Below are 288,358 nucleotides of genomic sequence, written 5' to 3'. Positions count from 1 at the left end.
GGGCAGGTGATGAGAAGCTGTTCAATTTTACATGTCGTCACTCCAGCTGGTCCATGCTGCACGTGTTTTTTCTCTCACACACTTTAATTGAATTCCTTTTAAACCGCGAAATACTGTATTGTTCCACTAAAAGGTATCTCGATATTTCTTATTTTTTCTGGTATTTCTTGCATTTAGACTGTAAGATAAAACACACCTCCAAGGTTTTGGTTGAAAATGTAAAACAGTGAGCGAGGGAAAAGCCCAAGGTAAATCGTATTGTACATACAATACAATACAATATGTTTAATAATATGTATGTGACTATACAGTAAGTAATCTGTGATAACAATGACGTTTGGGTACACATACAAAGATGAATATAATACATATAGCTCAGACCTCATGCTACTGGTTTATTATTATTATCAATCATTTTAAGTTTTTGGACATCTAAGCTTGAAACTTGAATCAATTTATCTAGCTATGGTTTTGAATAACAGACTGTGATTTACTATCAAGTAAATGAATCATTTTTCTATCTTTTCCCAGTGTATGAAACTTGTGTATTTCAGACATAAGGAGGTATATGGCTTCTATTCTACTTAAATAATAACGTTGCATGCTAACATAATGTGATATTTTACTCCTGTTTTCTAGATATTTACCATCCTGTCTCTTCAACACTTCAGAGCCTACTAATCTAAACTTGTCACTTCAAATGAAACAAGTTCCATAAGATTTTTTTGTGAACATATGGAAATTGTATAAGCTAAGCTTACTTGGCTAAAGAAATTTTACAAGACTCAGGCTTAAATTTAAAGTTTGTGGCTTAAGTCAACGAAGAATATGTATGTTGCTGACGAATCAAAGATAATAATTTGGAAGAGTCAGGGATTAAACCCAGTTAGGTCAAACACTGTTTCCTTTTACCTATTTTCGGGATTCAGGTCAGCAGGTTGAAAATAATAGAAACATCAATTCCAATTTCCATATTCTTTATTTTTTTTATTTCCTCAAAATTTTAATCAGGTAGGGAAAAAGTGGAGTCAGGAGGACGATGGATTTGTCATTATTTGTTGTGTTTTGAAGTCTTTACGAGAAATTTTCTACAGGTGTTAATTATAGTAATTAAAGTTTCACCAAAGATGTCAACATTTACGACATGCATTATTTTGGGCCATCCTCACACAGTACACGATGGGAATGTGGGGTTGGAAGAGGTCCTCAGCACCATATTCTTGTACGAGCCGACTACTGAGGATTGGGTGACCATACCATGTCCGAATGTAGGGATTGGTGCTCATGTTTTCAACCACTGGATTGGTTGGCCCAAACTCCATTACTCCAATTGGTGACTTCACCATATAATAACATTCATTCAATTCCACATCTGCTTGTATAACACCGCACTCTTATTCCAGCTATTTGGCGGCAGTCTGTAAATAATCAACCAGACCATCAAGTGATTGACATCATGAGCATCAATCTAACAAATTGGGATACGTTGACATGCATCAACTAAGTCAGTGAGCCTGACTACCCGATCCCATTAGTCGCCTCTTACGACTAGCATTAGCACCTTCTAAGGCAAGCATGGGTTGCAGAAGATCTATTCTAGAGGTCATATATACTTAACACACTAATCACTAACACAAAAATGCAGTATTCCAAAGCTGCACAGCTGTTCCATGTCATCACTCCAACTCCAGTCCCTCCATCCTCCTCATCCTCCTCAAGATGACATGAGGCACAGGTTCTGTTGTCTACCACCCCTGTACCTCCACAAGTGAAGTCCTGCTGATAAAACAGCAATAAACACACCATCACAGACACTAACTGCTGCATTTCTCACAATATATCTCCAAATTTATCACTCAAATTCTCTCCTGTAATTACCAATACATTTCAAAACACCATTTCAACCTTCATGTATATTCATTATCTCCCACTTCATTTATTCTTTATCTCCATTTTCTGGCATCAGATTTATGACTTTTCGAAGAAATTAAACTTGCATGAACATTCTTTGTTTGTTCATATTTTCGTTTTGTGAATCTGGTCATGGGAGTGAGTGAGTGAGTGAGTTGGGTTTAACACCGCTTTTAACAGTATTCCAGTTGTATTACAGCGTGTCAGCTTAATGTTGGAGGAAAGCCCGAAGTGATGCAGGTCTCAGACGTTTACCACTTCGGTGAAACCCACGAGCACGGGTATGGTGCTGACAAACCTAGAAACATATTCAGGGGCGAACCAGGATTCAAAACCACAATCATAGGTTTCTGGCGTGCCCAAGGGTTGCAACTCTGCACAGCGAATCTCAGCGCCTTAGACGACTGGGCCACCTAATCTGGTTATGGAATCGGGTTTTAATGTCAAATATCTCATGCTCCAGTCACCACCTAATCAGGTCAATACAACCCAACACAGCCATTTCTATTTGCTGATAATTTATTTAAGGAAATGTCATTTCTTTCAACTATATCATAGATTATTCACACAGAAGTACCAAGATATGCCAGTCATAAAGAACAATGAGCAAGTTAGCAATCTTTTTTTTTTAAAAACAACTATAAAATAAAACATTTCTAAAAATTATTAATTGATAAATGAAATAATCTTTAACTGAGAGAAATTTTAACAATAATGGTTGCAAAATGGAGTGATTTTCGAAAAGGTGAAGAAAAATATGAGATGAAAATTTATCCTGGAAAACAAACTATGTGGGAGTAAATATGAGAAAGTATTTGTGCTTGAATGAATGGGAGTTTTAATCATGGTAATAAAATTTCTGCAAATATTAATAAATTTTTAGGTGAACTGAGAACTTTAGAGACAGTCAGCCACGATCATTGTAAGTCTGTAAGTTTGAGGGGTGGTCGGGTAGCCTAGTGGTTAAAGTGTTTGCTCATCACGCCGTAGACCCGGGTTCCATTCCCCACATGGGTATAATGTGTGAAGCCCATTTCTGGTGTCCCCCGCCATGATATTCCTGGAATATTGCTGAGTGCGGCGTTTAATAATAAACAAACAGACAAACAAACAAACAAACTGTTCAAAGTAGCACGAAACTCAACTCACTTCATTGTACAGTTTTATGTGTGAAGCCCATTTCTGGTGTCCCCCGCAATGATATTGCTGGAATATTGCTAAAAGCGGTGTAAAAATGTACTCACTCACTCACTCACTGTAAGTTTGAATGATCCCTGCACCACAAAGTGATTATTGTAATACAAAAACGATACTGCCATACATGAACATAGATTTATGGTAGTTGTGGCGTTAAGATCACTTTGTTTGTTTGTTCGTTTGTTTGTTGTTTAACACCACACTCAGACATATTCCAGCGATATAACGGCAGTCTGGATATAATCAAATCTGGACCAGAGAATCCAGTGATTGACATCATCAGCATCAATCCACACAATTGGGATACGATGACATGCATCAACCAAGTCAGCGAGCCTGATCACCCGATCCCCTTAGTCGCCTCTTACGACAAGCATAGTTGCCTTTTACGGCAAGCATGGGTTGCTGAAGACCTAGTCTACCCTGGATCACTTTATGAAATGGGCCCAGCAGTCTTGTAGTGTATAAGTTTACATATTACTGAGTGAAAATAATATGTGTGTGTGTAGTTTAACACCACACTTAGCAATGACTCCTGCTTTATGTGTTTCACAGCCGAATGTAAATAACCGAGTCTGGACGAGGCAATCCAGTCATTGATATTATTAACAACAATCCACGCTGTTAGGGTATAACGACATGCCACCATCCAAGCCACTGATCTTTTTTATAGTCACGACCAGCAGACCATCTGCTTGTCATGATATACACAGGAACCAATATCACACATCCTGTGTATAACACGACACCGCCTACATGCACCTAGGACTTTTAAAAGCAGGTCCTATCACTCATTCATACAAACCTACTGAAAAGAAACGTCAGTAAACTGAGCAGTCTGAAGATTGCAGCCTTACAATTCAAACGTCACTAGATGTTTCCTGCATAGTTTTTCCTATTTCCCCGGCCTGCTCTTTGTGCAAGGTATCCCAAACATATGATGTAACTGAGTCCATCGACATTTCAACAATAAACAATAACACGACCATAAAACTGCTAAAACATCGTCATTGTAATCATTTCAGGAGCAGAGTAATTGAGCCAGTCAGTTTTAGCCCAGTCAGCAATATTCCAGCAGCAGCAGCAGCAGACAGTCCAGACCCTCCTGTCACAGACATTGGGCTTATCTGGGTACAATCGGATACTAAGTCAACCAGACTTTGATTTTATCATGATGTTTATCATAAGTATACAATAGATGGATTCACAAGCATTTTAGTGAGTGAATGTTATTAAATGTGGCAGTCAGCAATATTCCAGCCATATCATGCAGCCTGTAAATAATCCATTCTGTACAAGGCGGAGCAATGTTGGTTGGTTGGTTTGTTGTTTAACGCCGCACTCAGGAATATTCCAGCTATGTTACGATGGTCTGGAAATAATCGAGTCTGAACCAGACAATCCAGTGATTAATTTCATGAGCATCGATCCACGCAATTGGGATTGATGACATGCATCAACCAAGTCAGCAAGCCTGACCCTTCGATCCCGTTAGTCGCCTTTTACGACAAGCATAGTCACCTTTTACGGCAAGTATGGGTTGCTGAAGACCTATTCTACCCCGGAATCTTCACGGGTCGCGGAGCAATGTTTTACTGACAAATGAAGATTATTCCGCATGGAGAAACTGGGATTTGAACCCCTAATCTAAAAATGAAACTACAGATGACTTGAAAGATTAGTTTACCTCAGCATCACTACCCACAAGTTATCGAGTAACACTGACTCCATCACTCCGTCACTAGAAACTAGGGCTATGACAAGTCCAAATTTACTACCCGGGTACTAGACACACTATTACCCGGCCCTACCCGGATACCTGCTACAGTTCTCAAGAGATGGGTACAAAATATCCGAATGGGAATTGTTTAACCGCAGCCCTGGCAAAAACTATATAGATACACATATAAAACGATCTGATCATGTACACTCTGCAGTTGATAGACGCTCTCTATCCTTACTCGAACATGTAAAAGTCAGAACGAATGCTTGCATAGTGAGAAAGAACTGTGAACATTAGTTATACTTGTAGTGTAACCATTGAGTTTTACTGTTAATGTCATCACAGTAAATCACGTAACTAACCATGGCTCCAGGTAGTCCTGTGGGTACCCGGGTCCTACTCAGGACCAACCCGACCCAAGTATCTGAGTTACCAATCCTAGCCTTACTAGAAACACCAACCAATTTCATAAAAATATGTCAGTTTTTGTAATTCCACTGAACTTGAAATTTCTACCTCCTCCACACCATTACCCAGTCTGTCTTTTGAAAGACTTACAGCAGAGCTAGCCACATTCTCCTCCAAGACAGCACCACCCAAAAGTCGGGTCAAAAAGACTGTCTGTCTGTTACGCAATATAGTGACTCAGAGATCCATAGCTGAGCTGCATGAGAACAAGAAGTTTCTTTGTCAAATACGTCCTGCAGCCATTCTGTCAACAACCAACCATTTGCTTTGTTATCGTGTTGAGTTTCCATTTGATCATAGAGACTTTTTTGCATTTGTTCACACGTGAGATATTGTTATTTTGTACCTTTTTTTCAACTTTAAAGGAAGACATAACACAGCTGGGAATTGAAATAAAACATGGCGATATATTTTCTATCAATATCCATCTCGTTTCAAAGTTCTATATGTGTTAAAGAATGGCTTCAAATTGCAGAAAGGGTGGTGAAGAAAAGAACGCTTTTTTTTCTATGTGACTAGGCCAAAACAAGTTAAATGAACCAAGCGAAAAATGTCAGTGATGCCCACCACAGGAGCATCATGTATGCTGCATTGGATGGGCAAAGGATGAGTTTGATATGCAGGTGCTCTGCAGGACAAGCAGGTGCTTAGTTGGAGATGCGGGTGCTCAGTTGGACAAGGAGGTGCTTGGTTGGAGATGCGGGTGCTTGGTTGGAGATGTGGGTGCTCAGTTGGACAAGCAGGTGCTTGGTTGGAGATGTGGGTGCTCAGTTGGACAAGGAGGTGCTTGGTTGGAGATGTGGGTGCTCAGCTGGACAAGGAGGTGCTTGGTTGGAGATGTGGGTGCTCAGTTGGACAAGCAGGTGCTTGGTTGGAGATGTGGGTGCTCAGTTGGACAAGCAGGTGCTTGGTTGGAGATGTGGGTGCTCAGCTAGACAAGGAGGTGCTTAGTTGGAGGTGTGGGTGCTCAGTTGGACAAGGAGGTGCTTAGTTGGAGATGTGGGTGCTCAGCTGGACAAGCAGGTGCTTGGTTGGAAATGTGGGTGCTTGGTTGGAGATGTGGGTGCTTGGTTGGAGATGTGGGTGCTTGGTTGGAGATGTGGGTGCTCAGTTGGACAAGCAGGTGCTTGGTTGGAGATGTGGGTGCTCAGTTGGACACGCAGGTGCTTAGTGGGACAAGTAGGAGGTAAGTTAGATGGGCATCTAATTATTTGGGAATCAGGTGCTTAGCTCGATGAACAAGTGCAAAGTGTGATGATGAATGAGTGGAGCCATAAAACTGTACAATGAAGTGAGTTGAGTTTCGTGCTACTTTGAACAGTTTGTTTGTTTGTTTGTTTGTTTGTTTGTTTATTATTAAATGCCGCACTCAGCAATATTCCAGGAATATCATGGCGGGGGACACCAGAAATGGGCTTCACACATTATACCCATGTGGGGAATCGAACCCGGGTCTACGGCGTGATGAGCAAACACTTTAACCACTAGGCTACCTGACCGCCCCTCAAACTCACAGACTAAAGATGATCGTGGCTGAATATCTCTAAAGTTCTTAGTTCACATAAAATTTTATTAATATTTGCAGAAATTGTATTACCATGATTAAAACTCCCATTCATTCAAGCACAAATACTTTCTCATATTTACTCCCATATAGTTTGTTTTCCAGGGTAAATTTTCATCTCATATTTTTCTTCACCTTTTCGAAAATCACTCCATTTTGCAACCATTATTGTTAAAATTTCTCTCAGTTAAAGATTATTTCATTTATCAATGAATAATTTTTAGAAATGTTTTATGTTATAGTTGTTTGTTTTTTAGAAAAAGATTGCTAACTTGCTCATTGTTCTTTATGACTGGCATATCTTGGTACTTCTGTGTGAATAATCTATGATATAGTTGAAAGAAATGACATTTCCTTAAATAAATTATCAGCAAATAGAAATGGCTGTGTTGGGTTGTATTGACCTGATTAGGGGGTGACTGGAGCATGAGATATTTGACATTATAACCCGATTCCATAACCATTCGGGTCTGTAAATAATCGAGTTAATAATCGAGTCTGGACCAGACAATCCAGTGATTGACATCATGAGCATCGATCCATGCAATTGGGATCAATGACAGGCATCAACCAAGTCAGCGAGCCTGACGACCCGATCCCGTTAGTCGCCTTTTACGGCAAGCATGGGTTGCTGAAGACCTATTCTACCCTGGATAATCACGGGTCCTTTGAACAGTATTCCTGTTACCGTATTCGACGTAATAAGCGCCCCGCTCTGATATGCGCCCACGGCGACATTTGCTAAGATATTGGCTAGTGAACAATCCCAATTAGCACCCCTTCCGATTGATCAATGTGCACAAGACTTATTTATTTGTGTATAATACACACTCGTGTGTTATATGCACCCTTAATTATTGGCAATTAAATTCTGGAAAAATATATCTGTCGTACATAAACACTTCAGGCTGTCAGCATAAACCACGAAATTTATCTTTCAACTCTGTTATTTTTCACCAAAATAATAATCTAATAAGAGCCCCCTATTTCTAATTTTGAGAGCGCCCTGGGCGCTTATTACCTCGAATACGGTATGTCATGGTATGGCAGCTTAGCGTAGGAGACCGAAGTGCTGCAGCATAGTAGGGATGAAACGATACATCCGTGCACCGTTGCATCGTGAGATTTCATGCAACGATACAGTACACCATACATATTTCACTGTATCGATACAAGATGATACACTTACTAAAATAAATGACTAAATACTCGTTTAATAACCAACCCCCCAGCGTCTTTGTCAGTCAAATATTGCAAAATGTGTTGTAATTATGTTTCAAGTTCACTACTTGAAACAGCCACTACAAACATGTATCTCAAGCTAGCTTTTCCGTTTGAGCCTCCCCTGAAATATTTATAGTCATGAAGTTTTCACCCGATTTGATGTAAAAACAAGTATCATGAAATACATCATATAGTGACCTATGTATCGTGATACGTATCGTATCGTGACCTTTCTATATCGTTTCACCCCTACAACTTAGGTGTTGACCAGTCTGGTAAAGCCATGTGCACAGATACATCTCTAACAAAGCAAATATCATAATCAGAGCAGTGAGTCAGTGAGTGAGTATGGTTTTACGCCGCTTTTAGCAATATTCCAGCAATATCACGGCGGGGGACACCAGAAATGGGCTTCACACATTGTACCCATGTCGGGACTCGAACCCGGGTCTTCGGCGTGACGAGCTAACGCTTAAACCACTAGGCTACCTGACCGCCCCTAATCAGAGCAGAACTGGGCTTCAACCACTATGATCATAGGATCCAGCAGGGCCATTGGATGCAACACAACACAGAAAACAGAAGCATCTTCAAGAACTGGGCCAACTATGCCCCCCCCCCCCCCCAAACAGAAGATGATGAATATATATAAATATGTGGAGGAGCGACTGCTTTAGTGAAGTGGTATATATCAAACTGTAATAAACCTCCTAGTTTCATGAAAAGCTGGCCCCTTTCGTAAAGGACATAAATCAACCAAACTTGTAGCAAACGATCAGAAAAAATGGTTCAAATTACAGTAAGTGCTCAATTTCCATGAATCATTCAGAACCTTCATTGTCTTCTTACTTTGCTGAGATTTATCTCAAATATGTCATTCAATATTAATCAAAAGCTGAAATAAACATTAGAGATAAATCTTTGAGTGGTTTCAAGGGAATTAAAACAGTTGACTTATTTTCTGACCAACCTGAGACTGGCCATGTGTGATATTTCTTCCGATGAAAATCAACTTTGAAAGAACATTAGCTTATCTTGGAAACATAATGTTACCTTTGCCAGGAACTAAGCCTGCATTATGCATTAACATTTAGTATCTCCTTGCCTCCAGTGGCCTGGTTCACATAGTGATCGTAGTGCTACACTCGGCTACATAACTACAGGTAGTCAAAGTCACTGGGCATATTTTTTTGCCAAAATTCTTAACATATCCAATGCAGCCCATGCAAGTCTATATTGGTTTGCAAGTCTAGATACTGCAGTTTCTGAAAATGAAGAGACTCTCTGGGCTCCTATTTATTTTATTTCCTTAAGATTAAGATCTTGTTTTGCGGAATTTGGAGAAAATATCATGATTTTATCATAAGTTGTAATGGTTAATCTCTGCACATACCAAGTAGGAGCTTTCACACAAAATATAAAAAAACAAGACATTAAAATAATTAGGCCTGGACAGAATGATTAAGTGTGGAAATATTCCTATGAAAATCATAGAAAGTATGTGAAAATAAAGCAATCTAATACACCATGCGTTAGCCAGTGCCGTCAAAGTCCATTTGACAGCAGGTCCACTTGGACCAGACTGTAGATTTTTCAGAGGAATACCATGTTTGTGATGCCAACTTAGGCCTTCTTACACTTGCTTGGTACCATATTTGTTTGTATGTAGTTCTGTGATGCTGACTTGTGTCAATGGAATGTCTGGCATGGATAGAATGGCTGCGACAACATGTAACTGACCTGTTGACAGTTTAATTACAAAACAATATCCTTCAAGAGAGGAGCATTGCTACAAATGGCACTGTTTGTTTGTTTGTTTTTTAACGCCACACTCAGCAATATTCCAGCTATGTGACAGTGGTCTGTAAGTAGTCGAGTCTGGACCAGACAATCCAGTGATTGACATCATGAGCATCATCCGCACAATTGGGATACGATGACATGCATCAACCATGTCAGCTAGCCTGACCACCCTATCGAGGTGAGGTGAAATTGGGTTTAACGTCGTGTCCAAGATTATTGCACTTATAAAGCGATGTGCATGCATGTGTGTTCCGGGTGTGTGGCTGCTTGTACTAGTCCGGACTGATGCCGATTTATAGTGCTAGCTCATTGAGATACCATGCCGCAGTTTAACATGAATACCCCACTCAGACACAGTATACTGACTCCGAGCTGACCAGTCCTTCTTTTAGCCCCTTAAATCCGAGCGCCAGACAGGGTAACAACAAGTACCATCTTTTGGTATGACGCGGCCGGGGATCAAACCCCGGATGTTCTGCTCTCCGGGCGGTTGCTCTACCACTAGACCACGGAGGCGGCCCACCCTATCGAACCGTAGAAACAATTTCTTCAGCCTCAAATTGGTCCACCAGAAGGACCTCAGTTCCTTGCATGTATTTGTCAAGAGGATTGTCACCAAGCATAATGGCAGATGCCTGTCAGTCACACTGGGAAGTTATGCACCAAGCACACCATTCAGGCTCCTTCCACACAAAGAGAACCTCGTCATTCGGGAGAAAAACTTGTTGACAAGTTATGTAACGGTTACCATATGCTGAACATGTTATCTGCTTGTGGGTGAGCATTGGAAAACATTCTGGAAACTCTGAAAGAGAAACGGTAACTGTTCATGGGCAACTGTTGTTGATAAATAATTATTAAATGATAAGGCTCTGTAGCTCACCTTAAAATACACAAGCATGAAATACTCATATCCCCCACCAATTTGACATGTCCAGTTGTGTGCAGGGCATTAGCCCCTGTGAACTACCGCCATTTTCAGTCTAAGTCAAAGTCGTTGCCATGGAAACTTGAAAAATATTTTTTTCAAAAATCCCAAACTATCAAAAGGTACCTGTTCACCACTAAACCTATCTATGTGCCAAGTTTGGTTAAGATATCTCTCATGGCTTCTGAGTTCAGCTTTAGAAACAAAACATGATCGAACGAAGGATGGACGGACAGCACTCATTCCATATCCACGTGGTTGCAGTGACTAATAAAGGCAAGAGAAGTGTCAGACAAACATCTAGGCTCTGACATGAAAACAGTTTACAGAAAACACAGTTATTAAATTATCTTAATAAAATAAAATAAATAGCAGCCCAGAGACTCTCTTCATTTTCAGAAACTGCAGTATTTCGACCTGCAAACTAATATAGACTTGCATGGGCTGCTTTGGATATATTTGTTTCAGTGGCTGTATTGACAAACTAGAAAAGTGTTTGCAAGTATTTGAGTGAGTGAGTGAGAATGGTTTTACGCCGCTTTTAGCAATATTCCAGCAATATCACGGCAGGTGACACCAGAAATGGGCTTCACACATTGTACCCATGTCGGGAATCGAACCCGGGTCTTCGGCGTGACGAGCGAACACTTAAACCACCAGGCTACCCGACCGCCCTGCAAGTATTTGAAGCCCCTAGACCACAAAGACCCCAAAATTATTACATACCACCATGTATCAGTCTGAAAACATTACTTCGCTACAGGGTAATACACCCCCATTACAAACAAGATAGGAGACAGCACCATGCCCTTAGCAAGCAAAATGAGGAATCTAAACGCAATTTCAATCTGATGACATTACTTGTGGTTCGAGGGAACACTGACCTAAAACCTACAAGTCCCATTCCTCCCACTAGTATATTACGAAGGTTACATACTGTTTCAGTATAATGACATTTACAGTTTGTGAATACACATGCCTAATACAACTTTAAATCAGTCCCATGCCTCAAAACTGACACTTAGTCTATGAAACTGTTTCTTTAACATTTATGGAATATGTGTTTTTCACTAGAACCTTTAGTCCTGTGCTGCTCAAATCAAGGAAACTCTAGATTTTGTCCAGATTTTTCCAGGCTTTAGTGAAAATAATTTTACAAAAATAAATTCCTGTCATGGCCCAGGACTACCATGCTTCTAGGTATGTTGACAAGAAACTCATTATGGTTTAATAATATCACTTCCTAAAACATATTCATAAGTGTTTGTCATAATCATTATTTCTTTTGCAGGCTATCTTCATAAATATATATAAAAATCACTAAATGTGTTTTTTGTAAATGTACAGAATTTGATGACAGTATTGTGAAAAACTACACATTAATGACTGATGTAAAAAAATTCTAACTTGCTGAGGCTTTCAGACATAATATCACTCACTTACTTTACACTTATGTAAAGCATTTGCTTGTAATGGTGATGCATTAGGTAAAACGTACCAGAATTCATGTTTTTTTAAACCCTTTGTACTTTATATTAACATTTAGTCCCAGAAATATTAATGTTATTTAAAAATATATTTACAAAAAAAATATAAACATCCAAATGGAGCCCAGAACAATGCTTAATTTCCGGCTAGAGCTGAGACAATCTCGACTCGCCAAATTATTCTAGACTTGAGCTGGATTCATTTTCTAATTTATTCTCAAGGGTCTGGGAGACAGACTATTTGTACCTCTATTGTGAAAGTTGTGTTTGTGGAACTGAAGTATAAAAGTGCAAGGCATTAATTATTTCTCTCAGGTAATCCAACACTAGGAGTGAAGTAACTTATGTTCTCACTTGTGTACCAGATAATTAGTAGTCGTAAGTCAGTAGCAGTCACGAACACATGGCCAGGGAGGAGAGAGTGGGCAATTTGATACCACTAATGTCACTGGGAAACTCTTTCATCATGGCCAATTACCACATCAACAAATCCAGCTAGAGTTACATCCCTTCTCTGGAAGAGGAACTCTTTTGTTTGGGAGACAGACTTGGAGGCAACAGCCATGTCTGATGTTGTCAAAATTATCATCAAAATAAACAAAAGAAAGGAACTGCTTTCCTAATCACAAACTTTGTTTTCAACAGTTGTCCATCACTGAAGAGTTGAAACTGATTAGTGAATTTTTGAATGTCAGAATAGACAAGGAACAATGGTTGTCTTCATAATATTCTACATGGATAACTTCATGACAAGCCAAGTACACAAGGACATACATTGTAATGTCTGTTCACTTTGTATCTTAGGCCAGAAATAATCAAAGAGTGTGTTTTTGTATGTTTGTTGTTTAACACCGCACTCAGCAATATTCCAGCTATCCCACAGCACCTCTTAATAATCAAGGTCCAGACAATCAGTGATTGATATTATGAGCAATAATTCACGCTGTTAGGGTCACAAGCCTGACTAGGTTATCCATTAAGTTGTCTGTTATGACCAGCAATGGTTGCTAGGGACCAATCCTAACCTGAATCGTCAAGATTCTCAGTTCAGTCGTCTCTTAAGTCGAGCAATGGGTGCTGGGCACACCTAATCACACATTCTGCCCCAGGTCCCCATGGGGAGGAACATCAACACGGGATAGGAAGGTAACAGGAACTTCAGACTCAGGAAATGAGTAAATCTAAGGAGTGCTATAATTTACAGAACGGTTAGTTCCATGTGAGGTGGGTGAGGTGAGATGGGGTTTAACGTCGCGTCCAAGATTATTGCACTTATTGTACGTGCATGTACGTATGTGTGTTTGTGTGGCTGCTTGTACTAGTCTGGACTGATGCCGATTTATAGTGCTAGCTCACTGAGATACCATGCCGCAGTTTAACATGAATACCCCACTCAGACACAGTATACTGACTCCGAGCCGAACAGTCCTTGTTTTAGCCCCTTAATGCCGAGCGCCAGACAGGGTAACAACAAGTACCATCTTTTAACGTCTTTTGGTATGACTGTTCCATGTGATACTCATGTACCACCATACATTTATCGTATCATTATTATCATATATTATGTTTGTTTGTTTGTTTGTTGTTTAACGCATAACTCAGCAATATTCCAGCTATATGACGGCGGTCTGTAAATAGTCAAGTCTTGGCCAGACAATACAGTGATTGAAATCATGAGCATCGGTCCACGCATTCCAGATCAATGACATGCATCAACCAAGTCAGCGAGCCGACCATTCGATCCCATTAGTCGCCTCTCACGACTATTATATATTAAACTTGAACCCTATTTAGAACACTGTAAGATAAAAAAAACACCGTACCCACTTCACCAAGCTAAGGCTGTGTGATCACAGACCAAACACTGAACTGGGATGAAGAACAAGACCACGTACACCTTTGGAAGAATGTCTCTGTGATCACTGCTCAGTCCTTAAAGATGAAGAACACTATCTGATGTCTTGTTGTAAATATTTAGATGTAAGGCACTCCCTGTTTAATTCTCTTTCCTTAAAATATAACTATTTTGAAAACCTTAACATCACAGAAATATTTAGTCTACTTTTTTCAAATAATGAACCAGGTAACATAGAAATAATCTGCTATCATGTATACAACTTCAAATATATCTGAGGTTCTTATTATAAATATTCCTAGGTCATGACATAGTATTTTGTATTGGTACTCTGTATTGTTATCCTGACTTATTATGTATCTGTTTGTATAGTTTACAGAATATTGTCATCGTTTCTACATGGAAGGTCTGCGCAATTAAAAATATTGTATATTGTATTTTGTGTCCATTAGGTCATGTACCAATTCAAAACTAAAGGTTGAGGTGAGGTGAAACTGGATTAAACATTCAAGACTTTCAAGATTATTTCATGTCTGTAGAAAGGTACATGGACACGGTTTCATAGTACTGTCCAAATTATCAGAATGAAAGGCAGATATTTCTCCAAACACTAGACTTACAAAACTGCCAAAATGATAATAAAAACTTAGCAAATACCCTAAACCCCTGTCCTGAAAAAGCAAAATATGTTTCACAAATTATCTCCGACATGTTTATTAAAAGAACCTCTCTTATAGACAACATCTAGATATGACCTTATGATTATTATGTCTTATCAATACAGTATCTGCATCATTAAAGTTCACGCTGCCAGCCACCTCATGATATATATATTTATATGTTTATACACTATGAATGAAAATAATATGCAATATTTATATACATAATATACATTATGTATATCTATCTTTCATGTTGATAGTTATATTTATTCCATATGTAGATAGTTTGTACCCTGCCCTTCAAGGGTGTTCTGTACAATAAAAATTCTTGATTCTTGATTCTTGACAGTGCAAAACCACTGAGATACCATGCCACAGTCTAACAAGGACCCTCACTCAGACACAGTACACTGACCCCAAAGTGACCAGTCCTTGTTTTAGCCCCTTGGATGCAGCCACAACTCCTACCACCAAATGCTACATTAATTATAGTCCTGCACCATGACCGTGGAATATATTTATTTTATGAAAAAATAATAATCTAGAAATACATACAAAAGCAAGTCTAGCCAGCTCAAGCTAGCTCTATTCTGAAATCAGCATAGGGAATTTTTTTTATTTTTAGAGTCAAGAAGGATATTGTGTAATATAAGATTTCAGAGACTAAATGTAAGTCTACATTAATTACAGTAGAGGCTGTTTAAGTTTAACCTGACCACTCACACGTTCACACCCTTCAACACTGATTTATACAACAATTACCCTTCAACATGTTTAACGCTAAAACACATGGAAAATCACAAATAGTTCATTAAGTTCTTGAGACAACAGCGAAGCCCCAAAAGTTTACTTTTTAAAAACATGTTTCTCAAAATGGCAGCCATGCATAAACAACCCAGCATAGTAAGTTGTCAATATTTACACAGAAGCTAATCCTAGCCAGCAGTTCATCAAAGGCATCTGACATTTCATTGAGGGATGTTCTTTAAATGGGGCACACACCACACAACACATGCTGTACACTGTAGTTCAACACAAACACTGCAGCTCCCATCAATAAACCAACGCCAGGAGGGGCCACACTTGTACGTAGATGGAAAACGCTGCAGATGGCGTTATGACTTGACCTTGGTCCTTGAGGTCAGAGGTCAGAACGAAAAGCTGTAAAAGCATAAGCCTGACCAGTATTATTTGAAACCTTTGTAAAGTCAAAATAAATTCATTATCAGATTTTTGTCCCCACCAAATTCATTACCAAACACCATGCCTCCCATTATTGTATTGTCCCCAAGTACCTAGACTTACATCTAGTCTATGTATTGAACATATCTTACAGAAAAAAAACAGTTGTTAAATTATCTTACTAAAAGTATTATAAAAAGGAGCCCAGAGACTCTCTTTATTTTCAGATACAGCAGTAATCTAGACTTGCCCACTGATATAGACTTGCTTGGGCTTTATTGGATGTATTTGTTCCAGTGTTTGTATGATAGACTATCCAAGTACCTTGAGATGAAGAACACAATACATGCTTATATCATGAAATATACCGTATATGAAGCACCACCAAACCTTCAGTTACATAGCCAAGGGACACAGATGCCTAACACAAAGACTGACATAGTGTCTACGAAATGATTTATTACACAATACATTTCTCTCCTCAAAAACATAAGAAAACAATTCCCTGATGCTTTTTACAAAAACTTGTGGAACAGAGCTGGCTAGATTGGTTTTTTAAAAAATGTGTATATTCCAGTCATGGTGTAGGGCCACCCTAGTACAGTGTTTTTAAGATAAAATAAATAATAAAGTACCTCAGATGTTTCACAAATTTGGATGTCGTCTAATCATTATTTTGGGGCCAAGCAGAGTATTTTACAAACATGTTATTTCAAAGTATATCATATATGTTGACCATATTAACTAAGGGAAATATAAATGTCTGAGCTCCTTTATAGTGTTCCATATACTTCTACACAATCAAACAGTGAGTGAGTTTTGCGGATTAATGCCGCTTTGACCAGTATTTCAATAATATCACAGCATGTCAGCAATACGCCTGAAGTCATGAAGGTCTTAGATCCTTTTGGTGAACCCACAAGCACAGGAAGGTATAGTCTGTCTTACAGACCCTGATACAAATATATCAAATACAGCCCATGCAAGGCTATAATGTTTGGCAAGTCTAGATTTCTGCAATATCTGAAAATGAAGAGAGCATCTGGACTCCTTTTTATTAAATTTTTATTAAGATAATTTAACAACTATTTTATTTCTGTACGATATGTTCCTTTCAGAGATGAAGATGTTAGTCTGAGGAAGGTACAGTGAGTGAGTGAGTATGGTTTTACGCCGCTTTTAGCAATATTCCAGCAATATCACGGCGGGGGACACCAGAAATGGGCTTCACACATTGTACCCATGTCGGGAATCGAACCCGGGTCTTTGGCGTGACGAGCGAACGCTTTAACCACTAGGCTACCCGACCGCCCCCTGAGGAAGGTACAGACAGAAGGTAAAGACAGTCAGGGAGAATCTGGGATTCCATTGCACAACCCTAGGTTTCAGACACTACTAAAGGACACAACACCAAGTTGTGGTGGCTTTGACGACTGGGCCACCAGTGCCCCCTCTAGCCTTGCCCCAAAGCTGTACTGAAAGATAAGTCCATGGATGTGTAGTAATTCTATCCCCCTAAGGCAAGTCTAGATATGTGGACAGTCCAGACTCCAGTCTCTCATAGGGACAACTTGTTCCTATTATTTACATAATCTAGAAATTATGATTGAAACTAATAATTATTGCCTAAGAGACTTGTGCCAGTCTATGCCCCCTCCATCAAACACAGAAGCTTGTCCCATGGACACCAGCCCTAGATGATCAAACAGGCTGTAAGTAGAGTCACCACTTGGGGAAGAGCTTGCTGCCAATTAAAGTTAAGCTGCTAATCTATTCATCATATCTGTCCATGTACACCCCTGATATCCAGCAGCCCAAGTTAACCAGGCGTCCCTAAGAGATCTGTGATGATGATCACAAGGAAATGACGACCTCTAACATAAACAGGAAAGATTAGAAGAAAGACATGGGATATCTCTCTATCTGAACCCTCTGATGTGAGGGCACCTTGGGTGCAGAGTGGTCACACAGCCGATGATATAGTCTGTCATAAACACCCTGAACAAATATATCCAATACAGCCCATGCAAGTCTATAATAGTTAGCAAGTCTAGCTAACTGCAGTTACAGAAAATGAAAAGTCTTTGAGTTACTTTTTATATTATTTTTAGATAATTTAACAACTGTTTCTTTCTGTAAAATATGTTCTTTTCAGAGACTAGATGTTACTCTACAGACGATAATAACCCTTTCATTCATGTATGTCCCAAGGATGCTAACTTGCTCCAGAGTTGCATCCCTTGGGCACGCCAGAAACCTATGATTGTGGGTTCGAATCCTGGTTTGACCCAATTATGTTTCTATGTTTGTCAGCACCATACCCATGCTCGTGGGTTTCACCGAAGTGGTAAACGTCTGAGACCTATATCACTTCGGGCTTTCCTCCCACATAAAGCTGACACGCCGTGACATGACTAGAACACTGTTAAAAGCGGCATTAAACCCAACTCACTCACTACTCCGACATACGAGTATTTGTTCATGATGACTTATCATTTTTTTATCTTTATGACATATTATTATCCTGATTATGATGATTTACCATTTGTTTGATCATGATATACCAGTTGCCATAACGCCATTAGTTTCTGACAGTAAATTAGTATTTGTTCATGGTGATATATCACTATACTGGATTTGACAAAGACGATATACCAGTATCAAAGATTAAGAATTTTTACTGCACAGAACACCCACATAGTGCAGGGTACAAATTAGCTCAGTTGGGAGTAAATATAATAGCCAAACATAAATATAACTACCATTATGATATCACAGTATTTGTTAATGATATGCCATTATTAGTTCCTTCTTGGACTATATTAGTTCATGGTGACATACCATTATTAGTTCACAGTGACATACCATTATTAGTTTGTGGTGACATACCATTATTTGTTCATGGTGACATACCATTATTAGTTCATGGTGACATACCAGTATTTATTCATGGTGACATACCATTATTTGTTCATGGTGACATACCATTATTAGTTCATGATATACCATTATTTGTTCATGATATGAAATTATTTGCTTATGGTAATATATTGTTATTAGTTCATGATGACATACCATTATCTGTTTATGGTGTAATATCATTTTTAGTTCATGATATGCCATTATTTGTTCATGATATTCTATCATTAGTTCTTGATATGCCATGATACGCATTATCTGTTCATGATATGCCATTATTAGTTCATAATATGCCATTATTAGTTCGTCATATGCCATTATAAGTTCGTTATATGTTATTAATAGTTCATGATATGCCATTTTGAGTTCTTGATATACCGTTATTAGTTCGTAATATGCCATTATTAGTTCTTGATATATACCATTTTTAGTTCGTGATATGCTCTTATTAGTTCATAATATACCATTATTAGTTCGTGATATGCTATTATTAGTTTGTGATATGCTATTATTAGTTCTTGATATGCCATTATTAGTTCTTTATATACCATTATTAATTCTTGATATGCTCTTATTAGTTTGTGATATGCCATAATTAGTTCTTGATATACCAGTATTAGTTCGTGATATGTCATTATTAGTACTTGATATGCCATTATTAGTTCATGATATGCCATAATTAGTTCTTGATATACCAGTATTAGTTCGTGATATGTTATTATTAGTTCGTGATATGCCATTATTAGTTCTTGATATACCATTATTAGTTCGTGATATGCTATTATTAGTTCATAATATACCATTATAAGTTTGTGATATACCATGATATGCATTATTTGCTCATGGTGATACATCATTATAGTTCATGGTGATATACCATTATTTATTCACGGTCAAATTTTAGTTCATGGTATGCCATTATTGGTAGGGGAGAAACAATACAGCAGGTCACAATACGCTACATAGCAGGTCACAATATGCTACATAGCAGGTCATGATACGCTACATAGCAGGTCACAATATGCTACATAGCAGGTCATGATACGCTACATAGCAGGTCATGATACGCTACATAGCAGGTCACAATACGCTACATAGCAGGTCACAATATGCTACATAGCAGGTCACAATACGCTACATAGCAGGTCATGATACGCTACATAGCAGGTCACAATACGCTACATAACAGGTCACAATATGCTACATAGCAGGTCATAATACAATGTCTAGTGCACTACACATATTTACATCATATCTTGTCGGAACTTCTTGACTTTCAATATTTCAGAGCAGGTTCAAAAGGAAAATCTAGCAGTAGACAGTTAGTAGCAGCTATTTTAAGTAGTGAATTTGAAACACTAATTACAACTCTTTTTGTGATATTTGACTAACAAAAACCCTAGGGGTCATTAAATGAGAAGCATCGGTAAGTAATTTATTTATCAAGTGTATCATCTTGTAACGATACAGAAAAAAATACATCATGTATCGCATCATTGAATGACACCTTACGATGCACCGGTGCACCAATGTAACATTTCAGCCTTATTATTAGTTCATGGTATGCCATAATTTGATGTACAGTTATTTATTCAAAAACATGTCTGTTTACTTGTTTATGTTTACTGCACTTTGAACACAAGTATTGAAGAAGCCAGGGATTATTTCGAAAAGCTTGTCAAGCAGACAGCTAAACTCCATGAATGAAACCAAAATTCAAAAGTAAGATACTTCATTCACACATAAGGTACTCGTTTATGTGCACAGAGCATAACGCCATCCACTGTCTACAGCCAGGAATTTGTTTCATCAACTGCCAGACTAGTTTGTGAGACTGATAGAGATGCAATGATAAGTATATAAGCACCCTGACATGTGGTCACACAAAGACAGCGTGTTCACCCGCCTCCCCCATTCCAACATTTCCTCCCCCCTCAAAGCCACCGATGTACTGGAGTTTGCAGGAAGCAGGGTCAAGCTAGAGTGACACACGCCATACCACTCCATACCACATGTGTGCTTGGGGAGGGGGTGCCAGTGTCATATATCAGGTGGTATATCCATATGAACACACACACCCTCCCCCATCCTGCTCTTACCCCCACCCCCAATCCCTTCCCCCACCCTGCTCTTACCCCCCACCCTTCCTCAACCCATACCCAGACCACATGCTGATAGCTCTTCCAAGAAATAGGACCGGTAGTGTTTATAAGTTATTGAAGCACCCACAATGACTGATGTAGGTTGTCCTTACACTCATAGTATGAACTTATTTATATAAAGGAAGTCAGCTAATCAAGCACAATCTCATTCCCTAAACTGCTCCTATCACTCCATGTACACCCCAGACTCCCCCTGTGACTGACAAGCCCTGCAACCTTTATATTAATTATACTAGCATGTTTCTGCAATTTGGATTCTCTCCATGCATGGAATCTGAACTTTACTTCTTACTTACTTCTGCAGAATTACAAAGAAGTCATAGCAAAGTTTCTGACACAAGACCAAGCCAAACATATTTCTTTATCTTAACATCCATGTCGGTGAGAGCGTTACAACCAATCAGTGCTGCCTAGTGTCCTTCATATCAGTGCTGCCTAGTGTCCTCCATATCAGTGCTGCCTAGTGTCCTCCATATCAGTGCTGCCTAGTGTCCTCCATATCAGTGCTGCCTAGTGTCCTCCATATCAGTGCTGCCTTGTGTCCTCCATATCAGTGCTGCCTAGTGTCTTCCATATCAGTGCCGCCTAGTGTCCTCCATATCAGTGCTGCCTAGTGTCCTCCATATCAGTGCTGCCTAGTGTCCTCCATATCAGTGATGCCTTGTGTCCTCCATATCAGTGCCGCCTAGTGTCCTCCATATCAGTGCTGCCTAGTGTCCTCCGTATCAGTGCTGCCTAGTGTCCTCCATATCAGTGATGCCTAGTGTCCTCCATATCAGTGCTGCCTAGTGTCCTCCATATCAGTGCTGCCTAGTGTCCTCCGTATCAGTGCTGTCTAGTGTCCTCAATGCTGCCTAGTGTCCTCCATATCAGTGCTGCCTTGTGTCCTCCATATCAGTGCTGTCTAGTGTCCTCCATATCAGTGCTGCCTAGTGTCCTCCATATCAGTGCTGCCTAGTGTCCTCCATATCAGTGCTGCCTAGTGTCCTCCATATCAGTGCTGCCTAGTGTCCTCCATATCAGTGCTGCCTAGTGTCCTCAATGCTGCCTAGTGTCCTCCATATCAGTGCTGCCTAGTGTCCTCCATATCAGTGCTGCCTAGTGTCCTCCATATCAGTGCTGCCTAGTGTCCTCCATATCAGTGCTGCCTAGTGTCCTCCATATCAGTGCTGCCTAGTGTCCTCCGTATCAGTGCTGCCTAGTGTCCTCCGTATCAGTGCTGTCTAGTGTCCTCCATATCAGTGCTGTCTAGTGTCCTCCATATCAGTGCTGTCTAGTGTCCTCCATATCGGTGCTGCCTAGTGTCCTCCATATCAGTGCTGTCTAGTGTCCTCCATATCAGTGCTGCCTAGTGTCCTCCATATTAGTGCTGCCTAGTGTCCTCCATATCAGTGCTGCCTAGTGTCCTCCATATCAGTGCTGCCTTGTGTCCTCCATATCAGTGCTGCCTAGTGTCCTCCATATCAGTGCTGCCTAGTGTCCTCCATATCAGTGCTGCCTAGTGACCTCCATATCAGTGATGCCTAGTGTCCTCCATATCAGTGCTGTCTAGTGTCCTCCATATCGGTGCTGCCGAGTGTCCTCCATATCAGTGCTGTCTAGTGTCCTCCATATCGGTGCTGCATAGTGTCCTCCATATTAGTGCTGCCTAGTGTCCTCCATATCAGTGCTGCCTAGTGTCCTCCATATCAGTGCTGCCTTGTGTCCTCCATATCAGTGATGCCTAGTGTCCTCCATATCAGTGCTGCCTAGTGTCCTCCATATCAGTGCTGTCTAGTGTCCTCCATATCAGTGCTGCCTAGTGTCCTCCATATCAGTGCTGCCTAGTGTCCTCCATATCAGTGCTGCCTAGTGTCCTCCATATCAGTGCTGCCTAGTGTCCTCCATATCAGTGCTGCCTAGTGTCCTCCATATCAGTGCTGCCTAGTGTCCTCAATGCTGCCTAGTGTCCTCCATATCAGTGCTGCCTAGTGTCCTCCATATCAGTGCTGCCTAGTGTCCTCCATATCAGTATTGCCTAGTGTCCTCCATATCAGTGCTGCCTAGTGTCCTCCGTATCAGTGCTGTCTAGTGTCCTCCATATCAGTGCTGTCTAGTGTCCTCCATATCAGTGCTGTCTAGTGTCCTCCATATCGGTGCTGCCTAGTGTCCTCCATATCAGTGCTGTCTAGTGTCCTCCATATCAGTGCTGCCTAGTGTCCTCCATATTAGTGCTGCCTAGTGTCCTCCATATCAGTGCTGCCTAGTGTCCTCCATATCAGTGCTGCCTTGTGTCCTCCATATCAGTGCTGCCTAGTGTCCTCCATATCAGTGCTGCCTAGTGTCCTCCATATCAGTGCTGCCTAGTGTCCTCCATATCAGTGATGCCTAGTGTCCTCCATATCAGTGCTGTCTAGTGTCCTCCATATCGGTGCTGCCTAGTGTCCTCCATATCAGTGCTGTCTAGTGTCCTCCATATCGGTGCTGCCTAGTGTCCTCCATATTAGTGCTGCCTAGTGTCCTCCATATCAGTGCTGCCTAGTGTCCTCCATATCAGTGCTGCCTTGTGTCCTCCATATCAGTGCTGCCTAGTGTCCTCCATATCAGTGCCGCCTAGTGTCCTCCATATCAGTGCTGTCTGGTGTCCTCCATATCAGTGATGCCTAGTGTCCTCCATATCAGTGCTGCCTAGTGTCCTCCATATCAGTTCTGCCTAGTGTCCTCCATATCAGTGCTGCCTAGTGTCCTCCATATCAGTGCTGCCTAGTGTCCTCCGTATCAGTGCTGCCTAGTGTCCTCCGTATCAGTGCTGTCTAGTGTCCTCCATATCAGTGCTGTCTAGTGTCCTCCATATCAGTGCTGTCTAGTGTCCTCCATATCGGTGCTGCCTAGTGTCCTCCATATCAGTGCTGTCTAGTGTCCTCCATATCAGTGCTGCCTAGTGTCCTCCATATTAGTGCTGCCTAGTGTCCTCCATATCAGTGCTGCCTAGTGTCCTCCATATCGGTGCTGCCTTGTGTCCTCCATATCAGTGCTGCCTAGTGTCCTCCATATCAGTGCTGCCTAGTGTCCTCCATATCAGTGCTGCCTAGTGTCCTCCATATCAGTGATGCCTAGTGTCCTCCATATCAGTGCTGTCTAGTGTCCTCCATATCGGTGCTGCCTAGTGTCCTCCATATCAGTGCTGTCTAGTGTCCTCCATATCGGTGCTGCCTAGTGTCCTCCATATTAGTGCTGCCTAGTGTCCTCCATATCAGTGCTGCCTAGTGTCCTCCATATCAGTTCTGCCTTGTGTCCTCCATATCAGTGCTGCCTAGTGTCCTCCATATCAGTGCCGCCTAGTGTCCTCCATATCAGTGCTGTCTAGTGTCCTCCATATCAGTGATGCCTAGTGTCCTCCATATCAGTGCTGCCTAGTGTCCTCCATATCAGTGCTGTCTAGTGTCCTCCATATCAGTGCTGCCTAGTGTCCTCCATATCAGTGCCGCCTAGTGTCCTCCATATCAGTGCTGTCTAGTGTCCTCCATATCAGTGCTGCCTAGTGTCCTCCATATCAGTGCTGTCTAGTGTCCTCCATATCAGTTCTTCCTAGTGTCCTCCATATCAGTGCTGCCTAGTGTCCTCCATATCAGTGCTGCCTAGTGTCCTCCATATCAGTGCTGCTGCTGTAGTTCCATACACTTCACTCCAGATTCAATGTCACCACGTTCCTCCCCAGCAATAAACACACATTTCTTCCACTGATACATGAGAACTAGTTCTTGTGCCCGACACGTGGTTCCCTGGGAGGGGAGGGAGGGGGAGGGGGCTCCCCTCACTCAATTTTCTCTCCTCCAGCCTCTCCAGCCTCTTCATTCCAGCTCTGTCATCTGACACCTTAAACTTTCATCAGTCTGTCCCCTAGTGATATACCCCTAGACTAACATCTAGTCTCTGAAATGAACATATCATACATAAAAAAACAGTTGTTCAGTTATCTTAATAAAAATATAATAAAAAGGAGCCCAGTGACTCTCTTCATTTTCAGAGACTAAACAAATCTGCAGAGCTATAATTTCTTGGAATTTTACGACACATGTAAAGGATCCTATCACCCATCACTGGCATGACATTGAAAGTGTGTGTGACAGGAAAATTTATTGCCCCCACCACCTCTCCCCAAACACACACCCTCCCAGTGGAAGCAGGGGGTCAGTTTAGAGGGCAGTAAGTATCAAATGTCCAGAAATCTATTTTGAGAGCAAGCTTGGGTACTAGCTTAGGGGCAGCATTTAGTGTGAAAATGGCTAAACAACTTGACTTCATCCATCCCTTATGTCATCGACAGTCAATTTCTCTATGGTAGATACCAGACTGTCATCATTCGTCAGTGTTGCCTTCTGTGCGACATCATTCACGTACACAGTATGAGTCCTAATGACACACATTTCTCACTTTTTGTTTTTCATAAGTGCGATCAAGAGTGACACAACAATGACAGTAGCATGTATAGGGAGAAAGTTCAAATGTCAACGATTTTCCACTCCCGGTTGGAGAGCAAAACAACACATCTTTACCATTTAAATACCTTTCAATGACTGTCTTTTGATTTGGACGTATGCTCTGTTTGCATTCATCAGTGATGAAGCAATAAGCTCATCCATGTTCATATTCATTCTTACAAGCAGAAATGAAGAATGGCAATTCTTACACAGCAATGTAAAACCTTTAGAAATCCTCCTCTCTCCGCACCAGGGTAACAATGAAACAAGTAAAGAAACTAGAATTTATATATGTCACTAAGTCTCCAATATAATCCCACATGTTGTCTGGCCAGAGTGAGTTGGCAGGGCCGGAGCGGGAGCGGGAGGTCTTGTCTCAGTCAGGGGTCTTGGGGAGTGGGGGTTAGGTTCGCCACATCCTAATACTAAACACTAATGACAGCTAGAGATTTACTGATAATTACAAGCTCTGTGCTCGCTTGTGAATTCAGCAGATTTGTACAGACCCTGATACTGCAGTGATCTAGACTTGCCAAACATTATAGACTTGCATGAGCTGTATTTGATATATATTTGTATCAGGGTCTGTAAGACAGACTAATATACCCCCTTAGGATCTACCACCACCCACTGACTCTCTTCCCTAGTCCTGTACCATGACTGTGGAATATATGTATTGTATGAAAGCAAAGCCAACCTATAGATTTTTAAAAAAGTAAAACCTTTGAGGGGAGAAATGTATTGAGTGAGGAGAGACTTAAAGACCGAGAACGGTGGAATTTGCTTCAAGTTGTTGCTGATAGTTTATCCAAATGTATCCTCTGAATATCTGTCCATCTACCCAGCCATAGACCCAGACCATCCTCCCCCTCTTCCCTTTAATCTCTGCCCACCTATCCAAGCCAATTACTCGACCACCCTCCCTCTCCTCCCTTTAATCTCTGTCCACCTTCCCCAGCCATAGACCATGACCACCCTCCCTCTCCTCTCCTCTCCTCTCTTTAATCTCTGCCCTCCCACCCCACCCATAGACTATGACCACCCTCCCTCTCCTCTCCTCCCTTTAATCTCTGTCCACCTTCCCCAGCCATAGACCATGACCACCCTCCCTCTCCTCTCCTCCCTTTAATCTCTGCCCACCTATCCTAGCCAATTACCCGATCAACCAACAACCCTCTCTCTCCTTCCTATAAATCTCTGCCCACCCATCCCACCCATAGACCCAGGCCACCCTCTCTCTCCTTCCTTTAATCTTCGCCCACATACCCCACCCACAGACCCAGGCCACCCTCTCTCTCCTTCCTTTAATCTTCGCCCACACACCCCACCCATAGACCCAGACCACCCTCTCTCTCCTTCCTTTAATCTTCGCCCACCTACCCCAGCCATAGACCCTGACCACCCTCCCAGAAATCTCTGTCCACCTACCCTAGCCATAGACCCGACCACCCTCCCTCTCCTCCCGTTGATCTCGGCACAACCACCCCAGCCACAGCCAAAGACCACATCCCCTGAATCTCTGCACAGTCTCCTCCCCACCAATGGACCACCCCCCACCCTCTCATCCCGGAATCTCTCCACACACACACACACACCCAGGCCTGGTCCCCTCCCCCATGTCACATAAGCTGTTCCACTTGTGTCAGGCGTGTGGTAGCCTTCTTGGATTTCAAGATTTAAACTTGATGAACAAAGGGCAAGAAAGAACCTTCCACCAGCCTCCAGGGGCACCAGATGCTGGGGAACGTCAGGCACAGCACACACTGACCTGCATCTCACTGTACATACACATACATAGCACAATATGTCATCCATAGGAAGGACTTTCATTTTGTGTTTCGATGCTGTCACACATGATTGTAGGCGCAAGGAACAAATTATGATGCTATCATGTCTTTAGGTCTCACAAGAGTGCTATCATGTCTTTAGGTCTCATAATAATGCTATCATGTCTTTAGGTCTCATAATAGTGCTATCATGTCTTTAGGTCTCATAATAGTGCTATCATGTCTTTAGGTCTCATAATAATGCTATCATGTCTTTAGGTCTCATAATAGTGCTATCATGTCTTTAGGTCTCATAATAATGCTATCATGTCTTTAGGTCTCATAATAGTGCTATCATGTCTTTAGGTCTCATAATAGTGCTATCATGTCTTTAGGTGTCACAATAGTAATATCATGTCCTTAGGTCTAACAATAGTGCTATCATGTTTTTAGGTCTCATAATAATGCTATCATGTCTTTCGGTCTCACAATAGTAATATTGTGTCCTCAGATCTCACAATATAATTTATAATGTCTTTTCCACATTGCTTACATCAGGGCCAGCATGACTAAAGATCCAGCAAAATTGATATGCCTTTAAATATTTATTTCCTTTCCCATAGATTTTGATGTGTGAATATGTTTTCCATGGGACTTACAATAGTAACAATATTTGAATAAATCTCACAACAGTGACAATATGTGCATAAACCTAACAGTAGTAATAATTATCTGCATAAATCTTACAATAGAAGCAATATGTGTATAAATCTTACAATATTAACAATATGTGCATGAATCTTACAATATGATAACAATATGTGTATAAATCTTACAATAGTAGCAATGTGTATAAATCTTACAATAGTAGCAATATGTGTATAAATCGTACAATAGTAGCAATATGTGTATAAATCTTACAATAGTAACAATGTGTGCATAAAGTTTACAATAGAAGCAATATATGCATAAATCTTACAATAGTAACAATGTGTGCATAAATCTTACAATAGCAGCAATATGAGTATAAATCTTACAATAGAAGCAATGTATGCATAAATCTTACAATAGCAGCAATATGTGCATAAATCTTACAATAGTAGCAATATGTGTATAAATCTTACAATAGTAACTATGTGGATTAAGTTTACAATAGAAGCAATATATGCATAAATCTTACAATAGTTACAATGTGTGCATAAATCTTACAATAGCAGCAATATGAGTATAAATCTTACAATAGAAGCAATGTGTGCATAAATCTTACAATAGCAGCAATATGTGCATAAATCTTACAATAGAAGCAATATGTCAATAACTTTTACAATTGTAACAATATATGCATAAATCTTACAACAGTAACAATGTGTGCATAAATCTTACAATAGCAGCAATATGTGTATAAATCTTACAATAGTAACAATGGGTGTATAAATCTTTCAACAGTAACAATTTGTGCATAAATCTTACAAAAGTAACAATGTCTGCATAAATCTTACCTTAGTAATACCTTGGTATCTTGATATTTCCAGTTGCCAAAAACAGAGCAATGGCACTGTTGTTCAACAGGTATTTTCAAAGTGAACTGAATGTTTTATTTAGTGAAATCTTTATCCATGAAATCAGAAGAGTGCAGCTGTTAATTGTCTGTGTCAAGTGGTCTGTGAGGTCAGTAAGTTCTCAGTGTAATATTCTTTAAAGAACATTGTTGGAAAAGCATCATCTCATTTGGTAGCATTGTTTCTAAAAATACAAGATACAGTGATCCCTGGCTATTGCGCCCTTCAAGATAGCACTAACTTGGCTATTGCACCCTTCAAGAGAGCACTAACTCGGTTATTGCACCCTTCAATATAGCACTAACTCGGTTATTGCGCCCTTTAAGATAGCACTAACTCTGCTATTGTGCCCTTCAATATAGCACTAACTCGGCTATTGCACCCTTCAATAAAGCACTAACTCGGTTATTGCACCCTTCAAAATAGCACTAACTCGGTTATTGCGCCCTTCAAGATAGCACTAACTTGGCCATTGCACCCTTCAATTTAGCACTAACTCGGCTATAGCGTCCTTCAATAAAGCACTAACTTGGTTATTGCATGCGGTAGCGCATGGCTCCCAAAATTTTCTTACCTTTTTAATAACCTTAAGTTTTATACAGTCACAAACTCGCTTCCCCATTATAAAAAACATAACCAGCTGATCACCGCAAGCACGTTACTGGAAATACAAGTCAACAAATCATGACACTATTTGGTTATAAAAATGTGTTCATTGTATATGTGGACTTATGTTTGTCAAATATTTTATTAATTTTATTCAATATTTAATTCAATGTAGTTCACATTAATTTCAGCGAAAGTGTGGGAAGTGATCGGTAGATCGCACAACTCACAGTTATTAACAGCAACCATGGTCAGATTACTGTTATTGACACCTTGAAACAAACTAGTTGACAGAGAATGGATACATATATCATAAATGGCATAAATTGACATGTAAAAAGTAATATTTGTGGCAATTTGACTATTATATGCCAACATTACATTTTTGCACTCAAAATAAATGAAGCGCGGGAAGTCGCAACGGTGACTGGTCAACCTGTTCCATACACAGGAAATATCCCGCAATAGCAATCAGCTGTTCCAAAGTGCTACGCTTATGGTTCTTATCATTTTAAATACATACAGTAAAAGCTGCAACTAATATATTACGATATCGGAATATATTTCTCCTGATAAAATAATAATTGCAGATACAATTTCTTTCGACCATTGCATGAAAATTCTTTGATGTTATATCATTAGGTAGTTATTAACTAAATCACTGGTAGATTGGGAGAAAAATTGTAAAGCTGATTGCTACTTCTGGCTTAGTTTATGAGAGTGAGTGAGTGAGTTGGGTTTAACGCCGCTTTTAACAGTATTCCAGTTATATCACGGCGTGTCAGCTTAATGTGGGAGGAAAGCTCGAAGTGATGCAGGTCTCAGACGTTTATCACTTCGGTGAAACCCACGAGCACGGGTATGGTGCTGACAAACCTAGAAACATAATTGGGGCGAACCGGGATTCAAACCCACAATCATAGCTTTCTGGCGTGCCCAAGGGACGCAACTCTGCACAGCGAATCGCGGCGCCTTAGACGACTGGGCCACCCGTGCCCCCTAGTTTATGAGAAAATACACACGGTAATCTTAATCTCTGCATAGAAAACAATGCCTTGGAGAGCAGGAAATACATTATAAATGGTAAATCATCATGTCTAGTGATGTTTTATAGAAACTTTTATATATTTATTGACTAAGTTTGTTGTACCTGTTCGTTCACCTGAGTTTGCTGAAGGGATACGATGTGTTTTTTAACTGTGGATAACACTTAATAAATCTTTGTTTACACTATGAATCATAAACAACTACAATTCTAATCATTTTTCAAACACTGAAACATGTGGCATAGATCATGTTAGGTGGGCAGAGCATGTACTGTTGTGTTGGTCATCTACCCCCTACGACTCCACCTTGGTTAAACCGCGGATCGTCTATATCGCTCATCAATATAATGGACCCCAAAGGTAGAATTGTAGCGAGAGATCATTCTCTTATATTCCTAACTCAGGTAACATCAGACAACGTTAAGTGTAGATGATGGAGCCTAAAAATAAATAATAATCATTATTATCGACACAAGTTTCAGTTCAAACACTTTGATATTTTCTGAAACTGTAACTTCATTTTCTCTCCAATTTTATTAATTTCTTTTGAAAACTAAACGAATTAGACATTTTAATGCTACATTTCCAACCAAAATATCACTCTCTAAGTGTGGTTTCTGACAAGGTATAGTTCAACTCATTTTCGTAAGTTAGTTGTCTGGCCTTGAAATTTCTGAGAAGATTCTAAAGGATATTCACCAAAACAATTCGACCCGTGAAGATTCCGGAGTAGAATAGGTCTTCAGCAACCCATGCTTGCTGTAAAAGGTGACTATGCTTGTCGTAAAAGGCGACTAACGGGATCGGGTGGTAAGGCTCGCTGACTTGGTTGAAGCATGTCATCAATACCAATTGCGTGGATCGATGCTCATGATATCAATCACTGGATTGTCTGGTCTAGACTCGATTATTTACAGACCGACGTCATATAGCTGGAATATTGTTGAGTGCGGCGTTAAACAATAAACCAACAACAACAACAACCAAAACACTTCTTTTTGTTAATCATCATGAACAGATCTGAGTCCTAGATGCCAGACAACATGGTATGCCATAAGCACACTTGATTATTTCTGTCAGTGTGCACTGACAGCAAAGACAATATCAGATGTGTTCAGCATTCACTGAGTGAGTGAGTACAGTTATAGTCGCTCTTAGTAATTTTCCACGGCAGGGACATCAGAACTACCTGACCACAAGGCGACCGCACTGCGCTTTTGAAAACCATGGGGGTACACGTCCTGAACACACTGAGTGTCCAGGAGATGGTTGGTCATCAAGTGCCACATCATTTCAACAAACATGTACTGCGTCTCGTCTCCGAGCACCAAAATTAGATTAGAATCTCGATATGCAGCAGGAATGATAAAACAAAGAATTCCCACATCACTAAAGAAAGGACAGTAAACTTGTAACAAAAAGCCACCCAGTTCCCATGAAACAGTTCAACATAGCACAGATTGGTCCAACATGTCTGGAATTTGGTGGCGCCAAAAACGGTCTACCGCTTTGACACTGCCCAATCAAATCTTACAAATTACACTGAGAATGTGACAAACTTTCTAGATGAAATGCAAGTGTGAAAAGAAAATGTTAAAACCATCTGTCTACACGATCAAATCTCCTGTTTGTGAAATTTTGAAATCTGAACTCCGAGCATGTGGTCAGATGACCCCAGTGACCTCTAGGGCCCAGAGGTCAGGGAACACAAATGCACACATGTCTAATAACTGCTCATCATCAACAATGGGAACATGGATCAAAAATTACCTTTTAATTTGGCCATGTGTGAATATGATTAAGTGAATGGATTTAATTCTGAGAATAAAGGAAGTTAAGGTAATGCAGGCTTATCTCCCTTCAATTGAGAGTGCTAAGCTTTTAAATGAGCATCTGCTCTGTTTAATGCAAAATGTAGGACATATTGCTGCTAATGATGGTGTTATAGTAGCTGTTGGATCGTTAAAGGCCTTTTATCTTTTGTTAATTGGTTTACAAATGATTTTTTTAATAAATTCAACTTACAGGTTAGTCCTGCTATTAAGGAACAAAAAACATATGCGTAGGTTTCACCATCATAGACGTACGATTGAGAATCGATACCAAAAGATCATTAATTGGGTTTTTTATAGAATAAAGATTTGCATATGTATTTTTCATCATTTCTTACAAAACTGTGAAAATAAAATATTATGGGTTTTTTTCAAAAAATTCTTTTGTCAAAATCTTCTTTCCTTTTTCGTCTAATTTAAGGGTTTTTTGGTCAGTAACTTTCATAAACCAGCTAAAAAAATATACAAGGCATAATTAAGTATTTTGTATATATAATCTCAATATAAGTATAGCTAGTGCTCCAAGACTAGGAGGCATTGTCAGACATGAATCATCGTGCTAGATCACACTTCCTGCTTCCTATCCTAATAGGGGCGGTCGAGTAGCCTAGTGTTTTAAGCGTTAACTCGTCACGCCAAAGACCCGGGGTTCGATTCCCGACATGGGTACAATGTGTGAAGCCCATTTCTGGTGTCCCCCGCCGTGATATTGCTGGAATATTGCTAAAAGCGGCGTAAAACCATACTCACTCACTCACTATTCTAAATAGCCCTGCCTCTTAGAATCCATTCTGGCAATTCCCAGGACATCATGTACATCAACATGACAATTCATTCTCTCTAAATACGACCAGACCAATTAATGGTCTTGTTTTAAGGACAAGCCAAACTAAATTTTAACAGACTTTTCTTATGTTCAATAATGAGAAAAATGCTTCCCCAATACCTCAGTAGTTTTGACACACTTTACCCTTAGTAATATACGTATTCATGTAGTGTCACCATAAATACCCAAAAGGAATTGTTGAATTAAACAAAGTCCTTCCTCATTTATATGAACACATCTGATAGTTTCATGGTTATTTGAAAACCAATTCCTCATTTAGTAAATTATGCATATCCCATGGGCCAAAAAGGGATCGTCCTTGTCCTTTTGATTTCAACTTGAGTCTAGACTTGCCGATGGAATTTCCAGCAGGGAAATAGGGCAATATAAGAAAGGTGGTATTCATGTGATAAATTAGATTTATCTCCTTACTGGCATATTAGGATAGTGATTCAGAATATAAGAAATATGATTGATCTGGTACAAACCAAAAAATGCCAACTGAAAATAATTCTATGCAAGTTTGATTCAGCCGACAAAAAGTAAATAATTTGATTATACCGATCACTGTCCTAGATTTTCTTTCTCACGATCAGCCTTCTTTTTCTTTCTCAGAAATATCATTCTTCTATCTGTTGTCCTGAGGGTCTGGTGAATAATTAGAATGATCGTTAACACTTTATTACTAATTAGCTCGTGAGCGGATGGTCTCTAGCAGTGGTCCAAGTCATGATATCCACACAGTCTCATCAATTGCCGCCAATCACTACAAGTAATTGATACTGCACCGTCGCAGATGCAGGACGGCAGGGCAGAGACATTCTTCTCAATCTTGCTTTCTCATGTGAAAATAAAATAATCCTTTTTGACAATAATGTAATAAATATTAGACTTTGATCATTAATGATGGTCAAAAAGATTAATATTCTGCAAAGCTGTCAATTTCGTGAGGGACAGCTGATACTTGTCCGGACAACTGTTCATTGTTTGCAGTCGTTGTGGTGAAATTGCTGCTGTACATGTGAATTATCTGATGCTATTGATACAATTTATTGCATTTTCCTCCTTGTTGTAAAATATGTTGAATAAAACTGTTTAGCATTTTTTAATATATTTATTTTATTTTTTCTCAAGTCAGTCCTTACAGATGTAATTAGTTCTAATACAGATCTGCCTGTCACTGATTTTAAAAAATGCGAAAAAAATAAATATTTGGATACACCGAGATTGAATTACCAACCTCTAGCATTTCGGGTAGATGCTCCATCCGCTACAATAAGCTAAAATATCATTCAATGCTATATAACATTATAAATGTTTCATTTGGGTTTTTTAGATGGCAGGCATCAATTTTTAAACAAACTCAAATGAGCCTGCTAATAATAAAGTCTGGGCCAGACAAACCAATGATTGATATTATGACATCCTCCACTGTCAGACTACCATGACACTCAATGGACTAAGCCACCAAATCTGACCACCCTATTCTTTTCGTCATTTTCTATGACCAGCAACAGAGTGTTTGAGAATTTGTTTGTTTTTTGTTGTTTAACGCCACATTCAACAATATTCCAGCTATATCAGGACAGGGACTGTGAAAAAATTAACTCTGGATCAGACAATCCAGTTATTTGACATTATGAGCATCGATTTTTGCTATTGGGATACGATCACATGCATTAACCAAGTCGGAGAGTCTGACAACCTGACCCCAACTACATAACATAATGAAACACAAACTACATAACATCAGGAGACACCAACTACATAACATCAGGAGACATCAACTACATAACATCAGGAGACACCAACTACATAACATCAGGAGACATCAACTACATAACATCAGGAGACACCAACTACATAACATCAGGAGACACCAACTACATAACATCAGGAGAGGACGACAACATAACATCAGGAGACTCCAAGTACATAACATCAGGAGACATCAACTACATAACATCAGGAAACACCAACTACATAACATCAGGAGACACCAACTACATAACATCAGGAGACACCAACTACATAACATCAGGAGACACCAACTACATAACATCAGGAGACATCAACTACATAACATCAGGAGAGGACGACAACATAACATCAGGAGACACCAACTACATAACATCAGGAGAGGACGACAACATAACATCAGGAGACACCAACTACATAACATCAGGAGACACCAACTACATAACATCAGGAGACACCAACTACATAACATCAGGAGACACCAACTACATAACATCAGGAGAGGATGACAACATAACATCAGGAGACACCAACTACATAACATCAGGAGACACCAACTACATAACATCAGGAGACATCAACTACATAACATCAGGAGACATCAACTACATAACATCAGCAGAGGACGACAACAGGCTTTCTTCCAACATCATGTTGACAGGCAGTAACATAACTGAAATGCTGTTCAAAGCGGTGCTAAACCTAACTCACTCACTCATTCGCCTCAGAAATAAATAAAAACCGAGAAGATGAGGAAAGACAACGAATGCTGTGGAAACAGGCCATGACATTAGATCACCTGACCTTTGGTCAATATAGTCAAATCAGCTCCAAATGTGGAGTGATATTTAATTCAGAACGTAAATTATTTCTATTTGCAACAGAAAACACCATGGTATTTATTTGCTCTGGATGAATTTCCATATCTTGATTTGGATGTTTTAGAACACAAATGTCATAAGCATGTATTATTCATGAAGCTTGAAGTTTCACTTGGAACAAAGTAACATGAATTTAGAAATACTAATTTGATCATTCCCCAAATTTGAACACTTCATCATATACAATACATATTCATAAGAGAAACATTCTAGGGTTATTAAATGTGAAACCAGTTCTTTTTTATAACAAAATCTTTTTAATTTAACATATTTTATATTTCATGAAATAGAATTTCATTTGCTACGTTCTTCTTTGACATTTCCACTAAAAGTACTTCAAATGTCACCAACAGTATGAAAAAGCGAGAAATAACATAATTACTTTTTCTCAACGGAATAAGAACCAAGAATATTAGACGATTGTTCACATGAGAAAAAGATCAAAGTTGCATCTTAATGGATTAGATTTGTTTCAGGAAAAATGAAACCTGTGAGGTTGTTGATCATTGTGACAAGAGCTTGCTGCAAGTTAGTGGAAGGGAGTCACTTTCTGTTGTCAATAACATTAGTCAGACAATTGCCCACTCCACCACAATAAAGTCATTAACACGTTCAATGAAATTTGTCTTTCTCAAAACGGGATACTTGTCTGCAGCCGGAATTGTGCAAGTGATTTTTGTGTGATACTTTTTCCCAGAACACATGCTTATGTCTTCACTAGGGGTTTCTTTGTGTATGTCCAGATTTAATAAATCAGATAAATACAGCAGGTCCTCTTGAACAAAGGGGTTGTTACCAGGAATGACTACAGTGACTCCGGAACATCAACTTGTAATGACCGTAGAGCTACAATTGCCTCGTGCCAGTGGGTCTGATCAGGAGGCTCCTAAATATATTACTCAGAAGAAGTTAAAGGACTCCCAATTCTTTTATGTTACTACCGTTAATCTATCATCTGATTGTTTCATATTACTGTAGATGAGTGGATGAGTGGTGGGTGTTTGGGCCAGTTTGTCGTAAAATGTTTGGGCCAGTGGGGGATGAGTGTGTAGATGATTGGATGGGTGGGTGGGTGGGTGAGTGTTTGGCCAGTGGGTGGGTGGGTGAGTGTGTAGATGATTGGATGGATGGGTGGGTGAGTGTTTGGGCCAGTAGGGGATGAGTGTGTAGATGAGTGGATGGGTTGGCGAGTGTTTGGCCAGTGGGTGGGTGGGTGAGTGTGTAGATGATTGGATGGGTGGGTAAGGAGATGATTGGATGGGTGGGTGAGTGTTTGGGCCAGTAGGGGATGAGTGTGTAGATGAGTGGATGGGTTGGTGAGTGTTTGGCCAGTTGGTGGGTGGGTGAGTGTGTAGATGATTGGATGGGTGGGTGTGGAGATGATTGGATGGGTGGGTGAGTGTTTGGGCCAGTAGGGGATGAGTGTGTAGATGAGTGGATGGGTTGGTGAGTGTTTGGCCAGTGGGTGGGTGGGTGAGTGTGTAGATGATTGGATGGGTGGGTGTGGAGATGATTGGATGGGTGGGTGAGTGTTTGGGCCAGTAGGGGATGAGTGTGTAGATGAGTGGATGGGTGGGTGAGCGTTTGGCCAGTGGGAGGGTGGGTGAGTGTGTAGATGATTGGATGGGTGGGTGAGTGTTTGGCCAGTAGGGGATTAGTGTGTAGATGATTGGATAGGTGGGTGGGTGAGTGTGTAGATGAGTGGATGGGTGGGTGAGTGTTTGGGCCAGTATATGGGAGAATGTTTGGGCCAGTAGGGGATGAGTGTGTAGATGATTGGATGGGTGGGTGAGGGTTTGGGCTAATAGGTGAGTGATTGGGTAGATTAACTGATAGTGAGGTGATGGTTAGGCCAGTAGGTGTGTGAGTAGGTTGATGAATGGAGAGGTGGAACAAGGAATGCTGGGTGGGGGGAGAGGCTTGTTGATTCTAATTATTGATGTGTTGATGGTAAGATAGTTGGTTGATTGTTTGGGTGAGTGGGTTGTTTGTTGGATGTATTGATGTTTAGATGTTAGTTTGGTTGGTTGGGTGAGTGGGTTGTTGGTTGGATGTATTGATGTGTGGATGTATAAACAGTTGGTGGGTTGGGTGGGTGAGTGGGTTGTTAGAAGGATGTATTGATGTGTGGATGTATAGATGGTTGGTGGGTTGGGTGGGTGAGTGGGTTGTTAGAAGGATGTATTGATGTGTGGATGTATAGATGGTTGGTGGGTTGGGTGGGTGAGTGGGTTGTTAGAAGGATGTATTGATGTGTGGATGTATAGATGGTTGGTCGGTTGGGTGGGTGAGTGGGTTGTTAGAAGGATGTATTGATGTGTGGATGTATAGATGGTTGGTGGGTTGGGTGGGTGAGTGGGTTGTTAGAAGGATGTATTGATGTGTGGATGTATAGATGGTTGGTCGGTTGGGTGGGTGAGTGGGTTGTTGGTTGGATGTATTGATGTGGGGATGTATAGACGGTTGGTGGGTTGGGTGGGTGAGTGGGTTGTTGGTTGGATGTATTGATGTGTGGATGTATAGACGGTTGGTGGGTTGGGTGGGTGAGTGGGTTGTTGGTTGGATGTATTGATGTGTGGATGTATAGACGGTTGGTGGGTTGGGTGGGTGAGTGGGTTGTTGGTTGGATGTATTGATGTGTGGATGTATAGGCGGTTGGTGGGTTGGGTGGGTGAGTGGGTTGTTGGTTGGATGTATTCATGTGTGGATGTATAGACAGTTGGTGGGTTGGGTGGGTGAGTGGGTTGTTGGTTGGATGTATTCATGTGTGGATGTATAGACAGTTGGTGGGTTGGGTGGGTGGGTGGGTGAGTGGGTTGTTGGTTGGATGTATTCATGTGTGGATGTATAGATGGTTGATGGGTTGGGTGGGTGAGTGGGTTGTTGGTTGGATGTATTGATGTGTGGATGTATAGATGGTTGATGGGTTGGGTGCGTGAGTGGGTTGTTGGTTGGATGTATTGATGTGTGGATGTATAGACAGTTGGTGGGTTGGGTGCGTGAGTGGGTTGTTGGTTGGATGTATTGATGTGTGGATGTATAGACGGTTGGTGGGTTGGGTTGGTGAGTGGGTTGTTGGTTGGATGTATTGAAGTGTGGATGTATAGACGGTTGGTGGGTTGGGTTGGTGAGTGGGTTGTTGGTTGGATGTATTGAAGTGTGGATGTATAGACAGTTGGTGGGTTGGGTGGGTGAGTGGGTTGTTGGTTGGATGTATTGATGTGTAGATGTATAGACGGTTGGTGGGTTGGGTGGGTGAGTGGGTTGTTGGTTGGATGTATTGATGTGTGGATGTATAGACAGTTGGTGGGTTGGGTGGGTGAGTGGGTTGTTGGTTGGATGTATTCATGTGTGGATGTATAGATGGTTGATGGGTTGGGTGGGTGAGTGGGTTGTTGGTTGGATGTATTGATGTGTGGATGTATAGATGGTTGATGGGTTGGGTGGGTGAGTGGGTTGTTGGTTGGATGTATTGATGTGTGGATGTATAGACAGTTGGTGGGTTGGGTGGGTGAGTGGGTTGTTGGTTGGATGTATTGATGTGTGGATGTATAGACGGTTGGTGGGTGAGTGGGTTGTTGGTTGGATGTATTGAAGTGTTGATGTATAGACAGTTGGTGGGTTGGGTGGGTGAGTGGGTTGTTGGTTGGATGTATTCATGTGTGGATGTATAGACGGTTGGTGGGTGAGTGGGTTGTTGGTTGGATGTATTGAAGTGTTGATGTATAGACGGTTGGTGGGTTGGGTGGGTGAGTGGGTTGTTGGTTGGATGTATTGATGTGTGGATGTATAGACAGTTGGTGGGTTGGGTGGGTGAGTGGGTTGTTGGTTGGATGTATTGAAGTGTTGATGTATAGACGGTTGGTGGGTTGGGTGGGTGAGTGGGTTGTTGGTTGGATGTATTGATGTGTGGATGTATAGACAGTTGGTGGGTTGGGTGGGTGAGTGGGTTGTTGGTTGGATGTATTGAAGTGTTGATGTATAGACGGTTGGTGGGTTGGGTGGGTGAGTGGGTTGTTGGTTGGATGTATTGATGTGTGGATGTATAGACGGTTGGTGGGTTGGGTGGGTGAGTGGGTTGTTGGTTGGATGTATTGAAAAGAGGATGGATAAATGGTTGTTTGGTTGGTCGGTTGTTTGGTTGGTCGGTTGACTGGTTGGGTGGCTGGTTGGCTGGTTGGTTGTTGGTTGCATGTATTGAAAAGCGGATAAATACATGGTTGTTTGAGTGTATGGCATGTTGGTTATTGTATTGAGTGGATGGATGTATGGCTGGGTGAGGGAGTGGGTTGCCTGGTGGATGTATTGAAAGTGGATGGAAAGACAGGGCCCTCATCATCAATCACAGCACTTAAACAAGCAGAACTGAAAGTTTGACCTATCAATGACTGCTAATCTCTTTGAAATCCTCCCACCCTGTAATCAAGCCATCGGACACACTGTGGACAATGACCAGCTTACACTGACCAGCCATTAGCCTAACAGTTAGCGACAGATAATGAACCTGCGACTAACAAGGGGTCAGTTTGTTAGGGTCACAGGTCACTGAGCAGAGGTCACCACGTGCCCGGGTGGGGTATTCACAAACTGGACAGTGAGTGACTGGAGAAAATGGACCCTCATTTCAATCAAGGAAGCATCTGTCACATCAGAGAGAATCTTTCAACAGGATGGACGTTGAACAGATTGAAATTGACAATAGTGAAACTGATTTCATAGGAAACCACAAACAGTCTGTCGGTTTCAATGTGTGGCCTGAGCTCCAGCCAACAATGCAAAATCTGTATATACGAGGATCAATCATTACAGATTTTTTGTCATCAAAGAAAAGATCATTGTACAAATCAATTTCTTTCTAAAATAAATACCTCAAATGGTTTCCTTGAAGTAATAAAATAATGTTTATTGTTCATATTTACACTATTATAAGGTCAGGTAGAAACAGCTTTGACATTACCGTATTTGACGTAATAAGGGTCCCGCTCTAATAAGCGCCCATGGCGATATTTGCTAATTTATTGACTAGTGAACAATCCCAATTGGCACCCCTTCCGATTGATCAATGTACACAAGACTTATTTTTTCGCGTATAATACACACTCATGTGTTATATGCACCCTTAATCATGGGCACTTAAATTCTTGAAAAATATATCTGTCGCATATAAACATTTCAGTGTGTCAGCAAAAACCACGAAATTTATCTTTCAACTCTCTTTTTTCAACCAAAATAATATTCTAATAACAGCCCCCTATTTCTAATTTTGAGAGCGCCCTGGGCTCTTATTATGTCGAATATGGTATGCAAGGATCAAATCATTACAGATTTTTTGTCATCAAGGAAAAGATCATTGTCCACATCAATTTTTCTTAAATTAAATACCTCAAATGGTTTCCTTGAAGTAATAAAATAATGTTTATTGTTCATATTTACACTATTATAAGGTCAGGTAGAAACAGCTTTGACATTATACCTAAATAATAATAACTAGAGCTGAAATGGGGTTCAGCATTGCAATCAAGATTAAACCATGTACTTTATAACCGTATATTGCCATGTATAAGGCAAGAGTTCCATACCAAGAGTTTGGGGGGTTTCAAGGATAGAGAGTTAAGAGAGGGTTTTTTCCCCCCAACACAAAGACCTTAATAACAGCATGTAACACCAGAAACACCATGTCAACAAATCCGTACTGAAGTACAAAAAAGTTACAAAAAGTGTTCAATGTAAATCTGGATTTATGTTTGTAACTATTTTGTTAATTTTATTCAAAACTTCATTCAATATTGTTTACATTCATCTCGGCGAAATTTGGTGTGAAGTGATCGGTAGATCGAACAAATCACCCTTATATACCGCAACAATGGTCAGATTACCTTGATGCCTTGCAACAAACTTTAGTGGACGGAGAATGGATATATAGTTGGTTTACGAGACATTTATGCATCATAACAATGAGAAAACCCACTAATGTCACCATGGGGGAACCATATGTCTGATAACTGACAAATAGTCTTTCATGACAAATTAAAAGAAAAAATCTAAAAGGACTGTCTCAGGATTGTTAACTCTTCTGAAAAACTTGTAAAATCAACCCTCTTAAATAATGAAGATAAAACTGACCTATATATTTCACTGATCTTGCTGATGTTGGCGATCTGCTGAACGACTTTCAAAGAGAACAATATCTATATTGAACAAAACAAATTAGGGATCATGAATATTTTTGGTGATATTTTTTTTTGTAGCGAACACAATTTTATTTAAAAAAATCAAAACAATAGTCTTGATCTCTAAATTGTTTTGTTCAGTATAGTGTGAAAATGAATCAGAAATACCTAAAAAAAATTACCTTTTACTTGAAGCAGTTGTATGACACACCAAATAACCACCAACTAAATCATATTCATAAAAAAACATAAAAAATACTATAGAGAAGTGAGAGCAATAATCAACAGCTCCTCTAATGTATAGTGCATCGCTCCCCTAACCCCATCAAATGCCATTTTTCTCCAAGAGACAAGTTGTCTACCCTACAAATCTCTCGAGATGAGCCTAGTTCTACAATGTAATTATACTATTGTTTTTCTATCGGAATAAGATTCTGAAAGTAGTGACAACAAACACCACAAATGAAGGTAGATAACGAAATCCTTCGTAATTAAATTCTGAAAAGCCAAAACTCTTAGTTTTCAATTCATAAAGATGGCGAATTTATGATAGTAGCATCCAAACTACTGATAAATAAACCTTTGTCAGTTAATGCCAGAGTGAATAACTCTCATCACAGCAACACATAAAAATTACAAAGGAAAAATTAGTCTCATTGTCGTTAACAATTTATTAACTCGCCACATTTTATCCCCGCTTGCCGGGCTTCTTCCCGTGGGATAATCCAGCGAAATAAAAATCCAGCACAGATTTGGGAACTTTAACCCCAGAGCACGAAGGAGAGCAAACAACATAGAGATTTATCCTAAACTAATTACGAATTGAACAATGTCTGCGACTTCGATTGTCTGGTCCTTGGAAGAAGAAAACAACTTTTTCTAATTCACCTCAAATCTTGTTGGTCAGCACTGAGTAGCACAAATTTAATTTTTGTAATAAAAAAAAGGTCCCTTGAGGCAGTTGCAACGAGCCGACCTGCTTCTGCCACGAGAGCGTTTCTTTGCCAACTTGCCGACAGATATCCCAGCATGCCCAACTGATGGTAGTATTTCCTAAAATGTTCAAGTCAGACATTTAACGTAATTATAACAAATTGGCAGAAATACCAATACCCCCTGAGATAGGCATCTGACCAGTGTAGTCGTCAGAAAGAGGCTATAATTTGTCAATCAACGTGCTTCTTGGCAAAAACCGGGGTTGAGATATCTTAGGCTGAACAGATGGTGAAAAGGCTGATGAATTAATTATGACCAATTTGATCTAAACTTGCTTCTTTTCTCGTCATGGTAGTATTTGGTCTGGTATTTTTTGGTAATTAGCTGGGATATGGGATACTTTATTATAGCAGCCTTCTCAACAGAGGCAGAGATTGGCTCTTCAATTGGCACGTTTCATACTATTTTCCTAATCCTATAAATTAGCTTCTTTTTCATTTCAATCCAAGAATAGAATTTTTTTACACCCACAAAATAATGTTACAGCCCCTATGAATTGTAAGAATATTATCACAATATTAAATTTCTAACATTTCACAAGTCCTCATCATTAGTGGTCTTCTGATGATATATGATAATCAACGATTTTCCAACTATACCCTGTGCTGATATTTGATAATCGATAATAGATCTGCTATACCCTGTGCTGATATTTGATAATCGATAATAGATCTGCTATAGCCTGTACTTATAATTAATAATCAATAATATATATGCGATACTCGGTAGTGATATTTGATAATCGATAATTGATCAGCAATAGCATATACTTATATTTGACAATCAATAATAGATCTGCTATACCCGGTAGTGATGCCTGAAAATCGATAATATATCTGCGATACCCGGTAGTGATATTTGATAATCAATAATTGATCAGCTATAGCGTATACTTATATTTGACAATCAATAATAGATCTGCTATACCCAGTAGTGATACCTGAAAATCAATAATATATCTGCGATACCTGGTAGTGATATTTGATAATCGATAATTGATCAGCTACAGCCTATACTTATACAGTGATCGCTCGCTATTGCGCTCTTCGATAAAGCGCTACTTCGGTTATTACGCGCGGTAACGCATGGCTCCCAAAATTTATGTACACTTTTAATACTGAGAGTTTTACACAGACATGATTGTATTGTTGTTCGTTGTTTATTTGCACATAACGCTTCTCATTGCATAATCAACGGTTTATCGCTGAATGGAGTTATAATAATCTGTTTGAAAATATCCGCGGCAAGTCCCGGAAATACGATTGTTCAACTAGTTAACTTTTCACACTATACATCCTTTGATCTTAGAAGCGCATGCATGCAATAAAAGAGAACCACAAGTGAAGTTTATATTCTTAATTAGTGGGCAATCCAATTTAAGGCTAAACTGTCACACACATGTAGTTGCTGTCACAACACGGCGGTCATTCATTTCGTAATCGCGCTTTCGTAACATCGCGTGGTTTTTCCCCTTAGATATAACAAGCGATTTCATTGGATTAAAATTTGTTTCTAATGACGCTTTCTTGCCGAAATCTGCTACAAGTTTCGTGATTGGTCAATTTTGAGCACGTGACCTCAGGCAGCCAATCAAGCTTTGATACAAAGCTCGTGTTTGATAAATTTCAGAAGTTAGCGAAAGATTTTTTGTTAAATCGTGTTATTCTGAACGTTTTAAGCAGGAAATCACGATATATATTAAAAATATGGAACTTCGCGATTGGATCGTGTTAGGTTACGAGCTGTGACAAAGATTTTTCATGCATATATTTTTGCATTAAACGTTGTGTCCGAGCAGAGAATTCAAGGCGACGAAAGCCGAGATGTCATTTGACTTACATTGCACGCGATCGCACGAAACGATGGAAATAATAACTTAGATGTAAGTTTGATTACTTTTAGATATATTTTTGTTGATTTTATTTATCACTTTGTATAATATATTTAAAGATTTGCTTAAAATAGTCTTTATTTTGCTCTTTGACATGTTCGATGCGGACCCGTTGTCGAAATGTGTGTCCGAGAATTTTATTTTCAATAACATCGCGGGAAATAGTGCATAATTTTTTAATTTATTGATAAAAAATGATAAATTAGAATGGAATACGTATTTCACACATTGTAAAATATGACAGATTTAATAAATGAATGATATTACAGGTAGATCTAGGTCAATAAAAATATATACTATTTTGACGTGACGTGAGATAAACACATAGGCCTATTGATGATTTGAGATTTGCCGAGCGCGCTCCCCCGCCTCGGCCTCGGTTAAACGGCTCATCGTCTATAACGCCCACCAATTATTTGGACCCCATTGGTAGCGCAATAGCGAGCGATCACTGTATTTGATAATCAATAATAAATCTGCTATACCCGGTAGTAATACCTGAAAAACGATAATATATCTGCGATACCCGGTAGTGATATTTGATAATCGATAATTGATCTACCTGGCATCAAATTTTTATTAAAAATTCAACCATTTGTAAATAATCACATGTAAACCCATTCATCCTCTAAATATGATTTAGTAACATTTGTAAAAAATAAAATCATAGTGTTACAGTTTCTGTGACATACATTATCTTATCAAATTTTCCATAAACAAATAAATACAATAAATATTTTTTTCACCCATACCAAAGAAACACTGGCAGTGTACAGTCTGAGAATGCAATTAAAGGTGTCTTATATCACAGTAAAGATTCACCAAGACATACACAGACTGCCTGTAACCTAGGTATGACAAGGGCAAATATGCCCACTGGAAATGGCAAATGAAAATTATTGAAAAAAATGTGTATATATTTAATCTTTATAAATTTATACATAAAAAATATTTTTTTATGACGACGAGTAATTTCTTTTTTTCATTAAATGATTAATTTGCTTGTTTTACACTAAACAATGATCATGTAAATTAAACGTCATTACAGGACAGGTATTGTAGAAGAATCTACAAAACATTCACATGATTAATCTATTTTTTATTCCTAACTTTAAATGAAATCTAAATATCAGACTTGTGTAAATGGTGGCTGGAACACCTCATCATGACAGATGAGCGTATCACATAGTCCAGGAAGATCCAGGAAGCAGGGAAGTCAATAGATTTGGGCTGGTTTTCTGTCGAAAAGTCAGAAAATAAATACAAGATAATTACAATGAGAGGCGTCAAACTGCGGGCTATTTGCTCGGTCTATTGGCCACTGTTCCTATCCAATTGGACAAGTACGATGTTCGTATTTAAACTACGACATCGTAACAGGGTGGCAAAACTCACAGGGGTCAATGTTGGCAGGACAAACATGTCAATAGTTCCATTTAGCCAGTAACTCAGGTTTTTCCCCTTCCAACCCCCATCTGCATTTTCGTCTGCCATGTTGTACCAACAATGGAGAAGTTTGGGAGATTTTTGCCATAATGAAAACATAGCTATTTTTCTCAAGCAAACAGCCTCTCCCTTTCAAGCGCTGGTTCCTACTGTCGTGCCATTCATGCACATCTCGGACTGAACCGACTGGGTAGATTGTAAATGGGCAGGGCCCGGTTCAACAAAGTGATCATAGTGCTAAGACAATCGTAACTCCTACACTTTAACATAGACTTACAACTTTCGTAGCTATGATTGTTTTGTGACACGGGGCCCTAGCTGTCAGATTTTGGAAACACTTACCGTATTTGACGTAATAAGCGCCCCGCTCTAATAAGCGCCCATGCTAATATATTGGCTAGTGAAAAATCCCATTTAGCACCCCTTCCAATTGATTAATGTACGCAAGACTTATTTATGTGTGTGCTTTATGTACCCTTAATTATGGGCAATTAAATTCTGTAAAAATATATCTGTCGTACATAAACATTTCAGGCTGTCAGCATAAACCACAAAATTTATCTTTCAACTCTGTTTTTTTCAACAAATTAATATTCTAATAAGAGCCTCCTATTTCCAATTTTGAGAGTGCCCTGGGCGCTCATTACGTCGACTACGGTAATTTGTGAAATACTTCAGTTGAAGGAACTACTTTCGTGTTCATACATACCTCCATACCCAACATTGCAGCTTAATATATGTTACTTGCAAAAAAGTCAATATTTGGACAAAAACAAAAAGTCCTACAAAAACAGTGTAAAGGCGCTGATATCTGTCGTGTTTGTTCAAACTGAGTTGAATGTTATAACTGGAGCAAGTGAGTGAGTATTGTTTTACTCCTCTTTTCGCAATGTTCCAGCAATATCACGACAGGGAACACTAGAAATGAGCTTCACACATTATACCCATGTGGGGAATTGAATCCTGGTTTTCGGCGTGAGTTATAACTAGATAAATAGTAAGCCATCAATTAAGGAGAGGGTGTCTGTCAACTGGCTTGTAATGTCGCCTGTTTGAGCGAACGTGTGAGATGGTTTTACCGCTGCTTTGAACAGTATTCCAGTTATATCATGGTCAGCTTGATGTGGGAGGAAAGCCCAAAGTGATGCAGGTCTGAGATGTTTACCACTTTGGTGAAACCCACGAGAACGGTTATCATGGTTATGATGCTGACAGACCTAGAAACATAATCAGGGCGAACCAGGATCAAACTCCCTTGATCACAGGATTCTGGCGTGCCCAAGGGACACAACTCTGAACAGTGAATTGTGGCGCCTAAGACGACTGGAACGCCTGTCCCCGTGGCCTGATTGATATGATAGCAGTATGACATGAGTGGGATGTTACTTCATTGCTACAGCAACAAACAACATTCAATGAGTGTCTGAGCAGTGATTGGGGGCACGGGTGGCCCAGTCATCTAGCGCGCCGCGATTCGCTGTGCAGTGTTGCGTCCCTTGGGCACGCCAGAAACCTATGATTGTGGGTTCGAATCACGGTTCGCCCCGATTATGTTTCTAGGTTTGTCAGCACCATACCCGTGCTCGTGGGTTTCACCGAAGTGGTAAACGTCTGAGACCTGCCTCACTTCGGGCTTTCCTCCCACATTAAGCTGACACGCTGCGATATAACTGGAATATTGTTAAAAGCGGCGTTAAACCCAACTCACTCACTCACTCAATGATGGTCTGAGCAGTGATTGCATTTATGCCATCCCAATATAAAACTTACATGCTGAAAGTAACAGGCACTGATGTGTAATAAATAACACAAAAGGATTGACATGTTATACGGATGGATTGACATGTTGTGCACATGGATTGATGTGTGATACACATGATTGGCATTATACATACGGATTGATGTATAATATACATAGATTGATGTATAATATACATGGATTGATGTGTTATATATCTAGATTGATATGTTATAGACATTGATTGATGTGTTACATAAAAGGATTGACATGCTAATTACATGGATTGAATTGTTACATAAAAGGATTGACATGTTATGTATATGCACTGATGTGTTATCATGGTTATATACATGGGTTGATGTGCTATATATCAGCGTTAGAAATTGGCACTAGTCCTGTAGTCCTTACCAAACTGCCCAATAGTAAAGGTATCCTAAGGACTAGTAGAAATTGGCCCATTTTAAGGGTTTTGCTATATGTTATCATTATAAGGACTAGTGGACAAAAACTGTTGTTACTAACCCTGTATATATATATAGATTGATGTGTTATATATTTAGTGTGAAATATACATAGATTTATGTCTTATACACATGGATTGACGTGTTATACACATGGATTGACGTGTTATACACATGGATTGATGTGTTATACACATGGATTGATGTGTTTACGCATAGACTGACATACTATACACTGGCTGGGGGTTAATGTTTCAGACATGCTGACATCTTGCAATAAAAATTTGTAACAATAATTCAAAATTGATATGATTAACCTTCACTCCAGTTACATTGCACTACCCAACAGTCTAGCACAAACACAAACAAACTTAACTCCTTCACTGAAGATTCAAGTCAACAAAGCCTAAAGATTAAAACCTGAAACAAAGGCGCCATTTGTTGGCCAATCAGAATGGATTTTGCCACAATCTGTGCAGCTGTATTTGAAGAGGTCAAAGGTGACATGAATGCTTAAGCAGGAGTAATCTATGACAAATTCCTGGACAAATAGTCCCCGCAATGTTCACACACCCTGGGCTGTGTGCAAACTTTCATGTCAGTGAAAGTCACTCAAATGGAATAACTGTGGAAAAAAACCTTCTCAGAACCGTAACTCTCTTTGAAATCAAAATCTCCTGCCATCTTACAACATATGATTTTCTAATTTCCAGTTTTCAAAGCGTTACTCATTAAATTATTTAAAAACAAAAATTGCAACATACAAACAAAAGTTCTCTCAGTTTTAAAGTGTCATTCCTTTAAGGACTTTACAAATAATTCGTGTTTTAACAAAAATAAACAGTTCTCATGAAGTCAAACTTAAATTGAAATTTTTGTTGTTGAAAGCAATAATTATTATTGAGAGTGAGAATTAAAATCTCACAGTTCTTTGAAGAATTATGATGTGATGTGCAATCTTAACTTCATGAAGAGGATGAAATTGTATATCTTGAAAATATTACCCAAAATATGTGTTTTATAATCAAATTACAACACCAGATAATCAAAAATAAATTATAAAAAATCTCCTGTACAGGAGGGCATTTTCACATTTTCTAGAATATCTTCTCAACCAAAAAATAACTTCAAACAATGTAATGCTGAAATTCTCATGCATTCTCTGATGAATTGTCCAAATATTTCACGATATGAGTACAAAACAAGGGCGCTTTTGCAAATTTTGTTAAATCCATTACACTGACTTCCCCAAACGCATTTTCTCATAATCTGCTAGGCATTTCTTTACCATATTTTGAATATTTTACCCATAAAAAGCTTTTGACACTGCTGAAACCTTCTATATTATAACCAGTGTAAAATTAATATATTTTTAATCAAAGAAATCTGTTCATGCCTCTACCAGCATCAAATTTGGCAGTCAGAAACAAAACACAATCTATTATTGTGTACCAAGCAACATATATTAATTATTATTTGATAAGAAGCAATGAGTGCAGACCTCCTTTGATATGAAATGATGAGTTTCTAATCGGAAATATGGTTTGTCACTATAGATGGTAAGCGCTTTAACAGAATATTGTGATATGTGTTGTGTTCATTCCAACTGCAGTTTCCCATCAAAGAAAAAGCTGCATCCACAGGGGGCATCTCAAAAATATTTTGGAAATTTCTCATTAAACCACAGAACTTGCATGTCTAAATGACCTACATTTAAGTTTACAGTGTTGCCTTGATGCTCTTAAAACAACAATATGGTGTGAGAAGGTGGGATAAGGAGAAATGGGGTTAACATTGCGTTCAAGATTATAGCACTTAAATTGCAACATGCATGCACTTGCGTTTTTGTGTGAGTGTGGCTTATGGTACCAACCTTGGGTTATGCCAAGGTTATGATGCTACCCCATTGAGATACCATGCTGCAGTTTAACATAAATACCCAACTCAGACACAGTTATACAGACTCGGAGCCGACCAGTCATTGTTTTAGCCCCTATGCTGAGCGTCTGGCAGGCACAAAAAGTGCTATCGTCTTTAGATAAGACAACTTGGTATCAAACCACCACCTTCCGTTCTCAGGGCAGAATCTTTATCCACTGGACCACGGAGGTGGTCTCGGGGCAGAGGCTCTTTCCACTAGACCACGGAGGCCGTCTCTGGGCAGACACTCTTTCCACTAGACCACGGAGGCAGTATCTGGGCAGAGACTCTTTCCACAAGACCACGGAGGCCGTCTCTGGGCAGACACTCTTCCCACTAGACCACGGAGGCCGTCTCTAGGTAGACACTCATTCCACTAGACCACGGAGGCAGTCTCTGGGCAGACGCTCTTTCCACTAGACCACGGATGCAGTCTCTGGGCAGACACTCTTTCTACTAGACAACGGAGGCAGTCTCTTGGCAGACACTCATTCCACTAGACCATGGAGGCGATCTCTGGAAAGACACTCTTTCCACAAGACCATGGAGGCGGTCTCTTGGCAGACGCTCATTCCACTAGACCACGACTGAGGCGATCTCTTGGCAGACACTCTTTCCACTAGCCCACGGAGGCAGTCTCTTGGCAGACGCTCATTCCACTAGACCACCACTGAGGCGATCTCTTGGCAGACACTTTTTCCACTAGACCACGGAGGCAGTCTCTGGGCAGAAACTCTTTCCACTAAACCATGGAGGCCATCTCTGGGCAGACGCTCATTCCACTAGACCACCACTGAGGCGATCTCTGGGCAGACACTGTTTCCACAAGACCACGGAGGCAGTCTCTGGGTAGACACTCTTTCCACTAGACCATGGAGGCGAACTCTGGAAAGACACTCTTTCCACAAGACCATGGAGGCGGTCTCTGGGCAGACGCTCATTCCACTAGACCACCACTGAGGCGATCTCTTGGCAGACACTCTTTCCACAAGTCCACGGAGGCCATCTCAGAAAGACAAACTATCCTCTAGACCACTGAGGCGATCTCTTGGCAGACACTTTTTCCACAAGACCATGGAGGCAGTCTCTGGGCAGACAAACTATCCTCAAGACCACGGAGGCGGTCATGTGAGATGGGGAGTATGACTTGATGCAAACACCAGAAAAAAGACTTCACAGACTAACATTCAGTCTCTGAAATGGAAATAGCTTAAGACTTTCAATTTCTTAACTTGTCTTATATTTGTTTGTTGTTTTACGCTACATTCAGCAATATTCCAGCTATATGAAGGAAGTCTGTAAATAATGGAGTCTGGACCAGACAATCTAATGATTTACATCATGAGCATCGATCCAGGCAATTGGAATACTATGACAAATCAGCAAGCCTGACCACCGATCCCATTAGTCACCTTTACGACAAGCATATTCGCTATTTACGGCAGGCATGGGTTGAAGACCTATTCTACACTGGATCTTCATGGGTACTTGTCTTATAATGTATACTAGAAAGAAGCCCCAATAATCTCTGACGTTCACATACGGATGAAATCTAGACATGCCCAACTATTACAGACATGTATAGCATTGTTTGGATATTTCTGTCTCCGAGCCTCAATGAGAGATTAATTGCACCAAAGTGGGAAGGGATTCAAACACTGATCTTCAGTATGAAGGGCTCTCACTTTGCCCACAGGGCTACCCCACAATCTTCAACTGGAACCGGTATGACATATGCAACTGAAGGGACGGTGCATGGATATTCCCAGGTCCAACTACTTTTGGGTCATGGTGACTCCAAAGAATTAAATATAATTAAATTTTAAAAATGCAAATATTGACTTTATTATCTACATATTTCTTTGACAGTTGTCTGTTTTATGTGTATTTTGTGATGATAAGAGATTTTTGAGAGAATGAACATATTTCACGCAGCCATCAGCAATATTCCATCTCTATCACAGCTGTTGTGAATAAGTGTTAAAAACACATTACAAAAAGGACCTAAAAGGATTCAAATGTAGGTAAGAATAAAAAGTAAAAAAAATAAATCATTCTTCACATTCCAGAGAGTTTTCTTTCAGAATCTGACCACATGTGTTAAATCAAACTCCCTGTGCTCCTTGAAAAACATCAATCAACGAAAATCTCTCACGCCCTTCAATTTTGCATTTTCCATGTAGTAAGTGTCTCCAGCATGTTAACACATTACGAATGTGCGGAATCCATCCAACAGAGCATCTCTGGAGCATGTCCATGTACAGCAGAAAGTGTTGGGACGGCCCCCACGCAGGGCATGAGTCAACAGGTTATGAAGCTTATACAACATACCTGGACGATGTGTCAAGGTACTAGACAACATTCAACACTATTTCAAACTCAGTCAAGCTATCTTTAAACCATTTCTTTAATTTAATATAGCAACCCCCATTCCAAGTCACAAGAAAAAAGGTTCATTTGTCAGTTATAGGTAACAAATGAGAAACAAATGTTTCTTAAAATGTTCCCGTTTTCCAACCTGGCTGGAAAAATCCTTTTTTGCAGTGACAGCAGCAAATACTACACACCCACAGTATTTTCACATAATTTCTTCTAAATTAATATAGCAATTTACCTTCAAAATTGTGATAGAAAGCTTTTGTCTATTATTGGGTACCAAATGAGAAACAACTATTTGTAAGAAATGTGAGTCTTTCTTCAACTTGGCTTGAAAAAGCCAACATTTTAATGACAACAGCAAATCTAATACATCCATCGGAGAGAACAAACACTCTCAATTATCCTCCAAAACAGTGAACAAGAAAACAGTGATTAACAAGAAAACAGCGATGAACAAGAAAACAGTGATGTACAAGAAAACAGCGATGAACAAGAAAACAGTGATGAACAAGGAAACAGTGAACAAGGGAACAGTGATTAACAGAAAACAGTGATGAACAAGAAAACAGTGATAAACAAGAAAACAGCGATGAACAAGAAAACAGTGATGAACAAGGAAACAGTGAACAAGGAAACAGTGATTAACAAGAAAACAGCGATGAACAAGAAAACAGTGATTAACAAGAAAACAGCGATGAACAAGAAAACAGTGATGTACAAGAAAACAGCGATGAACAAGAAAACATTGATGAACAAGGAAACAGTGAACAAGGAAACAGTGATTAACAGAAAACAGTGATTAACAGAAAACAGTGATGAACAAGAAAACAGGGATGAACAAGGAAACAGTGATGAACAAGGAAACATTGATGAACAAGAAAACAGTGATAAACAAAAACACATTGATGAACAAGAAAACAGTGATAAACAAAAAAACAGCGACGGACAAGAAAGCAGCGACGAATCTAATACATCCATCGGAGAGAACAAACACTCTCAATTATCCTCCAAAACAGTGAACAAGAAAACAGTGATGAACAAGGAAACAGTGAACAAGGAAACAGTGATTAACAAGAAAACAGCGATGAACAAGAAAACAGTGATTAACAAGAAAACAGCGATGAACAAGAAAACAGTGATGTACAAGAAAACAGCGATGAACAAGAAAACAGTGATTAACAAGGAAACAGTGAACAAGGAAAGAGTGATTAACAGAAAACAGTGATTAACAGAAAACAGTGATGAACAAGAAAACAGGGATGAACAAGGAAACAGTGATGAACAAGGAAACATTGATGAACAAGAAAACAGTGATAAACAAAAACACATTGATGAACAAGAAAACAGTGATAAACAAAAAAACAGCGACGGACAAGAAAGCAGCGACGAACAAGAAAACAGTGATGAACAAGAAAACAGGGATAAACAAGAAAACAGCGATGAACAAGAAATTAAACAGCGATGAACAAGAAAACAGCGATGAACAAGAAAACAGTGATGAACAAGAAAACAGTGATGAACAAGAAAACATCGTTATCACTATCCCCTACCATGGGGCACAGTAGAATCTTGTTTGTTCATCTAGTAGTGAATATAAACTATAACAAAACGTCCTACAAAACCTTAAAAAGAGATAGGCACTTCGTCCCCTTTATGACTTCAGTAAAAATGATAAAATGTGAAATTAATACACACAAAAGGTCCCTTCTCTGGAAAAAATAACTCGGTCTTCATAAGTATCTCTAAGATAAGCTTACATCAGTAGTTTCTGCAAAACTTGTCCCCATTGCAGACACTATGCACCAAGTAAAATAACATGGATCAAGGGATTAACTCTTTAAAAAAATCATTTACAGGCCCAATTTTCAAACTCAGTCTTGAACAAGAATCTCTTAGATAAGCTTGCAAACTTTCATTTATGCAACTTCCGCAGTTTCTGAGTTAAAAAACAAGCAATATCTAAAATGTTTTTCTCAACAAACCTGACCTAGATTTATGATAGTATTTCAACAGGTCAACGACGTAATCAAATTCAGAATCAACCTGTCATATCTTCTTTTGTCTGTCCATCAAGCACCTGATCAATTTCGTTCATGTCGGGAACTGAACCCTGGTCTTCGGTGTGACGAGCGAACGCTTTAACCACTAGGCTACCTGACCGCCCTTGTTGGAAAGGAACATAGCTCAGACCTAGGTTACAACGACACAAAGTCAGCAGTTCGCTGTAACATTCTCACAAAAACACACACACCAGACAAACCAGAAACCCCCCAGCCACACAACAAAACCATGTTCAGCTTTAACACACCTAATCCTATCAAAGCCACTCAAGTCATTTATCACCTAATATTGAAATCATATCTCTTACACCAACAAAAGGTTACAGTCCCAGTACCCGCTGGCTTATATCTACATTGTGTTGGGGAAATATGTTCATATTACTTTGTAGAACAGATGATTCATTGTGCAATAATTTCTTTTTACTTACCCCGCCCCGTGGAGATCCGAGACAGACAAGGTCCAAGAACCTTGTGAGAATCTCGCTGTGGTGATTCTGGGACAGATGAGGTCCAAGTACCTAATGAGGGTCTGTCTATGGTGATTCCAGGACACACAAGGTCCAAGTACCTAATGAGGGTCTGTCTATGGTGATTCCAGGACAGACAAGGTCCAAGTACCTTATGGGGGTCTGTCTATGGTGAATCCAGGACACACAAGGTCCAAGTACCTAATGAGGGTCTGTTTATGGTGAATCCAGGACAGACAAGGTCCAAGTACCTAATGAGGGTCTGTCTATGGTGATTCCGGGACAGACAAGGTCCAAGTACCTAATGAGGGTCTGTCTTTGGTGATTCCGGGACAGACAAGGTTAAAGTACCTAATGAGGGTCTGTCTTTGGTGATTTCGGGACAGACAAGGTCCAAGTACCTAATGAGGGTCTGTCTATGGTGATTCCAGGACACACAAGGTCCAAGTACCTTATGGGGGTCTGTCTATGGTGATTCCGGGACAGACAAGGTCAAAGTACCTAATGAGGGTCTGTCTTTGGTGATTTCGGGACAGACAAGGTCCAAGTACCTAATGAGGGTCTGTCTATGGTGATTCCAGGACAGACAAGGTCCAAGTACCTAATGAGGGTCTGTCTATGGTGATTCTGGGACAGATGAGGTCCAAGTACCTAATGAGGGTCTGTCTATGGTGATTCCAGGACAGACAAGGTCCAAGTACCTTATGGGGGTCTGTCTATGGTGATTCAGGGACAGACAAGGTCCAAGTACCTAATGAGGGTCTGTCTATGGTGAATCCAGGACAGACAAGGTCCAAGTACCTAATGAGGGTCTGTCTATGGTGAATCCAGGACAGACAAGGTCCAAGTACCTTATGGGGGTCTGTCTATGGTGATTCTGGGACACACAAGGTCCAAGTACCTAATGAGGGTCTGTCTATGGTGATTCCAGGACAGACAAGGTCCAAGAACCTTGTAAGAATCTCTCTGTGGTGATTCTGGGACAGATGAGGACCAAGTACCTAATGAGGGTCTGTCTATGGTGAATCCAGGACAGACAAGGTCCAAGTACCTAATGAGGGTCTGTCTATGGTGATTCCAGGACAGACAAGGACCAAGTACCTTATGGGGGTCTGTCTATGGTGATTCAGGGACAGACAAGGACCAAGTACCTTATGGGGGTCTGTCTATGGTGATTCCGGGACAGACAAGGTCCAAGTACCTAATGAGGGTCTGTCTATGGTGATTCAAGGATAGACAAGGTCCAAGTACCTAATGAGGGTCTGTTTATGGTGAATCCAGGACAGACAAGGTCCAAGTACCTTATGGGGGTCTGTCTATGGTGAATCCAGGACAGACAAGGTCCAAGTACCTAATGAGGGTCTGTCTACGGTGATTCCAGGACACACAAGGTCCAAGTACCTTATGGGGGTCTGTCTATGGTGATTCCGGGACAGACAAGGTCAAAGTACCTAATGAGGGTCTGTCTTTGGTGATTTCGGGACAGACAAGGTCCAAGTACCTAATGAGGGTCTGTCTATGGTGATTCTGGGACAGATGAGGTCCAAGTACCTAATGAGGGTCTGTCTATGGTGAATCCAGGACAGACAAGGTCCAAGTACCTTATGGGGGTCTGTCTATGGTGATTCAGGGACAGACAAGGTCCAAGTACCTAATGAGGGTCTGTCTATGGTGAATCCAGGACAGACAAGGTCCAAGTACCTAATGAGGGTCTGTCTATGGTGAATCCAGGACAGACAAGGTCCAAGTACCTTATGGGGGTCTGTCTATGGTGATTCTGGGACACACAAGGTCCAAGTACCTAATGAGGGTCTGTCTATGGTGATTCCAGGACAGACAAGGTCCAAGAACCTTGTAAGAATCTCTCTGTGGTGATTCTGGGACAGATGAGGACCAAGTACCTAATGAGGGTCTGTCTATGGTGAATCCAGGACAGACAAGGTCCAAGTACCTAATGAGGGTCTGTCTATGGTGATTCCAGGACAGACAAGGACCAAGTACCTTATGGGGGTCTGTCTATGGTGATTCAGGGACAGACAAGGACCAAGTACCTTATGGGGGTCTGTCTATGGTGATTCAGGGACAGACAAGGTCCAAGTACCTAATGAGGGTCTGTCTATGGTGATTCCGGGACAGACAAGGTCCAAGTACTTAATGAGGGTCTGTCTATGGTGATTCCAGGACAGACAAGGACCAAGTACCTTATGGGGGTCTGTCTATGGTGATTCAGGGACAGACAAGGTCCAAGTACCTAATCAGGGTCTGTCTATGGTGATTCCGGGACAGACAAGGTCCAAGTACCTAATGAGGGTCTGTCTATGGTGATTCCGGGACAGACAAGGTCCAAGTACTTAATGAGGGTCTGTCTATGGTGATTCCAGGACAGACAAGGTCTAAAGCTGTTTTAGTGTATTGATCACTTAGAAAGGCAAATTCTGCCATTGTTCTGCAAAAGATTCCACAACTCCACAAGAAACGTTCTGAATTGCAACAAAGCATCACCATGTAAATATTTACTTTAAATTTACAAAGTACTGATGTTCAAATCTACATCTTGGCAACTATTATTCCTTTCTAAACTTCAATTTTATTCTCATTTCTAAATGAGCTAACTGGCCTACAAAACAGAAATAAACTTTCTTTCTTTCTCATCTTGCTAATTTTCAAAATGCAACTTCTCCAAATTCAAACCGGGCTTGCTTGAGCACCCCTCCATCTTTCAAACTCAAAAACGTTAAATTTTGAAAATTAGCCATCTCCAATATCCTCGTACTTAAAGTTAATACATGGAGCAAATTTAACGTATCACATAAGCCGACCTTTTCCACTTGCTGCAGAATCGGATCCCCAACACTCACAAGATTCCTGGTATGAAGTGCTTATGTTACGGATTTGTAACATTTGTTTGAAGGAGATAATCTTTAATGTAGCATGTTTAACACCCTAGAGGTTGCTGGCGGTGGGCAAAATAAACAGAGACTTTTTCAAGCAAGACAAAGTATCCCTGCACGGCTTTAGTTGTCATGACCTGGCCACCAGCTAGCTGTAATGTATGTGGGAAATTGGGGGAGATTCAAACACGTTAGGACAAATTATGAAATCTGATGAGTTCATGTGTATAATTAATGAGCCAAGTTGACGTGAAAGAACATGAAATCTGGATCAGGGGTAGTATTTGACATCAACATGAGTATGTGTGTATGTTTGTTGCTTAGCGACAGCGGCCTGAAAAAAATCAAACCTGGACAAGACAATCCAGTGATTGATATTGCGAATAACAATTCTTGCTATAATGGTACTCGATCCATTAAGTCTGCTCTAACGACCAGCACAGGTAGCTGGGGATATATTTTAACCCAGAATCCTCACCTGGGTTGTCAATGCAATGAGTAAGGTATATTGAATAGAATGCATAACATAAAGTTATGTTTCAACTTTACGTTATTGCTCGAAATCATTGAAAACTGTCATCTGTAATGAATGGGTAGAAAGTATCATAAGAGGATAATAAGTACACTTAAAGTTTTACTTAACACAATGATAATATACTACTTAAATGAAGTTAAAGAACACCCAATTTTTTGTATATGACTATAGTTAATCTGTCAAGGCCATAACATATTAAAAATGAAAAAATGGTGTTCTTTAACTTCTTTTGAGTAGTATATTATATTCAAGATACTACAGTCATTGTGTGTATTTCAATGTCCATAACAGTATTCTCATCAATATGAACAGAAGTGCATCTGATCTCTCAAAGTGATTTTAATAGGTTTTCCTAATTTCTGAAATAACTGATCCAATGTGACAAAAAGGGTCATTATCAACCAGTCCCTTGATTCGGACACACAGTAAGTTTATGACATATATCACTAAGTTGTTTACTAAAAATTCTTACCTTACATCAGAGGGTGGCAGTATCAACTAATCCGCTTACACCCACTGGAAGAATACAATCTACCTGAGAACTGTTTGTACTTACAACTAATACTGAATACCTGAGAACTGATTATATAACATTTACATGAATACTGCACGTACAGCATATATAATCTACCTCAGAGCTGCACTTGTCACATATACTGTCTTCCTGAGAACTGCACACCAGTATATAACTGATACTGTCTACCTGAATAGTATATTCTGTACCTGAGAACTTCCACAACCCATCCATGTCGTAAAAGTCGACTATGCTTGTCGTAAGAGGCGACTAACAGGATCGGGTGGTCCGACTCGCTGACTTGGTTAATGCATGTCATCATACCCAAATTGCGTAGATTGATGCTCATGATGTTAATCACTGGATTGTCTGGTCCAGACTTGATTATTTACAGATCGTCAAACAGCTAGAATATTGCTAAGTGCGGCACTAAAACAAACAAACAAACAAACAAACAAACCATGCGGAATAGGAAGGGAAATCACAAACAGTTCCTCAGGTCTGGCTCAGTTGGAGAATCGTCATGAGTGAGTGAGTGAGTATGGTTTTACTTCGCTTTTAGCAATATTCCAGCAATATCACAGCGGGGGACACCAGAAATGGGCTTCACACATTGTACCCATGTCAGGAATCGAACCCGGGACATCGGCGTGCCAAGCAAATGCTTAAACCTCTAGGCACCCGACCGTCCCAGATTCTTCATGAACAATGTAATCACAAAAGACAATGATAACTAATATTAAGTTTTCACCTTTTAATAATGTTTTCTTATTTTTGCAGTGTCAATAAGAACAACTTTCAGAGAAAACGTATCCTAGATAATCTATCACATTCTTTTAGAAATGTTAGGACAATTTATACTTCTCCCGCTGTGCAATAGAAACATCTCATCCAATTTGACAGGAATAAGCTGACGGGAAGATAACTCTGAGAGATTGTTTATTACTTTTACAGTTCAAGCCTCATTATCTAAAAACAACAGTTTATTTTGAACATGTTGAATCTACACAATGATGCTAATCAAGTGGTCTAAGGTTTGCTGTTGGAGGCTGTTGCTGAATGCTGCTCTCAACAATATTCCAGCTCTATTGTGTTGGCCTGAATATAATTGGACCAGACAATCCAGTGACTGATGTTATAAGTAAATGTCCAGATCGGGTTATGATGGCAGACAGTTAACCAAGTCACCGAGCCTGACCACCCAAGTCATTTGGTCGCCTCTTACAACCAGCACTGGCTGCTGGGGACCAGTTCTAACCAGAATCCCCATGACGTTTTTCGCATTGAGGTGACATGCTGTGATTAACTGAAATTTTGTTTGGTGCTTTAAACAGCTCTCTCACTCACTCCTTGTTCAAGATTTTTAACCATGTCTCTGTAATCTGGGAATCACAAATACTCACTACATCTTGGATGGAAAGGCATGAGAACAAGTTTGAGTCTTACATCACCTTTAAGTATTTAGCTTTTACAGTCAACAAACTGTAAACTGTTTATATTTCAGCCATGATTTACTAAGTTTAGAAATGCAAGTCAGATCCAAACACCTTACTATGAACAATAAAAATGATTAGCAGTTCCAGTTCATTGAGTTTGTATGACTGGAAGTGATTGACAGAGACATGATAACTTAATGTTCATCTTCCCCTTGTTGTCCCCAGCTGTCGTCAACTTGACCTGCCCGGTCCTCAGCTTCCTTCTCCCACACGGGACACATAACTGAAATACTGCTCAAAGAAGAGCCTAACCCTATTTCCCTCACAGTACTGAACGATGATCCACTGGTGAAGACAATATTATAAGATCCAATGGTGAAGACAATATCATAAGACCCACTGGTGAAGACAATATTATAAAGTTCCACTGGTGAAGACAATATTATAAAGATCCAATGGTGAAGACAATATTATAAGCATCCACTGGTAAAGACAATATTATAAACATCCACTGGTGAAGACAATATTATAAAGATCCAATGGTGAAGACAATATTATAACATCTAATGGTGAAGACAATATTATAAAGATCCACTGGTGAAGACAATATCATAAGATCCACTGGTGAAGACAATATTATAAAGATCCACTGGTGAAGACAATATCATAAGATCCACTGGTGAAGACAATATTATAAAGATCCAATGGTGAAGACAATATTATAAACATCCACTGGTAAAGACAATATTATAAACATCCAATGGTGAAGACAATATTATAAACATCCAATGGTGAAGACAATATTATAAAGATCCAATGGTGAAGACAATATCATAAGATCCACTGGTGAAGACAATATTATAAAGATCCACTGGTAAAACAAAATCATAAACATCCAATGGTGAAGACAATATTATAAAGATCCAATGGTGAAGACAATATTATAAGGTCCACTGGTGAAGACAATATTATAAACATACAATGGTGAAGACAATATTATAAAGATCCACTGGTGAAGACAATATTATAACATCCACTGGTGAAGACAATATTATAAAGATCCACTGGTGAAGACAATATTATAAACATCCAATGGTGAAGACAATATTATAAAGATCCACTGGTGAAGACAATATCATAAGATCCACTGGTGAAGACAATATTATAAAGATCCACTGGTGAAGACAATATTATAACATCTAATGGTGAAAACAATATTATAAAGATCCACTGGTGAAGACAATATTATAAGGTCCACTGGTGAAGACAATATTATAAGGTCCACTGGTGAAGACAATATTATAAAGATCCAATGGTGAAGACAATATTTGTTAGGGATCCAAATAGTTTTCAATTTCACCTTCAGAACATAGTTTTTAAACACCCATTAGATCTTTTTGAAACAAAATGTTTGTAGCTAAATATTTTGGATAGATTGTCTTGGTCAATTTGCAAAGAGCAGGCAAAACAAGAAAAAATAAATATGTTATCATGTTGTCAAGTTTATCCTAAAAAGAAATCTTCAAAATAAAGTTTACTTTGCAAATTCAAAGAAGAAAATAAATTGGTCATGTGACTCAAGCCCTTTAAAATAAAAATTAAAATAAAACAATTGTCTCTCCCCTAAATGAGGCAACATAGTTGTTGTATGAGTGAGGGAGATTATTGCTTGATTAATGATACATCAGGATCTTGCAGCTATTCGCGGTGAACATTCTGAGTCGGTTTGGTTTTACGCCGCTGTTAGCAATATTCAAGCTATATCACGACAGGGGACACCAGATATGGGCTTCACACAATATACCCATGTGGGGAATCAAACCCAGGTCTTCAGCATGACTAGCGGATGCTCCACTGGGCTACCCCACCGCCCAGTATTCTAAGAAACAGCCATCAGTAATATTCTTTTTAATGAAAATGTCAAGTTAAAAAACAAGCAATATCTAAAATGTTTTACTCAACAAACCTGATCTAGATTTATAACAGTATTTTATAAGGTCAACAACGTAATCAAATTCAGAATCAACCTGTCATATATTCTTTTGTCTGTCCATCAAGCACCAGGGTTGAAGCCAGCAAGGTCAAAACCTGATCAATTTCGTTCAAACTGACCTCTTTGTTTGGTAACCCAAATATGACAAGACTTGACTTGACTGACAGTCGTTGATTGCAAAGAAAAAGACAACTTCAAATAAAGGTCAAAACCCAATCACATGTCAAACTGTTTCAGTCAATAACCCACTGAAGATGAAGAAGGAGAGAAAAAGGGAGCACACACAAAGATGAATAATATTGCTCCTGGTGGTCATTTCAGTCACCGGACCCTGGTGGACGAATCAGTTATATTCCAATGTATCATAAAAGTGTCAATAGGTTATACTGAATCCCAGCTAAATGGACAGGCATTTAGAAAAGGCTGATTTATGAGGCGACATACATTTACCAATGACTGCACCTTTGTAAGTAAACAGTAAAAAAAAGGCCTGTCCATGATGCTAATCAAGCTAAAAGCATAACAATGTTGCACATTCTGTCAACTTGATCCAAGTCTTACTGACGCTATGGGCCATGCAAACAACAGCGGCTGTGCTCATTATAAAATATCTTGCAATTGTCCTTTGATTTTAGATGGCAATTACTTTTACAGCCATATTTCCTGACAGTGTAGAATCCTCCACAATACACGTTTATACCAATGTGAGGTTGGTGAGGAGAAATGGGTTAAAACCTTGTGTTCAAAATAATTGAACTTACATAGTGACGTAAATGTGTGTGTGTGTGGCTTCTTATGCTTCTCCAGACTAATGACAGTTTCATAGTGCTATCCCAGTGAGAAGTTTAACATGAATAGTTTGTTTGTTGTTCAATGCCGCACCCAGCAATATTCTAGCTAAATGACGGTGGTCTGTAAAGAATCAAGTCTGGACCAGACAATCCAGTGATTCACATTATGAGCATCAATCCACACAATTGGGATACGAGGACATGCATCAACCATGTTGACCACCCAATCCTGTTAGTTGCCTCTTATGACAAGCATAGTCGCCTTTTTACACCCCACTCAAACACAGTATACTACTCCGAGCCAATCAACCCTTGTCTTAGCCCCGTACTACAGAACATGAGGCAGGGTAACAACAAGTAACACCTTTTAGCGTCTTTGGGTATGACGTGGACGGGGATTGAACCACCGACCTCCGGTTCCCTGGGATAATAAGTGAAGCTGTATGAGTAGAGTCCAATGATTTGAGTGGGCTGTCCATCTGAATTAAGGTTGGTTGGTTGGTTTCTTGTTTAATGCCTCACTCCGCAATATTCCAGCTACATGATGGCGGTCTGTAAATAATCAAATCTGGACCAGACAATTCAGTGATTAATATCATGAGCATCGATCCACGCAATTGGGATCAATGACATGCATCAACCAAGTCAGCGAGTCTGACCACCCGATCCCGTTAGTTGCCTCTTACGTCAAGCATAGTCGCCTTTTACGGCAAGCGTGGGTTGCTGAAGACCTATTCTATCCCAGATGTTCTGAATTAAGGAAACTACGGCACTGATATATGCTCAAATATTGCTTATTAACATCATCATACTCAACAAAAACGTATGACAGACATTGAAAGTTTGTAGCATAACATGAAAGTGGAACTCACTGGAAGCAAGCCTACACTACATCACTATTATATATGTTTGTTTGTTTGTTTGTTTGTTTGTTTGTTTGTTTGTTTGGCTAATGGAACACTCAGCAATTTTCTAGCTATATGGCGATGACCTGTAAATAATCAAGTCTGGACCAGGCAGGGATTTATTCTGCCTCTCTAAAATCCATGTGCATCCTGTCTTATTCATGGTGGGGTATACATGGTATAAGGTATTTATTCTCCCACTGACAAATTCATATTTTATCAAGATAAACAGATCTCACCATTCTGACATGGGGGTATGATAACATTCATTGCACCCACAGCACATCATGACCACTGTCCACATGATCATTGATTCATTCCAAGCTTTAAATTAATTATCAAAATGTACGCTACACTACACCATTTCAATACTTACAGGACCCTCATATTGCCTGCAAGGAGCCTTACAATTAATTATCGGAGTCCCCTTGACTCCCACTCTTGTAATTCAAAGCAAAGCCCTGAGCTCTATGAATTAATGGCTTTTTGAAGTACAGTGGACAGTCTAAACTAAGCATCTATGTACTCTGGCCTCTCAATAAACTTAGTTAAAATATCATTATTTAAACCCCGAGAGCGCCTGCATCTGTCCACTCCAGACACTGAGTGTTGGTCCTATCCTTTAGTCTTCTCTCTATATACCGTCATTGTCCCTCTGTCAAGATGTTTGCTGGCTCGAGAGGATAACTGACAATAGCTGTCGATAAAACATCTGAACATGGAAGCTTGCTATGATAGTGCTTACCAAGCAAGTCAAATAGCACTGATGATGAGGAAAGACAGTCACTAATTGGTGAGTGAGTCAATCTGTAATAACCTACTGGAGCAGTTGAATTAACAAACCCATCACCAGAGATACAAAGTCAAATTAGAAATTGCCAAAATCTGAATAGTCCGGCACTCTGTCTGAACCGGCATTCTTAGACAGTGTTGTTTGTTTGTTGTTTAACGCCATGCTCAGCAAAATTCCTGCTATTTGACAGCAATCTGTAAATAATTGAGTCTCGACGAGACAGTCCAGTGATTGACATCATGAGCATCAATCTGAGCATTTGGGATACGATGACATGCATCAACCAAGTCAGCGAACCTGACCACCCAATCCCGTTAGTCGTCTCTTACGACAAGCATAGTTCCCTTTTACTGCAAGAATGGGTTGCTGAAGACCTACCCTACCCCGGATTTTCAGGGGTCTTTTTGTTGTGACGAGCGAATGTTTTAACCACTAGGTACCCCACCCTACCACCCTGCAACCTCTTAGAAGTCATCTCACTGAACACAAGTACTGGAAGCTGACAAACCCTTAGGGACTGTCTCAAAAGTTCACAGTCAAACACAAGATTTAAAAACTTTAATCTGGACCTCACCACCCATCTACACCCTTCAGATTAATGCCCTGGATAATGAGATATTTCTAAAAACTCCACATCTCATCTCAAGTGACACCTACTTCAAGCACTATCATGCAACAACCCCGTATAGAGTTTCAAAGCGAGTGTACTACATGGCCCTGAATATGAGATATAAAGGGGTACATACATTAGGAGTAATACATATGTTGAGATTTCTGGGTAAAACACAACTGAAACACGAAAGCAAATATAAAGGCTATTCATAAATATGTTCAATCGATCACAAAACTGCAAAAATGCAAGATGAGCAGAATACCTGACCACCCACAGTATTAAAGAAATGACATCTAGCGGTAGACTGCGAACATTTGCGACGATCCCTCTCCATTCATATAGTCCCCAAATAGATTTTACAAAAATAATTCTACAAAGGAACCCTTGAGCATGTTGAGTTTAATGGATTCCTCAAGTATGACACTTTACGTTCTGGAGTTGATGAGCATAGAATCGGGCTGAATGTCTTATCAGGGAAAGACATGGCCACTAGGTCGTTAGTCTGAGACTACTGAAAAGTAAGAAGGCCTCTTTTTTTAATAAATACTGAAAATCAGATTGGACAACTAGCACAAAGCTAATCTGAAGACCTCTACAAGATAATAGAAGTAACCCTTCACAACACACAGTGAACGATTTATGTATATGTAAACGTACAAATGTGTCAGTTTGGCTTTTAATGGCTTAATAGACGTTTTGAAGGGACTACATGTAGTTGATTTCTCCCAAAATCTAGTTAATTTACACAAACCACTAGTCCAAACGGAGTTGTTGAGTAGTGTGTTCCCCTGCTCAAGGACCTGACACGTGAAGATCCGGGGTAGAATAGGTCTTCAGCAACCCATGCTTGCCATAAAAGGCGACTATGCTTGCCGTAAGAGGCCAGTAACGGGATCAGATGGTCAGGTTCGCTGACTTGGTTGATGAATGTCGTTGTATCCCAATTGTGTGGATCGATGCTCATGTTGTCAGTCACTGGATTTTGTGGTCCAGACTCGATTATTTACAGACCGCCGTCATATAGCTGGAATACTGCTGAGCGCAGCGTTAAACAACAAACAAACAATGCTCCAGGAGCTGTAAGAGCGCATGGAGGTCAATTCATTGTTCGAATCCCTGTGGAGATATTTCACACAACACCACTCACTGACTGTAGAGGTTGAATGTTCAAAGACAAAACTGGCACCAATAACTTTACTCTTACTGTAATGTTCATCACAAGATTCTACACTACAGTGAAATGTTTCCCTACATTGACTACATACTACATGCTGTACTTCTGTGCAGAACACAACATCAGGCTCCTCAGCCCAACATCAAACCAGGCCATCCACACAGTACGCCACATCCACTGGTAAATGTTGCCATTTTCAGAACAATATGTGCAATCAGGCAGCTACCGCTGCAGAATATTACCTCGTCTAAACCGATGAAATTAATGAGAATCATGCAGAGAAATTAATTTCTCGTGCTCTTTTATGTAACCCAACACGCTTGTGATGTAGCTTTATCAAATCGATAATCTCAACACAAAATCCACTGTTAATAAAGTGGCACACGCCAAAATAAAACACACTCTAAATAAACATGGCAAATACTATTGGAAAGCTTAATATGTGAAAAGTCGGGTGACAGAGGCGAGCTTTGACTGACTGGCTGATTAGAATGACAATAGCTGGAACCGCGGACGGGGGACAATATTAGCAGGAATAGTTGACAGTTTAGATTGATTCTTCATTAGATGATCAACTGAAAATCAACAAGGTTTAACAAGTACCCGATTCTATTTCCTAATTGTAAATTGTATATTGATCTCCAAAACAATTAACATCTACAAAAGAATAAAATCAATTGTTGTCTGCATAGAATTAACTGATGAACAATACATTCCTTCTTTCACAAACTGAACCAATGATTAACATCATATTAATGTCCAAAAATAAAGAACAGTGGACAGAGTCAGGAATTATATTATCCATTCCTATACCTGCACTACTTTGTCCATAACTGTATTCTTTCGTTCATGCAGGCATCCTTTCGTTCATACCTGTATGCTTTCGTTAATACCGGCATTCCTTTGTTCATACCTGCATTTCTTTGTTCATACTTGCATTCTTTCATACCGGCATTCCTTTCTCCATAACTGCATTCCTTTGTTCATACTTGCATTCCTTTTTTCATACCTGAATTCTTTTATACCGGCATTCCTTTGTCCATAACAGCATTCCTTTGTTCATACCTGCATTCCTTTGTTCATACCTGCATTCTTTCGTTCATACCGGCATTCCTTTGTCCAAACCTGCATTCCTTTGTTCATACTTGCATTCCTTTGTTCATACCTGCATTCATACCGGCACACCAAAACTACTGCAAAGGTAGATCCAGGATTTGGGAAATGGGGGTGTCACTGATTTGAAATTTTAGTTTTGATACATTGACTCAAAAGTATCACGAAATATAGACAATATAGACAATCTCTAGGCTTGCAATAAATAAATTCAATGCTAAATATGAACAAGGCGGATCCATTAAAGGTATAAAGTTGCTTTATTCATCTGCCTTCTCATTGTCCATGGCAATCATGGCAATCTTGATAAATATAAACGTTTCTGTTACAGTGAATGATTAATTTAGTATCTATATTCACAAATTGTGCATCCTCTGTACACAACAAACCAGGCAGACCAGGTTAGCTTGATGTCATATTCATATTGAGATGATGAAGAAGACTCTTTGTCTATAAAACTGACAGATGAACATACTGGGGAAAAAACCACACAGACATTTCAAGAAATATTTTGATAAATTGCTTGGAAGACTTGTGACTTGAAATTATAAATTTATTTAATTCTGAAGTGTGAAAAGAAACTCCTTCAAAAGACTCTAAGGTTCATTTTCAGATAATTTAAACATAAGTTTATTTCAATCTTTAAAGAAATGGAGGATTTCCTCCCCGAAAAAACTATATGCTCAATAAACATCAACAAACTACTATTTCAAAATGACGTCCTGCTGAAAACACAAGATATGTAAAAACGTGAGATGTCTGTAAGAAATAAGAGGGATACAGGAAAGTCTCTGTGACAAAGCGTGCAACTCACAGTTTTTCCAGTAGCTGGGACATGGCTTCGGCTCGGAACGGATCCTTGGCATCGAGTTCACGGATCTGCTTGGCCAGCTCCCGTATGTGATAGGCAAGCTTCTTGTACCTGGAACACACAAACTCACATTCTAAACAACCCGTGAAGATCCGGGGTCGAACAGGTCTTCAGCAACCCATGTTTGCTGTAAAAGGCGACTGACTATGATCGTCGTAATAGGCGACTAACAGGATCGGGTTGTCAGGCTCCGACTTGGTCGATTTATGTCATCGATCCCAATTGTGTGGCTCTATGCTCATGATATCAATCACTGGATTGTCTGGTCCAGACTCGATTATTTACAGACTGCCGTCATATAGCTGGAATATTGCTGAGTGCGGCGTAAAACAACAACCAAACCAAACCAAACCACATTCTAAAGATGGCGTAATCCTTTGTTACTGACACACAATCGGTCAGTCTGTCACAACATCTATTCTTAAACCACCAACAATTCACACTAAGGTCAGGCCATTTTCTTTTTGTTTTACAAACAAGCTTGGAATGAATTATGCAAAACTTAGAAAAAAAATCATTAAAATGCCATGGTTACTGTCTGTGTGTCAGCCTCTGTTCACCCAGCAGTGAATGGGTACCAAGCAGAATGAGATGGCAACAGGTATCATGCCATGTATACTCCCCAGGGAGCTGAGAATGATTATAGGGTGCACACTGATCAATTGGAGTAAGAAATGCGCTTTGAGCAACCACAAAGTAGACGGAAAACAGTACCTGAATAATGCACACATATTATTATATTACCTCATCTATATTTCCAAATACAACTATTATTCTTGCCGTTATCATAATATACACAGCTTGTTAAGATTTAGTGAGTGAGTGAGTGAGTTGGGTATTCCAGTTATATCACGGCGTACCAGCTTAATGTGGGAGGAAAGCCTGAAGGGATACAGGTTAACCCACGAGCACGGGTATGGTGCTGACAAACCTAGAAACCTAATCGGGGCGAACCGGGATTCGAAACCCACAATCATAGGTTTCTGGCATGCCCAAGGGATGCAACTCTGGACAGCAAATTGTGGTGCCTTAGACAACTGGGCCACCCGTGTCACCGCTTGTAAAGAAAGCAAAGGGACAATGCCTACAAGAATGTACTGCAATATTTTCATAGTCACACTATTGGAGCCAGAATTATGCTGTATTCAATCAACAATCTGTTGACTCTCATTTACAACATGGCTGCCATTATTTCTGTCCAATTGGATTAGCTAAAGAAAGTCCATGTGATCAGATGAGGATCTACTGACATGGATTCCACAGGACATATTAAAAAAGCACGGACTGAGGGTGAATTTAAATAATGCGTTGACTTTGTACATAGGAAAGGCTAAAGTGATACAGGTCATAGATGCATGGTGCTGACAAACCAAACATTATAGTTTGGAGAAGTCTTGGCAAACCTACAATAAACTGATCCTGGCACAGCTAAGGGGCACAACTCTGCATGGCGAGATGCAGCCCTTGGGATCAATTGACCACCGTGCCTCTTTGATAATTCACCATGCATTACCCACAGGAGCAATATTCATACCCCACAGGAGCAATATTCATACCCCACAGGAGCAATATTCATACCCCACAGGAGCAATATTCATACCCCTCAGGAGCAATATTCATACCCAACAGGAGCAATATTCATACCACACAGGAGCAATATTCATACCCCACAGGAGCAATATTCATACCCCAACGGAGGAATATTCATACCACACAGGAGCAATATTCATACCACACAGGAGCAATATTCATACCACAAAGGAGCAATATTCATACCCCACAGGAGCAATATTCATACCCCACAGGAGCAATATTCATACCACACAGGAGCAATATTCATACCCCACAGGAGCAATATTCATACCCCACAGGAGCAATATTCATACCACACAGGAGCAATATTCATACCCCACAGGAGCAATATTCATACCCCACAGGAGCAATATTCATACCCCACAGGAGCAATATTCATACCACACAGGAGCAATATTCATACCACACAGGAGCAATATTCATACCCCACAGGAGCAATATTCATACCACACAGGAGCAATATTCATACCACACAGGAGCAATATTCATATCACACAGGAGCAATATTCATACCCCACAGGAGCAATATTCATACCACACAGGAGCAATATTCATACCCCACAGGAGCAATATTCATACCCCACAGGAGCAATATTCATACCACACAGGAGCAATATTCATACCACACAGGAGCAATATTCATATCACACAGGAACAGTCATACCCTACAACAGGAACATTCAAACCTGACAACAGGAATATTCAAATCAATCAAGAATATTCAAACCCAACAAGACTGTTTAAATTCAACAACAAGGCTATTTAAATCCAATAAGAATATTCAAACCCAACAACAGGAATATTCAAACCCAACAAGACCATTCAAACACAACAACAGGAATATTCAAATCAATCAAGAACATTCAAACCCAACAACAGGAATATTCAAACCCAACAAGACCATTCAAACACAACAACAGGAATGTTCAAATCAATCAAGAACATTCAAACACAACAACAGGAATGTTCAAATCAATCAAGAACATTCAAACACAACAACAGGAATGTTCAAATCAATCAAGAACATTCAAACACAACAGGAATGTTCAAACTCAACAAGAGTATTTAAATCCAATAACAATAATCCACCCCAACAACAGGAAAACCCTGCAAATTAAATATTCAATCCATACAATGGAACATTCAAATTCTACAACAGCAATAAATTCAAACCTGACAAAACACAAACACAAAATCCCATTAACAAGAATATCCAAACCATAATAAAACTACCGTATTCGACGTAATAAGCGCCCACTGCGATATTTGCTAATATACTGGCTAGTGAACAATCCTAATTGGCACCCCTTCCGATTGATCAATGTACACAAGACTTATTTATTCGTGCATAATACGTTTGTTATATGCACCCTTAATTATGGGCAATTAAATTCTGAAAAAATATATCTGTCGTATATAAACATTTCAGGCTGTCAGCATAAATCACGAAATTTACGATCTTTCAACTCTGTTGTTATTCACCAAAAAAATATTCTAATAAGAGCCCCCTCATTCTAATTTTGAGAGCGCCCTGGGCGCTTATTACGTCGAATACGGTATCTCTCCACCAATCAGGAGCATGAAATACAGTATGAAGAGCAGTGACCTTCACACAGCACATTAGTCATTGTCATCTGTGAGGAGAAGTTGAGATGGGGACATGTTTTTTTATGATGAAATGAGGCTCCAAAGATGGCGGCAGCCTGCAACATTAACAGCACTGCCTCCCCCATCACAGGTAGCTGTGTCATAACCAATACTGCCGCAACACAAGATGGGTGAGTCACCCACTAATTTGTGAGAGCAAGAATGTTCCCATGAATCAGGAACTGCTACCTGTACAAGGTGTTATAGTCAGAGCCAGTGTTTGAGAGAGTGAGTGTTTGAGTGTTTGAGTGTTTGAGTGTTTGACAGAATCTTTGACAGAATCTTTGATGGAGTGTTTGAGAGTCTGGTGGAGTGAGTTATTGAGTGAGTATTTGAGTGAGTATTTGAGTGAGTGAGTGATTGAGTGTTTGAGAGAGTGAGTGTTTGAGTGTTTGATGGAGTGTTTGAGCGAGTTTGATGGAGTGAGTTATTGCGTGAGTATTTTGAGTGAGTATTTTGAGTGAGTGAGAGAGTGAGTGAGAGAGTGAGTGAGTGAGGGAGTTATTGAGTGAGTATTTGAGTGTGTGTATGTGAGGGAGTGAGTGTTTGAGGGAATGTTTGAGGGAGTGAGTGATTGAGTCAGTGAGTGTTTGATGGAGTGTTTGAGAGAGTTTGATGGAGTGAGTTATTGCGTGAGTATTTGAGGGAATGTTTGAGTGAGTGAGAGGGTGCGTGAGTGAGTGAGTTATTGAGTGCGTGAGAGAGTGAGATGAAATGATAATCGACACAATGCAGGACAAATGTTTGTCCACATTATTTTAACTTAAAAAATATTTTTTTCTTCTTCTGCCTTCAGATATTTCAGGCATAAAGAGCTGTAAAAAATTAATTAAATTTATCTGGAATGATATTATTCTTCTGAGTGTATTGAATCGATAGTCTAGCACGGTATCAGTGTCATTTATTGATGTATGAACTTGTCAACCATGTGATGCCTATTGGGCCTTGACTAAATGCAGCAAGCGCACTGATAGCATTGTTTTAATAAGAACCAAGCATTTTTCTGTACCTTGACTTACTGACATCATGAAACAATCACTACACTCATGGCAAACTTTAGAAACACAAAGAATTTTACTGGTAGCAGAACACACAGAAATGCTTCATGTCAACAAAAATGTCAGTGAGAAGTTATTTTCTGATGAGATTCTGAAGGATGTCCACTTGTCTGTATGGTGACCATTTAACTTTTTCCAAGATAAGGTAAGTATTGTACAAATATACATACAGTGAACAACGGTTATAACGAACACGCTTATAACGAACTGACGGATATAACGAACTTACTTTTTAGTCCCGACTATTTGCTGTAGTTATGCTGTATATATGCTTATAACAAACTACGGTTATAACAAACAAAAAATAGTAGTCCCTTTGAGTTCGTTATAACCGTAGTTTACTGTATAATAATTTTGTTACACTTTAGGCTTGTTTCAAGGCAGTACTGAAAGTTTGTTGTTTGTTTGTTTGTTGTTTATCGCCGCACTCAGCAATATTCCAATACTCTGTAAATAATCGAGTCTGGACCAGACAATCCAGTGATTGACATCATGAGCATCGATCTACGCAATTAGGATACGATGACATACATGAACCAAGTCAGCGAGCCTGACCACCCGATCCCGTTAGTCGCCTCTTACGATAAGCATTGTCGCCTTTAACGGCAAGCATGGGTTGCCGAAGACCTATTCTACCCCGGATCACTTTGTTGAACTGGGCCCATCAGTCTTGTAGTGTATAAGTTCAAATATTACTGAGTGAAAATGATATATGTGTGTGTAAACTAAACAGTTAAGTCAATTCGGTTTGGCAGCTGTACTGAAAGAATGGATGTGTAGTAATACCATCCTTCAAGTCTAAGGACTCGAGTCTCTTATAGGGACAACTTGTTCATATTCACATATAATCTAGAACTAATGATTTAAACTGATGAATACTGCCTTAGAGACACAAGTGTCATTAATAGCATGTAATTTCTTAAGATAATATAACCAGATAAGGTTAAAACATTCATGAAATGAAATCATAATAATTTCTATATGTTGTGATGATTATTGGGCAAATTGACAAAGTCTGCGTATTTACATATTTCCTTTGACCTGTGAAGATCCGGGTTAGAACAAGTCTTCAGCAACCCATGCTTGCCGGAAAAGGCGACTATGCTTGTCGTAAGAGACGACTAACAGGATCGGGTGGTCAGGCTCGCTGACTTGGTCGATTCATGTCATCGATCCCAATTGCGTGGCTCAATGCTCATTATATCAATCACTGGATTGTCTGATCCAGACTCAATTATTTACAGACCGCCATCATACAGCTGAAAAATCGCTGAGTGCGGCGTTAAACAACACACAAACATATTTCCTCTACCATGGAACATGTCATGTAGTGCTGTCTTGTCATGGTCTGTAAATATGCGAATCTGGACCAGACAATCCATTGACTGACATAAAGATCATCGATCCACAGAATTGGGATACGATAACATTCAATCAACCAAGTCAAGACGTAAGAAACCCAACAATATCCTTATTTTTATTTTATTTCTTGGACCAGCTGCTTCTCAAAAGGGATTGCAGGCCCATGAAACGAAATATAAAAGATGTGTGGCCTTAAGATTGGTAGGTAGGCTTTTATTACTTTCGTATTTTTTTAAACCCTGCAACTGTGATGTAACAACAGTAAAGTTTTACTCCGTGTGTGTGTGTGCTTGCATGCGTGCGTGTGTGCGCGTGTGCGTGTGTGTGTGTGTGTTTTACAGATTGGTGTGGACCAAAATACTGTCTATCAGTTGGGGAATCAGAATACACGTCTCATTATGACTTTATACCAACCAAGGAAAAAAAATGATAAAAATCTTAGCACACAGGCCAATGGGTACAGCAAGCACACTTGGTGGATGGTGCCGCCATCTGACATGAATCTGTATCACAAGAGAGCAAACTATCACTGGGAGTAGGCATTGTGTCATTAATCCTCCTACAACCAACATCTACCTTCTGTTTTTCAAAAAAAAGTACAATCCCGACCTGTCATCGTTTGTCAGATGCAGACAGCTTTGTCATGCATCAGTGGAGATAAGCAATGATAGGCGTAATTTCCCTGGGATACTGTAAAGACAGGAACTCAATGGCACTAAATCTGCGCTCATTCAAGACCTGTACTCCCAGACGGTGTTTGGTAGTGTTACACGTCGATTCCGAAATCTAAATAATATGTTAACCAAGATTAGTTGGTTTGTTGTTTAACGCCGCACTCAGCAATATTCCAGCTATATGACGACGGCCTGTAAATAATCGAGTCTGGACCAGACAATCCAGTGATTGACATCATGAGCATCGATCCACGCAAATGGGATATGACGACATGCATCCACCAAGTCAGCGAGCCTGACCACCTGATCCTGTTAGTCGCCTCTTACGACAAGCATAGGCCTAGGCTGAACACCAGAGTGAAAAGTGATCTTCACACAAAAGCTGGGATGAGACAGGCACGTGTCTGCTCCACTTACATAGTCTCACTGGCTTCCCGCACTTTCCACACAGTGCTTGACCAGTCCTGTGTCACTAGAACATCACAGAACATTCCACATTTCTATAACGCTTGACATCCATTCATACTATTCCGGACGTTTACCTATAATTCGAGCATCAAAAAACAATAACTTCCTCACCACTGCTTACATAAAATAGTACTACATTCCTGACAACAATCATTGTCCAAATACAATACAATAAACTTCTACGTGCCCACAATATTATACAGTTACAATCATTGTTTAAACTAAAAATTACACTGCCATGTAACAGAGGGTGCTGGACAGCCACTATGCAATGTTGAGACAGGATGCAGGCCTGGTAACCTGTGCTTGTTATCAAAATAGATGGGGGTCTGGCCATTGAAATTAATCCAAAAACGCCATAATTGTTCAGAGGATAATCAATGACCTATGAGGCATTACGGATTATCAGTCCCAAGTGAATGACTGGTGTTAATCAAGGGCCTTTGGCGAGGGAAAGATAATTCGTTGTTTCGAGTAGGTTATTCTATATATTACTCATTGACATTTTAAGAGAGAAAAGGAAGAAATACGTATGAAATGTCAACCCTACAGATAAATTTCACAGAAGGCAGCCTATTGTTCCGATGATGTTGTGTAATCAATTATGAAAATGAACAATGGAGCTAAATCGCAAAATGCACGTACAAATATCGGAAATGTATTACACAAGTTCATTCTATGAGACACAAACTCATATGTTTTAGAGGTTTTAACGCCACACCAGAGTGAGTGAGTGAGTTGGGTTAAACACCGCTTTTAACAGTATTACAGTTATATCATGGCGTGTCAGCTTAATCATGTGGGAGGAAAGCCTGAAGTGATGCAGGTCTCAGACGTTTACCACTTCGGTGAAAACTCACGAGCTCGGGTATGGTGCTGACAAACCTAGAAACATAATCAGGGCGAACCGGGATTCGAACCAACAAGTAATCAACACCTGATCGTGGTACAATTAAGTTTTTTTGGTGCAAGGCACGAACATAGTAGTCACAGGCAGGCGACATGAGGCATGCTTCATTTGATTTTCAAGAAGTCTGCAGATGTCCTATCATTGTCCATGCTCAGAAGCCTTAAGAAGGGGATTTCAATGTTCGAATGAAGAAATCAACACTTGAACTTGGTGGACTTCGTACAAACATAGAAATGTCATATGTGGCATGTAATAGGGGTCAAACGATACAGCAAGGCCACGATACGATACATATCACAATATATGGCTCACTATAGATACATCAAATCACATGAAAAGTTCTTGCTTAGAAATATTTCAGAGCACGTTCAAAACGTAAAGCTAGCTGTTGTAGCAGCTATTTTTAGTAGTGACCTTGAAACACAATTCGAGATATTTGACTGACAAAAATGCAAGGTGTCATTTTACGAGTGGTAAGTAATTTATTCCAGCAAGTGAATCATCTTGTATCGATACAGAGAAAAACGTTTAATCATTTCACCCATAAGCATGATAAGATGTAATCTACAAGTTTGATTGGTACCCATGATTCAAAGAGTCATACTTGTTTGAATTTCCAGATTCACAAAATAAATTATTTACAGCGCATTTGTTGCTTTTATTGATAGAATAGGGCGAATTGTCAAACTGATCAATAAAATGAAATACAGGTGGATTTAATAAGGAAATGTAGATATCTTTGGGGGTAGCATCTGTAATAGTGACAAAGTTTTGATAAGTCACTTGCTTGGTATTGTGAGATTTTTAATTTCCTCAAACACTATTTTCACTTGTAACACAAATTAAATATTTCACCTGAGCATTGTTTATTCTATTGTGTATATATGTTATAGTCAATGTATAAAATGACTAAAACTTTCACAATGACAATTTTTTCAATGCCTACATATTCAGTTATTTTACAAATTGACTGAAAAATCGGTCCATTTATTTTATTATGGCACCAAATTCCAAACATACTAATATTTAATTTCATCACCCAGTTACTGAAATTGATAGGATTAAAAGAAAACGAAAGTCAAAGTATATATATTTGAGCTTCTAATCCTTGTGTAATTGGTCTATTGTGATGTTTTAAGCCTTTTCAAAAGTCTTTATAATTTTAGGCAATCTGTCAAATAAATGGACAATTTTTTCAGTCAATTTGTAAAATGACTGAAATATTTAGATATGTTATAAATTGCCTGATTGAATTACATGTTACCCATTTACTGTAACAAATACATGACTACAAACGAAAAGGCTTGTCCCGTATCAAAGAACTTCCCAACAAAAACATAGAGGAACAATGCTACAGCAAATGAATGAAAACAAAATGCAAATATCGTAACTACAACCGGCAAAGTTATATGTATTATATAAGGCAATTACCAAGTTCGAGGAATGTATCTGTGAATACCCACATAAAGGAACAATCTCATACATCTGCAGCTGTACAAAGAAACTTGTTTGAAGTCACGTGTCTTTGTAACAATATAATATTTAAAAATAGATATAGTGTCACTGGAAATTATACCTCGTGTTCGTCTCTCAACTGATCACGTAAGTTTGTTTCAGGTGTTTTCACATAGGTGTCAAGTTTCATTGGTCAGCTGAGATATAACATGTGACAACTATTATCATGATGTCCATGGTTCTTTTAAAAAATCAATTGAGTTACATAGCAATGAGCAATGAGCAATGAAGCAACGTACAACCTGCCAATTCATAGCCACTTCACGCCCAGATATGGGTGTATTCAGTCTGCTTTTGTTAACCATGTTAACCTAGACATGAAAACACTTACTTTTGATAAATCCATTGTGCAAGATAACAGTTATTTATTAATAAGCGTATTTTCAGTTAATCCTTTGATGGATATATTTTTTGTAACTCAACCGATCATTCCTTTCTTACTGCACTGGCACTTGCATATGATATTATAGAAAATACATTTCAGGTTTCACCCAATGTCAAACCTGGATTAAGATTGAATAATTACCCCTGACACAAGACCTGCCAAGGGTCAGGAAATCTGAGTGCTGCTACCACTAATTATACCTGTAATAAATTCATTAACTGAGCCATGGACACTTAATATATTTAGGGTCCATGACTGAGCATAAAATTAATGATGACAAATACACAGGTGTAGGGTTATACCAGAAAACATGGATGACAACAAAAAAATGTTTAAGGAGTAACAATCATATTATCATCAAGTCCATATAGTCTATCTTTGAATCATCTCACTGGTGTATATATATCCACGCAATCCAAAATCCAAGAATGCTTTCACTGCAGGGATCCTTTTTTTTATTAAACTATAACAATTAGTTTTTTTCCAAATAATGACATTCAATGATCTTCCACATTCTTTTTGTTTAGGTTGAGGAAATTAATTAATATGCACCTTTTGTCATATCAAAATCATCATGGGTAACAAATCAGTGTTCAGGAATGCGTTTAGCATGTTTAGATATTGTCTCAAAGTTTATTCATACTGTCCTTACAGACGGTAGCCCAGATTCTTGTCATGATCAGTTGTGTTAGCCAGCAAATCAACTAACAGCAGCTAGTAAGCCCTAGTAGGCAGTGTTAGACAGCTAGGAAGAAGCCAGAGGTTAGTGCCCCTTTAAACCAGTGAGCTGACCTTTTTTCAAAATAATTCTGATTAAAATCCCTTCACAGCTTGTGACTTCTTATTTGCATCTTCTGTGGAAAATTTTAGACAAAATGGGCGGCAAGTGTTTGAGTTATGGGTTGCACTTCATTACTCCCCAACTAGAAATTTACCACTTTGGTGAAAGCCGAGAATAGGTACGGTACTGACAAACCAAGAAACATAATCAGGGGGAACGGCAAAAGACGAACACACTGTGCCAACCGGCCCAAAGTTATCTATCCAAAAAACAATAAACGAATGAGTGATGGAAAGTTAGTAACCGCAGTAAACATTGATATTAATGTACAGTCTTCGTGTATACGACTATTACTAAACGACCACCCTACAGTTTTAGGACTGTGCTTGTTATATGAACGAAAATAATAACGTTGCTCGGTTTGTTGTTGTGATCGAAAACAGAACAAAACATATGTAATTGGTTATATTTTTCAGATAACTCACTTTGTATAATCTTCACGCTTCTGAATATGATATTTCCTCAATGCCTTGACTTCAGAAACATTATTGTCGATTTCCCATGAAATGAAATCGACCTTTTTCAACAATTTCTTTTCGTGATACTTCAGTTTACGAACCATCTTTGCACGTGTTCCTTAAAAACAGGAAGTTGGTAAATACAAGGGGTATAACTCTTATCATAATACAGTTCAAGTCGCTATAGAATTTTTGAACATTTGTTCAATGATTATTGAAATAATGAACTACGTAATATTTTGTATTGTCTTTTTAACCAAAGCAAATTGAATGAAAGCAGGATAAATATTAATAATTAATAATTAATTTCTGTAAACGTAACATGAATAAAATTATATTTTATTCCGTGTTATTATTGCAATTAATTTCTAATTAAAATATTCCACATACAGATCATAAAGAAATACATATTAACTTAAACATACAAATATTGTTCCTTTGTTCCTTATATAACGATTTTTTTTTAAATATCTCATATTTCAAGGCAAAATAACAAAGGCATATCCCACGCGTAAAACTTCACGAGATGCACGTGGTTTATTCCGGGACACAGCGGAATAATTATATTGTTATCTCACACAATAAAACATAGAGTATGAACTGGGAAATGCCTGAGGAGATTGTTCATTTTGCTTGTCGATTTACATTTGTCAATAACAAACCTGCCAATCATTTCATCCAAGGCGCGTGGCGCAACCAGGATCTCGCTTAGAATCAATATCTCAACATAAACGACACCCAAAATAATTTTATGACCTGGAATTATTGTTATTTGGAAATAGGGATTATTAAGTGTGATAGTTTATTAGAAGAATGGACAAATTAGAACACTGTATGGAAATTTACGACTTCCATGAAAACCGTTTTGGTTTTGTTTGCTTTTGACGACTGAATCCTTTCAAATAGAAGCTTCGAGCTCTCTCATGTGCGGCTCAATTTATAGCGATTCGTCTATTATTTAGTTCTATTCAAAGTTTACATTTATCTATAACAGTTACCGCTCTACAAAAAGTGTGAATTGTGAACTAATGAATCGGTATATGAACGTGCCCTTTTGTAAATTTCAAGTAATAAAATTATATTATGAAAAAATAATGACAATGCTTTTATATACGAATATAAAAGCGGTTTTATGTTTGCTTCTTCTGTAATGGGTTATAAGAGCACATAACACATACAAGTAACAGTAGTTTAATATTCAAATTGACGTCATAGAGTTAAATGAGGACACTAATTCGCGGGCTGACACTCGTTCTCCATCCTCGATTAGCAAGGGCATTATTAGATACGGTTTAGATACGGCCCCAATAGGCGACGAAGAGGATCGGGTGGTCAGGCTGGGTGACTCTGTTGAATGCGTGTCATCGTACGTGACCGAACGACAAGGATCGTTGCTCACATTATGAATCACTGGATTGTCTGGTCCAGATTACTATATTTACAGGCCGCCGTCTTCTCGCTGAACAAACAAATGTTGAAAGTGTGACTGTTGAAAATATGTTTTCAATAAATGCATAGTATTTTAAGCCGTTTACCAGGTAACACAACTGCCACCTTTATGAGTGAGTGAGTGAATATGGTTTTACGCCGCTTTTAGCAATATTCCAGCAATATCACGGCGGGGACACCAGAAATGGGCTTCACACATTGTACCCATGTCGGGAATCGAACCCAGGTCTTCGGCGTGACGAGCGAACGCTTTAACCACTAGGCTACCCGACCGCCCCTTCACCTTTATGTCATGATTGCTGTAATACGTTCGGTATACACAGGCGACGTAGTTATTTTTAGCCGCCAATCGATTTCATATGTTGAAAATATTTATACATCATATAGCTCGTATAATATAAGTGCATAATATTATTCCCGTTTATTACCAATAGTGTTAGAAATAACAGAATTAATGAAAATCGTATATGCACTAGTGCAAATAATACTTTTCGCGCACCAGTGTATTGTTACGTAATCCGGACGAATCATATTGTGACGTAAGGTCGGAATGACGTCAGACTAGAATCGACGTCATGGATAAGGAATTGTTGACGTCATGCGTCACAAATCTATTGTGGATTTAAACTACGGCGATCGCGATCAGTGGGGCTGAAAAAGGATAAGAAATAATGGGTAATAAAAAAAGCATTACACTCGTATGTGTATCATACTACATTTACGATACTTATGTAAGATAACTCGCTTGGGAAATACAACAATTCCGACTCTCGTTTCGACAAATCAGTTTGACACATAAGCTCGTATAATATTCTCTGTTTATCAACCGTCAAGCACAAAAGACTATATCAAGCATTTTGCCAATAGAAGAAGGCCCGATTTCTACGAGGCGATCTTGACACTGTATCCCAAAAGGATCGATTACCGGTATATAAGATCGTACCCTGCAAATTGATTTGTGACCTTTCAAAGTTGAACAGGGTTAAGCTTATTTTTATTAGTTTAAAGGAATTTTATACGTTATTTATTAGCGACGTCACTCACGTGTTCTCCAGGGTTTAACAAGACTGAGTACCGTTGTTCCGATAAATCTGTTGTTGATTTGGACATTAACTTGCAACACAAACCAGATGGGAAAGCCCACAGCGTCACAAGTCGGGAATAGACATTTATATCTACTTTAGTAGAACTCACGAGCACAGCATGGTGGTGGCAAACCAAACTTCATAATTAACGCGAATCAGGGATTATATCCTGCCACTGCTGTACATAGAGGTGAGGTGAGGTGAAATGGGGTTTAACGTCGCGTCCAAGATTATTGCACTTATATAGCGACGTGCATGTACGTGTGTGTTTGTGTGGCTGCTTGTACTAGTCCGGACTGATGCCGATTTATGGTGCTCGCTCACTGAGATACCATGCCGCAGTTGAACATGAATACCCCACTCAGACACAGTATACTGACTCCGAGTCGACCAGTCCTTGCTTTAGCCCATTAATGCCGAGCGCCAGACAGGGTAACAACAAGTACCATCTTTTAACGTCTTTTGGTATGACGCGGTCGGGGATCGAACCCCGGACCTTCCGCTCTCCGGGCGGACGCTCTACCACTAGACCACGGAGGCGGCCCTGTACATAGAGACGTGTGACGCTCAGACAACAAGACCATGTTTGTTTGTTTGTTGTTTAACGTCGCACTCAGCAATATTCCAGCTACATGAGAGCGGTCTGTAAATAATCGAGTCGGGGCCAGAACATCCGGTGATCGACATCATTAGCATCATAATGTGCTGGGGCCTTTACTGCCCGGAATCTTCATGGGGACCAGTCATTGTGTGCTGCCTCGGAGTTTCCATGGGGAGCAATCATTCTGTACTGGGACTTATTCTGCCCCGGACTTTCCATGGGGAGCAATCATTGTGTGCTGGGACTTATTCTGCCACGGAGTTTCCATAGGGACCAGTCAGTGTGTGCTGCCTCGGAGTTTCCATGGGGAGCAATCATTGTGTACTGGGGCTTTTTCTGCCCCAGAGTTTCCATGGGGAGCAATCATTGTGTGCTGAGAATTATTCTGTGACGGAGTTTCCATAGGGACCAGTCATTGTGTGCTGCCTCGGAGTTACCATGGGGAGCAATCATTGTGTACTGGGGCTTTTTCTGCCCCAGAGTTTCCATGGGGAGCAATCATTGTGTGCTGAGAATTATTCTGTGACGGAGTTTCCATAGGGACCAGTCATTGTGTGCTGCCTCGGAGTTACCATGGGGAGCAATCATTGTGTACTGGGGCTTTTTCTGCCCCAGAGTTTCCATGGGGAGCAATCATTGTGTGCTCGGACCTATTCTTCCCCGGAATATCCATGGGGACCAGTCATTGTGTACTGGGACCTATTCTGCCCCGGAATTTCCATGCGGACCAGTCATTGTGTACTTGGACTTTTGCGCCGGAATATCCATGGGGAACAGTCATTGTGTGCTGGGACTTATTCTGCGCCGGAATCTCCATGGGGAACAGTCATTGTGTGCTGGGACTTATTCTGCCCCGGAGTGTCCATAGGGAGCAATCATTGTGTACTGGGACTTATTCTGCCCCGGAGTTTCCATGGGGAGCAATCATTGTGTACTGGGACTTATTCTGCCCAGGAGTTTCCATGGGGAGAAATCATTGTGTACTGGGGCTTATTCTGCCCAGGAGTTTCCATGGGGACCAGCCATTGTGTAATGGGACTTATTCTCCCCCGGAATCTCCATGGGGAACATCCATTGTGTGCTAGCTGGGACCTATTCATCCGCCGAATCTCCATGGAGAACAGTCATTGTGTGCTGGGACCTATTTTTCCTCCGAATCTCTATGGGGAACAGTCACTGGGTGCTGGGACATATTCTACCCCATATCTCTATGTAGAGCAGTCGGCCATAATTATTATGCCCTAGAATCTCTTTGTGGAGCAGTCATTGTGTGTTGCGGCCTCTTCCTCGCCTGAATCTCCAAGGGGAGCAATCATTGCGTGCTGGTGCCTCTTCTGAATCTCTATGGGGAGCAGTCATTATGTGCTGCGACATATTCTGCACCCGGACCTCCGAGGGGAACAGTCATTGTGTGCTGGTGCCTATTCTTTCCCGGAATAGCCACTGGGAGCACTCATTGTGTACTGGGACTTACTCTGCCTACATGACTCCTCACGAGGAGAATTGTATATGTAGCATCGTCTGTTTTACCGGAGGCTGTTATTAACAAACGTGTCAGCCAAATGCCCATTCAAAATAAGCAGAATTGCAGTTATACCACCATCTCCTGTAAGTAATTGAGTCTGGAGCAGACGAACCAGTGGTAACAAGTATTGAACCACATCAACGTATACCACGTGTACAATCAGAATGCGCACACATTGTGACTACCCCATTACGTGGGGACATCCCATTACGCGTCACATAACAACGTCCTTTCATCCGACCAATCAGAGCCTCGCTTACTACATGGGGAAAGTATCGGATTGTATTTTCTAATCAAGCAACCTTGAAAAGGTTAACACGAGGTATTGCGAATGACAGTTACGGGTTGAACGACTGAATCAGTCAAAATCATCATCTATATCTGTCCCTTCAATGGGATAAACATTTGCACGGAAGAGACTTTGCATAGCCTTCGAGAAGTACTTACGTACAATATTGGCCATCTAGGAGAAATTCCAGAATTTTCTATTGTTCAGTTTTCAATTTTTTATTCGAGAATTTTCTTAAAATATTTTTCAAAGCGTAGTCTGGAATTCTAGTCACGAATTTTTATTTTGTGCCGTACAGCACGAGAAAGCTGCTCTCTGATTGGGTAATGTCGACTTCAGTTAGTCATTGGTCGGTCAAAGTCCGCAAAGGTCGTTCTTATGTGATCTGTAATGGGATGTCCTCAGATCTTTGTTTCACCGGTAGCGAGAACTACAATCTGATTTAATTAGATAGATTAACTTCATATACATCGAGGAAGACAATGTATCTCAATTGTCATCAATACATTTTTTAGCTGAATCCTTGTCGTGGCTCTGCTTGTCCCACGATAGGAAATCATACTCGATACATATTCGCATGTTTGATAGCCATTAGGACTTCGTTTTAATAACGTTACACTGCTGAAGAAGCACAAATAAATACTGATTCATCCTAAACGAGATCTCGTGAGAAAGGCCGTGACCGTATACCAATGGGTCATCCGGGCAATTACGCCATGTCGCCCGAATCAGGCCAATATTGCGCAGAAGCGGTATTCACCTAATCCCGCTTATCATTGCTGTCGATAACTGGCCGTTAGTGTTCATTTATCCTAACACAACCGAGTCAATCTGCCCTCAATTGCCACCGAGTGGGTTTCTCTGTAATTCACCCACCTGTAATTAACGAGACTCTCGCGGAGGTGCCGTGATCATTACGTGATCTTGCTATTTTTCTACAGTCGGGCATCAATGTATTTCGTTGGTGTAATGACCGTTATTTGGTCATCGGGCATTATTTTGTCCATGCCGTACAATAGCTGAGCAGGATCGAGAGCAGCGCGGGGAAAGCTTCTTCTGCAGGAATGAAATTCATGGGTTAAGATAAAAGGCTCTGAGTGGCGTTTATGTTGTTGATGCGATCGGTGTGCCTAATGGAATGAAATAATTGACACGGTGGGGATGAAGCTAAAGCAGACGACAACCACAAATGCTGACTAAAGCATTATTGGTGCTCAAAATCAGTGTTGGGATAGACAGGGGTATTAAAAGGACGTATTTATCCGTAACGCAATTAAACTGGCACATTTTACAAATCACAATTGGACGTATATTTGTAATAGGAGCACGGGTTGAAAATTACTTCGGTATTCAAGCTAACTGCATACACATGTATAGTCGACTATGTGGACAGCCACATGTCTCGTTAGATGTTTGTTTGTTTGTTTGTTGTTTAACGCCGCACTAAGCAATATTCCAGCTATATGATTGCGGTCTGTAAATAATGGAGTCTGGACCAGACAATCCAGTGATTGATGTCATGAGCATCGATCCACGCAGTTGGGATACGATGACATGCATCAACCAAGTCAGCGAGCCTGTTCGAAGTTTCGTCGTATTTCTTTATTTAAGAAGATTACTCTGCCTCCCTCATCAAGCTAACTTGTCATGCATTGTTGAACTATAACATAGTTGAAAGCGGCGTCATATCCATCTCACTCACTCGAAAGATTCTGCATCAATAGGGTCGATGGCCAAGTACCAAGTTGTTTGGTTGGTTGGTTTGTTGTTTAAAGCCGCATTCAGCATTCAGCTATATGACGGCGGTCTGTGAATAATCGAGTCTGGACCAGACAATCCAGTGATTGACATTATGAGTATCGACCCACGCAATTGAGATCGATGACATGCATCAACCAAGTCAGCGAGCCTAACCACCCGATTCCGTTAGTCGCCTCTTACGACAAGTCTGTACTAATTGCAGTCATTGTGACAACCCAACTCCTGTCTTCGCGTTCTCCAATTCATTTTATGGTGTATAGCCTTGTGGTTGAAGTGTTTGCTCGTCATGCTAAAGCACCAGCTTGGATTCTCTGCTTGGGCACACTCTGACTTGAATACTAGTATCGCACAAAGAGAGAAAGGGGACTACCGAGGCAGATCATGGATGCCAAACATATAGGTCGCCCCTCCTGTCGCAAAATTGACAAAATTATGACAAAATTAACAAGGGTGGCCAAGTGTTCTTATACGCACTTTGCAGAGTTGTGTCCAATAGCACTGTCAGGATCCGCTGATCATAGGTTCGAAACCCAGATTGACCCCGATTATTGTTCCTGTTTTGTCAACACTATACCATGCATGTCATCATATCATAATAACATGTATCGATGCTCATGATGTCAATCACAGGATTGTCTGGTCCAGACTCGATTATTTACAGACCGCCGTCATATATCTGGGATATTGCTGAGTGCGGCGTTAAACAACAAACAAACAAAACAACAATTATACCACTGCTCGTGGGTTACACAGAGGGGCAAACGTCTACATTTTGACCTCTTTTCTTAAAGCAAGCTGTCGCGGTGTGAGTGAGTGAATGAGTATGGTTCTACGCCGCTTTTAGCAATATTCCAGCAATATCACAGCGGGGGACACAAGAAATAGGCTTCACACATTGAACCCGGGTCTTCGGCGTGACGACCGAACGCTTTAACCACTAGGCTCCCCGACCACCCCCTGTCGCGGTGTGATTTAACCAAGATTCTGTTCAAAGCGGGTTCACTCCGTTCGATCCTCCCAACCCGCCTTTCGTTAAGAAAACCTTGTACCCCAATGACAGGAAACCGCGAAATTACCTTCTTGATATTGAAATTATCGTTGTCAAGGACACTCTTCCCCAACCCAATACCGCAACACAGAGACAACCCCTGCAACAAAATCTGGATCCGCTTCTTTAGGATATCGCAGAGTTGTATTATTTTGTTGTTAAAGGGAAATGTTTCATACCACCAAAATAAGTCACTGGGTGCAATACATATTATGTAAATCATTTAATCGACGGACATATTGACGGACTGGTTTTGACATTGATAAGTATAAGAACCTGTTATCTCTGTGTTTATGGATCGGATCCTTTGATCTATTCAAATACCCTGGAAATGTGAATAGAATTAATATCTGATACGAACTGCACCTACAACAAAACGTCAAGTGTGGCTCACAATTCACATTTCGATGCGAATTCCATGTCCAATTTTTAATGAACCCACACTTTTCCGCGAAGCGTGGCTGCGTGTATACAACCAGGTGATATAAGTTCACAGTACCCCCACATCTTAAGCTTGAAGTACAGTGGTATGGTCATGTTTGGGAATATTTAAGAAGATAATGGCGCCTGAATAAGCTATTAGTAGGACTTGAGAAAACGGGACAACGTATCTGACTGTTAGCCAATGGTGATACTTATACCCTTGACAGGACATGAAAATTATACATCATACTCTAAACTAGCCTTCAATGCATAAAACTTGCGGGATTAAATATGTACAGGCGTGATCAGCCTTATAAGTGGGGTATAATGGCTGCACTCCGAGAACGGGGGAGTTATATGTTATATTACGCCCCTGACAAAGAGTGGAGGTCCTGTATTAGGTTGTTCATCACCTCACGTTTTAGAGTTTATTTCCGACAAATTCGGGCTTATTCATTTTTATTTTCCATTTTGTTTGGGTTCAAGGACATTGAACGATTTCTATTGTCACCGGGTTCCTTGTTCGCGGCATGACTTGGTACTGTACTCTGTGGACCAATGGAGAAGAGGTCTTCAGTAACCCATGCTGGCCGTAACAGGCGACTATGCTTGTCATAAGAGACGATTAATGGGATCGGGTGATCGGGCTCGCTGACTTGGTTGATGCATGTCATCGTATCCCAATTGCGTGGATCGATGCTCATGTTGTCAATCATAGGATTGTCTGGTCCAGACTCGATTATTTACAGACCGCCGTCATATAGCTGGGGTATTTCCGAATGCGGCGTAAAACAACACACAATCCGTACTCGGTGCTTCCGCATTCCTACAGCTTGGCCCCCACTCACTCAAAGTGTGACGAAAGTTCATGATTAACAATAATTATGAGGGGTTTAAGGATAAATACCACATGCATTCATTCATTATAGCTGGAATATTGCTGAGTGCGGAGTTAAACAACAAACAAACAAACTATAAGTATCGAGCCTTTAAGTTGCTTTATTACTATTGCAATAGTTGCCAACTATATATCACAATACTTTTATAAATAACATGGGCTACTATCACAGTAATATTGCAAATAGTGTGGGCTATTATCTCAATACAATCACAAGTGTGAAAATAGCCCCTATGGTCACCCCTAAAAATTATGTAAACAATAAAAAAGCTAAAATCTGACTGTGCAGTCAGAGGTTTCAAATCGCAATAACATGCCTCTATTTAAAACATCCGATTTGCCTGGAAATATTCTCAGTGACTCTATCCACAATATTAATTATGAAATGAGAAAATCCGTCACTTTATTTGTACAGTTTGTAGATTTATTTGTACAGTTTGTAGATTTATTTGAACTGTTGGAGTCTTCCTCTGTTAGCGGTTTTCTACAGGCCTTTGTTAAGATAAAAGCATGTTTTCCACATCAACACGCACCCACTCGGGGGATAAATTGGCAGCCCTATCAAGTTTGATCTAAGGCATTGAAACTGCACCGTGTTTGTTTGCTAAATCTAATTTAAGATATATATTACTTGGCGGATGACTGTTATTTTACGCCGCAGTGGGTAATATTTCAGCCTCATCACACTGCCAATAGACTAACAAATAATCTCTGAAATAAAGATTTAAAGGTTAATTAAAAATATTTTCATGACGGAACCCTCGAGTATCCCTGTCTCTTAATGTCCTGACTGAGAAGGGGAAGTGTATAGCCTGCTTTCAAGAGCTAAACAGGGATGAGTGGAAAGGGGGTGATTGTTTTATCAAATATATGCTTTGCAGTCGGATCCCAACAAGCATACTGAATCCCCACTGGGCAGATGTATTTAATAAATAAGCGACGAGTGGGAGTTGTTTATCGTACAATAAAACATGAAGGGAGAATAAACCATGAAGGGCGCAAGGGTTTATTCTCCCTGCAGTGTTTTATTGTACGATGAACAACGACCACGATGTATTTCTTATGTGATATATCAACATTATGTACAGCCTCTTTAAGGATGATGATTAAAATGTACAAGGTTTAACAATATTTACCCGCATTTAAATAATGATGACTCCCTCGCCAATGTCGGGCAAGTCCATTTTATTTCCCGCATATTCTAACAATCCACACGTCGATTATCTGCACCTTTTCTCCCAATACCGGTTATCATATCTCTCCCACTAAGGGAGGCGATCGTTCGGCCACTGCGTTTATTTGCGCTGCTCAGCTCTATCCCTGGAAAGCAATTCACTATAGACACTCCCCTCTCGCAAATAACGTCGTCCAATGTGTTCGAATCTCCAGAAATGACGTCATGATTGAATACTGGTTTATCTTCTACTCTACCATGACATTGAAGAATCCTTGATTCTGATTGGTTAAAAAGAGGTTTCCTTTTTGCCACGGAAACCCCCTTTAAATATATCAAGCCATTTCACCAAACTATCGTGCGTATGTATACATCGACAGCCTACATATCGATCCATCAAAGATGGATGCCGATAACCCATCATTAGATCATTCGCTTACGGATGTTTTTGGCGACGATTTTGACTTCCAAGAGGTTAACCCTGACTGGTTTAATGATGACATGTCAATGGATGAGATGGGAACACCAACGAAGGTATATCGTTTGCATACAAACTGTAACGTTTATAGAAAAAACGCAATAAACTACGTTAATATAAAAAATAACATTAGCTACCAAAAAATAAGAAAAACTTCATACATGACAAAATATTGTTACCAATTTTCAGTATATGTAAACTTTACAGTGTATTTACTGTCCATTTGGGCCAGACGCTGCCCCTACAGAAGCGACAGAGCCTACACTGACTAGCGAGGTAATGACCTCTGCCGCTTTTGGTGACTTTCGCCACTTCGTCACGCTAAAGCGGTCGGTTCCAAATTGAAATAAAGAGGTATCTACTCTACAACGGGATTACATCAAATTTCAAAACACAGTAGGTTTATCTCCTAAATAAACCACACCCCGTTCTTCATTGTTCTTTGCGATTTATCGCCTAGCTATCTTCTAAATCAGTATAACGGTATTAATGAGCAGTCATTATTACAGAGAGACAGTGTCCCAGTTTCAGACAAGGGCCTAATTTCAGCGTCTAGACCTATACCGGAAGTGCTCAACACACCACGGTACACATATCCCCCGTTGATTCGCACGATTGCAAGCATACACGTAATTGGCGTGTTCTATAGGTGAGGTCTTTTAAGTACGGCGCAAATGGATGTAATTATTTGGCTATGTCTCTGTATATGCATAAATTTTCCCACTGACGTTATCATTTTTCCTGGTTAGTTTACAATGAAGCCAAGTATATATGGTTTGAGCAATTGCCATTTTCTCAATATATTCATCCTTAATGTGTGTAAGATCAAATCATTTGTAAAGGAGGTGCTCCAGATTTAAATTGTAACTGAGTAGTTAGTATATGTCTGGCCAATTTATTCAAAATTTGTAGATTAGCATTGAATTAATTTGCAATGTTTCTAATTTCCTTGATGGATGTATTGACGTTGTGTTCTCAGCAGAAATTCTCGTTAAATATCAAGCTCATCTTAAGATCATTGCTCATGACGTTTGTGTCTTAGCTACCACAATATTTCATCAAAGTGGTTTCTGTTTAGTTGGGTAATATGAACACTTATGGCCCAATTCTGTGTTTAGAAATTCATAAACAGGCTTATACTTTGTGAAGTAAGTCAGGAAGTACACTGCTAAGTCTCTGAGATTTAGAGGGCTACACATATAGCATCGAGTCTGGGGTATATTCATTGTTTCATTGTCTTAAATCTCTTGAGTAAATGTTTCTATTTAGAGGGGGCGGTGGGGTAGCCTAGTGGTGAAAGCGATAGCTCGTCACACATATTCCAGTATGTCATGGTCGTCGGTGCAGATTGTAGTCAAATACCCTTGAAAGCATCCACCTTCAGACAAAATGTTGCCCCATGGTTTCGAAATAATTTCCAACTAAGGTTAGTTCATCCAGGCGTGCTTTACTTGAGTAAATCTGCGGTCGAAGCCTTTTAAGCGGTGGGGTAGCCCAGTTGCTAAGGCGTTCGCTCGTCAGACCAAAGGCTCAGGTTCGATTTCCCACATGGGTACAATGTGTGACGTCCATTTCTGGTGCCCCCCGCAGTGATTCGGATGGAATATTGCTAAAAGCGGCGTAAACCCATACTCACTCACTGTTTAACAACAATACAACAATTCAAACCACTTGATATTGTCGTGATATTATACAATAAGAATTCAGTCATCACTTGATATTGTCGTGATATTATACAATAAGAATTCAGTCATCACTTGATATTGTCGTGATATTATACAATAAGAATTCACTCACGTCAATCATTCTATTCTCGCAAGATTCAGATTCATGATTCTTTCTGGTACTTCCTGTTTGAAAGTTTTAGAAGTTCTTGTTGCACTGTCAATATCTTCCACGGTGAAAGTTTGATTTGTTTGTTTGTTTTTTGTTTAACGCCGCACTCAACAATATTCCAGCTTTTTGATGGCGGTCTGTAAATAATCGAGTCTGGACCAGACAATCCTGTGACTGACATCATGAGCATCAATCCACGCAATTGGGATCGATGACATGCATCAACCAGGTCAGGAGCCTGACCACCCTTTCCCGTTAGTCGCCTCTTACGACAAGTGGGGGCACGGGTGGCCAAGTCGTCAAAGGCGCCGCGATTCGCTGTGCAGACTTGCGTCCCTTGGGCACGCCAGAAACCTATGATTGTGGGTTCGAATCCCGGTTCGCCCCGATTATGTTTCTAGGTTTGTCAGCACCATACCCGTGCTCGTGGGTTTCACCGAAGTGGTAAACGTCTGAGACTGCATCACTTCGGGCTTTCTTCCCACATTAAGCTGACACGCCGTGATATAACTGGAATACTGTTAAAAGCGGCGTAAAACCCAACTCACTCACTCACTCTGACAAGCATAGTCGCCTTTTACAGCGAGCTGTATTTTTTTAAAGTAAACTATCATACTCAAAATCACATTATTTGGAAAGGTGTTCAACAAAAGGTCCAAGTGCAACACACCTAGGATTTTAAAAAATGTCCTCTCACATCTGAATGGGGGCCAGTCGTCTGTGGTAGCAATTCGCTGCGATGAGTTGCGTCCCTTGGACACGCCAAAAACACATGATCGTAGATTCGAATCCCGGTTCGCACCGATTATGTTTCTAGGTTTGTCAGCACCCTTTCTTGTAGGTTTTACCAAACAGGTAAACGTCTAAGACCTGCATCACTTGGGGCTTTTCTCCAACATCAAGCTGACACGCCGTGATATAAATGGAATACTGTTCACAGCGGCGTTGAACCAAACTCTCTCACTCATTCACCAGGGGAAGACAACCCACAACTCGCCACGTAGTGTCTAATGTCGATAGTACTTTAACACAATCAATCAGGCCAGCTGATCCTCCTGTTGGTCATACATACCTTCCAGCTGAACCCAACGTGGCCACCTTTTACGTATTTCAGATAGTTTTGACATTACTTCGTGGATGTTGGGGGCCTATCCCCCCCCCCCCCCCCCCCCCAAAAAAAAAAAAAAGAAAAAAAAAGAAAAACACCCTTCAGAGGCCAACGCGAAAAACAAAATATCTCGGAAGTACACAAGGTGCCGAAATGAAAAAATAATCAAATCAATGAGAGACATCTTCTTATTGCCTTCCGTTCTTTTACGAGTTCACATTTTAAACAGTTTCATTTGCTTCTCTTGTTGTTTTTTACAACAATTCTCGATTACATTTAGGAACTGATTGACTTTTCTGCATTTACTTTTCGAAAACAATGCCTGTACTGTCTTGAAAAACGAATTCCCGCAAGTAACCACAGTTAAGGACGCTACACTGCACGTTAAACTGCTGCATTTTGGAACTAATACGATGCGCGTTGTGCCCCCTTGTATTTAGGCTATCCAGTTTCCCCCACCTCACGCCCACCCCCATTATCACGCCAACCTACCGTGGACCGCCCATGTTGGGGTATTGTCTGTATTTGCTGAGGTTTGTTGTTTAACGCCGCGCTCACCAATATCCCAGCTGTATGACGGCGGTTTGGAAATAATCGAGTCTGGACTAGACCAACCAGTGATTCACATCATGACCATCGATCCACGCAATTGGGATACGATGACAATCAACCAAGTCACCGAGCCTAAACACCCGATGCATTTAGACACCTAGTACGACAAGCATATGTTGCGCTGGGGACCTTTATTCTTACTGGCCTGAGGAGAGGCCATGTGGGTTTTTTTTCTAATCTGTGTTTTGATTTCGCGTATATAGCATCATATCCATATGCGTATCACATTACGCAATTACGAAGAGGCAGTGACCTAAACGATCACAGTGGGTGAGTGAGTGAGTATGGTTTTATGCCGCCTTTAGCAATTTTCCAGCAATATCACGGCGGGGAACACCAGAAATGGGCTTCACACATTGTACCCGGGTCTTCGGCGTGACGAGCGAACGCTTTAACCACTAGATTACCCGACCGCCCCTAGACGATCACAATGTTGACCACGAAACGGTCGTGGAACGATCATGATATACAAACAATGAAATATACGACCACGAAACGACCGTGGGACAATCACAGTATATTAGTGAGTGAGTTAGTGAGTATGGTTTTACGCCGCTATTATTCCAGCAGTATCACGTCGGGGGATCCCAGGAATGGGTTTCACATCACAGTATATAAACAATTAACTAAACGACCACGAAACGATTGTGGAACGATCACAATACACAAACAAGCAATTATATGACCACGAAATGGTCGTGGGACGATCATTATACAAACAATCAAATATACGACAACGAAAAACGTGGAACGATCCCCATATACAACCAATCAATTATGCCATCGTGGAATGATCACAGTCTATAAAACATCTAATATACTTCGACGAAACGGTCGTGGAACGATTGCAATATACGAACAATGAAATATACGGCCACGAAACGACCGCATCTTCCCGAGGTAAGGGAGTTAACTGACTATAAAGTCCCGATTCCAAACTAAACTGACGCGCTAAATGTCGCGTTCACTGCTGTCAAGTCAACTGCTAATTGTCACGTCCACTGCTAACCGTCTGCTAAGTTTCACATTCACTGCTAGCTGACACGTTCACTTGCTAACTGTCCCGTCCACTGCTAACAGTCGCGTTTACTGCTAACTGCCTCGTCAACTGTTAATTGTCACGTCCACTGCTAACTGACACATTCACTGCTAACTGTCACGTACACTGCTAACCGTCACGTTCTCTGCTAAGTTTCACGTTCACTACTAGCTGACACTTTCACATGCTAACTTCCACGTTCACTGCTCTAACTTGGCGATATTAGTGGGAGGATATTTGACGACACTATGCAGTCTCGAATCTACACAGTACTCGAAACTACAAGCTAAACCATCAACAATTAATCACATCGTGATGTCGGTTTCTGTAATCAGTGAAAAGATCTTAGATGAATAATAGAACACAGAACAGATACAATCTACTGTAATCTTTTCTTAAGGATCGGTTGTCCGCTGTGGGCGGATTGCCTCGCCGACAACAGATGAGCAGCGTTCGTCAAGGGTCTTGTCTACAGTACTTGCTGTTGGATGTTCACCTTGGAATACCTTAACGCCACGTCGACAATGTTTAGTAAATCCTTGTGCGAGACATTTTTAAAACATCCCTTGTTTAATCAAGATAAAATTTAAAGAAATACAAGCTGTAATGGAGAAATCACTCGAACCTTCGGGTCCGTTGATCTTACTTCCGGAATCATCGGCTGCGTGTGATTTCTCCGACTTTCTCCGATGAAGAATTTCTCAATACTTTTGCACAAAGACCTATGGTTGTGACAGTTTAACTTGTTTAAAATGCACGTTCACGAATGACTAGTGAATTCCCCGCTCAGAATCAACTGCCAGAAACATAGCGTGACGTCATCATAATGGTCTCATTATTCGAAATTCCTTTGAAGTTCAGTGTACTTTAAAACATTAAATGACAAATATAATATTAAAAAGACCATTTGTTTTAGTTTCAACATAGTTCATTCAAAAAGTTACAGATAATCCTTTGGCTAATCAGGCGTGGACCATTTCTTCTATCCTGCCGGGCAAAAGAGTGAGTGAGTATGGTCTTTCGCCGCTTTTAGCTATATTCCAGCAATATCACGGCGGGGGACACCAGTAATGGGCTTCACACATTGTACCCATGTCGGGAATCGAACCCGGATCTTCGGCTTGACGAGCGAACGCTTTAACCACAAGGCTACCCGAGTGTGTTTTAAAGTGGCTAACGATGAAACATACAAGAACTGGTTACCAAGTAGTCGATGGTGATGTATTTGATGCGGGTCTCGTAACTGTGTTTCAAGGGCGGATCCAGCACTTTTAAAAGGGAGGGGTCCAAAATACCAAAATATCAAATCCTCTCTCACCTAGCAGCAGTTTGATAACGTTTGTAATGTGTTTGTGAAATCCAATTATGAAGTGTATCTGCCCGGCGGTTTGATAGTCATTAAGAATGTAAGATCTTCTTCACCAGAGGTGGTAGTATTGTATCGAAGGTTGTGTTAATTATAGGTATATAGAGAAGATGCATAGGTTGTGGTTGATTTCATAGCATGCTCTTGAGTAATAAAGTCATTTGTGAATTGTCCCCATTTTTAACAGTTAATGCCTTCTGTCAGTTTTAGTGTTAAGCAGCTGTTTATACATGATGTCGACCCGTGAAGATTCCGGGGTAGAATAGGTATTCAGCAACCCATGCTTGCCGTAAAAGGTGACTATGCTTGTCGTAAAAGGCGACTAACGGGATCGGGTGGTCAGGCTCGCTGACTTGGTTGATGCATGTCATCGGTCCCAATTGCGTGGATCGATGCTCATGATATTAATCACTGGATTGTCTGGTCCAGACTCGATTATTTACAGACCGCCATCATATAGCTGGAATGTTGCTGAGTGCGGCGTTAAACAACAAACAAACCAACCAACCAACATGATGTAACACCAGTTCTGCCTGATACTGAAGTTGAAAGTTGAAACTGAAGCAAGCTCAATGGGGGCTTGGCGCCACTGTGGGATGCAGATTATCTTTGCAGGTCGAGACGTTGTTCGGTTGAGACATTATATCTGTGCTTTGGGGAAATTTGTACTTTATCTTGTTCCCACATTGACATTTTGTGACATTCGTGCTCTCAAGCACAGGTGTGGCTTGCCATTGTGATTCAGTGTTACACGTGCTCCGCGCTATGTGCGTCTTCCCACTGGGATTCAGTGTTACAGGTTTTCCCCACTTCATGTGTTACACGTGCTCCACACTATGTGTGTCACCCCATTTGGATTCAGTGTTACACGTGCTGTCCTCTACATGTGTGTCTCCTTATTGGGATTCAGTGTTACACGTGCTCCACACTATGTGTGTCTCCCCATTGGGATTCAGTTTTACACGTGCTGCCCACTTCATGTGGGTCTTCCTATTGGGATTCAGTGTTACACGTGCTCCATACAATGTGTCTCTTCCCATTAGGATTCAGTGTTACACGTGCTGCCCACTTCATGTGTGTGTTCCCTTTGGGATTCAGTGTTACACGTGCTGCCCACTTCATGTGTGTCTTCCCTTTGGGATTCAGTGTTACACGTGCTGTCCTCTACATGCGTGTCTCCCCATTGTGATTCAGTGTTACACGTTTTCCCCACTTCATGTGTGTCTTTCCTTTGGGATTCAGTTTTACACGTGTTTCGCACTTCATGTGTATGTTCCCTTTGGGATTCAGTGTTACACGTGCTGCCCACTTCATGTGTGTCTTCCCTTTGGGATTCAGTGTTACACGTGCTCCACACTATGTGTGTGTTCCCTTTGGGATTCAGTGTTACACGTGCTGTCCTCTACATGCGTGTCTCCCCATTGTGATTCAGTGTTACACGTTTTCCCCACTTCATGTGTGTCTTCCCTTTGGGATTCAGTGTTACACGTGTTTCGCACTTCATGTGTATGTTCCCTTTGGGATTCAGTGTTACACGTGCTGCCCACTTCATGTGTGTCTTCCCTTTGGGATTCAGTGTTACACGTGCTCCACACTATGTGTGTGTTCCCTTTGGGATTCAGTGTTACACGTGCTGTCCTCTACATGCGTGTCTCCCCATTGTGATTCAGTGTTACACGTTTTCCCCACTTCATGTGTGTCCTCCCTTTGGGATTCAGTGTTACACATGTTTCGCACCTCATGTGTGTCTTCCCTTTGGGATTCAGTGTTACACGTTTTCCCCACTTCATGTGTGTCTTCCCTTTGGGATTCAGTGTTACACGTGTTTCGCACTTTATGTGTGTCTTCCCACTGGGATTCAGTGTTACACGTGCTGCCCACTTCATGTGTGTCTTCCCTTTGGGATTCAGTGTTACACGTGCTCCACACTATGTGTGTCTTCCCTTTGGGATTCAGTGTTACACGTGTTTCGCACTTTATGTGTGTCTTCCCACTGGGATTCAGTGTTACACGTGGTGCCCACTTCATGTGTGTGTTCCCTTTGGGATTCAGTGTTACACGTGTTTCGCACTTTATGTGTGTCTTCCCACTGGGATTCAGTGTTACACGTGCTGCCCACTTCATGTGTGTCTTCCCTTTGGGATTCAGTGTTACACGTGCTCCACACTATGTGTGTCTTCCCTTTGGGATTCAGTGTTACACGTGTTTCGCACTTTATGTGTGTCTTCCCACTGGGATTCAGTGTTACACGTGGTGCCCACTTCATGTGTGTGTTCCCTTTGGGATTCAGTGTTACACGTGTTTCGCACCTCATGTGTGTCTTCCCACTGGGATTCAGTGTTACACGTGCTGCCCACTTCATGTGTGTCCTCCCTTTGGGATTCAGTGTTACACGTGTTTCGCACTTGATGTGTGTCTTCCCACTGGGATTCAGTGTTACACGTGGTGCCCACTTCATGTGTGTCTTCCCTTTGGGATTCAGTGTTACACGTGCTGCCCACTTCATGTGTGTCTTCCCTTTGGGATTCAGTGTTACACGTGCTCCACACTATGTGTGTGTTCCCTTTGGGATTCAGTGTTACACGTGCTGTCCTCTACATGCGTGTCTCCCCATTGTGATTCAGTGTTACACGTTTTCCCCACTTCATGTGTGTCTTCCCTTTGGGATTCAGTGTTACACGTGCTGCCCACTTCATGTGTGTCTTCCCTTTGGGATTCAGTGTTACACGTGCTGCCCACTTCATGTGTGTCTTCCCTTTGGGATTCAGTGTTACACGTGCTCCACACTATGTGTGTCTTCCCTTTGGGATTCAGTGTTACACGTGCTCCACACTATGTGTGTGTTCCCTTTGGGATTCAGTGTTACACGTGTTTCGCACCTCATGTGTGTCTTCCCTTTGGGATTCAGTGTTACACGTGGTGCCCACTTCATGTGTGTCCTCCCTTTGGGATTCAGTGTTACACGTGTTTCGCACTTTATGTGTGTCTTCCCACTGAGATTCAGTGTTACACGTGCTGCCCACTTCATGTGTGTCCTCCCTTTGGGATTCAGTGTTACACGTGTTTCGCACTTTATGTGTGTCTTCCCACTGGGATTCAGTGTTACACGTGCTGCCCACTTCATGTGTGTCTTCCCTTTGGGATTCAGTGTTACACGTGTTTCGCACTTTATGTGTGTCTTCCCACTGGGATTCAGTGTTACACTTTCTCTTCACAACACGTTTTTTCGTTTGCGATTTGAGGTAATAAATACCATCCGTACATCTATGTCAATGTGTTTCCTGGCATTCTGGTGTCGTGGCGAGATTATTGTTGAGCTGAATCCCAATCTCAGGCTAAGGCCTGGCTGCATCAATGAGGCTCTGTTCCCGAGCGACGTTGATCCATGTCCAGCGTTAAGATATAAGACAGCGTGGAATATAAAGTTAAATCTTTGTGGGATTGCTTCAGACATGCAAGTCAGCCAACCTTCAAACGCAGGTAAAATATTATAAAGGTAGAAACCCCACGTGAGTGAGTGAGTGAGTGAGTGAGGGAGGGAGGGAGGGAGGGAGGGTGTGAGTGAGTGAGTGAGTGAGTGAATGAGTGAGGGGGTGGGTGGGTGGGTGGTTTGGGTGAGTGTGTGAGTGAGTGAGTGAGTGAGTGCGTGAGTGAGTGAGTTAAAGTTACATCGTGACATCGTGACATCCAACTATTATGATGCAAGACTGATGGACAGATGCTGGACACAAGTCAGGCGAAGCTGACCAGCGTTGTTCGCGGAGAGGACTAGGAGGGTTACTGTGCTCGGCAGCTTGGCACCACACTCAAACACGCTGCACGTCGGCCGCATCACAGTCACCTGTGTTTTATACTCCCCAGGAAGCTGTGACTGCACACGGATCCAATGAGGGGTAATAATAACAATGGAACGATTCGGGCAAACATTGCAGGTGTCTCTTCGGCAGGCAAAACCTTCTGTTACCCAATTACCACCAAAACGTTCCTTTTACCAGATTCTATAACATTTATTCAAATACGTGACAACATGTCTACATTTTGATTTTTGTTTATCGCTATTTTTGTAACGAGATTCATCTGATGAACCGGGTTTTTTTATATTCTGAAACATGGTACACAGAAAATGTCAATAGTGAAGGCGTCATAAATGTAGCCATGTCATAGAAAGCTAGTGAGATTTATAGCCCCTGTGTCTAACACAAAGGCAGAGTATGAACCCGGATCAGTCAGTTACATTGTGTGTTATGGTCTGGCCCATTGCGTCATCAGGGCCGTAGTAAACCGTTGTGAGCCAGGAGCGTTTATTTGTTTGTTTGTTGTTTAACACCGCACTCAGCAATATTCCAGCTATATAACAGCGGGCTGTAAATAATCGAGTCTGACCCAGACAATCCGGTGATTGATATCATGAGCATCGATCCACGCCATTGAGATACGATGACAAGCATCAACCAAGTCAGCGAGCCTGACCACTCCGTCCCGTTAGTCGCCTCTTACGACAAGAAAAGTGAGCCGGGAGTAAAAACAGGGGCCACGAAGCGGTGGAGTGTGTCAGGGGTCCTTGGGACGTGGTACCCCGGACAATAGGAACGTAGGAAGCTCTGGAGCGAAAGAAACTATAGCTGAATTATTTGATAGGCATTACTAAGGAGTTGACGGATGACAAAGTAGACACAATTTATGGATAACAACTTCTTTAATATTCTTTTATATTTGTATTAAAGAAGTTGTTATCCATACATTTTGTCTACTTTGAAACTATAGCCCTCAGTTGATTTTGTCACATGTTTGATTTTTAATTGAAAGTATCTTAAGTTATAAAAAAAAAATTGCATACTGCACAACTGGTGACATCATTGGAAATCAATAAATTTGTTTTTTTCGGCACAAATCTACTAAATTTCAAACATGGTAGGGCTCGGTTGCAAATTCGTTTCTTACCCCAGTCGTCTTTGAACCAATGGTTTTTTTTTAAAATCGCCAAGCCACAGATTACTTTTTACAAACTGTTGCAGGAATGAGTGGTGGTTAAACGTCTGTAGCGTAACATTTAGTCCCAGAAATCAAGTTATCTTATTTAAAAATACATATCTACAAAATATAAATTGCATTCCAAATAGAGCCCAGCTCAATTCGAGGCAATGTGGACTTGTCAATTCATTCTAAACTTGAGTTGGATTCTTCTTTGATAGGCATTTAGAAGTTGGAGTACTAAGTAAGGATAAGAATTTATGGATAAACAACTTCTTTATTACAATAAAGAGCGACGTTTCGGTGTAGGTTCTAACACCGTCACTTTCTTGATAACGGTGTTAGAACCTACACCGAAACGTCGCTCTTAATTATAATAAAGAAGTTGTTTATCCATAGATTCTTATCCTTATTTGAGTTGGATTCATTTCTTATTCTATTCTCCAAGGTCTGAGAGGCAGGCTAGTACGTCTGTAGAACCACCCATTCCCCCCATGATGCCCATTAGATCGTCTGTGAACACTACTTTCACGTTCACTTTTTTTTTCACTCACAGAAAACTAAGATTCTTTGTGATTACAGGTTTGACCTTGCTTGTACCCAATGGAGTTCAAATTAATCATCTAAAACTCCTCCTTGGGGTTTATGGTGAATTTCTACTTCATGAATTGCATAACATCGAAGTATTTTGAAGATACGGAATATGTTACACATCACTGGAAAACATGTAATATCAAAAATAAATATTAAATATTTTGGGGATGAAGTACAGGTTTGGCATCATAAAAAAGGGGAAATACGACTCCCCGATTTGTTTTTGCAATATTATACCACAAAAAAAGACATACACATGCCGTAAATAAAGTACTAGTATCTGTAGGAGATAACGCATGCCAACTATCAGATCCGTGATGGCCCCAAAAAATAATTCATTATGATTTATTCATTTTAATGACTTTTACATTCGCTTGCAGAATGTGTGTATGTCATGTCTCAGTATGCAAGCTGTGCACATGCGTATAAGAGTATACATCTAGTTAATACACTACTAGATTCAAGGCCGTAGTTAACTTGTTTTGAAAAGGGGGGAGGGGGGGGGGGGGGGGGGGGATATTTGTACAAGTATCAAGTTCAAGTTAACTTGAAGGGGAGGTGAAACGGGGTTCAACGTCGCGTCCAACATTATTGCACTTATATAGCGACGTGCAATACGTGTGTGTGTGTTTGTGTTGCTGCTTGTACTACTCCGGACTGATGTCGATTTATAGTGCTAGCTCACTGAGATACCATGCCGCAAATCCAACTCACTCATGAATACCCCACTCAGACACAGTATTCTGACTCCTAGCCGACCATTCCTTGTTTTAGCCCCTTAATGCAGAGCGCAAGACAGGTTTACAACAAGTACCAAATTTTAACGACTTTTTGTATGACGCGGCCAGGAATCGAACCCCGGACCTTCCGCTCTTCGGGTTGACGCTCTACCACTACACGGAGGCGGTCCGCGGCGCAGACGTAAATCCAGAGCGTCAAAAGTGAAAACCATCTTGCGAGTTGCGGGAGTCCTGTAAAACATGAACACACATATTTACACACATTCAACCGATATACAGACACTTACACACATATAACGTATATATTTACACACCTGTTCGCACATGTACATAACTATTCGACCCGTGATGATCCGGGGTGGAATAGGTCTTCAGCAACCCATGCTTGCCGAAAAAGGCGACTATGCTTGGCGTAAAAGGCGACTAACGGGATCGGGTGGTCAGGCTCACTGACTTGGTTGATGCAGGTCATCGATCCCAATTGCGTGGATCGATGCTCATGATATCAATCACTGGATTATCTGGTCCAGACTCGATTTTTTACAGACCGCCGTCATATAGCTGGAATATTGCTGAGTGATGCGTAAAACAACCAGCCAACCAAACAACCAACATAACATTTCACATATGTACACACATTTTCATACATTTACAAACATTGAGCTGCAAAATCGTAACATGTACATTGTAATTTGCAGCTAATAAAAGATGGCTATATTGAAAGTGGTGCCCAAGTTATTATTTTTTAAACTATAAATAAGACGACCCTGAATCCCGCGTCTGTCCCGACATCTTGTGTATATACATAATGGAAGACTTGTAATAGGAGAGCCGTATCTTAACATTTAATCATAAACCATTTTGCTGAACCTGATGAAGTGAATAATGATTTATATATACATACGTGCATTAAATATACAGTTTTGAAATCCAAATCCGCGACAATTTGATTAGATGGATCGTGAGGGTTAGTGAGTGAGTGTGATTTTACGCCGCTTTAAAAAAATTCCAGCAATATTACGGCGGGGGACACCAGAAATGGGCTTCACACGTTGTACCCATGTGGAGAATCGAACCCGGGCCTTTGGCGTGACTAGCGAACGCGTTAACCACTAGACTACTCCACCGCCCCTGAGGGTTGTGAGTGAGTGAGTTGTGTTTGATGCCACTGTGAGAAATATTTCAGCATTATCACGGCAGGAGACACCAGAAATGGGATTCACAAATTGTAACCATTTGGGGAATAGAACTCTGTGATGACTTGACCAACCTGTATGTTTTTAACTTGCTGTTGGATATATGAAAATCCCTTAATGAATCCTTGAACATGTTTTGACATTTGGACTGAAGTTTTATTTACAGTTGATTTATTGCTTTTATTTGTGTTTACTATTTGAAAAAGTTTTATTATTTTATTGAATATATTAAGCCAGCTGAAGTTTTCACAAGAAAGATTGATATTGCTTCCAAAACCCATTTCTGGTGTCCCCCGCCGTGATATTGCTGGGGTATTGCTAAAAGCTGCTTAAACCCACACTCACTCACTTCAAAGCATGTTTAAGAATGGCATTTGTTGAGTTATCTAAATAAGATTTGTAATCAATTATTTTAGCTACATGGCGGCAGTCTGTAAGTAATCGAGTCTGGACCAGACAATCCAATGATTGATGTCATGAGCATCGATCACGCAATTGGGATACGATTACATGCATCAACCAAGTCAGCGAGCCTGACCACCCGATCCCGTTTAGTGGCTTCTTTAGACAAGCATGGGAACCTTTTGTGGCAAGCATGGGTTGCTGAAGACCTATTCTTCCCCGGATCTTCACGACAGGTTATATTAAGATATGGAAACATGATGTGAGGATTGAGAAGCTATGATAAATCTGCACATACAAGGAACTTATTTCAAAATGTAGATATGATTACAGTTCTCAGCAATTGTTTCTTGATGACGGTTAGTTAAAATTAATAATACAGTAAACTACGTTTATAACGAACACCTTTATAACGAACTGACCGATATAACGAACTTATTTTTTTAGTCCCGACCATTTGTTGTATAAATGCTGTATATATGCTTATAACGAACTACGGTTATTACGAACTAAAATTGGTGGTCCCTTCGAGTTCGTTATAACCGTAGTTTACTGTAATTGAACTTTTTCGCAATGTGTACCAAATTGTTTATCATGATTGAGCATTATTTGTAGAAGTGATTCTCTTTCATGATTACAAGTATATATTTTATACAGGACATTGTATAGTGTTACTCATCCTCTAAGACATTACTTGTTTCACTGAGACGTTCTTCTGGCGGGTGGGTTTTTTAAAGTATCTAAAAGTATCTACCTATGACTTTGTGTTTACAACGAGTAAGATAATTCTCAACATTTATAGATGACTTGACAAAGTTATATGTTTTAACTTGCTGTTGGATATAAGAGAATCTCTTAACGAATTAAATTTATTTGAATTTATTATTTAAAAAGTTTGCATTATTTTATTGAATTTATGAACCCAGCAAATTTATGACCAGATTGATATTTGCTTCCAAGGCATGTTTAAGAATGACATTTGTTGAGTTATCTAAGTAAAACTTGTAATCAATTATTTTTGTGTTATTGTTTGTATGTTTGTTTGTTGTTTAACGCCGCACTCAGAAATATTCCAGCTATATGACGGCGGTCTGTAAATAATCGAGTCTGGATCAGACAATCCAGTGATTGATGTCATGAGCATCGATCGACGCAATTGGGGTACGATGACACGCATCAACCAAGTCAGCGAGCCTGACCACCCGATTCCGTTAGTCGCCTCTTGCGGCAAGCATGGGTTGCTGAAGACCTATTCTACCCCGGATCATCACGGGTCTTTTGATCTTTTGATTATTGATACTAATAGTGGGTATATACCAAGTTCTGTCCGACAGGTCCTGCTATACTGAAGTATGTATGTACCCCTAAGTATGATGTGAGAGCCGGGCTTACTACAAGCATACTCGCGCCGATGAAAGTTAGTATGCCACAATGAATGTCTTGTCAGGAATATTTCCGCGTTTGTCAACGTATGCGGCCTGCATTACTTCGGGCCTTCCTCCCACATCAAGTTGACATGCCGTGATATATATGTAACTGAATACTGTGCACAATAGCGTTACACAGAACTCAGTAAACTTGCACAAGTCTCTTAGGCAATAAGTATTAGTTTAAATCCTAATTTCTAGATTTTGTAAATAATAAGAACAAGTTGTCCCTATAAGAGACTGGATTCCTTGTCCTGTCCACATATCTAGACTTGCCTGTTAGGAGGATAGAATTACTACACATCTATGGACTTTCGGTAGTCTGTCTTACAGACCCTGATACAAATATATATCAAATACAGCCCATGCAAGTCTATAATGTTTGGCAAGTCTAGATCACTGCAGTATCAGGGCGAAGAGAGTCACTGGGCTCCTTTTTATTATATTTTTATTAAGATAACTGAACAACTGTTTTTTTTTATGTACGATATGTTCATTTCAGAGACTAGATTTTAGTCTAGACTTTCGGTGCAGCCTTGGAGCAACTCTGTGAACTCACTCGCGGTTGGTGTATATAGCAACTATTAAAAAATCTTTCCTGTTTAAAACAGTAAGAAAGCCACAGGCTGAAACGTTCTGTACTTTGTAAATGGCTGCTTCGACAAGGTTGGTGTGTTCACCTAAAACCCCAGATAAGGATGCGTGGTTGACTAGACTACACTCTCGGAGGACTAAAAATTGTTTGTTTGTTGTTTAACGCCGCACTCAGCAATATTCAAGCTATATTGCGGCGGTCTGTAAATAATCCTGAAATACTGTTAAAGCGGCGTTAAACCTTACTCACTAAAGAGTATTTTAAACCTATGGTCATGCCCACCAGACGCTGTGGGGACACAGAATAGGTCCCCAGCTCTATCCTGGTTGTCGGGGGCACGGGTGGCTCAGTCGTCTAAGGCGCCCCGATTCGCTGTGCAGAGTTGCGTCCCTTGGGCACGCCAGAAACCTATGATTGTGGGTTCGAATCCCGGTTCGCCCCAGTTATGTTTCTAGGTTTGTCAGCACCATACCCGTGCTCGTGGGTTTCACCGAAGTGGTAAATGTCTGAGACCTGCATCACTTCGGGCTTTCCTCCCACATTAAGCTGACACGCCGCGATATGACTGGAATACTGTTAAAAGCGGCGTCAAACCCAACTCACTCACACACTCACTATCCTGGTTGTCGTATAGTGAACTAAAATTTAACGTCATATCGGCATTATTTCACCGATATAGCGATGGGTGTGGTGTAAAAGGTGACTTGATGAATATGGTGGTCAGGCTCGGTGATTTGGTTGATTGCGCCTCCTCGAGCCAACAAAGCGTGGGGGGTTGCTGATAATCATCAGTTAGTGAGGTGAGGTGAAATGGGGTTTAACGTCGCGTCCAAGATTATTGCACTTCGAACCCACGATCATAGGTTTCTGGAGTGCCAAAGGGACGCAACTCTGCACAGCGAATTGCGGCGTAGAGTGAGTGAGTGAGTTTGGTTTTACGCCGCTTTTAGCAATATTCCAGCAATATCACGGCGGGGGACACCAGAAATGGGCTTCACACATTGTACCCATGTCGGGATTCGAACCCGGGTCTTCGGCGTGACGAGCGGACGCTTTAACCACAAGGCTACCCGACCGCACCTGCGGCGTAGAACTGTGCTGAGGTGAACTGGGGTTTAACGTCGCGTCCAAGATTATTGCACTTATATAACGTGTGTGTGTGTGTGTGTGTGTGTGTGTGTGTGTGTGTGTGTGCACTTATATAGCGACGTGCATGTACGTGTGTGTGTGTGTGGCTGCTTGTACTAGTCCGGACTGATGCCGATTTATAGTGCTAGCTCACTAAGATACCATGCCGCAGTTTAACATGAATACCCCACTCAGACACAGTATACTGACTCCGAGCCGACCAGTCCTTGTTTTAGCCCCTAATGCCGAGCGCCAGACAGGGTAACAACAAGTACCATCTTTTAACGTCTTTTGGTATGACGCGGCAGGGGATCGAACCCCGGACCTTCCGCTCTCCGGGCGGTTGGTTGGTTGGTTGGTTTGTTGTTTAACGCCGCACTCAGAAATATTCCAGGTATATGACGGCGATCTGTAAATAATCGAGTCTGGACAACACAATCCAGTGATTAATATCATGAGCATCGATCAACGCAATTGGGACCGATGACATGTATCAACCAAGTCAGCGAGCCTGACCACCCGATCCCGTTAGTCGCCTTTTACGACAAGCATAGTCAACTTTTACGGCAAGCATGGTTTGCTGAAGACCTATTCTATCCCGGAATCTTCACGGGTCCTCTCCGGGCGGACTCACTAGACCACGGAGGCGGTCGTTACCAGTTAGTCTGGTGCAGACTCACTCATTTACAGGCCGCCGTGATATAGCTTGTGTATTGTTGACTGCGGCGTAAAACAACAAGCGAACCACTTTCAACCTCTTCAACATAAACCCATCTCTATCAACATGATAAAGAATATAAATGCCGGTGACACTGGTTTAAATTTCAAGTTTTCTGAGAGGGGTACATTTTTTTCGCAAACTTTATTATAACAAATTTTGACCTCCATTTGTGTACTCTCCCGTGTGTATGTGTACTGACACTTCACGAAATGTAAATACTATCGTGTAAACAAGCCTGGATCCCGAATAGGGGAGCGGCAGAGTGGCTTACTGGCGAGGGCGTGAGGCGGAGGTGTCATCGTATACGGCGTAATTCCCTTTATATATACATAAACCTTGTCAGTAGTTCTCAGCCGGGAAACAGGGTTTCGGTCTAACGGAGTCCAGAGTAACGGCCTTTCGCAGCGCACGAACCACCACACGAGAGAGAGAGAGAGAGAGAGAGAGAGAGAGAGAGAGAGAGAGAGAGAGAGAGAGAGAGAGGAAGAAAGACACAGAGAGAGACAGAGAGAGAGAGAGGGGGAGAGAGAGAGAGGGACACAGAGAGAGAGGGGAGGGAGACAGAGAGAGGGGAAGGGAGAGAGAGAGGGAGAGATAGGGAGAGAGAGAGAGAGAGAGAGAGAGAGAGAGAGAGAGAGAGAGAGAGACGCAGTTATAGTTCTGATGATGAATAAAACAATAGTTCAATAGATATTGATTACAATGGATGGATGACACATATAATAGTCACAAGGCTTATAAAAACCTTATGAGAAACGATTAGACATTAATCACAACATAAGTATGATATAAATACAACCATACAATCAGTGTATATAGGGGAAAAAAGATTAAAAGTTGCGTTTTAAGTTAACAGCCGCCGACATGTGGCTGGAATATTACCGAGTGCGGCGTTAAACAACAAACAAACACAAATGTAAGTTAACATGTTACAATGTTCATCTAGAAATATTATAAAATAGTCCTTGTTACCTAATGTTAAGATGATATTATCATGAATACGTGTTTTTTGTCCCTGGAATTGTATACAGACGTTTTCACCAGTAATTGTCCGTAAGGTTGTTGGGCTAACGAAGACTTGTGGCGAATACCCTACGAGTCATTATTATTGACTACTCCAAGCCTGTACAGAGGTCGTGGGTTAATCTTTATATTTCACATAGTCTTTATCAGAAAATGTAGAAAAATCAATTGTTCGAGTGACGCCATGAACAAAGGATGACGTCGTTCTTGGTAACAATCACGTCGATATTGCGTCAAACTAGTCCATCTGTCTCCGTGGTCTAATGGATAAAGCGTCTGCCCGGAGAGCGGAAGGTCGGTGGTTCGATCCCCTGGTCGTGTCTTACCAAAAGTGGCTGAAAGATTGTACTTGTTGTTACCCTGCCTGGAGCTCGGCATTAATGGGCTAAAACAAGGACTGGTCGGCTCAGAGTCAGTTTACTGTGTTTGAGTTTGGGTATCACTGTTAAACTGCGACATAGTATCTCAGTGGGCTAGCACTATGAAACCAGCATGCATCCGGACAAACACACGTGCATACATGTCGCTATGCAAGTGCAATAATCTTTGGACCCGTGAAGATCCGGGGGAGCATAGGTCTTCAGCAACTCATGCTTGCCATAAATGACGATTATGCTTATCGTAAGAGGCAACTAACGGGTTCAGGTGGTCAGGCTCGTAGACTTGGCCAATGCATGTCATCGTATCCCAATCGTGTGGATTGATGCTCATGATGTCGATCATTGGATTGTCTGGTCCAGACTCGATTATTTACAGACCGCCGTCACATAGCTGGAATATTGCTGGGTGCAGTGTTAAACTAAAAAAAGCACACACAAAGCAATAATCTTGATCGACGTTAGAACCCATTTCACCCATCAGTAAGAATTAAAGTTCATATTAAAAATTTTGAACATAACTTCACCGAAAAGCCTGCCGCTGTTGTCGATGCTGCATGTGTGCACTAAGTTCATATATCCGATTTTGGTTTAGTTAACGGCCGTTTATTCACAACTATATTTTGTTAAAATCGGCGAATTTTCTTATCAAAGCGGAATTACGTTTTTGAAGAGCATAATAAATCAAAATGTCAACTACCTCCCATACGTATAACTCCATATATAAAACCTCAACTCAAGAGTAGGTTTCTTCAATAATAAATGCTACCTTTTCGAACACGACTTTAATTATGAGCCGTTTTGAGTAGAGCCCAAGACACGGTACTTGCTTTCAGTGAATTATTTAACTCAAAAGTATAGATTATCAGTGTGGGTAGCATACAGATCACACACAACTTTAAAGCAGATTTTGGTCACATTTCGGTTTCATTTTCTAAGGAAAGCATCTTGATTTCATGAACAATAAACTTAACTTTGATTGAGCCAAACTGGCATTATACTCCGAAATGCCAACTGAAAGCGAAGTCGTTTAAATACGCAAAATTAGAATATAAACACCACAAACAAAAGCAAACTCAACACGTCCGGTTTTATTAATTCTTTTTGAATAAACATATTGTACCTCAGTGTCGCGCATTGTGAGGGGATCTATTCAGCCACACGTTTTTATAATTCTATCTTTCAAAATACGAATTGGGTTTCAAAGCAGCCTTGGCTTTTGACACTGTGCATATCGCACGTGTATCACGGAAAACCAGGATATGGCCTGGTGGTATAAAGGTACTGAACCTAGCCTTTATAATCTCACTCTCGGTTGCGCGGACCTGTCGTGTGCCAGCGTTTGCTGTCGTGTGCTTTACCAGAGCGGAACGCTCTCTCCTTTGAACACACGGGCCGCCGGTGTTGTGATTCTATGTAAATGTGCCTCTTCACTACCCTGGCTCGAGAACGGGAAGATATAGTCCCTCGATGCCACTGCAGTTCAACGGCCTGGAAACATTATTTTTAGCTATACCCTCAGTTACCAATGCACTGTACAGCTTGTGCAATCTTGCAAGAAGGGAATCTGTTATTGATTCTGGTTTTTATCGAAGGTGTTCACTCCAGGTATCCGCGCGCCGGGCGTAGTAATATGTAAGACGCTCGCCGCAAGCGGCTTGGCACGAGTAAAGTTTTATTGAAAGGAATAGGGAGAAGTAAAGTTGGATTACCAGTGAGAGGGACCAATACGAAGGGATTTACACTCCTCGGACGCTATGCGGATTTATTCTATATGGAATTAGGATATGTGCAATTCGTGAGGAATTGGATTACAAATTCTGTGCGCAATGTTACGGACAGCGAAGGGGATAGTCGCAGCACTGTTTTTAGTGTTAGCGGTGATAACTGTACCCCTTGTGAGAGGTGAGATGCATTCCTTTAGAAAAATGGGCCATCGTGATTTCGGCTAGCGGACGATTACTAGGTTGTCTGAGTTGCTCCTTTTGTCGTTATTAATTTCCGTACCACATTTGATTGAATCTTATTCATCTTTATTAACTTTTAACATGAATTTGACGCATCTACAGCCTTTTCCCACGGTCAAAATAACTTCTGATTGGGGGTTGTCTTTGTTTAAACCGTCCATTTTGAAACACTAAAGGGTACAGATATAGCGTTGGGTCGAATTAAGTATAATATTTGATAGATGCTCTCTGTTTTCTTTCACTTGTATTATCAGGTCATGTGAAAGTTACAATGTTTGGCAAGTAATAGAACTAAGAATTCATGAGTCATATTAGAGCTCGCGTGTTTACCTTTCAAAAATAGACTCGTGCACTTGTTACGCACAGTCGCTCGCACTGCACGTGTTTTTCATGATATTTATGCTTTCTCGGATGGTTTTATCGTGCAATGATAAAAATAGACACGCAGACGTCTTATGTAATACGAGTTTTTTCAACGGTTTGTGCTCAATTGAGAATATGTACCTTACGCGCAGACTATGGAATATCGTTTTTATCACCTGTCAGAAGTAAACATTGTTCAACACTGTTAGCCAGCATGTCTTGTGATTGCATCGTCTGATGATATGGAAACAATGTTGTACTGGATATCCTTTTTCTTTACAACCTGTGTATATCGTTTCATATGGATATTTGTTAAACGCATGCCGTAGGTACGAGTATCTTGCTTTCAAAACTACGCTTGTTATATTAAGTGTTTTTGTATGGGTTATTAGGCATGTATAGCAGAGATGCTTGTTTTGTAAATGTTCGCATAATTACACATTCAATCTTTGTATAATATTTCTGGGAAGGTGGGGAAAAAGCTTACCTTGTGTAGGTGCCAATGGGTGGTTGTACACAGTAATTGATTGGTTGTTCAGTACACACACTGTATATTGTGTTGGCTGATTAAACAGCTAATTGGTATCATTAGTAATTAATTACAAATTGCCACCATGTAAGCTTAAATGGTTAGTATATCAATAACTGTAATTAGTTACTACATAGGTTTCTTAGGAGCCATTTAATTAAGCATTTTTTTATTCATATATTTGTATTTAAAAAAAATAGTATTTTATCATTTTAATGTATACTTATTGAATTGATTGATACAAGCAACAGCTCTCACTATTAAACATTAAACTATCTCTTGTATTGATAGCAAGTCATTAAGCTCTCATGAACAATTACACTGTAGATAATATGAACATCAAGTTGAATAGAAATGTTTCTTGAGGTAAATGCGCGGGTGGTAGGCTGGTGGTTGATGGTTCATTATCACAGATAAGCCCATGTTTTAGAAGTACAGTTTGTAAAACACTGTTTTCATTGACTGTCAGTGTAGATATTAATGGAATATTAGTCCATCAGTGTTTAACTCCACAGAACATTCTCACCAACTGTATATATACAACTGTTATCAGTGGGTGACACCAGGGTACTGGAACCAGGTACACTAATGTCTATTATGATTAAACTTAAATGGATTACTAATGTAACTTTGGCATAAATAAACTCATTGTCTCCTATTTGTCCGAATGGTGTGTAAGTTAGCCAAATACCAGTTATTTTGTGAATTGAGAGTATGTGATAGTTTGTCTTTAAAACCTTCTTTAGTTACAGCCTTATATACGTTTGTCTTCCTAAGGGTGAGTGAGATGTGTTAAACATCACTTATAACAGTATTCCAGTTATCACAGCATATCAGCTCAGTGTGGGAGGAAAGCCTGAAGAGATGCATGTCTCAGACATTTACCACTTTGGTGAAACCCATGAGCATGGATATGGTGCTGTCAAACCTAGAAATATAATCAGGGCTTCCTTCGAAGGTTGTGTGTTTTGCAACATCTTCAACTATTTTATCTATTGAACAACTTTGGTTTGGTTCCTAATTTTCTGAGTCATTTTATTGAGGTATGTGCTCATGCTATCAACCAATGGTTTGCCTGGCTCAAATTAGATTATTTCCAGAGTGTTATGATAAAGCAGGAATATTGCTTTCTTGCATATATCAACATCACCCACACATCCTTAGAAATTTGTTTCTATAAGACTTGTCCAGAGGGCTAGTGTTAACCTTATTTCACTAGTCCTGTTAAGTTTGTGGATAGTTCTGCTTTAAAGAGACAAAAATGTTTGATATGTGTACATTTTCTGTGAGTTTTCTTAAGTTCCAATTTGTAGCAAAATTGAAAAACTGGTTCAGAATGATAACTCTTAAATGCTATTAGTCAAGGAGGATGACATGGATTTTTCACCTGCCCTCAGCACAATTTAGTAGTTGGGCTGCTTATTCACATTTTGAGGTTCAGACTTTAGAGTACAGCATGTTCTTAAGTACGTCATTGATGCACCGAGGCAGTATGATCATGGATGCTGGCAAGTTTTACACTGATGACCCCTTGAAACCAGTGTTAGGAATTAACAGGGTCCTAGAGGCTTGCTGGTATGGTATTCAGACATCGAAATTCATGCTAGTCCACTAGCCTGAGATTACTAAATTGTGCTGAGGAGAAGTGAGAATCCAAAGGTAGTAGTTTTCACTGACTGGTAGCATTTGAGTGCTGTAATTTTCAATACTTCAGATTTGCTACCAATTTGAAGTGAATAAAAGTCACGAAAAAATGTAAACAATATAACACTGGAAACGATGTATTAAAACCACTATGGGTATAAACTATGACTTATCCCACCAATTCTCCAAAATGGATCAAATTTCAAGCTTTCAGTTGTTCAAATCTGATTTCAATATTTAATGGAGACTCCAGTTCATGGGTTGTCATGTCAAGTTCATGGGTGAATGAGTGAATACACAACTTTGCACTAAAACTTAGCACAGCCCACAATATAATACTGTAGATTAATGTCCAAAACTGTAGATTAAGTGTGAATTCCATGAAACAGCTGGGGAATGATTGCAATTTTTTTTTAACATTGTGCAGGGATTTCCGCCAACTGTTTTCATTGTAAAAAAAAATCATACACATAATTCATTTTGTTTCCACAAAGAACTTGCCACTCCAAAATGATTCCATAGCATGCATGATAACATCGTATATCACCCAGAAATCCATGTCAGATGCTATATATATTTGTTACCGAATTCCACTTTCAGGCCATTAGGTCTAAAAATACATCTCATGCAAGAGATCTATATGAGCTTCCCTCTTTGTATGGTGGAATCCTGGTGCTAGAACAAGCACTCTGGCTTATCCACATGTTCAGCCAACTAAAACTGGAATCGATTGCCAAGATAATGGCCCCTGCTTTTAGTTGGCACCAAACAATACCTACATTTAAACACTATGGCCATTATCCTGCAGTAGGTAATACCTGACAAATCAATAATGCTGTAGAGTTCACATCATTGATTTGGCACGGTCCCTACAGAAACCTTGCAACGGGACATGGCTTCAGAAGGGGAATTCCTCGCTCTTCATGCTGATGCTTTGTGTTCGTTGGGGTTAAAAAGTCCTTGCTATGGCTTCAGCGATGTGTCTGAGCCATGTTTTGATATATTAAAGTTCCAGTTATTTATCTATGAAATGAGGTTTAAAGGACAAGCATTTTTTCTGCCAATTTTTTTTAAGTCCTTATTTTTCTTATATTCAGATATATATTAGCATGGTATTGTACACAATTACATAAACTTTAAAAGTAAATATTAAAGCCTTTTCTTTCTTTGTTGACCTTGTCAGCAGTGAAATACAATCACCTTTGCTCAGGTAAATAAAATTAGGCATGGCTATGGTTAAAATACCTGGATTGATCCTTGGGTTCATTATCCCTACAGAAAAAACTTGATTTTTACAAAGCACAGGAAGTAAAAAAAATCTTGCTTTTTACCTTTTACTCTTTTAATGTACAGTAAACTATGGTTATAACGAACTCAAAGGGACCGCTAATTTAAGTTTGTTTTTACCTCAAGTCATTAAAAGCATATATATAGCATATATATAGCATATATATAGCATATATATATCAAATGGCCAGGAACAAATAATATTTTTGTGATCTCCGTCAGTTCGTTATAAACATAGTTTACTGTACATGTTAATTTGTGATGATACAATATATATTTTCACATAATAATTATGGAAATAACGTATGGACATGATCGAGGGCAACTAGTCTTCATTATGAAAGCTTTGTGAATCACTGTTGATAATACAAACCTTCCTCTTAGCCGTAAATATTTCAGTATAAATATGCAAACAAAACTATGAAAAGCACAGTTCATATTATTTGGAAATATATCACGGTTGTGATTCTGAGCCCTTTTATGTATTGTGATAGTGTGATGAATGCTTTATGTGTTCAAATAAGCCCAAATTGATTACATTGAGACCACAATGATATCGCTCGATTTTGGCTGACAGTGACTGCAGCATTAAAAAAATTTCACTCGCTCACTCACAGACTCCATATAAGCCAACTTCTCTGGTTAATGTTGCAAGATGTTAAACATTTGTTTCCGCAATGTAGGTTTCAATTATTAAATTGTAAGTGATTCCTTGACATTTGATTGGATGATGTAACTGCTTTTGTATCATTTGTCGACAGAAATGTGAAGTTATTATTGTTAACTTTTTTATTTTAAGAATTGACTTCAGTCTATCCTTTTGCATTTATGGAGGTATTGAAATAAAAACAGTGTAAGTCCATGTAAATGACGCACGTGTATACCTCCTTAAACAAAAAAACATGTTCAAGTGAATTCTTCAATCATCAGACAAGTTTGTGTTGAGATCATGAAAGGAACCTATGAGTATTGTACATATTTACATAGTCATAGATGTATTTAAATATATCTTCGCCAAGATTTATGTATACTCCTCATAACTGATCAATATTTTACAAAGAACAGTCCAAAACAGTTGGCTCTTCAAGCATGAAAATAATAAGTCAACGGTTTCTTTTAGTGGTGTTTAACATTGAACATCGTACAGATTTATTATGATGTATGATGTAAGTGGGTGTGTCCCAGGGGTAAATGCTGCTAGGAGGTCCAGCACTGGCTCCTGAATTAGCTTTCAACTGTTCATTGTTTAGCTGTATTGATCTTCTGGATGTGTATTTCAAAACTAGCCCATCATTGTCATACGTAAGTGGTTATTTTACCCGAAATGGGCTTAGCTGATTTGTATCCTTACGTCCATTTAGTCCTGAACCATGACTCTGGATTTTGTTTTTTAGGAAATATTTTTTTTACTAAAAACCTAGGCAAGCATAGATCAAACTAACCATGTCTAGTTTGAAACAGCAGAAGAGGAAAGGTTCTTACGAAGAAAAAACCCAATTATTTTAAAGACATGTTTTCATTGACTAAGTGTAAGTGTATCTTTCCTTCACAGAATGTAAGCCCAACAAAGTGGATAGATACTCCATTGAAATGGAGCTTAGCTCAGTGTATCCTTTCTCCTCTATTCACAGAATATAATTTGTTTGGCACTGATGATCTGATGAAATAGAAATACTAACAGAATGATTAAAAATATTTTTTTCACAAAAATCCCTTTTTTGAACATTTGAGAGAGAAAAGGGAAGTGGGGTAGCCTAGTGGTTAAATCGTTTGCTCGTCATGCTGAAGACCTGGGTTTGATCCCCCACATGGGTACATTGTTTTAAGCCCAATTCTGGTGTGATTGTATTGGAATGCTGCTAAAATAGCATAAATCGATACTCACTCTTGAGAAAAAAAACCAAGATAATATTTTTTTTAAAGTCCACAGAAATGAAAATAATGCGTTATTTTACTGAATATAGGAAATATGGTAATGGGCAGCAATGGGAATAATATGGTTACAGAATGTTGTACAATGATTTCAACACTATTTGTTCAACCATGGTTGTAAGGACTTAATGTTGATCATGCTGAAGTTATTATGTGACATTATATTATACATCATGTCCATAAGTAATATAACCAGGGTATTTTGGGGAAAAGTGTTCTTCATATTAATTTAAAATGAGGTTTATGAAATTCTGGGAGACGGGTATAGTACCGACCCCTAAGGTTACAGTAATCATCTTTATATTTCATGATGTTCATGGACCTGCGTTAGTCACCTTGGAAAGTAATTCTTTAAATGCAGACAACAACGATGATCTAAGGTTATATATACAAATATCAACATTCAGACCTCTTGCTTCTGATTTAATAGTACATGTAGTAGTAATTTTGTGTTTTTGGCCATCTCAGCTCAAAACATGAGTCAATATATCTGGTTATATTTTGTATGACAGACTGTGATTTATTGTAAAGTAAATGAATCATTTGTCTGTCTTTCCTAATTTGTGAACGTTTGGTATTTTGAATGTAAGGAGGTCTATGGTTTCTGTTCTATTTAAATTGTAATGTCCCTTATAAAACATAGTTCATAGGATGTCTGTGAGGCATTTTGTAGGTCAAATAGGGGTTTGTCTGAGCATCTGAGAATCTCAGATCAGCAGCTGCTGAGATTTCATACTGTAGGATCTTAAATCTTAGCCAGTGTCGAATGTTCTCATGGAATAGTATTTAATTTTTTAAAATCAGACAATTAAACTTTCGATAATTAACCTATTCTCTACAAGATGTTGCAAATCTTAGTTAACAAAGTCAATGGTAAACTAATTATAAATCCTCAAATAAATTAGACCCATTATTAATTCACCAGTCTTGACTCCTGGAGCCAGTCGTGCATGAACTGTTTTCAGGAACTATTTTTTTCCACTTCACCATCCCTCTTGGAGCAGCAGATGGCTTGTCACCAGCAGGGGTCCTTGGTAGTTCGCAGCTGTCTCAGGTTCCCACGCTTTAGCGGGGACTTGTTGCCCCCCATTGAACCCCCCTCACCAGCACATCCCCCCTCCAATCTTTATCATTAGAACCATCGGTATTCAGGGTGTCTGGATGGGTAAACAGTATTATTAAGCATCCCTGTGTATTGAAGTCAGGCTGTAACTTTCAACTAAGATAAAGCACATTGTGCTTCAGTGTGTACATCTGTTTGATAAGCAAGTTAATCTCATGTATTTGTTATTCTTTTCGTGACTAATTCATGTGAAATGTTACGGATGATGACTCCATGTAATGATTAAGAAAAAGAAGTTTGGAATTTAATTGGAGGTATTTTGTGTAAAGAGAAACTTCTTACTGGTAATTCTTTTTGAAACTGTAATTATATATAATTATTTCATTTTGACCAAGGTTTCGACCTGTGACACAAAGGGTGTAGGCTTTTATATATTGTGATAGATATATTAAAATATGAAGGAGGAATGAGTGTCACAACGTAATTACAGCAGTACAGTGGAAGTCACCTTTATGTTGTAATTCCCAAGCATCTCTTCCCTGTTGGCTGATGTCTTTCAATTGTGTTAGGGCCTTCTGAGCCACCATGGTAATTACATTTCGTGAACTATGACAGACCAATGAAATGACTAATACGAAGTCAAGGTTAGCCACTTAGAAAGCAGCTTTCTTAGGCTTTGCGGTACCAGTTTCAAACTTGCGACTTCCATTCCAGACTATGCTTTTTAAAGTATTTTGAATAAGTCCTACAGTCCGTAACAGTTGTTTTGTGTTGAGTGTTTGAGGTTGCATGATTAAAAAACATATTCCGCTAACAATCTAACATAACAATATGAATATTTTTTTTTTATTACGTGTTTTTATCGTTATCTATCGTGTAGTTGTCCGATTTCCGATCACGAACGTTGATACTTCTTAATTTCGTTTATCTGACATACTCGTTAATCCGACATAATCATATGTAACCAACCATGTCGGATTAACGGGACTTGACTGTATCTTGAAGATGAGTCACACAGTCTTGTAGGTTTACTTGCCGAAATGATGCCGAAGTAATTGATTAGGAATGTATATTCAGAGATTGAGTGGATGACAAAGAGATACTGTTTATGGCCTAATGTTCCCATGCTGTATATTTGCTATCGTTAGAGATTAGCACATGTTCTATATATTTATGCACATGGTGGCATGGGCTAGTTAAAATTCCAAGGTATGCAATGTAAGTCACTCATACATACCCATAGTTGGGCAGGGGCAGTTGGGTAGCCTACAGGTTAAAGCATTTACTTGTCACACTGAATGCCTGGGTTTGATTCTGCACATAGGTACATCACGTGAATATAATCATTGGTGTCCCTAAAAGTGGCATAAGACCACACTCACGCACTTACTCCAACTAAAATTTAAAATAATAAAGCTACAAAATTCTATGAATTCTATAATAATATAGATATGATATAATAACAATTTTAGTTTTGTTTTTTTAAAAAGTCTAGTTTTAAATGAAGAGATTCTCTGAGCCCCCTCTCCTTACACATTATCAGACAATTTAACAAAATAACAATTTTGAAATATTTTATTGGACTGAGATGAGATAACTAAATGAAGAGTTATTCAGAGGCTGAAATGGGTTAAATGCAGTGCCAAAGTTAGACACTATTGAAAGACAAGGTCCTAACACATTGGTGAGTGTTTAGAAACCATTCAGTAGTTCCCATAGTTTAACCCTGTTGTTTTGACAAGTCTGGAATTACATAACCCATCTTGTCATAAATGTTTACACACCTGCATCACTAGAATCCAGTTAGTCACACTTGAACAAATCAGTAGTGCACTTTTGTTACGCCACAGCAATAAATGGCTCGCTAAGTATCGTAAATTGAAGCATGATTTAGGTGACATCTTTAACAGTTAGAGTCAGGTATAAATGAAGTGCCATAACCATCCATGTCATGTAAGTGTCATCAAATGTACTGCTAGTTTACACCTTGTTTGACCACCTCTGTGGTCCAGTGGATAGAGCGTTTTTCTGGAAGGTCTGTAGGTCGATCCCTGGCAGCATCATAAAAAAGATGTTAAAAGATGGTACTTGTTGTTACCCTGCCTCATGTCTTGGTTAAAGGGATAAAACAAGGTTGGTTGGTTTGTTGTTTAACGCCGCACTCAGCAATATTCCAGCTATATGACAGTGGTCTGTAAATAATCGAGTATGGACCAGACAATCCTATGATTGATATGAGTATTTATCCATGCAATTGGGATCGATGACAGGCATCAACCAAGTCAGCGAGCCTGACCACCCGATCCCGTTAGTCACCTCTTATGACAAGCATAATCACCTTTTACGGCAAGCATGGGTTGCTGAAGACCTTTTCTACCCCGAATCTTCACGGGCCGGATAAAACAAGGACTCATCAGCTCGTATTAAACTGTGGCATGGTATGTCAGTGAGCATGCATTTCTCTATTTTGGAGTTAAACCCCATTTTACCTTAAGTCACACTTTTCGTAATTGTTCTCTTTGTGGATTGACTAAACGCGGTGTAGTCACAATCAGAAAATGAAATATAAATAGCATATGTTTGGCCTAAAATACTATGTAGATGGTGAAACATTTATTTTTTTAAATTACCATCTCCAGATTAGTACTGCTACTAAAAGACTGGAAAACAAACTCATACATCACATCATTACGGTAATATGTTTGCGAATCGAAACCAAGAGAAAAGCGTTTTTGTTATAAGAATAAAGACTTTAGTCATATTCACTTTTTCTTACAACCAGCGATAATTTTCATGTTTCTTTTTCATTTCATCTAATTGTATTACAGTCGGCACAGTTTTCTTTTGTCAAAAGTAATTTATTCCTTTTTCATACTTAAGGCAAATAACCCATAAACCATAGATAAATAAGTGTGAGCTTCATTGTGGACCCTGATAGACTGTTCCAGGATGTGAATATTCCCATTGTTTAGTACTGACATACTGCTCAAGCTTATCATGAATCCTAACAATCAGAATACATTAATAATTGCTAAATCAATATGTGAAGTGTTTACCCTAATACTCTTCTTTGTAATATTCATAAATGCAGTGCTGTATTATCTGTATTCAACCTATATTTTCATTTATTATCCATGCTCTGTAAATATACTACTCAAAAGAAGTCACAGAATGCCTGATTCTTTTCACATGACTATGATTATCTGTCATTGCCATGACAGTTTAACTAGTCATATGAAGAAATCGGGTGTTCTTTACTTCCTTTGAGTAGTATATATGTGTGTATTGATGAGAAAAAGCAGTATATAGGATTTGTACTTGTGTTATGCCACAGCAATAATGGCTCGCTAAGTATCGTAAATTGAAGTATGATTTAGGTGACATCTTTAACAGTTAGTCAGGTATAAATGGAGTGCAATAACCATCCATGTCATGTAAGTGTCATCGAATGTACTGCTAGTTTACACCTTGTAAACCTATATTTTCATTTATTATCCATGCTCTGTAAATATACTACTCAAAAGAAGTCACAGAATGCCTGATTCTTTTCACATGACTATGATTATCTGTCATTGCCGTGTCATGTGAAGAAATCAGGTGTTCTTTACTTCCTTCGAGTAGTATATATGTCTGTATTGATGAGAAAAAGTAGTATATAGGATTTGTACTTGTGTAATTGATTAATATTTCATGCTAGGTATTGTAGATGTTTCCGAACAATAAAATAGGCTTGATTCTTGATACAGTACGGTAGAACAAGGGGGTCGGACATGGTCCAACTGTTGACAGAGTATCATCTAAATCCTGGTATGTTTGTGATAGGTGTGAGTCAAAATGATGTAGTACGTAAGTTTCCTATATAATGGCAAATATTAAGGTTATGTTAGGTTAGGTATCTTATGAAAGTTGTCCGACAATTATATTTTTCTCTTTTTACTTTGTATGATTTGCAAGTTTTGTGATGTAACACAGGGGTCTGCAATGTATTGTTTGTGTTTGAAGTGTCTTTATGTACATCTCCAAGGGAAATCAGGTTTCAGTTGAAAACAGGCTCACATATGAACCTCACTTGCATAGCTTGAGTTCTTATAGGTAAAAAAAGAAGCCAAACAAAATCAAAAGTTTCATTCATTTCTTAACTTATACAGCCTTTTGGTGCCAATGTGTCCCTTATCATAACCCAACCCAACCTTTCAAACACTGATGTTTCCATTTGTTAATGCTTAATACCTGACAATGATTGTGAAAATTACTGAAAATATATTACCAAGGTATTTCAAAATTTGTTAATGATAAATTTGAACACAGAAGCTTTCATATTTGTATGATCAAGTTTAAGCTCATATTAGGCAAGTAATGATTTTCACTGAAGGCAAGGAGCATGCCAAAGCATTGCATCAAAAGCAGCCCACGGTACAAGACTTGACAGAATGACTGACGGCCAACTTTGTTAATATTTACTGCTTATACTTGTTTCATTCAAAACAATTAGACAACAACATGTCAAGAATGACAAAATAAAGTGAATGTTTCAAACTTGGAGCAAGTTCGTGGCCTTTCGTTCTGGAGGTCATGTGACTTTTCGGAGATTTGTGTGGGATGGCCAGGTATGAACATTTGTTATGCTAGGCGCGCCCAGTGCAACGTAACGCTATTTCTAGCAGGAGCTTGCTAAATATGTTTTTGAAGCTTTCTGTGAAAAGACTTTGTGAACCTTTTAGCAGTTTCTCTGCAGGTATATGTCATGTACTTGATATTGATAGCAGGTGCAATACTAATGAATGAATCATTCTGATGCAAGGCTAATGCGCTGTATATGTTTTGTGTTCTTATGTTAACAATAAAATATATCACGGAATCAACTGTTGGTTGTAAGGCTGAACCAAATAAGTTTGTGTCTAGTAGAGAATGGGAATTTAGCTTTTTTAGCATGACAGATTTATGTCGATTTTAAGGCTGACTCAAATAAGTTGGTGTGTAGGAGAAAATGGGATTTTTGCTTTTCTTGGTGTCACAGATTGATATGTCGGTTTTAAGGATAACCTTAATAGGTTTGTGTCAGGTTGAGAATGGGATTTTTGCATTTGTATTAGTGGACAAGGATGTATGTTTTATAAGTTGTCAGTATTGTGATATCCTGGTAATTGTTCAAGAGTTTACTGTTACAGGAATAATAATTTCTTAAATTTCTTCGGGGATACTGAAAAGTTAACTTATTTTGCTGAACACATCAAATATATTTCTTGCTTTTCATCACTTGGTTGCAAGGTCCGATTTTATTTTCAGGATTTAAGATTCCGTTTTGATAATGCTTCACATGTCAATTTTTTTACACAAAAATTAAGCAATGCTAAAAGAGTCAGTATAAACTAGGGTTAGGCAACACTTAAGTGGAGCATTGACAACAACAATTTGTTTATAAATTGTTGGCTGGGCATTTCTTAGAAGTAGACGGATAACAAAGTTGACAAATCTTTATGGATAACAACTTCTTTATTATGCTGTGAATGTTATTACAGCAAAATAAAAAAGTTGTTATCCATAACATTTGTCTACTTTGCATTTTTTTATGGCATACTTAAATGTTGTATATGAGCATGCTGAGTAGCACTGTAATCATGCAGATGTACACACATCTCAACATACTTGTTTGAGCCATTGAGTATTTACTCATGTTATCATTCAACCCGTGAAGATTCAGGGTAGAAAAGGTCTTCAGCAACCTATGCTTGCTGTAAAAGGCGATTATGCTTGTCATAAGAGGTGACTAACAGGATCAGGTGGTCAGGCTCGCTGACTTGGTTGATGCATGTCATTGTATCCCAATTGCGTGGAACGGTGCTCATGATGTCAATCACTGGATTGTCTGCTTCAGACTTGATTATTTACAGACCGCCGCCATATAGCTAGAATATTGCTGAGTCGGGCGTTAAACAATAAAGAAACAACAAACAAACATCATGTTATCATTCACATTAGGTATTGATAGTTTTCTTTGGGTATTCATTATGTTTCTGGTCCCTTGGGGCCAGTCTGTTGGGTATTTTTACACCAATGAGTAGACATCTTTTTGGATAATTCTGTTTGAAATGTTGCATTAACTCACAACAACGGTGTACATGTCTAATTAACAATAAGGGAGACTTTTTCTATGCATTGCTCACTGCAGCAGAATTCATGAATGTGTGATGCCTGCTCTAGATCAGTAAATACAGACCCGTGAAGATCTGGGGTAGAATAGGTCTTCAGCATCCCATGCTTGCCTTAAAAGGCGACTGTGCTTGTCGTAAGAGGCGACTAACGGTATCGGGTGGTAAGGCTTGCTGACTTGGTTTGATGCATGTCATCATATCCCAATTGCGTGGATTGATGCTCATGATGTCAATCGCTTGATTGTCTGGTCCAGACTCAATTATTTACAAACCACAGTCATATAGGTGGCATATTTCTGAGTGCTGTGTTAAACAACAAACAAACAAACAAACAAACAGATCTGTAAGAAAGTGCATGGATGCAAATTGAGAAGAATACATTGGGTAATTACGTAGTCTGTGTCCCAGACCCAAGAGAACACATTTCAATTGAATTCAACTCAAGTCTAGATTGCTCCAAAGCAATTAGCATTGTTCTTGGCTCCTTTTGGATTTTACTTTTTATTCTGTAGAAAACTTTCAGGGACTAAATATGTTCTAGAATGTTGTTATCCTGTTTTTGGAACGTTTAGGTGGATGTGTCCAGGGCAGGATTAGTTTGATTAGAAACACCACACATATCCATTCACTGTCAATTTTGGGGCGATGGATTAGCCAAGTGGTTAAAGCGTAGCTCATCATGCCAAAGGCCTGGGTTCTATTTCCCTCAAGGGTACAATATGTAAAGCCCATTTCTGGTTTCCACCGCGATTATTGGAATATTGCAGTGTTAAAACCATACTCACTGTCAAGTTAAAACACTTTTGGGTCTGATGTGAATTTGTTAACTGATGTAAAGTTAGTTACTGGCTATAACATCAGACTTTCAAGCTTAAAAGAAATCTTACTACACTTTATCTGTGGACTAGTGACTAGCTGCCAGCAGTGATCTCTTTTTATCTTGAAACAATCCCATCAAGAAGACTATCATCATCACATCACTACAGTCCCAGCAAACAAGTGACTGTGAGCAGATGAAGCATTAGCCATGGAGATACAGGGCTATGTTGTCGGTGAACACAACTCACTGTTTGTCGACTAACAAGGCAGGTATTTCCGGGGGATGGTCAGCGGTAATGTGTTGTCCGTAAAACAACAGACAGGCGACCACCTAGCTAATGATGCAACCATTGAAAAAACATTACTCACGACTCTATTTTCTGTCAACCTGTAATTCTGCTTGTATTAGAACTTTATTCGCTAAGCTTGAGTGTTGAATGATTTTGTAGGTTTAGACATTAAAGATAGATTAAAACGTTCTTCTACTTTAATAACAAGACCTGAAACACTGTATAATTTGAAACTGGAAGAAATCAGGTATCAATTGTACTTCTCATAGACAACATCATCAGTACAAGATGAACTATTTTCAAAGTAATATTTATTTTAGCCTTAAAAGGTCTTGCTTTGACTTCTGAATTTTTATATATTCTACTCAAAAGAAGTTAAATAACACCTGTGAAGATCTTGGGTAGAATAGATCTTCAGCAACCCATGCTTGCCATAAAAGGCGGCTATGCTTGTCGTAAGAGGCGACTAACGGGATTGGGTGGTCAGGCTCACTGACCTGGTTGATGCATGTCATTGTATCCCAATTGCGTGGAACAATGCTCATGATGTCAATCACTGGATTGTCTGGTCCAGACTCAATTATTTACAGACTGCCATCATATAGCTGGAATGATGCTGAGTGTGGCATTAAACAACAAACAAACAAATCATATGACTATAGTTTTTCTGTCATAACAATTACTATAGCAACCGGAAAGAATCGGGTGTTCTTTCAACTTTTTTGGAGTGGTATGGATCTTGCGTTATGAAATCAAGAAGTTATTTCCAAATTTGAACTGAAATAAAGAAACTAACTGCAACTTTCTTTCCTGCAACATGTCAGGATGGCGGAATGTCAATAATAATTGTGTTTGATTTCTCTATGGCGACATCTTCACCACATTGTTGTTAGTGATATTGATCTCTCGACTGATAGTGTAGCTAGATTTCATTGTGTTGTGAGCACTTGCTAATATGCAATCAATACAACTACACCCGTTATATACACCTGTCAATCAATGATCAATTGCATCATTAGGACTCGTTATCAGGTGCAAATAATCCTACCCTCTAGTCTATGTACATAGATCTCAGTGGGTTGTTATGTTAAGGCATGTCATACAAATTTCACTGTTAGAGAAATATTAGATCTGTGCAATCCAATCATAAGAATTTTTTTTACACAAGACATGATAAGCATGATCAATTTTAGTTTCTGTCTTGAATTTATTTCTTGTACAGTTTGATATTTAATTGATATGCAAACTACTGGACTACTAAGGTAAAGATGTATCGAACTATCAGCTTATTGCAATTGTCACCCTACGATTGTTGTATGTAGCGATAGGAATTTAGAAATAACAATGGCATTGTTGACAACAATCAATAGTTTCAGTTTGTGAAAATGAAAGTAAAATAATACGTAAATTATGTATCAGAAAACTCAGTTTTTACAGCAGTTGTCAATCCTGATTTAGCAAGAATTATGACAACTTCAGATTAGATTTGCTTTCTTTTTGTTTGAGCAACGAGAGGAAAATGAAAGATTTTGACATTGGTGGGAGTACTTAGTCCTTTCTATTACGTTGATTAATATGATGATCAAGCCTTAAAGTTCGTTTATCACTATCACAATACTATTACAATAGTTGACAATGATTTGTTTGTTTGTCTGTTGGTTAACACCGCACTCAGAAATATTCCAGCTATATGACGGCGGTCTGTAAATAATCTCGTCTGGACCAGACAGTCCAGTGATTGACATCATGAGTATCAGTCCACGCAATTGGGATACAATGAAATGCATCAACCAAGTCAGAGCGCCTGATCACCCGATCCTGTTAGTCGCCTCTTACGACAAGCTTAGTCGGCTTGTACAGCACCGCTAGTCCCGCACAATCATTGTGGAATAAATATTAAAAAAACAATCTAGATATGTATACAAAAGCAAGTCAAGCCAGCTCTAGCTAGCTCTATTCAGCATCGGGGAAAAATTATTTGTTTAATTTTAGAGTCAAGAAGGATATCGTGTAATATAAGATTTCATAGACTAAATGTCTAAAAAGTCTACGGCACCGTAATACAGTCACAATAGTGAAAATAGCCCTAATAGTCATCCCTTCACTATCCCTATACTATAGGGTTGAATTACAAAAAGTATTATTTTAAAATGATTTAAAAAAACTGATGATTTGACAGGTGTATTGTTTTACCCTCTAAGTATGAGAGATAGCATGCTGTGCACATGCACCTACTATTCAGTTGTCAGGGCAGTGGACATGTCTATTTTTGCAGCTGTTGTAAAAAGGTGTATAAATTTAACTTTTTTCTATTATAAATAATTTTGCTTGTCATGCATTTACTTCCAACATGTATTTGAGTGTCATTTAAGCAGCATAGAAATAAGATGCAAGGTTAACCCCAGTTTAAAATAAAAACATTAAACAAATTATTATTATAACCATAACAATATAGCAATATACAGTGAAGGTGTTTGTAAGATCATTAAAAAGAAAAAAAAAAAGACACTGGTAAAAATAAATTGATTTTTGTTATTTGGATTTAAAAGAAATGTTTAATAGGTAGAAAAATAAAGTGTGGGTGAGAGTTTTTAAGATACATTTTCAACAGGTTTTATTTATGATTTTTTAGTAATGTTGATATCAACAGTATATTGGTTGTATTTTTTAGCAATTTATTTATTCTAGGTCATCAGAATAAAAAACAAACACGCCGTTTCATTTAATTTTGTTCACATTTTCCATTGTTGGAGTCAGCCAAGTTTTTCAAAAAGTCTGTTCAAAGCATGTTTTTCGGAATGACTTTTGTTAACCCTGATTCCTTGTTTCAGGCTTCCCATCCTGCCATCCCAACCCGTGCAAGAACCAGGCACAGTGCATTGGGATATCTTCAGACCACAGTGTCTGCAAGTGAGTGACCTTCCCTTTTCATGTTAGATACTACAGTTCACACTGTTGAAATGAACAAGATCTGCAACAAATGAAACATTACTAGATGTAACAGCAATAACTTGCTCATGTTGCAATGAATTAGTTGCATGTCTGTTTGAAACATGCAAGGATTGCAGCATTGTGCATCTTCCCAACACAAGGGAGTTAACTGACTGTTAAAGTCCAGTTTCCATCCCTGCTGAACTAGGCTGGCAATTCTGGGTCTGATCGTAGCGCAACCAGTGCATATTACAAGTTATGTCTCTTCTATTGACCATTCAGATTCCACCTGTCATATCACTGGCATTTTCTAGTAAGACGGTGGTTCCGGTATTCTACAGGTTAAAACATTTGCCCATCACACCAAAGACCTGGGTCACATAGGAACAATGTGTGAGGCGCATTTCTAGTGTCCCTCGGTGTGATGTTGCTGGAATATTGCTGAAAATGGAGCAAAATCTTACTCACCTTCATGAGTGAATGAATGATCCCTTTAGGAAAACATATAGTGAATGGTCTCTAAATTGCGGTGAAGAAATAAAGGGTCCCCAATACATGCTTGGTATAGTAAAACAGTTAAGAAACGATCACCTTGAGAAACTTAGTCAAGATATAGAGGCCAAGTCTCCAGTGTCTGTAATACACAAATAGAGGTGTTATATTGGAGGAAATACGGTAAAACTGACATTAAAATTCATAATTTTGTTTTGAATTAAAGCCACAGTAAGCATTGTTCTGCAATGTAGCCATATGTTCTGTTATTTTTCCCCTTCAGTATATATTGCAAAGGTGACGTTTATATTGACAATTTGACTATTCGGCTTTTAATGGCTTGTGTCTTGATTCTTCTGTGTATTACAGATTGATCACATCTTGATTCATCTATGTTTTATCTAAACTTGTATTCAAGTGTATAATTTGTGACTAACAGTACAATTGAAACAAGTGTTAGCGTAGCTTCTTTATATACCTGTCCATCATCAAGACAATCAGCAAACAGTCTTAGTTATTTATGACTTCCATTGCTGTCAGTAAGTGTTTTGAGATGAGTCCAATCAACAATTTATGACTAGGTTTTTACCCGATTGCCAGCATGGTACTTGTCCCGACTTTTGCTTAAGGTATTGATTTCACTCATTAAAATCTTCAGCAAATTCATCATTACAGATCCACATTAACAGGGTTTCATGTTTCTTTGAGAGGGAGTTCGAAGAATAGTTAATTCTGCCCAACAGTAGTTACATTTTCATAATTGATGCCAACATTTTTGTTGAGAGATCAGATTTCTCCACATCTTCTTGTCCACAGGATGTGATGTATAAGTTCTGATGTAACTGAGCTCTGTATTGTCATCGGTAACCTTCCCTCCTTACCCCCTCCTCTCCCCACCTTTCCTCCTTACCCCCTCCTCTCCCCACCTTTCCTTCTTACCCCTCCTCTCCCCACCTTCTCTTCTTACCCCCTCCTCTCCCCACCTTTCCTTCTTACCCCCTCCTCTCCCCACCTTCTCTTCTTACCCTCTACTCTGCCCTCCTCTCCCCACCTTCCCTCCTTACCCCTCCTCTCCCGACCTTTCCTTTTTACTCCTCCTCTCCCCACCTTCCCTTACCCCTCCTCTCCTCACCTTCCCTTCTTACCCCTCCTCTCCCCACCTTCTCTTCTTACCCTCTACTCTGCCCTCCTCTCCCCACCTTCCCTCCTTACCCCTCCTCTCCCGACCTTTCCTTTTTACTCCTCCTCTCCCCACCTTCCCTTACCCCTCCTCTCCTCACCTTCCCTTCTTACCCCTCCTCTCCCCACCTTCCCTTCTTACCCCTCCTCTCCCAACTTCTCTTCTTACCCCTCCTCTCCCCAACTTCCCTTCTTACCCCTCCTCTCCCTACCTTTCCTTTTTACTCCTCCTCTCCCCACCTTCTCTTTTTACCCCTCTCCCCACCTTCCCTTTTTACCCCTCCTCTCCCTACCTTCCCCTCTTGTCACCTCCTCTCCCCACCTTCCCTTTTTACCCCTCCTCTCCCCACCTTCCCCTCTTGTCACCTCCTCTCCCCACCTTCCCTTTTTATTCCTCCTCTCCCCACCTTCCCTTTTTACTCCTCCTCTCCCCACCTTCCCTTTTTACCCCTCCTCTCCCCACCTTCCCCTCTTGTCCCCTCCTCTCCCTACCTTCCCTTCTTACCCCCTCCTCTCCCCACCTTCCCTTCTTACCCCCTCCACTCCCCACCTTCCTTTACCCTCTCCTCTGCCCTCCTCTCCCCACCTTCCCTTCTTACCCCTCCTCTCCCCACCTTCTCTTCTTACCCCTCCTCTCCCCACCTTCCCTTCTTACCCCTCCTCTCCCCACCTTCTCTTCTTACCCCTCCTCTCCCCACCTTCTCTTTTTACCCCTCCTCTCCCCACCTTCCCTTTTTACTCTTCCTCTCTACACCTTCTCTTTTTACTCTTCCTCTCCCCACCTTCCCTTCTTCTCCCTACCTTCCCTTCTTACCCCTCCTCTCCCCACCTTCTCTTTTTACCCCTCCTCTCCCCACCTTCCCTTTTTACTCCTCCTCTCTACACCTTCTCTTTTTACTCCTCCTCTCCCCACCTTCCCTTCTTCTCCCTACCTTCCCTTCTTACCCCCTCCTCTCCCCACCTTCCCTTCTTACCCCCTCCACTCCCCACCTTCCCTTACCCTCTCCTCTGCCCTTCTCTCCCCACCTTCCCTTTTTACCTCTCCTCTCCCCACCTTCCCATTTTACCCCTCCTCTCCCCACCTCTCCCCACCTTCCCCTTTTATCATGATACAGACATGGTGAATAACAATACATCACAATAAAGCCAAAATGTATGACAAAATATGGCACAGTACAGCAACAGTGTATTACAGTATGTGTCAATACATCCACAATATACAACAATGCATCCACAATATATTACAATACAGTGACAGTGTATTACAATATATCACAATACAGCCACTATGCATTACAATTTATGGCAATACAGTCTCAGTGTATCACAATACAGCCACAGTGTATTCCATTGAAAGCATTCATCTATATACAAATTTAACTGTTCATATATCTCCTACCTAAAGGCTGATTGTGCTTGCTCATCCTGCACTAAAAGATTCCGAACTTACTGACAGGCCACTTTTTATCATCCCTGACAAACAACTGAATTAGTTACCTTATAGTGTTAATTAACTTTTGTTTTTTTCTGTGTAGTTAGCAATACCTATACAGGTTAAACCTGGCCTGAACCTGTATTATGGAACTGTACATCAGCTGTCTGTCTTTGTGCGGCTGGATCAATAGCATGGTTGCACTCTCAAGGGGTTTTGCTCGATGACAACAAAAGAAATGTTTCAGAGTCTGATCAACAAAACCACATTAATATTTCACTAGCTTTCTTTTTTCCTGCAATTCGGAACCATATTTTCTCAAAGATTCGCTGGTTAATTATTTAATCCCAATCAGAAATGGTTTGCTTCGACAGTTTGGGAAGGTAAAGAAGGTGGACTAGCTCAATTGGCCACACGACATTGCGTTAAGCGTGTTTATAATGTTAATTACGCTCTGAACCATTGATTGGTTGATTTCATGTGTCATGATCTATGAAAGACGCATTGATCCTCATTTCGTGCAATGTCTACTTTCACACCTCCCATTAGATTAAAGGAAAGTAGTTGAGTACCTTATGTTAAGTTCTTATTTGATGAATTGCACAAGCTCATTAATCTCAAAATGGCATAAAAAGAGATTTTGATAGGATGTAACCTTGGCTGTTCCCTGTTCTTACTGGATTAAATTATTTGAAGTTGGACATGATATATGAGTCAGATTACTCAAAGCCACAATAGTTATTAATGGAATGACAATAGTTTGAACAATTACAGGGAAAATTGACAGAGATAAGGCTATTATGTTTTTTAGTTGTCTATTGATAGGGACAATACATACATGTGCACCAAGGACGTCGCTATGTGTGTAAAGAAGGGATAGATACATTCCCCTGTCTGTCAGCCTAAAACAAGTGAAAGTCTAGATGGACCAGTCTTTTCCAAAGATCTAGTTACTTTAAGTAACCTACTAGTTTAAATTGAGTTATGGACTATTTGGATATGACCAATGGTGTTTACCCTTGTAATTACTGTAAAGTGTTGGCTTCCATTGTCTTTTACTAATCCCCCATCAGTGGCAATTATCTGTTGGCCTCCCCTGTTAGTTTCCACCTTTTGTTATCTCATTATTTGTTGTCCTTACATGTACATATATATGCTCTCTGCCTCAAAGCATTCATTCACCTGAAGGAGTAAGCATATACGCCAAACATGTTGTTTCCTCATAACAAGAAGTTGACATCCATAAATTCTCTTCTTGACTTTAAATGTTATTTTCCTGCTGCACAGAGAATATCTGGTTGGTTTGGGTTAGGCTAAGTCTCTATAAAAGTAATTTCTTTGGCAAACAAAACATGACAAATAACAAGTTTTTGTGTTTGGTAGTGTTTCTGAGTGAGTGAGCGAGTGGTTTTACGCCACTTTCAGCCATAATCCAGCAATGTCAAGGCAGTGGACACCAGAAAGGGGCTTCACACAATGTACCTATGGGGAATCAAACCTGGGCCTTCAAGTTGACGAGCAAACCTTTAACCACAAGGCTACCCACCACTATGTATGTCTCATTGAGTAACTTGAGTTGAATGTGTATTGTGTAGCTCATGACAACAGCATGTATTGTTCTGTGCAAGTTTCTATTCCAAATCAATATTGTTTGTTTATATTGCAAATGCTAGCTTTGTCATTAGCTTAAAGGACAGGTTTGTACTTATCACAAGAAAATCCAGGTGGCATACTTCCGAACAGTGATTTTGTTGAAATAAATTTTATGGTGCAAGAAATTTGTGGTGTTTTTTTTGTAAGCAGAACTACAACATTTCCCTTCAAATTAACAGGTGGAACTTATATATTCTGGCAGTGCTAATAATAGTGGACCAGTTATCGGGTACTTCCAATAGGCAGATTCATTATGCAGGCCTCACTTGCATGATCAATAGTAACATGACATTGATGCATATGGGGTTGTTATTCCGTGTACCAAGGTGTCCATTGGGGCTCTGGATTAGAACAGATCCGTGGACCCATTGCTGGCCATAAAGGTGACTAGCTTGTGGTCAGGCTCTGTGACTTGACTGATGACATGTCATGGTGCCCTGAATGCAAGGGTCATTGCTCATGTTCCCAGTCCCTGGTGTACCTGGTCCATTATTTATGGGGGCGCTGGGGTAGCCTGGTGGTTAAAGCGTTGGCTTGTCATGCCGAAGACCTGGATTCGATTCCTCACATGGGTACAATGTGTGAAGTGCATTTCTGGTGTCCTCCGCTGTGATATTGCTGGAATATTGCTGAAAGCGTCGTAAAACCATACTCATGCACTCACTCACTCATGCTTTTGTGTATTTTCTCTATGTTAATTTTTGCAGAATTCATGTTTTGTTTTGTCACTCACTCACTCTGCTATGTTCTTTCTGGCCAAATGTCAGAACAGGAACCCGTTTCCTTCCAAAAGGAGGCAACATGAAACTAATGATTATTTTTTGTTTTTCCACATAAAATTCAAACTTTTGAAAGGCACTGTTATGACAGTGCCTTTCAAAAGTTTGAATTTTATGTGGAAAAACTGTGTTTTTTGGTAAGACTTCCGCCTGTATCCCCCCTAAAAAATATATATATAATCAAAAGGATTGAGCAGCAATGCATACATATATAACTTTTGGATGGGGGATACGGGCGGAAGTATTTCCTTTTTTTTCCTGTTTCCTATTTCGTTATAGTTTTAATGTTCTTGTTTGGCCTGAAACAGGTGTTCTTTTTATGATATGGCCATGGTGTCAAAGATGAAAGTTGTCATGGTTATTTGAAGTGTCATAAAGTTGATAAGAGAATTTATTGTTTTGGGACAAAAGGCCAAAGCTTGTTCACAGAAAGTTAGGAAGAAACATAATCTTTGACAGAGCCAGAGTTCGGTGGCATTGTCTTGCAAACAATTGCTGGAGCGTGGTAGCATTGTGGCAAAAACAATGACTTCAGGTATGCATTATTAAACGAATTTGTGTTCAGGTGCACCTGTATGGTGTTATGGGCAATTGAGGATAGATCTCACCGATACCTGTTGATAGCATCTTACAGAGAGGCAATAGACATTCCTTTGTAGAAAGTGATGGCGATCTGGCATGGAAGTTCTGTGTCGGGTGGGATTCCAGTTCGATATTAGATCTTTTTCAGTTTTGGCTTTGGAGTGAGTGAGTGTGTGAGTGAATTTTGGATAGGATGGGATTCCAGTTCGATATTAGATCTTTTTTCTGTTTTGGCGTTGTTGTGCTGAGTGAGTGAGTGAGTGAATGAGTGAGTGAATCCATTTTCAGTTTCAGCTTTGTGATACTGCTATTGTTCTCAGTGAGTGAGTGAGTGAGTGAATTTTTATGCTGTTTTTAATAATATTTCTGCTGTATAATAGTGGGGTCAAACCCAGATCTTCAATATGATGAGCAAAAATTTAACCACTTTTCTGCCCTCAGTGACCTGATATTCCGAGTATTAGTCATTGTTACACATGTTAGTATTTGTAGCCTTGTATTTTCATTTGTGGTTTGTTCAATAGTTCATCATCTTAAAACTATTTTAAAGTTTCAGAAGATTTTTTTCCAATATTTCGCCAACATAATTACAAAAAAGTTACAAACTTTCTGGAGCTGTTCTGTAAAATATCCCGTTAGTACCTACTTGAATTCCCTGCAACATTGTGCCATATGTTATTTCTTCCGTGGAAGCCATCATCAGCCTTGTGCAAGCACTCAAACCCACACTAAGCACATTACAAAGGAAGGTTTTCTTGTGTAGCAGGCACTTATCTGGGTTTGTTAGGGCTTAAACAAATGCTGCTGAACATGCGTGACTATTGTCTGTCTGTTGAAACAAACTAGAACCACTCAACTTCCATACCGTTGACAACTTCATACTTACTTGATGATTGTATCACATTCGGTTGGGAGAAAGTAGAAGGTTTTGAGTCACTTAATAGGAAACTCCTCTGATGACGATTATGAAATGGAGCAAGCTACATTTATATCGAATAATGCCTTCTGTCAAGGAATTGGTAAGATACGACTTGAGATGATCTTTGACGTATTGTGATATGTTTGTTGAACACGGAGTAACTGTTAAGCTGAAGGATCTAATATTTTGTCAATATCGGGGATATTTAAGAATAGGTTCTCAAATACACTAAAAGCCTTTTTAACAAGCGTCATACTAAGGGCTTACATCCGCAGGGTTATGGATTTCCCTGAAAACCGCACGTGCGGTTAGTCTGCGATTAACAATAGCTGGGAAAGATAAGGGTTTTGGTATTGATTAAAAGAGAGCTTTTAATATTGATAAAGAGTTTCTTCTGAGATGATGGACCATAGATAGTTTTGGTCGCATCCGACACCTTATCTTGGACTTGAGGATGGACAGCTCAGCCAATCAGACACACCTTACATGATAACAGAATGTCAACACTGAAGTCACGAAAATACATGGAATTTGAATAGCTAAAAGATAGGCGATTGATACGATGATTGTTTTCATGACGGCCTTGCCCTTTGTCTGGCGCTCCTTTCGTAAGCCCAGAGCTTCTGATGTCCATGTTTAAATTAAAAATAATACTTGCAATTGATTCGGCACGCGAGCGACAGGATATGACGTAAATAGCCAGTGTTAAAACATTGACACTGTCAAAGAAGGAAGTTTTCAGGCAGGAACAGAAAACCATTTGAAAAAATGTCTTTGAAAACCATTTGACATGCTAACAGAGATTTGAGTGGAGATGACTTGTTGCAGAATAACACTGTCGACACTTGGGGTTGAAAAGCGCTTTTCCACAACCTTGACCTCTTTGTACTTGAATTAGCTTCATTTGGGCTGAAGGGACATCTTTCCATTCTGACACAGTGTGAGTCCATTGCACATTCAAATCAACTTCACATTATTGATTTTTTGGCTATTGAAACTTTTCTGTGAAAAAGAGACGGAAAAAAAATATTGCAAGTATAAAAACCCAAAATGAGGATGCTTCTTGGGGTTGAAATCAGGATCTGAATGAATTTCTCCACATGTTTTCAAGATGTGATGGCAACCTTGGAGCATGTTATTTTTAGAAAGACTGCTGATCTGTGTTATCCAATAGATATGGTCAACTTATAACGTATTGGTGGTATCCTTCATCAGTTGTATAACATGTCGTATGCGAGGAAGGAAAACAAAGGCATTGTTCTGTTCAAGGAAGAACATGTCTCACTGCCCTGAAGCAGACAAAATGTGTCAAAGAGGTTTTCATTGCCCTGCAGCTTCTAAGATATTGTGTGAATGTCAAATATTTTAATATTTTAATATAATTAAGATTGACTCCCAAGATTATATGTAATCTTGAACTCAAGATATGTTTTGAGAGCGATATCATGAGTTAAATATAACTAGCCTCCAACATGTGGTTTATGTAAAATAACTTGATTTGGGGGAAACAACTGGTCCTTCCATTTTACTTGTTCCAGGACTCAGTATGACATGGGTACAATGTGTGAAGCTCATTTCTGGTGTCTCCTGCTGTGGTAGTGCTGGAATATTGCTAAAAGCGGTGTAAAACCTCACTCACTCACTCACTCACTCACTCACTCACTCACTCACTCACTCACTCACTCACTCACTCACTCACTCACTCACTCACTCACTCAGTAAAACACTATTTGTGTACCTGTTTTGTCTGTATGACACTGTAACATATTGGTATAATTAATTTACCGTAGTGCAGATGAGGTGATCTCTTTCACTTCGTCTGATCAAAAATGAAAAAGGGAGGATATTTATTGTCTGTGAGCAGATACAAAATATTGTCACCTCAAAGGACCACCACTACCACAACCAGTCAGACATCCCCTCCCTCTTATTACAGCGAGGCCCCAAGTTCGCCGGCACCGTGAGAGCTCCCCCTCAAATACCCCTGTGTCCGAGCTCCCCTACCTTGCGCAGTACTAGAAACAGATACATTGTAGAGTTGCTGGAATGCAATAGCAATTTGTTTCCATGTTAGTACAAGTTACTCAGCAATTCAGGAATTTGGACAATAAAACCTTTTTTTGATGTTATATTTTAATGCATATTTCCTTTATGGTGTATTATATTACCTGATCTATGATTAATCAACTTGTCAAGGTAAACAGAGTCGTACCCCAGAACAGACATGTTATTGTGGCTGCTGATCACATAAAACATTAGAGGTTGTGCATTTAACATATTAAACAGTCATGTGAGGCTTTACATTTGAAACTGGTTGTCATAAGAAATTGAACTGTGCCCTTTGTCTAGTGGATAGTGTGTCTGCCCGGAGAGCAGAAGGTCAGCGGTTTGATCTCTGGCTGCATCACCCCAAGAAAGTTAAATGATGGTACTTGTTGTTACTCTGCCTGGCATTCGGCATTGAAGGGATTAAACAGGACAGGTTGGCTCAGAGTCAGTATATTGTGTCTGAGTGTTATCAATGTTAAACTGTGGCATGGTATTTTAGTTTGCTAATGCACGACTACACACCATGCAACACACACCATGCAACACACCACACCATGCAACACACACCATGCAACACACCTCACACCACACCACACCACACCACACCACACCACACCACACCACACCACACACCATGCCACGCCACAGCACTGCTCAAAACACCACACCACTGCTCAAAACACCACACCACACACCACTGCACAACAACATATCTCACACACACTCTCACACACACACGCACACACACACGCACACACACACACACACACACACACACACACACACACACACACACACACACACACACACACACACACACACACACACACACACAGAGTCAGATAGTAGCATCATGCTGTAATGTAATCTATTAAAGGAGTTCATTGATGCTGTAATATTACGTACAATAGAGATGATGAACATCACAATTATGTTCTTGAGAGAAAAAAACGAAAACCTTTGAAGTGAACAGCAAGAATTTGCTATACCCAGGAGCACCAGTATTCCCCCAAACCTGATTATATAGTTACGACAGTAGCCTTCTGTCACAGACATATAATCCAATATTGCTTTAACTATGTCCATGTGTAATGAATTCACAGTCATATTCACGTCAACACATTACACTGTCTGAAACCAGATGGTCTCCAGCTTGTATGAAGGGCTGACTAAATCTACTGAGTCTGTGCCCAGAATTACACCTAACCGGATCATTCATCTATCTTCTAGAGTCACTGGCCTCTGCAGACACTTGAAGGTTAATGTGTTGTCATTGAATCACAGGCCGGCCTTCATACCCTAGTGATGAGTTTAGACTCCAAGTGTAGGTTTTCCTTTCATTGATGTCGATATTTCGGTCTGTTGCATCCATTACCGAAGCATCTGATTTATAAGTCCATCTCGCCTCCTGATAGGTTTGAATTTAAGGAGGTTGGATTGACCACTTCATATTTCTATAATAATCTGGCATTGATGGGGAAGTAAGTTTTCCTGTTTTATGGACATTGGAAGTACTCAACATCTGTCAGGAATCAGGGCAGTGAAGCATGTTTGTGAGGTAGTATTTAGACTACCATCCCATCAAGTAAATAAAATCTGTCTTTACACAATAAATTTTTGTTTTTAATGAATTTAATGCAGATTGTGGTATATAGCTAGTTGGTCTCACAACTTATCATTTACACTGGTTTTGAAACTTAGTTTAAGTGCATATTTTCTACAGTGATGGGACAGGACTTTCAAGGACATTTCTATTGCAATAGTGACATGATCCTATGAGTGAGTATGGTTTTACTCCGCTTTTAGCAATATTCCAGCAATATCACGGCGGGGAACACCAGAAATGGGCTTCACACATTGTACCCATGTCGGGAATCGAACCCGGGTCTTCGGCGTGACGAGTTAACGCTTTAACCACTAGGCTACCCAACCGCCCCCATGATCCTATGAAGGGGGGGGGGGGGTGGGGTGGGGTGCAGTCATCTGCGGCACAACAGTTTGCTGTGCAGTGTTGTGCCCTTGGCACACCCGGATCCCTGTCCACCTTGATCATGTTGCTAGGTTTGTCAGCACCATACCTGTGCTCGTGGGTTTTACCAAAGTGGTAAGCATCTGAGAACTGCATTACTTAGGGCTTTCCTCCCTCTTGTGATGTAACTTGAATAGTGTTCAAAGTGGTGTTAAACCCAACTCATTCACTCACTTGTGGGTAAACATCTATGACCTGCATCAATCCTTACATCATTGCCTTTTCTTCCACGTTGTGCATGATCAGCTCCAGAATTCTCTCAAGGTCAACCAAAACTGTTTCACAATTGTCACGTCAATGAGAAAGACAACCCTATTTTCAGTTTAACTCAAAGCCTCAGAAAACGATGTTCAGATTATGACTTCAAAATTAATGTCACGTTTTGGAGATGCTAGGCCTTCATATCCTTATCATCCCCTCCAGACACGTGAAGTTGAGGTATGATGTTGGTGGGTTGTAGATCCTATTTCCGCACATGTTTTTTCATATCGGCTTCCTTTATGCATTATCTTAAGAGATCAAACTGAGGATCAGAAAACATCTTTGCTATCTGCATCCATGGATTTTATTTCATACTGGAGGGGTCTTGCTTGAAGCTGTTAGAAGGCTGCAGGGTGCGAGTGAGGAGTGAATGAGTCGAGGGATAGCTAATGGTCTGTGAGAATCTACTATATTGGCCTGAAAGAATGACGCAACAGTACAAGTTGCTTAAATATTGAAGGGCAGATAGAATGAATATATAAGCAACAAAACCCTTTCTCTAATCATAAGAAATCTCTCCTATTAGGAAGAGAGTCCATTGTAGGAATCTGATAACATCATAAGAATCACTATCAAATAGTGATGACCCCATGTATTTGCGAAAAGGTGAGCATGTTCAAAACAAAATAGGGAATTGCAACAAACACAAGTTTTGTTACTGATTCATCAAATAGCTCATGCTTGTCGTACTGCAACGAATGTATCAAGGCATTTGCAGAGGCTGATTTGTCTACTGCAGATATCAATCAATTCCAAAATTGGAATTATGAATTTACGTTGCAACATAAGGGAATGTAATGTTAGACCCCATTTCACCTCACCAAACCTTCTCTTCGCTCGTACTATCAACCATTGGTATGTGGGTTGCACTTAATAACTTGGTTGTGAAATAGCTTGACAATGGTGTAAAACTGCATTGATTTTCTAACCAGTCCCACAAAATTTTACTGCAGGTAGATTGAGAGGATTAAGAACACAAGTTATTTAATGGAAAAACTGCATCAACAGAAACATATTGTGGGAGACATATAAGGTTCATGTACTGAAATGGGCAAAGAATGTATGTAAAATAGATTAAAGGGTTTTTAACATTGCAACGTTCCCTATCAAATTGCTATTTATCTATCACAGGGAACAGTTTGAAAGATAGGGATGTAATGGCATGTGTAGGTAGCTATGCAGGGTTGGTATGAGGCCTGAAGACCACACCTGGACAACTCCATCACCAGGTGCCCAATACAGACTCCCTGGCTTGAAACTGACGTAGTCCTCATACCTGTCGTGATAGGACTGTGTGGGAGTGTGTGATGGGGAGGGCGGGGACGGCTCTATCACCAGGTGCCCAATACAGACTCCCTGGCTTGAAACTGACGTAGTCCTCATACCTGTCGTGATAGGACTGTGTGGGAGTGAGTGGTGGGGAGGGTGGGGACGGCTCCATCACCAGGTGCCCAATACAGACTCCCTGGCTTGAAACTGACGTAGTCCTCATACCTGTCGTGATAGGACTGTGTGGGAGTGTGTGGTGGGGAGGGTGGGGACGGCTCCATCACCAGGTGCCCAATACAGACTCCCTGGCTTGAAACTGACGTAGTCCTCATACCTGTTGTGATAGGACTGTGTGGGAGTGTGTGATGGGGAGGGCGGGGACGGCTCTATCACCAGGTGCCCAATACAGACTCCCTGGCTTGAAACTGACGTAGTCCTCATACCTGTCGTGATAGGACTGTGTGGGAGTGTGTGATGGGGAGGGCGGGGACGGCTCTATCACCAGGTGCCCAATACAGACTCCCTGGCTTGAAACTGACGTAGTCCTCATACCTGTCGTGATAGGACTGTGTGGGAGTGTGTGGTGGGGAGGGTGGGGACGGCTCTATCACCAGGTGCACAATAAAGACTCCCTGGCTGGACACTGACGTGGTCCTCATACCTGTCGTGATAGGACTGTGTGGGAGTGTGTGGTGGGGAGGGTGGGGACGGCTCTATCACCAGGTGCACAATAAAGACTCCCTGGCTGGACACTGACGTGGACCTCATACCTGTCATGATAGGACTGTGTGGGAGTGTGTGGTGGGGAGGGTGGGGACGGCTCTATCACCAGGTGCCCAAAACAGACTCCCTGGCTGGACACTGACGTGGTCCTCATACCTGTCGTGATAGGACTGTGTGGGAGTGAGTGGTGGGGAGGGTGGGGACGGCTCCATCACCAGGTACCCAATACAGACTCCCTGGCTGGACACTGACGTGGACCTCATACCTGTCGTGATAGGACTGTGTGGGAGTGTGTGATGGGGAGGGTGGGGACGGCTCCATCACCAGGTGCCCAATACAAACTCCCTGGCTGGACACTGACGTGGTCCTCATACCTGTCATGATAGGACTGTGTGGGAGTGTGTGGTGGGGAGGGTGGGGACGGTGGGGACGGCTCCATCACCAGGTGCCCAATACAGACTCCCTGGCTGGACACTGACGTGGTCCTCATACCTGTCCTGATAGGACTGTGTGGGAGTGTGTGGTGGGGAGGGTGGGGACGGTGGGGACGGCTCCATCACCAGGTGCCCAATACAGACTCCCTGGCTGGACACTGACGTGGTCCTTATACCTGTTGATGGAACTGTGTGTATGGTGGGGAGGGTGGGCTGTGTGGGAGTGTGTGTGATTGGGAGGGTGGGGACAAATAAAGTAGGAAATTCATTGGAAGTAAGTTGGTTTTCTTGGTAGTCCACAATATGATACACCGAATGCTGCCTCGCAGTACACTGGATGCCATACCCTCTGGCGTGCAGATGCCGATATTTCAGTGCTGAAATTTATTTTGTGTCTTTTGTTTGTTGCAAAGGTGACAGATCAATAAAATAGGCAGCATAAAGTTATGAGCTCTCATGGTCATGCATTCTATGTGAAAATCCCTGTCTAATTTACTTGTACCAGTTGCGTACACTGATATGACTCAGGATTTCGTTGGCTGCTTTCGAGACATTCCGTGGTATGCCTGATGCCTAGAGGGGGTCTGGGGTTGGCACCCTCCAATAATCAAGCCATACCATTGCACCCTGGAAGTAGTCATGTCTTGGCTTGACAAACTAGTAGTGAATAGCAACAGCCAAGAAACAACCGGTGATGATCTGGGGTAGTATAGGTCTTCAGCAACCCCGCTTGCTGTAAATGGCGACTATGCTTGTTGTAAGAGGTGACTATCGGGATTGGATGGTCATGTTCGCTGACTTGGTTGATGTATGTCAACGATCCCAATTGCGTGGATCGATGTTCATGATGTCAGTCACTGGATTGTCTGGTCCAGACTCAATTATTTACAGACCGCCATCATATAGCTGGAATATTGCTGAGTGCGGCATTAAAGAACAAACAAACAAACAAACATGAGTAAATGTGCATGCGAATGGGGTAGAAGTTTACAAAGCTCATTGGTATCATCTTCCAAGAAGCTGTCAATACAAAATGAAGCATTTTGTTGTGTTTATGTTGTGGTGCAATGGAAAATCATGGCAGCAGCTTAACTGGATAAAACATAAATGATTTGATTGATAAAAATGTAATAGAAATAAATTTATATTTCGTTGTAAAGGCTAAAAATTATGGATTATTCCAGGCTCGATTTAGATTATATTTTTAAAAAGGAAATTAATTTGGAGATATATATTTTTAAATAAGATAACTTTATTTCTGAGACTATATGTCAGCCTCAGTATAAAACTAAGAATAAGGATGCAATAAGGGGTCAAAGTCAGAATCTGAATGAATTTCTCAACATGTTTTCATGATTCAAATTGATGTTAACCTTGGAACATTTTATTGTAAGTTTGACTAAACTCACTCATTCCATTAGCAATGACAAAATACATGAGGTAGCACAACAGTGAATGTACAAGATTTTGGAAACGGTTGAATTAAACCTAGGTTCAGGAACAACAATTGGTTCTTGTCATTTAACATTTTATAAGAATTTGCGATTTGAGAAATTTGATGGATTAAAATTTGAGTCCAAATAGCAGCTTTTCTGTCCAACTGTCCAGTGGTGGGATGGCCTTGTGGTTAAGGTGTTTGCTTTTAGTGCCTAGTTTGATTCCCTTCTTGGGTAAAATCTGTTAAGCACATTTTGGGAGTGCAGTGATATTGCTTAAATATTGCTTAATAATGTTTAATATTGTGTTAACCATGCTTAATGTCTCTGTATCAACTTTGAAAGATTTGTCCTTTAATACCCTGTAGCAGGACAGTTTCAGGAAGCAAGCAGCATGTGTTGTTGTCCATATCACTGATTGTGCCAACGGTTATCAAAAACAACTCCCATCAAATACGAGGCGTGCCAGACCAAATTTCAAAGAATAATCCCTTTCAAGCTGTGGTCTTTGGTTTCTGCTTCATCAGATACTCAGCCTAGCTACCTGAAGTTTTCTATCTGTGTGTGTTGTGTTATCTTTCCTATGAGACCATTGTTTATATAGCCATGATACCAGCTATCTGGGCGTCTTAGTGGTATTGTTGACTGATAAATATCAAACATTAGTAAACTTGACCTGCATACTGTGTCAGATATGCCCATGAAGATCTCCTTTTTGTGTGGAGTGGAGGAAGCCAGGATTGCAGCAATAGGAAGGTTTCGTTCACAGTAGGGAATAGTGGTGTATTGGGAATAGGGAATAAAAGAAATGGGCTTTCTTACAAGAGTGAGAGGGGCACGGGTGGCCCAGTCGTCTAAGGCGCCGCGATTCGCTGTGCAGAGTTGCGTCCCTTGGACACGCCAGAAAGCTATGATTGTGGGTTTGAATCCCCGTTCGCCTCGATTATGTTTCTAGGTTTGTCAGCACCATACCCGTGCCCGTGGGTTTCACCGAAGTGGTAAACATCTGAGACCTGCATCACTTCGGGCTTTCCTCCCACATTAAGCTGACATGCCGTGATATAACTGGAATACTGTTAAAAGCGGTGTTAAGCCCAACTCGCTCACTCACTACAAGAGTGAGATAAAGACCTTCATCACTGTGGGATAAAGGGCAGGTTTCCAGTATCCCATGCTTCAGAGCAATGTAATGTGGATCATGTAGTCACGGTTATCTGATTGGATGCTGCTTGTGATATCAACCACCAGTTTGACTCGTCCAGATTAGACCTGACACTTGGTGACTGAGATAACCTTCTCTCCACTTTATTATTAATGTTTTCCAGCTGTTATATCAAGCTATGTCAAGTTCCTTTATACGGATTTGTTATGTCCAGCTGGTATATCAAGATTTGTTATATCTAGCTATGTTCTGTCTAGTTTTGTTATGTCCAGTTTTGTTATGTCCAGTTAGTTCTGTCTAGTTTTGTTATGTCCAGCTGTATTCCAATTTTGTTATATCCAATGTTGGTTGTTGTTTAATGCTGCACTCAGCAATATTCAAGCTATATGACGGCGATCTGTAAATAATCGAGTCTGGGCCAGACAATCCAGTGATTGACGTCAAGAGCATCGATCCACGCAAATGGGATACGATGACATGCATGAACCAAGTCAGCAAGCCTGACTACCTGATCCCGTTAGTCGCCTCTTATGACAAGCATAGTCGCCTTTTACGGCAAGCATGGGTTGCTGTAGACCTACTCTATCCCGGATCTTCACAGGTCTTTTCGAAGTGAGTTACTGTATGTATGCAAGTCTACCCTGGATCTTCACAGGTCTTGTTATATCCAAAGCTGACTGTTGTTGCTACTGGTAGTTACTGCTACATCTTTCTTTACAAAATACAACAATCTGTTGGGATGATCTTGGGTATTGGGGGTTTTGACTAAACTTTTAAATGTTAATATTAATGCAGCGTGATGAGTCACACAAAGAACCTGTCTCACTGAAAACACCGGCACAGATGCTGATCACATAACTCTATTAAATGTAAAAACAGTAACATGCTTTATGCCTAGGGTTAGATTTTGATAGGGATACATCGACCTTGCATGTGTACTGCTGTAAGGATTACCCACTTGTCACCCTCGAGTAGATTCTGATAACTGGATAAGCCATTATTTGTTCTGTGCCCATATCATGCTGTCTGCTGGAATGAAATAAATCAGAGGAATATATTGTTTGACACTGTAGATGATAAAATCAGTTTCTTCAGTTTGAATACAAACTGTTTACCGTATGTATAATAAAAATTTATGATGGGGTTAGTTTTGTACTATGTACCCTGTAGTATGAGGTGTGCTGACAACCCCTTCTGTAGCATAAAGTCGAGTTCTGTCTCTTAGGTAACCAGAAAGCCTATGATGCTAGGCTCAGTCTGAGACTAGCCCTGATTATGTTCCTAGTTTTGTCAGAACCATATCCATACCTGTGGGTTAAAACATCGAAGAGCAGCATCACTTTGAGCTTTTATCTCACATGAAGATAACATGCTGTTGTATAACTGAAATACTGTTCTAAGTGTCATAAAACTCAGTCAACAGTAAATTCCGTATTAAACTGACGTGTAGATTGAAAGGTAGGGGTGGATGACAGTGGCTCCAGCTGTATTGTAGGGTTATTGAGTAGTTATTAGGGGAGGGGTGCTAATTATGTCAATTACTGTATGATTAATATTATCATGTTGGATCATCAATGTACTCAGTACTATGTAGATATCCGTTGGCGTGTTGTCGCCAATCATTAGAAGGGTGTAGCAGAGTTTATGCTTGTTACACATTGTTTAAGTTTGTTGTCATGACTTCAGATATGATAGACATGCTTGATTGGTCTTCAAAGGTAGATATACAATAATTCAATGATGTTGCAATTCTCTTTGTGGTGTATATTTGACATTGGTATTTAAACCATGTGACATCTTTTGAGGGAAGATTATGTTCTTAATTGAGTGTCATGTATAGGGCAGGTGGTGACCCTGAAATGACTGACTGAAGTTTCAATCTCAAATTTCAGTCATGAATGTGAACTTATCATGCACAATAAAGGTGAAGAATGTTTTTTTTAAACTTGTCTTACGACAACCAAGAATATTCATTACCGTTGCACTTATTTGGTCCCTGGGAAGTCTATTTTTGTTTGCCATTACTGTATGTATTTAATTATTTATATATTTATAAATTATAACCATGTACAAGTCATCTCTTGTTCTCCTTGGGTGATTTACTCCTTGAGTCGAAAGATGATAAGTAAGGCAACTGCTTTATGAAAATTGAAATAAAGAAGTTAATGTTATAGGTATTTTGAATTTGATAATCCACCAGCAAGAGATAAGTAAAGTGACTTTATCAATCTGAGACCTTTTACACTTGGAGGAAGTATTGATTATCTCAAAATGTGTTTAAGATGTACTTCATGTGTGCAAAATGACTTTTAGAAAGATAAATGCACCACATGGTTCTTGACTGAGAGTAATGTTGTGTATGTTTTGAACAGTACTCAACTGGGACTATTAAAGCTCAAATGGTTACAGTAGAATACAGTAATACAACTGATCAATATAACAAACTTTTTTTAGTCCTGACCATTTGTTGTATAAATGCTGTATATATGCTTATAACAAACTACTGTTATAATGAACTAAATTTAGTGGACCCTTCAAGTTCGTTATAACCAAAGTTTACTGTACTTTCAGTTTTTGTAACCAAATACATTAAGATGCAGGAGAATATAAGTTGAAAGGGAGGGAGGGAGGGAACTCTCCCTTGACAATGAACCTGTTGGCTATGCCACACCTCATTGTTGAACTAGGTTCCTCTGTCCCTTGAGATACTTCTAGTTTGTGACAGGTGAAAAAATTGCTGTCAAAATTCCTAACCTCAAAAGACTGTTGTGAATATTCACGTTGTTTGAGTCTGTCCGTCTTTCTACAGCGTGGTAGCATTTCAATAAGGGTATCTAAAAGCTGGTTTATATCATTGTGTATGGTGTACAAGGGAGAAGATAGTCGTAAAATTTTGCCCCGGGTCAGCACTTGAGCTACACAGAATGGGACAAGGGGCTGGAGCACCTGCCGGTTTTAATGGGCTATGGAGGGCTGTGATTGGCTGAAATGACAGGGAACGAGCTGGGCCTGTGGCCAAATTGTTGGCTTGCTACCAGCCACGAGGCTTTGACATGCTGGCGCATTTACCAGTGTTTGATTGATAGTGTTCTGCTTTTATTGAAGCTTGATACTATAACTCTCTTTCATGACAAGTGTCTAGTGACTGCTTTCCATCTGCAGGATAAGCCGCAGTAATTGAATATATTGCTTATCAATCTACAGAGGTTTTCAAAATTGGTCTTTCAATCTTCGGATTTTGTTTGAAATTTGTAATGTGTGTAAGTGGTTGGTGCAAACTTGTATACGATATTTTGTAAGGAAGTTTTAAATGATGACCTGTCAGTTAAAGTATGGGTGATATTTTGAATGTCAGAAGAAAACTAATTTTCCATTTTTGTGTCGTTCTGAAAGAGTGGGTGAGGTAGCCTAGTGGTTAAAGTGTTTACTTGTAATGCAGGGTTGGGTTTAATTCCAAACATGCCTTCTCTCCCTGTCTTATGGGTGGAATATTTCTTAAATCAGTGTCAAATCCTTGCACTAGTACAAAAACCTTTATTGAATGGATGTGTTATTCAGAGGTTTAACATCAAATCATTCCAGATTCTAAAAAAGAAAACAGCTTGTTTTGCAGATTTTAAAAAGAAATTAAAACACCAGAGAAAGATTGATGGTTTAGAAAAATGTACCCGAATTGATGACTGGCGTTTGACTCGTACTTTCTTTCTCTCTTATCCTCATTGTTGTCCTCTGAGTTGATCAGGAAGCAAATATGGCAGTCAAAGCTTTTATTCAATACATCTGAAGAAGCGAATTTAATGCTTGTTTAAGGTTTGCTAACAGGCAGGCGTTTATTTCAATTGATTGCAAACAGACTGTACCCTGAGCACCATGTCAATGGACAAAGCCTTCTGCAACGGCTACAATAACACACGTGTAGCCAGACAATATTGTCGCTTATTGCATGTTAATTTCACCATTGATCTAGCAAAGACCAGGCCGTTATCTCTCGTATCACTATGAATAGCAGGTTACTATCCTGAATTGATTAAGACGAAAATTTCTGTCTTTTCATCATTTCTGTCTGGGAAAATGTGCTGGAAACAGTCCTCTTGGGAATGTTGCCATATGCTGGCTCTTGCTCTTCAGACCACAATTTTTGAGTAGAAATCGCAAGGCGAGGGCAATTAAGGTGAACAGTGCCATTGTCCGTAGAAGTGTGTTAATGGCAGGATAAGCTATGAGCCAAAGGGCTCGACTGGTGCACTGATCTATCAGTATGACCTCCCTTGCAGCTTTTTTAATCTTGTGGCATGTTCGCTGTTGGAAATCTGCATTGAAATGAAACCTATGTATATGCTTGAATCTTCTTCTGAAATTCTCTTTTTTAATGGCCACACATACTTTATCTTTCTTGTTCATGTGAACCTCTTGACTGGCTCTGTGGATAGTGTCTGCCTAGAGATCAGAAGGTCAGTGGTTTGATCCCAGCTGCATCATACCAAAATATGTTAAATGGTGGTACTTGTTGTTTCCCTGCCTGGCACTTGGTGTAAAACATGGACTGATCAGCTTGGAGTCAGTATACTGTGTCTAAGTAGGGTATCCATGTATAACTGTGGCATGGTGTTTGTTGGCTAGCACTATAAAACAAACACACACACACACACACACACACACACACACACACACACACACACACACACACACACACAGAGATTATGATCCTTGGTTTGTCAGCACTATAATGATGGCTTGAACCTTGGTGGTAAATGTTTACGACCTTCATCTCTTGGTTTTCTAAACTAGCAACTTTCAGTTCAATTAGCCATCTTGGTGCATTTTGTTTTTTAGCTTTTGAGAGAGAACATGGTAATCTAATTGGTCATTTTGGCACACCTGCACCTTTCTAACATAACCAAATTATTAAAAAAAATGACAGACAGGAATATGACTTGATGTATATGGAGGATTATGCTCAGACAACATGGTAGTAGTCGGTTCAAGTTTGCTTCAAGTCATTCTAACACTGCCTTGTCTGCCTGCTACCACTACCACCTTAGGGGGCACGGGTGGCCCAGTCGTCTAAGGCACCGCGATTCTCTGTGCAGAGTTGCGTCCCTTGGGCACGCCAGAAACCTATGATTGTGGTTCGAATCCTGGTTCACCGCGATTATGTTTCTAGGTTTGTCAGCACCATACCCATGCTCGTGGGTTTCACCGAAGCGGTAAACGTCTGAGACCTGCATCACTTCAGGCTTTCCTTCCACATTAAGTTGACACGCCGCGATATAACTGTTATACTGTTAAAAGGGGCGTTAAACCCAACTCACTCACTCACTCACTATATCCTTAAGTTTGAATGAGTCAAAAAGTTATTTTTATTAAATTGTATGTTCAGTCTTCACAACGAAAAAATATCCCCACAAATTTTCATGATCCCTAACTTTTTTCGTTCAGTATATATGTCTAACAGTGAATGTTTTCCTTAATTACATACTTACATTTTTTAAATGGTTTGTCTTTTAACGCCACTCTCAGTAATATTCCAGCTATATGACGTGAATAATCAAATCTGGATCTGACAATCCAGTGAATAATATCATAAGCAACGATCCACACTATCAACCGAGTTACTGAGTCTGACCACCCAATCAATTAAGTCAATTAAGGTCTGGCATAGGTATCTAAGGAGCTATTCTAACCTGGAGTCCCAACAGGGTAATTACACAGAACCATGTTTCAGTTTCACACAAGACACTAAATACAAGGTTCAGGCGAGAAAGGGGCACCGGGTCGTGGAGCATGGTCCCCTGTTGTTCATTCAGGCCTGATACTGCCTTGTGGAACAGATTTACTGCAGCCTTGATGTATGAATTACACCGGCTCTATACTCATTGTACTAGGCTGTTAGCCAGTGTTTGAAAATAACCGTGAAAGTCTGTGTCATAATCCTGTGTAAAGAGGTGAATATTTAGGGTATCCATCTTCAAATACTGGAGTGATGGGGGTAGCCTAGTGGTTAAAGCATTTGCTCATCACGCTGAAGACTCAGGTTCGATTCCCCACATGGGTACAATGTGTGAAGCCCATTTGTGGTGTCCCCTTGTATGCTATTGCTGGACAAGTTGGTTAAAGCCATATTCACTCACTATTCAAATACTATATTAGCAAAGGACCCTAGGATCCCTTTCAAACAATCCTGTAAGTTGACTGTCCATTTCATATTCGGCCTGAAGAGGGGCTGGGATTCTGTATGTAGACTAGATAGTTTTTCAGTTATAGCTGCAAAACCAGATATTTTTAAAATTAAAACTATGAACTTAGATATATATTTTTTTAAACATTTTGCAACAATGTTTTTTTGTTGAAGAAATTTCATTTTTTTCAAATGTCTGAAGTATGACAATTTTTTCAGGTATTTTGGGGGTATTTTGGTGTGGATAAAATCCCAGTGTATGGTGAGGCTGTCTTTTTCAACATTTGTTTAATAAGTAGCATACCTCAAGATCAGGAATCCCCTTAATTTTAAACACTGCTGTAGTACCTACAGCATGTCTGGGTAGGTCTCTGTATTGTCGGACTGAATTTTCAACATCTGTTTAATAAGATCCTGACAGTGATTCTCCATCTACTGTTAAAAGTTAGCAGCTGAGATTTACCGGTGGTTTGGCTCCTGAGCCAGGTTACCACTTGAGATTGTTGCCTAGCATGGTGTTTGACCATGTCCCTCACCTACTGTAGCACATGGGCTTCTGTTTACATTGGTAATATTTATAATAAACGGAGAGCCGGGCTAATCTGCCAGCCAGGTGGGCTGTAGAGGAGAAAAGGTCCAAGTGGTTGCTGGGTGTAGGGAAAGCACTGGGAAGGAAGGGAATCAAGGAGCTTGATTGTGACAATATATCTAATTGAATTGAGTTACGGTTAATCATTTTATTTAAAGGGGGGAAGAGTGAGTGAGTAGTATGGTTTTATGCTGCTTTTGGCAATATTCCAGCAATATCATGGCAGGGGTCACCAGGAATGGGCTGCAGACACTGTACCCATGTGTGGAAATTAAACCCGGGCCTTCGGTGTGCCGGGGCAAACACTTTAACCGCAAGGCTACCCCACTGCCCTCTAAAGTGGGAGGAAGGCAAGAGAGTGGTCTATGCTGTGTTTGTTAACAGTTTCCATTTTCATGTGGGAATTCTGGTACAGAGTAGGATCCAGGTAACCAATGCTTGTAAAAATACGGGTAACTGAAATGTGGATCATATGTTGGTTTGCTTGTTGTTCAGCATCTCACTCAGCACTATTCCAGCCTTGTGACTGCGTCTGTAAATAATTAAGTCTTGACCAGACAGTCCAGTGATTGACATCATGAGCATCGATCTATGCATTTGGGATACGATAACATGTATCAACCAAGTCAGCGAGCTTGACTATCCTATCCTGTTGGTTGCCTCCTGTGACACTGGTTTTCATTGATCCATTCATTTACTTTTCACCACTATTTTGCCTTTTACTCCTAGTGGAATTTATTTCAGCCGATTATCGAGACTGATTATTCTCTGGCATTGACATTTTATATTTCGGTCTAGTAAGCTGAGCTAATAATAGCCCAAATATGTCGACTCTTAGTGTATTGAAATTGATGTGGAAAGTTAGGCTAGAGGACTTTAATGGATAGGACATCTCAAACAAAGAAATACTCTTCATATTAATACCATAATTTCAGTAGGAAGAAATGAAACTTCGTAATATTACAAACGAACAACAAAGAAATTGTTATCCATAAAAGGTTGCATGTCTTCATGTTGTTTCAACTTCTAAATGCATCAACTTGAAAATCTCTCTCAGAGACAATTTTTACAGTAGTCAGCAATACCCTGCCATTTCCATATCAGGAGCATTAAGTAATGTTCTCATGCTTTCATGGCTAAAAGGTTTAATATTATGAAGTTACATATGAAAATCGGCATGGAATAACCTTGGGCTGGGTGAATAATTGAAAGGTTTTATTTTTAGTACTCCTAGCTATTGGGCTGAGATGCCCATACTTCAGTGATAAGTGACTCACAGGTTAATAATGCTGCTGCTGCTTCTGCCTGTCAAGGTTCCCCAGTGTGGGAAATTTGAGGGGAATGCTGTGAGAGATAAGAGTTTTCACAGTACAGTACGTACCTAAGCTTTATGATGATCTAATAGTTCTGAAAAGCAGGGTCCTGTTCCTCAAAGTGGTCTTCCTGTTTCAACATTCATAAATGTTTGTTAAAGAATAGGAATTACGATGGTCGGAGTTTGTAGTGCAGATAGGGGGCCATCGGGACATGCTGTCAGGGGGCTCTGTGGTCACTAAGGGGAGTTCTATTCCCTTTGTGGGTATGTTTGTGAAGCCCCTTGTGTTCCCCATTCACCAACCAGCTTGGGGCACAGGTTGCCCAGCGATGGAAGGCAGAACAATTTGCTATGCATTGTTGTGTCTCTTTGTTGTACCAGTATCCCATGACTGTAGGTTTGAGCCCCGGACACAGATTATGCTTCTTGGTTTGTCAGCACCATACCCGTGCTCATGGGTTTCACCGAAGTGGTAAACGTCTGAGACCTGCATCACTTCGGGCTTTCCTCCCACATTAAGCCGACACGCCGCGATATAACTTGAATACTGTTAAAAGCGGCGTTAAACCCAACTCACTCACTCACTGAAGTGTTAAATGTATGAGACCTTCGTCACTTTGGGCCTTATTCCCACATCAAGCTTTCATATGTGATCATTTAGTTTTTTCAGTATCCAGACATTGGGGTGAACATTATGCATTAACTTGCAAGTGTACAAATAAAATGTCTTGAATCAAATTATTGATATATCCATAGGATTTAACAGTAACACAGAAGCTGTGAAGATCATAAACTTGTTTCATGAATACCCAATAGGTCAGTGTCATAGTGTATCAGAGATGGTTGGGTAGCCTTGTGATTAAAGCGTTCGCTCGTCACGCCGAAGACCCAGGTTTGATTCCCGACATGGGTATAATGTGTGAAGCCCATTTCTGGTGTCCCCCGCCCTGATATTGCTGGAATATTGCTAAAAGCGGCGAAAAACCATACTCACTCACTCACTCACTCAGTGATAGTGTATCAACCTGGGTTTGTATCCTTGTGAAGTTGATGACATGGTTTACATGGTTCTATTTACGATCCCCTGTGATACTGCTGGAATACTACAGACTGCAACATAAAACAATATCAACTCACTCACTTCCTGCCCCCAGTTCCGCACACACTGACTTGGCTTAACTGGCAAGATTAAGATTGTTCTTCAGGAACCCATGCTTGTCGTAAGAGGCGACTAACGGAATGGGATGGTCAGGCTCCTTGACTTTGGTGATACATGTCATTGTGTCACAACTGTTTAAATCGATGGACATGATGTCAATCACTGGATTGTCTGGTCCATACTCAATTATTTACAAAATGCAGTCATATAGCTGGAATACAACTGAGTGGAGCATTAAACAGTAAGTTACAAACCCTGACATGATTTTTGGTATAATGAAGTGAAGAATACTTGATTAGAAGTTTTACTTGATACGCTCACTGTTGTATATGTTAAATTCAGATTGAGATGATTGTCAGGATATTTTAGGGTTAATCTACCTGTGAAGATCCGGGGTAGAAAAGGTCTTCAGCAACCCATGCTTGCCTTAAAAGGTGACTTAATACTTGTAGTAAGAGGCGACTAACGGGATCGGGTGGTCAGGTTCGCTGACCTTGTTGATGCATGTCATTGTATCCCAATTGCATGGATCGATGCTCATGATGTCAATCACTGAAGTGTCTGGTCCAGGCTCGATTATTTACAGACCGCCGTCATGGAATATTTCTGAGTGCGGCATTAAACAACAAACAAGCAAACAAAGGGTGAGACTATTTGAAGAGGTGAGCTGCAGTCATGCAAGTCACCATTTGGTTTTGTCACAACATATATATTCGTGGGTCAGACAAGAACTATAAACTGAAAACATGGAAGGGATGCTGCAGAGGAATGCAAGATGGCTTGCTCGCTGTGGGCACATGTCGCTTGCAAGGGGGACACAGGGACAAAGGAAGTTTGCCTTTCAAGACTTGGTGTAAGATATCAGATTTCACCTTTCCGAACATATTTAAGACCAGACTAGGACTAAAACTTTTTGTCCTCGATTTTCTTGGTTTCCATGGCAGCGGTTCTGTCTCTGATTAATTCGAGCTGTGCTAACGCCACTGGGTGTTTCCAATCCAGATTGAAAAAGTAATGTCTGAGTTAATCAGCTTATGGTCAGAAACACTCCTCACTTTTTGTGTTCTGTGGCAAATTGGACAGTCTGAATCTAGATTGTCGTTTACCCAAATCAATTTACAGGGAATTATGTGAATGTTAAGCTACACCCACTCTTGCTTGATCATTGCAGTCTTACCCAGGGCATTTTGTGTGTTAGAAGATCTCTTTTACAAAATCCACTTGTACAACGTCAGACATACTCAGGGCATTTTGTATGTTAGAAGATGTCTTATACAGAATCCACTTGTACAATGTCAGACATACTCAGGGCATTTTGTGTGTAAGAAGATGTCTTATACAGAGTACACATGTACAACGTCAGACATACCCAGGGCATTTTGTGTGTAAGAAGATGCCTTATACAGAGTACACATGTACAACGTCAGACATACTCAGGGCATTTTGTGTGTTAGAAGATGTCTTATACAGAATCCACCAAGTCAGACATACTCAGGGCATTTTGTGTGTAAGAAGATGTCTTATACAGAGTACACATGTACAACGTCAGACATACCCAGGGCATTTTGTGTGTAAGAAGATGCCTTATACAGAGTACACATGTACAACGTCAGACATACTCAGGGCATTTTGTGTGTTAGAAGATGTCTTATACAGAATCCACCAAGTCAGACATACTCAGGGCATTTTGTGTGTTAGAAGATGTCTTATACAGAGTACACATGTACAACGTCAGACATACCCAGGGTATTTTGTGTTTTAGAAGATATCTTTTACAAAATCCACTTGTACAACGTCAGACATACCCAGGGCATTTTGTGTGTTAGAAGATGTCCTATACAGAATCCACAAAGTCAGACTTACCCAGGGCATTTTGTGTGTTAGAAGATGTCTTATACCGAGTACACATGTACAAAGTCAGACATACCCAGGGGGGGAGGAGGTGGAGGAAGAAGAATGTATGAGGGGGGTTGGTGCCAACTTGGCAGAGGTCCTCAACAGAATTAAATGGTACAAAGTCATACATACCTAATGCATTTTGTGTGCCTTGAGTTGTAATATGTGTTACACAGAGTATGCTGGTACAGAATAATTTTGTGTGTCCGTGTTTGAAGGTATCTTACACAGATTACCCTGGAAATGAAGGCATTCAGAACAGTTTTATTTGAAGATTAAGAATTATTTTGTTGATTCCGTGTTGTATGGCAATCGGAGCCCTGAGAGACATGTTACCTTAGTGGACTTCTGTTAGAGTAGATCCTTGGGGAGCACTCTACTTCAGAAGAGGCAATTAAATAAAATCAGTGGTCAGGCTTGGTGATTTGGCTAATTGCTTGTCATCGTACCCAGACAGTGTGTGATGTTGGCCAACAGACCTGAACGTCCACAGTAGTCATGGGTTACCTCCCCTAGATCAGTCCCTCACTGAATGTAGCTATGACAGCTTGTGACTTTGAAGGTGACATATTTAGACCTGCAGCTGTTTGCTAATTCATGGGCTTCTAAAGCATATTTAAAAAAAATAAAATTGGAAGGTTACGGAATACTGTCGTTTCCAAACAGGTTAAGTCTTTCTTGGAGTGAATGTGAGAAGACAGTAAAAAGACTGGTCATTCAATTGGGTGGGGAGGGTTGGAAGAATTGTTTCAAATTTCACATTACCCCCCATGCATGTCATCAATCCCAATTGCATCAATCGATGCTCGTGATATCAATCACTGGATTGTCTGATGCAGACTCGATTATTTACAGACCGCTATCATTTGGCTAAAATATTGCTGAGTGCGGCATTAAACAACAAACCAGTGGATCTGTGAACCAAGTAAATAAGTGGTTTTGCCTTATAAACCTCACATAACTCCTCACTATGCAATAGCACCATCTATTCAAAGAATTCCAAGGAACATGTAATGTCGTATTAAACTGACGAGGCACCTTGTGTGGTCGGAATAAAATAATCTATACTGAGCTTGAGGTGGTGTTGAAGTCGCTGTCCCTTGTTACAGGGATTAGGATAAGAACATTGAGAATCTGGATCACGACTTGGGGTTCGTGTCAGAGGAAATTGCTACATCATGCTCTTGAAGAAGATTATGAATATTCGCAATAACATTTCTCACTTTCCTCTTTGGGTTTCCTGTCAGGAATTAATCGGTGTTGCATTGGAGATTCCATAAATATGGCTGGTTGGGCAATGGTAATCTTTCACCATCTCTCCATGCTAATTATAGAAAGTTAATTCTATCAATGTATAAATACATTTATGTCACTGAAATGCATACCATCTCAGGAGACTGATATTTCTTGTACTTACCTCCACTCTTCCACAAATTTCTTTCTCAGCCCTATTTCTTTCATTCCTGAAAAGCTAATGAAAGGTTTTCATGAATTTTTAAATATAACGAATAATTTCTGTCTTAATGGTATTATTTTAGTAAAATCTCAAGCATTATCTTTTTGTCTGATAGTGATAAAGCCATAAATTGGTTGTGGGATAGCATAATGGAGAAAGGTTTGCCTGTCTTGTCTAAGTCAAGGTTTGGTTCCTCACAGAAGGTTGAAGCATGCTCTTGGTGCACACAATGGGTATATGGTAGGAATAGTATTAAGGACAGTGATAACCCATACATTCCTTAGCCTGTGAGGATTTTGGATTAGAATTGGTCCCTTGCCTAAAAACCTATCCTGCACATAAATGGCATCTTAATCAAACGATCATGTGACTTGATTGGTTTAGGATGTGTCAACGTACCCAGACAACATGGGTCGTTGCTTATAAAACTCTTTATTGATGTAGCGAGGTCAGAGTTACGATAGTGGGGATAATATGTATTCAAGGTTCAAAACAAAATATGGTATGGATATAGAATTAATAAAAATTAAATTCCAATAAATATCTTTAATACAAAAGAATTTTGTTTTGTTACATCAAATCCATATTGCTTCAGAAAATTTGTAAATAATAAAATCACAATATTATGGCATCACGAGAGTGAAAATTAGAAGGGAGGACTATGTTTCTGTGAATAGAGTTTCAAGGTTGAAGTTGATCTGTATAAATTCACTGTCATATTTGACAAATATCCAGGTTTTTGTGTATAATTATGTGAGGTATTTGGCATCACATCGAGAATTTGGATACATGCCAGTTGCTTAATATGTAGCATTTTGATAATGCATAGATTTAGAGGTAAAAAATGTGGTCCTGTATTGACTTAATATTTTGCTTGTGTAAGAGAAATATTTCAGATGTGTATGGCATTAGGAGAATGTGTTAATTGACTGTAAGAAGGGAACTGTCCCTTAGTACAGGAGGACTAACTTGTATTACAGAGTCCAGGTCAGTCAGTGCTTTGTCTTACATCAGGATCAAATACAGTGAGGATGTTCCACAGAAACAGATCCAGTAGATTGAAAAAGGGTGATGCACACTTCAAGTCACAAAGGGAACAGTGTGGGACTGACACATAGTGCATGAAAACTTGAAGGGAGGCAGACCCCCTCAATCCATATCGGGACCTCTAGTGTTACAAACGAGGGTTGGTTGGTTTGTTTGTTGTTTAACGCCACACTACGCAATATTCCAGCTATATGATGGTGGTGTGTAAATAATCGAGTCTTGATCAGACAATCCAGTGATCCACACAATTGGGATACAATGACATGCATCAACCAAGTCAGCGAGCCTGACCACCTAATCATTTAGTCGCCTCTTATGACAAGCATAGTCGGAAAGTGTTATGTTATGATGAAACTGTTACTATAGAGATACTATTAATGTGATAACAGATACAAGACAGAGTTTGTACCAGTGTTTGTGTCAGTTGCTTGTTGTGATACATGGTTATAATGCTGGCGCATGTGCATAGACTGAAAGTGTACTAGGGGTGGGGTGTGTATACTAAGCCCTGTAGTGCAAGGTGCTGTCAATGATTGCATCTCTGCCAGGATATGGTTATTGTTGGTTAATTTTTTATAACATACACATAATTTTACAATGTTTTTGTTTGTATGTTTGTGAGTTCAATATGATAATGGCCTCCAAGAAAATATTACCTTTGCAATCCATATAAGAATTTGAAATATGGAAATAGATACAAACTTTTCGGTCAACCACCTAATTTGTAAACCATGAGCTTGAAACCACAATATTTTTCCCCTTCTCCAAGAGGTATGGTTTTACTAGGACAATATTAGAAACATAAAATGAAAGTTCTGAAGATAGTCGCTGTTCATGAGATAACCTTATTGCAGGTAGGAGGAATTGATAGTTTTATTTGCAGCAGATAAACATTATCTAAAAGCATTTTATCTATACAGCAATACCCAAACAATTTCATTTTTACAGTCAAATGATATCAGCACCACTTCTACCAACAGCACCTTCACATAAAACGACTATACAAATTTTACCATGTTGACAATAGAACACAGGTCTTGGCAAACACACTAACCACTTGGCTACCTAATGTTTGTACAAGTGAAAAATAACATGGCAGAAGAACGTGTTATGGCTCTTAATCTTCAGCTGTCTGATATTAGCATGATATTGCAATGATGTTGATTGACATGCCATGTGTACCAGCTACAGGGATAGATGTTTATCAGTTGTTATCTCCATGTGTTGTAAGCTTGCTTGATGATTGGCTAATTAGGAGAATTATCTTTGCATTTTGTCTCAAACTTGACATCTTTATTTTTTCTTTTATCTTTGACAAATGTGAGAATTTTGATTTGGTTGTAAATTCTTGAGATTTAAGGATTTATTTTGTGATAAGGAGTGCCATGATGTTTTATTGATTCTGAAACTGGTTGATGATGTGGTGGGAAGTGAAATCTGAAACTTTTGGCAAAGAGTTAAATAATATGCCATGGTTCCAAATATCAGACTTGCCTTTTTATCCCCCGCCGTCCGTACGTCCGTCCGTACGTCCCACCTGTTTGTTGCCGCGATATCTCAAGAACTAAACACTGGATTGTCTTTATGTTTGGAACTATGGTGTATATACAGACTCCGCAGACACCAGTCGGTTTTGGTGACCTTGACCCCATTTTCAAGGTCACAGCAGGTAAATCTGCTTTTGGAGTTGGAAAACAGTGTTGCCGCGATATCTCAAGAAGTAATCGCTGGATTGTCTTCATATTTGGTACTATGGTGTATATACAGGCGGGGGACATTTCGTCACTTCTGTGACAAGTACTTGTTCACTTTCCTTTCATTAGAATCTTGACTTGCTCTTCAATGATGGGGGGCGGTTGTGTTGCCGAGTGTTTATACCCTTGACCCGGGCTCGATTCCCGACATGGGTACAATGTGTGAAGCCCATTTCAGGTGTCACCCGTTGTGATATTGCTGGAATATTGCGAAAAGCGGCGTAAAACCATACTTACTCACTCTTCAATGATGGTGCTTCTAGCATAAGGCAGAATGTCCGTATTTTAGCTCCAAATTAAACTTTGGGTTGAAGACAGAACAAAGCTGATAAAAGACTAAACCAATTTTTTTTTACTCAGATTAACCCTGAATGTGTTCATGGTTTCAGTCATGGAGTATAGGGTCCTTGAAGACCTGGGTTAGAATAGGTTTCTATCAACCCATGCTTGTCATATGAGGCGACTGATGGGATCAGGTGGTCAGGTTCGCTGACTTGGTTGATGCATATCATTGTATCCCAACTGGGTAGATCGATGCCCATGTCAATCATTAAACGTTAAACAACAAACAAACAAATGAGTATTTCTAGCTTAAACCTTCAGGGAGTAACCTTTTTTTCATTTTCCATTTTTCATTTTTCGTATCTGTGACATATTTGTCGTTTCTCCAAAAATATAGATAAAGCGGACAAACAAATAATTAACTTGTGTTGGCCCAACATGACTTTCCTGATGTATCTTCGGTTGTGTGAACAGAGTAACTGCCACAGATGTGATCTGATACAAGATGTGATCTGATACAAGATGTGATACACCCTGAATATCTTTGGTCTAGACAAATTTTATGTCTTGTTCTGTGCAGTTTGCAAGAGGCAAAAAAAAAGAAGGAAAAAATTAATTTTTGTTAGATTTTGGGAAAGTAGCATATTTCTCTACAAGTGTAAACAGTCAGTGTCTTTTTTCTCATAATAAAACAACTTTAAGACTCAATACATGAGTATAGTTGTTAGAGATGCCAGCAACCCAAGCCACAACTTCACTATCCACAAGAGGGGTATAAACTTGAAGATGTATCACAAGGTATGTGGACGTCTGCTAGTTTTTGTAGCGTCTGCTTCCGCATCATCAAGCTCTTGAATGAAAAACTATTCCCATTTTGGTATTAATCCAACATTTCAAGTTTGCTGGCACAAAAAACACATTCATTTGTCAAAAGATACTCATTTGTCTCTTTATGTCTTTTCAGATGTCCGGATGATTACGTTGGCGAGTTCTGCCAAGACTTGAACCCCTGCAGAGCCAATCTATGCATGCATAACAGCACATGTACAGTCGTGCAGCGTGCGGACGAGGCACCCAGAGGGGTTTGCCAATGTAAAATAGGTAAGGCTTTCCAAACGATACATAAAGTGAATTTAACTGTTCAGTCAATTTTGTCTTTGATGGATGAGATGAATTCTGAGACTAGACAAGTATTGCTACTGTCGGCACTGTTGGCACAACTACTAAGCAATCTACTTTTGGCAGAGGTTCTGAGGGACCGACCATTTAGTAATCTATGGGGCCTGGCATATTGTATTAAGACTACATATTTTGTCCGCTTCTGCTGCAAAACCAGATATTTTTTCAATAAAAACCCAGGCCCTGCCAGAAAATCAAAAGATTTTCAATTTAAGTAAAGGATTTTAAGCCACAGTCAGCAATATTACACCAAGTCCTTAACACTCATTTCGGCTGGAAACATTATTCAATCTTATGTTGCCATAGTCCTAAAACATTCATTATATTCTAATTACGATCATCTGTGATCTCATATTAACTGAATATGAGACTTGAATCACGCAAACCTGTGGGAATTCCAGGCAAAGTAGGCCCCCGGTACCCAACCAGTACCCAATGCTTGTCTCCCTTGGTGATTCCAGGCAAAATAGGGCCCCGGTACCCAACCAGTACCTAATGCTTGTCTCCCTTGGTGATTCCAGGCAAAATAGGCCCCCGGTACCCAACCAGTACCCAATGCTTGTCTCCCTTGGTGATTCCAGGCAAAATAGGCCCCAGTACCCAATGGTTCTCTCCCTTGGTGATTCTAGAGGAGAATAATTACCACCCAGTACCCAATGCTTGTGGGCATTCCAGAGCAGAATAGCTTGGTCCACAGTATCCAGTGCCTCTGCCCTTGGTGATTCCAGGGCAGAATAGGACCCCAGGATCCAAGACTTGTATGACATGGTGATTTCAAGGGGGAATAGTTCCCAGTACCCAATGCTGACAAATGAGGAATAGGTAGCTTTGAAGTGAAACCTTGCTAATTGTGTGTCATCTGGATAGTTGCTCATGCTATCAACCACTGGCTTTCCTGGCTCAGTCTCTAAATTACTTACAACCTTGTGATATGACTACAAATATTGCAACCCATTCACTGCTAATAAAACAACCTCTGCTGAAAGATAGCCAAATATTAGACAAATATTACTGTCTTTGTACGAGAGATACTTTTGTCCAAGAATGCATATGCTTATAGAAAGAACAGAAATTACTTGCTGTAAGAAATGCTTAAAAAAAGAAGAATTTTATGTGTTTGAATCAAATGGCAGACTCTATATATAACTGTCATGGAGACTGATGACTCTTTGCTGTCAGGGGTGGAAGAGTTATCTCCCTTCGTTATATGGAGCAACATTGACAACTATTTGAAAGAGCTGTTTCCCATTAATGCTGATCAATCATCAGTACCTGATTGTTTTCAGGACGTCTACAAGCTCTCAATGGCAATGGAAATGTTATTTTAAAAAAAAAATTGAACGGAACTCCTCTTTGTGCATGTAACTAAACTTTATTGAAGTGTTTTCAAACATAAAATGTCTGGATTGAGTCAAGGGACAGTCAGTTCCGTAAGATACAAATAATCAGGTATATTAGACAGTGTTTTTAGCTTTATAGTCAGCAATATCACAGGTTATATCTAACACTTTGAATCATGGTGCAGCAGAGGGACACCAAGAATTGTGAGAGGCAAGAAACCAAGTTATTTAGCACGATGAGGGAAAATGTCAACCATGAGGCTTTCACAGTGCAACCCCTTTGTTGTTTAAGCACTTTCAAAATTCAGAATAATGCTTCAGAGTTTACGAAAATTCCATCTTTTAAGGCATTTTAATTATCAATTTTCTTTAAAATTTCATGTCCCATAGGCATTTTTTCAGCTATATTGCTTTATTTTTTTCTTTATCCCTCAACATTTGAACACTTTCCCCACCACCACCGCAACCACATTCACTGGTGCAGGACTTTACGCAATGCACAAATATTGAGAATGGATGCGAAAATAAATAAACTGCGTCCCGAGGGACACACACTATTCATTGTACCTACAGTATATCAAGAGTGTGTGTCTGTTATTTCATCCATCAAGCATGACCACTGTCCACGATTCATTACAGGCTCTAAAATATTTGTCTAAATGTACAGTACTAAAGCATGTACTTTACAGGACCCATATATTGCCTGCAAGGACCCTTAAAAATACATATTGGACCCCCACTTTTGTAAGTCAAGGTAAAACCCTGCTTGTGTGTACAACAATACCTTTCATCCAGGTTGGAAGACACATTTAACCATTCAAAGATGGTCTACTTTGGTCACAATATTCATATTCCGCGTGGGGGCGGTCGGGTAGCCTAGTGGTTAAAGTGTTTGCTCGTCACGCAGGGGACCCGGGTTCGATTCCCAACATGGGTTACAATGTGTGAAGCCCATTTCTGGTGTCCCCCATCGTGATATTGCTGGAATATTGCTAAAAGCAGCGTAAAATCAAGCTCACTCACTCACTCATATTCAGCGTCCATTTCGACCACCGTCCATTTTCTGGTTGACCTTTGATGGACATTGAGGACTATGGACAATATTTAGCTCAGATTATTGTGTGTGTCCTGGACACTGAAATATAATTGATAGAAAATAACCATTTCTACTTTTTTTCCAGGCTTCCAGGGGACATTATGTGAGATGGTGGACAGCAACAGCGCCTGTGTCAGCTCCCCTTGTCAAAATGGAGGATCCTGTTCTAACATCAACAGCCTGTCCGACTTTACCTGCCGCTGCATGCCAGGATATAGGGGTATGTGCGTCGCCACATCATGCTTGCAGTGTTCAGGGTTAGAATAGGACAAATGGACTAAATCGTCACCAGGCTCAGTGACTTGGTTGAGTCATCATGTCATCGTACCCCTGTGGCGAGGATCGTTGATGTTGTACCCTGATGTTGTTTAGTCTCGATTATTTACAGGACACTATCATATAGCTTGGATTTCGGGTGTCCCCTGACATGATATTGCTGGAGTATTGCTGGAATATTGCTTGATTATTGCTAAAAGCGCTGTAAACCTACACTCACTCACTCACTCACTCACTCACTCACTCACTCACTCACTCACTCACTCACTCATGTAGCTTGGAAAGTGCTGAGTACTGCATAAACAAAAAAACTAGGGCTAGGACGAGTCCAAATTTACTACCCGGTTACCTGAACCCCTTTTCCTCGACTCTACCCTCTGCAGGTCTCAAGATTTGGGAACCAAATGTCTGATTAGGAATTGTTTTACTGCATCCCTGGCCAAACTATTTAAATACATGCATCAAATGATCAGATCCTGCGTATACTGAAAATGACTGAAGCTTTATCTTTACTCAAACATACACAAGTCAAAAGGAATGTGAGCATCGTCAGGAAGAAATGCGAATATTAGCGACTTGTAGTGTAACCACTGAGCTACAGTGAGTTTTGGTCATTAAACAATATATCACGTGACTATCCATGGGTCCGGGTAGTCCTGTGGTTACCTACTCAGGACCCACCAGACCCAAGTACCTGAGTTCCCCGTCCCATCCCTAAAACAGATTTTACTACATGAAACACTGTCAGACTCCAGAGTTGTACTCCCTATGTGTGACAATGAATTGAACATATGATTGAATCGCTAAAATATCATCTTTTGTATACAGGGCGATGGGGAAGTCTTGTAGTTAAAGCGTTAACTCGTCACTCCAAACACCTGGGTTTGATTCCCCTGATTGGTACAATGTGTGAAGCCAATTTTTCGTGTCCCCCGCCATGATATTCCTGGAATATTGCTAAAAGCGGCATAAAACTATACTCACTCACTTTTGTATTCTGTCAAGAAAACATCCTTAAATGCTTATTTGAATGTGTCCATGTGAAGCCATATCAAGTATTGACCAGTTGCTGTCAGAATTCCATCGATCAGTTGTTCAATCTGTGTTTGCAGTTCAGATCCTGCAACCACCATACTTGAAAGTTCAATCCTTGTTCCCTTTGTGTATTCAGAAATGTAATATTTTATATTTTCAGGCCGATATTGTGAGTTAGATGATCACTGCGCATCTATGCCATGTCGGAATGACGGAAGATGTACATCCTCAAGCTATGGATTTACCTGTGAATGTACACGAGGATTCCGCGGAAAGACTTGTATGGATGATTTGGATGAATGCACTGAGAATTCCAACCTGTGCTTAAATGGAGGCCGGTGTCAAAATACCTATGGAGATTACGAGTATGTATTGGGCTTCAAGCATATATTTCTGTATTATTAGTTTCCAGATTATTTTATTGCCTGATAATATGCTTGTAATAAATAGGACATGCTTATCCTTTTCTTGAACACCTGGGCCCACTTGCACAAAACGATCTTAGTGCTAAGATGATCGTAAGTCCCATACTTTAACATAGGCTTACGATAGTCCTAGCGCTAAGATCCCTTTGTACAAGTGGGCCCTGGTGTCATGACTGATTGTCAGGGATCCATTAATATAAAAAGAACTATTTCTTATCCTGCTAAAACCGTCTGCAATTTCTACTTGTTCCTGAATCCTATAGCACGTATTAACCCGAAACCTTGCCTACGCTGTCTGAGCTACAAGTAGAAAGAGGAAGTTGAATGGCATGAGGGGACATGCGGTGGTGACAACCAGTGAGGGAGTGTTTTGGTGCTGTGTTACGGGATTTGGGAACAAGTAGAACAAGTAGGAAATTGCAGATAGTCTAGTCTTAGCAGGATAAGTATCTAATATCATTAATATAAGATTACTGTAATTTTCACCACTATTTTGCCTGTTACATTGGCTTACCTAGTCCAGACTCCGCTAACAGGAATAGCTGGAATATTGGTGATTGTGGCTTAAGACAGTATTCACTCACTCACTTGAGAATGTCCTTTGCAATATTATCCGGATAATTCTTGTTTACAGAATTTGTTGAGATAATATTCTTAGATGAAGGGGAATAAGTAAAAGACATCAATATTAAAAAAGGTTTAAGATAGTTCAAGGTGATTGTGAGGATTGTTGTATGCCTTAAAGCTACAACTGATGAAAGTAAAGTCATGAAGGAACATGTTATATTAGCTGAGTGAAGTTATAAGATAACATCTCATTTTGTTCAATTCATAGTTTGTCAAAGTCAGGATTTCAGTCAAGTCACAATAAGGCACACTTTATTGTCCTAGTAACCGCATGAATCCAGGAAGTTACATGCAATAATAATGAACCTTGTCCAATCCAGTCTGTATAATGTAAGATAAGCAGTACAACAGAGTGTTTGGACATAAAGCAAGAAAGTCGAGGGGTCATCCCTGATGGAAACAATTAATGAATTCTGGATTCAAATACAATGGCAGCAAACCTTGATTACCCCTCTTTACATGAACTTTTGACTCTATGGACCAGTACGATAAACTTGGTATCATGATGCGATAAATATGCAAATTTGGTCAATGTGCAGGAACTACTTTCAAGTTCAGGTAGGGGTAATTCTTCAGAGAAAAATACCTGCGAATCATGTTTCATTTTTGATAAATGGGGCAGTACACTCATGTATTGTATTCATTTACAGTTTCTTGAAATCATACATCAGTTAGTGAAGTTGCATCTTAAACATCAATTACGTTTAGAATGATGTTATATGAGTGATGTTGTATGATAGAGAGATCATTACCTTTTATGCATTTGCATATCGTAATTATCTTATATAATTAATAAAAGAATTACAACGAAATGATGATGTTATTTTGTGGCATTAAGGTGTGAGTGCCCCGAGCGGTACACAGGGCGCCATTGTGCGGAGAGATACATCCCTTGTAGCCCCAGCCCCTGCCAGCATGGAGGAAGCTGCACGAAGACTGACGAATTACAGTACCAGTGTACCTGCCTTGCTGGTAAGTCTCTTTAAGCCCTCATGTTAGAGGGATTACATACCTCATGTTTTCTTGCATGTTATATCACTTGAAGCCCTCCATTTTGAGGGATTGCGCACCCCATGTTCAATTTCACATGTCGTGTCACTTGAAGCCCTCCTTTCAGAGGTATTGTGCACCCTATGTTGACTTCCATATAACATGTCACTTGAAGCCCTCCTTTCAGAGGGATTGCGCACCCCATGTTGATTTTCATATATAATGTCACTTGAAGCCCTCCTTTTGGAGGGATTGCATGTTGTATTTCAAATTATCTTGACCCTTGATCCTTGTAAGTGTAATGTAGCCCAGCTTACTTTGCTGAGAGTTGTCAGCACGTTGATGGTAGATCAGCGACTGAATGAACAGGACCATTTTTCATTTTTAATCCAATAAAACTCGACCATCCTGTAGACCTGTATGCTATGTTGGTATAGCTTGCAACACCGTTATTTCAAAGTTCAGCTAATTCTAAATCCTAACATCTTCTGTATGACAATTATGACATGTACATGTGAAATAATTTTGACATTAATGAATGACTAGATTATAGTGCAATTAATATCTAATCCAACATTGTAGCCTTGGTGTCAGGGTCTTCCTGCTGGCCTGTGGAGCAGCCTTGACCAATGGTGGTGATGGCCATGTTTTAATTGTGAAGGTGATATATTGGGGCTGTCAGCTGTGACAGCTCGTCACATAGGGGCTGTGTGTGACCAGAGTAGATTGACTGGTTCAGAGGGAAGATGACATTTAACTGACTCTAATATCACTGGCCGTGATGACCACTGGCTTCAGTCAACAAAGGTGTACATTAGTATGGGAGTGTATGTTTTTGTGATTTGACTATCAAAATAATCAAATGTCATCAAAGGCTCTGAATGTAGATGAGAAGTGTTCCCATTGGGAAAAATAATCCACAGAACTTCATGCTTGACTGGTCTCCCTGTGGCAATTCTGGGCAGAATATGTCCCCAGTATCTCATGCTTGTCTCCCTGTAGGAATTCTGAGCAGAATAGGTCCCCAGTATCTAATGCTTGTCTCTGTGAGGGGCGGTCGGGTAGCCTAGTGGTTAAAGCGTTCGCTCGTCACGCCGAAGACCCGGGTTCGATTCCCGACATGGGTACAATGTGTGAAGCCCATTTCTGGTGTTCCCCGCCGTGATATTGCTGGAATATTGCTAAAAGCAGCGTAAAACCACACTCACTCACTCACTTATCTCTGTGTAGGGATTCTGAGCAGAATAGGTCCCCAGTATCTCATGCTTGTCTCCCTGTAGGGATTCTGAGCAGAATAGGTCCCCAGTATCTCATGCTTGTCTCCCTGTAGAGATTGTGGGCAGAATAGGTCCCCAGTATCTCATGCTTGTCTCCCTGTAGGGATTGTGGGCAGAATAGGTCCCCAATATCTCATGCTTGTCTCTGTGTAGGGATTCTGAGCAGAATAGGTCCCCAGTATCTAATGCATGTCTCCCTGTAGGGATTCTGAGCAGAATAGGTCCCCAGTATCTCATGCTTGTCTCTGTGTAGGGATTGTGGTCAGTACCCAATTATTTTGTACTAATGGATGGGGTGATGCGGATGTAAGACCTGGCAGATTGCGTGTCATCATTCCCTGACTGCTGAGTCTTATTTTATGTTAGTGGCTGTAATATGGCCAACCTCTGCATACAGAGCAATGTTCTCTCAGCCATATATAAAGATTAGAATATTTTTCCATACTATAAATAATAAATATTGTGGTAAGGTCAACATACATAGATAAGAATTAGGAATTTTAACATATAAAACTTGGTAAGATCTGTAGACTTCTTGCAATTAGCTTTACATATATTACAATTCTCAAAAAAGTGGATAGAAAGATAGCTATGTACCACAAGTGAATGAAAATCAAGATATATATTTGTTTGAGTGTCAGACCATGAAAATGCTGTTTATCATCCAAAACTGGCTTGCACAGGAGATATCGCTTGGATGAGATCAAGCGATATCTACACTGTAGATATGGCTGCAATGAAATTATATCACAATGCTTTGCAGACCATTGTGACGTCACTGGTTACTATGACGTCACAATCAAATGACATCACTAATGGCTCTGCTACTGAAGCTGTTTGCAGTACTTTTTTACACTGAAGACACTGCTAATAACTGTCTACAAATTGAAAAAGTTGAAAAAATGATGTTGGATGATAAAAAAAATCTCACCCTGGTGTCTTTTGATAACAAATATATCAACACTCGTTGATAAAAGTGGCAAAAATCCTGGGCAAGCCTCGGAATTTTTCCACTTTTATCAACTCGTGTTGATATATTTGATATCAAAAGACACGAGGGTGAGATTCTCTATATGTTCTGAAGGAAAAGCTAATGCTGTAATGGGAAAGTGGTTTGCTGATGCTGTTGATAGAGGAGGTAGTGACTTTACAATGTCACTGTGAGTGTATACAGTTTGTGCCAGGCTATTATTTCCATCACTTTTTGATCAATAGATTCACATCCCTTCTTAACTTTTTGTGATAAAATATGAGATTTTTTTAAAGAGAGTGAAGAACTCTATCTTAACATTGTGAGTGAACAAAAGAACTTCTTGTCTTGGTGTATGGTTACAAGTCTGTGATAGATTTGAATGGAGGAATTTCCCATATTTGGTTCGATGCAATCAGCCAAGCAGCTAATGAACAAACTTAACATTTAACTCAAATGCTCATTTTTCATTGGTTAGGACAAGCAATTACTCTTTCGCCCTGTCGGCTGAACAAAAGGCCTGCCATTCTCCCACCAAACTCTCTCGCAAAGGAAGTTTATTGAATATGAAGCCTCTGGTAGTGGACATTCATAAGCAATTGTTTTCGTGACATGGTTATAAAACTACATCTGTCGACAAATTCTTTAATAGAATCATTTCATGTGATGTCCTGTTATTCAATCTTTGTTTTCAGGGAAGTAGTTTTATACAATATTTGCTTGCTCAGGATGAATTTATTTGTCCAACTTTTGGCAAGTGGGTATTGCTCACATGTCGATGAAGTCATTTTCTAATTAAACAGTCTTGCCACAAAATGATCACTCGGTTTGATTGCATATTTTTGCTGTGTCTGTTTGTTTTGATTAAAAGCTTTTTGGGCTGGCTGTCTGATTTCTTTGTTTACTAACTTGCTATAAATCTCGCAGCTCATTCTCGGGGTTTTAGATAATGATGGAAAGTTTAACTATTTTTTTTTGTCAGATTACATTTCGTGATAATGCATTAAATGTTAAAATTGGCCAAAAATCTTTATGTACATATTATATGAAGTTGCGTAATGGGGAGGTTAATGGACTTTTACTGTAGAACATCTTACAGCATTGCTTGACAAATGACAGACACATACAAATCAAAACTGCAGATGTTTTGAAAACATGCTTGTTTGTGGACTGAAAATGTTCCTTTGTAATATGTTAGCTCATTGAAACTGTGGTTGAGAGTGAGTGTATTATAGTCAGCAAATTCTGGAATAGACTATAGTGTACCTTTTGATAGGGTGCTTAACAGCCTGATATACTCCCTTACTGTTTGTGTCGTACTACTAACACACAACTGGCAGGTGGGAAAATAAAAGCAACAAAACCCTTTCCATGTTCATAAGAAAACCTGGCTAAAAGCAGAGTCGATTGTACAATTCTGATTTTATCACGAGCATGTGTTTTTTATGAATCAGTGTCAAATGATGAGAACAGCAGGTGTTAAAGGATAGTTGTCTCCTTATGTATGAAGAAAATAGGACTGGAAATCTGAAACAAACAATTCTTAGATAAATATTGCTCCTTTGAGCATACTGATATTTTAAACAGAATTTGATACAAAAATATCAATCGTAACTACTGTGTGTAACGTCATGCAGCAGTACACCCAGAACCATGTGATTCTCAAAACAGCTATCAGTTTTATGATATGATGCATTTGAACACAAATTTGTATCTTGCAGCAAACAATTACTGAAGACAAATAGTTAAGTTGCTGCTTTCATGATTAGGATGGTTTTTTTGGTCGAACTCGTGTAGATAGAATCAGTGGCTAATTCAGCCTCATTTATGACTTGTCCTATTGAGAACTCCCAACTTAGAACTGTCGAACGGTTTCCATTATTTCTGCGCCAACTAATTATAAATAGTGCCTTCTGATAGCTGTTATTGCATTTATTCCCCATTATTTGTGAGAGTTTCTACGTTGCTGCTAATGGGTCAACTATGCTGCCCAAAATGCACCGTTTTTCTTAAGCTAACGATCAGGTTTGTTGATTCTGATGTAAAAACCTACTCAGAATCTGGAATAAGCCTCCTATTCAAGGACAGGTAACTCTCAGGCAAACACACTGACGAAGTGCTTGCGATCAGCCCCTATAGGCAATGGTGTGGGCTGCGATCGACAATCCATCCTGCGGAACTTCTAGGGGCTAGTTATTCACAAAGACAACACAAATGCGGAGCTCGAGTCCACAAAGGATTTGTTTGTTTCGAGAACAACGCATACTTTTTCCATAAGACAAACACATGGTTTAGAATGCACCCATTTCTCCCAGTGATATCATCCTTTGAACTTGTCCTAGGCCAGACAGAGTTTGGATGGGGAGTAGGGAGCAACCTGAACGCTGTAACACAGCACATCTAGACATAAACTTCCACCAACTAGCCAAGATGGGGGGTATTTCAGCAAGGGTGTTGATTTGAGTCTCAGCTGCATGGGAAAGACCTCTGCAACATTTGCATCCAGATTTGGTGATTGATAATTTACGGCTGTTATGCTTGTGACTTACAACAAATGGATACCTCTGGAGGCATGAAGAATCTCGCCCGCATCCACTGGACATTTATTAGAAGTCAGATCAATCTCATGTGTTTTGGGGAACTTGATAGTAATATTTGTGTTTATGATCAGGCCTGGGTTGTTTATAAGTTTGAATGAGTTATTGATTTAACGCTTCAAATGTCTTTTTATCATATTGTTGATATGGATACAGTTATGAACAGAACTAGTATCCTGAGTTTAGTTTCACTAAACTGAAAGAGCAGTGAAGGTTGTTGGACATGTTCTAACTTGATTGTTTTTTTCAGTAATGAATTCATATCTAGAGGAAATTAAGTATATTACTTACGTTTCAGTTTATTTTCCGTGTAGGAAATAATTGTCACTATTATAAATCTGTTTTTGGGGGGGGTTTAAATGGGTTGACTGGTAGGTAAATATATCTTTTGTAACAAAATTCCAATTTATGTTTACAATTAATTTTGTAAATTGACATTTTGAAACAAATGGAGCACCATTTGAAGAAAATCTTAATTTCATAATGAAGCTGTAGATGTTGTTTATATAAAGCAATTAGTATAACAGTAGCAGGGAATTGACAAGTACTCAGACTGGCTCGTGTCGACATTCAGTCATTAATAGAATTAGTTAATGAATTCTGCTTGTCAGGTGAGAAGTGTCAGCCAAGGTATTGTCTTCAGGCATAGCTTGTTAACTCAGCTGGAACACCAAGTAGAGCGAGACCAAACCTACACTGTTACACATCAACACTGAGTACTGTTTCATGTGCATATCCGGGAAATTGACAGCCTAAATGAAGAATTTGACAATTTGAGTACAGATTGTCCTTGTGTTGTGTTGAGGGTGACAGGAAATCTGCATGGTGTGGGCAGGTCACACTTGACTGAATCTGTAGAATATTGATGTTTTCTTTGAACAATGGCTGTGATGTTGTGTTGCACCTGAATGACTTGGCTAAAGATAGTTATTACATACTGTGACGGTGCTGGCTCCATATGGATTTTCAGGAGCTGTTCTGGTGTGCTGCAACCCTGTGTGTGATGATGGAGTTGGACGCTCAGGAACATGGCTATATATAGTGACAGTTAAAGAGGAATTGTTTCTTGTTTTGTTGGATGGATTGTGTTGATACATTAATTCTAAGTGTTATAGGATATAAGTAATGTTGTATATCCGTGAGATATCTCTCTAACTTGCCGAGTTAGACAATAGTGGGTGGGTGATAAGTTTCAGCCGGACTTTCCTGATGATTCAAAGTGATGTCAGAGATTGAGATTGTTATTGACGATGTTGGAATGTCATGGCGTTCTGAGGATGATATCACTCCTTCCTCAATGATATCACTTTTCATAACCATCTTTCAGTGAAATATGAAAAATCAATAGAGTTTTCATAATCTCTATATAGTGTGAAAATGGATCTCATCACCCAAAATCAAGTGATGTTTTTTTAATGGAATGAATATTTGTTCTTTAAGCCGAAGGAAAAGAAGAGAAAAACAGTTTAAAGATAAAATAACATGTAATATAAACACAGGTTTAAGAATCTTTTGTGAAAGAGTCTGTCACCCATTGCCAAAAGTTTAGAAACCAGAGACAAATCAAGATCTTTCAAAAGTCTTATTTTCACAAGGACAACAATAGTCAGTCCACCAGTGACCCAGGGTCCGACTGTCATCAACAGGTAGAAATACCTGCTACTAGTGTCCATTGAACACAACTGATTTGTTTGTGCGGGGAGAAAAGGTCCCCCTTGTAACAGCTGTGAGCCTAAGCTGGCTGGTCCCCGAATTCTATTGTGTGAGAGAGGGGAGCCTTATTACAGGCAGCCCCAGTGCTGTGATTACCATTTGAATAGGCCACTTCCCTTCTCCCAGCCATGTGACCGGGCCATAATTGTCGCTTGCGATGTGAAACTCTTGTGCTCGCTCAAGCGAGGACTAGGAGAGACAGACGAGCTTTGCCCTATGTGCTGTGTGACTGGGCTGTGTGTAGGCATTCAATGGTTGAAGACCACGGACACAGATTTGTTGTGGGATAAACTTACGTACAACAGGGATTGTTTGGTGTACTAGCCCACTCTTTGGATATTTTACTGGAATATGTCTTAACTAACAATGCCTGGGATGTTACTCAGCTCCTTTTGGATACTTGGAGTGGTTGTCTTCTTTGGAAGTAAGTATTTCATGTGCTGTAGAAGTTTGAGAAACTTTATCCCACTTGCACACATCTGTTGATTGTGGCTGTCCTAGTCTACAAAGTTCACTCTCCCATTTCCACCAACCAACAGATTTTACAATCTGTACTACAGCTATGAAGTTTATTACAATCTTAATGCTTCAATTTCCGTGCAGACAGGTTGACTTTGTAAACCTAAAGCATAGAAGCTGAAAGTTTGTTGGCATTTTCCCAGGCTTACCCATCCAGCATGGGTTCTCACAGTGCTGGCAGCCAAGAAGTAGGGCTGAGAAATTCAACCTGGGAGCTGCCTTCTATGTGATGCAATGCGTACTTATAAACACTTGTAGATATAACAGATTACTTACTAGTTAATATCAGTCCCCTTGTATGATAATTAGTCCTCTCCAGGACTGTTTATGTTTATGTATACTGTTTATGGAACAAGCTTGTGAGGAGTGTTACTTGGACCGAGAGTATACAGAGGCTATGTCTGCCATGTTTGTAAACATGTACTTGTTGATTTTGATGTACTAAGTATACTTATAACGTTATGGGAGGTAGGGTGGGTACACTGGGAGTATTATCTAGCCTCTGTTATCTGGTGTCCATATAATATCGGGTCTGTTGATTCATCGTTATGACCAGAAATCACAACAGATCCTACTTGAGGATAAATGTTCCGTTACTCAGATCTCTTGCCAAATGATTTGATTTTAGGTATGGATTGCCTTCCTGATGTCATTGATTGACATTTATTACAGCAGACATTGAACTTAAATTGTATATAAATTTGGTATTCTTGTTCTGTGAGAAACAACTGTCTTTGAAAAAAAAAAAGTTGACTTTTTGAAAAACAGTAGAGAGAATTTGTGTATGTTAACTTCTTTATTATGAGGAACACAACGTTTCAGAGTATATGCATAGACCTATATTGTTCCGTGGTATAGGCTAACTTCATCAGGTGAATGATTTAGTTGGTTGGTATGCTGTTTAACGCCGCAGGTGAATGAATGCTAGGATGCAGGGAAACTGTTGGCTTCACTTGTTAAGTTTCCACCTTTGTTATCTTATTATTTTGTTGTTTTTACCTGTACATGTAAATGCTCTCTGCCTCATAGCATTTATTCACCTGATGAATGAGACTTAGAGTCATAGACCTAGAGTATGTAGGGAAGCAGACTGACAGTATGGATGTAGACTGGTTGTATGTATGTAAGTAGACTGACAGTATGGATGTAGACTGGTTGTATGTATGTAAGTAGACCGACAGTATGGATGTAGACTGGTTGTATGTATGTAAGTAGACCGACAGTATGGATGTAGACTGGTTGTATGTATGTAAGTAGACCAACAGTATGGATGTAGACTGGTTGTATGTATGTAAGTAGACCGACAGTATGGATGTAGACTGGTTGTATGTATGTAAGTAGACCTACAGTATGGATGTAGACTGGTTGTATGTATGTAAGTAGACCGACAGTATGGATGTAGACTGGTTGTATGTATGTAAGTAGACCTACAGTATGGATGTAGACTGGTTGTATGTATGTAAGTAGACCGACAGTATGGATGTAGACTGGTTGTATGTATGTAAGTAGACCGACAGTATGGATGTAGACTGGTTGTATGTATGTAAGTAGACCGACAGTATGGATGTAGACTGGTTGTATGTATGTAAGTAGACCGACAGTATGGATGTAGACTGGTTGTATGTATGTAAGTAGACCTACAGTATGGATGTAGACTGGTTGTATGTATGTAAGTAGACCGACAGTATGGATGTAGACTGGTTGTATGTATGTAAGTAGACCTACAGTATGGATGTAGACTGGTTGTATGTATGTAAGTAGACCGACAGTATGGATGTAGACTGGTTGTATGTATGTAAGTAGACCGACAGTATGGATGTAGACTGGTTGTATGTATGTAAGTAGACCGACAGTATGGATGTAGACTGGTTGTATGTATGTAAGTAGACCGACAGTATGGATGTAGACTGGTTGTATGTATGTAAGTAGACCAACAGTATGGATGTAGACTGGTTGTATGTATGTAAGTAGACCGACAGTATGGATGTAGACTGGTTGTATGTATGTAAGTAGACCGACAGTATGGATGTAGACTGGTTGTATGTATGTAAGTAGACCGACAGTATGGATGTAGACTGGTTGTATGTATGTAAGTAGACCAACAGTATGGATGTAGACTGGTTGTATGTATGTAAGTAGACCGACAGTATGGATGTAGACTGGTTGTATGTATGTAAGTAGACCTACAGTATGGATGTAGACTGGTTGTATGTATGTAAGTAGACCGACAGTATGGATGTAGACTGGTTGTATGTATGTAAGTAGACCTACAGTATGGATGTAGACTGGTTGTATGTATGTAAGTAGACCGACAGTATGGATGTAGACTGGTTGTATGTATGTAAGTAGACCGACAGTATGGATGTAGACTGGTTGTATGTATGTAAGTAGACCAACAGTATGGATGTAGACTGGTTGTATGTATGTAAGTAGACCGACAGTATGGATGTAGACTGGTTGTATGTATGTAAGTAGACCTACAGTATGGATGTAGACTGGTTGTATGTATGTAAGTAGACCGACAGTATGGATGTAGACTGGTTGTATGTATGTAAGTAGACCTACAGTATGGATGTAGACTGGTTGTATGTATGTAAGTAGACCGACAGTATGGATGTAGACTGGTTGTATGTATGTAAGTAGACCGACAGTATGGATGTAGACTGGTTGTATGTATGTAAGTAGACCGACAGTATGGATGTAGACTGGTTGTATGTATGTAAGTAGACCGACAGTATGGATGTAGACTGGTTGTATGTATGTAAGTAGACCAACAGTATGGATGTAGACTGGTTGTATGTATGTAAGTAGACCGACAGTATGGATGTAGACTGGTTGTATGTATGTAAGTAGACCGACAGTATGGATGTAGACTGGTTGTATGTATGTAAGTAGACCGACAGTATGGATGTAGACTAACAGTATATAGTAATGTAGACTGTCTATACATTGATGTTGATGTATACAGACAATACTTTGGGATATAGAAAGAAGATATGAAGGGATGTAGAAGACAATATGTGGAGAGGTAGACCAATAATATGTGGTGATGTAGACAGATGATGTGTAACAATGTCGACCGACAATATGTGGGGATGTAGATGTCGACCGACAGTAGGTAGGGATGTAGATGTCGACCGATAATATCTGGGGATGTAGATGTCGACTGACAATATGTAGGGTTGTATATGTCGACCGATAATAGGTAGTCATGTAGATGTTGACCGATAATAGGTAGGCATGTAGATGTACGACCGGCAATAGGTAGTCATGGCTATGTCGACAGATAATATGTGGGGATGTAGATGTCGACCGACAATAGGTAGGCATGTAGATGTCGACCGATAATATCTGGGGATGTAGATGTCGACTGACAATATGTAGGGTTGTATATGTCGACCGATAATAGGTAGTCATGTAGATGTTGACCGATAATAGGTAGGCATGTAGATGTACGACCGACAATAGGTAGTCGTGTAGATGTCGACCGATAATAGGTAGGCATGTATATGTCCACCGATAATATGTGGGGATGTAGATGTCGACCGATAATAGGTAGGCATGTAGATGTCGACCGATAATAGGTAGTCATGTAGATGTCGACCAATAATAGGTAGGGATGTAGATGTTGACCAACAATATGTATGAATACACAATGCCAACAATATGTAGGGATGTAGATGGCGACAGACCATATGTAGGGATGTCAACATACAGTATGTAGTTCCTGGTTGTAGGGTTATCTATTTCGTGTGTGTGATATTTCATCCCTACATCACAGATATGACCATTGATGTTATGGGACATTAAAAACATCCAGGAGAATATAAGCCTATACCCCAATGAATATCCTCTCTGAGAAGAAAACATGGTACCTTGCTTGGCACTGTTACAAGGAGTGGTGGTTTAGTCCTGTGGTTGAAGCATTTCCTTGTCCTGCTGAAGACCAGGTTTCTAACCCATAAAGGAACATTGTGTTTCTCCTATCATTGCGAGGCTGGAATATTGCTGAATGTTACTCACTCATTGTTACAAGCCGTGGGATCAGTGCTATGTGAAAGGAAGTCTTAACTGAATACCTCTTGCAACATTGTTGTACTACGTAACACTCAATCTGGCCACACCCTCCTCTGAAGGAAATAACCATCTGAAATCATCTGCTCATGAGTAAAAGGTCATGCAAGCCAATGCATAAAGATTATAAACCGTGGTGACTGCAGTTAAATCTGACCCCAAAACACTACTTTCGCGATGACCTTGTGTTTAGATACATGTACTTTTATGACTCAGCAGTTGTTCACTTTCTCAGTCAATATATAGATTATTAGTCACATGATAGATTTTTTCAGTTTTTGTGGTATCAATTTTGTTTTCTTGACAGATAATGCAAGTATTTGAACAAAGAAATTATATCTACCTGAAAAGTGTTGTTTGATGTATTTTGTATATTGGTAGTGTAGTCTTTGAAGAATCTGGAAGACTTGACAAGAAGTTAAAAAATAAAGAAATTCTTATCCATAAAGTTTCATGTTGACATATTGCAAGTATGTTGAGTGAACAAAGTAGTTCTATCTCAGAATAGTTTATATTGTGCAGAGTAATTATACAGAATAGTCTTGAAAGGACACAGTTTCACATCCAGGTTAAGGAATAGTTAACAAAAACAGCTATAGTTTCAGACCCACTAATTCGAATAGATTCACATGAAGAACACAACCTTTCTCACCCAGGTCACAGAACTGTTAATTTCTCACCCAGGTCACAGAACTGTTAATTTCTCACCATGGTCACAGAACAGTTAATTTCTCACCCAGGTCACAGAACTGTTAATTTCTCACCCAGGTCACAGAACAGTTAATTTATCACCCAGGTCACAGAACAGTTAATTTCTCACCCAGGTCACAGAACAGTTAATTTCTCACCCAGGTCACAGAACAGTTAATTGTCTCACCCAGGTCACAGAACAGTTAATTTCTCACCCAGGTAACAGAACAGTTAATTTCTCACCCAGGTCACAGAACAGTTAATTGTCTCACCCAGGTCACAGAACAGTTAATTTCTCACCCAGGTCACAGAACAGTTAATTTCTCACCCAGGTCACAGAACTGTTAATTTCTCACCCAGGTCACAGAACAGTTAATTGTCTCACCCAGGTCACAGAACAGTTAATTTCTCACCAAGGTCACAGAACAGTTAATTTCTCACCCAGGTCACAGAACAGTTAATTGTCTCACCCAGGTCACAGAACAGTTAATTTCTCACCATGGTCACAGAACTGTTAATTTCTCACCCAGGTCACAGAACTGTTAATTTCTCACCATGGTCACAGAACTGTTAATTTCTCACCCAGGTCACAGAACAGTTAATTTCTCACCATGGTCACAGAACTGTTAATTTATCACCCAGGTCACAGAACAGTTAATTTCTCACCCAGGTCACAGAACAGTTAATTTCTCACCCAGGTCACGTGCACTGGGCAGTAATACAAGTAGTACTAGTAGTAGATTGTTTATTAAGGTGTTACACACACTTGAATGTGAAGTAAATACACAAAATGTACATACAAATGAAGTTTGTCAAGCCACAATGAGATACTAAAAATCAATTTGTCCTAGATTGATGCATAAAAAGTGACTCAAACTTAATACTTTACAACATTTTAACTAAAACAGAAAAAAAACAGGAATATATGCTACAACAGATGAAACCCATTAAATGATCTTATCTTGGTGACACAAACTAACTGTAAGGCTAGGAACACCAGAAAGAAAGCTCAGTAACATACAGGGTATATGATAACTTGCAGCTGAAGGTCAGATTTGCTCCTGTTAAAAACTGACCCAAGTTTTCCAAAACACTGCATTTGTGTATGTACATTGTACTGTGGCAGCATCAGTTTGATTGTGTAGTACTAACTGACTGCTTAATGCCATTAATGCCTGAATAAGCCTAAACTTTGTAACAGATTCAAGTGAACAGAGGAGGCATTTTTGGAGAAACAGATCTGGAGGCAAGTTATAAGCTCTGAAAAAAGAGGACATAGGGCTCGATAGGATCATTTTCCCACACTCTGCGTCCAGGCTGAAAGTGGGTCAGGATATATGAGAAGATGTTTTGAACTTGGAGTTTGCAGGGCTACTAAGTAGCTGAATGTCTCTCTGAAATTGGTAATGACAAGTTGCAATAAAGAATTCTTGAAAACTGCTTGCCCCTTTCCCAGAGCTCTTGAGATGATTGAGTTTGTTTTAATTAATTTATTGAAGTAAATTTTGATGAAATGTGTCAATATGTGGTTGCTCCCTGTTTATGAATCTTAATAATTGTCACGCCTGATAATCAAGCTTACTAGGCAACAATAGATGCTTGTTTATCTACTGGACTTAATGTCTTATTATCTGTATTTTTCTGTGTTCAATCTTTCTCACTGACTGAAAACCATATTGATGATAGGATACTCTTGTTCCTATAGTATAATATGCAAAATTGTGTCATATGAGTGGCTTGATCTGCCATTTAAGCAAGATTATGAATCATAAAGACCTTGTATTGAATGTAATTGGTTTGACATATACTCAGCCCTCAATTACATGGGTATTGCATTAAATATTTATACAATACAATGAATCAGGATGGTTGGTAGGCACAGGTTTTACGACTACACCACATTTCATTGGAATAGTTTGATTATGTGCTAAGCTGTTTCTGAAGAATAGTTTTCAATTGATTGAGTATCAGTAATCAGCTGTAGTGTGCTCTTTAGATATTTTGTGGTAATTGCTATTGATGGTTGAGATAACATGTTTTGATGCTTTGACTGGTTGATTTATGATTCTTCGCAATCAGAATATATTTATGTTCTCCTAGATTTGATATTGTTTCGATTTTTATAAGTACCAATTTATGTGAATTTCAATAAGTTTTGTAACAGCTTTCTTCCTGAAAAGGTTGAACTGTGCGCAAGATTTTTTGTTTAATTTTTGTTCTTGACGCACTCAGCAATATTCCAGCTGTGTAATGGTAGCCTGAAAATAATCCAGTCTGGACCAAACAATCCAGTGATCAATGTTTTGAGTAACATCCCACACCATCAGGGTATGATGACATACTAGCATCCTAGTCACCAAGCTTGACCATCCAATCCATTTGGTCACCTTTGGCCAGCATAGGCTGCTAAGGACCCATGTGTCAGTGCCCAAGTAGCCAGAATGGAGTTCTTAAAGCATTCTTAGTACAATGGAATAATGAGGAAACTGATACAATCTTTTTCATGTATGATGATAGTTAATCTTTCAACACTGCACCAATTTGTATATGGTCAGCATGAGCATACAGGCTTGAGAGCATTGCGACAAGCCCTATCTACCCCCGGAAGGAAATAGGTTGGTTCAAGTCAAGAATATCCTTTTGTTAATGAATTACTTATTGATTAGTTATACTTGGCATAACAGAGTTGTCACCTTACATGCGAAGGCTTGAGAAATTTCAAGTATATTTTCCGGCATGTAATAACTTGTAATTTTCCCAGCGAGTTACGTGCTTGGCATCAAATTAGCCAGTTTGCCAGTAGCTGAATATGTTTGAGGTTAGTGTATGCTGAGAATAGCATTCATGTAAGTGTTTGACACACAAAGAGGGATTTTTTAAAGGTGGCAATGTATAGCTAAGAATAATCAGAACCACATTTAGAGATGGGATGCTTTATGAAGGGATTCTAACCATGTAATTCAGTTTTACCGAATTTAAACATCTTTATACCAGAGTAAGAACAGGAGTCAGGAGTCCAACACTAATAGCAATGTTCCTGATATATCAAGGTGGCGGGTATACAGTTAAGTTTGGACCAGACAAGCAGTGGTTAAGTAGTAGTAGTAGTAGTAGTAGTAGTAGTAGTAGTAGTAGTAGCTGCCATTGTAGTAGAAGTAGCAGCAGGAGTAGATTGGGCCATACAACCACTAGTTGTAGTAGCAGTAGTTGTTAAAGTGGTAGTACAAGTATTTGGTATGCTAGTCATAAGAGGCCAGTGATGGGATCAGGTGATGCTGACTTGGTTGATGCATGTCATCGTATCCCAAATGCGTGGATCGATGCTTATTATATCAATCACTGGATTGTCTGGTCCACACTCGATTATTTACAGACCTCTGTCATATAGCTGAAATATTGCATTGTGTGGCATTAAACAGTAGTAGTAGTAGTAGTAGTAGTTAGTGGAAAAGCAGTTGTAATAGTAGTAGTAGTAGTAGTAGTAGTAGTAGTAGTAGTTAGTGGAATAGCAGTTGTAACAGCAGCAGTAGTAGTTAGTGGAATAGCAGTTGTAACAGCTGCAGTAGTAGTAGATGTAGTAGTTGCTGCTGACTATGGCAAGGCCTATCTCTGTGGTTGTACTGGGTGACCGGATTGATCCGTACACGAGGGATACAATGCCACATACACCTGTGCTAACAATAACAACACCATTAAAACTGCACCTACATCTTCTTTGATTATCCTTGCGTTTTAACATTAGTGATTGTACATTTAAAAGCGTCACTAGTGTCATAGAATGGAGCGCTTTAAACATTCACCAGAGTTTTAGTGATAGATATTATGCAATTTTGTATCAGATTGGTTTTTCAAGAACTATGGTTTGTCACTTTTTAAAAGTATGATTTGAGGAAGCAGTTGACAGCAGGAATATTTAGAATTTGTCAAGGGGATCAACTGAAACTCTGAAATATATAACATTAAAAATATTTCCTGTAGAGAATCAGATGTTAAAAAAAAGGACAATATTTTTCGCCTGGATTGTCATTGAAATATCAGTCCCATGACGATTCCGTGTTAGAATAGGTCTTCAGCAACCCATGATTGTCATAACGGGTGGTCAGGCTTGCTGACTTGGTTGATGCATGTCATCGTATCCCAATTGTGTAGATCAATGCTCATGATGTCAATCACTGGATTGTCTGGTCCAGACTTGATTATTTACAGACCGCCGTCATATAGCTGGAATATTTCTGAGTGCGTAGTGAAACAACAAACAAACACAAAATTATTGTAATATCAACAGTTTGTAAATAGTACTGTTTAGCCAGCTCACTTAAGCCCACACAACAAGGAGCTGAGAATATAAGGCTAATGAGATTCCAATCTTCATACCTCACTAGTTCAATTTGTTTACTTGTCAAAATATGAATAACAAATTGATAGCTGTGCAGTATACAGACGTGGGAAATTTGGGAATGGAAGAAACCAGGTCGTTGAGGAACTGCTGATTGTCGCACGAACATCCTGTCCAATCTCAGGCAAAGGGCAATTACTGCAGCAGCTAGTGTAGCCATTATAGTAGGCCAAATTGCTTGCAGTTTATCATAGGGAGACCAGCATAATTGAGGTAATTCTGCTCCCTGTGTTGTGGAAAGACATGCAGAATAGTTGCCAGTGTATGGCTTATTGTAATAGTAGGTAGTATGTCGTTTGGTATACATGCTTGGGTTTTCGTGTGTGAAACACAAAGCTGATTGAATTTCTTAAGAATTTTAAAGTACAGGTAAACAAAAGGTCGAGGTAAATTACCTGTTCACATGCTAAGATTAACGGGAAATGCCAGCCTTGATTAGCATTTCTATGATGTTATCGTTTTTTGAGCCAAAGTCATTAAGTTCAGTAGATTTTGAAAATGGATTTCCCATGCCTTTGGTAGTTTTTGGTGTACATTTTCCACTGAAAATCTAGCCACATAATTTGTATATTCTGGCACTTAAATATCTTAATTTTTGCCTCCTATTGTTGTACGCAAAACTATTTTTATAAGTGTATTTTGCTGTAATATGTTGTTAGGTAATCAGTAGAACAGGACAGAGATGAATTAATGACAATCTCTGCAACACTCAAATCAACTTGGACTCTGATTCACCTTTCAAGGCCATAAAAAAACAAAGGTCAATATTTAATGTGCTCTGCTTTGAATTCCATGCAAGCCATATTCACAACAAAAAACTAAATATTGACATATCTTGGTGAATCCACCTGAGTCTCGGAGGAATGCTTCTTAAGCTCATCGCTGTTTACTTGCAGACTGAATTCCAACAAGTTTCTTCCAACTTTTTGCCATAATTTTTAGCCAAGGTGTATTTGTAACTTTGCATCGAAATATTAAACCCTGTTCTTGGAAAAATCCTTGAAAGTCTTATTTATCGATATTATTCCTGTTTCTAAAAAGGGGTTAAGGGTCGTTGCCAAGATAGCCTTAGTCTTCTCCAAGGGCGGAGCTTGACTGTGCCTTTGTTTTCAGGCCACGTGTCAACATTTGAAAAGTCTGTTAAGTTCTGCCTTTTGCCTTTAGCCAAGATCTCCTCTGAAATCACCTGTAGGTTTTTCCTACTATTGACAAGTGTAAATCATTTTGGGAAATTGACAGTTTTTGATGGGTGACCTGTGAAAAGTGTTAAACAGTCATTACCCGTCTGTTGTTCAGTAGGACAGCTTGAGGGGATCAGTGTAATTAATGAACTATTTGTCTGGCAGGCATCAATCTCTGGGCAATTAAAATACCTGATTAGGCTTTAATGTCAGGCAGTTGCATCTATTAATCTTTCTTGTTTAATCTCAACTTTTGTTAATATAGAATATTGATAAGATATTTTGAACAATTCAGCATCTTTCGTAATTTCATTCGTTTTCATCCTTAAATGGTTCTATAATTTGTTAATTCTCAATTTTCTTTTCCTTATGAATATAACCAAGAAAATAGATTATGATTGGAGATGAAATTATTGTTCATATTTTTCTGTTTCAGTATGAGAAAAAATGTTTCTTGGAATATATTCAAAGTAATATATTATCAAAACATTAATTTTTATTGCCTTTTGCCAAATTAGAGTTTGAATGTGACAGTTGCCCAAATATACAGGAAGTCACTTGAAGAGGAAGAGATAAAAAACGGCATGGAACCCTCTTTGTCCACAGAATTCAAAACTGAAAACAGATGTGGCTTGGTTCTGGCTTTCTTAAATTCAGATATATTTTTTACACAGATAGCCAAAGATAACCAAATGTGCAGCGTTACTGGAGACTGTTGCCATGTGGCTGTATCGGTTACATTAACATATTGAAAAGGTCTTTGCCAAGTTGACATCACTACCCATGCCTTAGAATGATGATCTCAGTTGAATGTCACATGTTTCCATATCTGTTTCATCCACATCTTCCAGCATAGAAATGTGTTTTTATTATAATATTATGTTTTCTTTCTGACATGGTTTCTGATATATACAATTTTTTTTATCTTGATGTGTTAATGGATTTGAAAATTGGTGACCTCGTATGCGAAGAGTAATGGCATGATTGCAAATGCATTAAAATTATTTGCCCAATTTATTTTTCTGATTCTAGTTATAAATGTGATATTTGATGCCAGTGTGGATGAAGCTAGGTAAAGTTGATATGAATTGGTAGGTGACATCTCCCACCATAAACAGGATACCATAAAAATCACAAGGTCCTCCCTTTAAAAAAGTGTCACTGCGTGGAGGTATGGGAGACATGGGCTGACAGGCATTGTTGTGGGGTCTGGTCAAGTGGTCACTTCCATTGTTCCCTGTCGGGGTTACTCGTTAAAGGCTTTACTATTCACCTGTCGGCAGGTGCACTAGGGGCTTTCAAGGGCCCTGGACAAGCCTAATGGTCTCAAATTACTACCTGTTTTGATTTACTGTTAGTGGCTGTGTGATGGAATTCTAGGCCACAGAGGGAAATAAGTAGACTTGCACAAGTCTCTATGGCAACAATTATTAGTTTTAAGCCATTATTTCTAGATTATATAAATAGTAAGAACAAGTTGTCCCTATAAGATACTGTACTGTCCGCTTATCTCGACTATTGAGGATAGAATTACCACATATCCATGGACTTAATTTCAGCAAAGCCTTGGAACAAGGCTAGGAAATAGGCAGCCACCTTTTGTACTTTCATACTGTGACCTCAAGCTTTTAGCTTGCATTTTCCCATCAACTGCTTCAGTAGAATATTAAAAATGTGAATATTGCAATTAAGAACATATTTCATATCTCTAGAATTAGTATGATTAATATCTTAGAACTGATGTATAATGTGTTATTAAGTGAATAATTTTGACATGCCTTACAATGGAAATTGATAAAGTGTTTTTTGTACATTTGTTCAAAAATGTTTCAGATTTAATTTGATGGGATATTTTCTGAAACAAGTGTAAGCTATTATTTTTTTATTTTTTAGACCCAGTTTTGTAAAGCACAGTGTTCGCACATAACATTCATGCATCAGTATTGTCCAGCCTGGGGCATTCTGGGTATATGGACATTTAAAATTATGGTGGTGCCATAAACAACCTGAGGCCACACTGAACCCCACCCCCCACCTCCTCCTGCTTAAACCAGTTCTGATGTAATAGTAAATAGAATTGCATAAGTGTTTTACCTCCTATTAAAGGGCAGATAACCCAGTCAGTAATTACTTTAATTACCCCCTGCAGCATTAACAAGTGGTCAAGGAAGCATGTTGCAGTTCTGATTTGTTTTAGTTTAGGCTGTAAAAGTGTCACCGAAGTAGTTGATTGAAGTCCTTTATTCCAATAGATGTATTACATAATTCTTGAGATTATTTTTTACCTATATCTATTGAAAGTGTCTTGTTCACCGGTTATGTTCACGATTTACAAAGGGTGGCTGAAAAGTTCTGATCTGAACTATTATGAATGTTCAGTACACCCTGAACGTTTTCGTATTTTAAGTACAATAGTTTCCTTGCTTACAGGCACCATTTGAACCAAATGCACAACCAGGCATCATAGTTCTGCAGCCATCTAGACTAGATATGTGGATCCATGCGCGTGATGTCCATCACTGGATTGTCTGGACCAGACTTGATTATTTACAGACCACAGTCATATAGCTGGAATATTGCTGAGTGTGGCATTAAACAACAAACAACCAACCAACTATTGACAAAAATGGATGTATTGAAAATGAATGTATCATAAAATCAATTTGATTTGAAATATGGCCTTTAACCTAAGGGTATTAAGTTTATGGTCATATCATTGTCCGAGTTGATTGTCTTCAACCAGTACGGCCATCAGGGCCAATTATCTGATATCAAGGTCCCGTTATTCTGATCAGGACCCGTACGTTGCCATGACTGTTATTGAGAAGACATTTGCACACCAAGCATTTCAGGATGATAAATGAATCCAAACATGACCATTTATTCATAGGCCATGAGATCCGTGAAGATCCAGGGTAGAATAGGTCTTCAGCAACCCGTGCTTGCCGTATAAGGCGACTATGCTTGTCGTAAGAGGTGATTAATGGGATTGGGTGGTCAGGCTCGATGACTTGGTTGATGCGTGTCATCATATGTGGATCGATGCTCATGATGTCAATCACTGGATTGTCTGGTCCCAACTTGACCGTTGTCATATAGCTGGAATATTGCTTAGTGTGGTGTTTAACAAACAAAAAAATAAATCATATGGCATGACACTGGGATGCTCAGTAAAAGCATTCTCCAAAGACATTGTCTTATCCTCCACAGAGGCAATGATCAAAGTCCATGATTTTTATTTCAACTGAAAATTTGGATATGTTAACGAGACAGAGCTTATTTGAATACCTCTCCCAACATAGAAATCAGGTAATAAAGATGGGCAAGGTGTTTACAAAATATTTACGCAAAAATACCTTGGTGGTCAATTATCAAGCATGATCAGCAGTGTCCATTTTGATAGTCAGGGGCTCTAGTTATGGTTTTTTTCATAGTATAAACTACTACATAATGTACACAAGATACATATTTATTATATGTGAGAGTTTGATGTATTATTTGTGCTTGTGATGGTGGAATATTGATAAACTTTACATAAAACCAGACTCACTCACTGTTGACTGACCATTTAATGCAATAGTTAATAACAAGCACACCTATCAACGTACAGCAGTCATGACATGGCACTACATTTTAGCAAGTACCGTGTACCTATAAGCAGTTTCAGAATGAGGGTGACCAATTATTTCGTACTCTTGACATGCTCAGTCCTTCGAACTACATGCTTTCACAACAACACGATATTGCTGTCACATTGATCGTGACTGTTCAAGCCCACAGCTTTTCACTGCAGCTTTTCATAATTTGGGGCTTGGGAATTATAGAGGGTAGTGACGCACTTAGTCACCTGGATTATTAGGCTGTGATGGAGAAGGACAACATGGTCATGTAAACCACAGATCTGTGTAGGAGTGGATGTGTCACACTATGTTAACATTCGCTGTGTGGGGTTGGTTTTTGTTTGGGGACATTTGTTTTATTTCGGTTTACATATTCGACTGACTGGAGTTAAAAGACACAGTCAGAAATGTAATATATTTTCCTTATTATTCATGTTTGATAGATCAGAAAAATAAAGAGGTACAACCAAAAACACACAGGGTGAAAATTGGTTTAACTTTCCAAATAATAATTGATTGAATTTAATTTTCCCAGAAGTACATACAGGTTACATTACAGTAAAACATTGCAGTTTTACCAACTAAGTAGACTGACCAAACAAGTTCATGACATATTTTGTTTTTTGTTTATATCCCAACCAACCCCTGCTAATATGTTTGCAAAAGTCTGGAAACATGTAACATAAAAAGTGTGCCCGAATGTTGTAAGACATATTTGCTAGTTACTGCAGCACTATTCACTTAAGCAACAAGGTATGAACAATTTGTTAATGTGGTATAAAACTCCTACTCCTACAGAGTGTGTCTGCTAACATAGTTTACATTTTAACAGAATATATCCGATCAAAAGACTTTTATGTTTGCTAACACTACTTGTTGTAGTGTCACTCACTCACTCACTCACTCACTCACTCACTCACTCACTCACTCACTCACTCACTCGTATTGTTAGCAAGCAAACATAAAAGTCTTTTGATCTGATATATTCTGTTAAAATGTAAACTATGTTAGCAGACACACTCTGTAGGAGTCACAAAGAGCGTGATGAATGCCGTGTTTGTGAATGTATCGGTCGGTTGTATTGGATTAATGAGGGTTCCAATGGCAATGACAGACAAATTGAAGGAGGACTGATCGTGCCCCGTCAAAACGTTGTCCATTTACATATTGGCGTTGTGACTGACAACAAGAAATTCACAGCAGTCTCGGACAACATTTAAGAAAACACCTGGGGAATTGCACGATTTGTTGCTTAACTCTACCCAAAGAACTTGGTGTTTAAAGCAATCGTCTCTCGTCATGTTCACCTTGACTGGTGGAATGTTTAATCGGGGCAAACATGTCGTTTGTGTCTTCTTCCCTTCTTGCCATCTGTACTATAGTGACTCATGATCGCTTGTATGGTTTCTGAGATGTGCTCAGCGTAAGTTCTTATAATGAGATGAGAATGTTTGAATAAGAAAAATAGCTACATTACAGTCCTAGCTTGGGAAAATGTGGACTTCGTCAGATGCCTTGGCTGATAAACATACTCCTGTGTTTGTGCCGTATCCAATAGATCTGTCTTCAAGATACTGTGAAAGACATATGTCACAAGCAGGGTGTACTGGGTTTTCATGAGCTGAATGGGGTCAGAGAACCTTAGATCATTTGTAAGAGCTAAGTGGTCTTGTACAGCCTGTGACATTTGTTAGACAGACCCGATTGGTCTGGTATACACTTAGACCTTTGGTCATAACTGATCGGTCATCGGCACCCTGAGACCTTAAGTTAGATCTGAATGGTTTGTGCATCCTCAGACCTTCATTAGAGCTGAATGGTCTTATGCACCCTTAGACCTTCATTAGAGCTGAATTGTATTATGCACCCTTAGACCTTCATTAGAGCTGAATGGTTTTGTGCACCCTTAGACCTTCATTAGAGCTGAATGGTCTTGTGCACCCTCAGACCTTTGGTTAGAGCTAAATAGTCTTCTACAGTCAGCCTGTACAAGGTACACATTTATTAACTTAAAACAAATTCTTTGCATTGACTCTACTTGTGGAAATGAGATCTAGTTATATAAGATTCTTCAGCAGACCTCTTGGGTTTAAAAAGTTTACCAGTTTACTTGGCTGACTTGTGCAGGTTTTTACTAAACAGCAATAGGCCAATCAGATAGCTAGAAATATTATTAAGTAATAATGATTGGCTTTGTAACTCTAGCCTTCTATGTCCAAAACACACATATATGTCTGTTAGATACATGACTTTGCAATGACAAGCTGTATCATTGCTGTTTGACATTGAACCATTTCTTCTAATTGTTGAATAATTATTGGTGATTTACATAATGAAGAACCTGTATGTGTTCTTTAAAGACCATTGAATGTTTGTTGTTTGTGTTAACTTTAAAACTGTCTCAAACCTCTTTAGAAACTTATTCTAGGATAAAGTAATTTTCTGTTCTGAAAATGTTTGTAAAAAGTTATATGGCATATGGTCATCAACAAAAATTCATTTTCAAATGTCTGTAACTGTTTTACTTAAAGTGTTAAGTTTTCCTTTCTGTCATTGACCTTAGTGTATGTCAAATACTTGGAACACTTATTTTTGAGAAAGGAAATTGAATGATCTTAGTTAATTATGATAGTAATCATCGACTATGCAGCATTTTTGAAGTCTAATTTAGATTCTTCATTCATAACTAGTTGTTACAGAGTAGTACATTGGCACATTTCGACAGGAAGTCAGTGTTTAACATCACTACACACTGTAGATTTTCTTCGGGGGAACAAAGAATTTCCTATGCAAACAAGAGGAGTTTGTTTAGTAAACAGCCAAATAGCCGTGGGTTTTGTAATCCAACAAAATTTGTGTTGCGGTGCCCAGAACACAAAGCTGTAAGTCTTGGGCAAAACTGTCAAATCAAATCTAGGCAAAAGTTCAAATTTAGATATCGGAAAAATGGCCCAATAAGGGATACTTATCCCCTTGATGAGTTGTTGGAAGGTAAACAGTACCTGTGTACTGCAGATAAAAGGCTCAAACAATCGAGAAAGATTGATTTTTATCGAGATAAATATTTGGCATTTTCAGCGGTATTTTGATTGACTTTATTAAGTCAAGGGCAAGTTCTCTTAACCAGGCTATGAAAGGTGTTTTTACTCTGGTACTTTGTTGTTTTGAATCAGTTTGATGTTATGTAACATCAAACTTCATTCATTGAAATACAAGGTCTTGTTGGTAACGAAAGCTTCCAATAATGCGACTTTGGCCATGATGAATTTCCCCTTGTCTACCTGTGATGAGCAGTTTGAATACCTTTGATCTTTGAAATAATACTCACGAAATATGATTGTCTAAATTAAAAAAATTGTTTTATGTTTTTTATAAGTACAAATTAAACTTCTTTCTGCAGTTCCATGTTTGATTGACATTTAATGCAGAAACATACAAATGTATATCCTTGATCTTCATCAAAAGCGAGTATACATTATTTCAGCTCAATGTTCAGTTAATTGTTTCATCCTTGGTGTTTAATTAGAACATGAAAGAATTCTTTTCTCAGTGACCATCAAAGGGAAAATATTAGATAATTTCATATTTGTCTTTCTTTTCCAGGTTTCCGAGGACGTAATTGTCAGATCAATGTAGACGACTGTGTGAACAACCGCTGTAATAATGGATCTACCTGCATAGATGGAGTGGACAGTTACACCTGTCGCTGCCCACCTACCTATAAAGGTAAGTTTCTTCTTTTGTGAGGACTAAGTGATGTGATGTAGCCTAATGTTTGAGGCTGTCTTGATATGCTGAAGATTTAAGGTCAGTTCATCACATGGATAGTAATACTGCTATGTGTGAAGCACTCTTCTTCCCCTCCCAGGGGCGTTCGGGTAGCCTAGTGGTTAAAGCGTTCGCTCGCCATGCGAGCTGAGTGTTTGGATACTAAGTGTTTTGAGGGGCTGTGTGGTTAAAAGGTTCGCTTGTCATGCTGAAAACCTTGGTTTGATTCTTGACATGGGTACGATGTGTGAAGCCCATTTCTGGTGTCCCCTGTTGTGATATTGATTGAATATTGCTGGAATATTGCTAAAAGCGGCGTAAAACCATACTCACTCACTCACTCACTAAGACCTGAATATTGTTAAAATCATTGTGAAATACTACTCGCTGACTCTATGGGATTAACATTGTCTTCTCTGAGGCTCTTGGGTGTTTCTCTGAGGCTCTTGGGTGTTTCTCTGATGTCGTGGGTGGGTGGCCTAGTAGGTAAAATATGGGTTCTTCACACTGAAATCCCAGGTTTGATTCCCTACATGGATACAAGGTGTGCAGGCAATATGGTATCCCCTGCTGAAATATTGCTAAAAGCGTTGTAAAATCTTACAACTTGCTAAATCTGATGGCCAAGATTTCAACATACGCAAATGTATAATTTTTTTAAAACATTTTCTATTTCTGTTTTGAGGGACTTTATTTGTTAATACGAAGTTTACAAATCTATCGCCAAGGTGGTCAGGTTGTTGACATTTGCTGGAAGGCCATGAACTGTTTTGCTTCCTGCCGATCAGCTACTCCTAATCATCCACTCCGACTCTTGGAACATGGGGAGAACTGTTTTTCGAAAGGGTGATATTGTTATACTGTATGTCAAATGAAACACTAGACATATAGCACTTTTTCAGCATTGTAATTTGCATCTTGTTTACAAAGGTAGCCTGTACAAACAGCAGGGGAACATACTGTATTGATGTCTGTCTGTTCAATCTGTAGTGAATTTTGTACTATTAAGGGAGGTATTATGTAGATAAGTTTGCTTTTTGACCGTAACTGTGAACCCATCCAGATCAAGACTTGCAACCTCTTTTGTATCGAAATATTGAAGTTAGGGGTGGAGAAACACGTCTCCATTGATAACATATGTTTGTGTGGGATATAGAAATATGGGCTTTAGAGTTGAGAAGTCTGTTGTAAAGATGTGATGAATATTTGCACTAGCTCTCTTTGTACCCTGCCCAACTTTCTATTTGTGGAGGGTAGGACAGCTGGGGCCCCAAGTCATTTTTGTGCTTTAAAGAATGTTGTATGGACATTGCAAGTTTATGATTACAACAGTTCAGTTCCTATCCAGGAGTAAGTCAATCATTAAATGTTCACTTTATTGGAAACGCTACCTAATAGTGTTACCCCAACGGTACCCATCTCAGCCGGTACATGCAGAACTGCAGGATTGAGGGCATGTTTGAAATGTAGTTTACCTTAAGACGTTTAGCCACGCAGTGCAAATTTCAGTAATAACACCCCCTCAAGTCCAAAACCTCATTCATGGGACGTTCTTGTACACCCCATGTAGAACACATCCCATCTCCTGTACACCATTCTCTGATGTTCTCTGATGTAGACTCATTATGCACTTCTGCCAGTAACAAGGCGCTAGGAAAAGCAACAATAAAAATTCCTGGAAACTGTTGGCATCGTCTTGAACTGTAAGAGATAGCTTGGCCCAGTTCTGCGTGCAGCAATTCTTGGACTGTTGTTAGTGGTGGTAAGTGGCGTAAGATTTATATATACCTACTGTTCACGCAGGGATTCCGCGGATACCTGCGATATTGTGAAAGAGGTGCTATTGATTGACTGTAGAACTACTCCTGCGGAACTGTGGACAAACAAAAGATTCATCACAGACAGCCATACAATATTCATTTGCTGGAGTACAGGTTCTTCTATTGAAAGACATGGCATCACACTAAGAGAAGGGGAGACAGTGTTTGTGACATAGTTAGGGATGAATACGATGAAGGGATTTGTACCTTAAAGTGATTTGGAAAGGAAAAATAAAATCCAGTTTATTTACTCTGAAAAGTCCTTTTATGTCAGTTACCAAGGAACGGTTCGGGTACTGAGTGTTTTGAGGGGCTGTGTGTTAGCAGTGTGGTTAACAGGTACGCTTGTCACACTGAAAACCTTGGTTCGATTCTCCACATGGGTACAATGTGTGAAGCCAGTTTCTATTTTCCCTTGCCATAATATTGCTTAATACTGCTAAAAGTGTAATAAAACCATACTCGCTCACTCACTTACTCCGTGTTTTTTTCAAATATTTTTTTATTCAATTCTGCATTACATCACTTCATGGCCGCAAATACAAGAACTGTGAAGACCATGAGTAGGAAATGTGGCATATTTGCCATGTTCCAAGTCTTTTGTTTTCCTGCAGTGTTGATGTCACAGAGTAAATTATTTACAGCCAGCTTATCTCTCTACATAAAACTGATGTCAGCTTACTTGCACTTAAATAGATACAGCTGAAATGATCCATTAGAGGATCGGTGTTCGTGTGGATTAAAGCGTGGTTACTTTTCTATTTCACTTCATTTTTCGAAGTAAATAATTCAGTTCCAAATTCCATGTGCAATATCAGGGTTTCAAAAATGATACCGAATGAATTTGTTTTGTGCAGATCACAGTGTAGATATCTGTGAGGCCAGAAATAAAAAGAATAATTAATTCACGCTAACAATGTTGAGAGAAGTATGTGTGAACCCTGACACTGGTACGTTACAACGTAACATGAAATATGTTTCACACATGATTGATGCTGTCTATGTAATGTTGTATCGTTAAGTGCAATCAATTAACTGATCACATTGTTTCACATCTTGCCTGTCAATAAATGTCGTGTGCTTCTACTCATTGGATCAACTATCTATGCATCACTGGTCTGTCTGCCCCACTTGTTGTGAATAGGCTGCTTGCTTGTAAGTGTGCGAGCTTATTATCAGCCTATGGAAGTAATTATAGAGAGGGATTAATGCTGTTATAATGCCTTATTAGATTAATAGATGAAATAGGGATGGAAAAAAATATATAACATGAGTTTTGATGTAGTTGTTAAGGTTATTCTGTGCGTTTATGGTTTTGATGTATTTCAGCTGAGGAGGTAATGGTACACTTTGTGAGTGAGTGAGTATGGTTTTATGCTGCTTTTAGCAATATTCCAGCGATATCATGGCAGGGGACAACAGAATGGGCTTCACACATTGTACCCATGTGGGGAATCAAACCCGGGCCTTCGGCGTGATGAGCGAATGCTTTAACCACAAGGCTACCCAACCACCCTTATCACATTATGATACAACGTATGATACGTTATATGTGGACGCTCGTTATTAAATCATCAAAGGGAAGAATTGGCCAACCAAAATATATTTAGAAAACTTGAGTTAATCAAACTATTAGAGTTAATTCTTGCTCAAAGTATCAATCACTGGATTGTCTGATCCAGACTGAATTATTTACAGGCCGCAATCATATACCTGGAACATTGCTGAGTGTTGCATTAAACAACAAACAAACAAGTTGCTTTGCATCAATACAGGGTACTCATATCATAATCATATTAAGGCACAAACATTGTGATTTGTAACATCTGTATGTTAAACAGTATATTGTGGTGTGACACTTACCATTTCAAGTTGAATAAGATTGTAGATATATTTTATGAGAAATATAGTTTGGAGTTTGGAGTGAATATCAATATGCAGGAGTCTGAGAAATTAGTCCAATGACTTGTGTATTTAAGTTAAGATAAAGCTAAGGTTTGTTCATTTGAACAAGCTGTCTGCGTCTGTTGTGCCATATCAGTTTGTGTTGAAAGTGAACAATTTCTGCCAAACTGAGGTACGGGATGAAAGTTGGACAAAGGTAAGGATGTGCCTGCATCACTTCCTTCACTTTGCTGATAGTTTGATCTTCACGAAGGCAGTGAACCTTGGCAAACGTCTTATGTTGTTGAGTTCAAATACACCACAGTCAACCAATTATAGGGCATGAGAAAATAGTTTTATGTAGAATATGAAAATTCTCGAAACGAGTCCTTTGGAAACATATCTTCATACTTTTAACAGGTCGTGGGAGCAGGTTAGAGAGTCACAAAGATAGAGAAATAAATTAGGTGTTTGGGTTACAAGCACCTGCAAAAGTAAGGGTTATGGTCTTGTAGAGTGATGAATCATGAAGATACTCGGGAGAGGTTGAGTCATCGGAGGAAATTTAGTAGAGCGTGCTGCTACTGAGGGAGTGATGAATAACCTGTAAGCTAGAATCATTGAAATGCCTTTGTGTCTTGAAGATATCATAAAATAAGGATGTATTTTGTCGTGGGGCATCTATTTTCTTTATGCCTCCAGTTACTTGACAAAAGCGCGAAGTTAACATGTCAGATGCTTGCACTGTGCTGATTTTTCACAGAGTTCATGTAACCTTTGTACTGCAACAATTATAATATTTGGACATTTTCAGGAAAATCTTTTCTAATGTTATGAGTGAGTCTGGTCTCATGGTTTAGCAGTATTCAAACCAGTTGTCAGATACAACCAAGAATGGCTTTACAAATTGTACTCAGGTGGGGAACTGAAGCCTAAAGCAGATGTATTCATGTGAAAGAGAACTTGACATGTTTCATTTAAAAGTACTAAATGCATAGGTAAAGATGAAGTGAGTCAAAGAGGTTGCTTTTCAAGTATTTGAATTTAAGCAAGTCTTTCCGCCAACACCAAGCTGATTTTCATCAATGTAGATAAAAACATTACAAACATTTTAGCCATGCTTATGTACTTAATCATGTCAAGAATCCAAAACTTGCAATTGTAAGAAAGACAAAAAGGCTTATGTCAGCTATTTGACAATGTCTTATTATTTTCATACTGGTATTTCAAAGTTAGAATAGGTCTTCAGCAACCCATGCTTGCCGTAAAAGGCAAGACTGCTTGTCATAAGAGGTGACTAATGGGAGTGGGTGGTCAGGTTCGCTGACTTGGTTGATGCATGTCATCGATCCCAATTGCGCACATCAATGCTCATGATGTCAATCACTGGTTTGTTTGGTCCAGACTCGATTATTTACAGACCGCCATCATATATCTGGAACATTGCTGGGTGTGGCGTTAAACAACAAAAAAACAAACAAAGAAAAACATGACACTTACATTCTACCTTGCATTCCAGGCACATATTGTGACATCGACATTGATGAGTGTCTGGAACAGCCAAGCATCTGCCGTAATGGTGCCACCTGCATGAACCAGCCAGGGGGCTACCAGTGTATCTGTGTGAATGGCTGGAATGGAACAGACTGTGGGGAGAACATCGATGACTGCAAGGAGAGTCCCTGCTACAATGGGGGCACCTGTAGGGACAGAGTGGGCTATTTCTTCTGTGAATGCCCAAAAGGAAAAACAGGTAGGAAAGTGTATTAAATTTTCCTCTACTATCTCTCCCAATATTTCCTTCACAAACTGAAAAGTGTTTGTCAGTCTTGTTTATGGATAATACCTAACAAATTCATTTTGTTTTTCAGACAATCCTGCACTAAATGTTTTTTTGGTAAACAAAAAGTATGAAAATATAATTCTTTGTTGAATTTATAAAAAAGGCTTGTTTAAAAAAAACACAACTTCATGTCAAATTGTTTTTTTTTAGGATATTAACCTTGTCAACCCTTACAACATCTATTTCATGATATTGCCTTTTGCAAAGAAAATTTGTCTTGACTATGATAACAGTGACATTGATTGAGCAAAGTGGAGAATAATAAGGATTGTTGGCTAGATACTGTAACCTGGTACTAAGGTGCTCTGATGTCGGTGAAATATACAAAACTGTAGATGTGTATTGTCAGTGAAGAAATTCAGCAGTATGTATACCACTCAAAAAAGGTTAAGGACCTCAAGATTACTATAGTTAATCTTTCATGCCATCACTTTTTATGAGTAGTATATGTCTGTATTGTGATATGTATTGGTACAGTGTAAATAGTTATGATGTTCAGTTGAAGTCAGGATAACTGTACATGAATGAGTTGTGCAATGTTCACCATAGGGAATACTTCAATATTTAAAATATAATTTTACACTACATTTCACCATCACCTTGAGTATTAACGATCATTGGTGAAAAATGTTTTGATTATATAGTACACACCCATAAATGTCACACCCTCAAACGACCTGTGAAGATTCCGGGGTAGAATACGTCTTCAGCAACCCATGCTTGTCGTAAAAGGCGACTTACGGGATCGGGTGGTCAGGCTCACTGACTTGGTTGATGCACATCATCGTATCCCAATTGTGTAGATTGAAGCTCTTATTTTCAATCACTGGATTGTCTGGTCAAGACTTTAAATAAAATTAAATTACAGACCGCAGTCATATAGCTGGAATATTTCTGAGTGAGGCGTTAAACAACAAACAAACATGACTAGTGTTACCTACAGGTGGAGATATATTATGTTAACAATTGTCTTGAGGACAAGATTTTGTTTGAAACTATCATAAAACAGAATACCCCAAAGCCTGATGATATCAGTAATGTTTTACATATGATCCCAAGGCGAAGAGAGTTCCGTCTGTTGAAGCAGTCTGCAGTCACTAATGACTGATTCTCACGATCAGAAATGTTTACTGGAAGGCATAATTCAGATAAGGTCTTCTATTGTATATGGTACTACGTCCTTGTTTAGCTATTTTGGTACTTCATTTGATTGTATAAGATTAGGATTTGCGACTTCAAATTACAGAAGAAAATCTCACTCGAAAATCTTAGTCAGTGTTCTATTTAGAATGAAATACTGTGTCATAAGTTTGTTTGGGTGTTGACCTCAATGTATTCAAAATACTTTTAAGCAATATCTGATATTTTTATGGATCATAATGAGACAATTTCGCATTGGTAAGGTAGAAATTTATGAAAGAGGAAGCTAACTAATTTGTACGGAAGTTGAGAGTTGGTAGTGTTGGGAAAGTTCTGTGACTGAACGAGTAGGGGATGGATGGGAAATGGAGTATTGTCGTCATCTATTTCCTTGTTGTCTATACTGTAATCCTTTCAAAACTCCAAACCTTTCTGCCGTCTTCGTGGTCCAAAGTACGGTAATTAACCTACAGTGTCGTTTCATGGAATATGTTATGAAAAGAAAACTTAAATTTGAAAAAAGTCCTTGACATTTTGTCATTGAAAGACACATATAGAAAAACAGATCATCAGGATTTCCCAAAGACCTAAATTTTCACTTTTGCCATCACTGCCAGGAGACAATGTCTTAATTTCAAACCAGGCACAAATAATCACCAAATCACTGCTAGACTTGGCTACTGGAGCCTAGATCCTCTTTAAGAGACTCAGTGATACCTCTTCCCAAGAATAATATATATATTTCATTCTCATCAGCTCGCAATGATTTGCATGGAGACATAAGTTTGAGTAACGTTGATAGCCATGACCTTCCTAAAGCAAGGTTGTTGTATAAGGATGAAGCGGTGATGTACAAGGACAGATCTACCATATTTCTGATTTGGACCTGGCCCATAACAAAATTTAAGGGAGGGTGCTTATTAGCGATTACCTTTGCTTCTGATGGTGACAATGAAAATAAACTATAAACTAAATTTTGTTTTGAAAATGTAGATGTGTTTTGGAACTGGGCATATAGTAGGTAGAATCCTGTATGTCATCACCATCTCTTGCATCATCTTATCTTGACTGGAGACACAGCAAACTTTATTTCAGTCTCTTCCTGTTCATAATAGAACATATCTTTCCATTTTTCCAACTTGATATGCATTTTCTATTGGTTCCTAAACTACATATATCTTGCTTCGTTTCTGTATAAACCTTGTTCTCAATATGATTGATACATCTTTAAATGATTACAACCTGTGAAGACATTGCAAATGATAATCTCTGTTCTCTATGTATTTATACTTCCTGTTGTTTCTTGTATGATCATCTGACTAAAATGCTCCTGTCTTGGCTGACTACTAACAATATGGCCGCCACCATCTGTCGCTTTTCCTCAGGTCTGCGCTGCCATCTGGAGGACGCATGTGAAAGTAGTCCCTGTCATGCTGGTGCAAGTTGCGAGACTTCCCCTATTGACGGCAATCATAAGTGTACTTGTAAGCGAGGGTGGAAAGGCACCTTCTGTGACAAGGACATCAACGAGTGCGAAGAGAGTAAGTTCATGTCTCCCCTTGCCACAAACTGTGCAGTCCCATGTTACTAGATTGTACACAATAGGACTTTGATTAGGATGAAGAAAACTCCTGGCACCAGCATATTAACACTGACTCCATGCTACACAAGAGTGTTGCTTCTTTACATTTAGGCAAGATACGAAAATTATCACATGGCACATATTTTCACACTGTATGTAAGTGTTGGTTTCCTGGCACCAAATTTTCCAACATCATTAATTTGACAGAGGACCAACTTTTCAAAAGTCTTTTCAACTTTTTGATTGTAAGAATACAAGGTGTCTGATACATTTGTAAAGCGATGGTCAAATCTGATTGTTCAATTCATCATGACATCCTGGCTGTCGGTTCCAGACAGTTGCAGGCCACTCTGACCCAGCTGAGATATGGCTAACTTAAACCCCATTCACTCACTCATTCAGAAACCATGGCCATGCAGAGGCGCATGATAGTTCAGTACCATTTATACAAATCTGTGATATACATGTACGACAATATTGTCATCTTGAGTTATATCGCGGGTTTGAATCCCAGTTCTCCCCGATTATGTTTCTGTGTTTGTCAGCACCTTGCCCTTGCTCGTGGGTTTCACCACAGTGATAAATGTCTTGGACCTGCATCACTTCGGGCTTGCCTCCCACATTAAGCTGACATTGGGAAATGTAACTGGAACACCATTCAAAAGCGGTGTTAAACCCAACTCCCTCATCGTCAGTTCAAATCTTGTGTGGCATATGTAAAATTTCAGCCATACAGTGATAATACTATTTTGAAGAAATTCTCATTGAATATATTTTATGCTTGAAAGAGACTGTTTTATTCATATCCAGAATTACAAAAACATATGTGTCATTTTGATTAATTCATAATTGCCTTGTAACTGAACATGAAACATGAGTACCTAATTTGCAAGTTAAATTGGTTGTGTACAAGAGTAGCAAGCCGGTCACTTGTTTTGTAGACACATAGCCTTGCAGAAACCTAGGTAGCTTGGGGTGAGGTTTGCCATTCTTCATTGGCAGCCTTATTGTTAAGCCATGTTTACAACACAGTTCTCACGGATACCTAATACCTTGAACAACGACTCAACTGATTTCATTTTATTTTTGCCTATCGTGATTACTGCTTTGGGGCTTTCACGAGCCACTGACTTTCTTAGGCATTTTTGTCTCGCTCCTGTAGGCAAGAGTACATTTGAAAAATGAAGATATTTATGGGAAATAATATGTTGACCTTACAACACTGTAGAAATAATGAATTGTTCAAACAAAACGTATGCATCAGAAACCAAGCGTTGAAAATACCATGATGATTTAGTTGTGAGTGAATGTTGGTAAATGATTGTAAGTGGATAGACTCAGGTATATTTTAGTTATGGTTATGCTTAGTGGTTTTTATCAAAATTTATCAGTTGGATGAAACGTAACTTAAATGTTAGTGATAGGTATTTTGATAAAATGTGTATTAATCTGAATTACTGGAACATGTAAATCAAAGATATATAGGTATACCTTGGATATATATCATGACTGTTTCTTTTGATTTACGAATTAATTTGACCATGTGATATGATATGGAATTGTGTCTAATACTGTTGCGATTTCATTAATGTGTTGGAATGGTCTGTTATACTTGTTAAATCATTAGACAAGTCACAGTAGAACCTTGACACTGTTGCACCATTATCTGGACCTGTTTGTTGACCCCACAAATGTGTTTACTACATAATTGTGTAAGTTGCTCTGACAGTTGGGTTTAGACAGAGAGCCATGTAATGCTTACAGATCGCTTCACTGCAGCTGCTCAATCAGAAGCTTTACACAGCTCGTGTTTCTTGATCGTCATTTAAATATTACCCATCAAAAACAATAATTTTCATATTTGGACTGTAAATTTGTGTCAGAAGGTGACTGCAGGGTTCGTAAAGGCTTGAAAAAGCCTTGAATTTTTAGGTCCGTCTTGAAAAGTGTCAACCTTGAAAAGCCTTGAAAACCACCATACTAGCTTGAAAAGCCTTGAAATTGTACAAATTTACATATTACTTGTTAAGCTAAGTATTGAAGCACACAGAAATATGTACCAAAGATGTTTAAGTGATATTTCTCACAGTGATAGATCTGTGATAGTGATAGATCATGAAAAATTCATGACAAACTTCAGATTTAATTTTTTTTAGTTTGGTGAAAAATATATCTTGTTAGAAAATGTGTGATGGTCATGTTACTTTTTAGGTCTTTCGACTAATATATGGTATTGTGGATTTTATAAAATATTGACAGACTAAGGCCAACTTAAAAAAGACTTGAAAATGACAGCTAGCAGCCTTGAAAAGCTTTGAAAATGCCTTGAATCTTAGTGTTCTCCTTATCTGTATGAAACTTGGACTGATTTTATGTCCATTTTTCTTGTCCAAACATCTTGAAGTTATTCAGTACTTTCCTTATACTGATGGTATATTCAATGTTTTGCTTTGGATATTTGTTTGAAACGGCAGTTATTCTTAATATCCAGTAATCTTGAAGTTAATCATCTGTCCCCTTGGTTAGTGCTAAAGAGGTTCGACTTTACTTTATGAGCTCACAAAGCAGACTTTTTTTCAAGAGGAGTTTTCATTCCAATTCTGCCAGGAATGTTTTACCAAATTATTCCCAAACTATGAATTATGAATTGTAACATTTGCTTGGTTTCCCCAGGTTACGAGGGCCCATGCGAACATGGCAGTACCTGTGAGAATACACCAGGTAGTTTCAGGTGTATCTGCCAGACAGGGTTCTCCGGTCAGTACTGTGAGGTGAACATCAACGAATGTGCCTCCAACCCCTGTCAGAATGATGGCACCTGTCTGGATATGAATGGAGAATACAAGTGTATATGCATGCCAGGTAAGAGCAGCCTTCATGCACAAGTTCAAGTCCAAGCCTGTAATATGAGCTCACTTACAAATTGCCTGTGTATTCACACTAAAATGTTCTGAATGTGATTCTGATAAACAATTGTGTGCTTGTGGATTTTTGAACACAGACTATAAGATATATTTCTTCTTTTACACTGATGAACTGTGTTTGATATATGATACATGGATATATGATACATGATATTCTTCAGCCTATGTCAAAATGTATTATCTCACAAATTATTTCATGATCATGTTCAACCTGATTAACATTTTGGCATAATATTACTGATAATGTGTCATTATACAAGGTTATGTATTGTCCAAAGATTTAAAAAAATAGCTGTTTTTTATATTTTACACTGAAGTAATGTATTGATATATGTATTTTATCAATAACTTTATACCATAGTGACTTTGCTTATGATTTTCGGTCTGCAAAATTTCATTACAATATGTTTCAATGTCAAATTTGGATTTAAGTCATGATAAAAAATCTGTAAGGGAATCTGTTTTGGCATGTCTAAAATATTTAATAAAAGAAGTTATTTGAAAAGAACTAAATTTTCCCCTTTTCAATACTGTTGGTATTGCTTGTATACCGAGGCATGAGAACATGTATACTGAATGAAATATATAGGCTTATATATGTCATGTTCCCACTTGTAATAGATGTCATAACATTACACATCAATTCTTATCAACCCAAGGTGACAGACTTATTTATCTTTCTAAATATTTGTCCGATTTTCCCATGGCGATATTACTCGGGAGACTATTCAAATTTACTGAGTGACAAAGAACTTTTCTAAAAGTTTTTAAAATACTACCATTAACCTGCTGCATCGGCTGTCAGTTTGCCACAAGCTGCAGTGAAGCCCTATAATTCATGTGAAAAGTTAACAATGATACCTCGGCTTTCCCACTCGTCTCGGTATTACGCAGCCCCCTGCACTGACAATGTACGCACTAGTCAACTGTTAGAAAGCTACTGATGTACTCAGGGATGTTTAACAAAGGTCAGGGATGAAACTCAAGTGTGGGAAAGTTGTCTACCCTTTCTCAAATGAGGTTCCACATGGGGAGTCTTAAGATGAGAAAGTGATATTTTACTTACAAACTTCCTGGTATGCTTTAGTGATTAGATATAATTGTAAATCAGAATTATATGATTGTTAAAATAGTTTTGAAACAATGTAATTGAACTATGGCCAGAGAAGAAAAATTATTTTAATGCTAAAAAACATGAAAAGTTGTTTATTTTCTCTATTTAAACCATAATAGACTATGATCATATGTGATATAGGTTTATGTGGTGTACTGTTTTAAGTGAGTATACAGGGATCACATTTGCCAAAACATTCACTGGGAGCAGATTTTCAGGTGTCAATTATTTCTTGATGGTCCAGTCTGTATGCACTATTCAAGTGCCTCATAACTGCTGTAAGACTCCAGACTGTAGTTCTCATTATTTCCACTCCATTGAACTGAGCCATTGGTAGAGCAGCCATAGTGATCCATCTGGGCCAAGAGTTGTTTGGGAAAGCTTTTTATGACGATTTGAATCGTGGGAGCGAGGAGAAGGGAAACTGTTAAATAAAGGAAAGTGGGGCACAAAGGTCATGCTTCATAAACACTGATGTATGATGTATGTTTTAGTATGTATGAGTACAAATTCAATACACCTTAAATCCAAGATGAGGCTTTGTTGGGATGTGTGTGTGAGAGAACGAGGAGGGGGGTTCTGCAATCCTGGGAATTTCTGTGATAAATTTGTGACTTCTTTCAAGTTGAGGGAGGAACATTGTGGCCGCCATCATGGGATTGTGGGGAGATGGGGCCATTAGTATGTGCACTAAAGTCTACTGAAAGGTTCTTTGCATATTCAGAAGACATTTATGATGTTTCCCAGGGTGTAGTGGAGCATTGATGGAGTTTGGTTTGAATCCTAATGATGAGAATTTTTGACAGGATGAAAAGAGGGGTAGTTTGTGGACCAAGTTGATTGTATAAACTGATTGTCAAAGGTATGGCCATTTGTAGTTGGGAATGTTTGAGAGACACATTTAGTATAATCGAATATTGAACACCAAAAAGTGAGGAAGAAAGCCAAAGAATAATGTAAAACAGCTAAACATTGACATTATTGTTATTAGGTACAGACTCGTGAAGATCCGGGGTAGAATAGGTCTTCAGCAACCCATGCTTGCCGTAAAAAGACGACTATGCTTGTCATAAGAGGTGACTAATCGGGTGGTCAGACTCGTCGACTTGGTTGATGCATGTCACCGTATCCCAATTGCGTGGATCGATGCTCATGATGTCAATCACTGCATAGTCTGGTCCAGACTCGATTATTTACAGACCCCAATCATATAGCTGGAATATTGCTGAGAGTGGCGTTAAACAGACAAACAAACAAAAAAATAAAATAAAATATTATCAGGTACACATCTGTGGCACATTTATGTTAAATAATGGGTTATGGACAATGCGACTTAATACTACAATCACAAGTTTTGGTGACATAATACTTTTTTCTCATTTCTTTAATTTTGGGTGGTAGGGTGGCCTAGTTGTTACTACATTCGCTTGTCGTTCTCAAGGCCAGGGTTCAATTCCCTGCATGGGTACAATGTGTGAAGCCCATTTCCCATATCCCCTGATGTGATATTATTGGAATATTGCTGAAAGCAATGTAAAACCTTACTCACTCACTTTAATTGAGTTTCATTTCATTTTCTTACTCTTCATCTCGCACAATCCATCCGAAAAGAAATATTGTTTTGAAATATGACAGTTATGACAGTGGGTTTTGACATATATACATATTGTAGCTTGTACCTCTCTGTATGTATATGATGGTGTTTCTAGGTTTCACGGGAGACAACTGTGAGAGGGACATCGATGAGTGTGCTAGCCGGCCCTGTCATAATGATGGATACTGTGAAGACTTAGAAAACAACTTTAAGTGTACTTGTCTACCTGGTGAGTCTATTTATCCTAGGACGTGCTTGATTTACTGTCAACTCTAAATACTATTCTCGGGAACCTAGTGGTTAAAGCGTTTGCTCGTCATGCCGTAGACCTGGGTTCGATTCCTGACATGGGTACAATATGTGAAGCCCATTTCTGGTGTCCCCCGCCGTGATATTTCTGGAATATTGCTAAAAGCGGTGTAAAACAATACTCACTCACTCACTACATACTATTCACATAGTTATTTTCTGGAAAACAGCATTCGCAGGAAGTGTTGTTTCTAAAGATGTTAAATAACAGATCAAAATAAGAAGAAAATGCACAGTGTACATTTTTAAGTGTTGCTGCATTTAAGTTAGTGGGTGCAATATGTTGAAATTAAGTTAATGAATGGATGTGTTGTGGTTGAAGGTTTTCAAGGTCACACCTGCAGCATCAACATCAATGAGTGCGAAAGTGACCCCTGTCTCAACGGTGCCACCTGTAACGACCGCCGGGATGCCTACAGCTGCACCTGTCTCCCAGGTAAGTCACCTGCATCACAAGTCCGCACAGAAAGTAACATCTCATTTAGCGGGAAATAAGTCATGTCTTCTCTTATGACCTATTGATAAATTGTCTACTTTTATTAAAGAAAAACTTTTCTGGAGGGTGATTAAACCTGACTAGTTCAACTAATGCCTTTTAGTTTGTCTTGTAAGATGACTACTTTGAGAGAAAAGTATTAGTCATTTCAGCATTTCACTAATGTGAGACTAGAGGCCTGGTTTTAGTTGAAAAGTAAAGGGTAATTGTTCTGTTACTCATCGAAAACATTCTTTGCAGGTTTCCGTGGTGATCATTGTGAAGAAAATATCAATGATTGTGCCAATGTGACCTGCACCTTTGGTAAATGCATTGACGGCCGTGAGACCTATCACTGTCAGTGTATTAGTGGGTACACAGGCACCCACTGTGAACAAGAAATAAACGAGTGTGACAGCAACCCTTGCAAGTTCGGGGCAACCTGCTATGACTTGACCAACTCCTACGAATGCCGTTGTCAGATGGGGACATCAGGTGAGCTTCATTACCCAACTTCATCCGATAGTAAATAATGTCTTCAGAAGATTTCCTTTATTTGAGGACACAGATCATGTTCATCTTAATGTTGCAATAGTCATATTCAAATACTGTGATGTTTTAGTAATTCACAAATACTTCCAGGTCGAAACTGTGAGAAGAACAACAATGAATGTTCCAGCAACCCCTGTCGGAATGATGCCAACTGTATTGATGGCATTAATTCGTACACCTGTCACTGTAAACCAGGCTTTACAGGTGAGTACAGACATGAACGTGGTCCATTAAGCAAAGACAACACAGAACTTTCGTAAGTCTGTACTTAAGGGTGGACTTATGACAGGTGTATTTGTTGCTGTAAGATTGCTTTGTGAAAAGACATACACGTTCTATTTCTACAACTTGAAGTCAAGAAAAAAGCAGTGATATGACTTCAAACCTTCAGACTTTAAGCAATTACCATAAAAGATAAATAGAACAAGCACCTGGAATCTACAGAAGGGATACTCATTCTATAATGGGGTTGATTAATTTTTTTTACCTGATTACCTTTTGCATAGATAATTCCTGATCAATAAGGGGTGGTGGGGTAGCCAAGTGGTTAAAGCATTTGCTCATCACGCCAAAGACCCGGGTCTGTTGCCCACGTGGGTGCGATGTTTGAAGCCCATTATGGTGTCCCCTGCTGTTATATTGCTTGAATATTGCTAAAAGCAGGATAAAACCATACTCACTCACTCACTCACTCACTCACTCACTCACTCACTCACTCACTCACTCACTCACTCACTCACTCACTCACTCACTCACTCACTCACTCATCACTCACTCACTCACAATATACAAGTTCATATATTCTGTTTCCTTTATCAAAGAAAAGTTCTCAAAGCTCTAAGCATTTCAACAGTTCTCATCTTGATTTGTGAAGATCTATGTGCAAATGACTGTTTGTGACAAGTGAATTACTATGGCAGGTGAACACTGTGAGCGGGACATCAACGAATGCGAGTCCAACCCATGCTCTAATGGTGGAATATGCAAGGATGAGGAGAACGGCTTTCTGTGTGACTGTCCGCCAGGATACTTTGATGCTCTCTGCCTGTCGGATGTGAATGAATGTGCAAGCGACCCTTGTCTCCATGGCGGGCAGTGCATTGATGGTGTCAATCGGTAAGTAAACTCGGGTTTGGATATTACTGGGGAATATTCCTGTTTATGGGAACATGCCTTGAAACTTCATATAGTAGGCAGTATACAAATTTATTCACTGGTATAGAATTTAACCACTAGTCTGAGTCAAGTAAAATGTGGTCACATGATCCAGTTTCTATTGGATGGTTCCAGAATGTAGTATGGAATACTTTTTGTAATATTTTGTCTTTTTATGTCGATGTTGGTCTAGAATGTATTGGAAAGTTCCACAAACTTAAGGTTTCTTGAATGTTTCAGTTTTGACTGCCGCTGTCCTCAAGGTTACGGCGGGTACAATTGTGAAAGCAACATCAACGAGTGCATGTCCAACCCCTGTCAGCATGGAGGAGCTTGCAAGGACTATCTCAATGGCTACACCTGTGAATGTAGGCCTGGATGGAGTGGTGAGCCTTTAACACTGTTGAGATTTCAGAAGAGGCTAGATCACTAGTAGCCTTGTACCGAATCCTTCATTGGGTTTCTTGGGCAGAATAGGTCAGCAGTACCCTTGTTCCCTGTGGGGATTCTAAGGACAGAATATGTTTCAGTACCAGAACCCTTATTTGGTTTGTCCCCAGTTCCACATGCTTGTCCTCTGTGCCATTTTCGCTGACTCTGAGTGTGCCTGTTTCATTCATAGGATATGTAAACCGACATGACCTTGAACTTGTCCTGGGCCAACTTGCACAAAGCGATCTGAGCGCCAAGATAAGCTCCCATACTTTAGGCTTATACGATAGTCTTAGCGCTAAGATCGCTTTGTGCAAGTGGGCCCAGGTCTAGTATTAGATTTAAAACCTTTTTGTTTTGTGTCAAATTTGATCTTCTGTTAAGCAATACCGTAACTGTTTCATTAGAATTCGGTTTGCTACAGGTGGCCTTTCATCATGTTATGTCGTTAAGTTGTTAATGAACCATTTTATTTTTGTTCAGGAACAAACTGTGAGACCAACATTAATGACTGCATCAGCAACCCGTGTGTCCACGGCCGGTGTGTCGACCAGAACGACAACTACTTCTGTCACTGTGAGGTGCCTTACACAGGCAAGAACTGTGATGTTGAAATGAACCCCTGTGCTGCCATCCCCTGTCGCAATGCTGTACAGTGTGTGCCCACCAACAGCTACCAAGACTTTGAGTGCACATGTACTACAGGATACACAGGTATGTACAGGACTCTGTAGCGGTAGATGTAGGACTGTAGCGGTAGATGTAGGATTCTGTAGCGGTAGATGTAGGACTGTAGCGGTAGATGTAGGAGTCTGTAGCGGTAGATGTAGGACTGTAGCGGTAGATGTAGGATTTTGAAGAGGTAGATGTAGGATTTTGTAGCGGTAGATGTAGGACTGTAGCAGTAGATCTAGGACTCGGTAGAGGTAGATGTTGGATTCTGTAGCGGTAGATGTAGGACTTGGTAGAGGTAGATGTAGGATTTTGTAGAGGTAGATGTAGGATTTTGTAGTGATAGATGTAGGACTCGGTAGAGGTAGATGTAGGACTCTGTAGAGGTAGAGGTAGGATTCTGTAGTAGGTATCTAATTTGTGACTGATTGTCAGATTGTGACAAAAGTGTATAATACCATTGTCAATAGGATGTCATCCCCAGGTAAAGCCACTCCATGGATGTATCACATTGTATGATTGTGTGCCATTGTATTCACAGGCCGCCACTGTGACCAGGACATAGATGAATGTGCAGAACAACCTCCATGCCTCAATGGCGGCACATGCCAGAACACCAACGGATCTTTCATCTGCCACTGTCCTCCTGGGTATGAAGGCGAGCAGTGCGATCTTAACCCTGATGACTGCAAACCTTTGAGTGAGTGTCGTTCCTCTTGTTCTTCCAACAAATCAAACCTTCTTTATATGATATAGGGTGGAATAGGTTCCCAGTGCCCCATGATTGGTGTAACAGCTGACCAATGAGGAGCAGGAAGCTGCAATATGTGACCTTGCTGATTGTGTCATATTACACCCCAGTGCCAAGTATCTTTGCTTATCAACCACTTATAAGCCTTTCCTGCTCTGCAGTATTAGAAGCCACTGTGATATAGCTGTAACATTGCTGACGACATAAGATTAATATTAAAATTAATAAAATTAATATATTGCAAAGAATTGAATTGATGTAACTAACAAAGGCTCTTTGCTTTCATTGATATGTTTACCCCTTTTGCCAACACCTAGGTCATCACTGATTTTCAATGATCCATTCAAATAATTTTCACTTCTAATTTGCATTTTTTGCCCAATGGAATCTGTTTTGGTGGATAATTGTGACTGATTCTCAGGCAGTGACATTTTATATCATGTGTGTTTGCGTTCCTATAGATCCCTGCTACAATGGAGGAACCTGTATTGATGGCATCAATAACTACACCTGTGTGTGCGTGCAAGGCTTTGGGGGCCACCATTGCAAGGATGACATCAACGAGTGTGCGTCTATGCCCTGTATGAATGGGGGAACTTGTACCGACTACGTCAACTCGTATACGTGCACATGTCAACCTGGATTCAGTGGCATTCATTGTCAAAACAATGACAATGACTGTACAGCAACGTAAGCATCTCGATAACTTCTTCTTTGTTGTCCCTTGTCAGGGTTACACACAGCCACTAGTCCACAAGAGGAGAAACGTCTACTTATTACTTTGCAATAAAACTAGAAATAACTTTGCACTTCATATATACATATTTATCTTCTGAAACTGGCTAGCACATGACATACCGCTTGAGTGATATCAGCAATATCTTCATGGAGATCCTGCTGCAATGAAATTGCAACAATGCTTTGCAAACCATTGTGACATCATCACTTACCATGAAGTCACAATCAAATAACCAGTCTCTCTGCCACAGAGGATAGTTAGCTTACTTTTATACTTAAGTCATTGTTTTTTACTATTTACAGACTCAAAAGGTTGAGGGAATATGATTGAATAAATGAATGATTTGGGTGATGAATAATACCTCACCCCAGTGTCTTTTCATAACACATAAATCAGCACTCATCAATGAAGGTTTAAAAGTGTTTTTAACTTTTATCAACTTGTGTTGATATGTTTGCTATCAATACTCTCTCGGATGACAGTCTCTATATGTCGTGATGGTCATTTAACAACCTGAAGATGTCGCATGTCTTGCCTATTTTGTTTACTTACGTTCATGCATTGTAGGTCGTGTCTGTATGGCGGTACCTGTGTGGACAAGGTTAACCACTATCAGTGTCTGTGTGCTCCCGGCTACATGGGATCCAACTGCCAGCAGCACATCAACCCCTGTGACTCCAATCCTTGTCTCAATGCGGCCACCTGCAACAACGTCGATGGAGACTTTGCTTGCTACTGCCCCTATGGCTTTACTGGGCCTCGGTGTGAGGTAAGGAAGATTTGCTCTGATAGCATTTTAAGGTGCTGATAATGTAACTGAAAGAAAGATACTATATCTTTGTGTTACTTATTGCAAGTTTACTAAATTTCAAACCAGAATAGGTCCCACTCAATCTCCCTGGGCATTACTGTGTGGTTTCAGCAACTGTCCTCATATGCTGACCTTTGGTTCGCTTCTTATGCCATCAACCATTTGTGTGCCTGATGTAGATTGGTTTAATATAGCTCATGTATCAAAGCTGTAATATTGGTAACTGCAACTTATAACAAACATTCCCTCACTAAAGGACTTTTTGTGGTCTGAGTCTTTGAGCACGTTCATTTGTTTCATGATACTGTGTGTGCAAGGTGATGAGCCTATCAATGATTCTTACACTTAGTGGATAATCTTTATAACTTGCTGTCTCTCAGGAATTCCTGGACTGGTGTAGTCAGAGCCCCTGTAAGAATAATGGCAACTGTGTACAGCAAGCCAATCAGTACAAGTGCGTCTGCCCCCTCGGCTGGAAGGGAGCCCACTGTGATGTCTCGGAAGTTCCGTGTGACACAGCAGCCAAGCAAAGAGGTTAGTCAGAATGTGCTTGTTAAACTTTGAACATTTAATAGGGCATGACGTTGGTCACAGCTGGGTTATGTATTAGAAGGTTAAAGGAAACCAGTCACTTTTTCAAAATAAATGATCAAAGAATGATCAAGCTTGAATGTTGGAGGTAAAGGGAGGTAATTTTGTAGAACAGGATTGTCTCCCTTAAAAATTGGACAAAATTGCTCCTGACAAGAAAGCTCTTCATTAAAGTTCTAAATATAAACTTGTTCGTGTAACAAAAGAGATGTATGCCTTTATCATGTTATCAACGTTATATTTCTGTTTCAAGGAACTACTCGTGACAAGCTCTGTCATAATGGAGGGACTTGTCATGACACAGACAACTACCACACTTGCAAATGTCAGACTGGCTACACAGGCAGTTACTGTGAGGTGGAGCTGAATGAGTGTGCCTCTCAACCTTGCCAAAATGGAGCCACCTGTGAGGACCTGGTTGGGAGGTACACCTGCCGCTGTGCCAATGGCTTCCAGGGTCAGAACTGTGAATTCAACATTGACGACTGCGCTACCAATCCGTGTGTGAATGGAGGCACATGTCACGATGCAGTGGGTGACTTCCACTGTTCATGTCCGCCAGGGACTCTTGGATTCCTCTGTGAGATTGATGAAGTTGATTGTTTACCCAACACCTGCCACAATGGAGGAACATGCAAGGACGAGATCGGCACCTACAAGTGTATGTGTCCACCAGGATTTGTTGGAACCAAGTGCGAGGGGGATGTCAACGAGTGTCTCTCAAGTCCCTGTTTAGATAGTGGCACTCAGGATTGTGTCCAACTAAACAACAGCTACCGATGTGACTGCAAACATGGCTGGTCAGGTCAGCGTTGCGACCAACCCATCACCTGTCATCAACAGCCGTGCCAGAATAGCGGAACCTGTTCCCAAGACAGTGGCGGAACCATCCGATGTGATTGCCGAGATGTAAGCAGCATTCATTCCCATTTATATTATCTTTAAGTAAGATGTGTTAAGTAAAATGATGTTTGATGTTTAGATGTCGACTGATTCTATAAAATCACCATGATTATTTTCCAGGGCTACACAGGTAACTACTGTGAGTTGACATCATCTGCCTGTGACAGCTCCCCCTGCCTCAATGGTGCCACCTGCAAACCAACCCCCACAGGCTACACTTGTACATGCCCACCAGGAGCGAGCGGCTCCAAGTGTGGGGAAGATGTTGTGCTGGAGTGCCAGTCAAACCCGTGCTTCAATGGTGGAATCTGTCATGAAGATATAGGTCAGTACTGCCTCCCTAATGGTTATGCTAGGAATGTATTTTGAGAATGTTGTCTTCTCATAGCATGCAAGAGATCCAATGATTTAAAATTTGTTTGTTGTTTTGACACCACACTCAGCAATATTCTAGCTATTTGATGTCTTTCTGTAAATAATCGAGTCTGGACCCGACAATTCAGTGATAGTCATCATAAGCAATGATCTACGTAACCATCCAATCCTGTTAGTCACCTCGTATGACAAACATGACTTGTTGGGGACCAATTCTAATCCGTCAGATATTGCTGTAGGTTTCTACCGGTGCCAGTGTCCTCGAACTTACACAGGAAGCCGTTGTGAGTACTACCTGCCTGAAGCAACCACCCAAGCCATTGATGAACCATGGCGGAGGTGCTTGGAACTGGGTTGTCCTGACAAGGCCAACAATGGACAGTGTGATGTAAGTTGTCATGTGTCTACATATCTTTTCCTCCAGGAATATCACATTTTCGATTTATTCAACAATCTCAACTTTATTTTAATATCAAAGTGATTAATATTTAACATTTCTTAACATCTGAAACTCCTGCAACTTGGACTGACCATATTTCTCAAATGATTAGCTGTGTTTGAAATTAAGACAATATAAAGGTGTTATTGTCCTAATCCTAATATTTGAATTTATAGACATGTAGGGTCCCTAGATTAAAAGTACTACTGAAAAAAAACCCACCTGAATCCCTTTTATTTCTTCGCCTTTATGTTTCTTTATCTTAATTGGGGGCACGGGTGGCCCAGTCGTCTAAGGCGCCGCGATTCGCTGTGCAGAGTTGCGTCCCTTGGGCACGCCAGAAACCTATGATTGTGGGTTCGAATCCCGGTTCGCCCGGATTATGTTTCTAGGTTTGTCAGCACCATACCCGTGGGTTTCACCGAAGTGGTAAACGTCTGAGACCTGCATCCCTTCGGGCTTTCCTCCCACATTAAGCTGACACGCCGTGATATAACTGGAAAACTGTTAAAAGTGGCGTTAAACCAAAACTCACTCACTCACTCACTTTATCTTAACTACATATTATTTTTTTACAGACTGAGTGTAACATGCATGCATGTGATTATGATGGCAAGGAATGTTCCTATGGGATGAAGCCCTGGGCTAATTGTACACAAGCAAGGGATGGTGTCTACTGCTGGAAGGTCTTCAAGAACGGAATTTGCAACCCACAGTGCAATAACCAAGACTGTCTCTATGATGGGTTTGACTGTCAAGAAGACATCAAAGAATGCAACCCATTTTATGACCAGTACTGTCGCCTCAACTACCACAATGGACACTGTGATCAGGGGTGCAACACTGCCGACTGTGAGTGGGATGGTTTGGACTGTGACAACAACCCACCCAAGCTGGCCCAAGGAACTCTGGTTATCATCGTCTTGGTGTCACCAGGACATTTCCGCAACATTTCAACGATGGTGCTACGTAATTTGAGCCACATCTTGCGTGCAGTGCTTCGGATAAAGAAGGATGCTGAAGGCCAGGAGATGATTTTTCCATGGAAGCAGGAAGAGGAAGATGCCAACTCCCGTGTCAAGAGATACATAGAAAGTTTGTTAAAGATGCAAGCTTCCAAAAGAGACAAACGTTCTCTGCTGACAGGGTATGTTCATTGCTTGCAAGTTGGTTATTTCTTTACTTCATATTTGATATGTTTTTTTAAACCAAACCAGTATATATAAAACATCAGCCAGAGCATAATCAGTCTTGAATATCTGGTCATTACAGATTCCATCGGGCATAAAAGGCAAAATAGCTGTGAAAATTATATGAATGGATCACGGATAAAACATGTCAGAAGTTATTGTTCTATTGGTGTCAGAGTTGCAATAGGTTGATAAGTAATTCAGTTAACTTTTGCTTAAGTAATGTAAGAAACGATTTTAGTTACTTGAATGTCAAAGGGTTGTGACAAATTCATATAGTACACATCGTGGTATGTGAATGTATTTTAGCCTTTGGTTTTATTTTCTTCAACAGGACAAAAGTGTATTTGGAAATTGACTACCGAAAATGTTACGAGATAAGTCCAGAGAACTGCTTCAACAGTGCTAACCCTGCAGCCCAGTTCCTGGCGGCAGCTTTGAAGGAAGGAGGAGACGTAGGCGTTCCTATTGCTTCAGTGAGCGCTGAAGATGCCTCCGGACCTGGAACTTTACCTTCCATGACATTCGTCTACATTGTCATCGCCTGTGGCGCCATCCTGCTCTTCACTCTGGCTGTAATAATTGTTATTTCGAGACGAACAGAGAGAGCAGTGACATGGTTTCCTGAAGGTTTCTTCCGCAGGAATGAAGCCACCAAACCTCGTGCCCGAAATCGAAAGTGCCCTGATGGAGAAGAGATGCAGTAAGTTACTTCATGTCAAACTTACATATGAAGTATTTCTTACTCAGGCAGGGATTTTACCATTGGAAAAGTATCCTGGCCAATGATCACAGGGCTGTCACATGGCATTCCTAGCTGTCATATTTAGGGACAACTTGTTCATTGATATATCTGTCTTTCAGTGTAGGAGACTCACAAAATATCCTAGCCATTTTCAGCTATCATTTCATGCATAAACCACAAATTACGTGTTAGCTTTTTGATTAAACATATTGATGTTTGATTTCTCCAATGTCAGCTGTCTGGGAAGTCAGTTCTTGTGTCCATTGCTGTAGTATGACTTCAGAGTAATTTGCAGGATTCATTCAGTCAAAAGGGCTGATTTCTAATGCCAGATGCTGAGTTTAGTTTCTGAACATCTGATGCTGTCTTTCAGTGAAGTCCAGAAGGGCTCGCACCAGTCACAGCTGGACAAGATGGATGCCAACGAGAACCACACATCACCTCCACTGAGCAGTGACTGCTGGGAGGATGAGGATGAGGAACAGCCTCAGAGGAAACGCCAGAAGGTATGCACTGTAAGCTATGTTTCATCTTGTCAGTCTGTTATTGAAGGCTCATGTGATTGGAAACCTTGGCCTATTTTGGCCATGATTTGGCAGATATGTGAACCTGTGCCAATTTCTTATTTATTATAAAGGGGAGTGGGATAGCCTAGTTGTTGGAGCATTCACATTCAATTCCCCACATAGGTACAATGTGGTATGTCTATTTTGAGTGTCTCCCACCGTGATATTGTTAGAATATTGCTAAAAGTGGAGTAAAATGATATTCAAAGACTAATTAATGAAGAAGTTTATTTTTTCCGTTTGAGGTTTTACATTTTTATACATGGGAGTTAGAGTCGATAATGTGCTCCTGTCTAGCGTCAATTGTAAAATTGTAATGTAGTCTGCAGGCACCGTAGGTCATCAGAGACCTGGTAATGAAATCAACATTGTGCCTTCAGATTGAGCGACATTGTGGAGAGAGTGACCAGGCTGCCTGCATGGACTTTGACCAGGGTGACACTCGTCAGTGGACACAGCAGCATCTGGATGCAGCCAACATCCCCAAGCCATCCATCCTGGCCTTGACACCACCTCAGGGGGAGGACCTGATGGACAATAAGGATGTGGACGTCAGGGGACCCGGTAAGTTGACATATTGGAAGAGATCTATCTCATCTCTGACAAACATATTTTTATATGGAAGTGTAACATTGGTCCTTTTATACAACCATACAGAAAAATTCAATGCCTCAGTCGCCCAGACTTCCCAAAGAAAATTCCTGTATTTAGAAAGACCATTATTTGATAACGAAGAACCCTCACCAGACAGTAACTTCTTGCATTGATGTTGCATTAAATGAGTTGTTCCTGTTTGATGTTGTTCAGATGGCTTCACTCCCCTGATGTTGGCATCATTCCGTGGTGGAGGTTTGGAGACAGGGTGTGACGAGGACAGTGGCTCGGGTTCTGGTGAGAGTGGTGAGGGTGAGGAGAGGTCAGCTGATGTCATCACTAGTCTGCTGATGCAGGGGGCTGCTATCAACGCACAGACGGATCGTACAGGTCAGTTCAGGCTCATGTTTTTAGAATAAAATATGTGACCTATTTCAGTGTCAGTGTTTGCTTTGTACTCAGTAGTGTAGGTTATTAGCCAATTCGCATCTCAATGACCAATTTCCTGCATGCTTAGAATAACAATAATCTTGACTTTGAGATCCTTCAGTGAAACAGCTCCAAGCAATGATATAATGGCAATGTACTATAAAGCTTATGTTTTGTCAACAGGGGAGACCTCCTTACACCTGGCTGCAAGGTATGCCCGAGCTGATGCTGCCAAGACGCTGCTGGATGCTAGTGCAGACCCCAACACCCAGGACAGCACCGGCCGGACGCCGTTACACACAGCTGTGGCAGCTGATGCTCAGGGAGTGTTCCAGGTAGAATCTTCAAACTTCATCGCATATACCAGATCCCTCTTCCTTTGGATTACTGTGACAACATTATTGTTTACAGTAAAGCTGAAGTGATTCACCAAGTCTTGAAATATGGTGATACTTTGTGTGTGATTAAAGTATCACTTCATGGTGATACAAATGTTATGATACAAGTATGGCATCATGCGTGGTACAAATATTGTATCATGATGTATGGAAACAAAATCATACATGTACATATTAAGACATTTTAGAAGAGGTGTAAGCATATTTTGCTAAATACTATTTGTGGGATACTATGTACAGGAGGAGTTGGTTGGATTATCTGAAGTTTACTTAATATGTGTGGTTGGGTCAGTCCTCATTCCCAGTGGTGATTGAATATGACTCCTTAAGAAAACATGACCAGAGTAGAGTTTTCATGTATTTCATTGCTACCTTGCTAATACAAATCATATCATGACGAAAGGAATTTTTACAGCCCACTTGATAATGAAGTTTGACGTGAGTTGACAATTGTTGATTTACATATTATTCAGCTTTGATCAGGATATTTCCATTATCCCATAATGCACTAGCTACTCACGTGTAAACAGTGAAACATCTTCGTGTACCTAATGAAAGGTGAGCAGTGTGTCATAATTTTTACTACATTTTAAGGGACAATGCCTCATTGGTTTTGATTCAGATTTGTAATCACTAGTAATTTTCCTTCTAGATTCTGTTGAGGAACAGATCAACCAATCTCAATGCTCGAATGCATGATGGGACAACTCCGCTCATACTGGCAGCTCGTCTGGCCATCGAGGGCATGGTGGAAGACCTAATCAATGCTGATGCAGATATAAATGCTGCAGACAACAACGGCAAGACCGCTTTGCACTGGGCAGCTGCGGTGAACAATAGAGATGCAACGTTGACATTGCTGCAACACAGTGCAAACAGAGATGCCCAGGACAACAAGGTACAACATTGTCTGACTTTCCTAATAAAACATCTATCTCTTTCTAGTACAGTAGAGCAAGGTACAGTCATTCTCCTGGGTTCTGAAAAGTCTGTAAGTCAGATGCTGTGAATAGAATCATTAAAATTGAAATAACACTGTCTGATGTGTGTGTAGTGTGGTAAAGTCCTCTATGAAGCATGTTCATGTCACTTGACACGCCTGTTTTCCTTTGTTCCAGGATGAAACCCCCTTGTTCCTGGCAGCTAGAGAGGGAAGTTACGAGACAGCTCAAATCCTCCTGGATCACTTCGCCAACAGGGATATCACTGATCATATGGATCGACTACCCAGCCATGTTGCTTATGAGCGCAGACACCATGATATTGTGCAACTGTTGGAGGAATATAAAGTGAACAGTCCAACTGCTGGTGTTCATTTAGCGAATGGTGGCGTGCCATCACCATCCATTTCATTTATGCCCCACATGAGTGGAAAACATGGCAAACAGAAAGGCCGTAAGAATGCCAAAACCCACGGACCCATGTCTCCGCAGTCGGGCAAACCCAATGGCTTGGCGCAGGGACAAAAGTCCAAGTCCCGGAAGAAAAAGTCGACATCCACCTCCAATGAGTCGTCTTCAGTTGGGACAGTGTCACCTGGCACTTCACTGGACTCTTCTCAGTCACCGCAAAGTTATGACTTGACGTCGCCGCGTTATGAGAACACGGTGGTGGCCATGCCTCAACCGCACATTCATTCATTAGATGACGGTCAGATGGGGACTCTGCAGCAGCCACTAAACGTCAGTGACATGACTGTAATGTCCAACCATTATAGATCTAGTGCAGCTATGGACCAGGAATTGGGCTGGCTGGATCCTCATCACCCACAGCCTCATCAAATACCATCCACAAACTCCACGCCCAACACGCAGCCAGGTGGCAGCCCCATTGCTCATGGAATACCATCACCCATTAAACCTAAAAATCTTCCAACGTCTCCTCGTCACATACAAGCCATGCAGCAACATGCTCAGCAGAACAGGGTCCAATCCAATGCCATGGGCCGGAGTCAAGGTGGAACAGAGTATACGTTCCCAGCAAATGATGGCCATCATGCCATCTCGGCTATATATCCAGGATCAGATGTGTGTCCTAAGTACTCCAACACTCAGCAGCAACAGCAACAACAACAACAGCAGCAGCAGCAGCAACAGCAACAACAGCAGTATCCAGCATACAACACCATGAACATTGAGCCATTCCCTACGCCACCTTCTCATCACAGTCAGATGAGTTCAGACTCCCCTCCCCAACACCAGATGTCCACCTTCCTGCCCGACCATTTCCCCACCCCCTCTCCCGACTCCCCAGGCCAGTGGTCAAGCTCTTCACCCCACTCTGCTCACTCAGACTGGTCAGAAGGAATCTCCAGCCCAGTACAACCCATCGTACCCAGCCGCAACAAACGAACAGCTGATGCAGTGTATATCTAAGACTTAGTGTAGCCATGAACCCATCACTATGCATTTAATGTGCGTGCTACTACTGTGTTCAGACTTTGAATGGAGCACATGATGTGTTCACAGGTCACAATAATGCTACAATTGGATGTGTTGGCATCCCGAACTCCTGATACAGTTGCTGCTGGAACCGCAAACTCCAGTGCGCACTGCATGTGACTTAACTTGGAAGGAACACTGATGTGACCTGACTTATGTCATGTGCATATTTTATTCAAGATGGTGAGAAACTTACAGTAAGTTCATTGTGCCATTAGGAATATGTGAGAGGGACAGGCATTTCCCATGGTTGAGCAAGTCCCTGGAACCTTGGGCAATTTTGTGCTGCTGACAAAGATGAAAGCATGGCCCACATGCCAGCATGAAAAAGAGATTTTATGTTTTATAAGTTTTATGACAAGGATCTGTTAACTTTACATGGCTGCACGTTGCCGAACGTGAACAAAGATGCTGAAGGGTAAAAACTTTACATGTGCATACAGCTTTCGTACCAATTGAGGTCTCATTGAAAGGATGTTTTACTACAAGTTGCAGGTACACACATTGGCTCCAGCACCAATGAACCAGCTTGAAAACCTATCTTATGTCCTTTAACGAGGTGGTGCCATAGAATCATTTGTGCTATGTTGATTTTATTTGCTTGCTATTGAGAAGGGAAAATCCCTACCTTTGTGACTTTGGATGTTTGGCTGAAAGTCATCCACTATTACATGAAGATGAATATAAAGGCATTGCCTGCAATTCCGGCCCCTAGGGAGCTGATAGGCCTACTGAAAATAAAAACCTTCGCCTACTGTCCTGTGAGTTAAGTAACATTGCTAATGTCGTTGCAGTTTTAGTCGACTATAGATAATCCCAAATTGATTACAAGACGAAGGGAACATTTCCCACAAATTAGTGGCAATAACAATGTGTCTTTTTGCCGACTAGAATCACAGGACATTTCAAGGTTATTATTACGAGTTGTACATACTGTATCAAAGGGTCAACGTGCATGGATACATAACATGTACATTCTCATATTTGTATTTTTATACACAATTCAGACAGTCACTAGAATCGTATCATTATTCAGTGTCACACGAGCCATATGATATTTTCATTTTCATTCTTTTTGTTTTTCTCATAGTGGCATTTAAATGCCAATCTGCATCATTGCCTCGGTTTTATTTGTGTTTCTTATGAAGACTGTGTTTGTGTTCTTCTGTATGTTGAATGTTGTATCTACAAGTGATTGCCTACAACTGATTTTAAATAATTCACCCCTGACAGTTCTACAGTCAACATTCTTCATTATCATGACTGGTTTATTTGGTATGAGTTTTTTTAGGGATGAGTTCCTTACCATTTGTTGATATTTTAGTTAAGTTCCTTGTGAAATTGCAGAAGTAGAAATGGCAGCTATCATTGCCATGGAAACTGGCATCGATAACATATTTTGAATATTTTAGGATGTTACTCATGGCTGTTTTATTATTTTATTTCATTTCTTATCATCGAATCCCCATTCCTTATTTCAATGTCATTGTTACCCCAAAATGAATACATTTGATCTCAAGTTTCTTTCTAAACCAAGGGAGGTAATCACTTGTATGACCAGGATTCCTTGGGGTCATTCCGGCAGCAGTTAATAAATGGTGTTAAAACTGTCTCTTTTTTTCATTCCACTGTGTTGAAGGAAAAATAAAGAGAATTATTGGTCTAGAAATTCACAATGACAGTAGTTATAAAGATACTATTATTTATGCCAGAAAAGCATGGTGTCTTGTTCTAAAAGGTTTTGTTAAATGACACAAAGCAATAGTTCTAGAAATTAGTTTGTCATATTTATTTTATGGTATTGTAGGACTTGTATTTATTGTCATTATATCATATGATTTGACAGAATAGGGCATGGTAATTCATTTACTTGGTTTTAGTCATGAATATTTGATTACGCTAGACTGGGTAGTTTTTTTTATATGTATCCGATTGTTAAGATGTCTTCACCAGTAATTCTCTTTACCTTACAGGTTTTCAGATCTTTGAATAAAGAATGCCTGTTTTTTGTAAGACTAACATGTCTCACTTTGCTGTTTTCTCATTTTGTGATTTTGTTGAATAACAATGGAGTGAACAGAGATGCTATTCTTGGTTACGCTGTTAACCAAACCACATGACCTATTGTGGTAAACATTTACTTTGTTAAGTTGTTAAGAGGTATTTCAATTGTCCACTTCGGCAAGTTTTTAAAGAATTAATTAATGAAAAGAAATGAGAAAACAGTGATCCGAGTTTTATGAAGGTGTATTGTGTATATTTTGTATGTTTTCTAGTCTAACCATTGTTCATTTTGACTTGTTAAAGTGTTGATGAAATAAAACACAGCTATATTATCTCAGCAAATCTGAAAATCTGAAATGTTTGTTGAACCTGTGTCCCAAAAGTCTGAAAAATCTTGAAACATGTCCCACAGGTCTGGAAAAGTAGGGGTTATTTGTGATTAGATTTAACAGAAATTTGAACGAAGACTTGACGTTTCAGAGTAATAAGCAACAGTGTATGTACATGTAACTTTGGCTGTATAAAGGCTAAGCTCACGGCTAAAATGTATGTATGTGCGTGTGAATAAGTATTTTTTCTACATTGTACAGTACTAATCTACATTAATGCATTTATCTTATTCTGTTTTTGCATTGTTATGTTTTCTTATCATTAGTTGTCAGATTGTGTGATATTATGTAATTGGTTGTTGATGCATAGAACCGTGCATGACATAGCATCACAACTTAATTGTGCCGAGGTACATAACGCATGAAGCTGTTCATTAGTACTGAATATTAGCACACAATCCTTGACTGTCAACTGACTAGGAATACATTTGAGAAAGATAACTATTGAATGTTTGATGGTTCTTCCTCTCAACACTAATGACTATTTGACCAAGAAAATTTCAATGGAGACGTTCAAACTGTGTCTACCATGTGAATGACATTCAAAACTTGAAATTTGATGATATGAAGCTATGAATATTCAGTTCATGATACAGATTTTATTGACTCAGCAACATGTTCCTCTGAGGTCCAAGTGAGAAATTATCAAGTTGCTTTATGTGAATGTTCTGTTCTTCAACATGATCAATATATGCACTTAAAAGGCATGAATATGGTGGTAACAAACATTACTATTATTGTAATTGAATATTGACAGCTTCATTAAATATTACTACCTCTCCACTGCCAGAATAAATATTTAAGTTTCGATACTTTTTTTGGCCACAAAAATGCCCGTTTTGTTTGTAATGTTTATTCAAAGTCTGTTTTGTACATGGTGTAAATAAAAGTTTTGATACAGCTTTACTAGAGGTTTGAACTGTACATCATTTCAACAGTTTCGAAGCTGCCACAGAATGACAGTAGTTGGGAAATTAGTCTAATATTTTCACCTGCCTTAGGAAGCCTTCCTCATCCATTTATTTATGCATTGAATACAATATAATAAAATATGTACAAAGAATTGATTCGTTTGTTGTCACTGAACCCTAAGCATACCTTCATTAAGATATATAACTTCAAGGCCAGAGAATAAGTATCCAAATGAAACAGATTCCATGGGGTGTGAAAGGCAAAGTCGTGTTGGAAATTATATGACTGATCACTGAAAAATCAGGCATTCCCTAAATGGGGGAGCATGTCCTGCCCAAGACTTGTTAAGATGTGGGTCTAAGCCTCCCTTGACTACTGAAATAATGGCCTTTCCAAAAACATCCTCACTAATATCAACCTATCCTAATCTTTGCCTGATTCGGGCTTTAGGGCTGCTTTTTGTATAAGAAAATCTCACACCTCCAGTAGCCTTACAGTGGGCTGTTTGAAAACAGCAGGAAAGCTGAATTAGCACACCAATAATGAACTGAGGACCCTACAAAACATAAGTCAATCAGGGTTGCTTGGTCGTTTGTTGTTTAAGGCAGCCCTCGACAACATGCCAGCTATTCATGGTGGTCTGCAAAATGATTGAGTTCGGACCAGACAATCCAGTGATTAACATCCACACATTAATATTTGGCACATGCAATCCACCAAGTCCCCGATCTTGTCCATACATATTATAAATACTACTCAAAAGAAGTTATAGAACACAATGTTTTCATTTAATGTCATGGCCATGACATGTTATCTATTGGCATATAACAAAATTGAGTGTTTATGGTTTACCCATCAAGGGGAAAAAGTTTCGCAAGAAGAAACAAAATGTATAATTTTTTATTTAAACTGATAATTAGTTACATGCAAATGTAACTAGCCAATTGAAACTTATATAAAAAACATGATCTGCCAAATGCACTGAATATAGTCTCTGACCACTTAAACAGACTTCTTTACGAGAAAGTAGCCTTCTCTTATAGAAGGAAACATATGAACATGTTACTGTTTAAATATCCGTAGGAGTTCCGGATTGAATGTGTCGCTAGAATCAGAGTGCAGTGGTTTATCATTTCCACTAAACCAACCGACTCAAATTACTTTATGTGTACAAGATACAATAAATACTGACCGACAAGGATTTACCCAAGCTAAATGATCAGCACAAATTCATGAACCACTAAACATAGCAAGAAAATGTATAATTCTATGATAATGGCATTTCTGTCTCGATTTAGCACTTTCACTGCTTGCGTAAAACAGCGAGGTGCAAGAGTCATTGAATCGATTAAAAGGACAAAGGATATTTGTGTAATACTGCCAAATAACATGTTGATCTCGTCGGCGCCATAGCGGACGAGGTAATGTCATCAAATGTCTAAATGTCCTGGTCAGAAGGGATCAGGCGGTGTCATAACGGACCACAAGACTTTTTTTTAAAAAAAGAGAAGAAGAGTGTTTTACACTCGTGTTGAAGTACACGATGAATGAAAGTACAGTGCCAGGAAAATATGATATAAATTTTATAACATCCCTCTATGATGAATTTGCAGAGTTTTAGATCGGTTGATGGTTTTGGACATTGACAGTTATTATAAAATGTCCTGAAGATATTTCTTTGAAAATTGGAAATGATATGGATAATAAATGACACTTAACATAACCAAGAGACATATCCGTGGTATGATGTCGACTATCGATAACGATAACGCCACACTCAGCCCTGCTCCATCTATAATCGAGTACGGATATATACAAGCTTTCACTACTCTGAATCTGAAGTCCGTTCAGCATCCCTAGAGCAACGTGGAGTATATTATCACAGAGTATCACATATGTTATGTGACCAAGACTAATTAGTCACTCTCTAGACCAATGTGGACAATATTTTATCAAAGGGCAGAACACGTGTTATGTAACCGAGACTAATCAGAACTAACATCTGTTTAATTAATCTTTATTAAACGTAGTTTCCACCTGGTCCAGATTACAATATTTGGTATAAATATAGAGACAACAACCCTATCTGACAAATCATCCCGTTTGTCTACAATGCTGCTCATCTCTCTGTTCGTGGTTGTGTTGGGGGTTGCTGAGATACATGGTAAGTATCAACTGAATTTTCAACAGTAAATTTCCAAATCTCATTTGGAAGTTTTCGGTGTCGACGTTATACTGCAAGTCTTATATGTGTATCCAAGTTATACATATATTATATACACGTAGAGACGGATGATGCTAAAATTTGCTTTGTTCTGACATACTACACAATGTTTATATATAATGCTGATGTTTAGGGAATGATAGGTGTCTTCAGTCATAGATGTTATAGAAGTATATTGTCGCCGACAAGCATCGAGACACACATATACATAAGTACTTTTCAATTTTTCTGTGTGCAAACAGCCGGGCCAAAATAAGTATACAACCATGATGGCTAAAAACGAAACAGGCACGAAATGGTTTAGTCAATGTTGATGTATTTGATACGTGTTTTGGATCTTAAGTTTGCAGTCTTTTGACGACTGTTTTCAGCCTAGTAATATTTGAATGTTTCAAGTGCATAATATCTTTTGCCCGCCATGAAAATGAAAAAAATATTTGAACCCTTATGTGTTTCAAATATCCAGAGATTCCATGTATTCTTTGGAATTATCTACATATGGTATGTTCATTTATGACTAAATTACCACAAATACCTGCTGCAAAGTAGCTGTAAGAACACTGTGTTCGTTACCACAGAATCGAGGGTCGCAGGTACCTCAGGGGTAAACATCTTTGGTCATATCTAAATACCCACAGCTTATTTTGGACTATTGGTAATGTGAAATAACTAGATTTGTGGATTAAACAACTAGTCCGTACAGATTAGAACTGGTCTCGGACTAACGGACTAGTGGCAGTGTGTATAACTGTATCATATTCATTTCATATGAAGCAAAGAGACAGAAGCAAATGATATAGTGTCAAATAAAGATTGCCATGGAACACTTACAAAACATGTTATTCGATCATCAATATCTGTTTCTCCATACAATTTGAATTTGTCACTTTGAAATGTCACAGAAAATGAATACAAGATACAGTTAAAAAGAAATGGCTATTTTAGATGGAACTATACAGTAAGCCCCGCTGAACGTTTTTCAAGGGGTATAGTTGCCTGTCAACCACGGGTGTCCAAGTTCTTGCTAAATGTATTGAGAAAAATGTTCAGAAACTTACAAGTACATTGTCCTTTTAATACAAGAACAGAGCAGAACAATTGAACGCATAATTGGAATACTTTCATATTATTTGTTTATGAATAGATAAACATACTGTACCCGTTTATGTGACGGCTTTGTTTGATCACCCAGGAAACAGAACGCGCAGGTAAATCCTGTTGTCTTTTGCACGTCGAACTTTAAATTTGTTTTGACCATTGGGGCCATCTATGCTCTGTGTTTGGAGGAAAAGAGGAAACTATAGGTTTATATGTTTTGAGATGAGATTTACCTACAGCTGTGATTGTTTGTCCCCCAGGTGCTGTGATCCCCGTCGTCGGGTCACAGGTCTCTTCCTCCTCAGTCTTCACCTTCGGCTCCACGAACTACGGTCCACAGTTTGCCGTAGATTGCGGATTTGGCACCGACTTCACCGTTGACAACACTACGTTTGCAACAGCTACCACAGACACAACGCCCTACATGGACATCGACCTCGGCAGCAACTTCTTCCTCATCTCCGTCACCATCACCAACAGGGGTGACTGCTGTTGTAAGTAGAGTGAGATGGGGAGCCGGGTTTAACGCCGATTTGAACAGTATTTCAGTAAAGGACGGCGCTTCAGTTGAATGCGGAAGGAAAGGTCAAAGGGCTGTAACTGTAAGGTTCTGCACTTGAATAGAAACAAAGATCGAATATTCACAACTTTTGAAATAAGTAGCAACAACTGTGTATCGAAGAAGACATTGACGATACCAGGAGGAAATTTATGTGTGGACATGGGAGCTTTAAATCAGTTTATTTGGTATACTGGATAACACTCAGACCATAAAACATACGTATCTCGTAGATCTCTGTGTGTATACAGATATTTTACAAAATGGACAAAGTATCTTCTTTCAATTATTTATTTTTCCTTTTTCAATCATTAAATTATGAGTGGAACATCTAAATTGACAGATTGCTTTTCGAAAATATTATATTATTATATTATCTATACATGAAAGACATGTTTTTATTATGTGGAAAAAATCTATATAATGAAACGAAGTTTGCATTAAACGCTTAAGACAGTAATCGACAGGTGTTGTATGTTGTACAGGTGTATATCACAATGTTCACAATTAGTGGTAAATATCCTGTTTGACATAAGGGATTGCTAATGTAGTGTTTCACATATGTGTATTCCTGATGCCACAAGTTACGAGATTGACGTGTCTGTATCCGAATATCAATCTCATGAGGCTCCCGTAAAATCAATTATGTGTCCCTTGCTGTCCTGTCACGTCTTACTAGATTTGAAAAAGAAACAAATATATTTTTCTTTGGGGACAATCGTAAGTAGAGGACGTGCAAATCCTAGAACTGTTTTAGATATTCTGAGGGATGTATTCATGTTCTGGACCATTACTTAGTTGTAAAAGTGATTATTTAGGATAATGCGTTGATTGCATATTCTATATAATAACTAATTGTGCACTTCCGTTGCCCACATATAGGTAGTACATGGCGTACCTCTCTTACGATAAGACCATTGTTTTTTTGTTGTTTTTTTCCGCCAAAATCGATTGTATCGATTATTCTATTATTGATCCCAAAACTAATTTCCAGCAGATTCAATGGCGAGAATTACCTAGAATTACAACACCTTCCTGCTAAACTAGGTAGCAGTCATCTCGTTCCCATGTCACAATATGTCTCAAGGACCCTGTGGTAAACCGTGTGACCTGGCAGATTGTATGTCATCATGCCTATATTTGCTCAAGCTGTCGACCAGAAAATGTGTGAGTGACTTAGACTATTTAAGGCTACCTCGTTATTGTCGAATAAGATATGATCATCATCTAATTCCCATGTCACAATATGTCCCCAGGACCTTGTGTTAAACTTTGTAACCTGGCAAATTGTATGTCATCATGCCCCAACAGCGTGTATATTTGTTCATGCAGTCGACCAGATGGTTACCTGTCCCAGACTATTTGAGGCTACCTCGTTAGTACCGAATAAGATTTCACCCCCCACTCTTTCCATCTTGGCAGCTGAACGTCTCCGAAACATCAGAGTCGAGGTGTACAATAACAACCCAACACTCGGAGGAACGCCAGAAGTCTGCACTACAATCGGCAGCACCGCCCCCGCCGCTAGTTCCAACACCACGTTCACCTGTTCGGCCATGGCATTCGGAAGGTACATCCGTTTTAACAAGTTCAGCAAGGTCGACGCTAATGACGTCCTTCAGTTAGTAGAGGTTGTCCTTGATGGCGTCCAGCTAAGTAAGTATATAACTATATATACTAGTATATGATAGTAAGATGAATGAGGTTATGATACCAGCATCACATAAAAGGTTTATTTATCTACGTTATTTCCTATGCCATCCTTCAGTTAGTAGAGGTGGTCCTTGATGGCGTCCAGCTTAGTATATATATATATAATTGTAAGACGTTTATGAGGTTTATGAAAAATATAGAATCTATGATATTGCCCTTTCTGTTTAACCGTTTAACTGTGAATGCTTCTAATGACCGTATATTTTCTTCCTGTCGCAATATTACAGATGTGACTTTCAATCGCAATTCATTCGAAACATTTAATGTATTAGGTAGTGTGAACTAGGCGAAGGAAACGCCACGCCTGTACAGATACCCTCGATGACACGGGCGGCTTGTCATCTAAGCCACTGCACCCTAATGTGCTGAATTTAGCCTATTGGCTGTGTCTGGATCCGTTGATTCGAATAGCCTGTTGGCATTTTGAGGTTATCCCCGTGATTGTGGTATGATACGTGGTTTATCAACACCTTGGCCATGTTCCTGGAGTTTGATCAGAGTGGGTTTCACCAAAGAGTACGCACCTACTACGTGCGCAAAATTGAGATTTCCTCCCACAAATATCTGACATAAGGCTATAAAACTGAAATATTGTTCAAGGCATCGTTTAACCAAACTCACTCACTTCTCCACAGGATGTCCTTGCAACCACTTTCAGCTTCGAGATAGAGGTCATCATGTCAATTTCTCGTGTTTGCTTCAGACATACCAAATTTAATTCAAATCCTTGATTCAAACGAATAATCTGAGGACCGGGAAAGGGTTCCCGGAAGAAGGGGTTGCAATTCTGCATGGCGAATGGGGGACTTTTGAGATGTGATTTACGTACAGCTGTGATTGTTTGTCCCCAGTTTCTGTGATCCCCGTCCATGGGTCACAGGTCTCTTCCTCCTCAGTCTTCACCTTCGACTCCACGAACTACGGTCCACAGTTTGCCGTGGACGGAGGATTTGGAACCGACTTCGCCGTTGACAACACTACGTTTGCAACGGCTGTTGAAGACACAACGCCCTACATGGACATCGACCTGGGCACCAACGTCCTCCTCCGCTCTGTCACCATCACCAACAGGGCTGACTGCTGTTGTAAGTAGAGTGAGATGGGTAGGGGGGGTTAACGCCGATTCGAAGAGTATTTCAGTTAAAGTCAGCGTTTCAGTTAAATGCGGAAGGAAAAAACCCAAAGACATGTAGCTGTAAGGTTTTACCGCTTGAATCGAACAAAAAATCCCAATCTAGGCGAGTCTGCGAGCAGCGTTTACAGGCACGCCTAAGAGATGCATTACTAGACGAATTGTGGCACCTAGACGACTGGATACCTCGGTTACAAGTGACCGCCTCCGTGGTCTAGTGGTAGAGCGTCCGCCCGGAGAGCGGAAGGTCCGGGGTTCGATCCCCGGCTGCGTCATACCAAAAGACGTTAAAAGATGGTACTTGTTGTTACCCTGTCTGGCGCTCGGCATTAAGGGGCTAAAACAAGGACTGGTCGGCTCGGAGTCAGTATACTGTGTCTGAGTGGGGTATTCATGTTAAACTGCGGCATATTATCTCAGTGAGCGAGCACTATAAATCGGCATCAGTCCGGACTAGTGCAAGCAGCCACACAAACACACACACGTACATGCACGTCGCTATATAAGTGCAATAATCTTGGACGCGACGTTTGACCCCATTTCACCACACCTCATCTTGATGCTGTCGTCTGCTTATGGTCACTTCGATATGGTTGAATGCTAAATAAGACATTATCACTCACTCATCGGAAAATTCACAGCCGAGCGTCTTCGAAACATCATCATCGAGGTGTATGACAACAACCCAACTCTTGGAGGAACGCCTCAAGTGTGCACCACAATCGGCAGCACCGCCCCAGCCGCCGGGTCGACCACGACATTCAACTGCTCGGGGATGCCAATCGGAAAGTACATCCGTCTTAAAAAGAGCTCCAAGGTCGACGCTTCTGATATCCTTCAGTTAGTAGAGGTGGTCCTAGATGGCGTCCAGCAACGTAAGTATATGACTGTATCTATCTGATAGTAAGATCAATGAGTTTATGAAGAATAGTAGCACATGATAGTTTCATTAATCTACTATTGATGCGTGGTGTGTCAACACGATGTCTGTATTCTGGGGTTTACCCCGAGAGTGATCCGTGTTTAAAAAAAATAAATCATACCCGTGTTCCTGGGGTTTTCCCAGAGTTTGATGTGGATAGCACCAAAAGTGTAGCAAGTGAAAGCTGGTATGATGAACAAGGGAGATATTTCCATGAACATATAACTTGATCACTTGCTTGACAACGGTGTTAGTACCTACACCGAAACATGGCATTCATTGTAATAAAGAAGTCTTTTATTCATAGATCCCCCTCCCTTGTTCATAAGGCTATAACACGAAAATACTGGTTAAGATGGCGTAAAATCCAACTCACTCACTCCTCCACAGACTGTTCTTGACACCACTTCCAGCTGGACGAAAACTGTTTCTCCTTCTCTGGATTCCAAACAACCTATGCCCAAGCGAAGGTAAACATCAACATCGCATCCACGTGCAATATTAATTACATTTTATATTAACAATGTATTTTTACACGTACAATTTCCCTTGGCCAGGCTAGCATTACGTGGTCGTGAGTGAACATCTCAGATAATGAACCGTTCTCATGGTTTTCACACAAGAATACTGGTTTGGGGTGACCAATCTTTTTGACCGGTTCCAGTGGCGATATGGTTTTGGTGACGTTGTTCCCCTGAATGGCTTCACCTCTCCCCTCGGCACGGGCACTTGCAGCAGCTCTACCTCAACGTTGTATCCAGAAAACTGCGCCGTCCTGGGGAAGAACGACGCCGGCCAATGGGAGTGGGATAAAAAACAGTGTAACAGGAGGGAGTACTTCCTCTGTTTGGCAACCCTGCCCATTCCTACATCCTAGATTCTTTAAAGGCGCACGTATTGGTGCATTTAGTTTTCAGCCGTAATATTTAAAATATCTTGTTTAAAATAGGTGAAAACAATTCATCTGTTTTCAAAAGTAGTGTTTCGTATAATGTCCAGACTACGATGGTTATAAAAGTAATTACATAATTCGTGCAGTCGTACGATGGCACCCATGAAAACAATCGTTGTGTTACACCTACCTCCTATTATAGCGATGTACTTGTAAATAAAGAGTTTGCAATGTCATTGTTTTGTGTTATTCATGTACAAAATGTTTGTATTATGATATATTTCGGCATGACGGATTAACTATAGTAATAGGAAAGAATCGGGTGTTCTTTGACTTAATTTTCTGTATAACAATGCAACACATGTAAGCTGCTGCTTTTCGGGGAGTGATGGGCGTGTGGCAAAATCTCCCCCCAAGACTGTATGATAAGAAAGATGACTTCAACTTCCCAATAGTCACATTTCCCTTTATTTTGAGCAATATTCCAGCAAATCCAGTCTTTGGTGTTTACATATCCCAACTTTACAGGTACAATCGAGAATGCTCTTTCTACGAAGATTTCAAAGAGCGTCACAAGCCTTTTGGTCCTTTAGTTCTTTGATCAGGGTTCCATCATTCAGGGCTTCAACAACGCTTTCAAAATGGCTTAATGGTAGACATGCAGAGGACATCTCCACATTTGAAGCATCATTGACAAAATTGATGTTTGATGGGGGCAGTTTCCTATTTTGACATGTTCAATATTTGCTTTAAATGAGACGATGCTTACCGTCCATGAGCAACTGAAAAGTAATAGCAACATTGACCACACGACATGGCTTTACACATTACGGATTACGGGTTAGCATATGTCCTTTCCTGTGTTTGAAGTAAGAGTTGACAAGCTGAAAGCTGGCCTTGTGGTTAAAGCGTTCGCACGTCACGCCGAAGGACCGATTTCGTGTCGTCATTTTGGTACATTGGGTAAAGCCAATTCTGGTGTCATCAGGTGTGATATTGTGTTACGTGTCGATTCCCAAATCGAAACAGTATCCTAACCTGGAGATCTGTACGTAAAAGAACGGAAAACAACCAACAACCATCAAGTGATTTGCAATCAACAAATGCATTACAAACTTCACTAAATGTACAAATCAATGCAAGTTGCTGCTCAGTAATTACAACGGCAATACACAATAGAGTGGTAGTACAATAGTCAATGATAGTAATATAGTATGTAATATGATGGCAGCGGTCAGTAGCAAACAAAAATACAGTGGCGATAATAGTATATTCACCAAGCGGCGATAGTGGTAAAGCTTCCGAGATGGGCTTATGCAGGGAATCATGGGTGATGAGTGATCCTCAAACGAAAGCTGGTCTTGATGTGATGATTTGCGAGAGGCATGGTCTTACCCTTTATTTACCGCTGCTGGAAAGTTCCACATAGTGTCCTCACAACATAGAATTTTCTCCATGTTTCAATAACACACCATCACAGTCCACGTTATTCTGGAAGTTTACATATCACACCAGCATCTAAATATAGTAACTTCATGACGACTGCTTACATTACATAGTACTACATTCCTGACACCTAATCACTGTTCAGACACAAGGCAGAGTGCAACAACCGAATCTTTAAAGAAACAATGTAACAATCATTGTTCAACATTAAAAGTTACTGCTGTGTCAAAATTGCCAAAAGCACCATAAAACCATTGATATACCAACCACGTCACCTTTCCACCCACTCCTTTACATATCACCTTTTCACTCATGTATTATGCTAGACTGGGTAGGTTTTTAATGTATCCGATAGCTGCGGTGTCTTGACCAGTAATTCCTGTTTTAGTAAGACTGACATGTCTCACTTTGATGTTTTCTTATTTTCTTATTTTGTTGAATATCAATGGAGTGAACTGAGATGCTATTCTTGCTACCCTGTAGAGTTGTTATGTTAAGAGGTATTTCAATTGTCCACTCCGGCAATTTTTTAAAGAACTACTAAATAAAATAAAATTAGAAAACAGTGTATGTTTTATGGTCAAATCATTGTTCGTTTTGACTTGTGAAAGTGGTGATGAAATATAACACAGAAAAAATATTATTTGAGCAAATCCGAAAACATTTCAACATTTTCATTAGTCTAGGACTAGTGGCCGTGTTTATCCCCGCATGATGATTTTGTGTTCTTGTAACTTGCCCACCCCCACCAACCTTTTAAAATCAAATGTAGTACGTTGTAGGCTGTAAAATTACATGAGAGAGGATTTTGATATTTTGGACCCCTCAATTTTACAAATGCTGGACCCGCCCTTGTCATATCATGCATTTTTTAGACTAGCTTTACGTTATTTATTGGTGTGCATGGCTTCACTGATGTGGGGATTCGCTGTTACAATTGGTCCCGAGTTACTTGTGCAGGCGGAAACCTGATTTTGATCAGACAGCTTGTAGTTGAGAGTCATGGTCAAACGCAACAATGTTCCAGCTATATGACGGAGGCCTATAAATATTCCGAGTGTGGACCAGTACGATCCACGCAGTTGAGGAACGATGGATGACACGCAATCCACCAAGTCACCTGATTAAAAAATGATCTATGCTGATGATGTTAGTCACTGTTTTGTCTGGTCCAGACTCAACAATGTACAGACCACCTATCTGGAATAATGCTGAGTGCCGTGCTAAACAAAGGAACAGTCTAGACCCATACCTTTCGAGTTGCTGGTGTCATTGATACACACCTATGGTTGAAACATGTATACCTTGAACAAAAGGTCGGAGGTGTAATCAAACTATATCATTTACTATGTGTGGACCTTTGTATCTGTTCAAGTCTACGTTTTACGGATCGGCCGACGAGAGGAAAGAGCTTCCAAAAACGAAACAATATCAAATTAAATAAATTAATATAGATTTAAACTGATATTTAGTTACAAGCAAATATAACTAGAAAACTGAAACTCTTATAAGTAGATGATTTGCCAAATGCCTTGAATATAGTCTCTGACCACTACAAATACTTCATAATGAGGAAGGCTCGATTCCCGACATGGGTACAATGTGTGAAGCCCATTTCTGGTGACCCCCGCCGTGATATTGCTGGAATATTGCTTAAAGCCGCGTAAAACCATACTCACCCACTCACTCATAATGAGGAAGGAGCCTTCTCTGATAGAAGATTTTGTTGTTGTTGTTTTGTTTCTTGTTTAACGCCGCACTGAGAAATATTCCAGCTAGTTGTGGGTGGTCTGTAAATAATCAGGTCTGGACCAGACAATCTAGTGCTTGACATCATGAGCATCGAAACACGCAATTGGGATACGATGACATGCATCAACCAAGTCAGCGAGGTTGACCACCCGATCCCGTAGCACAGGCGCCTCTTACGACACGCACAGTCGCCTCTTTACAGCAAAAATGGGTTGCTGAAGACCTATTTTACCCCGGATCTTCACAGGTTCTCTGATAAAAGCAAACATGTCTACATGTTACTGTTAGATTCCGGATTGACTTGGCCCCAAACATCCGAGTCCGACATCAGGTCATCCTTATCATCAACCCTATTGCAACCTATGCTAGTTTTATGAGGCGAGTAAAGGATCGGTTGACCAAGCTCCATGACTTGGTTGGTGACTGACTGGATTATTTAAAGGCTGCCATCATACAGGTGGACCACTGATGAGTGGGGCGTAAAACAACGGACACAACAATAACAACGTTGATTATTAAACATCATGCAGCTGTTTAACATTTCCCAGCGACTCAAATTAGCAGGGTTTCAGATCGGTTGATGTTTTTTGGACACTGAATGTTATTCAAAATGTTCTGAAGATATTTCAACAAAGTTGAAATGGAAAGAATATAGATAATAAAATGATAAAACACTTAACACAACCAGGAGACATATCCATTATATGATTCCGGCAATATCATAAGAATGTGAAGAATCTCCAATCGAAATTTAATAAAATCACGATAATACCCTAATACCATTTTTCTAAATTACTCCTTAATTCTTCTTCGCAAACACGGTAATATAAACTGAATAAACAAACATTTAAGAAAGTGTCAACAATAAAAAGCTTAAAATATTGTAATGTGAACAACGTTAAACAGTTTGCTGATGGCGATGTCTCAAGACAACAGAACGAACACAGACACCGTGATGCTATACTGAATTTGTTTCCATAAAAATAGTGAAGATAAATGATAAACGAGCGTACATCATCACCGGTTATCAGGTGTTGTATATATTCATTCGATAGTGATAAATACCCGGGCCCATGTTCCACAAAGTTATGTTAGCGCGACATTGATTTGTTTGTTGTGTTTAACATCATTTAACACTGAACACTATTCCCTCTGTAATCGAGGATGGGTAGACAGCCATACAGTACTTTGTATCGGAGACAGCAGAACGAACACAGACACCGTGATGCTATGCTGAACTTGTTTCCATAAAAATAGTGAAGATCCATGATAAACGAGCGTACATCATCACCGGTTATCAGGTGTTGTATATATTCATTCGATAGTGATAAATACCCTGGCCATTGTTCCACAAAGTTATGTTAGCGCGACATGGATTTGTTTGTTGTGTTTAACATCAATTAACACTGAGCACTATTCCCTCTGTAATCGAGGATGGGTAGACAGCCATACAGTACTTTGTATCGGAAGTACGTTCAGCTTCTCGAGACCAATGTGGACAATATTATCTAAGGACATCACACGTGTCATGTAACCGAGACTAATCAGAATGAACATCTGTTTAATTAAACTTTATTAAACTTAGTTAATAGATTGATAGCTGCACTGTAAAGCATATCAAACTGTTAGGTAAATAGAAATTACACGTGGTCCAATGTGATTAATTCTGTCCCGTCGAGAAGATTACAATCTTTGGTATAAATATGGAGACACCAACCCTGTCTGACAAATCATCCCGATTGTCTACAATACTGCTCATCTCTCTGTTCGTGGTTGTGTTGGTAGTTGCTGAGACACATGGTAAGTATTTCAACCGAATTTTCGACCATTCTTTTGCAACTCTCATATGAAGTAAGGATAAGATATATAGGTGAACATTCTTTGTTACAATTTGGAGCGTGTAGGCCCTAACGTTGTTATCACCCAGTTGCTTGATAACGGTGTGAGAACCTACACTGAAAAGTCACTCCAAATTGTAATTAAAGAAGTTGTTCATCCATATATCCTATCCCTACATTGTACTCCAACTTCTAAATGCCTCTAAAAGCAGTTCTCATTTTGAAGTTTTCTGTGGGGAGATTGTACTGCAAAGTCTACACTACACTGAAAAGTCACTCCAAATTGTAATTAAAGAAGATGTTCATCCATATATCTTATCCCTACTTTGTACTCCAACTTCTAAATGCCTCTACAAGCAGTTCTCATTTTGAAGTTTACGGTGTGTACATTGTACTGCAAAGTCTTATTTGTGTATCCCAGTTATGCAGATATTATATACACGTAGAGACGATGATGCTAAATGATGATGCCGGGCCAAAGAATGTATACACCCATCTTGGCTAAATACAAAACAGGCAAGAAATGGTTTATTCAGTATTGATCAATTTGAAACAGGTATCATAGTCTTTTGGGTCTGAAGTTAACATTCTTTTGGCGACGGTTTTCAGCCAAGTGACGTAAATGGTTAAGCAGTGCTTAAAAGTTTTCAAGGCGCGTAGTTGCCTGTTAACCACGGGAGTCAAAGTTCTTGCTAAATGTACAGAGAAACATTTTCAGAAACATCCAAGCACATCCTACAACTAAACTCATAATTACCATACATTCATATTATTTGTTTATGAATAGATAAACATACTGTTCTCGTTTATCTTACGGCTTGATTTATTGATAACCCAGGAAACGAGGAAACTATAGGTGTTAAGCTTGGTATGTGATTTACATACAGCTTTAATTGTTTGTCCCCAGGTGCTGTGATCCCCGTCGTCGGGTCACAGGTCTCTTCCTCTTCAGTCTTCACCTTCGGCTCCACGAACTACGGTCCACAGTTTGCCGTAGACGGCGGATTTGGAACCGACTTCGCCGCTGACAACACTACGTTTGCAACTGCTACCTCAGACACAACGCCCTACATGGACATCGACCTGGGCAGCAACTTCCTCCTCATCTCCGTCACCATCACCAACAGGGGTGATTGCTGTTGTAAGTAGAGTGTGGTGGGGAGGTGGGTTTAACGCCGATTTGAACAGTGTTTCAGTTAAAGATGGCGTTTCATTTTAATGCAGGAGGAAAGCCCAAAGAGGTGAAGCTGTAAGGTTTTAAGACTTGAATCGAAACACAGATCGAATATTCGCAACTCTTGTAAAAAGCTTCAACGATTTAAATAGATCTGTTTGCCTACATATATTATGCAAAATGGACAAAGTATTTTCTTTCAATTTTGTATTTTTCCTTTTCCAATATCATTAAATTATGAGTAGAACGTCTAAATTGACAGATTGCCCTTCAAAACATTTCTCTGAAAACCTGTTTCATTATGTGAAAGAAATCAATATTATGAAAAAAGTTTGCATTTAATGCTGAAAGACAGTAATCGACAGAAGATGTTGAATGTTGTACAAGTGTATATCACAATGTTCACAATTTGTGGTAAATATCTTGTTTGACAAAAGGGGTTGCAAATGTAGTGTTTCACATACATGGATTCTTGATGCCAGTTATCAGATTGTCATGTATATATCTGAATATCAGTCTCCTGAGACACGCGTGAAATATCTTAAGTGTCCCCTTACGTGACAGCACAAGATTTGAAAAAAAACCTAATACATTTTTCTTTTCTACATATGATATTATATCTTAGGAACAATGGTGAGTAGAGGACGTGCAAGTCCTAGAACTGTTATAGATATTCTGGGGGATGTATTCATGTTCTGGAGCATTACTTTGTAATAGTGAAAGCAATTATTTAGGACAATTCTTCGATTGCATCTTTCTTAGAAATATCAACGAATTTCGTTTCATTAGTGAACAAAATATTGATGTAAGCCTGTTTTGTTTCCTGCCATTACCACTCCACACCTTTACTTTCTAAATTACCAACATGAAGAAAATGCCTGAAAATAACCGTTAAAAACAAAAACAATATTAACCTATACATGTAATATCTTCTACAATCTTTCTTGCTCAATTTCATTCAATGGTCACACCTTCACTTTCAAATAACTCACATTTACATATGTAAGTGTGTAAATTGAAATCCGTATAATATTTAGCACATGTTACCTCAATAAATAGAAGAATTCGTCCGACGTCGCGTTCAGCTTTCTATGTTGTACTTGATGCTGTCGTCTGTCTCCACCGAGGACGGATATTCTCAGTTGATATGCGCAGTTACCTTTGCACTTACACCGCGTAGGACTTAATCTCAGTCTTTGAGTCGGTTCTTGCGGTTTCGCATAACTGTACATATATTTTACATTAGGCACATATGATACAAGTAAAACGAATAATCAGTTACGTATAATAGCTAAAAAATTCGGGTATTATGTGTAAAACCTGATTCACTCGGTTATTAAACATAATAACTGAGTTTTTGCAAGTGTTATATATAATATCTGAAAATTGTCAGTTATTATGTAATAACTGAGTGTGCGCTAACGTTCCTCGCAGTCAAAACGTATAATCAGTTATGTATAATAACATATCATATAGATACAGTTATACAGATCATACATGGCATTTATCTCTTACGATAAAACCATTGTTTGTTTAGTTTTTAGCTAGAATTGATTTCAACGTTTTTTATTCCAAAAGTATTTTCAAGCAGATTCTATGGAGATTATTACCTAGCATTACAACACGTTCCTGCTAATCTCAGAACCACTGATCTAATTTCCATGTCACAATATATCCCCAGGACCTTGTGTTAAACTGTGTAACCTGGCAGGTTGTATGTCATCGTGCCCCAACAGCGTGTATATTTGTTCATGCAGTCGACCAGATGGTTACCTGCCCCAGACTATTTGAGGCTACCTCGTTAGTGCCGAATAAGATTTCATCATCCACTCTTTCCATCTTGGCAGCTGAACGTCTCCGAAACATCAGAGTCGAGGTGTACAATAACGACCCAACACTCGGAGGAACGCCTCAAGTCTGCACTACAATCGGGAGCACCGCCCCAGCCGCCAGCTCCAACACCACGTTCACCTGCTCGGCCATAGCATTCGGAAGGTACATCCGTCTTAACAAGTTCGGCAAGGTCGACGCAAATGACATCCTTCAGTTGGTAGAGGTGGTCCTTGATGGCGTTCAGCTAAGTAAGTATTTTACTGTATATACATAAGATGGTAAGATATATGAGGTTTGTGAAAAATAGAGCACAGAATTCATTTATATAGGTTATATTTCATATTGATATTGCGACATTGACCTTTCTGTTTAACGTTGAAATAACAAGTGGGGAGATCTGTAAGGCTTGCATGAGGACGAGTGCGTGAGTGAGTTGGATGTGTTTGAAATATTAACATTTCAATAAATCTGTTTTACTTGCAAACAATCTGTAATGTCCAACAACATTGGTTGGCTTTAACGCCGCTTTGAACAGTATTTCAGTTATACATATAATGGTGTGTCGGCTCAATAAGGGATGAAACTTCAGTGGTGCAGGCCGCACCGTATATCTTTACCACTTTTGTGAAACCCACGAACTCGTGTTGGTTTCAGACATATTTGGTTTCATTCAAATCTTTGAACCCGTGAAGATCCGGGGAAGAAAAGGTCTTTAGCAACCCATGCTTGCCGTAAAAGGCGTATGTGCTTGTCATAAAAGGCGATCGGGTTGTCAGGCTCGCTGACTTTGTTGATGCATGTCATTGTATCCCAATTGCGTAGATCGATGCTCATGATGTCAATCACTGGTTTGTCTGTTATTTACAGACTGCCGTCGTCGAACTGGCATATTGCTATGTGGGGCGTTAAACAACACACAAACAAAATTAACTCTTTGATTCGAACGTATAATTTGAGGATCGGGAAAGGGTTCCCGCAACAAGTGGTTGCAACTCTACAAGCGAATTGCGGACTTTTCAGATGTGATTTACCTACAGCTGTGATTATTTGTTCCTAGTTTCTGTGATCCCCGTCCTTGGGTCACAGGTCTCTTCCTCCTCAGTCTTCACCTTCGGCTCCACGAACTTCAGTCCACAGCTTGCCGTAGACGGCGGATTTGGAACCGATTTCGTCGTTGACAACACTACATTTGCAACGGCTGTTGGAGACACAACGCCCTACATGGACATCGACCTGGGCAGCAACTTCCTCCTCCGCTCTGTCACCATCACCAACAGGGGTGACTGCTGTTGTAAGTAGAGTGAGTGAGTGGGGTGGGTTTAACGCCGATTTGAACACTATTTTAGTTGAAAACGGCTAAATGTAGGAGGAACGCTTAAAGGTTGGAATACTTAACGTATTGTGGCACCTAAGACCTTTCTTACCAAGTGGGGTGTGCAGACGTTATCATGCCTGTATTTATTGCTTGAAGTAACCTTATGATCCAGAGTAGGCACTGTTAGGTATTCATTTGTGTGGATATTCACAACTCGTGCAAGAGTATATATACAATCTTTGAGTTAATCGCCTCATTGATTATATGGTACCAAGTTATCTGTGTGTCTACAGAATTGTCCTTACATCATGAAACCCCTATCGTAACCTATTTGGCATTACATCTATGTATAGAGCTTGAAAGTAGTTAATGCGAAAATACATCATTTGCATATTTATCATGACCTCAAGTTTATCAGGTTTCTATAACACTTTGATAACACTATCCATCCCAGCATAAAATAGTTATAAAACTGTCATAAATACCTGATGTATACCTAATGTATACCTAAGTTATCCAAAAGGTATCCATTAGGTATTAATGACAGTAAATATATACCTAAGTTATCGAGCCGTGAAGATCCGGGGTAGAATAGGTCTTCAGCAACTCATGCTTGCCATAAAAGGCGACTAGGCTTGTTGTAAGGGGCGACTGATGAGATCGGATGGTCATGCTTGCTGACTTGGTCGCTGCATGTCATCGATCCCAATTGCGTGGATCGATGCTCATCATATTAATCATTGGATTGTCTGGTCCAGATTTGATTATTTACAGACAGCCGTCATATAACTGGAATATTGCTGAACAACAAACCAACCAAACCAACCAAAGTTATCAGCTTGTACATATATCAGAATATCAGGCTCCTGAGACGCACGTAAAATCCCCTAAGTTCACCTTACTGTTCCGTTTCACGTCTCACAATTTAACTAAAAATGACAGCCCCATTCATGCTTTGAATTTTTTTTTTTTATGACAGTGGTGGTGGATGGCAGTCCTGGAACTATTTTATATGTTCTAAAGGATGTATTCATGTTGTGGACCATTACTTAGTGATAGTGAAAGCAATTATTTTGGAAAATTCTTTGATTGCATCTTTCTAAGGAATGACAACGAATTTCGTTTCATTATTGAAAATATTGATGATAGCCTTTTGTGTTTCCTGCCATTACCACTCCACAGCTTAACTATCTAAATCTCCTACCTGAAGAAAATGCCTGAAGGGCAGAAGTATGTTAGCGTAACCGTAAAAAAATAAAACATTTTCTACAGTTTTTCTCACTCAATTTCATCCAACAGTCGAACTCTTAGTTTTTTCATATTTCAAATTAATGTGTAAAAAACGAATACTACTTAATGTTTATAATATTTATCACATATTACCTTAATAAATGAAAGAACGTCACATTCAGCTTTCGCTGTCGTTCTTGTTGCTGTGGTCTGCTTATGGATACCTCGATATTGTTGACTGCTGAGTAAGACATCAATACTCACTCTTCCGATATTCACAGCCGAGCGTCTTCGAAACATCATTATCGAGGTGTATGACAACAACCCAACTCTTGGAGGAACGCCTCAGGTGTGCGCCACAATCGGCAGCACCGCCCCCGCCGCCGGGTCGACCACGACATTCAGCTGCTCGGGAACACCAATCGGAAGGTACATCCGTCTTAACAAGAACACCATGGTCGACGCTAATGACATCCTTCAGTTAGTAGAGATCGTCCTAGATGGCGTCCAGCAACGTAAGTATAAGACTGTATTTATCTGATAGTACGATGAATGAGGTTAATGGAAAATTGCATCACATTATAGTTTCATTTATCTACTTTTTATGATGAACAAGGGAGATAGTTCCATGAACATATAACTTGATCACTTGCTTGATAACGGTGTACGTACCTCCATTTATTGTAACAAAGAAGTTTTTATTCATAGATCTCCCTCTCTTGTTCATAAGGCTCTAACACGAAAATACTGATTAAGATGGCGTAAAACCCAACTCACTCCTCCACAGAATGTCCTTGCAATCACTTCCAGCTGGACGAGAACTGTTTCTACTTCTCTGGATTCCAAACAACCTTTGCCCAAGCGAAGGTAAACAACTACATCGTATTCTTGTGCAAGATTACTTACATTTTATATTTGCAATATAATTTTACACAGATAATCCAATGTAATATGGCCAGGCTAGCATTACGTGGTCGTGAGTGAAAATCTCAGATAATGAACCTTTTTCGTGGGTATCACACAATATGTAAACGACTAAAACCTTTCCTCCCATGAGCTAAACCTAACTCACTCACTCGCGCGAGGAATAAGTGGGATAATGTTAACCCTCAGTGTTTTCAGTACACTACGATGATACGTTGAGCGTTTAAGGCTAAATGAATATCGAAGTACAGAGAGTCTTGTTACAGGAATACTGTAACATCATTGGCAGCAATCTTGCTATGATCCGCACCCAGGCTCAGAGCGACTTTGTCAACGGTGTTCTCGCTGCCAGTACAAAAGGTAAGTTATAACAAGCCAAATATTGTTTCTTGTCCATTCTATATCACGATTAACAGAACAACAAATGTTTCCATTCAGACCGAGACCTGTAGTTGTGTTAGATTACAGACGTTTTTGTCAACGGGGTCATTAAAATAAAGACAAGGCTAGGATCAATTGACAGTCGATTGGTTTTAGTCCATCAAAGAACACACTTTGTCAGCTAATTCTATCTTCGCTGTTAATCTGGAAGGTTTTGGTGACTCTACTGATACAAGGGGTGTCAATGCTTCAGTTTCACACATGCGGCTGATTAGAAAAGTCTAGACCTAGCCTGAACATGAGCCTAGGCCGTGATGCAGGCTCCCTGGTTAGGCTAATCTGAGCACGACTTCACGAAATAAACACTCCATTGCTTGTCGTAAGCGACGTTTAATTTGATCAGAAGGTCAATCTCGGAGATTTGGTTACATGTCATCGTACCCCGACGGCGTTGGAGTCATAACGTCAACTACTCGTTGGTCTGGGTAAGACTAGGTTATTTTCAGGTTACCAAAATTTGTCTGGAAAGTTGATGACTGAGGCGTAAACACAACAAATAAAAAGAAACAAACAATAAGTAATAATATATATACCAACTTCATATTTTCTGTCACTTAGGTCAAGAATACTGGATTGGTGTGACCAATCTTTTTGACCGGTTCCAGTGGCGATATCTCTTTGGTGACGTTGTTCCCCTGAATGGCTTCACCTCTCCCCTCGTGAATGGCACGGGCACCTGCAGCAGCTCTACCCCAACGTTGTATCCAGAAAACTGCGCCGTCCTGGGGAAGAACGACGCCGGCCAATGGGAGTGGGATGACGAAGAGTGTAATAGGGAGGAGTATTTCCTCTGTCTGGCAACCCTGTCCATACCTACATCCTAGATTCTTAAGAGACCAATGTATTAGTGAATTTAGTTTGCAGCGATGTACTTGTAAATAAAGAATTATTATTATTATTGTGTTGTGTTATTTGCGTAAAACAATATATGTATTATGATATATGCTTGGGTTTTCTTCAACATATTTTGCTGTATATAATAACAATGCAACACACGTAAGCTGCGTTTTTGGGAGTTGTGGGCGTGTGACAAAACTCTCCACAAAACTGTAGGATAAGAAAGATGACTTCATCTTTCTAACAGTCAACTTTCCCTTTATGTCGAACAATATTCCATCAGCTTCATGCTTTGGTGTTTAATTATCACAACTTTAAGGGTAAAATCGAGCTTGCTCTTTCTACAAAGAGCGTCACAAGCCATTTGCTCTTTTAGTTCTTTAATCAGGGTTCCATCATTCAAGGCCTCAGCAACACTTTCAATATGTTTTTTTCAATTAACAAATGTATTACAAAATTCACTAAGTGTACAAATCAATAGTACACATTAGAGTTGTTTGTTATTTAACGCCGCACTCAGGAATATTCCAGCTATATGATAGCGGTCTGTATATAATGGAGTCTGGACCAGAAAGTCTAGTGATTGACATCATGAGCATCGATCTATGGAATTGGGATACGATGACATGCATCAACCAAGTTAGCGAGCCTGACCACCCGATCCCGTTAGTCGCCTCATGCAACACAATATTGAATGACAGTGGTAGTACAATATTCAATGACAGTATACATGTATACTACGATGACAGTGGTCAGTATCAAACAAAAATACAGTGATAACAGCAAAAGTCAGTGATAATAGTATATTCATGAAGTGGCGATGATGGTCAAGCTTACGAGATTGGCTTGTTCATGGAATCAGGGGTGATGAGTGATCCTCAAACGAAAGCTGGTCTTAATGTGATGAAATACGTGAAATACATTAAATAGTACTACTATCCTGACACCCAATCATCGTCCAAACACAATGCAATGAGCGTCAACCAAATGTCAACAGAAACAAAGTAACACAGTTACAATTATTGTTCAACAATAAAAATCACTGACATGTAACAATTGCATAAAGCGTCGTCAAATCGTTGATATATCTCCCCACGTCACCTGACAACCCACATCTTCACAAGTCAACTCACCACTTAAGTATTATGCTCGACAGGATAGGTTTTTATATGCATCAGATAGTTGAGGTGTTTTCACCAGTAGTTCTCTGTACCTTACAGGTAAAGAACAGTAAGGAACAGCTGTTTTTGTAAGACTGACGTGTCTCACTTTGCTGTTTTCTCATTTTGTTGAATAGCAATGGAGTTGAACTGAGATGCTATTCTTGGTTACCCTGTTGAGTTGTTTAGAGATATTACAATTCGCGTCATATTTTCGCTTCACTTCTGCAAGTCTTTAAAGAATTCATTAAGGAATTGAAAATTAGAAAACAGTGATCCGAGTTTTATGAAGATATGTCTAACAATTGTTCATTTTGACTTGTTAAGTTGAGACGAAATATAACACAGATACAATATTATTTTCTCAAATCTGAAAAACTCTGAAATGTTTGTACATAATGCATGAAGCTGTTCATTAGTACTGAATATTAGCACACAATCCTTGACTGTCAACTGACTAGGAATCCATTTGAGAAAGATAACTATTGAATGTTTGATGTTTCTTCCTCTCAACACTAATGACTATTTGAACAAGAAAATTTCAATGGAGACGTTCAAACTGTGTCTACCATGTGAATGTCATTCAAAACTTGAAATTTAATGGCATGAAGCTATGAATTTCAGTTCAAGATACAGTTTTAATTGCCTCAACAACATGTTCCTCTGAGGTCCAACTGAGAAATTATCAATTTGCTTTATGTAAATGTTCTATTCTTCAACATGATCAACATATGCACTTAAAAGGCATGAATATGGTGGTGACAAACATTACTATTATTGTAATTGAATATTGACAGCTTCATTAAATATTACTACCTCTCCACTGCTAGAACGAATATTTAAGTTTCGATACTTTTTTTGGCCACAAAAATGCCCGTTTTGTTTGTAATGTTTATTCAAAGTCTGTTTTGTACATGGTGTAAATAAAAGTTTTGATACAGCTTTACTAGAGGTTTGAACTGTACATCATTTCAACAGTTTCGAAGCTGCCACAGAATGACAGTAGTTGGGAAATTAGTCTAATATTTTCACCTGCCTTAGGAAGCCTTCCTCATCCATTTATTTATGCATTGAATACAATATAATAAAATATGTACAAAGAATTGATTCGTTTGTTGTCACTGAACCCTACGCATACCTTCATTAAGATATAAAACTTCAAGGCCAGAGAATAAGTATCCAAATGAAACAGATTCCATGGGGTGTGAAAGGCAAAGTCGTGTTGGAAATTATATGACTGATCACTGAAAATCAGGCATTCGCTAAATGGGGGAGCAGGTCCCGCCCAAGACTTGTTAAGATGTGGGTCTAAGCCTCTCTTGACTACTGAAGTAAAGGACATTCTGAAACATCCTCAGTAATATCAACCTATCCTAATCATTGACTGATTCGGGCTTTAGGGCTGCTTTTTGTATAAGAAAATCTCACACATGCAGTAGCCTGACAGTGGGCTGTTTGAAAACAGCAGGAAAGCTGCAGTAGCACACCAATAATGAACTGAGGACCCTCCAAACCACAAGTCGATCAGGGTTGCTTGGTCGTTTGTTGTTCAACACACCACTCAACAATATGCCAACTATTCATGGTTGTCTGCAAAATGATTGAGTTCGGACCAGACAATCCAGTGATTAACATCCACACATTAATATTTGCCACATGTAATCCACCAAGTCCCCGATCTTGTCCATACATATTATAAATACTACTCAAAAGAAGTTATAGAACACAATGTTTTCATTTAATGTCATGGCCATGACATGTTAACTATTGGCATATAACAAAATTGAGTGTTTATGGTTTACCCATCGAGGGGAAAAAGTTTCGCAAGAAGAAACAAAATGTATAATTTAAACTGATAATTAGTTACATGCAAATGTAACTAGCCAATTGAAACTTATATAAAAAACATGATCTGCCAAATGCATCGAATATAGCCTCTGACCACTTACAAAGACTTCTTTACGAGAAAGTAGCCTTCTCTTATAGATGTAAACATATGAACACGTTACTGTTTAAATATCCGTAGGAGTTCCGGATTGAATGTGTCGCTAGATTCAGAGTGCAGTGGTTTATCATTCCCACTGAACCCACCGGCTCAAATTACATTGTGTGTACAAGATATAATAAATACTGACCGACAAGGATTTACCCAAGCTAAATGGCCAGCACAAATTCGTGAACCGCTTAACATAGCAAGAAAATGTATAATCTTATGATAATAACATTTCTGTCTCGATTTAGCAATTTCACTGCTTGCGTAAAACAGCGTGGTGCAAGAGTCATTGGATCGATTAAAAGGACAAAGGATATTTGAATAATACTGCCAAATAACATGTTGATCTCGTCGGCACCATAGCGGACGAGGTAATGTCATCAGACGTCTAAATGTCCTGGTCAGAAGGGATCAGGCGGTGTCATAACGGACCACAAGACTTTTTTTAAAAAAGAAGAAGAAGAGTGTTTTACACTCGTGTTGAAGTACACGATGATAGAAAGTACAGTGCCAGAAAAATATGATATAAATTTTATAACATCCCTCTTTGATGAATTTGCAGGGTTTTAGATCGGTTGATGGTTTTAGACATTGACAGTTATCCAAAATGTTCTGAAGATATTTCTTTGAAAATTGGAAATGACATGGATAATAAATGACACTTAACATAACCCTGAGACATATCCGTGGTATGATGTCGACTATCGATAACGATAACGCCACACTCAGCCCTGCTCCATCTATAATCGAGTACGGATATACAAGCATTCACTACTCTGAATCTGAAGTCCGTTCAGCATCCCTAGAGCAATGTGGAGTATATTATCACAGGGTATCACATATGTTATGTGACCAAGACTAATTAGTCACTCTCTAGACCAATGTGGACAATGTTTTTATCAAAGGGCATCACACGTGTTATGCAACCGAGACTAATCAGAATGAACATCTGTTTTATTAACCTATATTAAACGTAGTTTCCACCTGGTCCAGATTACAATATTTGGTATAAATATAGAGACAACAACCCTATCTGACAAATCATCCCGATTGTCTACAATGCTGCTCATCTCTCTGTTCGTGGTTGTGTTGGGGGTTGCTGAGATACATGGTAAGTATTTCAACTGAATTTTCAACAGTTATTTTCCAAATCTCATTTGGAAGTTTTCGGTGTCGACGTCATACTGCAAGTCTTATTTGTGTATCCCAGTTATACACATATCATATACTAGTAGAGACGGATGATGCTAAAATTTGCTTTGTTCTGACATACTACACGATGTTTATATACAATGCCGATGTTTAGGTATGATAGGTGTCTTCAGTCATAGATGTTATAGAAGTATATTGTCGCCGACAAGCATCGAGACACACATATACATAAGTACTTTTCAATTTTTCTGTGTAGCTTCAACGTGGGCAAACAGCCGGGCCAAAATAAGTATACAACCATGATGGCTAAAAACGAAACGGGCACGAAATGGTTTAGTCAATGTTGATGTATTTGTTATGGGTATCATAGCTGTGTTTTGGATCTCAAGTTTGCAGTCTTTTGACCACTGTTTTTTTAAGCCTAGTAATATTTGAATGTTTCAAGTGCATAATATCTTTTGCCCGCCATGAAAATGAAAAAATATTTGAACCCTTATGTGTTTCAAATATCCAGAAATTCCATGTATTATTTGGAATTATTTACATATGGCATGTTCATTTATGACTAAATTACCACTAATACCTGCTGCAAAGTAGCTATAAGAACACTGTGTTCGTTACCACAGAAACGAGGGTCGCAGGTACCTCAGCGGAAAACATCTTTGGTCATATCTAAATACCCCAGCTTATTTTGGACTATTGGTAATGTGAAATAACTAGATTTTTGGATTAAACAACTAGTCCGTACAGATTAGAACTGGTCTCGGACTAACGGACTAGTGGCAGTGTGTATACCTGTATCATATTCATATCATATGAAGCAAAGAAACAGAGAAGCAAATGAAAGAGGGTCAAATAAAGATTGCCATGGAACACTTACAAAACATGTTATTCGATCATCAATATCTGTTTCTCCATACAATATGAATTTGTCACTTTTAAATGTCACAGGAAATGAATACAAGATACGGTTTTACAAAAAATGGCTATTTTTGATGGAACTATACTCACACGCAAAAGAAACGCAAGTCGAGTATGCAGTATACATATTATTTATTTTCAACAGTAAAGACAAGAAATACTAATAGGGCAAGATTGACAAAAATTTGACTGAAGACAGTTTAAAGGATTAAAAGGCAGATTAAATAATTGTTTGTTTCAAATGTTAAGGGCTTACATAGTTTCGGGTCAATACCCAAAATGTCAGTCAATACCTGGTGTGACCACCATTAGCATTGATCACTGCCACACATCACCTGTGCATTGAGTGGATCAGACGATTTGTGAAGGCCCTAGGGGTCCTCCTGCACACATCCAGAGCAGATGTGCGTAGTTCATCGGCAGTTGTAGGGAATGGGCGCACATTGTGCAGACACCTTTGAACCCCATCCCACAAGTGTTCGATGGGGTTCAGATCAGGGCTAAGGGCTGGCCACGGCAGAACACGGATGATGTGTTGTTGCAGAAATGCCATGGTAGCTCTGGCAACATGGGGACGAGCGTTGTCCTGCTGGAAAATGTGTTGTTGGTGTTGTGCCAGAAATGGAACAACATGGGGTCTGATCACTTGGTCGATATACCGCTGAGCACATGGGTCCAAGTCTCGCATTAAGTCCAATCCCTGCCCATATCATGACGCTAGGTCCACCCCATAGATCCCTTTCCACAACGTTTCTGTCAGCGAAACGGTCACCCCGACGCCGCCAAATTCTGACTCTTCCATCTGCACTGGAGACATAAAAGCGACTTTCATCAGAGAAGATGACACGCCTCCACTCACGATGACGCTAATTGTGATGACCCTGTGCCCACTGAAGCAGTGCTTGTCGATGCCGTGGCTGGAGAACAGGACGACGTGCTGGTCGGCGACATCTGGAGTTGTTGGAACGGAGACGTCGGAATACAGTGTCCCGGCTAATGTGTCGATTATGTGTTCCTATGGTCTGTCGAGCACTTTCACTTGCAGTTAGGAACGGATGTCGCAGGTGTTGACGGGTAATCTGCCGATCTAGGACGTCCCTAGGACGACTGCTCCGAGGAAGGTCATCTGTGGTCTGTGTAGCATTGTATCAACGCACGTTGAAATGACGGGCAACATCTTGGACAGACTCTCCAGCTTCCAAACGTCCGATAGCCCGGTTTCTCTGAATTTGAGTTAGGCGTGGCGTTATTGACCAAGGAGTGGTAGGTCCAAGAATCGGCCACAGTTTTATACCCAATACAGTTCGTGACAGTTCATACATTTTCGATTTCGCGAGAAATGGGTGCATGATACCCACATATACATTGAAATGGTGCGTTTTGGCGATTCGTTTTTTATGTTGCGTTTTTACTCGGGGCTTCCAAAATGCAACCAAAACTATTGATAACACCATCAGGCTTCACTACATGCTAAAACTCGTATCAATTTATGGTTCCATGTTTGTTACCTATTTGCTTAAAACCACTTGCGTTTCTTTTGCGTATGAGTATATATAGTAAGCCATGTTGAACGTTTTTCAAGTGCTATAGTTGCCTGTCAACCACGGGTGTCCACGTTCTTGATAAATGTATTGAGAAAAATGTTCAGAAACGTACAAGTACATTGTCCTTTTAATACAAGAACAGAGCTTTCGATTTTTAAGTATATTACAATTGAACGCATATTTAGAATTCTTTCATATTATTTGTTTATGAATAGATAAACATACTGTACCCGTTTATGTGACGGCTTTGTTTGATCACTCAGGAAGCAGAACGCGACCATTGGGGCCATCTTGGCTCTGTGTTTGATGGAAAAGAGGAAACTATAGGTTTTTATGCTTTGAGAGGTGATTTACCTACAGCTGTGAGTGTTTGTCCCCAGGTGCTGTGATCCCCGTCGTCGGGTCACAGGTCTCTTCCTCCTCAGTCTTCACCTTCGGCTCCACGAACTACGGTCCACAGTTTGCCGTAGATGGCGGATTTGGCACCAACTTCGTCGTTGACAACACTACGTTTGCAACTGCTACCTCAGACGCAACGCCCTACATGGACATCGACCTCGGCAGCAACTTCCTCCTCATCTCCATCACCATCACCAACAGGGGTGACTGCTGTTGTAAGTAGAGTGAGATGGGGAGGTGGGTTTAACGCCGATTTGAACAGTATTTCAGTAAAGGAAGGCACTTCAGTTTAATGCGGAAGGAATGGTCAAAGGGGTGTAGCTGTAAGGTTCTGCCACTTGAATAGAAACAAAGACTTTTGTAATAAGTATCAACAACTGTGTATCGAAGAAGACGTTGACGATACCAGGAGGACATTTATGTGAGGAAACGGGAGTTTTAAATCAGTTTATTGGGTATACTTGATAACACTCAGACCATAAAACATAGTATACACAATCTCGTAGATATTATCATGGCGCGTTTTGTTGGATTTTCAATCTATCAAGTTCACAATTTGTGGTAAATATCCTGTTTGACATAAGGGATTGCTAATGTAGTGTTTCACATATGTGTATTCCTGATGCCAAAAGCTACGAGATTGACGTGTCTGTATCCGAATATCAATCTCCTGAGGCTCCCGTAAAATGACTATGTGCCCCTTACTGTCAACTGTCAAGTCTTACAATTAACAGCACAAGATTTGAAAACAAATAATTTTCTTTGGGGACAATGGTGAGTAGAGGACGTGCAAGTCCTAGAACTGTTTTAGATATTCTGAGGGATGTTTTCATGTTCTGGACCATTACTAAGTAGTAAAAGTGATTTTTAGGATAATGCGTTGATTGCATCTTTCTAGAAATATCAACGAATTTCGATTTATCATTGAACCAAATATACTCAGTTCTCAATTTCACCCAACGGTCAAAAATGTTTCAGAGAACTCACATTTATATGTGTTAACTGAACATTACTAAATCCTTAAAATATCTAGCACATGTCACCTCAATGAATAGAAGAATTCGTCCGACGTCGCGTTCAGCTTTTTCTGCTGTGTCACCACGAAGGAAGGATCTTCTGAGTTAAGCCCCATTCACATGGACACGTTTACTTACGTGAGTATATATACTTACATAAGTAGATTTAGTTATGGTGGCATGTGAACGCATTTGCTTACGTGAGTAAATATACTCCAGGAGTAAAGAGACATGAGTAAAAGTATATTTGCTACACCTAAAGAGGTCTAGTAAAAGTATATTTACTCATAAGTATAAATGCTCCTGGAGTATTTCTGGTCATGTGAACAGATTCTCTATTTGCTTACGTAAGCATATATAAATCAAAGATACTGATTATCAGGAAAATACAGCTGTAGTTCCTTGCAAAGGACATAACATGTTCATAAAATGTTTCGCGTGTCATGCGAAAGTTATCGATCCACAGTTTATCATCAAATGATCGTTTGACGACATTGTTCCACCAGTGTTGAGAACGTTCTCTCTTCCACAGTCCGCTTTCCTGGAATAATCCTACGACTAATCCCATACTAAGAAAGTATGGAAAGTCTCTCTTTCGCCTCTGGTTGACTATCTTCGACAGCGACATGGCCTCAAATGATAAAAGTTCACAATTTATTTATGAAATGATGTTTACTTCTGCCTTGCATAAACTTCATGTGAACGCAATGTAAATATACTTTTGCTTACATGAATAAATATACTCCATGAGTAAATTTGCTTACATGAGTAAATTTTGTCCATGTGAATGGGGCTTGAATCGTGCAGGTAGACTAGTTCATCGGTTGATAGGCGCAGTTTGAGTGGGTTCTCGAGGTCCTGCTTAACTGTAGATATATTTTACAACAGGAATATGTGTTACAGTTAAAAGGTAAAATCAGTTACTATGTATAATACCTAAAATGTTCAGCTATTAAATATTGTCAGATATTCTATATAATAACTAATTGTGCACTTACATTGCCCACATATAGGTAGTACATGGCGTACCTCTCTTAGGATAGAACCATTGTTTGTTCTGTTTTTTTCGCCAGAATCGATTGTATCGATTATTCTATTATTGATCCCAAAACTAATTTCCAGCAGATTCTATGGCGAGAATTACCTAGAATTACAACACCTTCCTGCTAAACTAGGTAGCAGTCATCTCGTTCCCATTTCACAATATGTCCCAAAGACCCTGTGTTAAACTGTGTAACCTGGCAGATCATGCCCCGACGCCGTGGATATTTGCTTATGCAGTCGACCACAAGTGTTCCTGACTTAGACTATTTGAGGCTACCTCGTTATTGTCGAATAAGATATCATCATCATCTCTCACTCTTTCCATCTTGGCAGCTGAACGTCTCCGAAACATCAGAGTCGAGGTGTACAATAACAACCCAACTCTCGGAGGAACGCCTCAAGTCTGCACTACAATCGGCAGCACCGCCCCAGCCGCCAGCTCCACCACCACGTTCACCTGCTCAGCCATAGCTTTCGGAAGGTACATCCGTCTGAACAAGTTCAGCAAGGTCGACGCTAATGACGTCCTTCAGTTAGTAGAGGTTGTCCTTGATGGCGTCCAGCTAAGTAAGTATATAACTATATATACTAGTATATGATAGTAAGATGAATGAGGTTATGATACATCACAGAAAAGGTTTCTTATCTACGTTATTTTCTATTACATCCTTCAGTTAGTAGAGGTGGTCCTTGATGGCGTAAGTAAGTATACTATATATATTTGTAAGACGTTTATGAGGTTTATGAAAAATATAGAATCTATGATATTGCCCTTTCTGTTTTACTGTTTAACTGTGAATGCTTCTAATGACTGTATATTTTCTTCCTTTCGCAATATTACAGATGTAACTTTCAATCGCAACGCATTTGAATCATTTAATGTATTAGGTTGTGTGAACTAGGCGAAGGAAACGCCACGCTTGTATAGATACCCTCGATGACACGGGCGGCTTGTCATCTAAGCCGCTGCACCCTAATGTGCTGAATTTTGCCTATTGGCTGTGTCTGGATCCGTTGAATCGAATAGCCTGTTGGCATTTTGAGGTTATCCCCGTGATTGTGGTGTGATCCGTGTTTTATCAACACCTTGTCCATGTTCCTGGAGTTTGATCAGAGTGGGTTTCACCAAAGAGTACGCACCTACTACGTGCGCCAAATTGAGATTTCCTCCCACAATTATCTGACATAAGGCTATAAAACTAAAATATTGTTCAAGGCATCGTTTAACCAAACTCACTCACTTCTCCACAGGATGTCCTTGCAACCACTTTCAGCTTCGAGATAGAGGTCATCATGTCAATTTCTCGTGTTTGCTTCAGACATACCAAATTTCATTCAAATCCTTGATTCGAACCAATAATCTGAGGATCGGGAAAGGGTTCCCGGAAGAAGGGGTTGCAATTCTGCATGGCGAATGGGGGACTTTTGAAATGTGATTTACGTACAGCTGTGATTGTTTGTCCCCAGTTTCTGTGATCCCCGTCCATGGGTCCCAGGTCTCTTCCTCCTCAGTCTTCACTTTCGGCTCCACGAACTACGGTCCACAGTTTGCCGTGGACGGAGGATTTGGAACCGATTTCGTCGTTGACAACACTACGTTTGCAACGGCTGTTGGAGACACAACGCCCTACATGGACATCGACCTGGGCAGCAACGTCCTCCTCCGCTCCGTTACCATCACCAACAGGGGTGATTGCTGTTGTAAGTAGAGTGAGACGGGGAGGTGGGTTTAACGCCGATTTAAACAGTATTTCAGTTAAAGGCGGCGGTTCAGTTAAATGCGGAAGGAAAAAAGTCCAAAGAGATTTAGCTGTAGGGTTTTACCGCTTGAATCGAACAAAAAATCCCAGTCCAGGCGAGTTTGCGAGCAGCGTTTACAGGCATGCCTAAGGGATGCATTACTAGACGAATTGTGGCACCTAGACGACTGGATACCTTGGTTTCAAGTAGATTTTGTAGTCGTTATCATGTCTGTCTTTTTCGCTTGAAGTCACCTTATGTTCTATAGTTAGCTATTAAAGTTAAACAAATATTGGCTTTGACCATACCAGAAGCACGATTTCGTGAGGAAATTGGATATTGAAAACAGAGTTTATTTCGTTCACTGAAGAACATTTAGACGATGCAAAGATGTACAATCCCGAAGCTATTATCGCTGTCACATTGTGATTACATTTTTAAAACTGAATAGTTGATGAGGGATACTCATTTAGTTGTGCATACTATCAATGTGGGGATGTAAGCTGCGTATGATTACAATGTTTCAGGGAACCGCCCATTTATCACATGGTGTCAAGTGATCTTTTTTTGGTCTACAGAATTGTCCTCACATCATGAAACCCCTATCGTCACATATTGGGCATGTATCGATGTATAGAGCTTGAAATTAGTTCCTGCTCGATGACCTCATATGCATATTTATCTGATCATGAAAACAAGTTCATCAGGTTTCTTTATCACTTCGATAACACTATCCATCCTAATATAAAATAGTTATAAAATTGTCATTAGTACCTAATGTATACCTATTGTCTCCTGAGACGAACGTAAAGTCCCCTAAGTGACCCTTACTTGTTCCCGTTTCATGTCTTACAGTTTAACAAAACCTAGCATAGTTTTCTTGGAGGACAATGGTGAGGAGTGGAAGTCCTGGAAATGTGTTATATGTTCTATGGGATGTATTTGTTGTTGGCAATTACTCATTTATAGTGAAGGCAATTATTGGGGATACCGGTAATTCTTTCTCGGAATTATCGGCGGATTTGTGTTCATTATTTAACAAAATATTGATGATAGCCCGTTGAGTTTCCCCCCATTACCACTCCACATTTTCACTTTCTAAATCACCGACCTGACAAAAATGCCTATCGCTGTCGTTCTTGATGCTGTCGGACCGCCTCCGTGGTCTAGTGGTAGAGCGTCCGCCTGGAGAGCGGAAGGTCCGGGGTTCGATCCAAAAGACGTTAAAAGATGGTACTTGTTGTAACCCTGACGAGATTTATGGGCTAAAACAAGGACGGGTCGGCTCGGAGTATATTGTGGTATTCATGTTAAACTGTGGCATGGTATCTCAGTGAGCCAGCACTATAAATCGGCATCAGTCCGGACTAGTACAAGCAGCCAAACACACACACACACACACACACACACACACACACACACACACACACACACACACACACACACACACACACACACACACACACACACACACACACACACACACACACACACACGTACATGCACGACGCTATATGAGTGCAATAATCTTGGACGCCACGTTTCACCGCAACTCATCTTGATGCTGTCGTCTACTTATGGTTACCTCGATATGGTTGAATGCTAAATAAGACATCATCACTCATTCTTCCGATATTTGCAGCCGAGCGTCTTCGAAACATCATCATCGAGGTGTATGACAAGAACCCAACTCTTGGAGGAACGCCTCAAGTGTGCACCACAATCGGCAGCACCGCCCCCGCCGCCGGGTCGACCACGACCTTCAGCTGCTCGGGGATGCCAATCGGAAGGTACATTCGTCTTAACAAGAACACCAAGGTCGACGCTACTGATATCCTTCAGTTAGTAGAGGTGGTCCTAGATGGCGTCCAGCAACGTAAGTAGATGACTTTAGCATCTATCTGATAGTAAGATAAATGTGGTTTTATGAAAAATAAACTGGCGTCCAAAAGAAACTGTACCAGAGTTTAAAATCACTCTTGCTAAAAAACAACAAAAATACATGCATGAAGTAAAGTGTATTGAGAAGATCAATATATCAACATAATCAACACTGAAAATGACAATCATACCGCGACCGAGAATGACGTCAGAGCCCACCAAAGTTGGGTGTGGTACAAAACTCGAGCTTTCAGAATCATGGACAATAGGCAGAGTACATTAACAATCGCTCACGTTCAATAACAAGTCATTAGTAGCGTGTGTGACCACCAAATGCCTCAATATACGCAAAAACTCTTGGATGCACAGAAAAAGTCAGTCGTCTGATGAGGTCACGTGGGATTTGACGCAATTCTTCTTGGAGGGCCAAGATGAGTTCTTGCCGGTTGGCTGGAGAGTGTGGTCGTTGTCGAACACGACGATTCATCAAGTCCCAGAGGTGTTCTATGTGGAACATGTCGGGTGAGCTTGCAGGCCACGACAGGACGTTGAAGTTGTTGGCTGCGAGGAAGTTAGTGACAATTCTGGCTGTATGGGCTCTAGCGTTGTCATGCTGATAAATGACACCACGTGGCTGCTGTTTGAGAAATGGTAGGACAACTGGACGAAGAATGTTATCCATGTAACGCTGAGCTTTCAAGTTTCCGTCAACGATGACCACCGGTGTCCTCTCCTGCCCACAGATCCCTCCCCACACCATGACACTCCCTCCACCATATGGTACGACCTCCTACACGCAACACGCCGGCGTTCGTTCACCCCTTCGGCGGTAAACACGTTGTCTTCCATAAGCCCTAAACATACAGAATCGACTTTCGTCAGTGAAGACAACCCTCTGCCAGTCACGTCGTTGCCAACGTCGTACAGTCCGGGCCCATCTCAATCGCAGACGACGATGTTGCGCTGTCAATAGCTCTGTATGGTCTAAAAGCCCTGATTCTGTGAGCCCTGAGTCTCCTGGCCACTGTCTGTCGACTAACCCTTTGACCTAAGGCATTTGTCGCCGATGACATCACTGTCAGGAAGCGATTTCGGAGGTGCAAGTTACGCAAGTACTGGTCATCAGGGGGCGTGGTCACCCTGTGTCTGCCTGTTCTTGGCCTGTCAGCGGTCCGCCCTGACTGTCTGTAACGTTGCATCAAGTTGGTAACGGCAACACGGGAGCAACCGAAGGTTCGTGCAATATGGTCGTGGGTGGCTCCCATCTGTACCATACCCAAGACTCGTTCACGTTGTTCGACTGTGAGTCGTGGCATTTCTTTTGTGTGTTTTTTTATCACTGTGGATGTCTGACTTGCCGTTGCAATCGTTTTATACCCATACCCGCACGTGCATTTGCAATTGTCCGTGGTGCACGTGTTTTTCACTTTTTCGCGTGTTATCTCGCAAACATGTAACATAGGATTAACATTTTCTGCATACACTATTGTTGTATTTAGGTTATGTTTTAGATAGACTTCATCGAAAAAACATTTATACTTTGTCTGAAATTTATATTTTCAGTTGGTAAAGTTTCTTTTGGACGTCAGTTTAGTATCACATGATAGTTTAATTTATCAACTTTTGACGCGTGGTGTGTCAACACGATGTCTGTATTCTGTGGTTTTCCCGGAGAGTGATCCGTATTTTTTTTCAAAATCATACCCGTGTTCCTGGGGTTTTCCCAGAGTTTGATGTGGATAGCACCAAAAGTGTAGCAAATGAAAGCTGGTATGATGAACAAGGGAGATAGTTCCATGAACATATAACTTGATCACTTGCCTGATAACGGTATAAAGAAGTCTTTTATTCATAGATCTCCCTCCCTTGTTCCTAAGGCTATAACACAAAAATACTGGTTAAGATGGCGTAAAATCCAACTCACTCACTCCTCCACAGACTGTTCTTGACACCACTTCCAGCTGGACGAAAACTGTTTCTACTTCTCTGGATTCCAAATAACCTATGCACAAGCCAAGGTAAACATCAACATCGCATCCACGTGGAATATTAATTACATTTTATATTAACAATGTATTTTTACACGTACAATTTCCCTTGGCCATGCTAGCATTACGTGGTCGTGAGTGAACATCTCAGATAATGAACCGTTCTCATGAGTTTACAATATGTAAACGACTAAAACCTTTCCTCTCATGAGCTAAACCTAACTCGCTCACACAATGGAAACAATCGTTGTGTTACACCTACCTCCTATTATAGCGATGTACTTGTAAATAAAGAGTTTGCAATATCATTGTGTTGTGTTATTCACGTCCAAAATGTTTTTATTATGATATATTTAGGTATGACGGATTAACTATAGTGATAGGAAAGAATCGGGTGTTCTTTGACTTAATTTTCTGTATAACAATGCAACACATGTAAGCTGCGTTTGGGGGGAGTGATGGGCGTGTGGTAAAATCTCACCACAAGACTGTATGATAAGAAAGATGACTTCAACTTTCCAATGGTCACGTTTCCCTTTATTTTGAGCAATATTCGAGCAACTCCAGTCTTTGGTGTTTACATATCACAACTTTACAGGTACAATCGAGAATGCTCTTTCTACGAAGATTTCAAAGAGCGTCACAAGCCATTTGGTCCTTTAGTTCTTTGATCAGGGTTCCATCATTCAGGGCTTCAACAACGCTTTCAAAATGGTGTGAGTGAGTGAGTGAGTGAGTTGGGTTTAACGCCACTTTTAACAGTATTCCAGTTATATCACGGCGTGTCAGCTTAATGTGGGAGGAAAGCCCGAAGTGATGCAGGTCTCAGACGTTTACCACTTCGGTGAAACCCACGAGCACAGGTATGGTGCTGACAAACCTAGAAACATAATCGGGGCAAACCGGGATTCGAACCCACAATCATAGGTTTCTGGCGTGCCCAAGGGACGCAACTCTGCACAGCGAATCGCGGCGCCTTAGACGACTGGGCCACCCGTGCCCCCCTTTCAAAATGGTTTAATGGTAGACATGCAGAGGACATCTCCACATTTGAAGCATCATTGACAAAATTGATGTTTGATTGGGTCAGTTTCCTATTTTGACATGTTCAATATTTGCTTCAAGTGAGACGATGCTTACCGTCCATGAGCAACTGAAAAGTAATAGCAACATTGACCACACTACATAGCTTTACACATTACAGATTACGGGTTAGCATATGTCCTTTCCCTGTGTTTGAAGTAAGAGTTGACAAGCTGAAAGCTGGCCTTGTGGTTAAAGCGTTCCCTCGTCACGCCGAAGGACCGATTTCGTGTCGTCATTTTGGTACATTGGGTAAAGCCAATTCTGGTGTCATCAAGTGTGATATTGTGTTACGTGTCGATTCCCAAATCGAAACAGTATGCTAACCTGGAGATATGTACGTAAAAGAACGGAAAACAACCATAAAGTGATTTACAATCAACAAATGCATTACAAACTTCACTAAATGTACAAATCAATGCAAGTTGCTGCTCAGGAATTACAACGGCAATACACAATAGAGTGGTAGTACAATAGTCAATGATAGTAATATAGAATGTAATATGATGGCAGCGGTCAGTATCAAACAAAAATACAGTGGCGATAATAGTATATTTACCAAGCGGCGATAGTGGTAAAGCTTCCGAGATGGGCTTATGCAGGGAATCATGGGTGATGAGTGATCCTCAAAGGAAAGCTGGTCTTGATGTGATGAAATGCAAGAGGCATGGTCTTACCCTTTATTTACCGCTGCTGGAAAGTTCCACATAGTGTCCTCACAACATAGAATTTTCTCCATGTTTCTATAACCCACCATCACAGTCTACGTTATTCTGGAAGTTTACATATCACACCAGCATCTAAATATAGTAACTTCATGACGACCGCTTACATTAACTCCCCACATCGTCACATATCACCTTTTCACTCATGTATTATGCTAGACTGGGTAGGTTTTTAATGTATCCAATAGCTGCGGTGTCTTGACCAGTAATTCCTGTTTTGATAGACTGACATGTCTCACTTTGGATCGATGATATGCATCAACCAAGTCAGCGAGCCTGACCACACGATGCCATTAGTCGCCTCTTACAAGCATAGTCGCCTTTAACGGCAAGCATGGGTTGTTGAAAACCTATTCTACCCCAGATCTTCACGGGTCCAACTGACTAGGAATCTATTTGAGAAAGATAACTATTGAATGCTTGAGGTTTTTTCCTCTCAACCCAAATAACTATTTGATCAAAAAACGTTCCATGGAGACGTTCAAACTGTGTCCAAAATGTGGATAACATTCAAAACTTGAAATTTAATGATAAGAAGCTATGAATATTCAGTTTATGATACATTTCTTATTGATTCAACAATAGGATCATTTGAGATCCAACTGAGAAATTATCAAGTGGTTTTATGTGAATTTTCTATTGCTCATATCCAACCAGTCCGCAAGTTAATTGATTGTGACTGACAATTGATTTTGCAAAATAACTAGATTTTGCGAGACAACTTGCCCGTTTTGATTTTCATTAGTCTAGGACTAGTGGCCGTGTTTATCCCTGCAAGGGTGGAATAGGATTATTTTGTGTTCTTGTCACTTGCCCACCCCCACCAACCAAGATCAAATGTAGTATGTTGTAGGCTGTAAAATTACATAAGAGAGGATTTTGATATATTTGACCCCCTCAATTTTACAAATTCTGGACCCGCCCTTGTCATATCATGCATTTTCTAGACTAGCTTTACGTTATTTATTGGTGTGCATGGCTTCACTGATGTGGGGATTCACTGTTACAATTGGCTCCGAGTCACTTGTGCAGGCGGAAACCTTAATTTGATCAAAGCTTGAAGTTGAGAGTCATGGTCAAACGCAACATTGTTCCAACTTTATGACGGAGGCCGATAAATATTCCCAGTGTGGACCAGTACGATCCACGCAGTTGGGATACGATGGATGACACGCAATCCACCAAGTCACCCGATTCATTAATGATCTATGCTGATGATGTTAGTCACTGTTTTGTCTGGTCCAGACTCAACAATGAACACACCACCTATCTGGAATAATGCTGAGTGCCGTGCTAAACAAAGGAACAGTCTAGACCCATACCTTTCGAGTTGCTGGTGTCATTGATACACACCTATGGTTGAAACATGTATACCTTGAACAAAAGGTCGGAGGTGTGATAAAACTGTACCATTTACTATGTGTGAACCTTTGTATCTGTTCAAGTTTACGTTTTACGGATAGACCGACGAGAGGAAAGAGCTTCCGAAAACGAAACAATATATGATTTAAACTGATATTTAGTTACAAGCAAATATAACTAGAAAACTCGTATAAATAGATGATTTGCCAAATGCATTGAATATAGTCTCTGACCACGACAAATACTTCATAATGAAGAAGGAGCCATCTCTGATAGAAAATTTTGTTGTTGTTTTGTTTCTTGTTTAACGCCGCACTGAGAAATATTCCAGCTAGACGTCGGTGGTGTGTAAATAATCGGGTCTGGACCAGACAATGTAGTGTTTGACATCATGAGCATCGATCCACGCAATTGGGATACGATGGAATGCATCAAACAAGTCAGCGGGGTTGACCACCCGATCCCGTTAGTCGCCTCTTACGACAAGCACAGTCGCCTTTTTACAGCAAAAATGGGTTGCTGAAGACCTATTCTACCCCGAATCTTCACAGGTTCTCTGATAAAAGCAAACATACCTACATGTTACTGTTAGATTCCGGATTGACTTGGCCCCAAACATCCGAGTCCGACATCAGGTCATCCTTATCATCAACCCTATTGCAACCTATGCTAGTTTTATGAGGCGAGTAAAGGATCGGTTGACCAGGCTCCATGACTTGGTTGGTGACTGACTGGATTATTTAAAGGCTGCCATCATACAGGTGGACCACTGATGAGTGGGGCGTAAACCAACGGACACAACAATAACAACGTTGATTATTAAACATCATGCAGCTGTTTAACATTTCCCACCGACTCAAATTAGCAGGGTTTCAGATCGGTTGATTGTTTTTTTGACACTAAATGTTATTCAAAATGTTCTGAAGATATTTGAACAAAGTTGAATTGGAAAGAATATAGATAATAAAATGATAAAACACTTAACACAACCAGGAGACATATCCATTGTATGATTCCGGCTGTATCATAAGAATGTGAAGAATCTCCAATCGAAATTTAATAAAATCACGATAATACCTAATACCATTTATCTAAATTACTCCTTAATTCCCCTTCACAAACACGATAATATAAAGCGAATAAACAAACATGTAAGAAAGCGTCAACATAAAAAGCTAAAAAGGTTGAAATGTGAACAACGTTAACGGTTTGCTGCTGGCGATGTCTCCAGACAGCTGAAAGCTGAACGCACAAAGACACTGTGATGCTTTGCTAAATTTGTTTCCAGAAAAATAGTGAAGATGAATGATAAACGAGCGTACGTCATCACCAGGTATCAAGTGTTGTATATATTCATTCGATAGTGACAATTACCCTGGCCCATGTTCCATAAAGTAATGTTAGCGCGACATAGATTTGTTTGTTGTGTTTAAGATCATTTAACACTGAGCACTATTCCCTCTGTAATCGAGGATGGGGAGACAGCCATACAGTACTTTGTATCAGAAGTACGTTCAGCATCTCAAGACAAATGTGGACAATATTATCACACGTGTCACGTAACCGAGACTAATCAGAATGAACATCTGTTCAATTAAACTTTATTAAACTTAGTTGATAGCATAATTGCTGCACCGTAAAGCATATCAAACTGTTAGGTAAATAGAAATTACACGTGGTCCAATGTGATTAATTCTGTCCCGTCGAGAAGATTACAATCTTTGGTATAAATATGGAGACACAAACCCTGTCTGACAAATCATCCCGATTGTCTACAATGCTGCTCATCTCTGTGTTCATGGTTGTGTTGGGGGTTGCTGAGACACATGGTAAGTATTTCAACCGAATTTTCGACGGGATATACGGGTGAACATTCTTTGTTACAATTTGGAGCGTGTAGGCCCTAACGTTGTTATCACCCACTTGCTTGATAACGGTGTGAGAACCTACACTGAAAAGTCACTCCAAATTGTAATTAAAGAGGTCGTTCATCCATATATCTTATCCCTACTTAGTACTCCAACTTCTAAATGCCTCTAAGAGAATTTCTCATTTTGAAGTTTTCGGTGTGGACATTGTACTGCAAAGTCTGCTCTACACTGAAAAGACACTCCAAATTGTATTTAAAGAAGATGTTCATCCATATATCTTATCCCTACTTTGTACTCCAACTTCTAAATGCCTCTACAAGCAGTTCTCATTTTGAAGTTTTCGGTGTGGACATTGTACTGCAAAGTCTTATTTGTGTATCCCAGTTATGCAGATATTATATACACATAGAGACGGATGATGCTAAATTTTGCTTTGCTCTGACATAATACACGATGTTTTTGTTTAAAGCTGATGATAATGTATGTTTCGTGTCTTCATTCATAGATATTATAGAAGTATATTGTCGATCACAAGCATAGAGGCACACATACTAGTGTACATAAGTACTGTTCAGTTTTATTGTGTGGCTAAAATGTGTCTAAGCAGCCGGGACAAAGAATGTATACAACCATCTTGGATAAATACAAAACAGGCAAGAAATGGTTGATTCAATATTGATCAATTTGATACAGGTATCATAGTGTTTTGGGTCTGAAATTAACATTCTTTTGGTGACTGTTTCCAGCCAAGTGACGTAAATGGTTAAGCAGTGCTTAAAAGTTTTCAAGGCGTGTAGTTGCCTGTCAACCACGGGAGTCAAAGTTCTTGCTAAATTTACAGAGAAACATTTTCAGAAACATACAAGCACATCCTACAACTAATTTTATAAACTCATAATTACCATACTTTCATATCATTTGTTTATGAATAAATAAACATACTGTTCCCGTTTATCTTACGGCTTGATTGATTACCCAGGAAACAGAACGCGCAGGTAATTCTCTTAAACTTACCCAGCTCAAAATCAGAAATCAAAAGTGTCACTAAACAAAACATGAACAAAAAATGGCAAAATATATACCATAACTCAAACAGCCAAATCAGGAAAGTACTCAAAAAAACCTAAATAAACCTAAAATACTACACCCATCCAAACAAATCGACAGAATAATTACTAAACTACAAACAGGCCACACCAAACTAAATAATCACCGTAAAATAGCTAATCTACACACAACAGGAAACTGCCCACATTGCAAACAACAAGAAACACCAGAACACGTACTCATTCACTGCACACACTACCAAACACACCGAACAACACTACAAACCACCCTAAATCTTAAAACGGGACTTACACTAGAATCAATCCTAAATCCACAAAATAAATTTGAAAAATTCAAAGCCTTAGGCATATACCTAATTAAAACAGGACTAATTAGTCGCATTTAAACCCCTAATAAAATAATAAAAACAAAACTACCTTATCTAACAACCACCCAACACACACAGCTCCCTTAGTTCGTCCCCCACCCACTCTTGGCATTCTTTCCAAATCTCAAAATTTCAAAATTACTATATAAGCAACCCCTAAAGCCCCCCTCCTGGGTTGCACAAACTCACTTTTCCCCTTTTTGGAAACACATTAAATGGCCGGGCCGGGCCCGTGTGCGACATTCGCTTGCAGTCGGAAAGCGCACGTTAAATCTCCAATATAAGTAAGTAAGTAACCCTCATTCAGTCTTGCTTGACAACGGTTTAAGGACCTATACTGAAACGTCGTTCTTTACAGTATTAAAGAAGTTGTTATCCATAAAATTGTGTCTACCGCCAAGATAATTATTTCTAAATTCCTGTCAACAAAGGGATGAAATATCACCATTACAGTTTAAAAAAAAAAAGAAGATCAAATTTAAACATCATTATTCTATGTACTTTGTGGTGTCGATCCTGTTAGGGTATATACAAACAGTAACCAAAGTTAGACCACCTTATTGGGGATCATGGGGACTACGTACTATTACAGAGATGTACTTGTTTGTTTGTTTTTGTTGTTTAACGCCGCACTCAGCAATATTCCAGCCATATGACGGCGGTCTGTAAATAATCGAGTCCAATCCCGTTAGTTGCCTATTACGACAAGCACAGTCGCCTTTTACTGCAAGCATGGGTTGTTGAAGACCTAGTCTATCCCGGATCTTCACGGGTCGTCAATAAGTTAACGAAGAACAGTGGCCCGTTTTGTCCCAAGAGATGTGAATATTGGAAGGAATGAGGAAAACTGTCACAAATCATCATGGAAGTTGTCTGATGTGTTCATATGAATGGGAACTACACTTTGTTATTTCAACGTTTGCATGGCCCTAATAACAACACACTTAGTGAATAGATAAGCCTAGATGTGTGAGGACTCGGTCACACATTCAGGATTTTTACTGCCGTCCTTTATCAAAAGACTGGTCAAGATCCTGTCATTCGTCGCGGGAAATTCACAAACAATCACATATTGTTCAGGAAGCGTCCCGATTCAGCCGTTTCCAGCCGAATGCGTCCCGATCCTCCCGAATGCAATCCGACAGAGATCTGACAGTGACCGGGCAGTGAACCGACAAAGATATATATAAATATATGGTGGTCTGTAAATAATTGAGTTCGGACCAGATAATCCAAGTCACCCGATCATATCTGATAATATCATAAAGGGAACACACAATTCTTTCATATGTCTTGAATTTATACAGTCGTATAATAAAACAAGTTTCCAACTTCTTTTGAGTTATTATGTAAACGTTTTGTGTGAGTTCGTGCACAATATAAAGGCAGGAGCAGATACCATTTGTCATATCCAACAAATCCGCAGCTCAGTTTGTACTAGTGGTTATGTAAAATCACTAGCTTCAGTGAGAAAACAACAAGCCAGTCTAGATTGTCTAGACTAGTGGCCGTGTCTATTCCTGAAAGGGTGGAATATTATTATTTACTATTCTTGTAACTTGAGCTGACCTTATCATATTCTTCATATCAAATATTTCCTAGACTAGTTTTTCATTATTTAACGATGTGCACAGATTGACTGATGTGGAGATTCCCTGTTTCACTTGGTCCCTTGTGACTTATGCTGGCCGAAAGTTGTTTTTGCTCTGACTGCTTGTAGTTTCACGTCACACGCAACAATAATCAAGCTATATGACGGAGGCCTGTACATATTCAGAGTGTGGACCAGATAAATTACCCGATTTACTTTAAAAACAATAATCCACCCAGTTAGGACACGATGGATGACACGCAATCCACCAAGGCAGCCTAAATGATCTGTTTGTCACTGGATTGTCTTGTCCAGACTCAATGATTTACAGACAACCGCCATGGAACTGGAATAATGCTGAGTACCGTGTTAATGCCCTCAAAGCGACTGTCGGACCCGTTCGACAGGACCATAGTCAAAGGACACCCGAAATGAAACTCACAATAATACGAGTAGGCTTTGCATATCATTTAAGTTACGTGTTGTATGATGCGGCGGTCGGGTAGCCTAGTGGTTAAAGCGTTCGCTCGTCACGCCGAAGACCCGGGTTCGATTCCCGACATGGCTACAATGTGTGAAGCCCATTTCTGGTGTCCCCCGCCGTGATATTGCTGGAATATTGCTAAAAGCGGCGTAAAACCATACTCACTCACTCACTACGTGTTGTATGTATAAATGCTCATCTTGCAAACACCCAGTATTTAATTGTCCATTAAAAAGAAAACATCGCTAGCTACGAAAGTATCGGCCAAATGTCTCGGCAAACAACTACCAGAAACGACAATTGGCTTTTGGCACTTCACGTTAAGCCGCACGCAGTCCGATAGTTTCTTTGTAATGTTATCATTATTCACATTCGATCATAATCCTTTTTTACCTGCCGAAAAGCAAACACTCAAGTTCCTTAATTTCTTAAAATTTGCAACTTTCGATATTATTAATTATAAACAAAAACAATATTAATCGTAACATCATCGATTGGATCAAAGTTACAAGATCCAAACAAACAAACAAACAACTCCTAATGCATCGTGAAACCGTTATACTATTTCAATCCATTTCATATATCCAAATAACTTTCTATTGACAAGCTCAGTGACACGTTTGGGCGTGGCCTAACACGCGATTTGGTTCGTTGAACAAGGTCAACGAACACAGGGAATAATGAAATATATTGGATATACGCAAAATCTGAACTGATATACATTCTAGGTAAACCATTCAATAGCAACGAAATGCAGATTTTCAAAAAATAATCAAAATACAGGCAATTTTATCTATCACTTCTGAAACAGGAAGCACGTACCGCATGTCAAAAAGTTGGTAAGCTATCATCAAGAGAATTCCGAAATAAATTCAAATTGAAAAGAAATTACATAATTTACTATTGATCGTCAACCTTTTTTACTATTTGTTGACCTGGGTAGCAGTCTTCACTCCTATTTGTTTCATATTTCTTCGTTATTGTCGCCGGTGCGTAACATCAAATTTGTGAGTCTAAATCCGAGTGAGTGAGTGAGTGAGTATGGAGTCTAAATCCGAAACCGGAAAGGATTGAACGCTCAATGATATTAAAAATATTTTCTGAAAACGCAACTGCGGGGAGCGATATAACATATTGATATGCCACACTAATAACAACATAGTATAATACCGTCTGTCATTGAAAGAAGGACAACTTAGAATATTAAGGATGTTTTTAAAACGTTTACTCCCCTCCCAGATTTTCAGAACGGATAAAACTAGGTACACGGCGACTGAATGAATGTTAGGCCCATGTGATTTTGTACCCCCCAAAAATGATCATTTTGTACCCATCAAAACTAAACTAAATCTATATCATTATAAATTTTTTTCATGTTTATTGCAAACAATGGGCGGAACACGATGATTAACATTTTATCAAGTTTATAATATGACTAACTGTACGTGATTCTTGAGTGAAGTCAGTTCTCATTGGCACAACTCAAATTGATTGTTCGATTTTGATAGGAAAGTGACATCTTGTCACTGACGAAGAGGCCAATTAAATTGGTGAACCCTAAGTTAATTGTACTGGTTGGTTGGTTGGTTTATTGTTTAACGCCGCACTCAGCAATATTCCAGCTATATGACGGCGATCTGTAAATAATCGTGTCTGTACAGACCATAATATCATGAGCTTCAATCCACGCAATTGGGATCGATGACATGCATCAACCAAGTCAGCGAGCCTGACCACCTAATCCCGTTAGTCACCTTTTACGACAAGCATAGTAACGGCAAGCATGGGTTGCTGAAGACCTATTCTACCCCGGATCTTCACGGGTCTTATTGTAGTGATTGGAGAGGAAAGTGATAAGAAATTAACTTGGTTGATGCATGTCATCATATCCCAGTTACGTGGATCGATGCCTATGATTTCAATCACGGGTTTTTCTGGTCTAGATTCGATTATTTGCCGACTGTCATATAGGTGGAATATTGCTGGGAGAGGCGTTAAACAACAAACAAACACACACCATGAACCCATACCTTTCGAGATGTTCATTACCAATGATATACACCTATGGTTGAAACAAATGGTACCATTGCAACGAGACCGGAGGTGGGATCAAACTATACCATTTACTATGTGCGTATCTTTGTATCAGATATTTATCCTTTGCCAGATTGACACTTATTTGTTTACGGAACGAGGCGGAAGATTGCCAAAAATAAAAAAAATGATTTAAAGTGATATTTATTTCTAAGTAAATATAACTATCAAAATAAAACTGTTATGGAATAATAATTGGCCAAATGCATTGTATATAGTCTCTGACCACTACAAATTCTTCAAAGTGAGTAAATAGCCTTCTCTGATAGAAATAAAAGTATGTACATGGTACTGTTTAAATATCCGATGTGATTCCCGATTAAATTGGTCCCTTGCATCCGTGTGCGGAATCAGATCCTCCAGAAGCACTTGCGAAATCCCCAACACCCAAAACAACCTGTGCTCATCTTCACGAGCCATGGGCGTTAACTGACTTATAAAAGCCCAGTTCCAACCCTTGCCGAACAAGGCTGGAATTCTGGAGTTACATTTTGGCCAGACTGAATGTATGAATAGTCCAATTAAAATCGCCCACCGAACTAGACAGCCGCTTCGTTAACAACATGGATTTCAACGTGGAGTCGACTGCAGGATTTGCAAAGCATGTGTTCCGCCAACTTGGCGTCGTCAGATATTTTGCAAATTTTTTCATGTTATAAATCAAGGTGCCTAAGTGATCTGATTAACTTCGCGGGATGACCCGTTTCATTACAATATATATATCTTGATGATCGATCAGATCGACTTGACTGGGTGCCGCCGTTTGTTTGAACCAAATGCAAGTGTTATGAGAGATGGAATCTGATTGGTCAATAGGAGGGACCTTCAAGGGACTGGTGGCCCTACGATCGTGCCTGGAAATTCCAGCCTAGTTCGGCAAGGATGGAAACTGGACTTTCTTAAGTCAACGCCCTTGCCTCGTGAAGATGCCTATGCTGGTTGCAAGAGGCAACTTAATGGATCGGGTTGTCAGACTCAGTCACATTGTTGGTGACGTGTCTTTGTCGTGCTGCGACGACTCGATTATATTACACACCGCCATCATATAGCTGGAACACTGATGGTTGTTGCGTTAAACAACAAACAACAAACAAACAAATTAAACAACAGACACAACAATAATAACGCTGAAATATCCATTACCATGCAGCTGTTTCAAACTTTCATTAATATATACTGACCAGCCAAAATTAACTTTTTCCCAAGCTGATCGGTCAGCACAAATTCGTGAACTATGAAATAAAACAAGATAGATATATTCTTATTATAAAGTTGGTGTTTTATTTACACTCCTTGTGTAGAACAGTGTGGTTCCAAAGTCATTGAATCGATTACTTTTAGTTAGAGACGACTATGCTTGTCGTAAGAGGCGACCAGCGGGATCGGGTGGTCAGTCTCGTTGACTTTGTTGATGCACGTCATCGAAGTCCACTGCGTGGATCGATGCTCATGATGTCAATCGCTGGGTTGTCTTGTCCAGATTTGTCATGTGTAGCTGGAATATTGCTGAGTGCGGCGTTAAACACTAACCAACAAAACCAAAACAAAGATAGTTGGATAATGTTGCCAAATAACATGTTTATCTCAACGAACAAGATAAATTAATCTGATCAAAAGGGATCAGGCGGTGTCACAACGGACTACAATACTGTGAAAATTTCTTTTTTACAAAAGTAAGTGTTTAATACTCATTTTGAAGTACACAGTAACTGAAAGTACTGTGACAGTAAATAAATAGCCAATACAACGGAAATAGTTCATCCCTCTCTGATGAATTAGCAGGGTTACAGATCGATTGATTTCGGGGACATTCATTGAATGTTATTTAAAATGTTCTGAAGATATTTTGTTTAAATTGGAAATGAAATAGGTAATAAATGCGACAAAACACTTAACATAACAATAAGACATATCCATTGTTCGATTCCGACTATATCATAAGGATGTGAAGACTCGCCAATCACGAATAGATCCAATTACCATTTGTCTGTAGAATGATTAATGCATTATTCTTCTACAAAAATACGGAAATATAAAACGAATAAACAAACATTCAAGAAATAAACAAATAGAGTTAGAAAATACTTAGCTAGAAAGCGAAAAAGACTGTAATGTTATCAATATTCTGTTGATAGCGATGTCTCCAGACAGCTGATGGCGATGTCTCCAGACAGCTGATGGCGATGTCTCCAGACAGCTGATGGCTGAACGCACAAAGACACCGTGATGCGATCCAGATTTTGATTAAAAAAGAACAGTGAAGATAAATGACAATATTTCCTATTATCCAGGACAGTATATATTCATTAGATGATGACAAATACCGTGAACATTCTACCACAAAGCAATATAAGGGCTAAATAGATTTGTACCATATATCTGAAGTCCGTTCAGCATCCCCAGAACGCTGTTGACTTTATTATCAAAGGGCATCACAATTGTCATGTTAAGATTCATCAAAACGAACACCTGTTTAATTCAACTTCATTGAAATAGTTAATAGCTTAATTTCACCCCACTGTGCCGTAGGGCATATCAAACTGTCAGGTAAATAGAAATTACACCTGGCCCACTATGGTTAATTCTGCCCCGTCGAGATGATTACAATCCTTGGTATAAATATAGAGACACCAACCCTATCTGACAAATCATCCCGATTGTCTACAATGCTGCTCATCTCTCTGTTCCTGGTTGTGTTGGGGGTTGCTGAGACACATGGTAAGTATTTTAACTGAATTTCCGACCACAAATGTTCATCTCTCATAAGGAAGTTTTCAGTGTTTTCATTATACTGCCAGTTAAGTCTTTTTTGTGTATCCTATTATACAGATATTATATACATGTAGATACGGATGATGTTAAAATTTGCTTTGTTCTGACATACTTCACTATGTTTATGTTTAATGCTGATGTTTATATATGAAAGGTGACTTTAGAAGTATATTGTCACCAACAGGCATATAACCATGCATATACATACGTATGCATCAGTTTGACTGTGTAGCTAGAATGTGTGTAAACTGTCGGGCACAAGACTTGTTTGATGGTATGATGGTGACTATACACGAAACAGGCACGATATGGCTTGTTCGAGGGTGCTGTATTTGATATGGGTATCATAGTTGTGTTTCGGATCTCATGTTTACCGTCTTTGAGCGACTGTTATGTGACGTTTTTATAACGTTCGAGTTTTTTTGGTCTAAACCAATTTTCAAGTGTGTATTTTCTTTTGCCCGACAGTTTAGGTGACATATACCTTGAAAACCAATTGAAGCATCAAACCCTTCTTTGTTTCAATATCCAGAAATGCCATGGATACTTTTGAAATATCTCCATATATAATTTTAAGGTATGACTAAGATACCACAAGCATGGTATAAGAACACTGTATACGTTTCCCCAGAGTCGAGGGTTGCAGGTACTGCAGGGTTCAGCACCATTGGTCTTATCCAAGTTCCCGCAGCTCATTGTGGACTGGTGGTTATTTGAAATAGTGAGTGAGTGAGTTGGGTTTAACGCCGCTTTTAACATTATTCCAGTTATATCACGGCGTGTAAACTTAATGTGGGAGGAAAGCCCGAAGTGATGCAGGTCTAAGACGTTTACCACTTCGGTGAAACCCAAGAGCACGGGTATGGTGCTGACAAACCTAGAAACATAATTGGGGCGAACCGGGATTCGAACCCACAATCCTAGGTTTCTGGCGTGCCCAAGGGTTGCAACTCTGCACAGCGAATCGCGGCGCCTTAGACGACTGGGCCACCCGTTTCCCCTAGTTATTTGAAATAACAAAATATTTGATAAAACAACCAGATTTTTACTGGTCTCTGACTAAAGAACTACTGGCCGTGTCAAAACTTGTAACATAGTCATATCATATGAAACAAATATCAATTTCTGTTTCTGCGTACAACATGAATATGAATATGTCACTTTATTATACAAGATACAGTTTTAAATAAATGGGTATATTATATCGAAAGCTGTGCTTAACTTTTTCCGAAGGGGTATTGTAACTGGTTTCGGACTAACAGACGAGTGGCTGTGTCTATACCTGTACTGTGTCATATCATATGAAGCAAAGAAACAGAGAAGCAAATGAAAGATAGTCAAACACAAATGGCCATGGAACACTTACAAAACATGTTATTCGATCATCAATATCCATTTCTTCATACGACATGAATTTGTCACTTTGTGAAAAATCACAAATGTTTTTTTTATCACAAAATGTATACAAGATCAAATCTAAATAAAATGGCTACTTAATGTTGAAATATATAGTAAGCATTGATAACGTTTTTCAAGGGGTTAGTTGCCTGTCAACCACAGATGCCTAAGTTCTTGCTAAATGTATAGAGTAACATGTTCAGAAACATATAAGTACATTGGTGCTCCTAATACAGAGCTTGCGACTTCCGAGTATCTAACAATTGAACGCATAGCTGCCATACTTTCATATTGTTTGTTTATAAATATATAAACATACTGTACCTGTTTATCTGACGGCGTTGTTTGATTACTCGTGAAACAGAATACGCAGGTGAATAGGTTTTTTCTCGCTTAGCGAGATTGTTAAAAAAAAGGTTGTAAAAAATGTTTGTCTCGCTAAACGAGATTGTTCTAAAACCTGTCAACGTTTCACCATCTAGAGTAGGGAAATGTAGTCTGTCTCGCTTGACGTAAGAGGCGACTAACGAGATCGGGTGGTCAGGGTCGCTGACTTGGTCATTGTATGTCATCGTATTCTAATTGCGTAGATCGATATCAATCACCAGATTGTCTGGTCCTGAGTCGATTATTTACAGACCGCCGTCATACAGCTGGAATATTGGTGAGTGCGGCGTTAAACAACAAACAAGACAAAACACAGTCCCCGAACCTCATTATGTTCCCTTCCGCTCAGCCCTTACTATAATACTATAGCCCCCCAAATGAAGCAAGTCTAGATTTTCCACTGGTTTAGTTCTGAATCTAACATCTCAATGAGGCTCCTTTACAATTTATAATTATGTATATTTCAATAATATATTTTCAGACTACGCGTTAGTTTAAAGGGTAATCGTACAAGAAACATTACACTGAAGTAACATGACGCTATTTTTGTCACGATGAAAATGAAATCTGTGCCCGGATATGTTCTTATTTTGATAATAATAAATCACTTTCCTTACATCCAAATGTTCATGTAATGTTAAGACAACAGCAATGCATGGCCAGATTTAACCCGTGAAGATCCTAGTTAGAATTGGTCTATTTGGTCCAGGCTTTTTGCAAGAGTCGACTGATCGGGTGCACTGGCTCGGTGTTGTGGTTGATGCATGTCATCGTATCCAAATTGCGATGCAATTCATGTTACTCACTGGATTGTCTGGCCCTTACTCGATTATACAAGACCGCTGTCATATAGCTGGAATATTGCTGAGTACAGCCAGATTGAATTACAGTTTGTTTGTTATTCAAGATAATTTAACATATTATGAAACCTACGTTGCGAAACAGAATAAAGCGTAATATTTATACTACAACGTTGAAATACTTACTGGGGAGACTTCTATAAGCATTGTATGCGGACGAGAGTGTGAGTGAGTGGGATGCTTTTCACGAAATGTTCACGAAAATAACATGAGTTTGGTTTAATGCTGCTTTGAACATAATTATATATAAGATCAATATTTTATGGTGCTTCAGCCCTCAATATGGGATGCAACTTTGAAGTGGTACAGGCCACGCCGTATATTTTTACCACTTCAGTGAAACCCATGAACTCGTATTTGCTTCATCTTTGATTCGATCAAATGATCAGAAGCTCAACAAATGTTCCAGCAACAAAGGGTCGCAACTCTCCACGTCGAATTCGGAGTTTTAACCATTGGGGCCAACCTTTGCTCTGTGTTTGAAGGAAAAGAGGAAAATATAGGTTTATAGCTTTGAGATGTAATTTACCTACAGCTGTGATTGTTTGTCCCAGGTGCTGTGATCCCCGTCGGCGGGTCACAGGTCTCTTCCTCCTCAGTCTTCACCTTCGGCTCCACGAACTCCGGTCCACAGCTTGCCGTAGACGGCGGATTTGGCACCAACTTCATCACTGACATGACTACGTTTGCAACGGCTACCACAGACACAGCCCCCTACATGGACATCGACCTGGGAAGCAACTTCCTTCTCACCTCCGTCACCATCACTAACAGGGGTGACTGCTGTGGTAAGTAGAGTGAGATGGCTGGGGTGAATTTATCGCCCATTTGAACAATATTATTGTTAACAGACGGATAGATATAATTATAACGTGTCAAATGATCTGATTGTCTACAAATTCGTCCTCACATCATGAAATCCCTATCGTCACTTATTGGGCATTACCTCGATGTACAGAGCTTGAAAGTAGTTCCTGCTCGATGACCTCATTTGCATATTTATCTGATCATAAGAACAAATTCATCGGGTTTCTTTATCACTTTGATAACACTATGAAATATATGAAAACATAGTTATAAAATGGACATTTATAAATAAATTGATGTTCTGTTTCAACATATGGGATTAAAAAAAAGCTATGAAAAAAACAATATATGTTTCTTAGAGGACAATGGTGAGTCAGGTGAAGGACTAGAACTGTTTTATGTATTCTAAGGGATGTATTCATGTTGTGGGCCATTACTCAGTAATAGTGAAGGCAATTATTGAGGATAATTCTTTGATTATGACATATTTCGTTTCATTATTGAACAAAATATTGATGATAGCCATTTGTGTTTCCTGCCATTACCATTCCACACTTTTACTTTCCCACCTGAAATAAATGCCTGAATAGCCAAAGTATGTTTGCATAACCGTACAAATAATAACACAATATTAGCCTTTACATATAATATCTTCTTCAGTTTTTCCAAAGCAAAATCTCATCAGAGGGTCGCTCTTTAAGTTTCACATAATTAATTTATATTTTTTTTAAACTGAACATTACTATATGCTTTTATATGTATCACATATTACCTCAATAAATAGACAAATTCGTCCGATGTCACGTTTAGCTTTGTCTGTCGTACTCAATGCTGTTCTTTGCTACCACCAAAGCAGTCAATTCCGATTGAGGCGTGTTGGTTGACTAATTCTGCGCTTGGTAAGCGAAGTTATCTTTGGTCTGACACAGCGAGGTAGACTTGAGTTGATTATCGTGGTCCCTCATAGCTGTAGATATCTTTTACATCAGAAACATGTACAGAATTGAGATCATACATGGCGTATATATCTTCAAGAACATTCTATGGAGAGCGTAATCCTACAATTACAACACATTCCTGCTGAACTTGATATCAGTCATCAACGCTCCAGTTCCCAAGTCACAGTATGTCCACAGGACCCTGTGTTAAACTGTGTAACCTGGCAGATTGTATGTTATCATGCCCCGACGGCGTGGATATTTGGACCAAGTGTTCCTGACTTAGACTATTTGAGGCTACCTCGATATTGCCGAAAAAGATATCATCATCATCACCCACTCTTTCCATCTTCGCAGCCGAGCGTTTTAGCATGTCTGAAGAAACTTATATTAGAAACAAAGGTCATTATCGACTACCCAAATTTGCATAAAAGGCTGAAAGACAATAATCGACTGAAGGGGTTGTGTTGTACATGTGTATATCTCTCCACCTTCGCAGCCGAGCGTCTTCGAAACATCCGAGTCGAGGTGTACAATAACGACCCAACACTCGGAGGAACGCCTCAAGTCTGCACCACAATCGGCAGCACCGCCCCCGCCGCAAGTTCCAACACCACGTTCGCCTGTTCGGCCATGGCATTCGGAAGGTACATCCGTTTTAACAAGTTCAGCAAGGTCGACGCAAATGACATCCTTCAGTTTGTAGAGGTGGTCCTTGATGGCGTTCCGCTAAGTAAGTATATAACTCTATAATTATATATATATATATGATGATAGTTTCATTTACCTACTTTATATATGATAGTTTCCATTCTGTTTAACTGTGAATGCTTCTAATGAATGTATAATAAGTTCTCGTAACAAGAATGCTGATGCAACGTTAAATGGCCACTCAATCGAAACATTGAAAGTATGGCGCCCAGCTAAGTAAGTATATAACTGTACATTTATACAACAAAAAATTACAAAGATAGTATCACATGATGGTTTTATTTACCTACTTTATTTCATATTGAATCTGTGATATTTTCCGTTGTGTTTAACTGTGAATATTTTCCTTTCTGTTTAACTGTGAATGCTTCTATTGAATGTATAATTAGTTCTCGTACCAAGAATGCCGATGCAATGTTAAATGGCCACTCAATAGAAACATTGAAAGTATTCGTGTGTTCTAGTGGAAACAAGCGCCATGCGATTATAAATACACTTCATGACACGGATGGCTCAGTGACTTCCAGTTTCCAGATCGATGTTCCTGATGTCAATCACTGGATTGTCTTGTCCAGACCGAGTCATTTATAGACCACCGTCATGTAACTTTGATATTGCTGATTGTTACATTAAACAACAAACAAACATGGCCTTGGGTTCGGGCGAACGTTCAGAGGATCAGCAAAGGGTCGCAACTCTCGACGGCGAACTCGGAGTTTGGACCATTCGGGCCACCCAAGCGCTGTGTTTGGAGGAAAAGAGGAAACTATAGGTTTATATGTTTTGAGATGAGATTTACCTACAGCTGTGATTGTTTGTCCCCCAGGTGCTGTGATCCCCGTCGGCGGGTCACAGGTCTCTTCCTCCTCAGTCTTCACCTTCGGCTCCACGGACTTCGGCCCACAGCTTGCCGTTGACGGCGGATTTGGCCCCGACTTCATTGTTGACAACACTACGTTTGCAACGGCTGTCGAAGACACTATGCCTTACATGGACATCGACTTGGGCAGCAACTTCCTTCTCCGCTCAGTCACCATCACCAACAGGGCTGACTGCTGTTGTAAGTAGAGTGAGATGGGGAGGTGGGTTTAACGCCGATTTGAACAGTATTTCAGTTAAAGACGGCGTTTCAGTTCAGTAATGCAGGAGAAAAGCCTATAGAGATCCAGCTTGTTTTTTGCCACTTGCATGGATCCAAAAATAACAAACGAGATGAACCTGTAATTTGAAGTCACGATCAGCAGATCGAGGCAAGCCGAAAGGATGCAATTCTGGACGAATTGTGTCATTCATCTCTTGAAGTAACCCTATGATCTAGCGCATGCCTTGTTGGGTGTTCATTAGTGTAAAGCAATTATTCGCCAATAGGCTTCAACGATTATCAGTCGAAGAACTAGAAGCATATTTTGCTTGAAATCAGACATGAATCAGTTGTATACTGAACAACCCTAAGACTATGCAAACATACACAATATCGTAGCTATTATCGATGGCACGTTCAAAAACATTTTCAAAACTAAAGCGTTGATTACTTTTGGTCGGGGTTGATACCCATGTAGTGTGTAAAATATCACGTTGGGAGATGTAAACTGCGCATGAATACAATGCTTGAGTGAACCGCCCCACTGATCATATGGTGCAAAGTGATCTTTTTGTCTAATCGAGCAGACATCATGACACCGATATCGTAACTAAATCTTTATATGAAAGATGTATTTCTTTATGGATATATGTTTTTAGTCTTAAGAATTCTGTTTTATGAAAAAAATCATATTGTTCACAATTTGTGGTAAATAGCATGTTTTGAAACAGGGGATTGCAAATGCAGTGTTTCACATGCTGCCATAAGATTGTCGCGTGTATATCAGAATATCATTCTCCTTGGGCGTATAATAATCACAGAAGTTCCATTAACTGTCCGACAATTAAAATAGTATTAAACTATACTTGTACTCACTTCTACAGTCTTTCTCAACGGTTGCAATTGAAGTTTGTATATAGTATACATTTTTTTAGTGTAAACTGAACATTACTAAATGTTTATAATATTTAACACATAATTATCTAAACAAACCGCCCTCGTGGTCGATCCCCGGCCGAGTCATACGAAAAGACGTTAAAAGATGGTACTTGTTGTTACCCTGTCTGGCGCTCGGCATTAAAGGGCTAAAGCAAGGACTGGTCGGCTCGGAGTCAGTATACTGTGTCTGAATGGGGTATTCATGTTAAACTGCGTTATGTAATCTCAGTGGACTAGCACTAAAAATTGGCATCAGTCCGGCCTAGTACAAGCGGCCACACACACACACACACACACACACACACACACACACACACACACACACACACACACACACACACCGTGTCACCTCACCTACTAAACAAATAGGCTGCTACCAAGGGAGGAGTGTGTATGAATGTTGTTATTATTGATCCCAAACTAATTTCAAGAATCTATGGAGTGTACAAATCTAGAAATGCAGCACATTTCTTTTAACCTTGGTACCAGTCATCAACGCTCTAGTTCTCAAGTCACAATATGACCCAAGGACCCCGTGTTATACTGAATGGACTGGTAGATTGTTTCCCTGGCCCAGACTATCGGAGACAACCTCGTTATTATTGTTGAGTAAGACATTATCACTCACTCATCCGAAAATTCACAGCCGAGCGTCTTCGAAACATCATCATCGAGGTGCATGACAACAACCCAACTCTTGGAGGAACGCCTCAAGTGTGCACCACAATCGGCAGCACCGCCCCCGCCGCCGGGTCGACCACGACCTTCAACTGCACAGGGACGCCAATCGGAAGGTACATCCGTCTTAAAAAGAGCTCCAAGGTCGACGCTACTGATATCCTTCAGTTAGTAGAGGTGGTCCTAGAAGGCGTCCAGCTACGTAAGTATATGACTGTATTTATCTGATAGTAAGACAAATGAGGATGAAATAGTATCACATGATAGTTTCATTTGTATACTTGTTATCCCTGGTTTTCCCGGAGTGTAATCCGAGTTGGTTGCACCAAAATGTACGCACCTACTGAGTGCATTCATTGTAATAAAGTAGTTGTATATCCATTGAGTGAAGTCCTTGTTAAGACGGCGTTAAACCCATCTCACTCACTCCTCCACAGAATGTCCTTGCAACCACTACCAGCTGGATCAGAACTGTTTCTGGTTCTCTGGATTCCAAGCAACCTATGCCCAAGCGCAGGTAAAAAACAACATCGTATCCATGTGCAGGATTAAATTGATTTATTTCATATTAACAATATAATGTTACACTTACAAAGTTCAATTTTAATATATTGTTACACTTATGTAAGCATGTTAGTTACTGTATTACACATTGCTGTGTCTTAATGGTGGTCGGGGGCACGGGTGGCCCAGTCGTCTAAGGCGCCGCGAATCGCTGTGCAGAGTTGCGTCCCTTAGGCACGCACGAAACCTATGATTCTGGGTTCGAATCCCGGTTCTCCCCGATTATGTTTCTAGGTTTGTCAGCACCATACCCGTGCTCTTGGGTTTCACCGAAGTGGTAAACGTCTGTGACCTGCATCACTTCGGGCTTTCCTCTCACATTAAGTTGACACGCCGTGATATAACTGGAATACTGTATAATGCGACGTTAAACCAAACTCACTCACTCACTTAAGGGTGGTCGGAGGATACGGGTGGCCCAGTGGGTAAGGGACCCTCATTCAAAGACAGTGGCCAAGCCAGCATTACGTAGTCTTGGGCTGAAATCTCAGACACCGAATCTTTCTCTCTTTCTCCCTGCGTCTGTCCTGGCATGCCTATCACGACCTAAACCAAACTCACACAATCAGTCAGTCACTCACTCACTCACTCCTTCACAATAACTGAGATAATGTTAAACGCTGCGTTAAACCAGATTCACTCAATAACCCTCAGTGTCTTCAGTACTCTTGGATGATACTTTGCGTGTTTGAAGACTACATGAATATTGTTACAGGAATACTGTAACATCATCGGAGACAATCTGGCCATGATCCGAACCCAGGCTCAGAGCGACTTTGTCAACGGTGTTCTCGCTGCCAATGCCCAAAAAGGTAATTTATAGCTTGCTTATACTGTTTCTTGTCCATTCTATATCACGAGTCACAGATCAACAAATGATTCAACTTGGACCTGTGGCAGTGTCAGATATCAGTTTGAGTTCCACCCAAGAAAGCGTTTTTGTCAACGGGGTCTTAGATAAAAGGTTATGTTTAAGACCAAATCAATTTCAATTTCGATTTCAGCAATTCACACACGGTACAGGTAAGGCTCGTCTTTACCTGGACGAGACATAGGCCCAGATACAGCTCCCTGTTTAGGCTAAGCTATGCATCATCTAACTGCATCTTTTTCTCTTGCCCTCATCTGCAGGACTTTACGAAATAAACATTAGCGACGATTAATTGGATCTGGAGATCAGTCTCGGAGAACTTGTTGTTTGTTAACGTACCCTGACGGCTTGAGGTGCTGCTGATAAAATCAAGCACTCGTTGGTCTGGCTACGAATGGATTATTTACCGCCCACCGTGTAATGGCTTAAGAGTTCAACACTTCATATTTTCTGTCACTTAGGTCAAGAATACTGGATTGGGGTGACCAATCTTTTTGACCGGTTCCAGTGGCGATATCTCCTTGGTGACGTTGTTCCCCTGAACGGCTTCACCTCCCCACTCGTGAACGGCACGGGCACTTGCAGCACCTCTACCTCTGAGAAGCACCCACAAAACTGTGCCGTCCTGGAGAAGAACGACGCCGGCCAATGGGAGTGGGAGGGAGAACAGTGTACCAGGATGGAGTACTTCATCTGTCTGGCAATGCTGCCCATACCTTCACCCTAGAGTCTATTGGTTATTTAGTTTACAGTCGTCATGAGTAAGGTATCTTGTCTAGATTGTGATACTATTATAAGATAGGTTGTGATACTATTATACTGATGTACTCGTAAATAAAGAATAAGCAATATCATTGTGTTGTGTTATTGTTGTATTATGATATATTTTAAAGAACACCGTATTTTTTCACCATAGCTAATCGTGTTTTCTTTATCTTCTTTAGCTACACTTTCAAAATGGTTTATGGAACAGTGACAAAATTATGTCCGAATACCTATTGTGACTTGTACCATATGTTTCCGTGTTTTTAGGGAACAATTGACTTGCCTTTGCGTGTGTTGTGATTGGTGGAGCAGGATACGCTCACCTTTTCGCAAACACCTAATGTCACTCATTGATAGTGATTCATCAACATAAACACACCACACTTAGCATGACGGTTTGGATGTCAGAAAAAAATATACCATTCGTTTAACGAAGTGGACATTTGGTTAAAAAATAACATGGATTTCAATGTGCAGATTTCGGTCGACTGCAGAATTTGCAAAGCATGTGTACCGTCAACATGGCGTCGACACATATGTTGCAAATCTTTTCATGTTTTAGTCAAGGTACTCACACGATTTGAAAATGATGGGACTTTTCCCGACGATGGGTCTACAAACAGTACGAGCGGGCTTACAGTGTCGACTAAAGAGTATAGTTCTTGAACCAGAACAGATTCACAGACCCCACTAGATCAGACAAAGACCGCAATAAATTTGCAAACATGGAAATTGATATTAGGTTTGTGTGTGTGTGTGTGAGAGAGTGTGTGTGTGTGTGTGAGAGAGTGTGTGTGTGTGAGAGAGAGTGTGTGTGTGTGTGTGTGTGTGTGTGTGTGTGTGTGTGTTTCTGTGTGTGGTTGTGCGTTTATGTGTAAAGACTTCTATGTACACAACGTGTGGCTGACACACTGTGCTAACTGACCAACTGTGCGCACACATGCACACCCTAACACACGATGTGAAAGTCAATTGCCCAAAGACACACCACATGTGTTACATGTGCTTCTGTGTGTGTCAGGACCAAAGCTCTAGAAACTGTCAGGAGCCATGCAGCCGCACACTGTCACCCATCCAAGGACTCCCCGTGTCTTACGTTGCTTCACTTCACCGGATTTGTGACCTGTGCCTTCACGCCGATTGGAACAATATTCCCATTATTTCAGCTTGATGTGGGAGGAAATCCCAAAGTGATACATGTGTACGGTGCTTGGATTCGAACCCACCACCAGTTTTCTAGTATGTCTAGGAGAACTCTGCACAGCGAATTGCGCCGTCTAAAACAACAGGGCAAACTGTATGCCCTCGTCGATCGAAAAAATGTTAAAAGGGAATTAAATTAATTATAAATGCAAAGTGTTTGTTTCTTGCTGTGAAAACATGTTTGGTTGATGAAAAACGACACAGACAATTACAATTTTTCAGCTAATTTTTAAAGAAACGATAAAAGATTTGTTTCAGTTTTGAGAAAAGCAACCCAAAAATTGCCATTGCTACTTTGTTCTTAGAACATTTGCAGCTTACAATAGACCACTGCAGTTTGAAAGAAGTATAACCATGTCTGCGCATGTGTAGATTAATTCACCTACTACACATGCGCACCATTAATCGAAAGGGGCGACAATCTCCCTTCTAGGATACTATAGATTCAGCTTGTGTTGTTCTATGTATCCAAAACATATTGGTGCCAATTGCATCTCAAGTGCACCAGCGACAAAACTGATGTCTGATGCAATTTCTTATTTTGACGTGTACCATTTTCTAAAAAATGAGACCGTGCATACCATCCATGAGTAAGTGAAAACTAAAGTACTGTCGAAATTGCTATAAAAATGCTTTGCTGGCTTAATTTAATAAATACGAGTGAAAGGGCTATGAAAATAGCATATATCAAAGTAACGCAAATTGACGTAATCCTAACTTACACTGCGATAACCCGTAAAATATCCTTTTAAAGCGAACATGATGATAAACTTAGGTAATATTCGTGTGCTGTCATACATGTATAAAGCGGCCTATAACCTGAGGTAATTACCTGATACCTGTCCCAATGTCTGATGCATTTTCCTATTTTGCCGTGTACCATTTTTAAAAAAACCACGAGACCGGGCATACCATCCATGAGTAAGTGAAAACATTGACCACACTATATGGCTTTATATTTTGTTCAAATTTCCCACATGCCATGCATCACACTACACCCATGGTTTACAAAAAGTTGTCTTATGCGGTTTGGGTACAAAACCCCAGGTGTCTTGTCCCCCCAGACTTATGTCTATTGGTAACTGAAATTGAACATTGGCAGCCCGTTGGGACTCCTGGTGAGGGTAGTTTTATTTTGACAGTCAATATCTTCTTTATTCAAAAAGGAGCGGAGGCCATAGTCCCATTCTACAGTTACATCATTGCTTGAGAGAGTAACACCATATATACATTGGTACATCGATATACATTGTTCTTTCATTGACTTATATACAAACGTTCGATGTTTTTACGACAATAGTAAGTTAAATTTATGTTATGTTGGATAGAAGTAGTATTTTTGGGGTATATACAAACACAACTACAAAATGGTATTCATCCTCTATGTATCTATTGCATACATGATATATTCTTTCTGATTTAACTTCTTTAACATGTCTGCCAGTTTCAAATCGGAGCTGGTGTGAAGAACATCTAAGCTGAACTAATGCAGCACGGAATTTTGAAATGGAAGTTCCTTTCATATAGATTTCGAGGCCAAAGGATGTTTGAAAGAAGCGTAGGTTACCAATTTTGAACTGGAAAAAGTGTCTTCTGTCACGTGATCTACCGGTGGCGGCAGCAATGAATTTGCGCTCGGACGAAAATCCGAGTTCATTACTGATATAATACAAATTAAGTTGAGTTTTGAGGTTGAACAAGTGGATAAGGACACAGAGAAGGCTCTGGAACAAGATGGGAGTCACTACTGAGGTGTGGAGGCAGAGAATTGGAACTTTCTGCCCGAGAGGCAAGCGAATGTGCTCTGTGCACCCCGGTATAAGAACACCAAACGGGTTACGGGTATGTGTACGCCTTGCAGTTCTGACACTTACGTTATTGATAGCAGCTGGAGATGTGGAGTTGAACCCGGGACCACCTAAACCCCAACAAAGTGACAAGGTACAAACTCGTCTTTCATCCAGGAATATCAGCGGCAGCATAGAATGTGAGAGATCAACGACGCTGGAAGACCTCGCCAAAACGCTGTTCTCAATACAGGACCAAATTACCTCCCTTGACAGGAAAGTGGATTTGTTTACATCCGACTTCAACCAGAAGATGAACGCACTCGAGACTGAGAACAGAGATTTTAGATCCAAACTACATCATATGGACCTGAGAATGGATAACATCGAGGCACAGTCACGACGAAATAACCTCATCATCCATGGAATTACGGAGGACAAGGGGGAGACATGGGCGTCTACTGAAGACAAGGTACGAAACTTTATCAACGATGTATTACAGCTTGACATATTTGATAAGATTGGGATTGAAAGATGTCATCGACTCCCGTCTAAGTCTAAATCTGGAAATCGGCCTATCATCGTGACATTTACGGCATTTAAAGACAAAACCGACATTCTGCAAACAGCTAAAAGGGTACTTAGAGGAAGCAGCGACAACCGAGTTTTCGAAGATTTCACACAACGTGTACGAGACATTAGATCTAAACTTTTTCCTCACATGAAGAAAGCGAGAGATGATGGTTCTGTTGCTTACATGACCTATGACAAGTTGATTATTGATGTGGTGTGTTTGTATACAACCAGGAAAGTGACAGTGTCCAGAAAGTGGGACAAAGGAGGAACTGGCGACCAAGGTCACCTAACAGAATGGACAGTACAATCAACAATACAACATAGGATATTAGCAGTGGTCCCAATTACAGAAAAGCACAAAATGACTCTTACAATGTTAACGATGGTAAATTCATAAATTCAGTGTACACAATATGTTCTTGGAATATCCATGGACTTTTATCAAAGTTGATGTATCCTGATTTTATTTCATTCTGTTCACAATTTGATGTGCTCTGCTTCACTGAAACTTGGTGTGTTGATGAAAATAAGCTATACTCATTATTTGATTCTCATGATTGTTTTGTGAGTCCCCCATCAAGATTATCGAGGTATGGGCGTTACTCAGGAGGTATAGCTGTATACATAAGTCATAACATCACTTCCCAATTTAGTAGGATATACACATACTGGACAAATAGTGTTTTCTTTAATATGCTTGATACTGAGAGAAATTGCCCACTTATACTTGGTTTTGTGTATGTTCATCCAAATAAGTCACAATTGTATACTGACTCAGATGATAATGGCATTGATATAATCGAGAAACAATTATTACATATAAATTATGATTATGGTGATGAGTGTAAATACAT

General features: G+C 39.8%; 5 protein-coding genes across 9 annotated transcripts in view; 4 read left to right on the top strand and 1 right to left on the bottom strand.

The window, feature by feature from the left end:
* Positions 1-80,021, bottom strand: part of LOC124143475 (U3 small nucleolar ribonucleoprotein protein IMP3-like) — a 114,438-nt gene extending 34,417 nt beyond the window's left edge. The window contains exons 1-2 of the mRNA XM_046512472.2: positions 79,858-80,021; positions 68,923-69,030 (exon numbers count right to left, since the gene is read on the bottom strand). Coding sequence (XP_046368428.1) covers positions 68,923-69,030; positions 79,858-79,994 — 245 coding nt within the window. The 5' untranslated portion in view covers positions 79,995-80,021. The remainder of the gene's footprint in view (positions 1-68,922; positions 69,031-79,857) is intronic.
* Positions 80,022-111,400: 31,379 nt separating this feature from the next.
* LOC124143472 (neurogenic locus Notch protein-like) lies at positions 111,401-224,505 on the top strand. Of its 4 annotated transcripts, none has more exons than XM_046512466.2 (32): positions 111,401-111,661; positions 128,634-128,712; positions 161,773-161,909; positions 164,509-164,643; positions 165,895-166,099; positions 167,625-167,758; positions 192,417-192,539; positions 197,805-198,038; positions 200,654-200,809; positions 203,524-203,712; positions 206,598-206,711; positions 207,114-207,227; positions 207,528-207,761; positions 207,909-208,022; positions 208,739-208,934; positions 209,214-209,359; positions 209,889-210,119; positions 210,619-210,777; positions 211,290-211,518; positions 212,135-212,336; positions 212,759-212,912; positions 213,223-213,878; positions 213,993-214,197; positions 214,487-214,635; positions 215,265-215,833; positions 216,211-216,579; positions 216,995-217,127; positions 217,568-217,751; positions 217,995-218,171; positions 218,394-218,545; positions 219,261-219,506; positions 219,727-224,505. In XM_046512466.2, exons 1-32 carry the CDS (start codon positions 111,586-111,588, stop codon positions 220,981-220,983), a joined length of 7,458 nt encoding a protein of 2,485 aa, XP_046368422.1. In that variant the 5' UTR covers positions 111,401-111,585; the 3' UTR covers positions 220,984-224,505. The 4 variants fall into 4 exon arrangements, with proteins under 4 accessions (XP_046368422.1, XP_046368421.1, XP_046368423.1 ...); XM_046512465.2 differs by having other exon boundaries at positions 216,995-217,136; XM_046512467.2 differs by lacking the exon at positions 200,654-200,809 and having other exon boundaries at positions 216,995-217,136.
* A 1,959-nt stretch (positions 224,506-226,464) lies between these two features.
* On the top strand, positions 226,465-245,507 carry LOC124143474. 2 transcript variants are annotated; one of them, XR_007219446.1, is made up of 7 exons: positions 226,465-226,518; positions 227,937-228,170; positions 229,658-229,891; positions 230,800-231,033; positions 231,722-231,955; positions 232,393-232,472; positions 245,453-245,507. XR_007219446.1 is itself a non-coding variant. In XM_048389948.1 (6 exons), the coding sequence occupies exons 1-6, from the start codon at positions 226,467-226,469 to the stop codon at positions 245,470-245,472; spliced, it is 1,008 nt and encodes a 335-aa protein (XP_048245905.1). In that variant the 5' UTR covers positions 226,465-226,466; the 3' UTR covers positions 245,473-245,506. The 2 variants fall into 2 exon arrangements, 1 of the variants encoding a protein (XP_048245905.1); XM_048389948.1 differs by lacking the exon at positions 232,393-232,472 and having other exon boundaries at positions 245,453-245,506.
* A 4,379-nt stretch (positions 245,508-249,886) lies between these two features.
* Positions 249,887-260,827, top strand: LOC124143509. Its single transcript, XM_046512510.2, has 6 exons — positions 249,887-249,948; positions 252,835-253,068; positions 255,247-255,480; positions 256,381-256,614; positions 258,296-258,529; positions 260,473-260,827. Exons 1-6 carry the CDS (start codon positions 249,897-249,899, stop codon positions 260,481-260,483), a joined length of 999 nt encoding a protein of 332 aa, XP_046368466.2. The 5' UTR covers positions 249,887-249,896; the 3' UTR covers positions 260,484-260,827.
* Positions 260,828-273,798: 12,971 nt separating this feature from the next.
* On the top strand, positions 273,799-284,024 carry LOC124143508. The gene is made up of 8 exons (XM_046512509.1): positions 273,799-273,885; positions 277,139-277,372; positions 278,829-279,062; positions 279,867-280,100; positions 281,707-281,940; positions 282,176-282,255; positions 283,018-283,114; positions 283,635-284,024. The coding sequence occupies exons 1-8, from the start codon at positions 273,834-273,836 to the stop codon at positions 283,898-283,900; spliced, it is 1,431 nt and encodes a 476-aa protein (XP_046368465.1). The 5' UTR covers positions 273,799-273,833; the 3' UTR covers positions 283,901-284,024.
* The last annotated feature ends 4,334 nt before the right edge of the window (positions 284,025-288,358 follow it).

Source organism: Haliotis rufescens, unplaced genomic scaffold, assembly GCF_023055435.1.
Source record: "Haliotis rufescens isolate VD_foot unplaced genomic scaffold, xgHalRufe1.0.p SCAF_8, whole genome shotgun sequence".
Classification (NCBI taxonomy): Eukaryota; Metazoa; Mollusca; class Gastropoda; order Lepetellida; family Haliotidae; genus Haliotis; species Haliotis rufescens.
This window is presented reverse-complemented; position numbering and strand designations above follow the sequence as displayed.

Bases quoted from the DNA above. Each gene is read 5' to 3' on its own strand.
- LOC124143472 (XM_046512465.2), top strand. From the start codon at position 111,586: ATGTTACGGACAGCGAAGGGGATAGTCGCAGCACTGTTTTTAGTGTTA. The intron at 206,712-207,113 runs GTGAGTCTATTT...TTGTGGTTGAAG, and splicing joins TAAGTGTACTTGTCTACCTG to GTTTTCAAGGTCACACCTGC. The intron at 217,137-217,567 runs GTAAGCTATGTT...TTGTGCCTTCAG, and splicing joins AACGCCAGAAGGTATGCACT to ATTGAGCGACATTGTGGAGA.
- LOC124143474 (XM_048389948.1), top strand. From the start codon at position 226,467: ATGCTGCTCATCTCTCTGTTCGTGGTTGTGTTGGGGGTTGCTGAGATA. The intron at 226,519-227,936 runs GTAAGTATCAAC...TTTGTCCCCCAG, and splicing joins GGGGGTTGCTGAGATACATG to GTGCTGTGATCCCCGTCGTC. The intron at 231,034-231,721 runs GTAAGTAGAGTG...GAAAATTCACAG, and splicing joins CAACAGGGCTGACTGCTGTT to CCGAGCGTCTTCGAAACATC.
- LOC124143509 (XM_046512510.2), top strand. From the start codon at position 249,897: ATGCTGCTCATCTCTCTGTTCGTGGTTGTGTTGGGGGTTGCTGAGATA. The intron at 249,949-252,834 runs GTAAGTATTTCA...GTTTGTCCCCAG, and splicing joins GGGGGTTGCTGAGATACATG to GTGCTGTGATCCCCGTCGTC. The intron at 256,615-258,295 runs GTAAGTAGAGTG...CGATATTTGCAG, and splicing joins CAACAGGGGTGATTGCTGTT to CCGAGCGTCTTCGAAACATC.
- LOC124143508 (XM_046512509.1), top strand. From the start codon at position 273,834: ATGCTGCTCATCTCTCTGTTCCTGGTTGTGTTGGGGGTTGCTGAGACA. The intron at 280,101-281,706 runs GTAAGTAGAGTG...GAAAATTCACAG, and splicing joins CAACAGGGCTGACTGCTGTT to CCGAGCGTCTTCGAAACATC. The intron at 282,256-283,017 runs GTAAAAAACAAC...ATATTGTTACAG, and splicing joins CAACCTATGCCCAAGCGCAG to GAATACTGTAACATCATCGG.